This window comes from Typopeltis vanoorti, chromosome 14, assembly GCF_054136105.1.
Source record: "Typopeltis vanoorti isolate ZY-2024b chromosome 14, IOZ_Tvanoo_1.0, whole genome shotgun sequence".
NCBI classification, from domain to species: Eukaryota; Metazoa; Arthropoda; class Arachnida; order Uropygi; family Thelyphonidae; genus Typopeltis; species Typopeltis vanoorti.
The window spans coordinates 31,038,830-31,279,652 of record NC_143562.1 but is presented as its reverse complement, the minus strand read 5'-3'; the positions used below and the strand labels follow the sequence as shown (position 1 = coordinate 31,279,652).

The window sequence follows — 240,823 nt, the reverse complement described above, 5'->3', positions numbered from 1 at the left end:
TTAAATTTTTATTTTAAATATACAACTGAGTGATAACCAGAGACTAGTTAACCGAAAGATAAATAGGTACTCCCAGTGAAACAATTAAGTTTTCTTTATCCTGGTAAGCATGGATATTCTAAGAAATGTGCATTTTATTTTAAATCTACTGGAATCTGAAAGTATAATGAGTACTCTTCTGTTTAATAAAATGGCTTAAAGTGTGATCATTTTTTTGTTACTCTGAAATTTTCACTGTGGTTGTAGTAGTAACATTTTATTAAAAAAAAGAAATAGATCAAGAAATATCTTTAATAATAACAACAGTAAATATATATATACAGAGCAATATATTTAAATACAATTCTGACTCATCTCACAGTCCGGCTGAAGTTTGCTTGTCAGAATGATAGATGTCTGTATAAAAAAATAGACTGGAAAAGTTGCTCTATGAAAGCTAAAGATAATTAGGACACATTTGTTGGAAACTATTATCAGCTTTGAAGGCATTTCTTACTCTCTTCTAAGAATGTTTAAGGTAAACTTACCTAAAACATGATTTAACAGTAAAATGTTTCCATATTTACATCTTAAGTTTAGGGACAAAGAGGGTTACCTTTAAAACTAGTAACTGTATCAGCAAAACCAGAAGGCCCAAACAACCAGGTTCCATTTTACCCCCCCCCCCCTCTTAAAATTATTAATTTTTAACAGCAAGCAAATCAGCTTTTGTCCTCAAGGTTCAACTGATCTTTACTTTCAAAACCATTTCTTGTATAATCAGATAACTTTCATTTGAAAATAACAGTATTTCCAGTTCCTATCACAAGCCAGGTGGGGCATTTCGATAGTTATACCAAGAAATTGCAATAGCAGTCACACTACACTTCATGTATAGCGTCCTAATACCATAGCTCGCAAAAGCGGTCCAACCTGTAAAAGTTGAAAACAGAACTAAACAAGTGGTCATTAGCTTCATATATCTATAATTATCATCATTATTAAATATTTAACAAATCTTTAATGCAAGAGGTCAAAACAAGTCAAGGTTAAATAACTGTGAGTGTGTGTGTGGGTGGGGGGGGGGGGGGAATTGCTACATAGCCTATATATAGAATACAAACTAACCAGCTTCAGATAATCCGATCTTCACCTTTCCAGTGGTTATGTCCTGTTGCTCATCTTCATTTAATGTAAATGTACCTCAAGAGGTACACATGATATAATGATATTATCATACAATTCATCTTTGTCAGCCATTTTCTGTCTACTGCTGAACAAAGGCTTCCCCCAATGTCCTCCATTCTGTTCTATCTTGTACTTTTTGATGCCACTGAGTTCCAGCCATCACTTGAATCACATCCTGTCACACATCTCTTTCCATCATTTACTATAAGGCCATATATTTCATTCTGAAAATTACAAACCATCTTCAGTGGCAAAAAACAGTTCATACATGATAGAATGCAAACAATGGATTTATATGAAATAGAGTGAGCTGCATGATGTTATATTTCCAGTAACATTATGTTCTAAATGAGGAGAAGGTTAATTATAACAGTATAAAAAACTAAATTAAAATTAATGAAACATAATTCTAATCAGACTCTCATATTTTTGATAATGATAGGCAGTCATTCCGATTCAAGTACTTTGGTCTGAAACAGGCATACTACATTGCTGTCGATACAAATTTGAATGTTTATTTAAGGAGAGTGCTGAAGCCTTGCTTCATCGGCTAAACTTAAATTGGAATGACTGCCTATCATTATCAAAATTATAGGAAAGTCTGATTAGAATAATGCATCATTAATTAAAATTTTTTTTTTTTTATACTGTTATGATTTCATCTTTTCCTCAGAACATAACGTTACTGGAAATACATCACATGGCTCACTCTATTTCAAATAAATCCATTGTTTGCATTCTACCTTGTATCAACTGTTTTTTGCCACTGAAGATGGTCAGTAATTTTCAGACTGAAATATATGGCCTTATAAATTATTACCTTTACCTTCTGTTTATATGTAAAAGTAGCCAAACAAAAGTTATAGGAAGACTTTGGTAAGAATATAGAAACTAAATATCAGGAAGGTGGCAAAATGTTCCGGAGGCTATTGAAAAAACTTAGAAGTACTGTAAAAGGAATCAAAGATGATAAAGGTGACATGAAACTCCTTGATTGTCTGGAGGGTAATTACTTTGAAAGACTTAAATGAACCAGGTAGTGACAGAACCATACTAGAACATTTTCAAGAGGAATACAAAAGAGGAGTATGTGTCAATACAAAAACATCAAAATGTAGAAAGGCAGCTGGAGTAGATGATATTTGACAGGAATGCTCAAATATGCAGGTACTACAAAATTCAGAGAACCTGGTCAGAAGGTTGAATTCCAGATGATTGGAGTACAGCTCTAATAGTTCAAATCTATAAAAAACAAGGAAATAGAGCTGAATGTGAGAATTAGAGAAATTTTTCTGTTAAGTGTTCCAGGTAAGATTTATACAAGCATGGGTTCAGGCCAAATAGAGGTTGTCAAGAACAGATATTCACTTTATTACAAATAGTTGAGAAACTGTGGGAATGTAACAAGGATCTGCACTTAAGTTTTGAAGATCTGGCAAATGGCATAATGACAAGGTGCCTAGAGAACAGCTTTTCAAAACACTAGAATTATATGGAGTAAACGGAACAAAGTTGATGTTGAAAGTTTATTTTTCACTTGGTCAGACTATAATAAATTTAGTTTAATCCTTTATCCAAGTGTGTGCAAACAAAGTTTGCACCTGAAAGTATCTTCAGGACTGGGGTAAAGTGGTACAACACCGGGCAACTCCTTGCAAAGGTGGAGCAAGCTACCAACACTCCTATCTCAGTACTCCCATAATGCAAAACACATCTCCTTGCAGATATGTATAATGTTCCCTTAATGCATAACATTATACATATCCGCAAGGAGATGTGTTTCAAAGATATTGTCTTTCTAGTGCTTATTAGGAAGAAAGCAAAATGTTTTGAAGGATACTTAGCTTAGAAAGGGAAGAAAGAGGTGATATAAAAAAGTAATGAAAAGGGAAGTCTACCTTGATAAATTGTTAATTATTAAATGGAAAAATTGTAGAAACTATCCAAGAGTAATGTAAATGTCAACATTCAATGTAGAAAAAGTCAGAAACTTAAAGGTGGGGGAAAGGCAAGTGAAAGAAGCAGATGATATTCAAACTGAAATATGATGGTATTAAAAGTTTTGTAGTGGCTAAGCTGCAAAATCCACACAGCTTGATTACAGTCAAATTTCAGATGATCAAAGTAAAGCATATGAATTCAGAAAAAACAAAATAAAACTGATGAAAGAATCAGAGAAATTTTCCTATTGAGTGTTCCAGCTATATATATATAAAAAAGATAAGCCGAAATTTGAAACGTTTTTATGTCACCTTTTTTGTCTCTTCATTTTGAGCTGGGTTAAGCCGATTAAGCCGTTAAGCTGAAATTTGAAACGTTTTTATGTCACCTTTTTTGTCTCTTCATTGTTTTGAAAAGTCCAACAATGTGTTTGCCTTCATGAGACAATTTGTTGGATGTTTTAAAACAATGGAGAACTGGCTTACCAGCCCAGAACTCGGGGGTGTTGGGCGGCGTAGGCAGAGCCCCCCTAATACATATATACACGCACACACACACACACACACACACACACACACATATATATACAAGCATACTTGATTAAAGGGTAAGGGGGAAAATTGGTGAAGCAGCCGAATTTTGGTCAACAGTGGATTGTAAAAACCTGATTTTTATCTTAGAACAAATAGTCAAGAACTCATGGAGATAATAAAGATCTCTAAGCTTTACTGATGTAGAAAAGTATATTACATTATAAGGTACCAAGGAAAAACACTGCTGAAACACAAAATCTTGATGGTGTAAATGGAATGTTATATAAAGTAATATATTGTTTATAAGTTGCAAATTGGCAATATTTTCAAATCAGCTAAAGCCACTGTATTAAATCTGTTTATTGCAGTTATTCTTCTAGTAAATTTGCCTGTTTCTGGGATAGGTATAAAATTGATATCCTGAGAATTACAGAGACCAGATGAAATGGAGAAGGTCACTTCAAAAGACAGGATGGCAAGGTGGTTGTTTACTCAGATACTGAAGACAGCTCAGGAAAGATGCCTTCTTGATTATAACCCTGTTAATGATAGGATACTACTTTCTATAAGACTTAAGGCTCAGCCTACCAATGTATCAATCGTGGTAGTTTATGTACCCCCACCTCGATAGGCCCGGAAAAGAGAGTGAGGAATTCTATGAAAACTTACAGATTATTTTGGATGGCCTACAAGGAGAGACATACTTTACATCTTAGGAGAGTTAAATGCAAAAGTGGGAAAGAGTATGAGAGTTAGGCCAGAGTGTGGCACTAGCTGATAGTCTGTACCACAGTCCAGGAACAGACTATCAGTCAGCTAGTAAGAGTCAAAGTGAGACTAAGACTTCGAAAACTTCCAAGTCAGACATATCCCACTAGATTGTATGCTAGAGTAATTCCTAGTGGATTCACAGAAGAAACATCAACTCTGTTGGATGATTTTTTGAAGACCAATGAGGAGAACTCACCAGAAATGCTTTGGGAAGGAGTCAAGATGATAATACAGGATACAGCCAAGAAGTATCTCAGCACAATAAGAAGACCAAGAGACCTATGGATATCAGATTCAACATGGGAACCAATCAAAAGAAGGTGGTTGGAGAAACAGAGAGACAACAGGGACTAAAGAATATAGGGGATTACACAGATAAGTCAGAAGAGCCATCAAGCAGGACAAGGAAAAGTTCTATGCTAATAAATGTGAAGAGGTAGAGTTCCAGATGAGGAGGTACAATTATAAAAGGATGTTTTATTTAGTTCGTGATCTAAAGTTTAGTTCGTGATTTAAGCCAAAATTGAATGTCATCAAAGATAGGAATGAAGCATTACTAACAGAAGAATTGGAAATCAAAAACAAATGGAAAGAATATTGTGTGGAACTGTACAATAGAGTGGATAAAGAAAACTTGGAAGAGCCCTCTCACCAGGAAAATTCGAATTTGGAACCTCTTCCACTTAAGCATGAAGTTGAAAGATCACTTAAGCAGCTTAACAGCAATAAGGCCCCAGATGCAGATGGAATCCCAGTAGAGTTAATTAAAGTCACAAGGAATGGAGGGATAACAGTGTTTCATGGATTGATTACAAGAATATGGGAGACAGGATTGTGGACTAGAGACTGGAAGAAGTCAGTTTTCATACCACTACATAATGGAGATATGAAGGCTCGCAAGAACTATAGAACTATTAGTTTAATATCTCATGCAAGCAAAATGTTATTGAAGATCATGCTAAATAGGATTGAGACCAAAGTTGAAGCAGAGGTGCCTGAGGATCAAGAAGGTTTTAGAAAGGTAAGGGCACCAGAGATCAGATCCTTTGCCTTAGATCAGTGGTTGGTTCCCAAATTTTTTCCACTTATGTATCCCTACCATTTCTATAAATTCTACCCCTTGTTTTTAAAATAGCTGTTTTTAAATACTGACACTTTTGTTCAGTGCCTGTCTTAATGTAATCTTAATGTATCCCCTACATATGAAAACCCATATTTAATATACTTTTCACAGTATTTCCTTTTCTTCTATGTAGTACCTGAGGCATGCACCTTTTTATTATCTCCCAGTGTGGGTGTACTTGTAGCTGCAGACACGTGTTGAGAAGTACTTGGCGACAGGTTTGATCCACATCAAGTTTTGGTTTTTTAACCATTCGTTTTCAACCACTTTCAACAACAACTCCATAACTGAAACTACGTTAAACATTAAATAAAAAAACTACTTGAAAAGAATCGCAATTAAAGACAACACACCTACTTATACTCAGTCAATAACTGAACTGATCAAACAGTCTGGCTACGGATGTATTTATATTTTTGGAGAAGTTCTAGAAACGTCGCAAATGGAAGTCAGTGGAAGGTTAGTTATCGCAAAGGTCATTTCTTAGTAACACACGATTGTTCTGGAAAGGAGGATAGATGACAAAATGAGTGGTAGAAGAGTGGTTTGGGGAGGAGGAGTTCATAGCTACACCCTCATCAATAATCATTCGCTAATGTGAGCTAGTTTTGAAGCGTCTCCATTAGCAGTGATTCAAACTTAACATTTATTGTTCCATAACTAACATTTTGCATTTTGTTTACTTTACTTGTTTTTCCGACATTAATGATTATTTTTCGTGTATCCCTGAACGGCCCAGTACGTACCACCGGGGATACGCACACCACCAGTTGGGAACTAATGCCTTAGATCATAGAACCAACTTGTACAGGGAGCAAGAAGCCATCGTAAGAACAGGTGTTAAATTGGCTGATCTTACTGTGGCTTCAGGTGGGAAAAGGAGTTAGGTGAGGATGTTTACTTTCTCCTCACTTGTTTAGTATATATGTGGAGGATATCATGCATGAAGCATTGGATAAGCTCAAGACGGGAATTAGGATAGGTGGTAGACTGGTAAGTAATCTGAGGTATGCTGATGATACCGTACTCCTCTGTAATAATAAGGAAGAACTAGAATAACTAGAAAAGCAAGACAAAGATTATGATTCTCAAAGGAAATACCACCAGGGAAGCTCTTGAGAAACAAGTGTACCTTAATGGAGAAAAGAATTGAGGAAGTCAGCAAGTTTGAATACCTGAGATCCATTATTAATGTGAAGAAATGCTGTTCAGAAGAAAGAAGAAGATTAGGAACAACTAAAACAACAGTCAAAGGCTTGTCTAAAATCTAAAATATGGATCTATCTTCATAGGAAGAAAGTTGAGGATTTTGGATGCAGTTGTTTTACCAACAGCGACTTATGGATGTGAAACTTGGAACCTAAAGAAGTCAGCTAAGAAAAGAATAGCTGCTTTTGAGGTGTGGTGTTACAGAAGGCTGTTGAGGATATCATATACCGAAAAGTGTACAAATGAATGGGTGTTAGAAAAGATCAGTAGAACTCTAAAGATCCCCAAGGATAGAAGACAGTTAAAATATTTTGGACACATTGATGGATGGACTTCTCAGAACAGTAATAGAAGATAAAGTTCCTGGAAAAAGAGGAAGAGGTAGACCATCAATGAGATGGATGAATGGTGAGTGTGTGTGGAGTGATAATCTTCAGAGAGTTGAAGCCTCCAGAAAAGCATACAACAGGACTGCCTGGCAAGGTCCGGTGTGGCACATCACTGAGCATTGGAGTGATCATATGGCATCTGTGAAAAGTTTTAGGAAGGAGAATTCCTGCCACCTCCATATGAGACCGGCTGAATCACATTCAGCTAAAAAGAAGCTCTTATAAAGGTCCTTGCATTTTATAAATAAGAATGTAAAATTGAAGGATGCAAAAGTGATGGTTTGATGTTATATCAAATGCAATGCAAGATTGTACACCACCATATGTTATTTATAATCAATCTGGATTACATTATTAAATGTATAAGATATTAAACCTAATGTTCATATAGAGCAATTACACAGTTTTCTTATTATTTAATGAAATCTGTTGCAAGTCTTAATTCCTTACTAAATTGAATAACTATTGTCACAAAACTGATATCAACATTAGCAGTAAAACAACACAGGAAAACAGACAGGTTACTCATATTTTAGCATGTGTAACCTGTTCTTATAGAATGTGTAACCTATAAGAACAGGTTACACATTTTTACCATTTAAGCATGATGGGTTCAGAATCATCTGCGAGTTGAATTTATAAACAACAAAAAAACAAATTTTACTGCTAGTATCTAGTAAACAAAATTTGAACTAGAAAATCAGATGTTATTAACAGACATCTGAAAATTTGGCTACCAGATTATCTATGACATCCAATTAAGAGAATGTACATGTTAATTGCATGTGTTCTAGGTCTACTGGTTTTATGGAATGACAAACTCTGCTACCTCACACATTTTAATGCAAAATGTCTTTCTGGTTGACATTTATTGCATGCTTGATTTGAACTGCACAGTGGTGCCAACATTTTTTGTCCAAAAACTGACCACTCTACTTTGAGAATGCACCATGTATAGAAACTACAGCTTGAGTGTCTAGGGAAAAAAAAAAAAAATCACAATGGTACTGCATAATTAAGGTTACATTATTGCTAGCTTCCTATCATTTCTTTTTTCCAAAACTAATTTTATTTGTCAATCCCCAATACACTATCAGATATTATATTTTCATCTTTTGTGGCACAACTAACTGATCAATCTAGTTATATCTCCTCTAACCCCTTTTCCAGTCATTCTGCATCAAACATATGTTCTGTTGACCTTTCTTCTCCCATCATATTTAATAACCATACTAAAAATTCTGCTAAATATTTTTCTAATGAGTTCCTTTCAAATCTGCTCACTTCTGCAATTGTCCTCAGAAGTCATATCTGTTGTCTCTACTCTTCAATTAACTGTTTTATTGTAACTCAACTTGCAGGTCTATAGTTGCCATATTTGAGCATTTCTAATCAATTATTATTTATTCCAGTTTCCTTTCCATGTTTAGGTTTCAGATAGTTCCCCCCCCCCCCTTGGATATTCCTGATTGCATTCCTCTTGAATATTCTCTAACAAAGCTCTGTCATTTAACAATCTTTCAAAGTACTGTATATGTCGGCATATAGGACGACCAGCGTATAAGACGAGGCCTAAATTTTAGGCTATTTTTAGGTTTTAAGCTTATGTCACTTGTATAAGACGATCCCCCAATTTCTTCTTTCTTGTATTAATGCAAAGTTAGGTACTGTTGTTATATCTGTTATTTTTATATCTATGCATATCCGTTATTTTTTTTTTTGCACAGCATAGATTTAGTATTTACGTGAATTGCCCTAATTTTAATTAATTATTAATTTTGCATATTTTAGGATTATTAAAATTGTTATTTAAAATCATGGAACCAGCAACAAAATGAAGAAAGTATGAAGCGTGATTTAAAATAAGGGTAATTGAAATAACAAAGAAACTAATATTTGTAAATTTAGGGACACAAAAACACACGTGTTGAACAGATTAATTTATTAATTACTAATAAAATAAAACTTGACGTTTCGACCCCTGTATCGAGGTCATCATCGGAAGAATACAAGTGTATAAGGAACCAAGCTACATGCTCATGCCCTGTATACCGGTAAACTAAATCTACATAGTTAATTAATCCTTTTCCCTAGCCTGATCTCTAGTGATAAAAAAAAAATAAAAATAAATAAATAAATAAATACAACTACAATAAACTGCTAAAGTCCTCATGTATTAACATTCTTCTGGATAGTTCTGATTGTTATAATATGATTTCTTTCAGTTGCTGTTGAATGTTACAAACACTTCACCAGGTTGTCTTCTTGTAGTGGGATTTTTCTATGGCTAGTTTAGGTTGTTATACAGGATGTAGATGGGGCCTCCACATTCTTGAAATGGTTAGGCCATCATTTTTGGGTTGTTTGAGCATTTCACGACTCTTTAAATTTTCTCTCAAATCAGGTTTTGGTGCGGTGTAGGGACTTGGTAATTTTCCAATCAATTCTGTGGTATGTTTGGAGTGCGTGGTCAAAAAGGCCGGTTTTTCCAAAATGGTGGTATTTAATGTCGTTTGTGTTCGTCTTGTCTGATTGGGATAGTTCGCCCTGTTTCCCCTATGTATAGTATGTTACATGTGCATTGTATTTTGTATACCCCTGGGTGGGCTAGGTGTGGAAGAGGATCTTTTAGAAGAACTGAGTAGGTGTCTTAACTTATTGGGGGTTTAAAGGTGGTTTTAATGTTGTATTTGCATAGTGTTCTGTCTATTTTTTCAGAAATGCCTCTAACATAAGGAATGGCAATAGCATTCCTGAAATCTTTTTTGTTCTCAATAGCAACTGAAAGAAATCATATTATAACAATCAGAACTATCCAGAAGAATATTAATACATGAGGACTTTAGCAGTTTATTGTAGTTGTATTTATTTATTTATTTATTTTTATTATTTATTTATTTTATTTTATTTATCACTAGAAGTCAGGCTAGGGAAAAGGATTAATTAACTACGTAGATTTAGTTTACCACTACACAGGGCATGAGCATGTAGCTTGGTTCCTTATACACTTGGATTCTTCCGATGATGACCTCGATACAGGGGTCAAAACGTCAAGTTTTATTTTATTAGTAATTAATAAAATAATCTGTTCAACAAGTGTGTTTTTGTGTCCCTAAATTTACAAATATGAGTGCTGATCATATTTGTAAATTAAAAGAAAGAAAGAAACTAATAACTGTGCTGCTACAAGAAAATTTGACATAACCGAGAAGATGGCAAGAGAATGGAGGAAGAAAGAAGATATTTTAAAAAAACTGCCAAAGAAAAAATGTGCGATGAGAACAGGGATCACCGAAGGCCGCAACTGGAAAATCACGTTGCAGAATGGGTATTCGACCAAAGGCAGAATGGTTATCTTGTTACAAGAAATATGATTAGAGCATATGCACTAAAATGGTCAAGATTGAATCCGGATGAAAGTATAGAATTTCAAGCCACTTCAGGATGGTGTAATCGTTTTATGAACCGACAAAATCTGGTAATATGGCAAAAAACGAAAATTGCTCAAAAACTACCAGCAGATCTTGACCACCAACTTACCAATTTCTATAAATTTATTATTAAGTTGAGAGAAGAACATAAATTTCTATTGTCAAATATTGGAAATATGGATGAAACTCCTATGAGCTTTGATATGATAAGCAATAAAACAGTGAGTCTAAATTTGCTTTTTAAGGATACTTGTGACATAAGACTGAATGATATATGCACGTAAACACAAGAAAGATATTTAATTAACCAAATATTTTGGTCTGGAAATATTTCGTTTCATACTTAGTGATATAACATCACACGGAGTGTTCTATTTTTAACGATCTATTGTTAGTATTCTAGCTTGTATTTTTTTAAAACTGTTCTTGTAATACCACCGAGGATGGTCTGCTATTTCCAGACCGAAATATTTGGTTAATTAAATATCTTTCTTGTGTTTACGTGCATATATCATTCAGTGGAGTCTAAAAGGTAGTAAGGAAACAAGGTTTATGGTTGTGTTGTCATGTTTGGCTGATGGAACCAAGTTAAAACCAATGATCATCTTCAAACGTAAAACTAAACCTAAGATAAAATTTCCTTCAGGTGTTTTTGTACATTTTCACGAAAAATGTACAAAAGGATGGATGGACGAAAATGGTGTAAAATTATGGATAAATAATGTGTGGAACACATGACCAGGCGGTATAATCAAGAAACACAGTTTATTAGTATGGGATATGTTTTGTAGTCATTTAATGGAGAATACTAAAAGTCTTCTAGAAAAAAATAAATTGTTCTGCTTGAACAAACCATTTAAGGATCACATGTGAGAAGAGTGGAATAACTGGATGTTGACTGGCGAAAAATCACTTACAAATGATAGATCTAAGCATGCTGCATCACTTGATATGTTGTGCAATTTTGTGATCAAAGCATGGAATAAAGTAAAAGTAGAGACTGTCATAAAATCATTTAAAAAGTGTGGTATCTCTAATCTTATGGATGGTACGGAAGATGATCTGTTGTGGGACACTGATGACGATGAAAACGAAATCAATTCACCGGATTCGAACTGGGATCCATACGGCAATCATTTAAACAATGAATCTGAAGAACCGTTTTCAACAGATGAAGAAAATTAACATGAAAATTGAGGTTAATAATTATTATTTGTTTTTTAAGACTTACATCTATTGTAATATTTTAAATAAATTTATGTAACAAAAAATTAATCTGATTTGTTTATATACACTGCCTATTTTCTTATAAAATGATGTAGTGTAGTTACCTAAATGTTCATCCAAGAAATTAAGCTTCCCTTTTTATACTCACCATATAAGATGACCCATGATTTCGAGGGTTTTCTGCAGTATTTGAGAGTCTCTTATACGCCGACATATACGATAATTGTTTATCTGATTGGTTTGGTCAGGTAAATACTGAACCTGCTCTCCAACCAACAGGCTGTGGGCACGTAGGTTTGTGAAGATGGAGAAACATTTGATGGAGATCATTACCACCTTAGTGGTAATGATCTCCATCAAATATGTGAATCCACTATCCTGTTTATTAGTGGCCTGAAAAAAAAAGTTCCATGTTTGGTCTCTAGAAAATGATTTCCACATTATCTAATCATTAATTACCCATAGCTTTTCATGTGTAGGATTCACATAAAAAAAAAATTTACTTCAGACATTCACAGAATATATCATTATCTTCAGTTTTCAGGCCATTACTTATCAACTGATTCCTTTTATAGTGCTCTTTCCTCCAGTTCTAAGTTTTTTCAATATCCTCCAGAACATTTTTGTCAATTTCCTGATATTTCTTTCATATTCACACTAGCATTCCTATGACATGTTTAGTTATTTTTACAGATTGCTTAATTTTTCTTGCATTTTTGTTTATTATTTCTCAGCAAGAGCACCTGTTGCCTTATTTGCAAAAACTTTCAATAGGACTTCTTTTCCAGGACTGCTTCTAACTCCTTCAGTCTCTATGAAGTTCTGATTCTTCTATCCTTGGTAAACAACTTCACTATCCTAACTGAATATTCATTTCAGTAAAATTATGGAGACTACAACCATGTTAAGAATAATTACTTGAATTTCCCAACATTTCAACCTTCATATTAAGGTCATCATCTGGAGCACACACACATCCACAAGACAAGCTATATTATATTTCAAACAGTATGCCAATGTGACAATAATTTAATCAGCTGTTATTGTACTGGCCTGAGTTCTAGTGAAAAAAAAAATTACATCAAAGCTATATTCTATTTATATCATCATCAGAGAACAAATTCATATAGATAGTTTTAATACAGCAAAAGTGGTTGCTTTTTTTTCACTAGAGGTCAGGCCAATAGAATAATGGTTGATCAAATTATTGTCACTTTGGCATACTGTTTGAAATGTAATATAGCTTGTCTTTGTATATGTTGTATGCTTCAGATGATGACCTTATTATGAAAGCTGAAATGTCGGGAAATTAAAGTAATGATTCCTAACACGGTTGTAGTCTCCATAATTTTACTGAAATGAATGCTGATCACTGATCACTAAAGGAAAGTGACTAACTGAATATGAATGTTTTCATCAAATTCTGTCACTGGATCTCCAGTCTTTGGTTTGGTTTTCAGACTTTCATTTCTTCTTGAATAATATTTGTATATTTGAGTCTACAATTCACCTATGAAAACTATCCATAATTCTTTTGAAAACTTTTATACATATTTTCTTCTTTTCAATACGATATTTCATTTTTATTCTGCTGAATACTAAATGGTGACTGCTTCCTGTTCTCTTGTTTAGTTTTGTAATCTGAACCAGTCTGAAGATATTACTATCAACAATAATACTCAATAAAACTTCTATGTGAATTTTATGCACATCTTTATGTTGGAACATGGTATCAGTAATAAGTATTTTGAATGGAACTCCAGCAAGGATTTACCATTCTCATCAGCTCTGCATTTTTTCTTCATATTTTCCCAGAATATATCTACAGGTTAGTGATAATTTCCTACTCTGCTTATTAGCCCTCCTTATTTTCATCAGCCATCCTCTCTAATAACTCAAAAATTCCTCTACTTCTTCCCCACTAACTGTCTATCTTCATTTAATGTTGAATACTGTAGAAAGCCTACTCACCATGCAAAAAATTGTACTTGCCCAAGACACCCCATTTTTCTTAATGATATGGCCACATAAATCAACAGGAGTTCCACAAAATCATTAATAGTTCTGCACGGTGGTTGGAAAAGTTATTTTTCTTTTATTAAAAGAAAAATATTCTATTTTGTCCAGTCTGCAGTTACTCACCATGGACGAGCATATTTGTTGAGCCCTGCTCTCTCTCAGTCAGCAAGTTGTGTGTTGTATTAGCACTGTTGAAAGATGAGTACATTTTTTCATGTTTTAGTTAATAACATTAGGTTAATCATACTTTTTATTTTATACAGGTGCGTGATTAACAGTTATTTAGTTCGTAAGTAAACTTTTTTTTTTTTTTTTTGTTTAAATGATATTATCAGTATGGTGTCAATGAATGGTAGAACAATGGCAGCAAAGATATCATTGTTGGGCGATTTGAATTTATGAATTTTTACAGTGCAGTGTGTGTGTGTGTGTGTGTGAGGTGTATTTGTTGCAAAAATTAAAGGATTTATGAAAGGATTGCGAACCTGGTGAACGAGTGTGTATTAAGTGTTTCAACAACGAGTGCCAGTTAGGTAGTGAGAACAAATCAAATGTTAGCAGAGTAGACAGTATCGATGGTGAAATGGAAAATGTTAACGTTGGAATTAATATTGATTATGCAGCAGTGGAGATACAGGAGAATGAAATATAAAACAGACCTAATAAGGAAATCACACACATGCATGTTATCCTTCACAGGATAAAAGATGAAACTGAAAACTTGCAGAAGCAGCAAGAGATTAGCAGGGCTGAGAAGAGAAAGCTGGTGGTATGAGGTAAAAATCGAGATTGTGTGAACAAATGAAAAATCAATGTAAGCAGAAAATAATGTATGGAGACTATGATCAGAGGAGTACTTAGCAAAAGTATAATAAAATAATGTTTCCCTGGTATAAAAATTAATGATATTAGTCATGCCATCTAGATGCAGAAAGGTATGGTGAAAGAACTAATTGCCTTGGTTGGCACTAATGATCTGAGAAGTGAGAAGTATTCTATAAGAGAGGATATGAAGAAGTTGTTCGTTGAAGCAAAAATGAAGGGTGAGAAGGTAAAGATTGCGAGTCTCCTGCACCTATGATAGATGCAAAATTAGCAGTAGGACGTTGATATCAAACAAATCAATATACAGGTTGTGCAGAAGGAATGATGTAGAGTTTGTGGACCTATGGCCTGAGTTTGACAAAAAGGATTTGTATAATGCTGGCAGACTGCATCTAAATGGTTTTGGTGTTAGGTGTCTAAAGAGAGCTTTCTTCACAGAGCATGCTGAAGCACAAATTCAGGAAAAGTTAAGACATCATGGTGGATGCAGGTGAATGTGGCATGTGTAAAAAGGCACCCATGAGACAAGTGAGTGTGAGAATGACCAAAAAAGATCTGGAATCTAGTATTAACAAGGTGGTCACAATTCAGGAAGTAAAGGTGGTTGGAGACCTATAGGGATGCTGTAATTTCTATATACTAATTCCAGAAGTATCAGGAACAAGAGGAAGAAGCACTTGGCAATGGTTATGCAATCTTGCCAAAAGTTATAGGCATTAGTGAGACTGGGCTAACAGCAGATGATATAGTTACAGGGATAGACTGTGAAGAGTTTAGTATTCTCGGGGAAGATAATGGTGATGATAGCAGATGAATTGCAGCCAAAAAGAATAGGAGACAGGCAGGAGGGTGCATATTCAATTGAAGCTGTCTGTTGCGAGATCAAGGCCAATAAAACAAAATATATGGTTGGTTGCTGTTACTGGGGGGGGGGGGGTTCAAGGGATGATCTGAAAGTCCTGCATCAGCAAATTAGTACGAGTGCAGATCAAGTGATTACTATGGGGGACTTTAAATCTGGAGATATAGAATGGAAGGAAGAGAGATCACATGGCAAAAAGGAAATGGAATTGAATTTATAGACCTACTGAGAGATAATTACTTGAGGCAGCATGTAAAGGGGATGTGGGATGCTAGAGTACTCGACATAATCGTAGGATCAGAAGAGCTATCCGTAAGTAAGGTAGCTGGCCATGTTGTCCCCCAACTGGGGAAAGTGACCATGCAGTCTTGACTTGGGAGATTGTAAAACAAGAGGAATATTCTGTCAAGAAGGGGTATATGTGGAACTATAAGGTAGGTGATTATGACAAGCTTAGGAGGAAGCTTGAAGCTGAGCTACGACATAAAACTCGGCAAGGGAAGGATGTTAGTAGTGAATGGGAGATAGTTAAGGGGCATCTAGAAGAAGTATTAAACTGTATAACTAAGGTAAGGAGAGTTAATCAGATAGGAGTTAGATGGATGAGTAATATTATTAAGCATGAGCTGAAGAAAAAGAAAATGCTGTGGAGGATATATAAGGAGAAAGGTGTCCAATATGGTAAGGAAGGCTATAGTTACAGTAAAACCATAGCTATCCCATACATTAAAGGGTTATCAGATAAAGGAAATAGAATCCTACACCATTCCACATCTTAATGCTACACCTAAATCACCTATAAAATTAAAAAACATTCAACTCTTCCAAGAATCCTTTCCCTCCCTTGGCCCACCCTGGGATATAAGAGAATCCTTGCACTTGTAACTTACCTTACATTGGTGAAACTGGAAGCACAATTCCAATCCACAAAAAAGAACACAAACAACAAATTACATTTAACAATTTTGTTAAAGCAGGGCTCTTGATCACACTCTTAACATGCTGATATAGGAAATAACTTGAAAGAAAATATTCAGTTATTTGCTGATGATGCAAAGTTAGATGCAAAGTGAATCAAGGTGATGTGGAGAGCTTGCAAGATGATTTAAATAGGCTGTCAGTATGGGTAAAATATAATGAGTATCAATTAATGTGGAGAACTGTATAGTTGTGCATTTTGGAATAAACAGATTACAAACTGTGTACCACAATGATGGAACTATACTCCAGGAAATAGATGAAACTGGGGATTTAGGTGTGGTTGTGGTGATAGACAGAGTTGAAGTCTAGAGGATATATTGCTAAGGTTACTAAGTAGCTCATAAAATTACTTGGCTATTGAAGAGCACACTAACAAGTAGAGATAAGGAAGTTGTTTTTCCTCTTTATAAAACCTTGATATGTCCACATTTGGATTATTAGGCTCTCTTAGTTTCTTGGGGGATGAGAAAGTGGTGGAAAGGATTAAGAGGTGAGAAACCAAGATGGTGAGTGGTCTTTGGAACATTCCTTATGAGGAGAGATTGAGGATGTGTGGATTACAGAAGCTAGCAGATAGGAGAAAAAGAGGGGATATGATAGAAACATTTAAGTTACTTAAAGAGTTTTATAAGAATGATGCAGAATCATCCAGCATTTGGCTAAAGAGGATAGAAAAAGAAGTCATCCATGGAAGCTGAGTAAAAGTGTGGTTAGTTGGGGCATGAGAACTAGATTTTTTGCTTGGAGAGTTATGAACGGAATGACAGAGTGCGTGGATAGTTTGGGCCTCCTGCAATGAGCATTCGGACTCTATTGAGGTGCCCATACAAAAAAATACTAAGTTATTTAGAAGCATCTCACATGTTTTAGTCCTCTTCATCTCAGTAGTATCTATTATATCGACTTTTCTTTTTTGCTAATTTCACTTCTTTGCCATTGATATGTCTTATGTCAATGGGCTTATCTCCAAATCTTCTAAGGCCAAGTTTGTTTCAATAGATGAATTTCTTTGATTCACGCTGCCCTCCCCTAATGAAAACAGTAACTCTGTTCCTTGTTTAACTAGGCAAGATCCCCAGCTGGAACACCATTCTTAATGCCATACTAAATGGTACATGTATTTGCTTAAACCACAAACATTTCTGTTTGCAGTTTAATATTTGCAATTTCTTCAGCTAAGTGTCCTAAATTTGTAATTCATCCCCATTCGTTCACTATCCAGGTGGATACTCATATTAAGAGAGAGAGCACAAGAAGTAAAGGCTGTTGGGGACTTGTTCTCCATATTCCTTACATGGTAAGTGCAGGCCTATTCGAGATTATTTAACTTTCACCCTTAAACAATTCCATAAAAATTGGTTCTGAATTGGATTTATAACTTATGCATAAAAAATGTGATCCAAATGTTGCTGGTCTTAGTGGACTGCATCATGTTCTACTATACCAACAAACTTTAGGTTTAAATCCCACCAGCGCTGATATTTGTATATGTCTATATATGGCAGATGAATTTCATCTGACTTGTAAGAGACTAGCATCTTCCTTACTGCAAGACTGAAGTGTAATCAAAATACAATTTTTATCTCTAGAGCAGACTTTCTTCTACATTATAACCTGTAAGCCTGCCCACAACATCAATATACTATAGATTTCAAACTTTTATGGATAGGATACAAAAAAAAAAAAAAAAGATGAAATTAATATTTTTTTAAACAAAAATCATATTAGGATGGGGTCAGTATTAGATTTGATTTTAGCTTTTGTGTTCAAATTGCAGTCAACAGCATCCCATAACATTCTATAAAATAATATTTTAAATACTGAGTTATTTATACCAATTTTGAACCTACCTCATTGACATCCCTTAGAGCTTCCACAAGCATTTTTTCAATGTTTCTCATAATAGCCATTTTTTGATGTCCCTGAAGAGGATATTTTATTTTTCCTGTAGGGCCCGACTGCAATGTAAAAGAGAACAAGTGTCATACGTGTGTCAGAAAACTTTGTTTCCTCAAGCATATTCATTCATTAATTATGACATCAATATCACATCTTCTGAGTCCATAACATCTATCCAGTCACCAACACAAAGGGAGAGAAAATCAAATGAAATAAGCCTGAAATATTAGTTAAAATGAAGCAAGGATTACTTCCAAGTCATTATTTTCATACCAATGCAAAAGCAGATGTCATAACCAGAGCAATACTAGTAATGCAAAGGGATGAAAATGAAATTATAAGTTAGAATTTTAATATTTTCTATAATATAATCCAAATTTTCATCATCAAAATAATCCAGACCCCACTTTAGATAATTATAGGTGTCAAGATGAAGCAAGAGTAACTGAAGAAAGAACTTTCTTATCCCCATCGAAGCTTGTGTCAAAAATAATCATCTGCTGTGTTTATGTAAGATACAGCCTACATAGCTCAGTCAGTGATGACTATATCCTTTGGTTGAAAAAGCCTGGATTTGAATCCTATCTAGGATGAGAAGCATCTTTAAAATGGCTTTTCAACCAAAGACGCGTTAGCCAATCTCATATGGAGGTGGCAGGTTTACTTCTGGAAAATTGAGTTTTTCATTCCTCAAGACTGATAAACCAAACAGAATAACTGTAAGAGGACAAAAACGTGTAGAAAGGTTTATGCGTTCGTCGTACATGTTGTTTAATTTTGACGGTATATCAGAACACAGAATGATAAGTAAATAATTATTTATTGACTTATTGCTGATATTTCACTGGTGTTATAACCAGCATCTTCAGAGTATAAAAACAGAGTTTGTCACAGTACGCGAGACTACAACAAAACAAAGACTAAAGTCCGAATTAGGCACCCTCTATCTAAAGGAAAAAAAAAAAAAAAAAACAGAGAGAGAAAGCAGGTACTAGTTAAGTCTTAAGATGACTGTCTCCTAAATCTTAGGCAAATTTATACAGCCATATTTGTTGAGATTTGAAGTATGTTTCAAGGCTTCTGTTGATTCTAAGAACAATCTCTCTGACTTGTAAAAGTTTCTGTGCAGTGTTACATCCTGAATGAAGAACTTTTAAAAGGATACAATTCATTCAGGATTTAACAAGTCAGAAAAATCAGCTTAGAGAAAAAACTTGTACTCTAGCAGAAGAAATAAAATGCTAACTGTAAATAGAAATAGAATTACTTCCTTTTCTAGAATTGTAATACCATGTAAAGAACTTTGTGTATAAATTAATATTATATGAATGCATCATGTATACTGTGAATGGGTAAATTAGATGTAAACAATAGTCCAAAGGTCACAAGCAGGCCTGAGGCATTGGCAATCTTGGAAAGCGAAGCACATTCGTTTCCCAGAAGACGCTGCTAGAGATCACGCGATGTGCTGAAATCCTGCGGACGGGAAAAGATCGCAGAAAGTAAGAGGGCACTATTGCAGCTAGTAACAGGGTGCTAAAAAAAAAAAAAAGGGAGGGGGGGAGTGAAGGGAGAATAAAAAGGGTTTGCACCCCTTTCTCAGGGCTTTTTTTTTTTTGCCTATTTTGCTGGATGATGATTCAACTTCTCCCGTGGACTGGAAGTTCCTGATGGTGTTTCTTGGTGATAGTACGATATCGGACAGTGCGCCTTTCCCTTCAATGTCTGAATTTCTGCCGGTACTAAAGCGCAAGATGTCGGCATATGCTGTCTTCACTCCTTCGCTGAAAGTTCCGACGGAACAATATCGCGGATGTATCCTATGAACCGGCAGTAGAAACAAGGATGGCCTGAAACAGATTGAGAATAGACGTGGAAACAATACCAGGTGCAGAGCATAGCTTAATCTGATGACCACAGTGACCCACCATGTGGACGCAGGCTTATGGAAGTATCGAGAAGTAATTCAAACAAACTGGAGATCCTGCCCGAAGAAATGGTAAAGTACAGATTTTGTTGACTTTACCCAGTCAGTAAAGGGGAAAGATCATTGTAGTGTAATTATCGAGTACGGACAGTATTTAAGAACTTTAAGTGATTATTTAGCAGTGGCTAATGTCCATAAGACAAATTGTCAGGAATGATTATTGATGATCATGATTAGTTTAATGTGCAAGACTAACATAGTAGATAGAATATTGATTAGAAGTGTATATTATGTGTGTTTAATCTCTAACTTAAAAGAAGGATTTATTGTTCATACATTAGAGTATTAATCAGTTTGATACAGTTTGATTTAGCATGTCATTGAACTAATTGAAAGTGAGATTGGTCTAAGTGTATATGTCTTTAGATTCCAATAAATATGTTTTTTCTTCTATACCTGAGTTTTGCCTGTGATATGAATCAAAACTACCACTCATTAATCTGAACCATAATGGGGGAGAATTGAAAGAAAGGTATAACATGCTGTTATAGAGATTACGACTGCAAACCAGAATTTACTTAGCCACAGTAAAGCATTTAATTTATGAGTTTAAGCACTAAATTTATTCACCTATGTGCACCAAAAGCCTGGAAAAGTCTCCCTGAATAAGAGTCCCCTCTATTCTAAGATATCGGCTGGCGCAGCTTTAAAAATACAAATTTGTCAATATATGAAGAGGAGACGGCACCAGAAAGAAATTAGAGGATTCGTTTCTTTTAGCAAGGAACAACCTTTAACAGTCAGGGTAAGCACGTGAGTAAAATTAGGAATCGGCTAGAGATATAGAATTTGCTTTCCTTATAGAATGAACGTAAGAAGTGATACAGATATTAGAATCAGGGAAATTTTGTAAGTCTTGTAGTTATTGTAGAGAGGTAAATTCATAAAGAAAGTAAATTATTTAAGGAAAAGCGATGACATAACAGCAGTACTTTTGTTTCCTTCCAGTTGATTCTGTGTGCAGGGGTATCCAAAGCATGGTCTACTAGGCCCAACTTGCCATAGCAATAGTGCTGGATGTATCTTTTATGTTCACTGATGAATATGTTCACAGTTCTTGTTTGACTGTAGTAAGCTTGATTACAAGAGCAGGGTACTTCGTAGACTCCTGGATGTGATAAAGGAGGGACGCTGTCCTTGGGTGAACGGATGAGAAATGCTAATTTGACACACGGTCTGAATACAGTGCGTAGCTGATGTTTATTGAGAATTCTAGATATCTTTTCCAACGTGCCTTTAATGTATGGGATGGTTTGGGACTGTTTTGTTGTAGTTCTCCGTGGTGGATGGTGGGAGGGGTTTCTTAGGAGTATTTAGTATTTTGTTTATCTTATGGGGGATTATAGCCATTGGCCAAGAAGGTGTGGCATAAGCGAGCCAGTTCAGCAGCAAGAGCATTGTCATCGGAACAGATTTCTTTTGCTCTGTGGGTTAGCATTTTTAAGCTACCATACTGTTGAGAAGGGTGATGGTGTGATTGTTTGTGGGTTTTTTAACAACCGAGAATGATAAGGAATCATCTGGAAGATGTGTGATTAGTGTATCCAGGAAGGACAGACAGTTATTAGCTTCTAGTTCCATTGTAAAGTGGATTTTTGGATGTTGGCTATTTAAATGTGCTAAGAATGTATCCAATGTGCTTGGGCCATGTGGCCAAATAGCAAGCACATTGTCAACATAGCACAGCCAAAGAGTTGGTTTGAGAGAGTGGCTGTATTGATAGCTAACTTTTCCAGGTGTTCTATGTAGAAGTTGGCTGGGGGGGGGGGGGGGGGAGAGCCCATAGTTGTCCCATCTAATTGTTTGTATATTTTCCCTTTCCATGTGAAATATCCTGCATATATCGTGAATCTAAATAGTTCAAATATATCAGGAGAAAGTGCGACTTTAGCAGGTTAAGGGTTTCACAATTAGTGGTACATTTCTGAATAGTGAGGTGATATCAAAGCTCACCATTAAGTCTGAACTTTCTAAAGGCGTTCTAAAACACTTTTAGAAAATACTTTTTAAAATGAACTTTTAGAAAGTTGACGATATGCTTGCTATTTGGCCACATGGCCCAGGCATATTGGATACATTCTCAACGCATTTAAATAGCCAACATCCAAAAATCCACTTTACAATGGAATCGGAAGCTAATAACTGTCTGCCCTTCCTAGATATGCTAATCACACGTCTTCTAGAGATGGTTCCTTATCATTCTCAGTTTTTAGAAAACCCACACATACAGGGAGATATTTACACAAACAATCACACCATCACCCTTCTCAACAGTATGGTATCTTAAAAACACTAACCCACTGAGCAAAAGAAATCTGTTCCAATACAATGCTCTTGCTGCTGAATTGGCTTGCTTATGCCACACTTTCTTGGCCAATGGCTATAATCCCATAAGATAAACAAAATACTAAATACTCCTAAGAAATCCCTCCACTATCCAACATGGAGAACTACAACAAAACAGTCAACATCCCATGCATTAAAGGCACATCGGAAAATATATTTAGAATTCTCAATAAACATCAACTATGCACTGTATTCAGACCATATGTCAAATTAGCAACTCTTATCTATTCACCCAAGGACAGCATCCCTCCTTTATCACACCCAGGAGTCTACAAAGAACCATGCTTGTGTGACCAAGCTTACTACGGTTCTCTTTGTGAATGTGTTTAATAAATCATTTTACTAGGTTTATCCAAATTTCACAGTTCCAAGAAGTAATAAAAAGAATCTCGAACTGTAAAGTAAAATATGAAAAGAATTGCTAGTTTCTTTTCCTCTTCCACAAGTAAAAATTAAAAACAAGGGACAAAATGAGTGAAGAGTTAACTACAGAAGATATGGAAATACAATTTACAGAGCTTGTGAACAGAAGAAAAGGGGATGCGATTGAGACAAACGTTAATGAGATGTTGTACCAGATTAATGTGGAGATTTTTCGTGGAGTAGAGGGAGGCAAGGGTAAAACTAGAGGTTATCCCAGGAAGCTGTATAAGAAGGGTGTGAGCAGGGGGAGTGAGAGGCAGGCTCTTTGTATGGAGAGCGATTGGTGAATAGAATGAAGTGGCTCGAAAATGCTTTGCATTTGGTCCCTAGAGCAAGGCTTCTAAGATTATATAAAAAATGAAAATACAAAAAATATAAAAATTAATATAAATAAAAAAATATTCTCAGCCTACTCACAGTACTAATGTAAAATAAGTTAAGTGAATGGGAGCAACATAAAAATAAATAAATAAAACACTTGGTGGAATTCGATAATATTTGGCATTTAGGATCTCTATTAAAATTTGTAGTCTCGTTTCAGTTCCAATCATATCATTCATAATGTTAAAATTAGCCAAAAACAGTTAAACATTCCATAAACCATACTATAACTTTTGACCCAAAAAACTGTTGGATTTTTATGAAAGTATCAACATTCAATAAAGCTTTTTGAATAATACACAAATAATGATAACTGAAAATTGAACTAGAAAACCATTTCAAACCATATTACAATTAATATATATTTCAGGGGCGAATTTCTCCATGCTTGCTTGCAAGCTCATTAATTGAGAAAGAAGTAATGTAATATTTATTTGTTAATAAATGCATGCATTTATAAGCATTCCATTTAGGCTTTTATTTTTGTAGACAGAAGACGTCTTAAGCTTGCGCGGCAATAATTGAGCTTTGCATTGTGTATCAAAGGCTGATGCTTCCTCATCTAGTCAAAGCTACCTTGGCTTGCTCGGTTATAGGAGCTTCCCGGTCATCGCTGCAGCATTGTGATTTCATGCATGCACATAGCCATTTCCGCTCCCTTCACGTTGTCTTAAACACAGGTCATATGCAGTCAAAGTAGCTCTAGCCAGTGAGCTTCAGCCAGCCTTTACAAGTGTGCGTGTTGCTTGAGAAAATTAAGTTACAACCAACTTTTAATGACGATGTTATTGACCAGTTTCATAAAGAAGAACCGTAGAGTAGAATTTGTATTCAAGTAGCTAAATTGAAAAAGATACAACATTTATTTTACAAATGATATTCTATTTGTATGATTAAATGTACATAAATTTCTAAATATATAGTTTTAAATGGTCAGTAATTCATTATTCCGCTAATCAGACTTCAATCACACCTCTCACTCCCTGAATGATAACGAGAGCAAGCGTGAATTTCAAGACCAGCATTCGCCCCTGATATATTTTGTTTTAAAATTGAAATAATGTGAGTATGCATACTACTACTAATAACACAAGATGGAAACTAGTGGACAATCTCAATATTTAATTGTAAAATTTTCACCTGTTTCAAATGGCTTCAATGAAGTCTTCATCAATAAAGCATTCAAACAGCTATAAAAATCCCTGCCTCTTTTGCTTAAAAATTATTCTTAACATACACTCATTAGATTAGTAATTAGCAATCCAGTATATACATCATCATCAAATTCCTGCCATGTACCCTCAAGGGGTGTACAGGATATGATAGTACTACATGAAAAAAAAAAACTACATCACTACTAACTTCCTATCTACAATTTTCCTCCAAATCAGTCTGTTACTTGTCAAGACTCCAACATTATCAGATCTTATATTTCTATCATCTAAGGCACTTTGTGAAGTATCAATTCACCTATATCTTGGTCTTCCTGGTCGTTTTGCTGCCAATCTGGCAGAGAACACTTGTTTTGCTAATCTTTCTTCGCCCATTCTGTTTAAGTGACCATACTACCTGAGATTAGCTCTGCTAAAGCATTCCTGGATGCTGACAATGTCAAGTTCTTTCCTAATATCCTCGTTTTTAATATGATATTGCCATTGATGCCATCTGTTCATGCCTATAATCTTTCTCAGGACTCTCATATCTGCGGTCTCTAGTCTATGGTCAAGTGTTTTACTTCTGACCCAGCTCTCAGATCCATAAGTTAAAATTGGTTTGAACACTGTCATGTATACAGCTAATTTAGTGTTCCGACTAATTTATCTCTTATTCCATATGAATTTATTCATTTGACTTCCCACCATACCAGCTTTGCTAATTCTGTTGTCTATTTCTATATTTAATTTACCATCTTCACTAAAAAATCGTGCCTAAGTAGCTGAAATGTTTTGCTTGTTCCACGGGTTCTCAATTCACAACACAGTTGACATTTTCAATGATTCTGCCTATTTTCATTGTCTTTGTCTTTTTATTGCTAACCTTCATATCATATCTATTACAACAGCTATTCAATTTTGTCAGAGAATATTGCGGACTTGTAGCAGATTTATTTAGAAGTATAACATCATCCGCATAAAGCAAATAGCTGACATTAACATCTCCTATTTTGATAATGTTTAATACCACTTTCCTTCATAATGTGATCCATATAGACAATGAATAACAGAGGGGATAATGTACATCCATGTCTCACACCAGATTTAACATTAAACCATCTTCCTGTACTTCCTTCAATTCTAACTGCTGATTTACAATTCAAATAAAGACTAAGTATTGCTTGATATAATGCCCCATTGACACCATATAACTGCAGCGTATTGAATAGCTTCTCTCTTGGCACCTTTTCATATGCCTTTTCCAAATCGACAAAACTTAAATACAGATCTTTGTTATATTCCCATGCTTTCTCGACTATTTGTCGTAAAGTGAAGATCTGATCCTGACAGCCTCTGTTTGGCCTGAATCCAGCTTGTTCTTCACCAAGCTTTTCTTCCACAATTCTTCTCAACCGTTTCTCAAGTATACTTGCATATATCTTGCCAGGAACACTCAGTAGGAAAATATCTCTGTAATTCTCACATTCAGTTTTATTTCCCTTTTTATATATGGGTACTGTGAGAGCTCTACTCCAATCATCGGGAATTTGTCCCTCTGTACAGGCTTTCTGAACTATTCAGTACAGCCACTGTAAGACTCTTATACCACCATACTTCAGCATTTCTGGTTGAATATCATCTACTCCTGCTGCCTTTCCACATTTCAAGCCTTTGATGGCTTTTTCTACTTCAAGTATGGATATATATTCCTGACTGCATGCCTGATCAGTGTTTTTTACCACTGTGTTGTCACCACTGCTTGTTTCATTTAGCAGTTTTTCAAAGTAATTACTCCACACTTCAAAGATATCTTTTTCTCCCGTTTTCATTTCACCTTTATCATCTCTAACTCCATTTACAGCAATCTTTCCTCCATTCCTAAGTTTCTTCGACAACCTCCAGAATATTTTGCCACCTTCTTGATATTTATTTTCTATATTCTTGCCAAAGTCCTCCCATGACTTTTGTTTAGCTAGTTTTACACAGTGTTTAGCATTCTTGCATTTGTCTCTATATTCTCTAAGAGCACAAGCTGACTTATTTGACAATAACTTTTGATATGCTTTCTTCTTTTCCTTCACTGCTTCTTTAACTTCCTGTGTCCACCAGGGAGTTCTGATTTTTTTTATCCTTGCAGACAACCTCACCACTTGCCTCTCTGGCAGAATCAATTAATGTTTTCTTCAGAGTTTGCCACTGAATCTCCAAGGTTTGATTCCTGTTCTCAAACTGTTTCATTTTTCCTTCAATAATCTTTGTGTATTTTAGTCTACAGTTCACATCTGAGAGCTGTTCAACTTTTATTCGCTTTAAAACTTTCTTATATGTTATTCTTTTCAAGATGAAATTCAATTTTATCCTGCTCAAGACTAAATAGTGATCACTTCCAATTTCAAATCCTCTGTACACTCTGGTGTCCTGCACCAGGGAGAAAACATCACTATCAACAATAACATAGTCAATGAGACTTTTCTTATTCCTAGCCTCTTCTCTCCATGTGAATTTGTGCACATTTTTATGTTGGAACATGGTGTTAGTAATAACCAGTCCATGTCCTGAGCAGAAATCCAATATATACTTGTGTACTAATTTTTCAGTCAGTTTCAAGACTAGTTGATGATTCCCCACCCCTCACTCCCCATGCACACACCCTATAACTGGTCCAGTTTTTCTTAATGATAATTTAAAATTATGATCATTCTTCTCTGGTCCAATGGCATTAAATAAAATCTGGAATCTTAAAATTTATCAAGTTGCTTTAATTTTGGTTTCAATAGAATTATCATTTTAATTGCAAAATTAAGCAAAACAAAAATGTCTAAAGTCCATTTCATTTAATCACAGCTTAAGTACATATTATTATTACAAGCAACTCCAAGGAGTCCATAGACCCATCGAGGGAGGCCCTAACATCATGTCAAGAACAACTATTCGACATTCACACAGTATCTATCATACCTTGCCTTGAACTCATTTTATGGCATCCACAACAGACTCTGGCAACTTATTCCACTCATTCACCACTCTCCAAGTAAAAAACCTAGCTCTAACATCCTTGCTAACCACACTCTTGCCCAGCTTCCCTGTATGGACCCTAGTCCTCCCACCACCAATCCTATTCTCAAAAATATCTTCTGAATTATTCTATAGAAGCTCTTCAGTAATCTGAATGTCTCAATCATATCACCACTTTTCCACCTATCAACCAATTTCTGCAACCCACAAATCTTCAATCTGTTCTCATAAGGTTCATTCCACAGACCTGCTATCATCTTGGTCACTTCTCTCTGGATCCTCTCCACCTCCTCCCCATCAAGAAGAAACCCTGGCGCTCATATCTGGGCACAGTAGTCTAGATGGGGTCTTATCAAGGCTTGATACAGAGGAACAATAACCTGTTTGTCTCTGCTTGTTAAAGTATTTTTCAGCAACCAAGTGATTTGATGAGCTGATTTAGCCACTTTTGCAATGTGCCCCCGAACTTCAACTCCCTATCCACCAACACTCCCAAATCCCTGGCCTTGTCAATCTCTTGGAGTACAGTTCCACCAATGTGATATACTGCTGCTAATCTTTTCACCCCAAAATGCATAACCTTACACTTTGCCACATTAAACTGACATCCATTCTCTTTAGCCCAGTCCTACAAACTATCCAAATCATCCTACAAAATTTTGACATCCTGTGCACTCACTATTGCTCTACCCAACTTTGCATCATCAGCAAACAAATGAACAGCTCCTCTCAGATCCTTTCCTATATCGTTAACGAACAAATTGAACAGTAGTGGTCCAAGAACTGAACCCTGCGACACACCACTAGTCACAGGTCGTCTTTTGGACTCTACTCCTGAGTAAACCACTTTCTGATATCTCTCCATCAACCACCATCCTATCCATCTCACCAACCCTATATTCATCCCCATATGCTGCAGTTTACTGATTAGAATTCCATGTGGTATCCTGTCAAAGGCCTTAGCAAGGTCCAGTAGAATCACTGTAAACCCATTACCCTTATCCAGTTCAGCTCACTGTGTTATAAAATGTGAGCAAGTTACTGAGGCATGATCTACCCTTCACAAAACCATGCTGTCCCCCATACAGTATCCCATTTTCATCTATCCAATCCTGTATTTTCATCTTGACTATTTTCTCCAAGACCTTGACAACGATTCCTGATATGCTGATCGGTCGGTAATTTACAACAGCAGTCTTGGAACCTCCTTTATGCAGTGGAACTATTTTCCCCTTTTTCCACCCCCCTTGGGACTAATCCAGACCTGAGACTCAAATTAAACAAAATGGTCAAGGGCACTGACAATTCTTTAGCTGCTTCACATATGACACGAGCTAGTATACCATCCAATCCCACAGATGTATTGACATTGAGGTTTTGTAATAGACTATTCACCTCCACTTCATTCCCATATAAGCTGTGTTGGTTCTTTCACTCCTGCAATTTCACCACATGGATGATATACTCTTGCAAAGTGCTCGCTCAGTAATTCCACTATATCAACTGATTCGGTTACCTCCCTACCATCGGCATTCTTTAAAACCATTCTGCCATATATATTTTTTCTTTTACTTGCAACATATAAAAAAAACTGTTTGGGATTCTCCTTAGCCTGCATGGCTAATGTTCTTTCATAATCCACTTTTGCTTTTCTTACCACACTTGTTACCCTTCTGCCATGTTCTTTATACCATTCATGTGCCTGCCGGTCACCTTTCTCCTTAAATTTCCTCCAGAGTTGTTTCTTTTTTTGCAGCTCAAGCTTAATGGTGTTATTCATTCATTTAACCCTACTTGATTTATTATTCGGACTTTAGGTATACAGTCAGCCATTGCCTCCTGCAAACACTTCTTAACCGCCTCCCACGCACTATCAACTTCCAGCCCTTGCAGTTTTACATGCCTATGGCACCGAACGAATCAAACTCCTAAGCTTGTCATACTTACCAGCCTGGTAATTCTACATGTACCCTGTCTTAATTGTAAATTCCACACCTTTAGCCACCTCCCAAGTCAAGACCCTATGATCACTCTCACCAATTGGTGGCAACGTGGTCATATTCGTTACAGCCAAATTCTCAGATGCAATTACTAGGTCAAGCACTCTCTGACCCCTAGTATTTTCCATTATATACTGTCGCAGATAGTTCTCTTAATAACCACATAAAATCCAATTCCTTCCTCCAATGTGTGCTCTCCTCCTTCCAATCAATGTTACCATAGTTGAAATCTCCCATAATAATTACCCTCCTTCCATTCATTTCTTCTATTTGCTTATGCATACTATCTCCACATCTATTTCATCACCTGGTCTATAGCAGCACCCAATTGTATATTTTGTTCTGCTAGCTTCAATCTCACACCAAATAGCCTCAAATGCACTCTTTTCTCTATTCTGCAGCTCATCAGCTATCATCAATAACACTCCTCCCCCCATTTTATTCTCAATCACTCCTGAACACACTATACCCCTCACATTCAATCCAACTAGCTATATCATCTTCTGTCAGCCATGTTTCACTAATGCCAATAACCTGTGGCCTGGAAGTGCCAACCAAGGCCAAAAATTCTTCCTTCTTGTTCCTAATACTTCTGGCATTAGTATACATGAATTGTAGAAGTCCATTTGTCCCATCCCTATTTTGATGCCTTATACTAACTATCCCATTCTGATCTGTTGTCCTTCCTACTCACTCAGGCATATTACACACATTCATACACTCAACTGTCCCCCTAAAGTCTGCATATCTAACCCCCCCCCCCCCTAATAACTCTAATTTCCCTGATTCTGCACATCCACTTCATTCAACAACACCTTTTCAAGTCTCCGTACACCAAATCCATTCAAATGCAAGCCATCCATCTTATATAAATTCTTTTGCCCATTGAACCCACTCCACTCCTCCTGCATAATCCGGGCATAAAGTCATTAGCAATTATGGTCCCCTTTCTATACTCTTCACTGTCATACTGCGGCAACAGACTCGCCATCCTAACTCCCTCACTCTTCTCTTTTGCTACCTCAAGTAATTCCTTCAAATCCTCTCTCATAGCCATTTTGTCTCCTTTCAAATCATTTGTTCCTGCTACTACTATCAATTCTTTCACCCTCTGTTTTGCGCTCTAATAGACTCGCTTATATCCTTAATGTTCGCACAAGGTTGGTACGATTTAGTCAAACTCATCTATCACACTTCTTACTAAAGAATCTCAGTACAACACACTCGCTCTTTCATTTTGTTTACACTCACGATTATACTCTTATTTTTCTTATCATACTTTTGCAGTTTATTAGTTGGTACGCTTGGTAAACATTGTTGGCAACGCTCCAGCTGCCATTTCTCCCAATGTATCACTCCGCGCAACCATGAGATCTCACTCATTGCATCTGTCTCATCATTTTTATTATCCGTTAATCCATTCATTCGTTCTGTATTTTTACCTTCATTCTCACTTTCAACACCGCTCTCACAGCTATCTGGTACTACCTCGCAAATTCATACTTCTCATATCACTATTTTCTACATTCTGACTTTCAACAACGATATCACTCTCACAACCTGAAACACACTTTAAATCCTCACATTCCTTACACTTTCAGCACACATTCACTCAACTATCATTGTCTAACCAGACTCCAACCGCTCTCCCCAAAGCATACATCTCATTTTAGGTCCTGGATAAACTACACTGAATAAACTCCTTTATATTAAAATTTTTGAACAAAGATGGTGATCTGGATGCCATTGTATTCCTTCTTATCGGTGCCATGTGCACGCTATTAATCGTATTTATCAAATTACTAACTGAAATAACTCAGAAAACACACAAAAATCACACAGACACGCTAAGATACGAGAAATAAACAATACTACTTAAGATTCAAGCAAATTTACTAATTATTACTTAAAATAATATTTATCTTTTCCGGAGCTCTCTACAAACACTACACACCATGTAGCCCTCCAGTGGTGATCACTCAATGCCAGAATGCTGGCTTGAGTGAGCGCTTACAGTCACTTCTGGCATATGTGTAGCATATGCCAGAAGTGACTGTACATTAAATTACTATGACAATGAATGGTATTACTATTACAAACACACCTTTCTGTTTACAACTGCTTATAATCATGGATCATTTTCTCATCACAAGCAAACTGAAAAAAAAGCTCAAGTTCATTTATTACATTTGGCTGAAACTAGTAAAAACCCAGTTTGAACCCCCCCCCCCCAAAAAAAAACAGGTTTATAAAAATGCATTAGTGTATAAACAGTTAATCCTCAAGGGCTCACTTTAGTGAGTACGGGCATGGCAAACCCGAGGTACCTGATGCTGGACCATGCCTTACTTCATGTAATATATATCTGTTATATTATTCTGTAGACTGGTCCCTCCTCTTCTTTCTTTGCTTCTTTCTCCTCTCCTTGCTCCTTCCCGCTGATGCTATTAGAGTATTCGAGGGCTAGGGGTGAGTCTTTCCTATCTTGCTAAGTCATTTCGTCTTATGCAGCCACTGAAGGAGGCAAGCTAGCCTCAATAGGTGCCAGTCCCAAGCCCGGATAAATGCGAGGGTTGATGTCAGGAAGGGCATCCGGTCGTAAAACTTCAGTGCCAACTCAAACTATGATTATGAGTCTAAGAGAAAATGATATAAGGGCTAGGGCATACCCCTTAAGCGACGCGCAGCCACATCGCCCTACAGCTGTGAGAAGTGGACGAGGGCTACCGCATCAAGGGCGGGTGCGGTTAAAGAAGCGAGCCCAGCAGGTGGAGAGGATGTTGCGAGTGGGAACACTGAATGTTGGAAGCATGACTGGAAGGGGAAGAGAGGTGGCAGACATGATGAGGAAGAGGAAGTTGGACATTTTATGTGTGCAGGAGACAAGGTGGAAAGGGGGAAAGGCAAAGGAACTGGGAGATGGATATAAATTGTTCTACTCTGGAGCGAATAACGAGGGAAGAAATGGTGTAGGAATTGTGGTGTGTGGCAGAATGAAGGGTGAAGTACTGGATGTGGGTAGAAGGAACGACAGGATCATGCGAATGAAATTGGGTCTTGGAGAAGAGCGGGTGGTCGTATTATGTGTATATGCCCCGCAAGTTGGTTGTACAGCAGAGGAAAAAGATGAGTTCTGGAACGTGTTAGATGAAGAAATGAGGGAATTGGAAGAAAATGAGATGGTGATTGTCGGAGGAGACTTGAACGGGCACATAGGAAGGCAGAATAGAGATTGTGAAAGGGTGCATGGTGGCCACGGAGTGGGAATGATGAACCAGGAAGGAGAGAGGGTTGTGGACTTTGCAGTAGCATTTGATCTGGCAATTGTGAACTCGTTTTTCTTCAAGAGGGAAGAACATTTGATAACATTTAGAAGTGGTAACAACAGCTCACAAATTGACTACATTTTGACTAGAAGAAAACATCTTAAGGTTGTGACAAATTGTAAGGTAATTCCAACAGATCAAGTAGCACAACAACACCGACTGCTGTGCGCAGACTTTAAATTAAGATCGAAGGTAAGAACTTCTGGTTGCCATGGGATGAAGACAATTAAGTGGTTTCGCTTAAAAGAAGAGAGTGTGAGGAATCGTTTTAGGAAGAGAGTGTTAGAGAGGATTTCGGATGGACTGGAAAGTGTACAAGATTGGTGGAAACATAATTCAAAAGTAATCCTGAGCTGTGCAATCGAGGTGCTTGGTGAGACATCTGGAAAGATTAGAGAGCAGAAGGAGGGTTGGTGGTGGAATAATGATGTACAAGTGGCAGTGACAGCTAAGAGGAAGGCAAAGCAGAAGTGGGATGAGTCAAGAGTGGAAGAGGACAGAGAGGTGTACAAAGAGAGAAAGCAAGAAGCCAAGAGAGTTGTGGCACAGGCGAAGGCCATGGCATATCAAGATCTGTATGATCAATTAGAAACAAAGGAAGGACAGAGAAAAATTTACCAACTAGCAAAATGTAGAAATAAAGCAGCTAAGGACATCTTACATGTGAGGCAGATCAAAGATGCTGAAGGAAGAGTATTATGGAGGGATGTGGACATAAGAAACAGATGGAAAATATACTTTGAGGGACTTCTGAATGAGGAAAATGCAAGGACTCACAGAGGAGATGGGCAGCCTTCTGAGGGGGATGGTGCAGAACATCAGTAGAATGGAAGTGACGGAGGCCATGAAGAGGATGAGGAATGGAAAAGCGGTGAGCCCCGACAGAATTCCAGTGGAGGCATGGAAGGCACTGGGGGAAGAGGGAATTGACCTGCTGTGGGACCTGTTCATGAAAGTTTGCCAACAGGAAAATATACCCGAGGAATGGAGGGAGAGTACTCTTGTTCCCATCTACAAGGGTAAAGGGGATGCACAAGACTGTAAAAATTACAGAGGAATAAAGTTGATGTCCCACACAATGAAGATCCTAGAAAGGGTTCTTGATGGTAGATTGAGGGAGGAGGTGGAGATTGCAAAGGAACAATTTGGCTTCATGCCTGGTAGATCAACAACAGATGCTATCTTTGGGTTACGACAGATGATGGAAAAATATCGGGAGAAACAAAGGGAGCTACATCTGGTATTTATTGATCTGGAGAAAGCATACGATAGAGTGCCAAGGCAAGAAGTCTGGAGGTGTCTGAGGGAGAAGAAGGTGCCGGAGAAATATGTCAGGTTGGTGCAGGAAATGTACAGAAATGTGAAGACAAGTGTTCGGACCTGTTTGGGACAGACAGAAAGTTTTCAAGTAACAGTTGGCTTGCATCAAGGGTCAGCATTAAGTCCGTTTCTGTTTAATATTGTGATGGAGGTGGTAACAGAGGAGGTGAGAGAAGATGCACCTTGGACAATGTTGTATGCAGATGACATCTTGCTGTGTGTAGATACAAGAGAAGAAGCGGAAACTAAACTGGAAAGATGGAGAAAAGTACTGGAAGAGAGAGGTATGAGACTGAGCAGAAGTAAGACAGAGTATATGTGTTGCGCAGTGGGCGGTGGCCAGGAGACAGACCTGGAGCTGGAAGGAAATGTCATCAGGAAGGTGAGAGACTTTAGATACTTAGGTTCGACAGTGGAAGAAGATGGAGGAGGTGAGAAGGAAGTGGGATGCAGGATACAAGCAGGTTGGAGGAACTGGAGGGAGATGGCTGGAGTGTTATGTGATAAGAGGGTGCCGATCAATCTGAAAGGCAAAATTTATAGGACAGTAGTGAGGCCAGCTATGACATATGCTATAGAAACTGTGGCCCTGAGGAAAAATAACATCAGCAGGATGGAAGTAGCAGAGATGAGAATGCTTAGGTGGATGTGCGGTGTGACCAGAAAGGATCATCTGAGAAATGACTATGTCAGGGAAACAGTGAAAGTTACGAATTTAGGAGCGAAAATACAGGAGGCAAGGTTGAGATGGTTTGGTCATGTGATAAGGAGGGAGGACGAATATGTGGGAAGAAGGGTCATGCAGATGGATGTGCAAGGAAGGCGGAAGCGTGGGCGGCCAAAGAAGAGATGGAGGGAGCTGGTAGAAGAGGACTTGAAGATGAAGAACTTGGATGTGGTGACAGCCCAAGACAGGAAGGTGTGGAGGAGACTCATAACAAACAGTGACCCCACTTAAGTGGGAGAAGCTGCAGAAGAAGAAGAAGTGTATAAACAGTTACAATTTTAAGTATTTCTAGGTAGATATGATCTTTAAATATCTCTCAAAATTATTTAATTGTTAAAAATTTATTTCTAGAGTCCAAATAAAGCTTACTTTATACCAGAAATTAATCGATACTATGTAGTCAGTGTTAAGCTGAGATTCTACATGATGCCACCAGTACATTGGTAAATAAAGTACATCTCCAGGACCTAAAATGGCCTCTTGACCTATTACTTCCTGAAATTTAGGATATTTTTCTAGATCTGGATAATCAAAGTCCACCTGAAATCAATTTAAGTTTATTTATAAGAAGAAATGAGACACAGCACTAACTTTTAAAATACTTCTAAGTAAATAACATATATCACTGAAGTCATTTGGTTTACAACATAGGCAAATGAATCCTGACAAGTGGATACTCTATATAAGCAGAAAATTAAAGAACCGCACAAAATGTTCTATGAATTCACAACATTAATTTTATAAAAATCACACTATGTTTACTAAGTGCTTTAAGAACAGATGTCTAATTTCATTTATAAAATGCCATCAGAAAAATATCCAAACTATAAAAATGGTCTAACTACTCCTGCTCTTTACATTTGTTAAAAATGCAAAATGGCACATAGAAAATTCATTGCATTTGCCTGCTTAAAAAGACACCATAACAGTGATTTTACTTATTGCATGATTTCAAACATCTAAACCGTGTGGGTGGAATTATGGCCAACACAACTAAGGCTATGAAAAAACTGAATACTGTTCTTTCTCTGGCCAGTTTGCCTGCTTTGAAAGATGAAAAGCCCATGTATCCCAAGGAAAAATGGATTATTGAAAGTTTATTTTTCACTTGGTTAGACTATAATAAATTTAGTTTAATCCTTTATCCAAGTGTGAGCAAACAAAGTTTGTGCCTGAAAGTATCTTCAGGACTGGGGTAAGGTGGTACAACACCAGGCAACTCGTTGCAAAGGTGGAGCAAGCTAACATCACTCCTATCTCAGTATCTCCCATAATGCAAAACACATCTCCTTGTGGATATGTATAATGTTATGCATTAAGGGAGGGCCAATACCCAGACTAGTTTCGACCTTTATTGAGGTCTCTTCAGTGGGAGCCAGGCCCAAGTGGAGATACCAGGCAGAAGCATCAGCAAGGTCTGTTAGCTTGCTCTACCTTTGCAACGAGTTGCCCGGTGTTGTACCACCTTACCCCAGTCCTGAAGATACTTTCAGGCACAAACTTTGTTTGCTCACACTTGGATAAAGGATTAAACTAAATTTATTATAGTCTAACCAAGTGAAAAATAAACTTTCAACATCTTTCTTTAAATCCAGAGTAATTTGATAAAAAAAAAAAAAGGTGGCAAACCTTTTGGCAACTCCTATAGGTAAAGATGACCTACGAATGCTTCTGCCTGGTATCTCCACTTGGACCTGGCTCCCACTGAAGAGACCTCAGTAAAGGTCGAAACTAGTCTAGGTAGTGGCCCTTCCCTTAATGTATAACACTATACATATCTGCAAGGAGATGCGTTTTGCATTATGGGAGATACTGAGATAGGAGTGATGTTAGCTTGTTCCACCTTTGCAACGAGTTTCCAGGTGTTGTACCACCTTACCCCAGTCCTGAAGATACTTTCAGGCGCACTCTTTATTTGCTCACACTTGGATAAAGGGTTAAACTAAATTTATTATTGAAAACTGGATTGGTTGGATTTATGGCTGAAACCAATAATGAGGATAGTATGCAAGAAAGAGCCTGAGCTTCCAGGAGGAAAAGTCCTAGCACCTCCACACAAGACTAACTCTGATGTCCTCAACTGCACCGTGCTTTGAGTGAAGGTCCTGCCAAATAAACCCTGGCAAAGATCTAGCTCTCCTACCCTTAAGTCACACCCTGCATTTGTCAGTCTGGTTGGATAAATTGACAGGGTATCCACTCTCCAACTAGGCTGTGGGTTGAATTCCATCATGGATATGGATTTTATGAATGTACTTAGATGGTAGATGAATTTCAATGCTTGTTTGAAAAAAAGTCCATGTTTGGTCTATAGAGAACCGGGCTCACATAAAATTTCAAGGCAGTTTTTTTGTGGACCTATTTGATGACCTAACTATGACTTCAATATTCTTGGGCTAGTATGTCAGTGGTATAAAAAAAAAAATCATCTGGGTGGAAAATGGATTCCTCCATTTTCCACCCAGATGTCCGTCTAGGATGGAAAATGGATTCCTCCATTTTCCATCCTAGACGGATTTGGAGTTATATAATAATCATAATAGCCAGGCTGGTTGGCTGAGTGGTTAGCATATCCGCTCTCCAGCCAAAAAAGCTGTGGGTTCAAATCCTGCCGTGGGTATGAATGTTTGTAATTGTCTGTGAAAATACTGGTGGTGGGCAGTAGATGGTGTTGGTGTAGTTGCAGTTCGTTGTAGTTGGTGGATTGAGTAGTCGAGACAGAGTTGTAGAGTAGTTATCCTCCCTCAATGAGTCTTTGGACTCTCTGGAGGTGTCATGTAATAATAATGCAAGAATCCCATTCTCATGATCAAATATGGTGATTTTTTCTTTCTCATGCTACCCTGTCCTTCACGATGATACACAAGATTTTAAGATCAAATGAATAAGGATTTTCACTCATGTTATCTACTTATGGTTTTAGTTATTGATTACATTATGATTAGCATATTTTTATTTATAGGTTTTTGCATTCATACAAATATTCCGTTGATCGCTGTAACTCTTTTATTACAGAATTGCATGATGATTTCTATCTCATGGTACTGCTCAGTATCTCCCATACACATTCATGCAGTACAGTTGGTATGAGTCTTGCATCTGGATTCTGATTATCCAGATTATGGTATCATCTACTGCTGCTAAGGTATTAATATGGAATTATGTAATATAAAATACAAACACAATCGCAGTAACTATGTGTCACAAGTTAAACTGTGAAGAACTACAAAACATTGTTTGCCATAAATTTGGTACACTACAATATATTTCAAATACAAATTTCAAGTAATTATCTTTTTGAAGCTCTTTTCTTGAAAATTCTTATCAAAATGCATGCATGGCATTTCTGAGTTTTTCTCACAACCATCATCCAAACTCATTCTTTAATTTCTGTTATGATATGGATTACCTCAGCAGATTCCTTAAATCTTTCAAAGTTGTAGGATACACATATGGGAGAGTCCTGTGACTTGCAAGGGTGCAGCATGCGTGCTCTTTTATGGAATAACATGTTAGTCCTGCATTATTTCATATTAATCCTGTGTACAAAACATAGCATATTTTACATACTCCTTGTTTTTGTCAATGAAGATTACACAAGGTTTTAATATTAAATGAAATCTCTAGAAAACATGACAGATTAGGAGACCTGAGAATAAACGCACTCATAATGACTAAAATAAATACCACCTGTTTTAGGAATGAAACAATTTTATTGTAATATTTGTTGGATTGTTGTGGCTTCAGGACTGTGTCCTCTGTATATAGACAATAAAACATCTGTTGGGATTACATACATATTGATATGATAAAGCATGCACTGATTATGCATCTCAGTTGTTCATTTACTGATACTATTGATGATGATGTCAATTCTGTATTTCTTTATCATAAGTATATGTTTCTTTTGTCTACATATGTGTATATTAGATGTTATTTATTTGCTTTAATAAGGATGACAGATTTTAAAAAATCACTATGCACAGTTCATGCGAAAATGCACTGAATCTGAAAAATACATCTTCCAAAGAAGATACAAAGACTTGTGCTGAAGACTAGTGTATCAACTTTAATCAGTTTAAGAAACAAACATAATACTACTTCTTTTTTTTTTTTTTGTTATTGCATGAAGTACTGTTTACGTTCATCACCTATAAATTTGGTTTCATATCTATTATTTTCATAGTTAATTATATTTTAGTAAGCATTGATCAATTGTTCTGCTGTTCCAGCCGCTAATTTACAGTGCTTAGTCTTAGTTAGAGCCAAATTTTATCAGATACCATTCTTTCTGACTGATCACGTGTATTATTCTTGCAGACAAAGAGAATGTCCTGTGCGAGAGCCAAATTCCTCTATTGTTACAGTTCTGGAGTTAGCTCCTTTTCGGAATCAAGAAAAATTTATTTGTTAATACAGATGTGCCATCTTGATTCCTATACAAAAAGATATTTCTGTCAGAGTTAACACGCAGATAATCACACGGCATTAGAATCTATTATTTAATACACCCTATTAGTTTATTCCTTAATTAGCAGTCATAACCAAATCCCCCCCCCCCGCACTTGAATTTACACAGGTTCTAATTTTAGCAAGCGGTACATTGGCATGAGAAATCAGGCAAGTTTCTTAGGTATAGAAAGCAAAACATTTATTTTACACTAAGGTATTGTATACAGAGATCAAAACTTTGCTTTAGACATATAATGACTTGTTCATGAAGGAAAATCTCAAAAGTTCTCAGACAATCTATCTCATTATAACTAAATAGTCACTTAAAATATTTTCAACAGATCAATTAATCTAATTCTCGTTAACTTATCACAGTTATATAAGTGAACCTTTCGGTTCCCCAGATCAGACTACAATATACCAAAATTCTATCATGGGCATAATTTAGTAATAATGAACTTCCAAAAATACAACATTTAGCCATAAAGTAAAACACTATAGTCCAGACAGTTATAAAAGGTCCTATTACATATACGGTTAGCACTTTCACTCGCTCTACTCCTGCTCTCAGTACAAAAGACAATAAAAGTTTCTACATTACCGATCACATGGGCTTAACATCAATCTTTGATGATTCCCTTCGGTTAGGTTCCTAGGTCTACCATCTGTAATTTACTCCGACTTCCTACCAACAGTGATTATGATAACGAACCACAACTGTTCCTATGACTTTAGTGACACCGCTTCAACAGATAGGCACGTACGACTCTGCATAAAGCTGCGGTCTCTGCTGGCTGCATGGCTGTGCCGCTGCTATGCTTGAAACGGATCGTCACCTGACTTTGTAGCCTTTGTTAATCATACTTCTAGTCGTTGCCATGAACTGCTTCCATCGGAACCCACAGCTGAGGGAGAGAGACACCACGAAGAACAGAGGAAAGAGAGAGAGAGAGAGAGCTATTTTCGCTGCCAAATCCTTATATATCCCCTTGTCCACTCTCCCAACTACGTCACTGATTGCTCATGACACCTAACTCTTTTTTGCACACTCCCCTATGCTCCTCCCTGAAATGCTCCCCATCACGTGGGTGCCGCACACGCGTCTCGAACTTTGCATTGCAATGCCCCGGGGTTATGTTCATAAGCCGATTAGGCTAAAGTGGACTTGGCTTAAACTTTCTCCTTCTAAAGTAACTTTTACTAAGACCTTTTAGACTCTGGTATGTTATTTATAAGACAGTTTACAATTTATCACTTACAAAATTCCGTTAATATAATATTAATACATTAAAGTTTTCACCTACACCTACGTACAAGCATTTCCTTTTTACAGAGTTTTTTTGATCCCAGTTAAATCCTGAAAGAAATGCTCAATAACAAATTGAACCTTTCATTCCAGATTTAGCAATAGTAACACCAAAATACTTTTTCCAATTACCTGCTTATTATTCAATATACTACTGTAATAATTATTTATTTTGCATGCCATTTGTAATAATTATGATGATATTAATTACGAATATTATTTCGAACTCTTGAACTATAAGCCGTTAGTTATATTCTAAGATTTTATTTATCTTATACTCTTTCTTATGTCTACCTTACTTCTACTTGTTTAAATCTTTCTGTCAAGTTCTCTTTACCTTTTTCTATCTTAAGCTTATTAATTCAGTCCCCGCTGTTAGTAAAAAGACCTCTAGAATAGGCAATTCACGGATACAGTATTAACTATTTCCTACAAGATATAATTCAGGGAAAATTTTTTTTTTTTTTTTTCGACTGCACCACCCTGAATTAAAGTTATGGCACAAGAAGAATAGTTATAACACTCATAGAATAGATCACTTTCAAAAATAACCTTAAATAGTCAGTTGTGACAATTTCTCTGATTTAAGCACACAGGTGCGGTTATTTTTGTGAGCAGTGCATTGGTCAAAAATCAGCCGATAGTTTTTAAACAAACAAAACATGTTTATTTTACTTTAAGCACAATACAATATTAAACAAATTCTCTTTAATTCCTGCTTTAAACTTAAAGTGGTAACCTTACAATATAGACCTGCAATTCACAATGCTAAGAAAAACTTGCTTTACCAACTCTAGGCAATTACTGGCTGTTACAATTAATATCATTGACTAACATTCTTCTCAAATGTAAAACTAGCTAACTTTTAGCCTCAATTACTTCTTATAGCGACTTAAACAACTAATTTTAACAATGCTACATTCAACGGACATACAATTCTTGATCACAATCTCGGCGTCAACATATTAAAATCTACTCACAAATTCATAGTAACAAATACAGTCCTATCAGTCTGGATGACTTTTGGCAGTTCTGCTGACTGCTGTCCTTGGTCCTATATCCTAGCCTTTGCTGAACGGCTTTTGGCGGTCATCCTGGTGTAGTCCTTGTCCAGGATCTGTAGCATAGCTAACCATCGGTTTTTGGATCTACTGTTGATGTTGCACATCTGGTCGCATGTGGCACGTTCCGCTACTGGAAATACATCTCCGTAGAATGACCTTCTTCTCCTGGGCTTTCTCTTTCACAAGATGAAAACAAACTACTCAAACTCCTAGAACAGCCTCCAACCTCAACTTCTGAACAGCCAGCCTGAACTCGAACTTCCCTACAGCTAGCCTCTTTTATATGATTCAGAAGCTCCTTGATTTTAGTGTCGGAGACACCCGAATCTTCCGTAAATAAATGATGTCACTGATGTTTTGACCTTCACAGTTGGTGGTAACAATCTTTACATCTGAACGACCTTCAATATTTTTGTTTACTTTTAAGTCGCCAACATAATCTGGTCTAATTCCCTTAACTTAAAGAATTACTTCTAACATTCTGTTACACCAAACCAAAATTATGCATAATTTTAACCTTTACAATATTTTTTTATAATTTGTGAACAATTTCCATATCATTCTTTTTGTTAGTTAGCTTTACAAGTTTACAATCAGCACTTCTTTAAAATATAGTAAGTTACAATTCTTTCTTTCCTTATGATTTGTGACCTCAGTAAAAGTCAAAGTCAGAAAATATTCATACAAATTTTCACATTGAATTTTACACTACCTCTTCTTCACCATATACTTCTTAATCAGTTGACCCATTTTAACACTTTTTAAAGCCTTTTCTTAACTATTTCTCTCTCTATATATATATAATATAAGATGGTGGAGATATATATCTCCACCTGGTGGTCAAGATTTCATCCTGCCTTACCCACCTTTTTTTTTTTTTTTTTTTTTTTTTTTTTTAAGTTTACCCTTAAAGAAGGGTTGTCGTTTTTAGTCAGTTTCCACATTCTAAGAGCTATTACACTTCAGTTTTATTCCATTGAATTCTACACCTAATAGAGAGAGGATGGATGGCCAAACCAGACTTATCAAACTCATGAAGTAAATTATAATCTTGATATTCATCTTGACAAATCTGAGAAGCAAATGACTTATCTGTCCATAACAACAAGGACCATGTGAGCATGGGATTCTAAAACTTCAGGATGAGAAAGAACCTTGTAGGTCGATTTTACAAAGAATTTTCTGACACTTGCTTTACACAGATCAGCCCTGCCTTAGCAATTTATTAACTTTTTATAATAGAGTGACATCTGAGATGGACAAGGGGAATGGCTACACAGTGATACTTCTGGATTTTGCAAAGACTTTTGACAGGATATCTCATGGAATACTGTTGTGCAAATTAGAACAAATGGGGATGGATACTAAACTGGTGTTATGGATAAGAGAATGGCTTATGGAGACACACCAGAAAGTAGTATGGAGGAGCAGAGTCCAGGATGAAGCAAGTGACCAGTGGTGTGCTCCAGGGCTCTGTGCTTGGGCTGTTATTGTTTAATTTGTACATAAATGATATAGGAAATGACTTGAAGGAGATGTTCAGTTGTTTGCTGATGATGCAAAGTTGGGAAGAGGAATAAGAAATCAAGCTGATGTTGAGAGTTTGCAGGATGATTTAAATAAGCTGGCAAAATGGGCAAAGGGTAATGGATGTCAGTTCAATGTAGAAAAGTGTAAAGCTGTGCATTTGGGGTTAAAAGATTACCAGCTGTGTACCACATTGATGGAACAGTACTCCAAGAGGGTTCAGAGGAGAGTGACTAAGTTGGTGAGTAGTGTAAAAAATGCTTCCTACATTGACAGATTGAGAGCTTGTGGATTACAGAGGTTGGTTGATAGACAGAGAAAAGGAGATATGATAGAAACATTTAAATTACTTAAAGGTTTTTATAAGATTGATGCAAGGGAAATACTTCAGCTGTGTGATAGTGATGGAAGAACAAGAGGTCATCTCTGGAAATTAAGAAAAAGTGTGGTTAACAAGGGTGTGAGAACTAGATTTTTTTTGCTTGAGAGTGGTGAATGAATGGAATGCATTGCCTGACTCAGTTGTGAGTGCTTCGTCTGTAAATGAGTTCAAGAAGAGGTATGATAGATATTGTTTTGACAGTTTGGGTCTCCTGCGTGACTCCATGAAGATACCCATATAATAATAATAATAATACGCAATGGAATTTTTAGAAATCTCTTCTACAGGAGGGTTATTTAGATGAAAGCCATAATTATTATTTTGTTGATTATTTCGGTATTGTATCTGTTAGCATGAATTTAGCTCTGATAAGGACAGTTCTTTATTTAAAAGACAACCTGTAGAACATAGTTTATGTGCACAGTGAATCAGTTTGAATCATGCCACATTTCTGACAAGGCTGGTGATGATGTGATGCAGCATTAATGTATTTTTCACTATAAGCTGTTTTTTGTACAGAGAAAACTGTTGACTGCTATTAAGTTCTCATAAATGAGAACATCCAGAAATGGAAGGCAATTGTTTTCTTCCACTTCAAGAGTAAATTTAATTCTGGGGTTTACTGAATTAATTTTCTCAAGAAATTCGTGAAGCACTAACAAGAAAGAGTTTATAGCAAACATATCATCAACATATCTATACCGAATAGATCAGCGCTTCCCAAACCGTGGGCTGGGGCCCCAGGGCCGTAGGTTTTGTTGAGAGGGGCCGTGAAATAATGAAAACAAATTTTAAATGTTTTAAGACTAAGCAGATTTTTTTATTTTAAAAGAAACGTATTTAACTTTTATTATTTCTTTTTTGTTATTTTTTATATTTTAATGGAAAAATTCACACATTGGTGTTGGTTCACAAACTTTGCTTCCTGCGTATTTTGGCGCTTAATGAATATTAGTAAATATTGCTTCTTCATATGTTTCATTTCAAAGCAGTGGTTAATTGTATTTACTTCGAATGCTCTCCAGGGACGCTCCAAATCTTCCTGTCCCTTTCATCATGCATTCGTAATCAGGGATTGTTGATATTGACTTTATATACATATCAAAACTCGTTTTATATTATCACTGTCATCCGAGCTAGTTTTCTGTTACCAATAAAAGTTTCGCATATACTTCACACATGAAAAAAAAACTTAAACAAGTTCATGTGGGGAGATAGTAACTCGCATGCGGTGGTAAACAACCCTAACAGCCACTATACTGCACATGCAATGAAAACAAGTACTTTTATTATGCCAGTGAATAAGGTATGAGGAGTCTGTGTAATATATTTCTCAACAAATAGTGCAATTAGAGACAACTGGGATAAAAACACACTAATTAATGAATCACATGTCCCCTCATACAGAAACTATGCTGTATAGACTGAAACAAAACCATATGTTGCATGGGCAAACACCGTATCTAACTAAAAACTATTGTTATTAATTAGATGTGTGTGAGTTCAATTTCCCAAGGCAGCAATAAAATTCAACCGAACGTATTAAAATTTGTAAAAGTGTTAAAACCAAGTAATATATATATATATATATATATATATATATAATGAATGTTATGGCAGTTTCACATATGGAATTCGGTTGAAGAGAGTTAGCATTTCAACTCAATTGTCAGCTATGCTTTTATCTTTCGGATGCGCGATCTTTTGTTAATACCTCACCAATCATATGCACGTTTAGTAACTTGCCTTTGCTGTCTGTTTCGCGTTAGGCTTAATTACCGTAAAGGGAGAAAAGTCACAAAAGAGAAAAATGTTCCTGGTCCAGGGATTCCCTTATTCAGGTAATATTCACTAATTTCATGTTATCAGTTTGTGGTGTGCCAGTATCGGTAAGTGGTGATATTATTTTATCTATTCTACGTTAAAAAATTTAACCCTGAGATGGATAAGTGGCTGATAAAAAATAAAAAAAAATCCTGCAAACAATCAGAAGAAGCAGAAACAGACTCAAAAAAAAGGACAGTATTTCATATTTTACCAGAACAGCCCGCATCGTCTTCAGAACCAAACGGTAAGAGGCAAAAAATGTAACATATGCATTTGATTTTTGCAATATTCGCTGTGTATGTTTTGTATTGAATATAAATACAATAAATATTATAATAATATCTCTCTCTATTACGAATTTTTTTCGAGGTGGGGCGTGAAATATTTTAATTTTTGCAAAGGGGACCTTGACATCCAGAAGTTTGGGAAGCACTGGAATAGATGACTTAGGAGAAAAAAAATATTAAGAATATTTTGCTCAAAATTGTCCAATAATAATTTGCTGGAGGAGACCCCATTGCAGTTCCTTCAATCTGCTTATAAACTTTTGTTTGAAGAACAAAAACTTGCATTTATGACAAGGTCAAATAATTTACAATATCAGGAGGAAAATCAAATGTAATTCTATTTTATTTGATGACTATTTTTATCATTAAGTTGCTTGCTTACCAGACACAAGTGGCAAGTGAATTTTCAGCTTCATTCTAAATGTATTGCCTTATTTTCTTCATACACATTTTAAAACATCTCATTCACTATCAAGTTATTTTATTAGCAGTGGCCTTTGATGAATTTAATAAAGAAGTTTTATTTTCAATCAGGAGATAGTATCTTCTATAATTAATTTAATAATTCCTTCATAATCTACTTTTCCCTGCCAAAAGTCAATACTCTTAATTAATCAACTAACCTGACAAAAGTTAGTTTGAATGGAGGTACTCTCAAAGAAACCTTGCTGCTTTTTCAAAAATGTAAAGTAAATATTCCTCAAATATTTTATTTTGCATAATTTGCAAGTCATCACTATTCTTATAAAAATCAGAGATACCAGTGAACAAAAAAATTTAATTAATTAACAAGACTGATTTAAATTTGTTTCACTGCAAACTGCAATTCTCCCAACACCTTCTTTAACCCTTAAGAAGGTATGCAGTTGTAAAGTACTAATGACAGCTTATTTTCGCAGTTCACAATATGAATAACTTAGTGTAATTATATATTTGAACATATGTGATGAAAAGGCTTTTTTAATAGTGTTATTTAAAAAACAAAATTATCCTGCAAAGTCATCATAATCATCATCAAATTCCTGCCATGTACCCTCAAGGGGTGTACAGGATATGATAGTACTACATGAAAAACTTGCATCATTACTAACTTCTATCTACAATTTTCCTCCAAATCAATCTGTTACTTGTCAAGACTCCAACATTATCAGATCTTATATTTCTATCTTCTAAGGCATTTTTTTACCGTATCAATCCACCTACATCTTGGTCTTCCTCTGGGTCTTTTTCCTGCCAACCTGGCAGAGAACACTTGTTTTGCTTCTCTTTCCTATCCTATTCTGTGTAAGTGACCATACCGCCTGAGAATTGCTCTAACACATTCCTGAATGCTAACAATGTCAAGTTCTTTCCTAATATCCTCGTTTTTAATATAACATTGCCATTGATGCCATCTGTTCATGCCCCTAATCTTTCTCAGGACTCTCATATCTGCGGTCTCTAGTCTTTGGTCAAGTGTTTTACTTCTGACCCAGCTCTCAGATCCATAAGTTAAAATTGGTTTGAACACTGACTTGTATACAGCTAATTCAGCATTTTGACTAATTTCTCTCTTATTCCATATAAGCCTGGTTGGCCGAGTGGTTAGCATATTCACTCTTCAGCCAAAAGGCTGTGGGTTCGAATCCCGCCATGGATGTTCGTTATTGTCTGTGAAAATACTAGTGGTGATTGGGGGTAGATGGCGTTGGTATAGATGATGAAGGTAGTTGTGATGGAGAGTTGTAGAGTAGGTGCCCTCTCTCAATGAGCCTTTGGTCTCCCTGGAGGTGTTAAGTAATAATAATAATTTATTCAATTGACTTCCTACCATACCAGCTTTGTTGATTCTGTTGTCTATTTACATGTTTAATTTATCAACTTCATTAAAAATTGTGCCTAAGTAGCTGAAATGTTTTACTTATTCTAACATAAGTAAAAAAAATAGGTTCTCCATTTTCAATTTCCAATGCTTCTACCTATTTTAATTATTTTTGTCTTTTTATTGCTGACCTTCATACCATATCTATTATGACAGTTATTCAAATTAGTAAGAGAATCTTGCAGACTTGTAGCAGATTTATTATAACATCATCTGCATAAAGCAAAGAGCTGACATTAACATCTCTAATTCTGATATCAGGTTTAATGCCCCTTTCCTTCATAATGTGATCCATATAGATATTTATTAACAGAGGGGGATAATGTACATCCTTGTCTGACAGATTTAACATTAAACCATCTTCCTGTAGTTCCTTCAATTCTAACTGCTGACTTACAACTGAAATAACGACTAAGTATTGCTTGATATAATGTCCCATTGACACCATAAAAACTAGCGTTTTGAATAGCATCTCTCTCTTGGCACCCTGTCATACCTTTTCCAGATCTATAAAACTTAAATACAGATCTTTGCAGGAATATATCCTGCAAAGTCAAGTTAGAGAATGGATCATGTTATTGACATTACATCATGAAAAGTCTGGCTCCATTGCAAGTGTTGATGATTTCTGTTGTTTTCATAAATTTATTTGTCTTTCCTACTGAATTATTTTATGGATAATTTATATGAATTTACCCGTCATTACAGACAATAAATGAAAGGAAATGCAAGCTACACCTTTCAATTTTGCAAAGTATAAAATTGAATGCGAAGGGAAAAACAGTGGAGAAAAGAGTTCTATTGTGTCATCAATTAAAACCATTTGAGCCATGCTTTCAAGACAAATGGCTCAAGGAATTCAAGCAGTTGTGCTACGAGTAAGTTGAATTCTGTAATATATAAAAAATATCCTGGGATTGCTGACAAACTATAAAACAAAAAAGGTATTTGAGGAATTTTTCAAGTCGAGACATATTTAGGTTTCATGAGCCTTTTCAGCCTCAATTCACCCCCCTCCCCACTACGGACGAGAAATTGCCATTGAAATAAATTTCTAGCTGCTTTCTAAAGAAACACCAAATGTAAAATGTTTGGACACCTGAAGTGCCTTATATTATATTTAAACATAATACCATTTATTACTGACTTCAAAAACATACATCCAGTAGCAGAGCATTATCAAAATGACATGAAATGAAAAGAATTTGTGTTTGTTACTGCTGATGTCATTAAACAAAAATCAGCTAAGAAAATCATGAGTGCAGATCTTCAGATATTTTTAAATGAGGCAAAACTCATCTATTATATGAGATGCATACATAAAAGTGGAAGAAGCATTTGTTTACATAATTTCTCTCCAATTCAGCTGCAGCATACTTTGATAGATGAGAGAGTAAAATGAACTAGTTCTTTTCATGGAAGACTAGTAATTGATTAGCAAGTGGAAAGAGAAGTAGCACGTAATATACTCAGCAAAAAACAATGGACTAATGGTAAAATTAAAGAGAGACATGCCAGGTCTTATAGATTATTGCACATAATTTGAATTTGGCTGTTTTAAATTCTATTATTAAAGATGTTCTCTTTGTTGATGAAATTGAAATGGTGGTTATATATACACACACACACACACACACACACACACACACACACACACACACACACACACACACACACACACACACATCTTTTACCATAATTCATACTATGGGTGAGTAAAATATTTTTCCTAACCAGTAAATTAACTGATATTTCTGGAGTCCTGCTCTCCAACATGAATTTCAGAGCCCAGAAAACTCAGAACTTCACAAGGAAAGAATTCTCTGCCTGTGTATATCTGCTGACTAACAGGACCCAAAACTCTGACAAAGAAATTTCACAACACTTAATACACTGTTTGCAAACAGTAATTCTCCCAAAAGAGATGACTAAGAAGACAAATTAAAAGCGCTCCCCAGATGCAGCAACCAAAATCGCCATTCCAGCCTCCCACTAATTCAGAACTTCAGTCTAGAGAAGAAAATACCAGGGATCCCGACCTCGCCCCACCCCTATCCATGATGGAACAGAGATTACTGATGAGGAAATCATACTTTCATATGATGATCTACAAGACAAAGAAGCCTGGAGAGTGACTTCTCCTCTTATGAAATGAAGACTTCTCCTCTTATGTTATGAAATGCCAGCATTGCAACTGTTTGTTGAGAGCCTGAAAAATGGCTTTCCATGTAGCCACACATAAGCTTAACATCAGCAAGGGCAGCACCAAGCATCAGGTGGAGTTGTGCAAGCTTGCTGCCATTGGATTCTGAAGTGATGAATCATGTTTCACCATTTGGCCATCTGACAGATGGGTCTGAGTTTGGTGGATGCCAGGAGAACACCATGTTGTGCCAACTGTGAAATTTTGCAGGAGGCAGTAGCAGCATCATGGTGTGAGGATGTTTACCATGGTTCAAGCTGGGCTCCCTTGTTTCAGTGACAGAATCTTAATATTACAGCCTATAATGATATTCTAGACAATTGCTTGATTCCAACTTTAGAGCGACAGTCCATGAAGGCCTTTGCTGTATCAATAACAATACCTCATCCACAAAGTGAGGTATGTGCAGTAATGGTTTGATGATGTAGGTGTGAACTTGAATGGCCTACACAAAGACCTGATCTCAACTCTATCAAGAAGACTAAAGGCTGTTACAGTAGCAAGGGTGGACCAACTCCATATCAATGTCTTTCATATTAGAGTGAAAGTTGGGATGAGCTGGAATCCGAATATATTTTTTTTTTTTATTAGATAGTGTATTACCTAATCAGTGGGCTGCAAATGAAATACCAGGAGTCATATCAGATAACTAATAATCATCCTTTTCTAAAATAATGTTAACATATTTTATCTCTCGATGCTAGAGAATGTGCATCTACTTAACATAACATAATAGATATAGTCTATGACCAGGTACCAAAAATATCACCAAAAAATAAATAAAGAATTGGAATATCTTTCTGACTCTGATTTTTTCTCATATTCATTCTTTTTCTTTTTAATATATATGTATTTTATTGTTTTTACACGTTTATTAATATTTTTTGATCATTAGTTATATGCTTTATGATTGTTACAATGAAATGGCATTAATCGACAATGCAAGAGTACTAGTTGTAAATTATTTATCAACGTATTAACTTTTATAAGTCAAATTTAAAAAAATTAGATACATTCAGTAATAACTGGTTATTAATCACTTATCAATATTTTATCAACTGCCACTTAAAATTTATTATCTAATAGTGATTAAAGAATATTTAATAAAACCAAACATTCAAACATGCTAGACATGCTAGTTTCTAATCCCAGTTCACTCTAACTCTATAAATATTAACAATATTGATAATTATAATCTACTCTCACTACAGCAAATTCCCAGTGACCACAGGAACAGATTTATTCAAGTAACTTTCACAGCTTACACATGTAAAAAAAATTATATAGAATTTATTCAAAAACTCCAATATATTTCATCTAACATTATGTGAACATCATCAGGGAGATACTGTTAACTACATTTAAAAGATGAATCAAAATAATGAGTCATAAATTCAGCATATCATACGTCAGCATCTTGGTTGCAGCTGAAGTATATGTTATTACACTATTAGAGTTCAAAGGGACAATTGTAGTAAGTTGCACATGTGTGTGATCACTATTAATTATTCATAAGTTGTTTTTTTTAATTAATAATTATTTTAAATAATTTTTTTATCTACACAACTTACAACTGTTCCTTTGAACTCCTAATAGTGTAATATCATATACTTCAACTGCAAGCAAGACACAAGCTAATATACTTGATTTATGACTCATTATTTTGATTTACCTTTTGAATATAGTTAACAGTATCTCCCTGACTATATCCACATAGCGTTGGATGAAATATACTGGAGTTTATGAATAAATTCCATATAATTTCTGTTACACATGTATGTGAAAGTTAACGCTATTAATCACAGGAATGGATTGTTATAATGAATTTTCTTTAGAAAAACACTGTGACTATGAACTTCACAGTTGAGGACTTTTGTGAAGTTTGCATGGTGTTTAGCATGGGTGGCCGAGTGTATAGCATATCGTCTCTAACCAACAGGCTATGGACTTGAATCCCACCATGGATTTTGTGAATGTCTTTATGCAGAAGATGTTCACTTCCTACTAAGAGACCATTACTACTCTGCTTACAAAAGGCCTGAAGTGGTCAGAAAAAAAAAAAAAAAAGTACCATGTTTGACTTCTTGACATACTACAAGATGTGCTAGAGGTTCAACAATCTTTTGTGGGTGGGATTCACAAAATAAAATATCTCTACATTATATTATTTCATCTATCCTCTCCCCATAAACATTTATATAATTCAATTTTAAAACTATTTAAAATTTTCAGCAAATCAGAGCCCTTTACTGATGTCCATTCTATACATTCTCCACCCTAGTCATAAAAATGAACTCATATGAGTACTAATTTTTTTCTTTTCTTCACTCACTTTATTATGCCATTTTAACAAGGAACGGCTTGGCCAAATGCAACAGAATCTCATAATTATTGCAATTCCTTCATATACTTACTGAGTCCTCTTTGAATCTTGGATTCTCTTGCATCAATTAAAAATCTGAGTGACCAAAGTTGAGACTTTAATACTGGCTTGACTAAAATTATTAACAGCAAGAATGTACAAGATCCACTGTAATGGAAACAACTTCCTTGCTATAGGCAAATCTGGGAAAAATAGAGTCATTAGACCCATAGCATCAGACTATGGATCTAACACTCTTCAAAATGACAAATGTAGTTTTTATATTCACATTCATGTTTTTTTTTCTTTTATTCTGCATTGTACTGCATGTGCTGAATGCTAAATAAATCATTTCAGAGTGAGATAGAAAATCAGGACTTTAAAAAGAAGCAATTTCAAAAGTGAAAACCCTTTTGTGAATCAGAATATGTTTTACAGAATGCAACTTGAACAAATTTGCCTGCAAGAAACTGACAGAAATCTTGGAAAATTGTTATATGCTAACAAAGAAGCAATGAAAGACCAACTACCCTTGACTGCATAAGATGTAATCTGAACATGAATATTAGTTTGCGTATTTTTTTTACCCTCTCTCATTTCTTTATTTCGGCTCTGTGATCGCTCTTCGTTTTACCTTGAGAATGCTTTAGACTGGAGTTAAAATATTGGTAAAAGTGATTACTTTTACTAAATGGATTGTGATGTGTCATTAAACCACAAAAGCAACATCAAATGACAATTTGATAATGTTCATAGAAATTAATTTTCCATATAATTTGATTCTAAGCACAGCAAATCACAAGGCATCATTATCACTAAGTTGCTCACTATAACCAAACTACTAAAATGTCCCCTGACCCATATCATAGGCAATGACTGTTCCAAAAGAAATTTCTACAATACTATCCACTGTAATAAACTGTTTCTGCATATCTTGCAAGTCTGTTATAGTGAGAGTTGATAGTAACTAATGAATGCACACAAAATATAATTACAATAAAATTCCTATTTTATTTCAATTGTGGCATCATTTAAACTAGTTTTTCCTCCCCTTGTCAATAAAGATTTATGCACTAAAAATTTAGGTGTTCTATACACTATCTAATTTTCCAAACAATTTGAAAAGAGCATTACAATTCTAATTTTATCAGATTTAAAAAATTTCACAATTTTAATACTGTAATTAGCTAAGGGAAAAAAATTATGATGGACTTTCAAAGAGCTCTGCAATATGCACAACAGAGAGAGAGAGAGAGGAGAAGAAGAAAAGAGAAATACCTGGCTCTGTCTGTCATGAGGATGCCATACAGGATGGGGATAAAGGCAATCATACTGTTCTGGAGGAAATAAAATAAATCGCTTATAACCATGAACTTGGGCAAAGAAGTTTTGCTGCTCATCATAGTGTACAGGAGTTACATTACCTATAATTCAATGACATTTATGCACTGTTATTATTTACACAATATTAATTATTTTAAACTTATTAAACTTTAATTCATATCACATAAAACTATTACTTAAGAAATGAGGATTTTTTTCCCCCTTTATTTCTTTTTTTAAATACAATGGAACATTGTAAAGTAGTAATAGAACTTACAACACATCAGTGATATGTGTGAGGTACAGGTGAGGAATGGAAAAGAAAAAAATCTATAGACAATTTTTATGAAGAACTGAAAGGTGCAGTTCTTGGGACACACTTCATAGGGAGAGGCTATTCCAGAGATAGCAGGAATAAATTAGTAAGAGGATAACCAGATTGTGTGTGTATGTGCACGCGCGCATGCAGTTACAACATAAAGTTAGTAAATAGATATCAGACAGTGGCTGCTCTTGTTTCAACAGGCCCGAAAAAATTGAAGGAATGAGGTTGCCAGTTTAGAGCCAAGGCCATGGAAGTACCAAAAAGACACAGTTGAGACATGTCTATCAGCTGAGTCACTCTCCTGATAGTAACAAGAATTTTTAAAGAGTCTAATCTTTAAAAGGTACCTGTGGCATAACTTTAATGAAATAAAAGTACAAATATTTCGTACTGAAATTAACAGTACATCATCAGCGTAGACAACAAGTAATTGGTAATCCACCGACATAACAGTCGGTGGATTACCAATTAAAAACTGTTGCCGTGTGCTAGAAATTAATATTAATAAAATATTAAATAATTCTTAAAAACTATTTCTTTGATGGTTACATAAGATAACCATCAAAGAAATAGTTTTTAAGAATTATTTAATAATATTAATTTCTAGCATGCGGCAACAGTTTTTAATTGGTAATCCACCAACTGTTATGTACTTTGTATTCCATTCCTCTGAATTGCTTGTTATCTACACTGATGATGTACTGTTAATTTCAGTATGAAATATTTGTATTTTATTTATTAAAGTTAATTACTGTGGTTATCATGTAATTTATTATTTAATTTTTAGAGAGGTTTTGAGTGCATCACCCAAAAAATGTAATGTACTCGCAGAAGGGATGGATGCAAAATTTGTACAGAGTTAGTAGGTTAGGTGAAAAACAGCATATTCAGTGGAAAAGAATGCCTTTTTAGAGGCTAGATGTAAAAGTATCAGTCTATGGAGTGAGATCTAATATTGTTTGATCCCTTTTGTGAGAACAAAAGTGAATATTTTGGTAGTACCAAAGGTGACCATCAGATTATTCTCGTTCTATTGAAGGATGGTATGGGGATCAGTGTTTAAGATAATGATTTCAGAAATCTTGCAGCTTGGGATGTATGAGCACTACATGGTTTGTTGAATGAGTGGAACAAATGAAGTGTACTATCAATTGAGAAATACACTCTATAATAATTTATTTTTTTAAATTTTAGTTCCATGCATGAGAGGAATTCTTATATCATAACACAATGAATGCTGACAATGGGTGGAAAGTTGGATATAAAAAAAAAGGAAAAAAAAAAGAAACTTGTTAACATTAAACATTAAGTCTGAAAACATTATTTGAATGTTTTCAGACTTATACACTATTCAGGAAATAGAGGAAGTTGTTTCAAAGGACAGCAATAGAGGGAATGAATAAAAAGAAAAAAATTTCTATGGCTATGGGAGTTAAATGAAGGAGCAAGTAAATAGGTACTGCATATGTTGAGAAATTTAGAGAAGGTGGAGAAGTTATCATTACAAATTCTGAATGAACACTTGACCATAAAAATATTTGAAGAAAACACATGCAGCAGAAATAAAAACATCTTTGAGAAAAGAAAGTGGTCTTAATTGGTGAGAAACAGGTCATCGGCTTAACTCTGTTGTACTGAGCCTAGGTTTTCTAGGGAGCGAGTTCTTAAGCACATGCCTCCAAGATTTGGAAATCTGAGATTATTCAATGGTTTGGGCAGATTTGTATAGCGTTAATAGTTATCCAGAGATAAGTAACACCTGAAGCAAAAGAGAAAACCTAATTACTTGGACCCTCAGATGGCAATATCTGTGATGATACATTTATGCCATTAAAGATCTGAAAGTTGCAGTTATTAAAAGAAAATTCACATGTTGTCTGGAGATTTGAATATTGAAGAGTAAGAGTGGAATAAAAATTATTTTTTGTGGGTCTTTTTTTCAATCTAGTAAACTGAAATCAACCTAATTCAGTTTGCTAGACTTGCAATGAATTATTTGGAAATCAAAATATAATAGCTAATTTGAATTTTGCTCATTTGGATAGTGCAAGATTTGCCAAATGAATAACAAGAAAGCAAAACTATGGATTGGATTTCTACTCAATGAACGGGAGAAAGTCGCTGATACACACAAAGAAGAGAGTAAGAGAAAGAATGGAACTTTGTAGCACCCAGTATTAAGTGCAAAATAAACTAAACCTAATTCACTACATTAGAGATACAGAAGCCATTCAAGTTTCTTTGAAGTTTTGTGTTATTTGTCTAAGGTGTGTGGCAAAAACAATATCCTATGCTAATTAAAAATAACAGACACTGACTGTCATTAGTTTAAAAAGAATTAGAGCAACAAGACAGTAATTTGATAGCTTTAAATTTTTCATAGAAATGACAATGCATACTAGAATATTAATTAAAAACTATAATCAATACCTTTCTATATTTCGGCAATGTTACACTGCCATCATCAAGGATCACAAAAAACAATATGTGCATGCACTAACACTGAGCAAATGAAGCTGAATAAAGGCAACGGAAATCGGGCCTAGAGTCCTAAACCACCACCATCATCATCAAATTCCTGACATGTACCCTCAAGGGGTGTACAGGATATGATAGTACTACATGAAAAAATTACATCATTACTAACTTCCTATCGACAATTTACCTCCAAATCAGTCTATTACATGTTAAGACTCCAACATTATCAGATCTTATATTTCTATCGTCTAAGGCATTTTATACCATATCAATCCACCTATATCTTGGTCTTCCTCTGGGTCGTTTTGCTGCCAACCTGGCAGAGAACAGTTGTTTTGCTAATCTTTCCTTGCCCATTTTTTAAGTGACCATACCACCTGAGATTAGTTCTGCTAACCCATTCCTGGATGCTGACAATGTCAAGTTCTTTCCTAATATTTTTCCTCGTTTTTAATATGATATTGCCATTGACACCATCTCTTCACGCCTCTAATCTTTCTAAGGATTTTCATATCTGTGGTCTCTAGTCTTTGGTCAAGTGTTTTACTTCTGACCCAGCTCTCAGATCCATAACTTAAAACTGGTTTGAACACTGTCTTGTATAAACAGCTAATTTAGTGTTCTGACTAATTTTTCTCTTATTCCATATGAATTTATTCAATTGACTTCCTACCATACCAACTTTCTTGATTCTGTTGTCTATTTCCATATTTAATTTACCATGTTCATTAAAAATCGTGCGTAAGTAGCTGAAATGTTTTACTTGTTCGATAGGTTCTTCGTTTGTAACGCAGTTGACATTTTCAACGATTCTACCTATTTTCATTGTCTTTGTCTTTTTTACTGCTGACCTTCATACCATATCTATTACAACAGTTATTCAATTTAGTCAGGGAATCTTGCAAACTTGTAGCAGATTTATTTAGAAGTATAACATTGTATGCATAAAGCAAAGAACTAACATTAACATCTCCAATTCTGATATGATGTTCTCCCTAATGGGCTATATTGGGTTGTCTTGACTGCTGCACTGACAATCTTAAAATGTAAGCTTCCCAAATTTGGGGCAATCTCATGTACCCAAATTTGTTGAAGTTTGGAGTTTTTTTTAGAGCTGAGGCAGATTCAATGAATAGTCTTTCAGACTTGTATTTGCTATGGTGTAATAGAATGGCCCTCTTCTAGCATATCCTGTGGTGGGTGTCGAAAGCATGGTCAGCAAGTCCTGAGTGGCTGTATTGGGGAAACTGGATGTAGTGCTTGTATTCGGATATCCTGATATTGCTGTGCCGCTTGTTTAGTAGTAGGACAGTTTGTAACCGCAAGGGAGCTGGTATACTCCTGGTAAGTCTAGAGGATGTGGCTGGTCTTTGGTGGAGCAGATAAGAAATGCCAATTTGTGTGGTCTGTAGCTAGTTGTAAGGTCATATTTCCTTCGGATTTTTGTTGATTTTTCGGATGTGCCTGCCCCGGATATATGGAATGGTGATAGATTTTGAGTAATCTCTGTTTTGAGGGGGGAGGGAGGGAGGGAGGGAAGTTGTGGTTACGTGGTTTTAATATTTTTTTGATTTGGTGGGGGGTTGTGGCTATTGGCTAAGAAAGTGTTACAGATATGGTCAAGTTTGGTAGTCAGGGCACTATTATATGAACTGATTCATTTTGCCCTGTTATATAGTTTTTATGGGAGGGTGGATGGTGCGACTATCTACCTGTACGTATAGGTTTTCTGTAAACGGAGAATGCAGGATCCGTCAGGCTGGCATGCAATCAGAGTATCTAAGAATGGGAGACTGTTGTTGTTTTCCATTTCCAAGGTAAACTGGATCCTGAGATGTTGATTGTTTGTATGTGTTAAGAAATTGCAGAATGTATCCAGGCCATATGGAGAACACATCATCCATGTAGAATAGCCAGACAGTGGATTTATGTGGGGTAGAGTTTAAGGCTTTTTCTTCAAAGGTCTCCATAAAGAAGTTGGCCAGGGGCAGAGAGAGTGGAGAACCCATGGCTGTCCCCTCTATCTGTTTGTAGAATTTTCCTTGCCAAATGAAATAGTCTGAGTTCATGGTGAACTGAAATATGGCTTGAATGAGGTCTAAGGCACCTTTGAGTGGGACATTGGTAAATAAGGAGGAGATATCAAAACTGACCATTATGTCAGTGTGTGGTTTTCTATACTGGCTTTAAAGTGGGGTGAGTTTTTTTTATGTGTGAAAGTGTGTTGCCAGTATATTGTGTGAGCACTTTGGCTAAATGTTAGGCTAATTTGTATGTGGGTGAATCAATGACATCCACAATGGGACATAATGGCAAATTCTGTTGTGGATTTTTGGTAATCCATACATCTGGGGAGAGTTATAAAGTTTTAACTCTTATAAGAAGAGTCTAGAGTTAAAAGGTTTTTAGTCTGTTTGTAACCTCCACAGGCCAAGAGTTAACCTTTTTAAGGAGCCTCTGGACTGTTCTGATTTGTGTGCTGGTGGGATCATGGTCTATAGAGAGGTAGGTAGAACAATCTAAAAATAAAGAGGCAAGCTTACCTGAGTAATCTGATTGGTTTAAAACCATAGTGGCATTTATCCCTTATCCGTTTTGGTGATTATTATTCTGCTGTTGCTTGTTATCTCTTGCAGGGCTTCAAATTTTTTTTTTTTTTTTTTTTTTTATGTTGCTTTTTGGTGGTTTAGCTTGGGTGAGAATACTGGCTACATCTAGTCTGATGTTGTTGGTAATATGGTTCGGAAGGCTGCAGAGACCTCTTTCTACTTGTATCGTTATTTCCTCTACTGGAATTTTCTTAGGTGCAAAGTTATGGCCACATGCAAGTGCACTAATTGCTTCAGGGTAACGGAAAATAGGTTTATTAGCATGTTGGGAGGTAGCTGAGGTTTGTAAGCCGAATTTCTTGTAGACTTCCAAATTTCTTAATTTACCTACATAGTATTCTTTGTCTGCTGAAGTGTTTGACACACTGGAAAGGATCGTCCAAAGGTGGACATTCAGTGATATGGCAAGCTCTGCTTCCAGCAGCAATCTGCTCCTGTAAAAGAGCAAAGCTAGTACATCTGTATATGTGCAGAGCCTTTGGTGATGTAAATTGGTGTTTTAATTTAACACAATTCGGGATCACATTGTTATCATTTTAAAAAGACTAATCAATATAGTTGTCTCAACATCTTCAGCTTAAGATTGCTGTATTGGCTAAGAAAGTATTATGGATATGGTAGTTCAGTAGTTAGGACACTTATCCAAACAGATTAATTCTGCCATGTTATATAGAGTTTTATAATCCTATATTTTTGAGAGGGTGGGTGGTGTGAATATATCTACCTGTATGTGTAGGTTTTCTGTAAACAGAGAATGCTAGGGATCCATCAGGTTGGTGTGTAATCAGAGTTACAACCCCCCAAATGCTGATTAGTGAGATTAGTGCATTTTTTTAGCCCTGTCAATAGGGTACAGTATGCAGTGATGGGTCTGAACAAGATGGCAGCACTCAAGAAACATGATGAAAGATGGTTTAAGTATGGCACATTTTAAAGATAGACAAAATCTGTTGAAAGTAATAAATTCCTAGAAAATAAACTGCTGGAAATGAGCAATTCAGTAACTGAAATGCATAATTCATTGAGAAGATGGATTACCTGTTACAACATACATGAAATATGTTGTAACAGGTAAATGAAACTATATACATGCTAGAGGATCATCATATCAAACAGCAGGCTTTACAATGGAAAGCCATTATGATCAAATGGTAGTTAAGTAAGCCAAACTCCAAATGATGAAGCACTAACAACATTTGCATTTTGGAAGTAACACTGAAATGTAGTATTTTCACTGCATTGTATCTAAAATCCATCTGTTTGTATGTAGAGAAATAGAGCAAAATGAACATTCAGCCAAAAGAAATTTCGCAGTGACAATCCCTGCATATTAAGTCTATGTTTTACATTTTTGGCTAAGCACAGTATCCCACTTGTGCATACTTTCCTTCCATACCAGATATTTATTGCTTTGCATATTACTGAAGAATGCCACAAAGAAATAAGAACCTTTGGAATGAACCCAAAAGATTTAAATGTGTAGAGATCATGAATTAGGTATACAGAACAGTGCATTGTGAAGTGTCCTACCATGACGAGTCCTTGGACTTCAATAGGGTGTCATCTAATTAATAAACAAACTTATGAGAAAGATTAACATCAATGAAATCAGTGTGGAAAATTTTGGGGTGGAAGAAAGAAAAGGGAAAAAATATTTATATTTCTGAAGAATAATATGAATCACACTTTGTATATATAAAAATAAATCCAAAAGGAAATGAGCATGGATCTACTCAAAAGGAATCAACAAAATTGAAATAAGTTACTATTAAGAAGCATACCAAAGCACGAGCAAAAATTTAATCCAATGTAATACTGGAGAACAGCAAATTTAATTAACAAATAATCAGAGATAATCAATGTTGAAAGATGAAAGGGAATATTAAGATGACTTTACTGATTTACTATAGAAAAATAGAGAAGCAAAGGACCTGAAAAATCTAATTTTTATGAACTGTGTAGTAACAAAAGCAAAAGAAATAGCAGGCATAGAAACAAAAAATAAAATATTACAAGGAAACACTGAAAACTTATGAGGTAAAGAAGATCAAAGAGACAAGATAATTCCATAATAAAAAAAGAGGATAGAATACAGAGAAGTCTGAACTCAAAAAGTACAATAACCCTAATCCATGAAAAAAAAAGCCTAATCAGTTTACCAAAGTGCTGATTATCAGGATTACAGATATTCGACATGTGTAACAAGTTGACCTGTTACAGGTCAGCCATTCTCAGAAGCAAGCTGATGTCAGAAAAGTTTCAACAACAGATCAGTTTTAAACAAATGAATATCAGATATTTATGAAAAGTCCTTAGATTCATTAATTACGAAAGAAACCAAAATCCATTGAAACATAGACTACTTTTTTTCTGTAGACAGTGAACAAGGATATTTTTCTATAGACAATAAACAAGGATGATGAAGCCAAGGATTCATCATGTGTATTTAGGAAGAGGGGGTATTATTTTCTTAGCTTTCTAAAGTGAACTGGATCCTAAAATGTTGGCTATATTCAAATATGTTAGGCATTCCAGGCAATGTGGAGAACCTCTCTAACAACAAAAAAATTCTCTACCTGACTAGAATCTTCTGTTGGACAATAGGCACAAATAAATTTCTGTTCAATTTCCCATCATGAAATTTGCACACATCACTTACTGGCTTCCCTTCAAGAAGCCTATCATCATCATAATTAGTAATTAACATTGCCTCAAGATAAGATACAGCTATTGTTCAGAAGTATAATCATTTTTTTTCCTTTTTTTCATCTGCTAGCTCTGCCTCATTTCTATTGATGTTTCTTCCAATGATGGTTCCTATCTTCATTCTGTTGAGTCTGAAGTTATTCTAGTAATGCCAACTTTTCACTTTTGCTTATTGTTTTTGAATTATGGCTGAAGCAACTTAGGCTATGAAGCTAATATAATATTAATTAATGAACAACCAGAAAGATTGCGATAACTTAAAAACTGTATGATCAATTTTTATGAAGTTCAGTGAAAAGCAGTATGATATGAGATGTAAAAGAACCACCCACAAATATTGTAAATAAATAGTTTGATTCAGTAACAAGTGAGTATATGCAAACAATGGTCATAAAACAAGAAGAGAGGTCAAAATGAAATTGTCAAAGTGCACACAAAGTGTGAAGGATGACCACATTCCTTATTGAAGAAAGTGGTCATCACTTACAGCAACAGAGCATTCACAACAATGTTTCATACTGTTTATAATGATGTCCAGGAGTTCAGTTGGTAATAACCATTTCTCCTGCAAAGCTCTCCTAAATCCTTCAGGATTTGGGGGAAGAAGGACTAAGGCAGAAATGCATCTACATAGAGCATCCCAGACATACTCAGTAGGATTAAGATCAGGAGCCATGCTGACCAGTTCATACACATGATAGTCACTTCTTGAAGATATTGGTCGGTGTGCTTTGCTTGATGAGGACAGACATTAGTAGTAAGATATATGTCTCCCCTATCCCATCTGCATAACAGTTGAAAATAGGGATCAAGGACCTTGTCTCTGTAAGTTGCAGCACTCATGGTTCTGCTAGGAAGTACATACAAGTTGGTGCATCGACCTAACAGAAATGGGGTCATCCCTGGAAATTGAAACAGTATGAATGCAGTCAGTAAGGCCATGAGAACAAGGTTTTATATTTAGAGAGTAGTGCATGAATGGAATAGGTTGCCAGCATTAGTTGTGAGCACTCAGTGAATGAGTTTGAAATGTAAGTCATAGTAAAAAATAGGCAGTGCTTGACATTATGTTTAGTGATCCTCCTTGATGAGTCTATAGACTCCACGGAGATGCTCACATAAATAATAATAAATATAATGATATTAGGCAAATGATCAAGGAAAGAAGGAAATAGCCAAATAGTTTTAATATTTAATACTAAACAAGAAGAAAAATTTCTTAAATGGGAGGAAATTTCAAGTAGTGATGCAAAATAGGTTTCAAAATGAGAAATACTTTGACCATTTGGTTTCAGTAAAAAGATTCTAATGAGAAAGCAGTTAAGGAACTCTGATTTTTAAGAAAAGACAGCTAACAAAGAAAAAGTTAGTTCTTGCTGGGATCAAAATCATTTGAGGAAATAATTGGGAAAAATTTGGTTAAAAGGGCAGGGCTAATAATAATGGGATGTATGTAGTAATTTCTTCTTTAGACACAGACATCAATGTTAATACCAAGGACCAAATATAAAATGTGCATAAATTAACATTGAGGAAATATAAAAAAAACAGAAGTCTCACCGATTACATTATTGCCAACAGTCATATATTCTGAGTGGACTAGTATATAACAGTATACGGAGAATTTGAACTAGGAAGTAATCACCAAGTAGTTTTAAACAGGATAAAAATGAACTATTAAAAATTTGTGCTAAAATTCTGAAAAATTTGCAAATGCAAACTGTAGATGAAAAATGTACATATACTATTATGAAACAAGTGAGTTTGAAACCAAAAACTAAATTAATGTCAAAAGTTATGTTAATTTACTGAATCAGAGAACAATGCAAAAGCAGATGGGAAAAATCATAATCATAACAATTAAATAGATGGGAAAAATCATAACTCTGTGATAATGTATTATAGAAAAATAAAGAATCAGGTCACCAATTAGCTAATATTGTTAAAAAATACAGAGAAATTCTGAAATGGTAATTTAATTAAAAAACTTAAAAAAAGTCAAAATAGTACTTACTGTAAAAGGAAACAGATGAGAAAAATAACAAAACCAAAGATACAGGAAGCTATTAAACAAACCAAGCAGTGAGAAAACAGGGTAGAAAATATTCAAGAAGAATGTAAAAATAAGTGTATATAATACTTGAAGTATAATGTCACCAAAAACCTGAAAGTACCAGGAGTACAGGACATCCAAACAAAAAAAATTCTCAAATATGGAGTTATAAACAGTGGCTGTACTGTATTCTTCAAGAAAACCTGACGAGAAGGTTAAATTCCACATTATTGAAGTAGGGTTTTCGCAGTACTCATTTACAAAAAAGGGAAATAAACTGAATGTGAGAATTACAAAAGAATTTCACTACTAAGTGTTCCAAGTATAATTTATGCAACCATATGTAACTAGAGTAAGAAAAATTATGGAAGAGAAACTTGGAGAAGAGCAAGTCGGATTCAAACTAAACAGCGGTTGTCAGGATCAAATTTTTTTTTTTAATTTTAAACCAAATCGTCAAGAAATAATCAACATCAATTTCTTGATGGGTACTCAGAATATTATGATAGTAATGCATTATTCATCATCATCATGCATATCAAGGATTTATGCCTAGCATGGCCTGTTCCAGCCTTAGAAGTTCGTTGAATCGTTTAACAGGGCATCCTGGTTTTTTTTTTTTTTTTCCCTAATGGCTTGTATTTTAAGGCTTGTTTTGGTAATCTTTCTGTTTTCATTCTTTGAATGTGTTCCATCCATTTATGTTTATATTTTTTAATTTTATCTATTACTGGTTCTTAGTTTAATTCTTTCATAATTTCTTCATTTTTTGTGTGATCAAATACGGTATACTTTGCAGTTTTTCTCATAAACTTCATTTCTGCTGTTGTTAGTCTTTGTCTTATTGTCCAGATTTCGCTTCCATACATTAAGACTGGTAGGGCTAATGTATTGTATACTTTTAGTCTGGTTTGTTTTTGAACTAGGTTTGGTTTAAATATAGAGTTAATTACACCTGTTATTTTTAAATATTTTGCAATTTTTACGTTTATGTGTTTTTCATTTTCATATGTGATCGTACATCCTAGGTAGTTAAATGAATTCACCTGTTCTAAGATCTTGTTATCTATTACTATTTTAGTTCTTGCTGAATCTTGTCCTTTAAAGGCCATAGTTTTCGATTTTTCTGTTGATATTATCATACCATAATCTTTGGATATCTCATTTAGATCTAAAATAGCTTTCTGTAGTTTATCTTCAGAATTTGTAATTATTATTTGGTCATCGATAAAGAGGAGAGTGTTTAAGTTTACTGTAGGAGAAAGTTTAATTCCTGGATGTAAATTTTTATTCCATTTTATTATTATTTCATTTAAGTAGATATTAAAACGTGTTGCTGAGAGGGGACATCCCTGTCAGACTCCTTGGTTTATCTCTCTCGTATGTGATAGTTCGTGATTTAATCTCATTTGTATTTGATTATTTTCATATATATACTTGTGATAGCTTTTAGGATATTATTTGGTATTTGTCTTTCTTTTAATATGTTAAATAATATGTTTCTTTTAACCTTGTCAAATGTTTTTTCAAAGTCAATAAATGCAATATGTGTTTCTAAATTGTATTCTCTTCTTTTCTCTATTATTAATTTTAGGCAAAAGGCCGGGTCTATACATGATCGTCCTTTTCTAAATCTATTCTGTACTTCTAAAATAAAGTTTTCAGAATATTTCATTAGTTTGCTATGTAAAATTCTGCTATATATTTTGTAACAGGAATTTAGTATACTGATACCTCTATAGTTTTTAGGGTCATCTCTATTATCTTTTTTAAAGATAGGAATCACAATTGCTTTTTTCCATTCTATGGGGGGATACTAGTTGAATAAATTTTATTTAAAAATAATAAGAGTCTTTCTTTGAATCTAGTTCCTGCATATTTATATAGTTCTGAACCTAGTTTATCTTCTCCAGGTGATTTTCTGTTTCTTGTTTCTTTCAGGCTGATTTTTAATTCTTTTTTAGTTATTTCCTTTTCATTTTCATTAATAGTTTGCCAGTTGTCTTTTTTAAAATATTTGTCTGTCCACAGTTCTGTGTAGTAATTTAGAAATTCTTCTCATTTCAATTCAGTGTTTAATTTTATGTTTTCTTTGGTATCTGCATTTAAGTGTTTCAAAATTTTATATACATTGGGTCTTATTTTATATAAATCATGTTCTAAATTAGAAACAAATTTGTTCCATGATTCTCTATGTCTTTTTCTGACTTCTCTTTTAGATATGGCTCTTATTTCATCTTCTAATCTTTTACTGCTTAACCATTTGTGATAGGCTTCTTTTTCCTTTTTGATTATTTCTTTCATTGTATCATCCCAGATCTTCGGTTTTTTCCTTTTATTGAATTTTTTGGTCTTTCCTAAGCTTTCATTTGCTGCTGCATTTAGTATCGTTTTTATATTAAGCCATTCTATTTCTATTTCTTCATTTTGTTTTATTTTGTCTAGATATTGGTTAATTCTTTGTTCATATAGCCATTGTACATTTGTGTCATTCAACAGTCTAGTTTTATAAACAAATGTTTCAATTTTTCTTTCTGTTCTTGTTACTTGTAGCCATTTAGGTGGTAATCTTAATTTTATTTTAACAAGGAAGTGGTCACTGCTTATTCCATATCCTCTGTGAACTCTAACATCTAGTGAATATTCTGATGTCTTTTTATTTAGTATAAAGTAATCTAATATTGATTTCCATCCTCTTGCTGCCCAAGTATATTTATGTATGTCTTTATGTTTATAAAAGGAATTCATTATTTTTAGGTTATCATAAACTACAAAGTCAATCAATTTTTTACCATTCCTGTTTAGAGTATGTTCTCCATGTATTCCTATATTATTATTAATTTTCGTGTTTCCAATTCTTGCATTTAAGTCTCCTGCTAAAATTACGTAATCATTTTTATTTATTTTATTATATATGTTTTGTAGCTGATTATAAAAATCAATATTATCTTGTTCTCTTCCCTCTTCTGGGGCATATAAAACAATTATTGTCAAATAGCCTCTATCTATTTTTATTCTAGCTTCTATTATTCTTTCATTCCATAATTTATAATGTTTTAACTGTTTTGAAAGGGAGTTATGAATCCAAATCATGACTCCTGCTTGTGCTCTTTGGTCTCTGTCAACTCCACTGTATATCACATTAAAATTTTCAGTTCTCATGGTTCCTTTTAATTTCTTTTTTTGTTTCAGTTATTACTGCTATTTTAAAATTTCTTTCATTTAATAATTGGTCTAATTCTATTTCTTTATATGCTATTCCTCTTACATTCCAGTTTGCTATGTGTATTATATTTTGTCATTTCCGTTTCTGTTTTACTTTTTCCATTCCAGAGTCGTTTCCTATAGATTCAATCCGATTATCTTTTTCTGTCAGCTTACTAGTAGAATTATGTTCTCTTAATGATGTAATGCATTATTAAGTTTACATTATTAAGCTCTGGTCAACAATTTTCCTCCAAATTAGTCTACCACTTGATAACACTTCAATATTGTCAAGTCTTATATTTGTCTTCCCCTGGTCTTCTTCCTGCCATCTTGGCATCAAACACCTGTTTTACTAACCATCCTTCTCCCATTCTGTTTAAGTGATTATACACTTTAGATTAGTTCTGCTCACACATTCTTGAATACTAACAATGCCAAGTTCATTCTTAATATGTGCATTTTTAATATGAATATGTTATTGATGCCACCTTTGATTATTATTTGTTATTGATGACTCCCTTAATTTTTTTTCAGAACTCTCATATCTGTGGTCTCTAGTCTGATCAACTGCTTCATTTCTAACCCAACTCTCAGATCTATAAGTTAAAATTCGTTTGAACACTGTCATGTACAATATTACTAGTTTGGTGTTTTGTCCAATTTCTCTTATTCCATATAAATTTGTTCAACAGAATCCCTATCATGCACTGCTTATTCATGTCTATTTCTATATTCAATTTGCCACCTTCATTAAAAATCGCCTAAATAGCTGAAATGTTTTACTTCCTCAGTAGGTTTCCAATTCATGATGCTGCTGATATTTTCCATGTTCATACTTATTTTCATAGTCTTTGTCTTTTTATTGCTGACTCTTGTACAAGATTTTTCTTCTTTCCTCAACCTAATAGTTAGTGGATAGCAATGCAACTTTACTAGGGAATCATAATTATAGGACCAGGTTGTTTCCTGTTGCCTTCCTTTCCCAACAGTACATATTTATGTCTATAGACATTTATATTCACAGGGCTGCTGGTATGCCTATTTGCAGAATGAAAAAAAAAACAAAAAAACTTCCACCTCTGTATGAGACCAGCCAACTCACCTTTAGTGAGTTGGCTGGTCTCATACAGAGGTGGAAGGTTTGGTTGGAAAGACCTTAGTCTTTCCAACCAAAACCTTTGCATATACTGACTAAACTATTTTGATTCAAGATTTGTTTAGGAGTGCAGTACGTGCATAAAGCAAAAAGCTAACTTTGATCTCCAATTTTGGCATCAGGCTTAATGCTATTTTCCTTCATGATATGTCTATATAGATGATGAATAGCAGTTAAGATAATATGCACCCTTGTCTTGCAATATATCTGACATCAATCATCTTGTACCTTCTTTAATTTTAACTGCTGAATTCCTCTATAATTCTTACATTTGGTTTTATTTTCCCTTTTTTATAGATGGGAAACTATGAGAGCTTCACCAAACACCCAGAATTTGACTTTCTGACCAAGCCTTCTGAAATTATGCAGTAGAGCTGCTGTAAAAACTGTTATATCTCTATTTATATCTCAACTTTATATTCCTCCTAAAAACTCCAGTTTTTCACCCAACAGGCAAACCATCCTCGTGAACACACACACACACACACACACACAGATAAAAAATACCTTCCTGTTAGAAAGGATGTAGCGGAAAAATGGCAAGCTTTATATCCTAAAACTCCTAAATCTTGGAGAGATGAGAATTGGATGGATGGATACAGGAGTTAGTTCCAGAGCACAGCTTTGGAGTATAATTGAGAAGATGCCACAAATACCTCAAGAGGCATATGGTTCTGGTACTACAGTAAGAGATGATATGCCTTGTCATCTATGGAGTTGGGGATGAGTGACGCTAGGAAGTCAGCTTTATTTTGGTGCTGTAATAACAGTGGTGCTATCTGGATGACCTTTGCAAGAGAACAGAAGATAGTACTTTCATTTGGACAAGATACAAGTTTTCTGCTATTTATATGGTATTTTGATATTTGGATTTGCTAATGGTTTTGAATTTATTGCATGCTTTTCATAGGCTAAGTATGAAGCTAGGAGTTCTCGTTGCAAGCCACCTGCAATATTGTGAATTTTTTTACAAAGTGGGTGGGAATTTGGATGGAATGGGGAATGAAGGTCATCATGATGGTAAGGATAATTTCTATCTTGCTCAAAGCAGAGATTTTGATCAGACAAGTGAAAGCAATAGTTTTGTCACGGAAAGGAAGAGTAGAAATTCTTGATGTTATCAGTGGCTGGAGGGAGAGTGTTCTGTGAGAGAACAAACTTGCACGAGTTTGTGGCCTGAGTTACAAAAGGGAGAGGAGATCTCTACAGTGTACTTGAAAGGAATAAAGGTTAAGAAAAATTAAGGTTACTGGGATAACAAAGGGAGTTATCAGATATTCAAGCTAGTAGATGAATATCTGATAACCCTCTCTCCACTATCCCAATAGAAAGTGGTTGTCAGGTATTCAGGTTGATAGATACATTCGTCATTTGCTTATGGCAAATTTTTCTGATGTCTTTAGACAGACTGCATCTCTCTGAGCTTAGTCAGTGGAACTGGTAAAGGGGAAGGCAAGTTGGAGTTAAAGATGATATGGCCACCTAGATGGACTTCATTATTTGGATAGCTGGACTGCAGAAAGTCAAGCTTCAAGAAAAGAAAAAAATATGTCAACATGATACTTCAAACGATGTGTTTATCTTCAATTCTGATGGAAGTATTTGTTCTACTAGCACTTTTCTTTTTAGTGTGTATGTGTGTGTGTGTATGTGTGTTTGTTTGAAGGGGAGGGAGACTTGTTCAAATAAGCAATGCCTCAGTGACATGACATTTCAATCATGTATGCAGTCATTTGTTTATAGTTTAAGCCAATACAAAATAAAATTTGGTCACTTAAATCCCATATTTCCAACCCATCCTCCTTTGTTCAGTATTTGAGAGGATAGATAAGGAATGGGCTTTGGGTCAGAAGCTCTTGTTGGTTCTTTGCAATCTTCACAGACTGTGTGGAAGTTTCAGCTCAGTAATACAATAACTTCTTAAATTGCCACAATGGCATCCCTTCTCCCTACTTTATTTCCTTGATGCACTTCAACATATATTCCAAAGTCTCTTTTGTACTCATTGTTGTTGCATGTGGGAACCCATGCATGCGCATGAGAGCAGTAACAAACTCCACTCCTAGTAACAAAATAACAAGAAGAAAATTCGCATCCCTAACAAGATTATTTAATTTCATCAGTTCAGATAAGGCTTACTGATAATTTAATAAATGCTTTCATGTAATGGTGATTTCCCTTTCCACATGATGGATAGGAGTGATGTAAGTTTGCTCTACCTTTGCAACGAGTTGCCCGGTGTTGCTACCTTACCCCAGTCCTAAAGATACTTTCAAGGGCAAACTTTGTTTGCTCACACTTGGATAAAGGATTAAACTAAATTTATTATAGTCTAACCAAGTGAAAAATAAACCTTCAAAAATTTTCAATGTAATTAGTTAATCAAATCTTAGAGATCTGCTTTCAACTTTAATATAACAACAATCAGCATGGCATCTGATAACTTAATGAATAATAATGAAATCATGGAATGCACTACAATATAGACTACTTCATGCAGATTCCAGCAGGAAGGATGAATGAAGGGGTCTGTCATCCTTCCCCATAAAAAAGTAATCCAACATACTAGATGTCAGACATGGTGACCTGAAACATCATCACAGGCAGCTGCTGCTTAAGCTGGCAAGAGGATAATGCATGAAAGAGAAAGGCCAAAATAAACTCAGCAAAGAATGATATAGTGGACTTTTCACAGTTTGCTCTGGTTCCCTGGCAAAAACAACAAAGGCTTTGTTTAACCGGGCGACCCCAGCTGGCAGGAAATTCTGTCATGTTGTACCATAATTTTATATTGCGGTTTAAGCCAATAAGAATACAATTTGGTCACCTAAATCCGATATTAACTCAAATAAAGACTGACTATTGCTTAAGTCAGCAGTTAGAATTAAAGGAAGTAGAGGAAGATGGTTTTATGTTAAATCTGGTGTTGGACAAGGATGTACATTATGAAGGAAAGTGGTATTAAACCTGATATCAAAATTGGAGATGTTAATCTCAGCTCTTACTTTATGCAGATGATGTTATACTACTAAATAAATCCAGTACAAGTCTGCAAGATTCCCTGAATAAATTAACTGTTGTAATAGATTTGGTATGAAGGACAGCAATAACAAGACAAACACAATAAAAATAGGGAAGCATTGAAAATATCAACTGCATCGTGAATGGAGAAACTATAGAACATGCAAAACATTTCAGTTACTTAGGTACAACTTTTAATGAAGACAGTAAATTAAACATGGAAATCTTCTTCTTTGAGTGCCATCTCCTATCGGAAGATCGGCGACCACCTTGGCAAATTTTGAGCGATTCTCAGCTACTCTGAGCAGTCTCTCAGAGTTCATACCAGTCCACTGTCTGATGTCTGCCAGTCAAGATTTTCTTTGTCTTCCTTGTCTTCTTCTTCCATTTATCTTCCCTTTTATCTTATATTTTTCATTACTAAGTAGGTGACCAAGATATGCAGTTTTCCTTCTTTTTATGGTATCTAAAAGTTCGCATGATTTCCCCATTTGTTCCAGTACTTCCTGATTGGACGTTTTTGCTGTCCATCGGATTTTTAACATTCGTCTGTATAACCAAATCTCAAAGGCTTCAAGTCTTTTTATTGATGTTGTTTTTAAGGTCCAAGTTTCTGTGCCGTACAGACCATACATAGCATTTAACCATGCGTGCTCTAAGTTTAAACTGCGGTTACACAGTGTTGATTTCATCAAGAGAAAATTTTTTCTTGCCATTTCAATTCTAACTTTTATTTCTATTTCTGGATTGCAATCTTCATTTAACCAGCATCCGAGATATTTAAACTTTGCCACTCTTTCTATTTGTTTCCTATTTAAAGAAAGTGCTAAATTAAGAATTGGTTTCTTACTTATGACCATGAATTTAGTTTTGGTGATATTTATTTTTAATCCCATTTTTTCACTCTCTTCATTTATTGGTTCCAAAAGATTTTGAAGATCCTGAATATTGTCAGCCAGAAGAGCTGTATCATCAGCATATCGGATGTTACTGATGATTTCACCATTTACACTAATCCCTTCCTTTCTTCCTTCCAAGACTTTTTGAAATATGTCTTCTGAGTAGATGTTAAAAAGAAGAGGTGACAGCACACATCCTTGCCTTGCTCCTCATTTGATGTTAATGGAGTCTGTAATAATGTCATCAACTTAACAGATGCCTTTTGGTTCCAATATAAGTTTTCAATGATCCTGATGTCTTTACCATCTAATCCAATTCTTTTTAATAGTACAATCGTTTTAGCATGTTGGACTTTGTCAAATGCTTTCTCAAAGTCGATGAAGCAAATGAATATTACTTGTTTTGGTCAATACATTTTTGAAATAAGATCTGAGAATAGAAAAGGGCATCTCTTGTTCCCAAGCCATTTCTAAAGCTGAATTGTATATTCTTTTTTGAATTATTTTCAGAAACATTTTGAGAACGTGATTCATTAGGCTGATCATTCTATAGTCATTACAAGTTTTTGCATTTACTTTTTTAGGTAGCATGATGAAGGTCGACTGTAACCAGTCTTGAAGGATTATGCCTGTATCGTAGATCTTATTAAATATCTTGACTAATATGTTAATGTTGTCACCTAATAACTTTACTATTTCTGCTGGTATTCTATCTGGTCCTAGGGCTTTACCATTTTTAGCTGAGTTTAGTGCACATTCTACCTCTGATTTTAGAATGCATGGACCTTCCATATGTTCACAAGTATTTTCTGGGTTCTGTCTGTTATCAGTAAAGATACTTCTATATATTTCACCCATTCTTGTATTTTGTCATCCTTTTTGGATATAATTTCTCCCTTTTTGTTTTGAAGGATACAAAATTGTTTTTTCTTACATATACCTGAGGTCTCTTTCATCTTTTTGTGTAGATTAAAATTGTCATGCTTTTCCTGTAGAATTTCTATTTCTTTACATTTTTCATTCATCCAGATTTCTTTTGCTTCTTTGATCTTGTGTTTAATAATTTTCTGAACCTCCGTATATTTTGTTGGATTATGATTTTTATATGATCTGCGTTGATCCATGAGAGAAAGAATTTCGTCAGTCATCCAATCTTTCTTTTTTACTGCTCTATTAGGACATAAGGTATTGGTACATTTCTCTATGAAGACAGATTTCAATTTGTCCCATGATTCATCAACCCTCATGATGTCATCATTCTTGATAAGTGCTAGCTCTTGATTCAGATCTTGACTCAATTTGCTTCTTATCTCTGTGTTTTTTAATTTTCCCAAATCAAACCTTTTTTGTTGATGTTTCTTAAGTATAGCTTTCAGTCTAAGTTGTAACTCTGCCACCAGTAGGTTATGATCAGAAGCAATATCTGCACTAGGATAGGTTTTTGTACTCTTTATAGAACTTCGAAATCGTTGATTAATTAGCAAGTAATCAATTTGGTTTCTGACTATATTCCCATTATTATCCTGTGGTGATCGCCAAGTATACAATCTTCGAGGTGGTAACTTAAACCATGTGTTTGTAATTATTAGCTCCTCTTCCTGGCAGAATTGAAAAAGGCGGTCACCTCTCTCATTTCTTGTGCCCAGTCCATGTTCGCAACTACATCTCTACTTCTACCTTTCCCAACTTTAGCATTGAAATCACCCATGATTATGTTAATATCATGCTTTGTGTTTTTCGTTAGTTCTTTTAATTAATCATAAAATTCTTCAATCTCGGTATCACTCTTGTCAGCAGTAGGGGCATAGACCTGTATAAGATTAACATCTAGTGGTTGTCCTTTCAGTTTTAATAACATCATCCTATCTGAGTAAGGGATGAAGCTCAACAGTGACTTATTGATATCTTTGTTTATTATTATTCCAACTCCGTTTTGATGGTTGTTTTCACAACTTCCAGAGTGATACATTGTCGTGTCATTGACTTGAGTTTTGCATGATCCTGGCCACCTAACTTCACTCATTCCTAAAATTCCAATTTCAAGTCTTTTCATTTCTTGGATAGCATTTCTTAGCTTACCTGCTTCATACAAGGTTCTGACATTCCAAGTTCCTAGTTTTACTGAACACACCATGTTGAGCCCAGGGATTCTTCGCACCCCTGTCCCATTTAAGGGACGCCGGTAACTCGGGGCCATTTGTGTAGATTTGCTCGCTATGGTGGTTAGAAACATGGAAATAGACAACAGATTTAGCAAAACTGGTGTGCTAAGAAATCAAGGGGATAAATTTATATGGAATAAGAGAGAAATTAGTCAAGAAACCCAAGTAATTGTGTACAAGACCATTTTCAAACTAGTTTTACTTATGGATCTGAGAGCTGGAGGCAACAGATATGAGAGTTCTGAGAAAAATTAGAGCAAATAGATGGCAACAGTGGTAGAATTACATTAAAAATGAGGACATTAGGAAGGAACTTGACATTGTCAACATTTGTGAATGTGTAAGCAGAGCTATCTCAGGTGGTATGGCCATTTCAACAGAATGGGAGAGGAAAGGGTTAGCAGAGATATTTGTTGCCATGATGGCAAGACAAGATCAAGATGGATTGATATAGTAAGAAATGCCTTAGAGCAGTCTTTCTTAACCTTTTAGTAGTCACAGTCCCCTAAGTATCCTAAAATATTTTTGCAGCCCCCTAGTTTGTAGTAACATAATAATAATTAAACTATTTCTAAAATAGTGGTTTTACTTTCTGATTACAATGACAAAAAAATCAGTAAACAGAAATCAACTTTACTTAAATATTACTGTAAAAACTTTAGTGTATTTATATTTAGGAAATCAAATACTGTTCTTTCATTGCTCGTTTTATAAGGGGATAAATTTTAAGAAATAACAAATCAGTATTACAGCACTGAAAGTTTCTAAAGTAATTGCACTCAAGTAGCACTTAACATTAAGTTTATGCATTCGTACTAGTATTGTTAAAACTTCAGAGAATCACTTCTATCATATGTTCACACGTCCAGTAGGCAGATGTCATGATTTGCAGTGTTGCCAACAGCGAAGTCAACTTGTGGCACCATCACAAAAGAAACTACTGCATTAAACTGCATAATTCAGATTATTAATACAAAACGATACAAGTTTGAAACAAAGTAAAATAATGAGCAAAAAATAATTATTTTAAGAGATTTCAAAATCTTTAAAACTAGAAACATTCTATAAATTTTCAGCAGCCCACTGGTTAAGAATAACTGCCTTAGAGGACCAAAATATAAGATCTGACAATATTGGAGCTGTCACAGATAGCATATTATGGATGAAAATTATTGGTAGGAAGCTAGTAAGAAGAAAAATTTTCATATAGTACCTTGCACATCCTCTGAGGGTATACAATCAGAATTTGATGTGATTTAAATAACAATTAAAGATGCAAGTAAGAAACTTGAGCATTACACCAAACACATGAATCATCAATTTGCTCATTTTCACAGATTTATAGCAATCTATTCTTGTGAAAAACAAGTGTTCTCTGCCAGGTTGGCAGGAAAACGACCAAGAAGAAGACTAAGATATAGGCGGATTGATACGGTACAAAGTACCTTAGATGATAGAAATATAAGATCTGATAATTATTATTATTATTGTTGTTCCGGGAAACTCCAAGGAGTCGACAGACTCATCGAGGGAGGCCCTAACATCATGTCAAGAACAACTATTCAACATTCACACAGTATCTATCATACCTTGCCTTGAACTCATTCACAGTCGTAGCACCCACAACAGACTCTGGAAGCTTATTCCACTCATTTACCACTCTCCAAGTAAAGAACCTAGCTCTAACACCCTTGTCAACCACGCTCTTGCCCAGCTTCCGTGCATGGCCCCTAGTCCTCCCACCACCAGTCATATTTTCAAAAATATCTTCTGGATCAATCTTATAAAAACTCTTCAGTAATTTGAATGTCTCAATCATATCACCCCTCCTTCGCCTATCGTCCAATTTCTGCAACCCACAAATCTTCAACCTATTCTCATAAGGTTCATTCCACAGACCTGCTATCATCTTGGTCACTCGTCTCTGGACCCTCTCCACTTCCTCCCCATCACGAAGAAACCCTGGTGCCCATAGCTGGGCACAGAAGTCCAGATGGGGTCTTATCAAGGCTCGATACAGAGGAACAACAACTTTTTCGTCTCTGCATGTTAAAGTATTTTTCAGAAGCCAAGTGATTTGGTGAGCTGTTTTAGTTACTTTTGCAATGTGCCCCCTAAACTTCAACTCCCTATCTACCAACACTCCCAAATCCCTGGCCTCATCAATCTCCTGGAGTATGGTTCCACCAATGCGATATACTGCTGCTATTCTTTTCACCCCAAAGTGCATAACCTTACACTTTGCCACATTAAATTGACATCCATTTTTCCTAGCCCAGTCCTCCAAACTATCCAAATCATCCTGTAAAATTTTGACATCCTGTGCACTCACAATTGCTCTACCCAACTTTGCATCATCAGCAAACAAGTGAACACTTCCTCTCAGATCCTTTCCAAGATAGGAAGTTAGTAATGATGTAAATTTTTCGTGTAGTACTATCATATCCTGTACACCCCTTGAGAGTACATGGCAGGAATTTGATGATGAACTATAAACAAATCAATAGACAGAATGTGCATTACAACTCTTCTGAGAACTCATAAATATTATACAGTATTTCAATCTGATTGATCAATCGTTCTGTAGCTTGCAATTCATCAAACCAGGTATTAAAAGAGGTGTATGAAAAACAAGGAACGTGCAAATTGTCTGTTTCTTAATAAATTTAGTTTAATCCTTTATCCAAGCATAAGCAAACAAAGTTTGAGCCTGAAGTATCTTCAGGACTGAGGCAACTCGTGGTAAAGGCTGACCAAGCTCTCATCACTACTTGTCTTAGTATCTCCCACAATGCAAAGCACATGTCCTTGCAGAGATGTATAATACTATGCATTAAGGGAAGGGCCACTACCCAGACCGGTTTCAACCTTTATTGAGGTCTCGTCAGTGGGAGCCAGACCCAGAGGTGGTGATACTAAGGCAGATGCAATGGAGAAGTCATATTTACCTATATGAGTTGCCATAAGGTATCTCACCTTATTATTAAATTACTCTGGATTTAGAGAAAGATGTTGGAAGTTTTTTCCCCCCCATTTGTCTGTTTCTTAGTTCATGGATGTATCAAAGGATGGAAGCTAAATGTGGTCAGTTCCCAATGCAGAACAAACTGTCAAGCCTTTTTTCCCACCCCCACATAGAATTTTTAACGTACAGGTTTTAAATTTGATGTTTTTGTTTAAAAGTTATCCACAAGTATATTTCTGAAAATATCTATATAAACATACTTATTCAATGTGCAGAACACACCTTCTGTGGAGATCAGAAGCAAATTTGAAGTTAAAGGTCCCCAGTTATTCTGCTTCTGTTGCTTGTTGATCCAGTTCCAGTTGAATTCCATGAAGTCAACAGTGATTTTTCTTCCTACTGTATCATTAAGTGGCTGCTGCAGATACAATCTTAAGAATATATAAAAAACAGTAGATAAAAATCAATTTAAAAAGGAGTACATTTTTACTTAAAACAAAAGTATAAAACTGATGATTTTATACTTTAACACGGTATAAAACTATCAGATTTATATTTTGCATGTATATACAGTTAAAGGGATAAAGAGACAAGGGAAATTTTTATTCATAAAGAAAAATTCTACAGAATCATTGTGAGAAAAACTGACATTACAATAATTAGTTTTCTTAAGTATTTCAAGTTTTATTGCTTTTCACTCTTAGATTCTAACAAAATGAAACATTTTATCTCAAAAATAACCCAATTAGTTGATAATAAATGAAGAAAAAAAATTGAGTCCTCATTCTTTAAAACTTCTGAATGAAGAAGAAAACTCATTTTTATATGTTGGTGTAACTATGCTTTTTTTTTTATTATTTTTATCTTTTTTCAAAAAACTGAAGATATAAAATACCACTTAAGATGAAATATTGTTGAATATTTCTGGTGTCTATATTTTTAGAATGTCATTTTCTAAAACATTTGAGCAAGAGGTTTAAGGTGATGTGTCATATCTGACAATAACACAAATTTCGAAAGTCAATGTTTGAAATTTAGTCCTAAGTAGTCTTTAGTTTTAAGTGAATATTTTATTTATAAAATATTCAAATGTGTCTTTTTTTACAAATAAAGCATCAAATTCATACCATGCTAAAATCTAACCTTGTAGCATCTCCAAGTCATTTGACCATGCATAATAAAAGGGTCTCCTGAACAGATTCCCACATTATGACCTTCCTTTGGAATTTTGTAAATGAGTCCTGTTTCCTCTTATCACTCTTATGAGCATGGATAGATTCCTATCCTCTCATTTGTGATTCAATAATCAATCTTTCATTGATTATAACTCTGCAGACTTTTTGCTGATGACAGCACATATAATTTTTCCAGCCCATTTCAGAATTTAAATTCTTTAAAATTAAGATATATATATTACTGTCCAGTGGAGAAAAGAAAATGCAGTCAACTTTGTTCCTTCTAAAATGGAGTCTTCTTATTTCAGGCAAAACAGAATCCACATACATAATCATACTTTGACATCACTAAGGCCTTCAAAATCAGCAAGAAATTTACTTTCTTGATGAAACAGTAACTGCAGATTTCTCCTGCTACATGCTTTACATCGATCTATAGCTGATTAAGTAAGTACTTTTTTTTTTTTAAATAATAATAATTAAAAAAAAAGTATCAAAATGATGGGTTCCCTCTTTTACTCCAGAACTACTGCTCACCTGAACTGCTTATCCTCTACAAATCTCATATTCACCCTGCAAGACAATATCTTTCATGTTTGGGTATCCACAAAATCTTAAAATTCTTAGATTAGTAAGTGCTGCTGTAATGCAGTAAGTAAAAATGACACCTTCTGGTTGGAAAGATCTGTTATGATTTTTATGGTTGTACAAGATGATAATTTATAAGGTTTTTTCAACAAAAGACCTTATTGTTTATTTTGCATAACCAGCCAAACAAATACAATTTACTGATACACTTGTTTCATAGTATCTGGCATAATCTATACTGATGTTTACCAATCCCAATTAAACTGCAGACTGTTAAAGTTAAGTATTATATGCCTATGTAATTTCAGCAATGTGGCAGCCTAACAGTTGAGCGAGATGAAGAAAGTATATATAAAGCATGTTGAACCAAAATCAGCTAACCACTCGGCCAGCCAGGCTGGCCAAGTAGTTAGTTTATCCATTCTCCAGCCAAAGGGAATGGATGTTTGTGATTGTCTGTTGAAAAAGTTGAAAGTTTATTTTTCACTAGGTTAGATTATGATAAATTTCGTTTAATCCTTTATCCTAGCGAGAGAAAACAAAGTTTGCGTGAAAAATAAACTTTCAACATCTTTCTCTAAATCCAGAGTAATTTAATAAAAAAATGTGGCAAACTTTTATCAACTCCTATAGGTAAAGATGACCTTGCTACTGCTTCTGCCTGGTATCTCCAACTCCAGGTCCAGCTCCCACTGAAGAGACCTCAATAAAGGTCGAAACTAGTCTGGGTAGTGGCCAATCCCTTAATGCATAACAGTATACATATCCACAAGGATATGTGTTTTGCATTATGGGAGATACTGGGATAGGAGTGTTGGTAGCTTGCTCCACCTTTGCTACGAGTTGCCTGGTGTTGTACTACTTACCCAGGTAAGATAGTAACAACACTATATTCAGTCCTGAAGATATTTACAGGTGCAAACTTTGTTTGCTCTCACTGGGATAAAGGAGTAAATTAAATTTATCATGTTGAAATAGTAGTGATGGTGATCAGCAGTAGATGGTGTAGTTGCAATGAGTTGGTGTGGACTGAGTGGTGGAGACAAAGTTGTAGAGCAGGTGCCCTCCCTTGATAAGTCTTTGGACTCCCTGGAGGTGTCAAATAATAATAATAATCTCAAGAACACCATTTTTTTTTTTTAAATATGCACAACAATTTATCATTCATTGAAAACTACCAATACTTACAGTTGTAAAAATAACTGTTCATTCCTTCAGAATCTTTTCAAGCAAGGAGGAACATTTATTTTACAACCATACTATTCAGGTTAAGATGTTAATTGTTCTATAAATATTATCTTTATTTTCCTTTTTTTTAAATTCTGGCTAATCTAATTTGATGTTTATACAGCATTTCCATAAAACATTTGGACCAAAAATTATAAACAAGTGATAATTATTGGTTATCTTCAGCAGATAATTAATATAACTAATAAATTATCAAATAAATGAACAATACTTAAATTTAATGTATTCTTTCATAAAAAGGCATGATTACTGTTTTTTTTTCCAAAAAGCATCTAAGCTTTTCAGGTTTTTTTTTTTTTTGGGGGGGGGGGACGAAAACATTATTTCTGTATCATTTACACATATAGCCCTCACAAAAGTGTTCACAAGTGAGTACTATACGTATGGAAAGGTTAGGTGTCGGTGATTATTCATATCAGTGCTTCACAGTATAAATAACACCAAGAGAGAAAAATATACATTAATTAAACTTACTAATATTTCACTGGTTTTCTACCTAACATCTTCAGAGCACAATTAAAACTGTAACCAGCACACAGAACTGAAGTAAATAATTGTGGAAAACAATTCAATTGAAACAGAACTAATGTCCTTGCATGGTGCTCTATGGGATGGATAACCATAAAGTTAATCTGAAGGAGTCGGATTATCAGATCTCACACTGATGTCTGCAGATCTTTGACAAATTAATGCAACCATCCTTGTTGAGGTTGGGAGAGTGCTTCATAGATGATGCTGATTCTAAAAATAGTCTCTCGGGCGTATGACTTCCATGTAATATTGATATTTTCCTCCATCTAATCTTATGTGAAGGAGTATCCAGAGAATGGTCTGCCAATCCTAATTTGCCATACAGATGACTGCAGATGTAACTTTTGTGTTCAATGTTGATGTAAAGATCTACCAGTCATTTTGCTAGTTACAGTATATAAATTCTAGTCAAGGCTGGGATTCTGATTGTTGTTCAAAAGAGAAATTACACTGATTTAACGAACCCAATTTTACTTGCTTGCTCTGCTACCTAACACACAAATACTCCCCCCCCCCCAAAAGAAAACTTATAAAAATTTAAATAGTAACCTGTCACATTCGATTAGTCCAGCTTTGAAACTCACTGTAAAAACTGCAAGTTTTTTGTTTTGTTTAGTTTGATAGAATGATTTCCTGCATCTGTTTTCCCGTAACAATAACCAGTCATTAGAAAGGATATCTGAAGTTTTTCTAAAAACTTCAGATATCCAAGTTTTTCTAAAAACTAAAAATTGGGGGAATTGTTCAAATTCAAAATATCATTTTTTTTTTCTCCCTCCCTTTTTTGTGGATTATTAAGGTATCACTTAAAGATCAAAGCAGAAATAACTGGGGAAGACCTTCACACTCGGCAATGAACTGACTGGGACATCTGACCCAATATTCAGTCACTTCCTAATGGTGAGTCTCCCAGATAATCAATGAATGAGGATGGGCTATCAATATGGGATTTGAACAACAAAAATGTATTCTATATTTACTTAAACTAGAGAAAAAAATGACAGTATGTAAAACATGATGAAATCCCATGACAGCTGGGACATCACTTAGTTAAACAAAAACCCCACTGTTTTCATTAAGGAACCAGAGCAATTGTGATAAGTCAGTTCGAGACAAATTTAACCTTAGAAGAATTCAAAATAAGCATCATCATCATCAACACAAGTATTAACAAAAAAGATTGGGAAACTAACTAAAGAATCAGAGAATTCTCCCCAGTTATGCAAAGAACACTAAAAGAGAGGAGATTCTTCTAAATAACAACTATATAATGGTATATTTAAGTAATAATGATCAAAAATGGAAAGAAGATAATAACATTCCACATTAAACACAAACAGACTTCCTGTATGGTGACCAACTTCAGGTAGAGTGATGTGAGCAAATTTCAAAATGGGAAATTGGACAATGAGAGCTTATGGTACCACAGAAGATTCTACCAGGAAAGAAGTTGTTTGAGACATATAAATATAAATAGATAATATAAATAAAATAAATAAATATAAATAAAAAGCGAGTTGGTGGTGGTGATCTAAATTGCAGTTCAGAGAAGCAAACGTTTTGGAAAATTTAGAGAAAACAGCAAAGCTAATAATGGATTTAGGTTCAGAACATAGTCATTACTAAAACCATATTCCGAAAAAAAGATATGCACAAATTCAAATGGAGGGAACAGGCAAGAAATAAGTTTTACTGAAAATGATATTGTGGTCAGTGGTATCTTCACTTTGGTTCAGGATACAGTAGTATACATACATACATGGGACTGGACTTGAAATAAGAGGCAATCACCACTTCATTTTGAGCACAAGCGAAATTAGCATTATATTGAAAAGAGAAATACATATGACAGTTTTATAAAGAATAAAAGTTCAGCAGCTTTCAGAGATGAACTATAAAACCTCAGATAAATATTATGGTAGAAAAAGCAAAGCTTGAAAACAAGAACTTAACCTTGGAAACTCTGACAAAATTGGAAGAAAACATCTAGAGAGGTATGTGGTGAATTGTTTGCAAAGACAGAAAAACCTGAACTTCATGGTAAACTCTGAAAAATATCAAAAGTTGTTGGCAAGTAAGTCAGCAGGTACTACCCTCCGAGAATATATTAAAAAAGCAGATAAGTCATTGGAACAGTTTAGTAAGAAACAAAAGATAAATATAATGAAGGAGGCCAAATGTCTAGGAGACTGACTGAAAATGTTTAGAAATGGAGAAAAGTTCTGTGAAAGGAATAGACGATAAAGAATCTACATAAAAATTGAAGATAAAGATATTCCAGCTGCTTGGAGTAGTTATTTAAGACTTAAATGAAACAAGTAATGAAAGAACAGCAATAATCAATGCTAAGACCATAGAAAAAAAAGCCATCAGAAACTTGAAATGGGAAAAGACAATTGGAGTAGATGATAACCAACAGAAATGCTCATACATGGAGGTATAAAACTTTTACGGTAGTCACAGTGTATAGTTCATGTTGAAAGTTCAAGTGTTCAATTTTTAGTGTATAATTCAGAAGATTGAATTCCAAAAATGGAGTAGAGCAGGGGTCTTCAACACATGGCCCACAGAGCTCTTTGCCTTGGCCCACTGGCCATTTTTAAAAAATAACTACTTAACATTAAAACGCGATTAAATAAAAAATAATTTCGATGAAGCCAGCAGGTCACTAAGCTATACTGTTGTATTTAGAATTGTAAGATGCTTTCCAGATTCACAAGGAACGCCGTGCATTTGATACTTTACATAAAATCCTATAAAAATAAATATTAAATAGACATGCTTCTTCGGCCATCTACCAGCGATAAGCGGTACTTAAGTACTAGTACTAACATCGCAAGTAGATGGTTGAAGCAGTAGTTCATTTGAGTGCGCTATCTAGTGCCTTCCAGATACATCTCGAAGGCTCTCAATACTTCGTTATTTTCATATAAATACAAGAGGATCTCATCCACAGTCAGTCAGTCGTGAACAGTGTAATATTCGTGTTTAAGCACACACAGGTTCGTCGTGTCAGCCACAACCTATTGCGGTCTCTTATATTGCCACACCTTTTTCCATTAGTGTGAGACTTATTCAGTAGATAATAACCAGTGGTGAGCTATAAGGGGGGGCTCACGCAAGCCCTTTGTTAATTTTTTCTCAAATTTGCAATCCCCTTGTTCTTCTTGTTTACTTTTTTATTTTTTTAAAAGCAAAACAAAAAAAAAAGCAAATTTTTTTTAAATATATTAAGCGACAAACTCATATGGTAACCTAACAGAAATTAGTCTATTCAGCAGTGTATAGATTATTTGGAATTATTGTTTCAACTCCTCTATAACGAATGCGACCAAGTTTGAAAATAAAATGAGCGCATGCGCTATCTTTACCCTTCTCTCATCTGGCAGCCAATCGTATGGTAAAACCGTTGATTATCACTTGAAGTATAAAAACAAAAGAGAAATATAACGTATTTCAATATTATTGTATTTAGATAATATTTATTTATTATTTATAGATTGATTGTCATAAAAACTTCTATCACAAACAAAACAAATTTTTGTTTATAAAAAATGTGGACTATTGCATACGTGCGATTATAAAAGATTTTATTCTTATTATATTTTGATAGTTAAAAAATGTTTTCCTTATGTAAGATAAATTAACACAGATGATTGTTGCAAATATTTCATGTTTAGATCATGAAATATTTGTTTAAAAATGATAACCTTTAGGTTGATTATCCCCTCATACGTTTTGATTGGCATTTGTACACAAACTGTACTAATAAAAGTTTTTATGTGAAATATGGCTTTTTTTTTTTTTTTTTTGCTTGATGATGCAAGCCCTTTGTTAAAATTTCCATAGCTCACCACTGATAATAACCATTCCACAGCCATTTTGGATGATTTTTACGAATAAAAAGCGTAAATCAAGCGATTCCTTTATTGGGTTTTTAATGAAAAGTGAACCAATGTTACATTTTTTGTGCCGATCGACGATAAGCCAGTGTGTTTAACTTGTTGTGAGTCAGTGTCGGTATCAAAAGAATACAATATAAAATGATACTATGAGACAAAGCATGCGTCCAATTTCGATCACCTTCAAGGGTGGCTTCATGTGGACAAAGTGAACCATCTCCAAATTCATTTAAAATGCCAGCAGGGTACGTTTAAAAGGTAGAGGGGAGAAAGTGAAGCATGTGTCAAAGTAAGTTATGTAATAGCTGAAAAAATTACTAAAAAATCAAAAGCCTTCTTGGACGCGAGTTTGTGAAAGACTGTTTCATTGCTGTTGGGGAATTTCTGTGTATTTAAAAAACCGAGTTTGTCTGCGGTAACTGTAGCACGACGTGTCGAAGAACTTGCCAATGACATTGAAGGAACTTTAAAAAAAACGGTCGTCCGAATTTACGTCATATTCACTTGCTTTAGATGAGAGCAAAGATGTGAAGGATATAGTACAACTGGCTATATTTATCCGTGGCATTGATCAACAATTCAACGTGATAAAAGAACTGCTGGCACTCGTACCAATGAAGGGAACGGCGAAAGGCACTGATATTCTTGAAGCAGTCAAGAAAACACTCCAGCATTTCGACCTCAACTTAACCAACCTCGAGGGTGTGGTAACTATGGTGCCCCTGCTATGGTGGGAAAGAACGAAAGATTTCTTGCGCTGCTATGGAAAGAACCGGAATTAGAAGGAAAAGATTTCATCCATTATTACCACTGTTTAATCCAACAGGAGAATTTGTGTATGAAAACTATTGGATTTGAGAATGCCATGAAAGTTATTGTGACTGTCGTCAACATTATTAGGGCAAGAGGATTGAATCATCATCAATTCCAAGAGTTTTTGACCCAAGAGTGTGAAGTGGATCATGGCGATGTGGTTTATTATAGTGATGTGCGTTGGTTGAGCAGAGGGAAGGTTCTTAAAAGTGTCTGACTTAAGGAGCGAAATACAGCAGTTCATGCAAACCAAGGGGAATCTGATTGCGGAATTTAATGATCCGAAGTGGATAACAGACTTTGCCTTTGTGACCAATATCTATTGCATATGAATGACCTAAATATGTGGCTATAATCGAAATATCAACTGATGCACACTCTGTTTGATCACATCAAAGCTTTTGTGGCCAAACTCAAACTTTGGGAGGTACAACTCGCAAAAAAGACAACTCATTTTCAGCTTCTTGCTGAGTCCAACTGTTCGTCTCTTGATGAATACATTACAAAATTAGCAGTGTTGCAAAGCGAGTTCAAAGAGAGATTTAGTGATTTTCGTAACCAACAGTCTTCTTTAGATTTATTTTCAATGCCATTCAGTGTCAATGCTGCCGAAATACCAGGCTCAGTACAAATGGAGCTGCCTGAACTCCAAAACAACTCTTCTTTGAGAGAAAAATTATTCAATGTTTACATTTTACAAAACTACATTTCTGAGGATGCATTCCCTAATCTTTGCCGGCATGCTTTGAAGATGTATGCTTTGTTAGGAAGCACATACTTATGTGAGCAGTTCTTCTCCAGAACGGAGCATGTGAAGTCCAAGACAAGAACTCAGATTATGGACCAACATCTCGAGAATACTCTGCACATAGACTTCCAACATTGATGCCAATATCGACAAGCTGGTCAAGGAAAAACATTGCCAAGTTGTCCATTGACATTGTAAAAAATGAATGTTTTCTTCATTAAATAATCTTTTTTTGAGCATTGATTGTATTTACTTATCATGAACCCGACTCCTACCTACTCTTAAAGCTGAGTTGTTTATTTTTATAGGATTTTATGTAAAGTATCAAATGCATAGCGTTCCTTGTGAATTTGAAAAGCATCTTACAATTCTAAATACCGCAGTATAGCTTAGTAGCCTGCAGGCTTCATTGAAATTTTTGAAAAACCCATGTTTTTTTCAAATAATTCCCCCACATTACTTTACCTCCACTCTCCCAAGACCCCCTTCCTTTAACAGCCTAAAAGCAGATGAATACATATCGCAGGGATAAGGAGACAGCAAACAACATCCAAAAAGGTATGTCCAAATTTTTCTCCTATATTATTCTTCATATATTAGTTTTATAACACTTCAGTAATGCCCTAAGTTTGGAGTCAAGAGCCAATGACATTGTAAAAAAAGGGGCACTCCTAAACAAAAGTAGGCTATATTAGCCATTAAAATAATATTTTATTTTAGAGGAGTAACATGGGAATTTTCCCAGAAATAATACCTATGATCAGAGCAAGTATTGGAGATACAGTAATCTAATCATGACAGAGTAAAACTTATGAAGTTTACCTATTTGTACTATTAAAGACATGAGCTAAGAGAATGACAGAACAGTATTCTATAACAAAAACTTGCATGATGTTATGGTATCAAATTACAAAGAGAAACACTAACAGGTCAAGAAAAGATAAAAAAAATTTCCACCAAAATATCAGATAATATCTGATATTTTGGTGGAAATGGACAATCTGTATTAAGTCTAGCATTTGGTCAGTGGCAGTGAATAATTAGAGCCAGATGTAGAGTCAAAAATGACTTCTCTTTTTTTTGAACAGCAGACTGCATAAAATCAAGCATCATGGATTAAAAATGAATGCGATCAGAATGATTTTCATAATCTGAAGAGCAGTACACACTGCAAATGAAACAGCAAGGAAAATTTTTTTCTTTTTTTTGGCATGGAATATACAACCACATGAAAGCAGATGCCACCAGAGTACTGTTCAGACAGTTTAAAGATGTTCAGTAGTTGTAGCTGCAAGCTGAGATTCAGTTAGAAACAATGGATTACACCTACAAGTCTATATAGTGATGACACATTTTTATGTCTGTTGGTGAAGCAAAATTTGTGTGTTTTTTGAAGGACTTTTTTTTTTTCCCCCATAAGTACAGTATTCGCTATAATTATCTGTTCTGTTTCATGGTACAAGTTAAAGTAAGTCAGAAAGCACAGATATGCAGTGTGAGAAGATATTCTTGGATATGTCCCATACAGACTGCACCAAGTCTCCTGATTATAATATTCTTCATAGTTCCCTATCATATACCACCTACTCTCCCTGGATGTAGCAGAATTATAACTTAGCTGGGTGAATAGTCTCCCAATGTATTACCATCAGATCACACAATTTCAAGTGGAGTGAAGTGGTCAAACATCAAAATGGGAAATGGATAATGAGACTCATTTTTACCTATGGTTCAACAGAAGATTCTGCCACGGAAGAAGTAAAGAAATTTTTTCAGTCATTAGAAAAGGTAGATGACAAAAAAAAAAGCTGGTCCTTATTGGATATAAACAGTAGAGCAGGAAATGAAAACCAAATACTTTCCAGGGGACTGATGGAAAAAAGCATAAATAGCAGGAAAGTATAAATGGCAGCAAATGTAAAAAAATATTAAAAAAAGGCTAAAAGATGACTTACTGCTAGTATGTGAGTCTACATACTAGATTGCAAAATTTAATAACTGAAAATAAATGAATTTACAATTACTTACATTTATCTATTTAAAAAAATCTTTAATCGTTGATTGTTTTTGCTTTTTCTGCACTCATAAATTCTACCTGCCTCTCCACAGTGTATAAGGCATTAAATGGCCCATCGACTCCCGATGCACCTGCAATATATCTCCTCAAAACAGAGATAGCTTCCGTTGCTTCTTTACTAGTAGAGACGGTAGGTTCTTGATCACAGTCTTCATCAATCACTTCTTCCTCTTCTTCTTCACCAAGGTGGTTGGAAAGGATGTCTTCTACACTTAGTACCATTGATGTGATCACATCAACATAGTCTTGAAAGGAGGAAGACTCATCCATCACATACCAGTTGTTGGGCTCTGACATATATCTTCTTCTTCCTCCTGTAGTTGTTCCTCTCTTCCACAAATGTAACTCCTGCCTTCCAGAAACAGTTAAATATGGTTTCAAAAGTAACATGCAATCATGCTTTGGCCACAAAATGCATGGCATCAAGGATCGATATGGTTATTTGTTTTGGGTCCATACCATTATCATGCATAAACACAGCTTTTTCAACAAGCATTTTTCTATATTTCCATCTAAATGCATGGATGATGCCCAGATCTAATGGCTGAAGCTCACTTGTACAATTAGGGGGAAAGAACACTAATCTAATGTTTCTGATATGCAGATCTTCAGGGTGTGCAGGAGGACATTTGTTTAGCAGCAGTAGTAGTATTTTGCAGTGATTTTACCCCATTTTATCACCCAGAACATGCATGGTGGATGTGAAGATGCTGCTGGTCATCCATGCTGTACTGTTGGCATCATACTTAGAAGGCAGATTTTTCACGTTCTTGAAACACCTTGGCTTTTTAAATTTACCAATTACCAGTGGAATTAATTTTTCTGATCCATCAGCATTGACCATGAGCAAAACAGTTACCCTCCGCATGCTGAGTTTTCCACCGTGACACTTCTCTCCTTTAAAACACAATGTTTTACTTGGCAGAATGTTATAAAAGAGCACAGTTTCATCAACAATGAAAATATTTTTTGGTTCGTAATCCTGAATAATAGTCTCTAGTTCATGTTTCCACTGGTTTACAGTTTCCCCTGCAACACTATTAGTTTCTCCATACACTACATTATGCACAATATTGTGACGAGTCTTGAAACGATCAATCCATCCATTTGACTCAGTAAAACCATTAATCCCGAACCTCGCAGCAAATTCAAGGGCTTTTGCTCTGAGTATAGTACCATCGACTGGAATACCCAAAGCTCTCGTAGAAACACCACTCCCCCACAAGTTTATCCAATTCATTGTATGGCGATGTCCGGATATATTTTCGTTTTCTGACATAGCGCCAGATTGCTTTGCATCGAGTTCAATGCTTGATCAGTTTTTTACTATCGTATTCAAAGTGGACAAGGAGAGTCCAAGATCTTTTGCTAAATGCACACGTGTTCCGGCAGGCCAATATACACGTCGTAGAATTGCCACCTTTTCTTTTACCAAAATACATTTTCGGTCTTTTTTTTGCCATGTCACTAACATGGATCATCGACCACCACAACTTGACAGCAACTATCACACGCTAAATTATGTACAAGAAATTCTGCAATATCAATTCGTACTGTGATTGAAAAATCATGGTATCACTCATCACTACTGCAAGCATGCAAGTCACCGTGATGGCAGAAATGAAACTACAGCCAAAAGCAACGACATCTGGGAACAGAAATGTGCAGATTTCCACAGAAATCAATTCGAAAATCAGTATTGCCACCCAAGAAAAAACGTCCACATCAAGTTGTTAATGGCAGGAAAACAACATATCGTGAGAATAGGCCTTAATGCGGGACTTACAGAAAATGATGTAAATGGCAGGAAAACATAAATTGTGGGAACGTAAAAACGGGGTTTTACTGTATATAGAAATGTTTTGGAAACAATTGGAGAAAACAGCAAAGCTAATGACAATAGTAAGTACCTGATGGATTTCTGTTCTTGACATAACTATTCACTGCCAATGCAATGTTCAAACAAAGATGTACACAAATTCACATGAAGAGAACACACAAGAAATGAGAAAAGTTTCACTGGTTATTGTTGATAGTGATATTTTCATGCTGGTTCAGGACATGAGTATAAAGAAGACTTCTATATTTTAAAAATATCAGAGTCCAGCAGCTTTCAGACATGAATTGTAGGACTGAAATATACAATTTTATTCAAGAAAAAAAATGGATATTGAAAACCATCATTCCGAAGAAAATCTTGAATGATTCAGCAAGAAAGCATGGAATGAAACAGTCTGCAAGGATAGAAAAATTAGAACTCCAGGAAGTTAAATGCAATCATGAAAATAAGAAAGTACATCAAAATTCCAAGCAAATAAGTCAATTTGTTGTGCTCTGAGAGAATATGGAGAAAAATGTAAGAAGTGGAGCAGTGTGTAAAAGTAGGTAAAACAAAACAGTGCAAAACAAGAACCACAGGAATAAAGAAGTATTAGGAAAATGGAAAAATGTTCTGCAAGTTATTGAAAAAGCTCTTAGAAATGGAAGAAAGAGTAAGCTAAAAGGAAACAGAGATGATAAAAATAGCATGAAAACTGAATTTATTCTAGATATTCACAGTAATTACTTTGAAAGAGGGCTGAATGAAATATTCAAGCAGACTGCAATCAGGAATAAATAGATATTTAAGTTAGTAAAAGCCACCAAAAACTTGAAAGGTGGAAAAGCAGCTAGAATAGATATTTGACCAGAAATATCATACATGGAGATATAAAAGTTTTTAATAGCTGCACTGCATGATTGGAGTAGAGCTCTACTAATGCCCATCTAAAAAAAAAAAAAAAAGGGAAATAATACTGATCACGGAAATTAGAGAATTTCCCTAATGAGTGTGGCAGGTAAGATTTATGCAAGCATGATTGATGAAAGCTAAGAAAAATTCAAATTGTGGAAGGGAAATTAAAAGAACAAGCTGAATTCAAGCTAAACAGAGGTTGTCAGAATGAGATGTTCACTTTCAAGTCAATTAGTTGAGAAATCATAGGAAAATAACAAGGATCTGTATTTGAGTTTGGCAGATCTGAGAAAGACATGACAAGTATGAAAAGAAAAGCAGTTTAAAATTGCTATACAATTATATGGTGTAAGTGGGACATTATATTAAGCAATAGGAAATGGTGTAAGCGACCAGTTATAACTGAAGGAGATACAAGATGGTTGGTGTTAAATCAGGTATGAGATAAGGATAATTTATACTCCTGAATAAATCCAGTGCGAGTCTACAGGATTTTTTTAACTAAATTAACCCTTTAACTGCTGAGAACGTATTATTACGGGCTCGGAATTACACGCCTGCTTTGCTGAGCCCATATATGTACAGTTGGTGCACCTCCCATATTCAGACAATTTTTTAGTATGGAAAGAATTGTCATAAGATATTCAAACTTCGTGGGTAGGTTCCTCCATCTATTGCCAACCAATTAAAGTTTATTTGACTTGGGTTTCTGTCCTTGTATGACATCTAAAGAGAAAAATTTGAACTGGTGCAACTAATCATATGCAGCACGATGCATAAACCATGTGACTGCGGGGATTTCAGGGAAGTCACAATATGACGTCTACCAGTAAATATCCACGTTATCTTACTGATGATCAAATTGATGAATTGTTAACAACAAATGAGTCAGGAGAAGAATTGTCCGAGTTAAGTGAATTGTATACTTCAGATGAAGAAGATCCTGGTGATGTAAGTGTTACAAGCAAGCAAAATAGTGAAAAAGTCTCGATATGAATGTGCGTAAGCAAATGTATACCGAAGATGTATTGTTCAAGTGCTGTGATGATGCATTTACTCCAAGCGTACACGAATTTGATAGCAGTAATTCAGGAATAATCGCAGGTAATATCACTGATGATTCTTCAGCTTTAGATATTGGAAGTTTATTTTGCACTTGGTTAGACTATAATAAATATTTATTTTCAGGTGCAAACTTTTGTTTGCTTACACTTGGATAAAGGATTAAACTAAATTCGTTATAGTCGAACCAAGTGCAAAATAAACTTCCAACATCTTTCTCTAAATCCAGAGTAATTTATTAATAAGGTGGTACACCGGTTGTTAACTTGTATAGGTAAATATGACCTCTCCATTGCTTCTGGCTTAGTATCACCACTCTGGGTCTGCCTCCCACTGATAAGCCCTCAATAAAGGTCGAAACCGGTCTGGGTAGTGGCCCTTCCCTTAATGCATAGCAGTATACATGTCCGCAAGGAGATGTGCTTTGCATTATGGGAGATACTGAGACAAGGAGTGATGAGAGCTTGATCCACCTTTGTTCCGAGTTGCCAAGGGACATACCACCTTACCTCAGTCCTGAAGATATTTTCAGGTGCAAACTTTGTTTGCTTACACTTGGATAAAGGATTAAACTAAATTTATTATAACTTTAGATATTTTTGAACAATTTTTTACCATAGAACTAATGACAACAATAGCTGATGGAACAAACAAGTTTCATACCTTCACCACAAACAACAGACCATCTATACCATCTTCACAACTAAAGCAGTGGAAAAACATCACCCCTCAAGAACTTTACATTTTTCTAGCTATTACATTGCTAATGACAATGGTACAAAAACTTAAAATTTCTGAATATTGGTCTACAGATCCTCTCAATCGCCCAGTTTTCTGATTTGATGGCCCGGGACAGATTTTTGTTGTTACTTAGATTATTGCACAATCAAGTGGACACCCCTTGATAATGCAAATTTTATAAAACACTATTATTGCCATTTTTGTGAGTGAACAAGTGTATATCAAGAATGTATGATGCTGAACAGACTTCTTACTTCAGTAAGAATTTTAATTGATTTTATTTAGAATTTTTTTGCAAAATTAATTCAGCACATGGGACAATGTCATTAGAATATAAAATCAGCAGTTAAAGGGTTAAATAAAAAGACAGACTATGAAAATAGTAGGAACACTGCATTATCTGCATTCTGAATGGGAAACCTATAGAACAGGTAAAACATTTCAGCTACTTTTAGGCAAAATTTTTAGTAAAGATGGCAAATTAAATATGAAAATATACAACACTAACAGAGTTGGAACAGTGGGAAGTCATTGAAATCAATTGATATGGAATAAGAGAGAAATTAGCCAAAACATTAAACTAGCTGGATTTAGAAAAGGATGATTATGTATAGACCTGGCCTTTTGCCTAAAATTAATAATAGAGAAAATAAGAGAATGCAATTTAGAAACACATATTCCATTTATTGACATTAAAAAAGCATTTGACAAAGTTAAAAGAAGCATTTTATTTAACATTAAAAGAAAGACAAATACCAAATAATATTCAAAAAAGCTATAATGAGTATATATATGAAAATAATCAAATATAAATAAGATTAAATCATGAACTATCACATAAGAGAGAGATAAACCAAGGAATCCAACAGGGATGTCCACTTTCAGCAACTCTTTTTAATATTTATCAAAATGAAATAATAACAAAGCGGAATAAAAATTTCCATCAAGGTATTAAACTTTCTCCTATTGTGAACTTAAACACTCTCCTTTTTGCCGATGACCAAATAATAATTATGAATTCTGAAGATAACTTACAGAAAGATATTTTAAATTTAAATGAGATAGCCAAAGATTATGGAATGATAATATCAACAGAAAAATAAAAAACAATGGCCTTTAAAGAACAAGATCTAGTAAGAACTAAAATAGTAATAGATAAGATTTTAGAACAGATGAATTCATTTAACTACCTAGGATGTATGATTATATATGAAAATGAAAAAGATATAAACCTAAAAATTGCAAAATATTTAAAAATAGCAGGTGTAATTAACTCTATATTTAAACCAAACCAGACTAAATGTATACAATACATTAGCCCTACCAGTCCTATTGTATGGAAGTGAAATCTGGACAATAAAACAAAAAGACAAAGATTAACAGCTGAAATGAAGTTTATGAGAAAAACTGCAACATATACTCTATTCAACCACAAAAGAAATGAAGAAATTATGAAAGAATTAAACTAGGAATAGAAAAAATTAAAAAATATAAACAAATGGATGGAACACGTTGAAAGAATGAAAACAGAAAGATTACCAAAGCAACCCTTAAATTATAAACCATTAGGAAAAAGAAACCAGCACATCCTCTTAAGAGATTCAACGATGACTTCTAAGACCATAACAGGACATTCTAGGCCCAAATCCTTGACAAGCATGAAGAAGATTATGATGATTAAACCAGCTATATGCAGTGCTAAAAGCAATGTATGCAGCTGGTTTAGTATTTTGGATAATTCAAGATCTAGGTGAATTGATGCCATAATAAGTGCCTTAAAAAACAACTATAAACTCTAACATTGAAGAAGAAAAGATAATTTGAAAGAAATTGTCAATACAAATTTAGTAATAATGTAAGTTTTTCATGCAACAGTTAGGACTGTAATGGTAGAGGATACATATCAAGAATTTGATAATGATCATGAAAAAAATATTATGTCTTAAAGATTTTCTCTTCAAAATAAATAATAAAACAGAAATATAACTTTTACATTTAGTGACTTCATTAAATGCAAATGTATTTAATAATCAAAATCAAGACAAGTTTATATATTAATAAATAATGAGAGAAGAAACAATTTATTGCAATTACCTTCGATCGCTAAGATTCGAAGACTTGATTCTTTGAGAAAATTCTGAAAATCTCATTTCAATACGCTCTGTTGGTCGTAAAAACTGGATTCCATGTTCCTGGGCTTTAGCATCATCATAATATTTAAATTTATTTGTTTTAGATATGTATACTGTAAATGTTCCATCTCCCATATTTTCTTCTAAGTAATCAAGGTTCCATTTGAAAGCTGGAGCTACTAAATGAGTGTCAGTCAGAACAACTGGTTTCTGAAAGAGAAAAGCATCCATCAACTAAATTTTAAATCAAACAATCAAAAAAAAGTGTTCTAAATTTTCTACATTAAAATTTTCAACCAACTTCCTTTTATCTTTCTATCAAATTATTACTACACTTCAGCAATTCAACTTAAACTGAAAGTAGATCACTCACTATCTACTCCCTTCTTTCAATAAATACTACATTGCAGAGTTATCCAGATGAATTCCCTATGTAATAAATAAATTAATTTAATAACTAGTTTTTATTTTTTTCACTATCTTCTCAAAAAGCTAACAAGATCATTAAGCATAGAGTATATGTAAATTTATTCACTTTACTTCCGTGTTATTAGTTAATGAAATTTCCCTTTGTCACCAGCAGAATTTATCTAGGTAACTTCTGCCATGATCATTAAATAACATTGAGACACAAGAGGACAAAAATCTATAACTGATTTCATTATAAATAATACAGAAATCATACCAGAAAAAATTACTGATGTTTGAGTTCTAACATTAAACATAAGAGAAGTGACCATAAGTTAGTATTGGGAAAGATAAAACTAGCCAAGACATTTAAAAAAAAATAAAAATAAATAATATATATATATTTAGAATTAATAATTATACTGACTAGAACCCGAGGAGTATAATAAAACACTTTAATGAATCACAACTAGTTTCATCGGAGTTCAGACTTCTTCGGTGAGTAAGAAATAACTAAAAACTTACAAAAACTAATACGGTAAAAAAATGGGCTTCTCAGTTTAACACAAAAGAGTTAAAAGAATAGCAACATCATATTTCAATTAGAGACCACGTGAGTTGATGTTGAATGATAGCCGATTTTAGAGCCAATATTGGATTACTGCGCTATGGGAATCAGGCAAACTGTAACTTAGATTGCTGTTCATGTGTGAAGGATCCAGGACTATTTCTTTAGATTCTACAATGCGTCGTTCAAACTCATCATTGCATATATATGACTCTCCTGAAAGACAAGGTTTCTAAGAAAATATTCGCTCTTCTTACACACTGCATTAATTCCGGCTATTTCTGCTAAGAGGAAAAAATTTATAAACAAGCCAGCGAGTTAGCTATGAGCAGTTCTCTATCTCTAGTCTTAGCTAACATCTTCTTACAAGATTTCGAAGAGAGAGCTATTTCCAGTGCAACATTAAAACCTAAACTGTGGTTATGATACATGGAAGACGTCTTCCTGATCTGGGAACATGGTTTAGAGGAATTTCAAAACTTCCTAGAACATTTAAATAACCAACACCAGAACATCAAATTTACATCTGAACTTGAGATTAACGGCGTTCTTCCCTTTTTGGATCTTAAGATCAATAGATTGCCTGACTGTCTTAAATTTTCGATCCTTCGAAAAACCACCCACGCTGATAGATACTTACATGCCTCTTCTCATCACTTTCCTCCACAGAAACTTGGCATCATCTCCATTGTCGCCCATTGAGCAAGATGTCTTTCTTCCACTGAAGAAGACCTTCAAACAGAACTGAATTTCCTGAAACGTACCTTCTTAAATAATGGATATTCTTCTCGTAACATCACTAAACGTTTGAGACAACGTCAACAACCTCGACAAGAAGAGGAATCCAACCCGATCACCCACATCCAGTTATTATATATAAGCTCTTTGACCCCAAAACTTGCTAGAATTTTGAAGAAATTCAACATAAAAACCAACTATACCACTCTACCAAAGCTTCGTTCCTTTCTGAGCCACCAAAACACAACCAGCTACATTTTTCAGGTGTTTATAAAGTTGTGTGCGACTGTGGTAGACCTTATTTCAGTCAGACAGATAAATCTATTTCACTATGTCTTGACGAACACAGATGTGACATCTCCTACAAAAGAACCTGAGCGAGTGCCCTCTCCAATCATGCTCTTTTCTCCGCAACTCTAATCTTGAAGAGTGTCAACACCAAATCGATTGGGATCACATGACTGATTTATATATATATACATACATACATACATACACACAATGATGAGTTTGAAAGACGCATTGTAGAAACTAAAGAAATAGTCCTGGATCCTTCACACATGAACAGCAATCTAAGTTACAGTTTGCCTGATTCCCATAGTGCAGTAATCCAATACTGGCACTCTAAAATCAGGTATCACTCAACATCAACTCACGCTAATAATGCCACGTGGTCCCTAATTCAAATACGACTGTTGCTATTCTTTTAACTCTTTTGTGTTCAACTGAAAAGCCCATTTTTTTACCGTATTAGTTTTTGTAAGTTTTTAGTTATTTCTTACTCACCTGAAGAAGTTGGAACTCTGATAAACTAGTTGCGATTCATGTTTTTTATTATACTCCTCGGGTTCTAGTCAGTATAATTATTAATTCTAAAAATGTATACATCCCGAGTCAACTCTAGTAACAACATATATATATATATACACACACATACACACATATATATATACACACACACGTTAAAGATACTAAGTATTTTAAATATAAACCTGGTTTTTTACTCCATTTCCCAAGTAAGCAAACAGACAAGTCAGTCAAGTTTGCGCCTGCAAGTGTTGCAAGTCTAGCTGACCCTGCACTGCGTGCAGGGTCAGCTAGACAACCCGTGGTAAAGAAAGAATAAGCTCTGATCACTATTCTTCATATTTACCCTTAATGCAAAGCACACCTCCTGGAGGAGATGTATGATGCTATGTATTATAGGCAAGGGGCCACTACCCAGACCAGTTTCGACCTTTATTAAGGTCTCGACAGTGGGAGCCAGGCTAAGAAATACTAAGTTTTAAGTAATACAGAGCTTATAAATATTTTACCAAAGCAAGCTACCATAAGGTGCCTTGACCTTATTAAATAAAAATCTCAGGATGAGAGATAGATGTAGAAAGTTTTTTACCTTGGATATAATATATGTTAAAGATACCAAGCTATTTTAAATATAAACCTAGTTTAAAACTAGGTTTATATTTAAATATAAATTACCACGAGTTGCAAGTATAAAGTATAGCAAGTATAGTTAAATATAAATTACCACGAGTTGCAAGTCAGGCAACTCGTGGTAAAGGTAAATATTAAGAATAGTGATCAGACCTTATTCTGCCTTTACCACGAGTTGCCTTGACTTGCACTACGTGCAGAGTCAGCTAGACTTGCAACACTTACAAGTGCAAACTTGACTGACTTATCCGTTTGCTTACTTGGGAAATGGAGTAAAAAACCAGGGGTTTATATTTAAAATAGCTTGGTGTCTTTAACATATATTATACCCAAGGTAAAAAACTTTCTACATATATATACACACACATACACAGAGGAAAAACAAAATAGGAATTATTTCAGTCACCTTGCCTAACCCCCCTTTTGGTTATTAAAATACCCAAAAGAATTTAGAGACAAAGTGACTCATTAAGTTCTACCTTATATAATTTAGTGATGGGATGAAATAAATCCTATAAATCCCATAAATTCTGTCCATAACTTTACCAACGATGGTACACTCCATTCATCCTACTCCTTTGACAAGCTATGTGGTTCTCAGCCATCCCAAACTTCAAGATCTGCAACCAATGCTTTAAACTCCAATCTCTATGCCATCCTTCAGCAGAGCAAAAGATAACATGGTCACCCTAAGTATTCTAAAAATTCACCCATCTTTAGAATACTGTTCACACATTTGGGGTGGTGCATTTAAAACCTCTAAAAATTATTAATGCTGTCCAGAAGAGAGCAATTCAGCTCATAGATGATCCTTCCCTCACAGATTCACTTTAGCCTTGATATCAGAAATGAATTGTTTCAGCTCTGTCTCTTCTACATGTACTTGCATACTCCCTGCCCTAACAAAACTGACAAACATTATTATTTTGGGCCTTTTAAAACAAGAGCAGTAGCTATCCAACATCTCTTTAAAGTGCAACTGCAAACACAGTGAACCTGCATTATTTCCCCCATTTATTCCATCTACCTCTGTCCTCTAGAACAGTCTTCCTGATAATGTTTCCAAAAATGCCAACAGATTTTTTTTCTTTCTCAATCTTACCCACACTCTACACACAGCAAGGGTTATTATACTTATTGTGTGTGAAAAATAAGTATAAAAACTAAATGGGAAAGTGTGGGATACAAATTAAAAATAGCTGGATATGCTTATCATATACTCTTACTAGTAAAAAATGATCTACAAAGATTATTTAATACATTCAATAATGCAGCAGAAAATAAAAATATGAAGATATCAATAGAACAAAACTAAAAACCATGGAAGCTGCTACAGAATTCATATGAAGAAATCAAAGGAAAACAATTGAACAAGTCAGAAAATATCTAGGGATAGAACTAAATGACTATGGTATCACACAAAATATTGTAAATTACAGCTAATAAATGATTGGATCCAAAAACAGAAAGACAAATGGAAAAATCATATAGAAAGAATGAATGATAACAGTAACAAACTATATATCAAAGGGAAAGAGAAGCAGAGTAAAACTAAGGAAAAGATGGTAGGATGGTCATGAAAGCAGAAGCACTAAAACAAGTATGCTTAACAGTGAAACAAAAAGAACTCCTGACAGTGGTGGATAGAAGAAAATGCTACAAACATTGTAGAAGTGAGAAAGGAAACTGAGCATACGAAGACTACAAAGAGGAAAATGAACAGAGAGATTAAGAAGGTTAGCTGATCTGAGAGAGAGAGAGAGAGAACAAGGGCAGAAGTAAGAGAAAATTCAAAGTAAGTGGAATGCAGATGCAAGAAAGTGACAGTGTGAAGAAGCAAAGGAATAAATGGAAGTAAGATGAAGATGAAAATGATAGGGAAGAAGGGAGGGGGGAAGATAGGAAAATGTGAGTTTGAAAGAGGAAAGAATGAAGAGAACAGTGTTTGTGAACTGAATGAGGTGAGTCACGAAGAGGTTGAGAGGAGTATGGCATACAGAGATTCATGATTCATTTATGATTTACGCTTGGCAGGGGGGAAAACTATGGCAAGGGCAGGTCAGAATGGAGATAAAATGATCGTGATAGTTCATACAAATGACATAAAACAAACAAGAATTGGCTAAAAAAAGATTAGAAAGATGTCAGAAACTGCTGGGTGCAAGAAGAGCCTAAGGAGGATATTAACTAGGGGGGGGGGGATAGAAAGGTGAACCATTCAGAAGATGAGCGTGATAATCAATGCTATGATAGTAGGATGCACAGAGAAGTCAAGAACGTGAGAACATCTGAAACGAGTATATTATTATTACATGACACCTCCAGGGAGTCCAAAAACTCATCGAGAGAGGACTTCTACTCTACAACTCTGTCTCCACCACTCAATCTACAACTACTTTCATCATCTACACCAACACCACTAGTATTTTCACAGACAAGAACAAACATCCATGCCCATGGCAGGATTCAAATCCACAGCATTATGGCTGGAGAGCAGATATGCTCACCACTTGGCCAACCAGGCCGGCAATATAACAGGAAACATGTTCAAAAGAGACAGAGAGAAGTTGTTTGAACACACAAACATTGTTTGCTTACACTAGAATAAAGGATTAAACAAGAATATAATTCAAAAGACATATTTCGGTGATTACACCACATTTTTTTATTATTCAGTTCTATAAAACACTGAAATAATAGTTCCCGACAAGTTTCGTAAATCGTAGGATTTACATCTTCAGGGGGTAAATAGTATAACTTAAAGTTTAAACAAGAGAATTAATAAATACAAATCATAACCGTCTGGCTATTCATAAAACTCAAATAACAGAATGCCGATATATAACGTTATTCACGTTGAACAATACTGGATGATGTCACGTGTGCTTGTTCTCGTTCATACAGTCCGAGCTCAGATTGAGGTAGATTTTTTTATTAGAGCTGACCACACTTGATGGAGAATTAAACCGTGATTTTTATTGCATTGGGTTAGGTTTTTTAGCATATTAGCAGCTTCTTTAAATTTTCTTATATAACTGTTGTTTTCTATGTATGACATCGTCGTTTTTTGCCAGAGTACATCGTGTCCAGTGGAAGTGGTATGAAAAGCAAGACCCGTTTTTTGTTCTCTTTTGTATTGTACCAATTAGCCACAGAAGTTTACACGCCTGCAAGAATATAATTACTTGACATTTTTAATATAATTTATAACCAAGTGAAAAAACTTTCAACAAAGCTTGTTCTTTACCCAGTTTCCCTTCCACAATCCTTCTCAAGTATACTTGCATAAATCCTACCAGGAACACTCCTCTGTAATTCTCACATTCAGTTTTATTTCCCTTTTTATATATGGGTACTATAAGAGCTCTACTCCAATCATCTGGAATTCGTCCCTCTGTCCAGGTTTCTGAACTATGCAGTGAAGCCACCACAAGACTTTTATACTTATTTACTTGAGCATTTCTGGTCAAATATTATCTACCCCTGCTGCCTTTCCACATTTCCTTTTGATGGCTTTTTCTACTTCAAGTATGGATATGTATTTCTGATTGCATGTCTGTTGAGTGTTTTTACCCCTGTGCTGTCACGCTGTTTCACTTAGCAATTTTTCAAAGTAATTACTCTATATACCAAGGATATCTTTTTCTCCAGTTTTCATGTCACCTTTATCATCTCTTAATTCCTTTTACAGCATGCTTTCCTCCATTTCTGAACTTTTTCAATGGGTTCCAGAATATTTTGCCACCTTCCTGATATTTATTTTCTATGTTCTTGCCAAAGTCTTCGCATGACTTAAATCCCAAATTACCAGCCCATCCTTGTTCGTTCAGTATCCAGGTAGATACCCAACAGGGTGCACCACGAGAAGGTGAGGATTGGACATTAGGTCAGAAGCCCTGGTCGGTTCTCCGCATTCCTTTAAAGGCTATGTGGAAGTCTCCTCTCAGTTATACAGCTTTGACCCTTAAGCACCCCCCCCCCAATCACTTCCTAAATAGTAGAGTATTTAGATCCCTTGGGGATCTAAATACTCTATTTAGATCCCCAACAAGGACCAACTTTTCCTTTTTCATTGTGTCAGTAGCTTTCTCTAGAGCCTCAAAAATTCCTCCACTTCTACCTTAGTAGAGCCTTCTGTGGGACCATAGGCACATATTAGTCTCATTGTCCAGTTCCCCATTCTGATATTTGCCCACATCACTCTACTTGATATTACCTGCCATTCAAGATTAGCCTTGTATTTAGTGTTAAATACTATAGCTACTCCTTTTCCCTGATTGTTATTGCCTGAATATAACATTTTGTATTTATCGCTTAGAAAGATCTTGCCAGTTTGTCTCTTTTTGTTTTAGTTATTACCCCTTATGTTGTAATGTTATGTTGATCTGGTACTTATCCAATTCCTCAGCCAGCTCTATTTTTCTGCCATTTGGACTTCTTATGATGATAGTACCGATCTTGAACTCTGGTGATGTTTGAGTTTGGGTGTGTTTCAGGATTTGTTCCAGTGGCTGAACTTCTTTTGAATCAGGACGAACTTCTCACTGTTCGCCCTGGTTCCGTGGTGAAAGCAACAGAGGCCTTGCTTAAACAGTCAAATAGGTAGAGATGGCAAATATCCATTTGACATCTCTACCCAACAGCAAGATAAGTCAGCCATCTAACTACTGTCACACTGCATGCCTCTCAAAACAGTGGATACCAATACCAGTTTGGCAATAGCCAACTTAACTACTATAATCTCACTAATAATTAGTAATAATCAACACAGATTCCATCATGCTTGCTTCATAACAAATCTCCTAGCCATTTGTCCATCTTTGGACACAAGCCAAGGAAGGGTTCGGAGAAATTTGTGTGGTCACTCGACATTTCTAGGGCACTTTTGCAACTGAGTCACACCAGTTTGCTCGTTGACTGTCCATCTTGTTATGGTAGATGACTTCCTCTTCAGATATCCTCAGTGATGTCAGAGTACCCTACATCAGGCTCTACACCAGGTGGTGTATTCGGAGGATGGTAAGGATTATACAGTATTCTGGGAGGTAGATAGATGATAATAATAATTGCTAACAGCAAATACTTCAATCTCTTCCGGCTTGATCAGTGGTGTTAGCAAATGAAAGTTTAAGTTATGAATACTAATTATCCACAAAGGATAAGATGACTTCATTGTTTAGGTTTAACTCTGCCATGGGATCCTTAGGGGGTCTCATGCCAGTCCCAAGCCTGCATAAAGGAGGAGGGTCGGTCAGATGAGTGTCGATGCTCTGACCATAAAGAAACAACACGATTGTTATCTGATGCCTATACAACCAACAGCTACAACATGCCGGCTCGGGCGTCGCCCGGATAAACAAGGCCCGTAATACCAATCAAGCGATCGGGGTTGGATCGAAAAGTGGGATACTGAAAGGAAACAGAAAATGAAACTAACAGAACTGTTATCAGTAGGAACATGGAATGTGCGGACACTCTGGATGTCAGGAAAATTAGAACTACTTCGTGAGGAAATGAAGAGATATCGGTGGGATATACTAGGATTGGCAGAGATGAGATGGTCATCATCTGGAGAGATCAATGGATGCGAAGTAATATGATCAGGACATGACACCATGCACGAAGCAGGAGTTGGCTTCCTTCTCAGCAAAAGAGCTCGAGAGGCACTGTTAGGCTACAAACCAGTAAATGAACGAATCATAGTAGCAAGATTTCAGGCAAAGCCATTCAACATATCAATAGTCCAGATATATGCACCCACATCTGACAGCACAGATGAGGATATTGACTTATTCTACAAAGATCTGACAGACAATAGAAACAATACCAAAGCAAGATGTGCTAATTATTGAAGGAGATTGGAATGCCAAAGTTGGAATAGATAATGATGGTTGGGAAAAAGTCATGGGAAAATATGGTTTCGGAGAAAGAAATGAACGAGGTGAAAAATTTGTTCGAATTTGCAGTGGATCACGAGATGATGATCTGTAACACAAGATTCCAACAAAAGGAGTGTAGAAAATGGATGTGGTGATCAAATGATGGGAAAACCAAAAACATGATTGATATGATTATGATTAAAAGAAGATGGATAACATCAGTATAGCAATGTAGAACTTTTCAAGGAGCGGATATAGACTCAGAATATAGTTTAGTGATTGCAAACATCAAGACGAAATTGAAAAAGAAATATAAACCCCAACATCAGAATAGAAGAGATACAGCACGAATAAGTGAAGCAGAAATAGGAAGAAGATACAGAACAGTGTTAGCAGAGAAACTTAAAAGTGTGGAGAAAGAAAAAAAACTCTAATTTAAGAGTGAAAAGAGTAATGAAGGCGATAGAAGATGCAGTTGAAGAAACAGTACCAGAAGAAGAGAAGATCAAGAAGAAATGGATTATACAAGAAACACTGAAGTTAGTACAGAAGAAAAGAATGCTGAAGATAAGAAGGGATACATCAGAACAAATAGAAGAAAGTGTAATGAGGTGAAAAAAGCAGTCAGAATGGATAAAATGAAATGGTTAGAAGCCCAATGCAACAATATAGAACAGTACTATGGAGAACAAAAAACAAGGGAGGTATACAAAATGATCAGAACCATTAATAGAAAGTGGCAACCAAAACAGACCACAATTAGAGATGAAAAGGGCAAAGTATTGATGAATAAAGAAAAAATTGTACAGCGGTGGACAAGATACTGTAGTGAGTTATATGAAGGAAAACTAGATTCAGATAGCATTGGGAAACTCACTGAAGAATTGAAGCAGATATCACCACCAGGTAATGAGCATGATATAGACATTTTAAGAGGAGAGGTAGAAAAAGCAATAGGACAGCTAAAACACAACAAGAGTCCTGGTAACGATAACATTAATTGAGAAATGATTAAATATGGTGGTGAAAGTATGGTTACAGAAATGCACCAACTATGCAATATGGTATGGAAAGAAGGGAAAATGCCAGAGGAGTGGGTAAAATCAATATTAGTAACATTATACAAGAAAGGAAATAAGCTAGAATGTAAAAATTATAGAACAATTGCCTTGATAAGTCACCTTGGTAAAGTGATGATGATCATATCGACAGAAAGATTGAGAACACAATTGGAAGCATACCTTGCAGACGAGCAAGCAGGATTTAGGAAGGATAGAACTACAATTCGACAGATTTTGACAATGAGGTTAATAGCAGAGAAAGCTAGGAGAAAAAACAAAAACATATATACTTGCTTTGTTGACTTTCAGAAAGCATTTGACAGTATTGACCAGAAAGTGACATTAGCAGTTCTGGAATCCTATGGAATTGATAAAAAACTAATAGCTATATTAAAAGATGTTTATCAGAATGCAGTTGCAGCAGTTAGAATAGGCGATGATTTGGGGAAATGGTTTAAAACAAGCAGAGGTACTAGACAGGGAGACCCAATATCACCAAGCATTTTCATCACACATTTAGAAAGAGCAATGGATAAAATGAAAGAAGATGCCAAAGGAATATCTGTACACGGAATGAGAATTAACAATCTGAGATTTGCAGATGACATTGCTATTATTGAAGAAGACGAAAGAGAACTACAAAAAACGCTGAAACTGTTAAATGAGGAAGGGAAGAGATTTGGACTTGTTATGAACTTTGAAAAAACAAAGACAATGGTATTTGGTGAGAAGAACATGAAACAAAAGATACAAGTGGATGGAACTGATATAGAAAATGTAGAACAATTCACATATTTGGGAAGTAAACTGACATGACTTGGACTGTAAAAAAGAAATAAAGATCAGGATTGCAAAGGGAAGAACAAATCTGAAGGCCATGGATAACATCTGGAAAAGTAAAGTGATCGGTCTGCAAACAAAACTAAGAGTATTGGAAACATGCATCTTCAGCGGTGTACTGTACGGATCTGAAATGTGGGTAATAAATAAGGTATCAAGAAAAAGAATTTTGTCATTTGAAAGAACTTGTTACAGGAAGATTCTAAGAATAGGATGGGTACAGAAAATCACCAATGAAGAGCTCTATCAGAAGATACAACCAAAACAGAATCTAATGAAGAAGATTATAAAACGGAAGCTGCAATTATTTGGACACATCTGTAGAATGAGTAAGGACCGGAAGATAAAGACATTTATGTTTGGCATTTTGGATGGTTTAAACAGAAGAGGTAGACCATACAGAGAATGGATAGACAATATAAAAGACTGGTGTGGAATGGGTGTACAAAAACTGCGACACTGGACGTAGAAGAAGATAGTGAAACAGGCATATCAGACATCAACGGGCAGTGAGCCCATGATTCGTGATGATGATTGTTTAGGTAACTAAACTACAGAAAATCTAACTTCACAGATAAATAATCAGGGGTCAGAAATGGTTACTGGAATTTGGACAGCAAATGAATGCAGCAGTGGCAGGAACATTTTTGAGCAAAAGGAGGCCATAAAGAAATTCTAGGTTTAGCATATCTGGCATGAAATATCATATCTGACAAATGCACATGGACTGTCCTTTTTTATTGAAAGAATCATATAAGTGTAGTTGAATAGGTGAAGGCAAGTGACAGTTAGGATTCTATGAGAAATAAAAGGTAGGTTTGGATGCATGTAAGTAGTAATGCATTTAGTTAAAATTATTTGTGTTAAAGCCACCAATATCGATTAAGTGGATATGAAAGTATTTTTCTGTATGGATTTCTTTTCTTTTTATTTTATTTTATTGGCAGCAGTGTTTTAATGGTATATATCATGGTATGTCTAAAAGTTAATGACAGAACAAGAGCAGTTCTCCAATATAAGGAGAAACCAGTTTCCTGTCCACACACAGCCTTAGCCTCAATAGTACTTTCTCCCCTGCATGATAACATCATAATGTTGCAACTCCCTCCACACATGACAAAGTGAAAATCATCACCTAAAGGTATGTATGGGGGAAGGGGTCATAGTTGATATTCACTCCAATTGGAAGTATGCTTATAAGGCAGTATACTTGCTTGGTGCACCAGAGCCATATTTGTGGGATTTTTCTGCAAAGGAAAATATATGGAAATGTTTGTTTTTTTTCTGAGAGAAAAAAAATTGCCTCTCCCAGCAAAGTCAATTCCATCCTTTCCACAATGTGAAAAAGAGGGGTTAAACTATAGAACATGTTAGTGGACATGTTCTACACCAGTGTAATATGTACCAGTAGATTGCAATATTTTTTTCTCATCTGACCATGAGGTACTGCCTTCAACATACTACAGGGGGACTATGCCCATGGACCATTATTACTGTTTAATTTATACACTAATATACTAGAAATGGTTTCATGAGTGATATCCATTTGTTTGCTGATGCCAAGTTAGGTATGGTGATAAGGAACAAGTCTGATATAAAGTCCCTGCAAGAGGATCTGAAGAGATGGATAAATAATAATAGATGGCAGTTGAACACTGTTAAATGCAAAGCTTATGCAAGAGATTTCAGATGACACATTATACTGACTGGATTTTGCTCCAAGAAATTAATGAGACATGGGATGTAGGCAAGATGATTAGAATTCAAAAACCATATTGTAAAGATGTTATCCTCTGTCATTTTTATAAATTCTCTGTGTTTATCCAAAATGATATTAAGATCACAAAATGTTAGATATGATGATAGATTAAGGACTACAAATGCTAAAAAATAAGCAAAGGAGAGGGTAAGAGAGAAAGAAGAGATGTGATAATGTGAGACACATAAGCTGGTAAAAAGGTATGATGAGAGAGAATGAAATCGTCCAATATATGGTAGGGAAGAGGAAAGAATGGTTAGCAAGAGTGTGACAATATGTAAAGTAATACACACATATCAAAATAAAAGTGCATTTTTTTTTGTTAATTGCATATGTTTAAAGTGCTGTTTATCTGATTTCTTTTACATTTGTTTCTAGTTGAGATAAAATAAAATAAACGAAAAATGAAATTTTCTGTATATTACTCTACAGCCAAAACAACAGTTGCCTCTCCAATCATTGTGCACTGTACAAAAGGTTGCAGTAGACTACACGACTTTCAAAGCATGCTGGTGATAAACTCCTCCCCCATACACACATGCGTGCATGCACACTAGCAGCTATTATAAGCAGCTACAATTTTGGACCAAGTACTGATGAGCACTACTAATAACTGAGTGAAATCTAATGTTAGGTTTCCACATGCTGATAGTCTTGCAAGAAAGACTGCAACATACTGGAGAAAACAGGGAAGAACAAACTAGAATTTAGGCAAAATAGATAAAAAAAAAAAAAAAAAGAACAGCTGTTTACTTTATAAAAACATTTAAGAAATAAGGGTGAATAATAAAAAATCATCATTTAATGCGTTGATGATCTTGAAAGTCCATATGGTGAAAATGGAACCTTATATAAAGTATCCAATACTTATAACTGAGCTGCAAATTGATAGTGTACAATGTACACTGAAGAATGAGCGAGGGTGCATGAAGGTGAAGAATGCACAGGGAGATAGTCTGATTTTAAATCATATATAAAGCAAGACTGTAAATTATCATTGTTGGAAGTTTTTCCACTTGATTATGCTATGAATTAAAGATACCAAGAAATTCTATACTTGGTTTAATCCTATATCCAAGTGTAAGCAAACAAGTTTGCACCTGAACTATTTTCAGGACTGAGGCAACTCATATATAGAAGCTTATAATTTCACATTACTTGCCTTAGTACATAAAGCAGGGTTTTTTCTCCCGGAAACTCGGGTTTTTCATCCCGCATACATACAAATCGGCCCTTCAGAACACACGCAATTTACAGACAAAAATTACTAGTTGTGGTGGTGTTGGAGGTGGGCGGTAGATGGCGTTGATTCGTAGTAGAGGTAAGGTGTAGAGACAGTTGAAGATGTCCTCCCGCGATGAGTCTTCGGACTCCTTGGAGGTATCAGGAATAATAATAATAATAATAATAATGCAAAGCACATATCCTTATGGGTATGTACAATGGCATGCATTATGGGAAGGATCACTACCCAGACTTTTATTGGGGTCTTGTCAGTGGGAGCCAGACCCAGAGGTGATACCAAGGTTGAAGTAGTGATCCTTCCCATAATGCATACCCATAAGGATGTGCTTTGCATTATGAGATACTAAGGCAAGTAATGTGAAGTTATAAGCTTCTATATACGAGTTGCCCCAGTCCTGAAAATAGTTCAGGAGCATTATTTGCTTACACTTGGATAAAGGATTAAACCAAGTATATACTTTCTTGGTATCTTTAATTTACTGTAAATTATCTCCTTTGCTACTTATAATCCATGCAGTTATATTATTAAGAAACATAAAGCCTGAGATTCAAATAGGAAAACCAAACTTAATTGTTTACCAACAATGCAGATATTATCTTCCTGAACATGTTCTTGAGGATAACATCAATTCTTGAACTACATTGACAACTGCTGTGATGGATTTGGTATGAAAACCAGGTTACAAGACTGACATGAATAACAGAAAACATCAAGTCCATTCTCAATGGTGAATCTATGAACATTGCACATTTTAAATACTTAGGCATAGTTTTCAGCAAAGACACAATTAAATATAGAAAATAAATGGGGGCAGAATATATGTAGTTCATATGGTTTGAAGTTCTGTTAATTAAATTTATAAGGAACAAGAGAAAAATCCAACAAAAGACTAGACTGGCAGTAAAAAATTGTTTCAATAAGTTTTAACATGTGTATTAAGGGTTTATTAACATCACAGAAGTATAAAAATTAGAATATTTCATCGAACAGTAACTGAGACGTTTTCAAGGCCATAAAATATTAATATTAAGATTAAATAACAAGGTAAACAAAGTAAATTGAATAAGAATACAATATTAACAAAGAATTCAAACATTCTGACTATGCCTCTTGGCAAAGTTCTTTTACATCCATATTTAGGCTAGGAGTAGTCTGTAAAGAACAACTGAATTCCCTGAATAATCTATCACTTTCAAAACACAGTCTTTTAGGGTAACAGTTTTCATCTGTCTAACTGCATACAAGATGTCAAGCGCAAGGTCTGCTAATCCACTTTTTATACAGGGTGGTTCAAAATTCCACGTACAAACTTTGAGGGGAGGCAGAACATCAAAATCAACCATATTCACATAGGAAAGCATGACCGGAAATGCCACCCAAAAATGATACGTGGTGTGCTGTTTGCCAGCACTCCAGGTGAGCAATTGGGGCTTCCTCATTCAAGCTTTCAACATCATACAAAGAACATGCATCATTTTACAAACACTGAGATGACAGAGTTTGTAAAACAACGCATGGTCTTCGTACGACATCAAAAGCTTGAATGAGGAAGCCCCAATTGCTCACCTGGAGCGGTAGCGAACAGCGCCACCTATTTCGGGTGGCGTTTCCGGTCATGCTTTACTATGTGAATATGGATGATTTTGATGTTCTCTACCTCCCCTCAAAGTTTGCATGTGGAATTTTGAACAATCCTGCATATATTGGTTCACTACTACTGTATATAACAGTTATATACAATTTAGGTATTCTCTCCATTTCATTGCACATCTGCCAGATGTCATTACCAGAGTTTACACTAGCAATGTATCCTATATACTCAAGGCACTGATAATGAGTGAACATCTTCTGGAGAGCATGGGAATCTAGTTTTAAATATTGGTTTAGAGACAGTTTATAAGTTGTATTTATTAAGTGTTTAATTTTTTTCAGATACTCTAACATAAGGAACTACTACTGTTTTGGAGTTAACTAATTGCTCTCTTTTAGTTTGTTTGCTATCAGATGCAGGGTTTAATAATGTTTATTTTTTCAGAATTGTAGTCAATGGATAAACTTATTAAAATTGTATTCTAATTCTTTTATGGCTTGTATAGTCACTGGCTGTTACCCTTTTCCCCCTTTCCCAAAATTAAGTTAATCTAGTCTGTCTATCTGTGGGATTGGTTTTTCTCTGGCTTTCATCTCACAAATATAAAACCAACCATGAACACATTTGGTTTCCTTAGCATGTATATTCTAATATGCATTTGGATAATTCATAAAGCTCATGCCATTGCCACCCTAAGCATATGTCTCCTGGTGGAAGACTGATGATATTAAGTCACGACTTTATCGATGGCATTTTATTAAAAATAATCTAAACCTTGGATATACAAATTCAACCAATGTTTTGAGCTATGCAAGATTTCTGAATTGTTTTCATATATATTGTTTAAATTATAATAGCAAACATTATGCATCAGTTTATTCTAAAGGATCATTAATTTATGTTTATATTTTTTAAGAAAAGGTGTCACATTTATGAGATTTTTTTTTTTTTTTTTTACAAGCACTAACTTTTTAATACTAAGAAATTACTTGCAGAAATTAGCAATGTAGTTAACATAGGATGAATAAGTTTTTAAGGTTATGTTGCTTGCAAATAACTTATGGGGAAATGAAACCAATGCTACACAAAAGAAAAGTTCTCAAAGTTTTACTTACATCTCAATGGAGTTCACTGATCCAGTTCCTGCCAAACAGGCATGAGAATGTCAGACATTAGCATTTCGATAGTATTTTGTATCCTGTGATTCAATTACTGCACAGTTAAGTTTATCAGAGAAAATATGCAATAGTGTGAGATTAGACTTTGGAGGTACTGGTCCTCCTCCCTTAATCCATGTCTGGGAAAAGCATCTGTCAATCTGTTCACACACTATGCTGGCACATGAAGTAAGGTTCTTCATCCAACTCAATTATACACCAGATCTTGATTTTGAGAAGAACACAACACTAACATGTAAAGATAAGTCACAGATCATTTTTCATTCAGTGACATTCATTTTACACTGATTTAACCATGTGGATTTTTCAGAACTTCAAGCACTGCCTAAACTATTTTAAAAAATAACAAATTGTTTAAATAAAACTTCTTACATGTTTACTATTAGTTTTAAGGCTGCCAATCTGGCATTAGTATCAAGCACAAAAAAATCATTCAGTGTAAGAAGTGTAATCTTTCCTGACTACAGTACATTTGAAAATCATGAAATTTTCAATGCCTACTCTTTTTTTCTCATATCTTGTGAAATAATGTCAAAATTATACTGGATGTAACAGAAGTACCAGAGGCAAACCACAACAAGAGAAGTCTATGAACTTTTGTCCTATCTCACATCCTTATGAGATTTTTGAAATAAACAAAGAGAATGCACAACATTTTTAATTATGTTTTTGTACATTTATTTTTATATTTCCGCCTTTCTGCCATTCACTACTGTTCTGTGGATACTGGTCATTTTGCTGAAAGTGTACTTGCCTATTTCACAATGCTACTTATACAAAATTATGAACACTAGTAGATAATACAAACAACTCTACAACCTTATAAACCACACATGGAAACTGTGGATAAGAAAAGTTCAGACTTTCTTTATGGGGTAAGGAATTCACATGAATTGTTTCAGCAGTGTTTTGTTACACCCTGTATATTATTATTATATTAAGACCAGTGTAGCTGAAAATAACAGGATTCCTTATGAACATTTTACGAGTTAGGAATTTATAGTATAAAGTTGGGAGAAACAATGAACTGTGAAACAAAAATGATATCAAACCAAGTGTTTAACCATAATTTGTGCCTTTCAGGCCTTTGTGATTACATATGCATTATTTATAATACCAGCTTCCAAAATCTGGAATAACCATGCTGATTAAGGTTGAACATGGCTTATATGAGTGCAGCTAATTCATATTCTTACAAACAACTCCACTATCTCCTTCTTAAAATAATCATCATGAAAGGTTGGAAATCTACAGTATATTAGAATAGGTAACTTAGGGTTAGAAAATCTGTGAACCCCGCTCTAAAGATCAAGCATGGTACTGCGAGTGAACATCAGGCCTCCAATAAATTGTAATGGTCTTACATTGGGATATAATTTTTTTTTTTTTTTTTTTTTTTTTTTTTTTTTTTTTATAAACACACATATATTAGAACCATATATGAAAGAATGAAAAACCTATAGAACAACAGCACTGTGTGAATGGGCAAGAAAATAAAAAAGAAAGAATTTGTGGAGCAAATCTGTCAGAGAGAGAGAGAGAGAGAGAGAGAGAGAGAGGATGACCATCATAATTGGAAATGTCCTTTTCTGAATAGCATCAGGTATTCTTAGGAAGGTGGAAATACAAGCCAGGCCAAATATGTAGGGCCATACACATTTCCTGAGGCAAACAGAACTCCGAGACACTAGAGTGCTCCGTGGCCTTTAAATTGTCCTAATTTTTTGGGTCCCCAGCTACAGCCTCCTGTGCATAAATTAAAGATGCCAAGAAATTATATTCTTGGTTTCATCCTTTATCTAAGTGTAAGAAAAAGTTTCTGTGTGAAGTAACTTCATGACTGCTACTTATATATAGAGACTAAAGATTTCACATCAATTGCCTTAGTATCCCATAATGCAATGCACATATCCTTACGGATATGTATAATGCTATACATTATGGGAAAGGTCACTAAAAGTCGAAAACGGTCTGGATAGTGGATCTTCCCATAATGCATAGTATCATACATATCTGAAAGGATATGTTCATTGCATTATGGGATATTAAGGCAATTGATGTGAAGTCATTAGTCTCTATATATAAATAGTCCAGTCATGAAGTTACTTCATGCAGAAACTTTGTTTTCTTACACTTGGATAAAGGATGAAATCAAGAATATAATTTCTGCATCTTTAATTTATAATATAACCATGTGGAAAAACTTTCGACCACTTAGCATAAGTACAGCCCTGCAAATATGTGAGCATTATTACAGGGAAGAGCAGATTTGGGATCCATAGTATGTTCACAACTTGTACAAGTAACAGGTAATGTCTTAAACAGAAAAAAGACATCAAGTTTTTTGGAGGGGGCTGAAGAAGTTGTGGATAATATGTGTTTGTGTCAAGAGAAGCTAGAGGTAAGTCAGCTCAAGAAGAAAAATACTGTGTGGAGATCATGTGGTATTATCAAAAGTAAAAATAAGTGAAGTGTGATCTTTCTTTGCAGAGACAAGACAGGACTGTGTTTTAGTGATACTGAAGTTTCCAAGATTATCCTCATTCCACTAAAGGGTAGCAAGGAGATCAAAGTAGGCATTGGTTATAGAAGATCTTGAAGCTTTTAATAATTGTGCATAAGGTTGGCAAATGAAGAAAAAGAAGAATAGAGTATATTGTCAGGCAGCACATCCACAGATAGTATTTAGCATCAATAAGAGACAAATTAATGTACAGGAGGGAAAGAGTGGGTGAAATCACAGAGCCCTGGAATACCCAGCATTGGTGGGGAAAATCTGAGGAGAGGAAGTATGACCCATGAACCAGGTTCAAAGGATAGATGGTAGACAATGAGATGATAGTTTGCTGTGCAAACCTCTGTGCCACTTGATCAAATGCTTTAGAAATGTCAAGAATGACCATGTGAGTTTCTTCAAACTTCATAGATTGTGTCCAAAAGTAGACAGTGATAGCCAATAAGTTGGTTGTGAATCAAGTTGTAAAATCTGTATTGATAGTTAGCAATGTTTAGATAATGGAACTCCAAGTGGTGAAGAAGCAGGCTTGATTAGCTCCATGATTTTTGAGAGACATGAAGTGAAGCAACTGACGACAGTTTAGCTTACTTTTATCTTTTTTAGAATGGCCTGAATATAGACTGTTTGTAGTTTCAGTATAATGACCACATAGTACAGAAAATAAATTATACTTTAACTAGAAACTACTAGTTTTGTGAGCATAAAGCTTCACTTTGTCAAGAGCTTACTGATATTACAAATTTTGGGGGGAATGATTATAGCATCTGGAAGGAGTTTTTAAAATATCTTACAGATTGTCTTGAGCCAACATGCATGAGTTAATGAAGTCTTCCATCTGTTATCTATAGTACTGGAGATGTTGTAAACTCTTCTGTCAATGTTTTGATCATGTTTATCTTCCTATATATTGAGAAATTAAGTCTTATCCTCAAAGACTTCAAGAAAATTTACACTTTAAGTTCAAGAGTGAACATTATACTGGATGTAGACTGTTATAACGTTTAAATTAAAGATATCAAGAAATTACATATTGGTTTAATCCTTTGTCCAAATGTAAGCAAACAATGTATAATATATTATGACCTTTTTTCTTGACCACTAGTATTAATAAATTAAAGACTTAATTCGGTATGTTAGTCAAGTAAATAATTGTTTAATATCCGACTAGTTTCACTGACTGCATTGATCTGTCAGTATTTTCAGGGATACACTGGTAAGCAATGGAAAGTAACAAAAACTAGGAAACTAACCGACAATTCTAAAAGTTATATAAAGTTATCACTGTGCATGATACAATACACGTGTCGCAAGGTACAACGTTTTATTTGTTGAGATATTTATTGTAATTTTCATGAAAGTTAATTTCTTTTTTTGTTAAATGATCTAATTAGAGTTTTTCATATATCTGGTAGAATTAGGCCTTGATTCTTATTTAAGTTACCTGTTGAACGAGCGACTGTAGCAGCTACTTTGAATGTTCTGGAATGGTAGTTCTCTTCTATGTAGGGTTGGTAGTTCTCCTCTACCAACCATAATATTGACTGGGATATGAGAGGCGACGTGGGAAGAAAGGCCTGATATATCTTGTCTGTTATTCCCTACATAGCCTATGTGTTCTTTCTTTCTTGTTTCAAAACTTCTACATGTCTGTCTGATGTAATTGATGCTGCATGAACAGGGTATGCTATAAATTCCAGAGTATTTGTAGAAAGGATGGCTATCTTTCGGGGATCTTAAAAACTTTTGAATGGTCTCAATAGGTTTGAAGGTTACTCTGATATTGTATGGTTTTAGAAGAGGAGCTGATTTTTTGGATATGGTACTAACAAATGGAATTGTTATAGAGCTGATGTATTGGGTTTCATCTCGTTGTCTTTGTGGTATGTCATTAAAGAGAATCTTGTTGATGAGTCTTGTAGGGTAGCCATTTATGGATAGATCTCTGGACATTTTCATTAATTCTTCTTGTAAGTCACCAGGGTCTGTGGTACACTGTATAGCTCTTTTTTTAAGTATATGGATAATGCTGAGTTTCTGGGATATGTGGTGAGACGAGTCGAAATGGGAGGTAGCGTCCAGTGTTGATAGATTTTCTATATACCCATAGGTTGATGCTATTGTCAGTTTGTTTCTTAATAAGGACATATAGAAATGGAAGTTTATTATCATTTTCTAGTTCCAATGTGAACTTCATAGTGTTGTGAAAGCAATTAATTTTGTTTAGATAATCCATTAGTTCTTTTTTGTGATTCCAAATGATGAAGATGTCGTCAACATACCTAAACCATGTGGTTGGTTTAGGGGTAATTTGGGATAAAATTTGAGTTTCCAAATTTTCTAAGAATAGGTTGGCACAATTCCTCCTTTGAGCCTGCCCATACAATGAAAATATTGTCAACATAGCAAGTTGTATTTTTGGCTTTTTATGATATCGTTCTAAGGTTTGCTTTTCAAAAGATTCTATAATAAGTTGCCTAACATAAATAGGGGATTTCATAGTGAGACCTTGTTTTGGATAGCGAAATTTTTTCATATTGAGCACTAATTCTTCTGGAAGCTGTTTTAGAGGCTGTATGGCCTCTTGTTCTTCCCATCTTAACATCCACTCTTTTTATAATTCCTTCTGTATTAATCTGATAGAATCCCTTAACTAACTTGAAGATATCATATCTCCTCTTTTCTTCCTATCCATCAACCTTCCACATTCCCTCAAATGCTCTTCATAACTAACAATACAGAGTCCTAATTTAACTTTGGTCATTTACCTTTGGACCCTCTAGTGTTTTCACATCACAATGAAAACTAGGTGACCAAATTTGAGCACATAGTCCATGTTGTCTGACCAATAGCTTATATAGAGGCACCATCACCTCCTTATCTCATGTTAATGTATTTTTTTCATAGCAGCAATAAAGTCTTTATAATACTTGTGATGTGCCCTCAGAGCTTCAGTCCACTGTCTACCATCATTCCAAGATCTCGAATCTCATCCACTTCCAAAAGTACAGTATGTAGTCTTACATCTCAGTATCCCAAAGTGTAACACCTTGCATTTATCAATATTAAAACAACAACCCCACTCATTTGTCCAAGCTAAAAGATTATTCAAATCTTCCTGTAGAGAATTAATATTGGCACTCCTCCCAGTAATTCTACCTAACTTTGCATCATTAGCAAACATTTGAACATCTCCAGTCATTCTACATGAAATATCATTAATCTTTAAAAAGGTACCTGTGGCATAACTATAAATAATAAATTACATGATAACCACAGTAATTAACTTTAATGAAATAAAGGTACAGATATTTCTTACTGAAATTAACAGTACATCATCAGTGTGTGGAAATAAGCAAATCAAAGGAATGGGAATACAAAGTACATACAGCAGTCAGTGGTTTACCAATTAAAAACTGTTGCTGTGTGCTAGAAATTAATATTAATAAATATTATTATTAAAAACTATTTTTGATGGTTGCATACGATAGGAATTTCCCAAACTTTTGGGAGAGAGAGACAATCGTTATGATTCAGATTTGGCCAATGTAAAAGAGCTTCGCAACTTTCTTTGAAAAGGTGTTCATATTTAAACCTGCTTCTATGGAGAAGACGAGCTTCATCCCACTGGATACTGTGTTTAGTGTCAATACTATTTTGTGCCAGACCAAAACTTTTGAGGTTTCATGTATTCGATATAATATTGATGTTCATTAATTCTTTGTTCCACAGAATGGCCTGTTTGCCCAAAGTATGTTAGTTTACATTTACACAGTATCTGGTAAACGCCAGCTAATGATAGAGGTTTGTCTTTTGTAGATGGCAACAAGTGAGAAATTTTGTTCATAGGAAAATATGTGGGAATGAGATGATACTTCAAAATTCTGCCAATCGGTTCTAAGATGCCAGAAATATAAGGGATCAAAACCCTGCAGTCTGTTCAAGAATCCTGGGGTGTTGGAACATAGGAGTCAGTTATCTGCTGGATTTGATTAGGGTTGTAACCAGTGGTGAGCTATGGAAATTTTAACAAAGGGCTCACATCGTCAAGAAAAAGCCCTAACTTAGCCCTTATAATACTTATATTTCGACTTTGTAGAGCTTCCAAATATGATAATTCCTGTAGGATATCAATCATTAATGCTAGATCTTTTAAAAATTCCAAATTGAGAAGTCAGTTTAAAAAGCCTTTATATTTATCGTTCGATGCAAAATGCTTGCATAAAGCTGGGTAATTTCTCCACAAAGCAAGAGCCATTCGTAAACTGCAAGCTGCCCATCGTGGTCCAAACACACGGCCAATCTTTAAAATTTCGATACCAAGGTCTTTTGCAATCGTATTTAATTCTCGTTGATTTTTTGGTGATTGATGATAAAAAGCATATAATTTATCCATAAATACTTCAAAATGGTTTATTTTCTTTAATGTTTTTTATCGAATCGTCTAATGCTAAGTGTAAACGATGAGCACAATGCCAAATCACAACGCTGAGAAATTTTTGTAGAAGTTTGATTGCAACACCTGATTTGTTTCCTAACATTACACTAGCTTAATGAACAAAATGCAATAAAATTATTTTTTATATAGTTATCAAAAAATCCATATGAATTTAAAGTAGCAATTATAGTTGCATGTAAACATTCCACGGTGGTATTTTATAGTTCTACAAGATTACTAAACAAGAAGAACAAGGGGCTCGAAAATTTAACAAAGGGCTCACGCGAGTCCCCCGCGAGCCCCTTATAGCTCACCACTGTTGTGACCATTGCATTCTATTAACTTTTTGATAGTGAAAAGTTCACTATCAAAAAGTTAAAGTAGTTTCACTATCAAAATAGTGAAACCACCATCTTCATAGCACAAAAACAATACGCGAGTCTCAATAGTTTGTCACAATAAGCTTGAGGGAGAGGGACACACTTTATGTGCTCTATTAATTAAAGACTTGATACACCAATTTTTTGAGAGGTGTGATGAGCAGACTTTTGATGAATGTATCTACCAGTAAAGGTAGGTTTTCGATAAACACTGGTTAACAAATTACCAGAGGCTGTGCGTGTAAGAAGAAGGTCCAAGAATGGTAAACTACCAGCCTTTTCTTTTTCCATGGTGAACTGAATGTGTGGGTGAAGGCTATTGATTTGTTGTAGGAATGCAGAGAGTTCCTCTTCTGCATGTGGCCAAATAGCAAAGATATCATCAACATAACGAAAGTAAAGAGAGGGTTGGGGGTGAATTCATGAGAACAAGGTGTCTTCTGGATGGTTCAAAAATTAGTTTGCCAAAGGTGGAGACAGAGGGCTACCCATGGCAGTACCTTCAACTTGTTTATAGATCTTGTTTTTCCAGCTGAAATATCTGAATGTATAACAAATTAAAAAATCTTTGCAATATCTGGAGAATAATCATCATATAATAAATTGACAGTGTCAGATAATGGAATATTGGTAAAGAGGGAAACAATATCAAAACTGACTAACAAGTCAGACTCTTGTATTTGAACATCCTTCATTTGTTCGAGAAAATGTGTCGAATTTTTTATGAAAGATCTGGATTTTCCAGTATGGGCAGTTAATGAACATGACAGAAGTTTAGCAATTCTATAAGTGGGAGAGTCAATACAATTCACGATGGGTCTTACTGGTTAACCTTCTTTATGAATTTTTGGGAGGCCACATAAATGAGGAGTTTTTCCAAAATGAGTGCACAACTGGTCCACAGTATTTTGATCCCAACTGACAACTTCATCAAGCAGCTTATGTGTTTAATTTGCACGTGTGGACAGACTTATGTGTTCGTTGTACATGTTGTTTATTTTTTAACAATATATATTAGAACACAGAAAAATAAGTAAATAATTAATTTATTAACTTATTGCTGAAATTTCGCTGGTGTTATAACCACCATCTTCATAGCACAAAAACAATACGCGAGTCTCAATAGTTTGTCACAATATGCGAGACTATAACAACATGGTGTAATCAATGGACTAGTTAAACAAAATTGTAGCAGCAACACAAAGACTAGAGGCCTGATTTTGGTGCCCTCTATCTGAAAAAAAAATGCTGCTATCACATAAGACTAGAGTCCTAAACAGAGAAAAAAACTGGTACTAGTTTTTTTTTTAAGATGATTGTCTCCCAGATTTTAGGCAAATTTATACAGCCATATTTGTTGAAATTTGGAGTGTGTTTCAGGGCTTCTGTTGCCTCTAAGAAAAATCTCTCCGACTTGTAAGAGCTTCTGTGCAGTATCTTTGTGTTCTTCCAGTTGATCCTATATGCAGGGGTATCCAGAATATGGTCTGCTAGGCCCGACTTGGCATAGTGATAATGCCAGATGTATCTTTTGTGTTCGTTGATGCGGATGTTCACAGTTCTTCCTGTTTGACTGTAGCAGGCTTGATTACATGAGCAGGGTACTTCATACACTCCTGGATGTGATAAAGGTGAATGCTGTCCTTGGGTGAGCGGATAAGGGTTGCTAATTTGCTCCACGGTCTGAATGTGGTGCATAGTTCATGTTTATTAAGAATTCTTGAAATCTTTTCGGATGTGCCTTGTATGGGATGGAGACTATTTTGTTGTAGTTCTCTGTGGTGGATAGTGGGAGGGGTTTCTTAGGAGCATTTAGTATTTTTTTTGTTTATCTTATAGGGATTATAGCCATTGGCCAAGAAGGTGTGGCATAAGTGAGCCAGTTCAGCAGCAAGAGTATTGTCATTAGAACAGATTGCTCTCGCTCTGTGGGTTAGCGTTTTTAAAATGCCATATTGTTGAGAAAGGTGATGGTGTGATTGTTTGTGTAGATATCTCCCTGTATGTGTGGGTTTTCTAAAAACTGAAAATGATAAGGAACCATCTGGAAGACGTGTGATAAGTGTATCCAGGAAGAGCAGACAGTTATTAGCTTCCAGTTCCATTGTAAAGTGGATTTTTGGATGTTGGCTATTTAAATGCGCCCCTTGTATGGGATGTTGTACATCCCATACAAGGCACATCCAAAAAGATTTCAAGAATTCTTAATAAACATGAACTACGCACGACATTCAGACCGTGGAGCAAATTAGCAACCCTTATTCGCTCACCCAAGGACAGCATTCCTCCTTTATCACATCCAGGAGTGTACGAAGTACCCTGCTCACGTAATCAAGCCTACTACGGTCAAATAGGAAGAACTGTGAACAACTGCATCAACGAACACAAAAGATACGTAGAACCTCTGCTACTAATAGCTTAAGCAAGTTTGAGCGTGGTTAGTAGTTGGACGGGGATCAATCGTTCGATGCTGTTGGCACACTCTCCCTCGATGAGTCTTTGGACTCCTTGGAGGTGTCACATAATAATAATAATAATAATAATATAATAATACATCTGGCATTATCACTATGGCAAGTCAGGCCTAGCAGACCATATTCTGGATACCCCTGCACACAGAATCAACTGGAAGAACACAAAAGTACTGCACAGAAGCTCTTACAAGTCGGAGAGATTGTTCTTAGAGGCAACAGAAGCCCTGAAACCTGAAACACACACTCCAAATCTCAACAAATATGGCTGTATAAATTTGCCTAAAATCTGGGAGACGGTCATCTTAAGAAAAAACTAGTATCGGTTTTTTTTCTCTATTTAAGACTCTAGTCTTATGTGATAACTGCATTTTTTTTTTTTCAGATAGAGGGTGCCAAAATCAGGACTAGTCTTTGTGTTGCTGCTACAATTTTGTTTAACTAGTCCATTGATTACACCATGTTGTTATAGTCTCGCGTATTGTGACAAACTATTGAGACTCGCATATCGTTTTTGTGCTATGAAGATGGTGGTTATAACACCAGAGAAATATCAGCAATAAGTTAATAAATTAATTATTTACTTATTTTTCTGTGTTCTAATATATACCGTTAAAAAATAAACAACATGTTTAATTTGCAGTTTTGTAGGGTTACGATTGATTTCTTGATAGGCAGAAGGTATCTTGCAAAAGGCAGTCTACTTTTCTCTCATGGTCAGCCTTATCCATTACCACTACTGCTTTTCCTTTATCAGCTTTCGAAATAGATGTTTTGCTATTTTTTCTTAATGAGATTAGCACACGGGTCTCCTGTGTCTCCATCTTTGGCAAACTATTTTTTGAACCATCTGGAAGACACCTTGTTCTCATCCATTCATCCCCAACCCTCTCTTTGGTTTTGTTATGTTGATGATGTCTTTGCTATTTGGCCACATGCTGAAGAGGAACTTACTACATTCCTACAACAGATCAATAGCCTTCACCCAAGAATTCAGTTCACCATGGAAAAAGAAAAGGCTGGTAGTTTACCATTCTTGGACATCTTTCTTACATGCACAGTCACTGGTAATTTATCAACCAGCGTTTATCTAAAACCTACCTTTACTGGCAGATACATTCATAAAATTTTGCTCATCACACCTCTCAAAAAATTGGTATTATCAAGTCTTTAATTAATAGAGCACATAAAGTGTGCTCCTCTCCCTCAAGCTTACAATAAGAACTTTTCACTATCAAAAAGTTAATAGAATTCAATGGTTACAACCCTAATCAAATCCACCAGATAATTGACTTCTATGTTCGAACACCTCAGGATTCTTCAACAGACCACAGGATTCCAATCCCTTATATTTCTGGCATCTCAGAACACTGATTGGCAGAATTTTGAAGAAGTGTCATCTCATTCCAACATATTTTCCAATGAACAAAATTTCTTGCTCGTTGCCATCTACAAAAGACAAACTGGCACCTCTATCATTAGCTGGCGTTTACCAGATACCGTGTGAATGTAATTTAATATACTTTGGGCAAACAGGCCGTTCTGTGGGAAAAAGAATGAAGGAACATCAGTATTATATCGAATACATGCAACCTCAAGTCTGGTCTGGCACAACATAGTATTGACACTAAACACAATATCCAGTGGGATAAAGCTCATCTTCTCCATAGATGGAAGTTTAAATACGAATGCCTTTTCAAAGAAAGTTGCAAAGCCCTTTTACACCAGCCAAATTTGAATAGAAATGATTGTCTCTCTCTCCCAAAAGTTTGGGAGATTCTTATCTTATGTAACCGTCAAAGAAATAGTTTTTAAGAATAATTATTTAATAATATTTTATTAATATTAATTTCTAGCACATGGCAACAATCTTTAATTAGTAATCCGCTGACTGTTATGTACTTTGTGTTCCATTCCTTTGAACTGTTTGTTCAAAGGAATGGCTCACTGTTGATGTACTGTTAATTTCAGTACAAAATATTATATTTGTACCTTCATTTCATTAAAGTCAATTACTGTGGTTATCATGTGATTCATTATTTATGATTATGAAATATCATTAACAAATAAATTAAACAATAGGGCCCAAGAACAGAACCCTGAGGCATGCCATTGGTCACCTTCCTTTACTGAGACATTGCTCCAATATACAACTTGCTGGTATCTTTCAGGAAGCCAATCTTCAATTCATCCAACCAATCTGCTATCTAATCCCATATTCTTCAGTCGCCAATCTTCACGTGGTAATTATATCAAATGCCTTTGCAAAGTTCAAGAAAATCACTATATATATGAATCTCCCTTAGCCAACACATTTGTTACCTTACAAAATGTAAGCAGATTGCTAAAACAAGATCTGCCCTTCACAAACCCATGCTGACCATCATAGAGAATCTTATGTCCATCAATCCAATCTTGTATTCTATTTCTAATCAATTTTTCCAATCACTTTGTTCACAACTGTGGATATACAGACCAATCTATAATTGGAAACTTCTGTTATTGAACTATGCTGGTGGAAAGGTATTATTTTGCCTATTTCCACTCCTTGGGAGCCTTCCTCACTGCACGACTTTCATTAAATAACCAGATCAAGGGCATGGCTAACTTTTTGCACATCCTTTAAAAATACATGATGATATTTCACACATTCCCACAGCCTTATTAGCATCTAGCCCAAGTAATGCTTGATACATTTGATTCTTTCACCTTTAACTCTCTAATCCCTGCCTCTCTCTTCTACATATTGCACAGCATCATTCACACTTCTATGATATATATAATGATGAAGTGTTATAAAAGGAGAAACTATCCCAAATTATATATAAACTCTAGTCAGTAACCTTACACTTCCTACATGTCCATGTGTGTGTGTGGATTAATACAAAATATGAAATATCACAACATGAAGAAAATAAATAAGGATATAATCTATGAGTCAGATACCATTATATCTTCTCATATTTATGTGTGAATGTAGATAAGTAAACAAGCAAGTGAAAAAATATATAAATATATAACCCCTGCTTACTGAAATGTACCAGTAAGCAGGGGGATAAATTCCCCCAGCTGAGATACCTATATAAACAAGTCACAAAAATAACCTTAGAAGTATTTATTGTTAGCTATTTCATATAAAAAATAGCATAATACAGGTACACCACTAATTTTCGGGCAATGGATGATCTGAAACCTGCTTTAGTCCAAACAAAATTATAAGAGTGCACTTGAAATTCCTGCGATCACCAACTGACTAGTTAACTGGGTTACCATAGATGGAATTATGTGTAAATTATTTATATCTTCATTTGACAGTAATCTCTTGATAATCAGTGATTCTTAGTGCGAGGAGAAAAAAAAAAAATATTTTGCTTACATTTAACCTGCTAGGGCAAGCTCAGAGTGGTGGTGTCAAGCATAAAGTACTAGTTTATACTATAATAAATTTAGTTTAATCTTTTATCCAAGTGTGAGAAAACAAAGTTTGCGCCTGAAAGTATCTTCAGAACTGGGGTAAGGTAGTACAACACCGGGCAACTCATTGCAAAGGTGGAGCAAGCTTACATCACTCCTATCTCAGTATCTTCCATAATGCAAAACACATCTCCTTGCAGGTTGTATAATGTTATGCATTAAGGGGAGGGCCACTACCCAGACTAGTTTCGACCTTTATTGAGGTCTCTTCAGTGGGCCTGGCTCCCACTGAAGAGACCTCAGTGGAGTTGCCAAAAGGTGTGCCACCTTTTTATTAAATTATTATGGATTTAGAGAAAGATGTTGAAAGTTTATTTTTCACTTGGTTAGACTATAGTCTAACCAAGGATCTGAGAGGAACAGTTCATTTGTTTGCTGATGATGCTAAGTTGGGTAGGGCAATAGTAAATGCAGAAGATGTCAAAATTTTGCAAGATGATTTGGATAGATTGGAGATATGGGCTAAGCAGAATGGATCAATTTAATGTGACAAAATGTAAGGTTATGCAATTTGGGGTGAAAAGATTAGCAGCAGTATATCACATTGGTGGAACTGTACTCCAGGAGATTGATGAGGCCAGGGACTTGGGAGTTGGTGGATAGGGATTTGAAGTTTAGGGGGCACATCATAAAAGTGGCTAAATCAGCTCATCAAATCACTTGGATGCTGAAGAATACTTTGACGAGCAGAGATAAGCAAGTTATTGTTCCTCTGTATCGAGCCTTGATAAGACCTCATCTTGATTACTGTGCCCAGATATGGTCACCTAGGTTTCTTCTTGATGGGGAGGAGGTTGAGAAGATTCAGAGGCGGGTGACCAAGATGATAGCAGGTCTATGGAACGAACCTTATGAGAACAGGTTGAAGATTTGTGGGTTGCAGAAATTAGTTGATAGGCGGAAAAGGGGAGATATGATTGAGACATTCAAATTGCTGAAGGGTTTCTACAGGATTAATTCAGAGGATATTTTTGAGAACAGGACTGGTGGTGGGAGGACTAGGGGACATCCATGGAAGCTGGGCAAGAGCATGGTAGTAAGGGTGTTAGAGCTGGGTTTTTTACTTTTAGAGTGGTGAATGAGTGGAATAAGCTGCCAGAGTCTCTTGTGGGTGCTATGACAGTGAATGAGTTCAAGACAAAGTACGATAGATACTGTGCGAATGTCGAATAGTTGTGATGGATATGATGTTTAGGGCCACCTTCGATGAGTCTAAGGACTCCTTGGAGTCGCCTGTAATAATAATAATCCTTGATCTTTGCGCCTGGCAACATGCATTCATTACTTTCTCATTAAGCATACCTTTTAATGAGATGCTCGACATGATGTTTAGGGCCACCTTCGATGAGTCTAAGGACTCCTTGGGAGTCGCCCATAATAATCCTTGATCTTTGCACCTAGCAACATGCTTTTGTTACTTTCTCATTAAGCATACCTTTTAATGAGATCTCTGTGCTACCCTCTCCTTTTCCCCAGTTTCTTGCACCATTATATTCACCCATTTACTTTTTCTTTCATTCTCCTTCCAGTTTTACCACACACCAATTGTTCCTCCAGTCTTTCAAGTTCATGTTTTGTCCCATAAAGGATCGACATAAGCATGCTATTTTTATTTTCACTGTCTCCTCATCATCCACATTACTTTCACGCTCTTGCCCATATGTCATACACTATCATTCACAACATATTATTAGTGAAGTTTTTCATTGAAACTCCTTTAATTTCAAATCAATATAACTAAGCATGCTTATTTTGTTTAGTAGCAGCCTAAGTTTTGTACTCACTGGCTTAGACCCGTGATTTAGTCATTACAACTATTATTAAATTTGCATTAGGTTACATTAAATCAACAACAGATGATGCATTTCAAAAAATATACCTTGAAATTATATTTAGGGTGGAATTGCAGTGCTTCATACTTCTACTAGTTCCACCATAAATATTTCAAGGTATATTTTTCCAAATGCATTACGCATTGTTGATTTAATATTTATATGGGTACTTCATGGAGTTTATTGTGAGAAGACCCACTATCCATTAATACAATACTTATCTTACATCTTAAACTTATTCGCTGTTTGGGTGTTCACAACCACCTCTGGCAATCCATTCCACTCATTCACCACTCTCTAGGTAAAGAACCTAGTCTATACACCCTTGCTAACCATACTCTTAGACAATTTCCAAGTGTGACCACTTGTTTTCCCTCACTCCTCATGTATTTAAAAATTTCTTCTGTGTCAATTTTATGATAGAAACTTATAAGTTTCTATCATATCCCCTTCTCCTCTGCCTGTCAGCTAAACTCAGCAATCCATATACCCTAAATCAATCCTGATAGTGAACATTTCACAGACCTGTCATGAGCTTGGTCACTCATCTCTGAATCCTCTCCACCACCTCCTGGTCCCAAAGAAATTCAGGTGACCAAATCTGCAACAAATCACAGCTTTATAAAGAGGGATAATAACCTCCCTATCTTTACTTGTTAGTGTGTTCTTTACATTCAAGTAATCCTCTGAGCTATTTTGCAGGCTCTTGGAATATGTCCTCTGAATTTCAAATCTCTATCCACCATCATCCCTAGATCCTTAGCCTCACCAATTTCCTGTAATCTAGTACCATCAATTTGATATGAAGTATGTAATCCTTTCATTCCAAAGTGCATTATTACATTTTACAACATTAAATTAACAACCATTGTCCTTTGCCCACATTGTCAATTTATTTAAGTCATTCTACAAGATATCTATAGCACCTTTATCCACTATTGTCCTCTCCAGTTTTGCATCATCAGCAAACAACTGAATGTCTCCCTTCAAATCTTCCACTATATCATTAATGTACAAATTAAAGAGTAGTGGTCCTAGTACAGAGCCCTGGGGCACTCCACTAGTCACACCCTTAATTGTCTTGATCACACACACCACATATACCACCCTCTGATGTCTATCAGCCATCCCCCCATCCATGCCACCTAATGTAACCTGATGCAAATTTCATAATAGTTTTAATGACTAAATTGCAGATCTAAGCCAGTGAGTTCAAAACTTAGGAGTGCTCCTAAACAAAATAAGCGTGTTATGTTATACTGGCTATCATTCACTGCTACCACTATATTCATATTAATTACTTCATTCACCCACTTTCAATTTCCTGTAATATGTGATTAGCATTTTGTTTGCACTAACTCATGAAACATTTCCAAAACTCTCTCTCTCTTGCTTCTGTACCACAAATTATTCCCTTTCAGCAATAGATATATTGAACACACACACACACACACACACTGTACTGCACTAAATCCCTCATATTGAAATCACTGAATATCCAAGTCAGGGCCACCATTTTTCTCAGATGCATTGGTGCCATGTAGAATATTTTTAAACAATATCATGTAATAAGACTCACAAGTAATCTATTAATATGCTTCTTAGAGATGGATATTATACTCAGTGGGAAAAAAGTACACAGGAGAGACTGTTCCAAAGAACAGAGGTTGATGGAATGAAGGAAGGTGATGAGAAGTTTGTTTGGTATGTTGGTAGTTGGACAGTCTATGAATGCTGACCAGTGACTACATGATTAGAAAAAAAAGTGGAGGAATGGTGGTGTCAGTTCAGCAGAGCAGTGTCTGTGAAAGTACCTACAGAAAAGGCATAGTGCAGAAAGAGAGCGCCTATGGGAAAGTGCTTGAAGGGAGTCTATGAATGGAGGGGAGATTTGCCTGTTAAATTGATCATCCTCTTCTGTATATCAGCAAGAATTCTTATTGAGGTTTTGGGTGCACCATCCCAAATGTTCAGAGTGGCTGAGGATCACTCAAAATTTGCCAAGGTGGTCGCTGACTTCCAATAGGAGATGGCACTCAAAGAAGAAGATCCCAAATGTGAGAACAATATTCCAAGGTTGATCAGATATCTGAGACTTATGAAGTGTTAGGAGTTGAGCAGAAGAGAAGTAATGTTTTAAATGAAAAAGAATGCCAAACTTTTAAGAGGTTGAAGAAGCTACTGATGTAATATGTTTGTGTCAGGATAAGCGAGATGTGAGTTAATCCCAGAAGAGGAAACTGATCTTGAAAGGATACTGGAACATTATCGAAAGGTAAATGAATAGGATCTTTCTTGTGGGTAATAAGACAGGCCTAAGTTTCATTAATAGTGAAATTCACTAAGTTGGTTTCATCCCATTTGAGAATGGTAAAGAGATCAGTATTTAAGTAATTGGTTATGGAAGATCTTGAGACTTCAATCATTTAAATCAGGGATTGGCAACCTTTACAGACTCGCGGGCCACATTCAACTTTTATTTTTAATAATCGGGCCGCAAGTGTTTAATTAAGAGAAAATAGTGAGTGAAAAAATACCTAAGCTATCAATTTTTATTATATCAATTAAAAAAAAAAAACAGAAATATTTACAGTACCAGATATGAAAAAGCATGAAAATGAAACTCAATGAAAAATTATTATCACATAAAATCAAAGTAATATAATTTATGCATCATGATAAGTTTGTCTCCCTGCTTAATGTAACTTTTGTGATTGTTTTCCCTTAACCAAATTATCTAGATCCACTTTACAACCTGAGGTGTAAATTCGAATCGAAGAATGTCAAGTTCATCAGTCAGGTCGAGAAGAAAATTTATTTTTTCTAAAACTCATAGCAGAAAATGCTTATTCACAAATATATGTGCTTCCAAATGTGATTATCATCTTCTCTGCAAAACTGATTAATATTTAAAATTTTTTTGCTAAGCATAAATAAAATTTTTGGATATTTTCTAACGAAAATGCGTTCTTTAATGTTTCATTGTGCTGTAATTCCAAAACTTCCATCCATAGTTGGTTTGGTACGTCATCACTGTCGACATTAAAAGTGTTCAAAAATAATTGCATTTCGATGCTATTTTTATGAAAATCAACAATTCTTGTTGAAACTTCCATTTGTAAATCTTCAATAATAATACCAACAAAAGTTTCCTTTTGTTTGTATTTCCAAGTTGCACAGGTGATATCATGAAGTATACGTATAAAATTATTTTTAGTTTATTATTCGTATTATAAAATGTATTATTTAAATAATTCAACATACAGGCCACATGCCATGTAAGTACGATCAACTTTTTATGGGCCGCCAAAAATGCACGTTTGGGCTGCATGCAGCCTGCGGGTTGCCGACCACTGATTTAAATAGTTGGTTTCTCAAATGAAGAAGAGGAATGGAGGGTAGTCATTAGCAAAACTGTGAACACAGGATTCAAAGTCAGAGAGAGAGAGAGAGAGAGAAAGGCCATTGATGTAAAGGGGGAGGAGCATACAAAACTCTGAGGTACTCAAGCATTGATTTAAAAAAAAAAAAAAAGCTGATGAGAGGAAGCCATTCCCCATGACATGCAACAAATGACCAAAGTGGAAGCTAGCAATCCAATCACAAAGTACAGGCATGGAGACCATAAGATGATAGTTTGCTCAGGAGACCTTGATGCCAGACATGATCAAATGCCTCTGAAATACCTAATGACCACATGGGTTTCTCCAAATCTTTCCATGGTCTGTGTCCAAAGCTGGGTAAGGTTAGCAAGGAGGTTTGCTATAGAACAAGAATGGTGGAACCCATATTGGTGATTGCTAATTAATTGATGATCTCCAGATAGCAAAAAAAAGTGATTGTTGATGACTTCCTCTATCAATTTTGAGAGTACTGAGGTGAAAGCAATGGGATAACAGTCTCATTGCTTTCACCATTAATGGCTGACTTTAGTCTCACTTTTAAGTCTGTGCTAAATAAAGGCTCATTTCCATGCTGTTTGGAAGATGCTAGATGAATGCGACATTATGAGGATGGTACAGGATGGGTACTAATTTTGGGGATCAAGTTTTGAACACATTTAGAGGAATGCCATCTGGGACCAGGAGCTTAATTAATCTTCTGGAAAAATATTAGAGAAGGTATACAATGAACAGTTTGTGGCAATGCAAGAGGTGTTTGCCTTGTTCGTTTAAATAACAGTTGGAATAAAATACTGATGCCAAGAGGTTTACCTTATTCTTAGGGGAGGTTACCACTCAAATTTGAGAGAGAGAGAGGTGGAAACAAGAAAGGCAGAAAACATGCCAAACAGTCTTAGTGAGGAACCAGGAGATCAAAATGCCAGTTAAGCAGGAGGCAAGCTTATTGAATTTCATTCTTAAATTTTACTTTGAAAGTGATAACTTTGTAACACGTGTTTCTGGATGTAGTATAAACAGAATGAGAAGATGGAGTTTTTGATTTAAGCTATTGAACATATGCTGCATTTTTATCATGGATTGCAGAGGTGAATTTTTTTTTTTTTTTTTTTTTTTTTTTTTTTTTTTTTTTTTTTTTTTTTTTAGGGAACCAGGGTTAGAATAAGGGTCAGGGGGAGAGTTGCAATGGAGTAAGGAATGAAGGCTCTCATTTCAGTGAGGATTATTTCAGTTATTAGTTAAATGAAGATGCTTGGATCAGGAGAACAAAAATAATAATCCAATTATGGAAAAGAGGTATATAAATTCTGGGAGTCATTCTATGGCACAATTGTAGTACTATAGGATATGATGCTGAGATTGGTTGGGAGGAGAATGAGCTCTAGAAAACGAGACTTGGATAAGTTAAAGAAAAAGTCCAGAGTGTTGGAAGTATGATGAGAACTGTCTGGTACTCTGGTTGGTAGGTTAACTGTTTATGATGTATTTGTGACAGACCATGCCTGATGGCAAATGACTTGGCTTCCTTTCAGGCTTGATCTGTGAAGATGGAGAGTCAGTTTGTGTTAGGAATGCTAAAAATCCAATTGCACAGTCTAGGTAATTAGAGTGTATGAAATTAACTTTCACTGATAAGCAATCAGAAGGGCAACATGATTGTTAGAATTGCAGTTGTGGTAAAGCAGTAAATGAAGGTTATAAAGTGAAGAAAATGTTGAGCCAGAGCAGATAAAAAAAAAACAGAAATTCCAGGTTGGATAGCCTTTTGCCAAGGGATATCAGATTTGACATAAAAGCACATGTTTCACCTAATAAAATTTCATGGAATTGTAAACTACAGCACAAAGAGAAATAATTAAACTGCAGTTTAATTGTTTCAATATTTTGTATGTCATAGAAACATCTTCAGGAATACAATGTTAAAATGGTAATAACGCATAAAAAACAATAAGTGGAAGAAATGAAATTAGACTATATGAAGACTAAAGTCCTATGGGGGGGGGGACAACAACCAACAGCTCTCTCTATGGGTGCTGTTGGCTAGCCTTACTGGTTGGGCTATTCTTTGGAATTTGTGACTTTGGAGTATTCTGTTTGATTTTCTGTGAAATCTGTCCATAAAGAATTTCAGAAGATAAACATATCAAAAAATTTAATACTTTTCATAGTTCTCATCTTTAAAAAGGTACCTGACTATAAACAATAAATTACACAATAACCACAGTAATTAACTTTAATGAAATGAAAGTATGGACATTTTGTACTGAAAATAACAGTAAATCATCAGTGTGTAGAAACAAACAAATCAAAGGAACAGGAATACAAAGTATATACAGTAGTCTGTGGTTTACTGATTAAAAACTATTGCCACGTGCTAGAAATTAATATTATTAAAAACTATTTTTGATTACATAAGATAAGAATCTCCCAAACTTTTGTGAGAGAGAGAGAGAGAGACAATCATTGCAATTAAAATTTGGTCGATATAAAAGGGACTTTGCAACTTTCTTTGTACCGGCGTTCATATTTAAATCTGCTTCTATGGAGAAGATGAGCTTCATCCCACCGGATACTGTTTAGTGTCAATACTATGTTGTGCCAGACCAGACTTTTCTTGTCTGGTCTGAATTTCAATGCTTGATTAATGATCTGGATTATCCAGTGTGGGCAGTTACTGCTGTATGTACTTTGTATTCCCATTCCTTTGATTTGCTTGTTTCCACACACTGATGATGTACTGCTATTTTCAGTATGAAATATCTGTACTTTCATTTCATTGAAGTTAATTACTATGGTTATCGTGTAATTTATTGTTTATCTTCATAGTTCTTCTCAGCACTCTATGGGTGTGGTTGGGCTATTCTTTGGAATTTGTGACTTTAGACTCAATGAAACAGTTGTTAGTGTACTTAGCTGTGGTCACAACTTTGCAGTAGCACCTCAGCAAGTTCTTAGTTTAGAAATCATGTGGCATATAGAGCATGGTGTGCACAACTTACCTCCTAATGTTGCCAACACCATCAGGTTCAACGTAGCTAACATCTTATCACAAATGTTGCAGCCAAAAAAATCTCTCCAATAGCCAGCTCCATGTACTACGTAAACTCTGCAAAGACAACATAATCATCACAAAGTGATGCTAATGTTGTCCTCAAATCCAGTGATTATAATCGGAAAATAAATGTACTGTTCAGAGATTGCACCACTTATAAACCGCTATATTACGATCCCACTAAGCCACAGAAAAAAAACTTTTAGTCCCCCACCCCACCCAGATATATGGATAACCAAAAATTCATAAACCCAATTACACTCTCTCTGTCCCACAGTATATATGCAACTGACTCTCCCTTCTTTAAATTAGCCATACAGCTAAATATTTAATTCCACTTACTAGCCACACTTCTTATATAACATTTGAGGACATAGTGGAATTGTTCAATGAACACTTTATTGGAGTATTTCATCCTGGAGTAAATTTTACTACTAGAGGGATAGGCAAGTTCGAGGTTTAGAGGTGCAGGAGGAGAGTGTGTTCCAAATACTGAGTACTGTGGATATCAGTAAAGTTATGGGACTGGATGGCATTTTACCACGAGTTTTGAGAGAATGTGCTAAAGAATTGACAGCTCCTTTGACCTGGCTTTTCAATGAGAAGTAGTGGTGGTATGGCTAAGGGAAAGTTGCCCAGGGAATGGAAGGAAGGCAAGATAGTGCCATTGCATAAGGGTGGTAGCAGACTGGAAGTGTCTAATTATAGGCCAGTTTGTGTGTCATCAGTAGTTGTTAAGATCTTGGAGAAATTAGTGAAGGACAGTATACAGCATTGGGCAGATGAGGGTAATGTTATCTGTGAGAGTCAACATGGATTTGTGAAGGAGCACTCTTGTTTTAGTAATATGCTAGCCTTTTATAATAAAGTTACAAGACAGTAGATAAGGGAAAGGCATATACTCCCATTTTCTTGAATTTAGCAAAGGGATTTGACAGGGTGCCACATGATAAGCTGATATTTATGTTGCAGCACATGGATTTGGACGTCTGGTTGGTCAACTGGATTCAGGATTGGCTGTCCAATAGATATCAAAGAATTGTGTATGGTGGGGCAATTTCAAGGAGGCAGAGGGTAACAACTAGGGTCCCACAGGGACCAATATTGTTTAACCTTTATATCAATGACATTGTCAGTGGATTGCAAGGAGATATTCAGTTGTTTGTGGATGATGTGAAGCTGGGAAGGATTATTAGTAATAGTGCAGATGTGGTAGCCCTGCAAGAGGATTTGAATAAGTTAGACAGATGGGCAAATGAATGGTGGTGTTGGTTTAATGCAGCAAAATGTAAGGTCTTGAGGTTTGGGACACATCAATGGGACGCAGCAGTAGGAGAGACAAGAGATCTGGGGTTCATGATTGATAGAAACCTGAAATTCAGGGGACACATTGCTAAGGTGGTAAAGGTAACACAGGAGACCCTGATCAGACCACACTTAGACTACTGTTCTCAGATTTAGTCCCCAGGATTTAAAGGGAATAAATTAACTGTAGAAAGGGTACAAAGGCAGATACAAAAATAGTTTCAGGTATGAGGATTGGCTGAGGGGATGTGGACTGCAGAGTTTGATGAATAGAAGGAGAGGTGATATTATTATTATTACGTAACACCTCCAGGAAGTCCAAAGACTGATCGAGGGAGGGCACCTACTCTCCGTCTTCACCAATCCATCAACCCCAACTACCGCCGACCACCACTAGTAACTTAACAGACAATCACAAACATCCATGCCCATGGCGGGATTCGAACCCATGACCTGTTGATTGGGGAACGAGTACGCTAACCACTCGGCCAATCAGGCTGGCTGATTGAGACTTTTAAACTGTTGAGAGGTGGTTACAGGGTTGACACTGGGGAGTTCTTTCGCTTGGTTGAACAGCAGGAAGGAGTGATGACAAGGGGCCATCCCCTGGAAGTTATGAAAGGAAACTGTGAGCAAGAGGGTGAGGAGTAGTTTCTTTGCATGGAGGGTGGTTGAACTGTGGTATGCATTGCCTGATAGAGTGGTGAGAGCAAGAACAGTCAACGAGTTTAAGGAGTGGTATGACAGACTGTGTTTCCTAGGTAGGAGCTCCCGCGACGAGTCTTTTGACAACATGGCGATCTGAATAATATGTACTCTGCAAATGTCCTGTCATTAATTATTTCATTTAATAATTTTTCAGAGTAATTACTCCAGACTTGCAAAAACAAATCAGCATATTGTAAGCTGGAATAAACTCATTTTTATATCTTAAATAAATATGTATAAAATAACCTCAAGAATACAACACTGATCAAAACAAGACAAAAAAAAAAAAGGCGAGATTACAAATTTTATTAGGATAATTATGTAACTTTTTTTTTCAATTAATTAACTAAAATTCAAAGACCTGTCCACATCGAGAAATGTAATGGGGGAAAAAAAAGTAACATCAATCCGATCAGATGAGGACTCCAGTCTCAGCTGAACCTGCTGTAATGAAAACATTTCATGTTGGTGTCATATGGAGGAATATGGTAACCAGCAATACTGACAGATCTAACTGCTTCTGTTAGCCATTTAGTCGGCACATAAAAACTATTTCCGATAACTCTGCCTTTCAAAATGGCATTACTTATCAAGAATTACCATCACTTACCAGTTTGTAACTCTTGATAAACTGATCAAGAGTTTGGTTTGTAAGGAAAACTTAAGATCAGTTTATCAGAAGGTAAAAATCAGATCTCAATATTTTGATTTTATCCCTCTGAAACTATGTAGATAAAATATGAGCAATCCTATTTAGCATCATAATACATCAGCTATCTATTTATCTGCTGTCATTCAACAATTAATGATGGAATGTACACATTTTACTGAAGTATAAATGCTGAAAGTTAGTTTCTGATATTAAAAAAAGTCCACTAAAAATTAATGCTTCGCCATGGAAAGTTACATACATATATAAAAATCCAAATTTTATTGCAATGTGACAATTAGCGTTTTGTGCTGAAATTCTGAGAAAAATTAGGCTGAAATGAGGTAATCTCAGAATGAGTCTCGACTCCAGGAGAGTTTGTGTAAAAATAATAATAATACAGAACTCCCCCCCCCCCGATAATTTTTTATATTATGTGAGACTACAAGAGCTTCTTGTTTGATTATAAACTTTAAAGAACTTCAGCTCTTACACGCTTCAAGCTTGACATGCGCTAGGAAGGATGAAAGATGATTTTTTTTCTCCTTTGAGATTAAATACTGTACATTTATTTTATTAAGCATGGGGTAATCCTATTATAATTCTCACCAGATGCTTTGATACCCGAGCTAAAATCACTGAAAAAAAAAATCTAAATACATATATATTCTGTAACATATTAAGACTTTTTTTATTATCATTTTATTTTTTTATTATATTAACAGACTACTTCCTTTCTTTTACTACGATATTCCACATTAGGGAAATAAACTTACATTACGAGTATATACCTGAATACTATCTGCTGTGTCAAACTATTCAATTCTTAAAATAATTTTTCAGCATATTATTAATACGATTATTAACCTCTTACCATATTTGCTATTAGTCTATCAACTTGTGGATCCAAATGGCTTAAACGAGGAATCGGTGTTAAAGGAAAATTATAGTGTCGAAACATTGATGTATCACAATTTACTTCGGACAAATCTTCAGCCATGATTCTATCCTCACTCCTTCACGTAGTCCACGAATATTTAAATACAGTAATAGTCAAGTAAAAGTCTCGACTCGTTGCAGATGGCGCTAGAATCCGTTATATTCGGTAGATTTTGTTCAGTTTGACCACGTTTTATTATCAGCGAGGAGAGAATGTGAATGTTTGTGTACATTCGTTTCTTATTGTCGTGAGATTTACAAATTTTTCTAACTTTAACCAAGCGACATTTATTTGTATTTTATATAACTTCTTGCATATCGCTATAAGAAAGCTTACTATTATTTAAGTTAAGGGATATAATCCCATATTGTTTCTTAGCCGAATAAGAAACTCAAAGAGTTTCATGCCGAATATAGAAACTATATAAAGTTCGGCGATTCCAAGCGTAAGCAAATATCTGGATGGAGCAGCAACTGACCCTTGAAGGTAGTGCAAGCTGAGGCAACTCATACAAAGGGTGGAGCAAGTTCCGATCACTATTCTTGATATCCTAGGAGTTAAGTTCATATTATGGGTAAATATCAAGAATAGTGATCGGAGCTTGCTCCACTCTTTGTATGAGTTGCCTCAGCTTGCACTACCTTCAAGGGTCAGTTGCTGCTCTATCCAGGTATTTACTTACGCTTGGAATCGCCGAACTTTATATAGTTTCTATATTCGGCTAAGAAACAATATGGGATTATATCCCTTAACTTAAATAAGTTCATGTCGCCGAATTGAAGCCTTTGGCTCTTCATTATAATTAGCTTACTGTTATGTTTTCGTGGACATCTAGATTTCGGTTTAATATTGTACGTTGTCATTTCGAATAAGATAATTGAATAGCCCTCGTTATTTTATACCAAGCAGGCATATTGCAATTTGAAACCAAAGATCGTGAACCGGAGAATGCGAAGTTACAAATTGCTCGAGTTGTTTTGCCGCACTACTTGAAAGATGCAAACTACACCCTGCAAGCTTTAATATTCTCCTTTTCTAAGAGTTATCTGTTTAAAACAGCTAATTAGCTTTCAGGTAACTTTTGTGGAAACTTTAATCAAAAACAGCAATTTGGAACAAGCTTACTAGTTTTGAAGTTCATTTCTTAATTGTCAAAAACGAAAGAGAAGAGTGCCCATAAACTGTTATGAACTTCGAATGAATTTCTTTTAAAAAGAATTTTATTACTGCAGGATACTCAATTTTATCCATTTCAAGGGATACAGACAACCCGCTTGCTTCAGACAGTATAAAACAAACTGCTTGATAGAATGACTTGCAATTTCACATGGATGCTTATGACAGATGTACTAACATAGGGAAAAAAAATCATGCCAGTAGTGTTGCCATCTGTGGTCGAGACTGAGAACTTTTCAGACCACGCTCGTAATACTTCTAACTCATCTACCTCTGTTCATTCTTCCTCAGCATCCAGAGAGCTAATGGTTTGCCTGGAATTTATTAAAGTGATTATCTAACAATGCTGGTGTTTCTTGTATATCTGAAATTTTCTTTCATCTGCATCTGCCAAGGTTATTCTTTCTTTTACTTGTTATGCAGTGATAAAATTTTTTCAGATTTCCTTTGGCTTGTTTGGAACTTCTTTTCATAATCTAATTTCAAATTCTTCACCATGGCTATTCATCTCTTAGCTTGCTCTGTTATAGCACTCCACAGTCTCATCATCATCATGATATCAGATCTACAATATCCTCTTTTTATTCAGCTTTTGCTTTGAAATATTATTCATCCATTTAACTCTTATTGCAATTAATTCTCCTCTGACTCTGTGGATGCAGTCAGATTTAGCTTCCTTTAAGCATTCTAATTCCTCTACCTTGCAGCTTTTCATGCCAAGGCAGCACTGCCTTAAGCTGCCCTTCTCAGTTTATTATAATCACCTGCCTTATAGTTACACATTTATCTCTCTTAGTCAAACTCTTACATTGTTACCTAAGTCAAAACTGCATGATGGCGCTTACCTCTTGGAAGCATAATGGTGTCAACTCATTTACAAACAAATTCTCAGATGCTATTATTAGATCCCATGTTCTTGTAGCTGGAATGCCCTCCACTAGATGCTTCTTAGGGTAGTTATCCCTAATTCTATTAATTCTCTTCTCATCTCATAATGATAGTCCTTCTTGTGTCCATAAGCCTTTTCTTTGCATTTCAGTCCTATTCAGATGATCCTAGTCTCTATCACCCAGTTGTGTATTTTGTCTTGTTAACATCTATCTCACACCAAGCAGCCACAAACCCATTGCCCATATTACTTGTACTACTTCATATCTGTACTCTAGTTAGATTTCTCTGTAATCATTAGTCGTACTTTTTTTGCCCTTCTTATCTGTCTTCCCTGAATAAATTGAACCTATTGCATTCTATTTCTGTAACGGCATCCTACTCTGTCACTTATAGGCATTAGTGAGACCCTACCAGGTCTCACTAATGCCTATAAGTTTTGGTTTTACTAACAGCTAAGAATTGCTCATCTTAATCCTGATGCTGCCATTGAATATTGAACCAACTCCCCCTCCCCATTTCCATAGTATTTTTATCTCTTGACAAAACCAGTCCTGCATTTTCTATATTGTCTTTATTAAGCTGCTCCCCTCTGTTATTAACCTCACAATTATTGTCACTTAATTTAAAGCATCCATGCTTTTGCAACCACTCAGACACATATAGTTTCTCTGATAATTCATATGCATGTACTCTTTCATTGAACAACAATTTCTCCAAATGGCTAATACCAAAACTATTCAATTGTAATTCATCTTACACTTGAATGGTTGTGATAATCAGAATGTCTTCCATACACCCACATACTTCAACACCATTTTCCCTTTACGTTCTGCTTATCAATTCATGCATTTGCAGCTCTCCTTGTTGGTTCACACCTGTTATACCATGGCTGCAGAATCAAATTCTTTACCCATTTTTACTCTTCTTTTTATTTGCATCACTCAACTGCTATTTCATGTTCTCTCTCCTACTGTACTTATTTTTCTTTCAAATCATTCATTTTGACCAGCACAATCATATTATCTAGTTATTCTACTTGTTTACATATTGCTTCAGTCATATAACATAAATTGTCTTCATGTTTAGAAAACATGCTTTTGTTTTCTAAACTCAGTATACCTCCGATCATGAAATTGCTATATATCATCTCTTTTTTGTCCATTTCTGTTTTCTTGATCCTTTGTTTCTTCGTATTTCATCTCCTTTCTGGCTATTTGCCACATCATTTTCTAGTTTCTCCACTTCTCAGATGTGAGCATTATGATAACAAGTTCTAAAAATTCAGATGCAAAGTAATTTTTATGTAAAAATATATACCTATTTTTAGGTAATTAAGGTTAGTGTAGCTTGACAGGCAAGCTATTCCTACAATACCTTGCTTTTGCCATAAATATGTTGAATGATTTAATCTTGAGAGTACCTTCTAAATATAAAAAAAGTACTTATTTTTAAGAGTAATCTATTTTGTAATGTAATAAATCTATAATGTAATGTTTCAGTGGAGTGTATACCATATTAAGTTATTATTCATATACTAGTACCACAAATGGTAATATGTTTTAGAAGTTCTGGTACTTAAAATAGTATTTATTTAATGACAAGAAAAAAAGTCAAGATTAATACTTCATATTGTAGAACTGAAATTATGCTGCTGATCTTACATTGTTTTCTTATCCCAATAGGTAACACAAGATGACATCTGAATATAGTGCAGTTAATGAGAGGGACAATACTGTTTCAGATGTAACTGCAGATTTGTCAATTACTGATGATAAAAAATCGCTTTCTAAACGTCAGCTGAAAAAACTGACAAGAAGACTGAAATGGCAAGAAGAAAAAAAAGCCAGACGGTAAGGGGGTTTAAGAAATGCCTTTTAGTTTACATTCTTTTGTATGTTTGCTGAAACATTCAAGTGAGATTGTCTGCAAACTTCAGCTGTTAGCTTAAAACTGAGCATCTGATTACAGGCTACTTGTGAAGAAGATGACAACTTATTTTTAACATCAAATCATATAGTTTGATGTTTTACATCAGATTGTATTAGTTGGCTGAGTGACTACATATCCGCTCTCCAACCAACAGACTGTGGGTTTGAATACTGAAATGAGCATGGATATTTGTGATTGTCTTTAGGTGGGAGATAAATTTCTTTGCCTGGTGTGAGACCACTTCCCTGCTAAATCCTGAAGTGGCTTGAAAAAGTTCCACGTTGGTCTCTCGAGAGTAGGATTTCTGGAATACTATTAAGAGAGACCTCCAGAGAGTCAGGGACTCATTGAGGGAGTCCACATACTATGCACACAAGCTATCATACTTATTCTTGAATTCATTCATGCTGCTTACACACACAACATCCAATGGCAATCCATTCCAATCACACACCACTCTATGAGAGAAAAATCTAGCCCTCATCCCCTTCTTGGCAACATTCATTTTCATCTTCCAAGGAAGAAGACGATTGCATCAAATGAAATCCTCTGACCCTTTCAGAAATGTAAGTCTCAGTCATATCATCCCTCTTACTCCTGTTTGCTAGTGTTTACAGACTACAAATTCTCAATCTGTTTTCATAATCAGTCTTCCATAATTCTGATATCATTTTTAACATTCTCCTTTGCACTTTCTCTCTTTATTGTATCAAAATCACAACAGAAATTAGGAGACCAGAACCTGTGCACAATAGTCCAAGTAAGGCCTTATTGAGAGGTAAAATGACATCCCTATCTTTACATGTGAAAGTTTTTCATCATTGCAGTTATCTTTTGAGTTGCATTTGTAATCTTTGCTACATAGTCCCTGAACTTCAACTTGCTATCTACTAACACTCCAAGATCCATAGTCTGATCAGTTTCTTCTAACATCATCCCACCAATATAATACAACATTGGATATCTAATCATGCCAAAGTGCAGGGCTTTACATTTACATTCCAGCCTATTCAAATCATTCTGCAAGTACTGCATATCAGCAGCATTCCTGATTACCCTACCTATCTTTGTATCATCATCATCATCAGCAGCAGAAAATAGCTACATGTTGCCTGTGAAATCCTTCCCAATATCATTAATATACAGATTGAATAATAGTGGACCAAGGACTGATCCTTGTGGTTCACCACTGGTTATCTTAAATCTTGCAGATTCACATCCCCTGCATACCACTTTTTGATATCTGTCAGTCAGCCATCCTCTTATCCACATTAATATTTAATAATCCAAACCCATATTCTCCAATTTATGCAACAGTCTCTTCCATGCTATATTCTGTCAAAAGCCTTCGCAAAATCCAAAAGTATTATGGTGTATCCATTCCCCTTGTCTAGTTCAATGGTAACATTATTATAAAATGTGAGCAAATTGCTAAAACATGACCTTCCCATAGTAAACCCATGCTGTTCATTGCAAAGTAGGGATTCACTCAACCCATTTCTGAATGTGAGCCTTAACCAGTTTTTCCAAAATCTTTGCCACCATTCCTGAGATAATGATTGGTTGATAGTTGGATACAGTGGTCTTTGCACCATCCTTGTGCAGTGGGATTACCATACATAAAATTTTAAAAAAAATTATATAGAAAAATAAATCCATAACCCAGCCATAGTTACAGTAGGTTTATAGAAAAAAAAGTTGATTTTGGAGTTACTTAAAAGTCAAGATATTCCTTGTGGGAGGTTTTTGTCATATGAACTATACCTTTAATTTCTTGACTGTTCTTGTACTCACCACACTTTCAAGCAAAGCATTCCACTTGCTTCTTGCACACGCACACACACACACAAAAACCTAGTCCATATGCTTCTGCTTGCTTCCTCTTTATACAGCTTCCAGAAATGGGCTCTTGTTCAATTCCTCTTTCCCCACCACCATTCTAAAAAATTCTAAAAAATCTGCGTTAATATGGTAACAATCCCTTACCAACTTATGTCTCAGTCATATTATCCCTTCATTTTTCTATCCATGAGGTTTTACACACTGAAATTTCTGAACTGAGAGGAGACCTCCACATAGCCTTTAAAGGAATGCGGAGAACCGACCAGGGCTTCTGACCTAATGTCCAATCCTCACCTTCTCGTGGTGCACCCTGTTGGGTATCTACTTTGATACTGAACAAACGAGGATGGGCTGGCAATTTGGGATTTAGCCGACCAAATTGTATTCTTATTGGTTAAACCAAAATATAGAATGATGGTACAACATGACAAAATTTCATGACGGCTGGGGCGTCGCCCGGTTAAACAAGGCCCCCGTTGTTTTCGCCAGGGAACCAGGGCGAACAGCGAAAAGTCAGCTACTGGAACAAATCTGAAAACAAACCCCAACTCAACATCACCAGAGTTAAAGATCGGTACTATCAATGTAAGAAGCCTGAATGGCAAAGAAATGGAGCTAGCTGAGGAATTAGATAAGTACCAGATCGACATAATAGGGGTGACTGAAACAAAAAAGACCAAAACTGGTGAGATCTTTCTGAGCAATAAATACAAAATGTTATATTCAGGCAATAACAATCAAGGAAAAGAAGGAGTAGCCATAGTATTCAACACAAAATACGAGGCTAATCTTCTTGAATGGCAGTCAGTCTCAAGTAGAGTAATGTGGGCAAATATGAGAATGGGGAACTGGACAATGAGACTTATTTGTGCCTATGGTCCCACAGAAGGTTCTACTAAGGTAGAAGTGGAGGAATTTTTTGAGGCTTTAGAAAAAGCAACTGACACAATGAAAAATGAAAAGTTGGTCCTTGTTGGGGATCTAAATAGTAGAGTAGGAAATGATTGTGAGACATACAAAAATATTTTGGGAAAATTTGGAGAAAAGAGCAAAGCTAATAATAATGGCAAATATCTGTTGGATTTCTGCTCAGGACATGGACTGGTTATTACGAACACAATGTTCCAACATAAAAATGTGCACAAATTCACATGGAGAGAAGAGGCTAGGAATAAGAAAAGTCTCATTGACTATGTTATTGTTGATAGTGATATTTTCTCCCTGGTGCAGGACACCAGAGTGTACAGAGGATTTGAAATTGGAAGTGATCACTATTTAGTCTTGAGCAGGATAAAATTGAATTTCATATTGAAAAGAATAACATGTAAGAAAGTTTTAAAGCGAATAAAAGTTGAGCAGCTCTCAGATGTAAACTGTAGACTAAAATACAGAAATATTATTGAAAAGAAAATGAAAGAGTTTGAGAACAGGAATCAAACCTTGGAGATTCAGTGGCAAACTCTGAAGGAAACATTGATTGATTCTGCCAGAGAGGCATGTGGTGAGGTTGTGTGCAAAGATAAAAAAATCAGAACTCCCTGGTGGACACAGGAAGTTAAAGAGGCAGTGAAGGAAAAGAATAAAGCATATCAAAAGTTCCTGGCAAATAAGTCAGCTTTTACTCTTACAGAATACAGAGACAAATGTAAGAAAGCTAAACAGTGTGTAAAACTAGCTAAACAAAAGTCATGGGAGGACTTTGGCAAGAATATAGAAAATAAATATCAAGAAGGTGGCAAAATATTCTGGAGGTTGTTGAAGAAGCTTAGGAATGGAGGAAAGAGTGCTGTAAAAGGAATTAGAGATGATAAAGGTGAAATGAAAACAGGAGAAAAAGATATCCTTGAAGTATGGAGTAATTACTTTGAAAAACTGCTAAATGAAACAAGCAGTGATGACAGCACAGTGATAAAAAACACTGACCAGGCATGCAGTCAGGAATACATATCCATACTTGAAGTAGAAAAAGCCATCAAAGGCTTGAAATGTGGAAAGGCAGCAGGAGTAGATGATATTCGACCAGAAATGCTGAAGTATGGTGGTATAAGAGTCTTACAATGGCTGCACTGCATAGTTCAGAAAGCCTGGACAGAGGGACGAATTCCCGATGATTGGAGTAGAGCTCTCATAGTACCCATATATAAAAAGGGAAATAAAACTGAATGTGAGAATTACAGAGGTATTTCCCTACTGAGTGTTCCTGGCAAGATCTATACAAGTATACTTGAGAAACGGTTGAGAAGAATTGTGGAAGAAAAGCTTGGTGAAGAACAAGCTGGATTCAGGCCAAATAGAGGCTGTCAGGATCAGATCTTCACTTTACGACAAATAGTCGAGAAAGCATGGGAATATAACAGAGATCTGTATTTAAGTTTTGTCGATTTGGAAAAGGCATATGACAAGGTGCCAAGAGAGAAGCTATTCAATACGCTGCAGTTATATGGTGTCAATGGGGCATTATATCAAGCAATACTTAGTCTTTATTTGAGATGTGAGTCAGCAGTTAGAATTGAAGGAAGTACAGGAAGATGGTTTAATGTTAAATCTGGTGTGAGACATGGATGTACATTATCCCCTCTGTTATTCATTATCTATATGGATCACATTATGAAGGAATGTGGTATTAAACCTGATATCAAAATTGGAGATGTTAATGTCAGCTCTTTGCTTTATGCGGATGATGTTATACTTCTAAATAAATCCGCTACAAGTCTGCAAGATTCTCTGACTAAATTGAATAGCTGTTGTAATAGATATGGTATGAAGGTCAGCAATAAAAAGACAAAGACAATGAAAATAGGCAGAATCATTGAAAATGTCAACTGTGTTGTGAATGGAGAACCTGTGGAACAAGTAAAACATTTCAGCTACTTAGGCACAATTTTTACTGAAGATGGTAAACTAAATATAGAAATAGACAACAGAATCAGCAAAGCTGGTATCGTGGGAAGTCAATTGAATAAATTCATATGGAATAAGAAAGAAATTAGTCGGAACACTAAATTAGCTGTATACAAGACTGTGTTCAAACCAATTTTAACTTATGGATCTGAGAGCTGGGTCAGAAGTAAAACACTTGACCAAAGACTAGAGACCGCAGATATGAGAGTCCTGAGAAAGATTAGAGGCGTGAACAGATGGCATCAATGGCAATATCATATTAAAAATGAGGATATTAGGAAAGAACTTTACATTGTCAGCATCCAGGAATGCGTTAGCAGAACTAATCTCAGATGGTATGGTCACTTAAATAGAATGGGAGAGGAAAGATTAGCAAAACAAGTGTTCTCTGCCAGGTTGGCAGAAAAACGACCCAAAGGAAGACCAAGATATAGGTGGATTGATACGGTACAAAGTGCCTTAGACGATAGAAATATAAGATCTGATAATGTTGGCGTCTTGACAAGTAACAGACTGATTTGGAGGAAAATTGTAGATAGGAAGTTAGTAATGATGTAATTTTTTCATGTAGTACTGTCATATCCTGTACACCCCTTGAGGGTACATGGCAGGAATTTGATGATGATGATGATGAATTTCTGAATTTCTAGAGGCCAGAAACTCTTAATCATTTGTTCTCCAGACCCTTTCCAATACATCTTCTCTCTTTCTCCCCCTTAAAAAAATAAACCAAGTGACCAAAACTACACATAGTAGTCCATATGCAGCCTGATTAATGCCTGATATAAGAGAATCATATATGATCACTTTACTTCTCTGTGTCCATTGCCTTCGCTTCGCATCATTGCCGTAATCTGTATGTCCCCCCCCCCCCCACACACACACACAACCCAATTTTAGCATTGTTCTCCCTATCTCTGTTTATAACCTTGATGTGTAACATTGAACTGGCAACTAGTAACTTGAACTCACTTGTCCACTCACTAAAATCCACCTGTAAAGCCAAGACACATGCTTCACTACTCAGTTTTCCTCAACTTTGTCTCAATATTGTTAACCTATAATAGTGTGAAAAATACTAACGTAATAAAGATATAATGATAAGATTAATTATGGAATAATAACACTTGCATAAGGAAAATATTTACTGAATACATGTAGAATTTTTGGCTAATTTTTGTATCCATTGTTAGTGCATACTATGAAAAGAGATAAATTAGAATAACACGTAAAATCTAAGTGCATCTAAAAATATGTGATACTAACTGCATGAGTGTAACTCCAGCCATAACTATATTTAAAGATATACATTTTTAAAAATAATAATTTGTTAAACACAGAAATGAGGAGTATTAATTAGGATGACTTTCCAAAATTGAGAAAGTTAAAGGTACTCTTGTTAAGATTTAGTCTATAAATCTGAACTTCACAATTTTGCTTATATAGTCTTTCAAGTAAAAAATAACTTTTGTGTAGTACTTTAGTTTTATTCCACTGAATTCTATGCTTGGTGGATAAAGTGTGACTAGCCAAAACAGACTTATCACACTTGTAAATTACAATATAATCTTGAGGTTCTTCTAGATGAAACTGAGTTGAATAACCCATCTGCCCATAATGGCAAAAGCTGTATGAGCATGGAATTTTATGAATTTCAGGATGAGAAAGTGGAGAATATTTATCTTACAGAGAGTCCGGGAAGAAATTTAATATTTGAACTGGAAAGAAAGAAACTTGAAGGGCAATTTAGCAAATCAGTCTCCAGTTCTTTTTTCTGATGTTCCCTTTACATATGGAATGGAAATTTAGAAGCATCTTTTAGAGGAGGATTTGTATGAAGACCAAAGTTATTAATTATTTTATCGATGATTTTGATGATGTATCCACTGAAGATAAAGGTAACTCTGATAAAGGATAGTTCATTATTTAAAAGAGAAGTAGAACATAGTTCATGTGCATGATGAACTAATGTTTTAATAATGCCATATTTCTCACCAGGGTGATGTGATGCTGCATTGGTATATTTTCTAGTATGAGTTGCTTTTCTGAATATGTGGAGAATTGTAGACTGTTCATTAAGTTGTCATAACTTAATGAACAGTCTACAAGGTCTTAATGACAGCCAGAAATGGGAGGCACTTGCTGTCTTCTACCTCAAGGGTAAATTTAATTCTTCGGCACATTGAATTAATTTTCTCCAGAAATTCATGAAGCTCTGACAAGTAAGAGTTCCAGATAGCAAATATATCATCAGTGTATATGTACCAAATAGAAAGCTTAAGAAAAAAAATATTAAGAATGTGTTGTTCACCTCCAGCCAGTTATCATATGTTCCACATAATAACTGGCTGGAGGTAAAGCAGTAGGAGATCCCCCATAGCAGTTCCTTTTATCTATTTATATAGTTAGTTTTGACAAGAAAAATAAATTGCATTTATGATATTTGAATAATCAGGAAGAAAATTGTTATGTAATGGCATCAATGCAATATCATATTAAAAACAAGGATATTAGAAAAGAACTTGGCATTGTTAGCATCCAGGAATGTGTTAGCAGAGCTAATCTCAGGTGGTATGGTTATTTAAACGGAATGGGAGAGGAAAGATTAGCAAAACAAGTGTTCCTTGCCAGGTTGGCAGGAAAAAGATCCAGAGGAAAACCAAGATGTAGGTGGATTGATACAGCAAAAAATGCATTAGAAGACAGAAATATAAGATCTGATAATGTTGGAGTCTTGACAGATAACAGATTGATTTGGAGGAAAATTGTTGATAGGAAGTTAGTAATAATGTAAGTTCTTCATGTAGTACTATCATAATATCCTGTACACCCCCCTTGAGGGTACATGTTAGGAATTTGATGATGATGATGAGAAAGCAGACCATCATTTTCCCTTGAAATGGCATATGCTGCCTCAGAATGATAGCACTCAAATGAATCTGTATATTATATCACACTGTGTGCAAAAATAAAAAAATAAGAATAATAATAACATCATTTAGAGTTTTGACACTTTTTAAAAATAATAGTTAGAAATACAATTAGTAGAGACTTTTCATGAAAAATAGTCTTTATTGTATAAAAAAACATATCAAAAAAGCATATAATAAATGCTTCCCTGCAAAGGATTTACACAATAGGTGAATCATTACTATTGGTAAATCTCCTGCATACGTTATAGTCAATTTTGAAACCTTACATAAAATGACTGCATTTCATAACTGAATTTTAAGTGCTAATAATGTAAATTCAGTTTCCTGAAAAATGTAAAATTCTAATTTTTTGTTCTTTTCCACTTGGTTGCATTATGTTGATATATGAATGAAATAATTTTATTACATACAAAATTTGCATTCATTGTTCTGGAATTTAATAAGGAAGGAAGGATAAATTGTACTGTCATTATCACCTTCCAGTGACAATAAAATTCCAATTTTGTCACTGAGCCACAGGAGATATTTAGTTTCTATGATGTGAAGCTAGAGAAGTAAAGCATACATGTAATTATATGTATGCTTTGCTTATCAATTTCAAATACCTTTTACTTGACTAGCTTAAATCAAATCTTGTAGACTTTTTTGTTTTTTGTCGTGTTTTATGTAACGATCACATATCTTGCTTCGCGTCATTCATGTTATTAAATTGAAAGGTTTAATAACAGAGTCAACAAATTGGTAATTCTTTCTTTGTGCCCACTTTTCTCCTTCCATTACTAATAGACAAAAAAAACAAACAAACTGAGATTACTATTCATTCTTCTGAGAAGTGCAACAGATTAAATCATCTGAGTGTACAAATGCAAGTTATTTTTTTCTAATTTTATACCTTCAATATATGGCATTTGAAATTGTCAGGTACTTCATACATCACTAGTTTCTGTATCATCTGTCTAATGAAGTTTATCTGCATCTGTGTAATTCAATGTATGCAGTTTTTTATTTTTTTTTAAATTTTTAATGTTACAATAAGAGAATTTGAACAGATTTATTAAGAACATTTTAGTTTCATATGTGCTGTCCTTCCTTCCTCCCACACAAGTATAAAATTGTATTTCTGAGCAAGTGTGTGTGTGCACGCATGCACCACATCTTACTTTTCAGTATTTCATCTAAATATTTCAATTTTCAGAACTAGAGAAAAAGAAAAAAACAAGAGAAAGAGGCAAGAAGCTCGTGAACTAGGAATGAATTTAGGCCCTAGCAGAAAGCTCTTAAAAAGTGCTAAAATGAAGGATTCCCAGTGTAAAATGAAAATTGCTATAGATATGTCATTTGATCATCTAATGACAGAACGTGTAAGTGTTTTAGTGATTTGCATGCAGTAATTACCGTATTTGGAAGCATATAAGATGCACCGGCCTATAAGACGCACCCCCTTTTTTGTACACATTTTTTAGGAAAAAAACTTTATCCAAGTTCTTATCATTTTCTCAGTTGGGGTGGCCCGGAATGCCTCTCTGCAGCCCTGTTTCCATGTTCTGTAGCATATGCAATCACACGAAGCTTGTATGCAATATTGTAGCAATGCCGACGTTTTTCAGCCATAATCTGCCAAGAAATTTAGAGAAAATTTAATGGCAGAAATTTATCACCGTTCACAACAACCGTGATAACAATTGGGATGTTTAAACAAACAGGAACACAGCTGTGATTGTCGATGATAGCACGTGAGCATCCACTGAACTCTACATAACTGGAATGCTCTCACACACCGCAAGGAAGCAAGAAAGAAATAGTATGACTCTGAACAGAGAAAATTTCCAGAAATGAAAGTAATAAAAAACTGAGTATCAGAGTATAAGACGCATCCTGTTTTTCAGACCTATTTTCAAAGAAAAAAGTTCGTCTTATATGCCAGTAAATACGGTAGTTACTAAATAGTGACCAATAAAGAAAAAACTTTACAAAAGCTGCTTCATGAGTTATTTACTTATGATTATTGAAGTTGGCATTAAATATTAAAAGAGCAAAATCATAAATTTTGTTTCTGCTTTCTCTTAAGGTTTGCTTGTTCAACAAAAATGTCTGAAACTGGTATTCTTTGTCGGGTAAACATATAGCAATTTCTCTTTTAATACTTAATCAGTGTGCAATGTCCACAAGCCTTAAGTAGTTGCTTCAGACAACATCACTTCCTTTTAAAATTTTCTTGTTTGATTTTTTAAAATTGTTTTTACTGTTGAACTTTTAATGCAAAAGTAAAACTAGGATATCCTTTCCTTCATGATTACACAGTGATCAGAATTCACTGTAAATGTAAAAATTATGTGATTTTTACAATGAAAACTAGGATATATTCATGAATGCAGTGCCATACTAGGCATGCAGATGCAATTTATCCCACTGGTTCAGCTTTTGTAAGGTGATCTTACTATTATTTTTTTTAAACTGAAATATGTTTTTTTTTTTTTCAAATTAAAAATGAATCTTACTAAAAATTAACTATATTTAATATCCACAAACAAAACACAAATTGTCCCACAAATTGATGGCTCTAGTCTTGAGAAGGTTATTTAATTTTTTTATATATTGTATTTATTATTGTTTTGTAACTGAAGAATGATTCTACTAATGTTTTTTTCTGTAATTTTGCATAAGTTGTTTTTATGTTTACAGGAGTTCTCCAAAACTATAAAACAGCTGCATCGTTGTTATTCTTTAAATCGTAGGGCAAAAGCTCCTGTTCAAGTAAGCCTCAGTGGTTATAACATTTATTTCAAAATAAAATTTAACAGTAATATTTCAACTTACTCTTTTCTTGTCTGTTTAGTTGTTATGCAATAAGAATATAGTTACCAGTGGCTCAATGCTTTTGAACTAATAGTATGCTGATATGACAAAAGCTGGCTATCCTTCTAAGAGGAGAGTAAACATATACAGTATTGTGATCTAATTATGCTGTAGATGTTTGCTCTCCTCTTAGCAACTCCAAACAGCCATGGTTCCTTTTCTATGAATTGAACTTCTTCTAGCTAATCCCAGCTTCATGTTCTGTGGCACTACAACAGGAACAACTGGGATGACTCAGGATTCTACTTCTTTTCCATGTTCTAATTACTGTTTCTTTCCACTGCCCTTCTCTGGCCAACTTCTAACTTCTCTGAACTTAGAAGTTGACCATTTGTAATCCTTACTCGAATGAGGCCATCATTCCCCCTTCCATTCCAAACACCCATTCTCTAAGTCCTAATTCTCTAACAAATGTGTCAAAACAGTCCAAGATAAAAATCAGTACATATTCAGTGACTCATGTTGACATGAGTCATGAAGTATTGGTAACCTCAGCCTACACTACAGCTTGAGAGGAATGCAAGAAAATCAACAAATCCAAAAAAGCTTGCCTCCTGCTCAAATGGCAGTCAATCCTTATGGTCCTTCACTAAGGCTGTTAGGCATAACTTCTGCCCTTCTTTGTTTTCACTTTTCACATCCTGTTGGTATCATGGTGATATCATTTTTTCCCTGCAACTTTTGTATAGGACAGAGGCAGGTCACCTCCTAGAATATCACTAATCGCTCGCAACATATCCAACTAATTGGATATTAAATCCAACATGATTTCAAAGCTGAATACTGAAACTATAAAAGGTTCATACGAAAATTGACCAGAGAGCTTGTGGGAAGCACGAACACTCAAAGTGCCCATATATTCTCCTCCTATTGGTCCATTTTGATAAGGTTTCACTGATCTGACAGCTGTTTCAAACTCATTGGTTTTCATCAGAGACCAGGCAGAAACCTAAGAGAGCAAAAATTCTTCCTATAATGTTTGGCTAGGGCAACTCGTAGTATGGCAGTGAGTGTATTCTCACAAGCTCTCTGGTAATTTTCGCACGAAACTTTTGAAATGATGTTGGATTTAATATCCACTTAATTTATCTAATTTTGCATCGCCGAAGTGAAGCCTTTTGGCTCTTTATTTTGGTAAATACTTTACGCACTAACTGAGTGTTTGCTTATGGAAATTACATCTCTCCGGCTTCAAGTTCCTTAGTAGTGAGAGTTTTTGCTCTCTTAATAATTTTGCATCACTGAAGTGAAGCCTTTTGGCTCTTTATTTTAGTAAATATTCATCTAATTTTTTGTCTGATGGACATCCAAAAAATCCTCAGTAGTCTTGATAATAATAAATATCATCTGAAACTGGTCCAGGTGGTATTTCTCTAATTATGCCATAATCTTGTGCTCCAGATTAACACACTTCTGTACTAGCATGTACAAGCTGCTCTACTCACTTATTAATCATTTATCCAACAGCATGGAAGCAAAAGTTTATCCATCCATGAGACTCAAGATTTGAACGTGATGACAGAGGTCATCAACAACCTGTAGAATTCTTCAGTACTCAGAGATCTATTAACCAATTAGTGATCACTGATATGGATTCTGCCACTCTCATTCTTATGCAGACTTCCATCTTAACTTTATTATCATAATCATCAATTTCCTGATATACACCTCCAAGTGGTGTTCAGGTTACTATGATAGCACTACATGATTAAGTTTATATTATTATTAATCTCCTATCCACAATTTTCCTCAAAATTAGTCTATGACTTGTAAATACTCTGATATTGTCATATCTAACATTTTGTTCTTCTAAGGCAGTTCTGACTGAATCAGTTCACCTAGATCTTGGCATCAAACTCTTGTTTTGCTAACCTTTCCTCACCCATTCTATTTAAGTGGCCATATCACCTTAGATTAGCTCTGCTGACATTCCCAACTCTCAGATGCATAACTTAAAACTGGTTTTAAGTTATGCATCTGAGAACACTGCTTTGTATACTGCTAGTTTCGTGTTTTGCCTAATTTCTCTCTTATTCTATATAAATTTATATAAAATTTATATTTCATATAAATTATTCTGGCTACCCACCATACCAGCTTTGCTTCTTCTGTTGTCTATTTCCAGATTTTAACCTGTCATCTTCACTAAAAACTTTGCCTAAATAGCTGAAATATTTTACTTGCTCTATAAAATCTCCCTTCAGAATGCAGCTGAAGTTTTCTATGCTCCTGCCTATTTTCATAGTTTTGGTCTTTTTATTGCTGATTTTCATGCCAAATTTGTTGCAGCTGTTATTCAATTTAGTTAGCAAATCCTGGAGACTTGCACTAGATGTGTTTAGGAGTACGACATCATCTGCATAAAGCAAATAGCTGTCTCCAATTCTAATACCAGGCCTAATGTCACTTTCTTTCATAATGAGATGATGTCGTACTCCTAAACACATCTAGTGCAAGTCTCCAGGATTTGCTAGCTACAGTTTGTATGATTGGAGAAAATGTGCATCCTTGTCTTACCCCTGATTTTACATCAAACCATCTTCCTGTATTTCCTTCAATGCTAACTGCTGACTGATAACTTAAATATAGACTATGGATTCCTCTGTATAATTTTTCCATTCATCTCATATCATTGCAGTGTTTTGAAAAGCTTTTCTCTGGGCACCTTGTCGCATGCCTTTTCCAAATCTATAAAACTTAACTACAGATCTTTGTCATGTTCCCACAATTTCTCAACTATTTGTCTTAAAATGAAAATCTGATCTTGACAACCTCTATTTGGCCTTGCCAAATAGAGATTATTATCAAGATATATAATATTTCATTGGTATGTTTTTCTTCTATTTCATGATAATTCATGATGTATATAATTTTTTTCCTTGCTGATATTTTATGATATACACTGAAATGCCACTGAATTGGAGATGGAGATGCTATGCAAATTCTGTACTGCAACTCCAGCATTTATATGCATGCATGAGCTTCCCCAAGCATTTGTTGTGATAAGCATAATGGGAAACACATGGAATTTAGATGCATTTGACAGAAGGCAGATCATAGGTGCCTGATGGATGGGTCACTGAATCTCTGAAATTGTCAACGAACTTGGACTTTCTCATACAACAGTTTCAAGAATGTTCCGGAAATATGAAAATTCTGGCAAAAAAAAAAAGCACCAGGACAAACTGCAAAGGGCAACCAGCCTTGAAGGATCGTGGGCTTCACCGTCTGACTCACAGCGTACAGACTGATAGGGGCCAGACATTATCTCGAATCACCTCCCATCTGAATGAGGGTTTCATTTAGAAAATCAGTGCAATGTTCATTTCACCATTTCGGCTTCAAGAGCTGCTGACCTACGAGAGTCCCACTTCTAATGGCATGACACTAGGCTGAACGGTGTCATGCCATTAGATGTGTAGTCTAGAGTGGTGAATTGTGATTTAAACTTAATAGTACCAATGGGAGAGTGAGGATATGGCACCAACCCCATGAAGCCATGGATCCTGTATGTCAGGTCAGAACAGTACAGGCTGGTGGTGGTGGTGGCGGCTCAGTAATGGCCTTGGGTGTCTTCAGTGGGATTTCTTTGGTACATGTACCAACCACTCTCACTGCATCCTAGTACGTGGAACTCATGGCCGACCATTTACACCCATTCATGTCCATCATGCATCTCAATTGGAGATGTAGCTATCAGCAAGATAATTGTTCATCTCACAGGTCCTGGCAGACTACTGCTTGGTTCTAGGAACATTCTGTTGACTTTGAAATAATGAAGTGCCACCCAGAAGATCTGATTTAAATCCCATCAAAAAAATCTGTGGGCAGAGTGTTCAGTGTCCCATCACCGCCAAACTTGAGTGAACTGCAGACAGCTCTGGAGGATGCTTGGGTCACCATACCTGTGAAGCATTTTTGCAAGCTTGTGGAGTCCTTGCCTCATCATGTGACGGTTATCAGGGCCAGAGGGGGGGGGGTCCAACACGTTACTAGCTATCCCTAATTCAGTCGCACTTCAGTGTTAAGAATTGTTTTATATTTTATAACTCATTATAATATGCTTTTATTTCATTACAGATGTATATTACCAGTTTCACAAAAGCAATAAAAGAAAGAATTGCTTCTACTGTGTATTGCACAAGCTGGGATGTAAGTTTAACACTAGATTACAGATATAGTCAAGGGGGTTTTTCTGGGAAGGGAGAGTTAAAAATATCATACTTCACAAGAAATGATTTCTTATTTTCATCCATATTTTACTGTAAGCAAACAAAAGTTTAGACAAAATATCTTCACAAAACTACTTGTCCATCATGCATAGAGCAGTTTAGCCCTTCCAGTTGCTTTTTGACTTAGTACATTCTCTTCATGGATTGTGTATAATGCCATATGTTGTAGTGAGAGTTGCCGAAATGAAACCAGTCTAGAGAGTAATGTCATGCATGAACTTTTGTTTGTTTATGCTAGTGTGAAAAATGGAAAAAAAAAAAATCTTGTCAAGCATAATATAGAAATGCAAATAATTTTATTTCTCAGAGTTTATACAATAAAATCAGTACAGATATCACTTAAAGTACAGTTTTGAATTTTATATTAGAACTAATCCTTTGGGCACAAAAAACTTTTTTTTCCCTCACTTAAAAAAAAAATAATAATTTCTTTAACAAATTGGATTCAAGTGCAGAAACCTTCAGTAGCATATATCTCTCCTAAAAGTTGACTCTATTATTGTTAACATTCATCATCTGTTGTTTCAAACTTGTATATTTTATAAGTATCATGAACACAGAACAGCAATGTCTTATCATTTCATTTTAGCAAAACACTATTGCTTTCATATATTTCTAAATAACATCTTTGGCCTGCATTTTTAAGATGTTTCTCAAACTGTGAATTTGTCGTGGAGAATATACAAACTGAGGATGTACTTTGAGGAGAGTCTAGGTACTGGCAATAGTCCACTACAATTAAATTTTTTTTTTTCTAATCAATAGTTATTTTAAAATGTTCTGGGATACCAAGTTTAAAATGTTATCCATTACTCTTCTGCCTGCTAATGCACTTCCAGTTGCATCACTTCACCTATGTCATGGTCTTTCATTGGACCTTCCATCTTTTCTCCATCATGTAGCTGTTTTGCTGATCATTATTTCCCTTTAAATGACAATAATCTGTTGTTGTTTTTTATTTTGTATATTAATAATGGCAAGTCTCTCTTTAAATATCTTCATTATTATTTTTAATATGATTTGCCACTGGATTCCTTTGCATAAAACTTCTGTATCACCTTTAATTTTTTTGATCATCTGTTTTTATTTTCTAATGTAACTTTCAGATCCATATGTTAATGTAGGTTTGAGCATGCTTAAATATTTCTGATTCATTATTTTGACTAATCTTTCTTATTCCATATAAATTTATCTAAATATTCTAACTACACAATTCTAATTAATTTTGTAATTTTTTCCATATTTAATTTCCTCTCTTTGCTGATTAGTAATTAAAATGTATTACCCATTTTACTGACTAATTTCAGAATACAATTTGTGTTTATTTTCCTGCATGTTTTCATTATTATTACATTGAGTTCCATCATTGAACTCCCCCCCCCCAAAAAAAAAAGATTAGTCAGCCAACTTATACCAGGGTTCCGTTCTGATGAGTAGTACATGTCATAAAGGTCATAAGTCAGAAATCACTACATGAACCATAAGGATATATTAAGAGTTGACATGCCTGATGGCTAAAATTTTCCTTTTATAATAAAACCCATGGCTATTCATTATTATAGAATCACAGTAAAAAATTTATTTTATTCAGATATTGCATCTTATGTGTCATAAGACATCATCAATGTTCACAGTGATAATGTTTTACATCAGTGTTTGCAAAAAGGAATTTAAATAAAAGAAACAAGAATGCATGCATTGCATTGGAATCCCTCTATATACAGCTATGTGTACATGGGCCACAAACTATTGGGCTGAAAATAAAATTAAATTTGATAATTTTCAATTACAAAAAACTTTGAGAATCCAGTTATTTAATGCAGTTAAGGATGACAATTTCTCACACTTAAGGAATGGTGAGGCAGTCATTACGATTGAAGTTAGGTCAATGAAGTGGGGCTTCTGCACTTTCCTTGTATAAACGTTCATGTTTATACGTGGATCTATGTAACAGTTTGGCATTTTCCCATTGGATCATGTGGCAGGTATTTTCAGTCCCATTTGTGAGATTTCATGAGCCATTGTAAGAGAAGTTACACGAACATGGTACTTTGTATACACCAGGTAGCATCAGTAGTGAGAATTTGTCTTTTTGGAGAAGGCAACAGATTACGAATTTAGTTGATGGTTGGTAGATAGTGAAGAGTTTATATTTTCTCATAATTTTTGTCACTCATTCAGAGAGGCCTTTAAATTGGTGTAAGAATCCTATGGACTTCTTGTCTAGGTTGCTACTGTATTTTCAATATTTCTATATTAATAGCCCTTTACCATGGAAAAGAGCTACTAATTATTTTGTGGAACTCCTATTGACTTATTGGAATATGTTATTAAAAAAAAAAATGGGAAGTATTTGGTGAGTAAATTTTTTGCATGGCAAGTAGTGTTTGGCATAATTTGTCGAGCCCTGTATGCATACCCCAAACCACTTTGATGGAAGCCTTTCTTCTACAGCCCCCTCCCCACCAAATTTGCAAAATATTAAAATAGCTGATGCTGAAAAACGTTTTGCATGGAAGTGGCCAAATAAAAATTTGAAATTTTTATAAGAGGCAGTCTTGATGGGTGGCTATAAAGTAGAATTAGTTCCATTCTGTTACTTTCATCCCTTCAGCTAGACATCCTTTTGAAAATGAAGTAAACTGCAATTTTTTTATTGTATCTTTCATCATTTTTTTCAGGCCATCCTGGGTGGTGTGAAGTAAACAAATCACATGTTGAGAGTTTTTATATATCACCAGCATTATTACGGAAAATGTAGAATAAAACATTAAAAAAAATTACTTTTATACCAGTAAAATACAGTACCTCTATGGAGGTAATGTATTTTGTAATTTTGTACAGTGTAATTTCATATTGCTAGGGTATGCAAAGAATAAAGGCACTCCAATTTGAAGTGTGCTTGCTGCTTATGAAATTTTGTTCTATTATAACCAGTTTTACTTAACTAAGTAATAACTGGTACTCACCACTTAAATGTCATTTATTTTTCCAAAAAATATGACTTTGTTGTTAATTTTAATTGCATTTCTATAGTAAGTCAGTTTATTTTAATAGTTACCATCATAAATACAACAGACAGTCACTCATTTGTGGTGAAATAATCTTTGGTGCTTAAGGTCTTCAACAGTTTCAAAGCTCTCTGAAGTATTGAATAACAGCAACATTTTTTCATGAAGTGGAATATGGCTTTGATATATTCTTGTGTTGTCAGCTTTCTCTGCTTTTATAAATTTTTCTTTCAACAGTATATCTTCACTTGATACCAAAAAAAAAGAATTTTACATTAGCCATGTTGCTATAAACAGAGAAGTCAAACATAGTTTGCAGTGATATGTGATAGAGAACGTTAAGGACTTTTTATTAATCAATCTAATTAGTTGATACTAGTTTCTCACATACACAACTGGTCACTTCTTCAGGTTTATAAAAAGCATAAAAATAGATTAATACAGAGTTGTTCAAAGGTAAAAAAATCATTTCAGATCATGTATGTAAATGTTCATTTTATTAAGCATTCATTTACTTTTTACTCTTCTATTTGCTATTGTCACATGTGACACACCACTCATTATCCTAAAAAATTGCTTTGATTGGTGGATGTGCTAAAATTTGTTGAAAGATGCAAAAACAAAACAAAATAATAATAAAATAAAATAAAAAATGTGGTCTTCTTCATTTTCAAAAGCTGTCTGGGATGAAAATAGCAGAATGGGATCAATTTTGCTTTATAGCCACTTGTAAGAGTATCATTCATAAAAATTCCAAATTTTTATTTGATTTCCTGGCATAAATGTTTTGGTTGTTTCCTCTGCTTTTATAAATTTTTCTTTCAACAGTGTGGAAAAAATTAGTTTATCTGAAAATGCAGATAAGAAATAAAATAAAAGTACACCTTTAGAATTAACATGACTGCAAAAATCAAACAATGGACAATCTAGAAATAAGTTGTCATTTAAACCCTCTGAAATGTTGAAAATTCTGTGGATCTGCTGATTAAAAAATGGTTTCCATAATTATAGGCTCTGTGAAAAAAAAAACTTCCATCCAAAGGGTGACCAAATAACTCAGAGACCCAAAACTAACTACATTAGCCTAAGAAGAATTAAGGATAAATAGCTGCTGGTGAAGTTTAAGTAGGCTTTTCATAGAGAAGAGAGATAAGATTAAAGAATTGTTAAGAGGAGAAGCCTGTCAAAGAAAAGAGAACACCAAGGTATCAGGTACTCCCACTACTCCAGAACCATGATAGAATGCAAAAACATGACTGCCATGCTAGGAAAATTTACAGAAATTGAAGGTTGAAGTTCTCCAACTTCAATTTCTTGTCTCAACCAGAAGATAGGAAGCATGCTCAGCTTTGTTATATTAATATTTAAGGCTAATGAAAAAAAGTTGACTGTTTGGTTAAGTAATTTGCGTAAGTACTTTACAAATTCCCTTACTCTCACTCTGAGCCCAAGGTGATAGTAAGGGAATTTATAGCATAAATCTTCAAAACGTAGGCAAGAAAAACTTCTGTACATCCTGCAATAGACAGCACTCAGCTTCTAGGGAGACACTGTCTTTTCTACACAGATGCTAGAAAGATAGGTCAGATTTGGTGTTGGTATTCAGAGAGAGAGAGAGAGAGAATAGAAGAAATAATGAAGATTTTCTGAGCACAGCTACGAAAGTCTTCATGGAGGCTCTGATAAGCCTCTTCGTAGAGCCTCTGTAAAGTTTTCTTGAAGCTATAAAGCCCTCTTCCTAAAGTCTTACTGAATTACGGACTAGACATTGCAGAATGGGAACTGTAATTGGACAATTATCAGATTGCACATATGCATTCTCCTACTTTGAAATGAACACTGTTCTAGAGTGGCAAAGGTATGACAGCATACAATTGGTTAAACAGAAGTAAATTGATTAGATCTTGTAAAATAGAAAGCTCATCAGGAGTAAAGGATCTGTTATGACTCATCAACAGTAAAGCCATTTAGTCCTATAGCTGAAAGAGACTTTTATTTCATCAGAAGAATTCTGATGTATTCATAGGCAGAAGAATTCTGCTTCAGGATTTGGAAGGAAATATGGACAAAATCAGATAGGTGTATGGTGGTGGAGTGGAAAAGACAGCTTGCATTTATGCAGAAGAGACACTTTCTTTTTTTGCTTGGATTAAATGGAGATATTCTACCACTTGAAAGAAAGATATTAACTAGAAAATTCCATCTTCAAATAATGATTCATCTTACTCTGATTGAAACTTCATTGAATGACTCATTTTTTTTTTTTTTTGAAATCTGACCATGATGAGTGAAAAGAGGTTAATTCTGAGGTAATGGTGGCTCTAGAGTAGGAGCCACTATTTACCCCAGAGAAATGTTCTTATGCGGTGTTTACATTCTTATTTCTAACTCTCTGTAGGATGATAATATACAATATGACCTAATTGTGATAAACCATCATCATCATCAAATTCCTGACATGTACCCTCAAGGGGTGTACAGGATATGATAGTGCTACATGAAAAATTTACATCATTACTAACTTCCTATCTACAATTTTCCTCCAAATCAGTCTGTTACTTGTCAAGACTCCAACATTATCAGATCTTATATTTCTATCGTCTAAGGCACTTTGTACCATATCAATCCACCTATATCTCGGTCTTCCTCTGAGTCGTTTTCCTGCCAACCTGGCAGAGAACACTTGTTTTGCTCATCTTTCCTCGCCCATTCTGTTTAAGTGACCATACCACGTGAGATTAGCTCTACTAACGCATTCCTGGATGCTGACAATGTCAAGTTCTTTCCTAATATTCTCATTTTTAATATGATATTGCCATTGATGCCATCTGTTCACACCCCTAATCTTTCTCAGGACTCTCATATCTGCGGTCTCTAGTCTTTGGTCAAGTGTTTTACTTCTGACCCAGCTCTCAGATCCGTAAGTTAAAACTGGTTTGAACACTGTCTTGTATACAGCTAATTTAGTGTTCCGACTAATTTCTCTCTTTTTCCATATGAATTTATTCAGTTGACTTCCTACCATACCAGCTTTATTGATTCTGTTGTCTATTTCCATATTTAATTTACCATCTTCACTAAAAATCGTGCCTAAGGAGCTGAAATGTTTTACTTGTTCCACAGGTTCTCCATTCACAACACAGTTGACATTTTCAATGATTCTAGCTATTTTCATTGTCTTTTTAATGTTGACCTTCATACCATATCTATTACAACAGTTATTTAATTTAGTCAGGGAATCTTGCAAACTTGTTGCAGATTTATTTAGAAGTACATCATCATCCGCATAAAGCAAAGAGCTGACATTAACATCTCCAATTTTGATATCATGTTTAATACCACTTTCCTTCATAATGTGATCCATATAGATAATGAATAACAGAGGGGATAATGTACATCCTTGTCTCACACCAGATTTAACATTAAACTATCTTCCTGTACTTCCTTCAATTCTAACTGCTGACTTACAACTCAAATAAAGACTAAGTATTGCTTGATATAATGCCCCATTGACACCATATAACTGTAGTGTATTGAATAGCTTCTCTCTTGGCACCTTGTCATATGCCTTTTCCAAATTGAAAAAACTTAAATACAGATCTTTGTTATGTTCCCATGCTTTCTCGACTATTTGTCGTAAAGGTGAAGATCTGATCCTGACAGCCTCTATTTGACCTGAATCCAGCTTTTCTTCCACAATTCTTCTCAACCGTTTCTCAAGTATACTTGCATATATCTTACCAGGAACACTCAATAGGGATATACCTCTTTAATTCTCACATTCAGTTTTATTTCCCTTTTTATATATAGGTACTATGAGAGCTCTACTCCAATCATCGGGAATTCGTCCCTCTGTCCAGGCATTCTGAACTCTCGAGCCTCAAAAAATTCCTCCACTTCTACCTTAGTAGAGCCTTCTGTGGGACCATAGGCACAAATAAGTCTCATTGTTCAGTTCCCTATTCTGATATTTGCAAAAATCACTCTACTTGACACTGCCTGCCATTCAAGAAGATGAGCCTCATATTTTATGTTGAATACTATGGCTACTCCTTCTTTTCCTTGATTGTCATTGCCTGAATATAACATTTTGCATTTATTGCTCATAAAAATCTCATCAGTTTTTGTCTTTTTTGTTTCAGTCACCCCTAATATGTCAATCTGGTACTTATCTAATTCCTCCGCTAGCTCAATTTTTTTGCTATTCAGGGTTCTTATGTTGATAGTACTGGTCTTTAACTCTGGTGATGTTGAGTTGGGGTGTGTTTTCAGATTTGTTCCAGTAGCTGACTTTTCACTGTTCACCCTGGTTCCCTGGCGAAAACAACGGGACCTTGTTTAACCAGGCGATGCCCCAGCCGGCATGAAAGTTTGTCATTTTGTACCATCATATTGTATTTTGGTTTAACCAATAGTAATACAATTTGGTCGGCTAAATCCCAAATTGCCAGCCCATCCTCGTTCGTTCGGTATCCAGGTAGATACCCAACAGGGTGCACCACGAGAAGGTGAGGATTGGACATTAGGTGAGAAGCCTTGGGTCAGTTCTCTGCATTCCTTTAAAGGCTATGTGGAGGTCTCCTCTCAGCTATACACCTTTGACCCTTAAGCACCCCCAATCACTTCCTAAATAGCAGAGTATTTAGATCCCTCCCTTGGGAATCTAAATACTCTGCTATTTAGATCCCCAACAAGGACCAACTTTTCCTCCACTTCTACCTTAGTAATTCAAAAATTCCTCCACTTCTACCTTAGTAGAGCCTTCTGTGGGACCATAGGCACATATAAGTCTCATTATCCAGTTCCCCATTCTGATATTTGCCCACATCACTGTACTTGAGACTGCCTGCCATTCAAGAAGATTAGCCTTGTATTTAGTGTTGAATACTATGGCTACTCCTTCTTTTCCTTGATTGTCATTGCCTGAATATAACATTTTGTATTTATTGCTCAGAAAGATCTCACCAGTTTTTGTCTTTTTTGTTTCAGTAACCCCTATTATGTCGATCTGGTACTTATCTAATTCCTCAGCTAGCTCCATTTCTTTGCCATTCAGTCTTCTTATGTTGATAGTACCAATCTTTAACTCTGGTGATGTTGAGTTGGGGTGTGCTTTTAGATTTTTTCCCTGGCGAAAACAACTGGGGGGGCCTTGTTTAACTGGGCGACACCCCAGCCAACATGAAATTTTGTCATGTTGTACCATATTGGTTGAAGCCAATAAGAATACAATTTGGTCGGCTAAATCCCAACTTGCCAGCCCATCCTCGTTCGTTCAGTATCCAGGTAGGTACCCAACAGGGTGCACCATGAGAAGGTGAGGATTGGACATTAGGTCAGAAGCCCCTGGTTGGTTCTCCTCATTCTTTTAAAGGTTATGTGGAGGTCTCCTCTCAGTTATACAGCTTTCATCCTTAAGGCACCCCATTGTGATAAACTGTAAAAAGCAACTCTTACTTTCATGTTAAAGTTAAAATCTCACCATCATCATCAAATTCCTGCCATGTACCCTCAAGGGGTGTACAGGATATGATAGTACTACATGAAAAAAATTACATCATTACTAACATCCTATCTGCAATTTTCCTCCAAATCAGTCTGTTACTTGTCAAGACTCTAACATTATCAGATCTTATATTTCTATTATCTAAGGCACTTTGTACTGTATCAATCCAACTATATCTTGGTCTTCCTCTGGGTCGTTTTGCTGCCAACCTGGCAGAGAACACTTGTTTTGCTAATCTTTCTTTGCCCATTCTGTTTAAGTGACCATACCACCTGAGATTAGCTTTGCTAATGCATTCCTGGATGCTGACAATGTTAAGTTCTTTCCTAATATTCTCATTTTTAATATGATATTGCCATTGATGCCATCTGTTCACACCCCTAATCTTTCTCAGGACTCTCATATCTGCGGTCTCTAGTCTTTGGTCAAGTGTTTTACTTCTGACCCAGCTCTCAGATCCATAAGTTAAAACTGGTTTGAACACTGTCTTGTATACAACTAATTTAGTGTTCTGACTAATTTCTCTCTTCGGTACACAATAAATAACGGAAAAAACTCGCGTAGAAAGATTATTTATTAGTATAATTTTCGCCTGTGTGTCACAGGCATCTTCAGTACATTAAGCTCAAAATTAAACACTAACTGACAATTCCAAAAAGCGCCACCTAAGTAGCTCATGTAAGATAACTAAAAAGGTCAATAACTTTCCTAAAAAAAAAATAAATTAATACAATAAAAAGTTAGGAAAGATTAGCTGATTTGTAAAGTACTATCTCCCATAAAGGGGATAGACCTAAGCTGTCGGATCTGTTTAAGTTAGGAGAATGAAGTAGAGTTTCACATGTTTCTTTATAAAGCCGTTCCATGAGAAACTGACTTTTGTGAAGAACTCTTGTCTTTCTCCAATGAACTCTGTGTCTAGTGAAGATGGCATGTTCAGAAAGTCCAGACTTTTCAGGTTTAAAGTATTCAATATAAGATTGGTGTTCTTCTAGCCAAATAGAGGCAGATCTTCCCGTTTGTCCGAAATAAGATAATCCATAAGAGCATGGAATCTGGTAGACACCTGGATGATTAAGATGTGGAAGCTTGTCCTTAGGAGAAGTGAGAAAGGTGGAGATTTTTCTAAACGGTCGAAAGGCAACAAAAATATTCAGTGGTTTTAAAACTTTTGCTATACGTTCACTGATGCCTTGTACATAAGGGATAGTAATGCGCGTTATTTCCTCTGTGTTTGAAGAGGAAGACATATTAAAACTATTCAAAGTTCTTTTAATGAAGCAATTCTTATAACCATTAGATAGAAAGGAAGAAGTTATGTATTGTAGTTCTTTCTGTAAAAGATCGTCTGTAGAACAAAAGGAGTGGGCCCGATGAACCAGTGTTTTAATAGTTCCTGCCTTTTGACTGGGATGGTGATGAGATTCCGCATGGATATAATGGCCTGTATGAGTCTTCTTTCTATAAACTGAGAAATGTAGGTTACCATCTGGTTGGCGAAGAATTAGAAGATCTAAAAAGGCTAACTGCTTATTTGATTCTACTTCTAGGGTAAACTTGATCCTAGGATGAAATGCGTTTAACTTAGTGAGAAATTGTTGAAGTTCATCAGAAGAGCCATTCCATACAGCAAAAATGTCATCGACATATCTGAACCAATGCGTAGGTCTGGGAGTAATATTGTCAAAGATACGTTGTTCAAAATGTTCCATAAAGAAATTGGAGATAGCAGGAGAAAGAGGATTCCCATTGCTGTTCCTTCAATTTGTTGATACAACTTATTTTTAAAGGAATAATAACCAGAATTTATTACAAAATCAAATACGTTTACAATGTTATTTATTTATTATTTATTAGTATAATTTTTGCCTGTGACACACAGGCGAAAATGATACTAATAAATAATCTTTCTACGCGAGTTTTTTCCATTATTTATTGTGTACCGATATGTCTACTCACGGTTTACCTCTTTTAAAACTAATTTCTCTCTTATTCCATATGAATTTATTCAATTGATTTCCCACCATACCAGCTTTGCTGATTCTGTTGTCTATTTCTATATTTAATTTACCATCTTCACTAAAATTCATGCCTAAGTAGCTGAAATGTTTTACTTGTTCCACAGGTTCTCCCTTCACAAAACAGTTGACATTTTCAATGATTCTGCCTATTTTCATTGTCTTTTTAATGCTGACCTTCATACCTTATCTATTACAATAGTTATTCAATTTAGTCAGAGAATCTTGCAGACTTGTAGCAGATTTATTTAGAAATATAACATCTTCACTAAAAATCGTGCTTAAGCAGCTGAAATGTTTTACTTGTTCCACAGGTTCTCCCTTCACATCACAGTTGACATTTTCAATGATTCTGCCTATTTTCATTGTCTTTGTCTTTTTAATGCTGACCTTCATACCATATCTATTACAATAGTTATTCAATTTAGTCAGAGAATCTTGCAAACTTGTAGCAGATTTATTTAGAAATATAACATCATCCGCATAAAGCAAAGAGCTGACATTAACATCTCCAATTTTGATATCATGTTTAATACCACTTTCCTTCATAATGTGATCCATATAGATAATGAATAACAGAGGGGATAATGTACATCCTTGTCTCACACCAGATTTAACATTCATTAAACCATCTTCCTGTACTTCCTTCAATTCTAACTGCTGACTTACAACTCAACTAAAGACTAAGTATTGCTTGATATAATGCCCCATTGACACCATATAACTGTAGCGTATTGAATAGCTTCTCTCTTAGCACCTTGTCATATGCCTTTTCCAAATCGACAAAACTTAAATACAGATCTTTATTATATTCCCATGATTTCTCCACTATTTGTTGTAAAGTGAAGATCTGATCCTGCCCTCTATTTGACTTGAATCCCGTTTGTTCTTCACCAAGCTTTTCTTCCACAATTCTTCTCAAGTATACTTGCATATATCTTACCAGAAACATTCAGTAGGGAAATACTTCTGTAATTCTCACATTCAGTTTTATTTCCCTTTTTATATATGGGTTCTATGAGAGCTCTACTCCAATCATCTGGAATTCGTCCCTGTGTCCAGGCTTTCTGAACTATGTAGTGCAGCCACTGCAAGACTCTTATACCACCATATTTCAGCATTTCTGGTCGAATATCATCTACTGCTGCTGCCTTTCCACATTTCAAGCCTTTGATGGCTTTTTCTACTTTAAGTATGGATATGTATTCCTGACTGCATGCCTGGTCAGTGTTTTTTACCACTGTGCTGTCATCACTGCTTGTTTCATTTAGCAGTTTACAAAGTAATTACTCCATACTTCGAGGATATCTTTTTCTTCCATTTTTCATTTCACCTTTATCATCTCTAATTCCTTTTTACAGCACTCTTTCCTCCATTCCTAAGCTTCTTCAACAACCTCCAGAATATTTTGCCACCTTCTTGATATTTATTTTCTATATTCTTGCCAAAGTCCTCCCATGACTTTTGTTTAGCTAGTTTTACACAGTGTTTAGCTTTCTTACATTTGTCTCTGTATTCTCTAAGGGCACAAGCTGACTTTATTTGCCAGGAACTTTTCATGTGCTTTCTTCCTTTTCTTCACTGCCTCTTTAACTTCCTGTGTCCACCATAGAGTTCTAATTTTTCTATCCTTGCAGACAACTTCACCACATGTCTCTCTAGCTGAATCAATCAGGACTTTCTTCAAGGCTTGCCACTGAATCTCCAAGGTTTGATTCCTGTTCTCAAACACTTTCATTTTTTCTTCAATAATCTTTGTGTATTTTAGTCTACAGTTCAGATCTGAGAGCTGCTCAACTTTTATTCACTTTAAAACTTTCTTACATTAAGGGTCAAAGCTGTATAACTGAGAGGAGACTTTCACATAGCCTTTAAAGGAATGCGGAGAACCGACCAGGGCTTCTGACCTAATGTCCAATCCTCACCTTCTCGTGGTGCACCCTGTTCGGTATCTACTTGGATACTGAAGTGGTGCACCCTGTTGGGTATCTACTTGGATATTGAACGAACGAGGATGGGTTGGAAATTTGGGATTTATCCGACCAAATTGTGTTCTTATTGGTTAAACCAAAATAAAAAAATGATGGTACAACATGAAGTTAAAATCCAGAAAGGATATTACTCTTTTGATGATAAAATTAAAATACTTGAAGGCCATGATCAGTGTTTCTCAATCGCAAAAATGTCATTGTCATGCTAAATCCACAAGAATGTTGGTTTTGAATGACTAATGGATATTTTTTTTCTAAATACTCCCAAAAAATGATTTGAGAGAATTTGGCAAACTGCCGTTCCTGAAACGTTTATGAAGTTTATACTTCCAGGTGAAATATCCTGAAATTATACAATGTTAAAAAAAAAAACTTAAGGTAAATATGCCTTTCTTAGAGTTATATTGCTAAATGAATAGGTGATATTAAACTTCACAATGTTATTGAAAAATTCAGTAGTAGTGCTTAATGAAAGTAGTAGCAGTGAGTACTTTATGCTTGACAAGAAATTATATTCTTGTTTGATGTGATTTAGCCCTTCCTGTAGTGCAAAAACATGGGGAAAGGCCACTACAACCCCCCTTAAAGTACATGGGAGGGGAATCGTGTCCAAAAAAGAGTGATCTGCAAGATTATATTGAAGCTCACTGAGTGATCTAAAAGGATAAACTCATTGCATTAAGACACTCACCAGTGGCTCCACCAAACAACACTGCCAAAGCTCGGCTCCTCCCATCAGCAAGAACCTGCCACCAGCCCTGGGCAACATCTAGCAAGAATTACTCTCATGGCAACCCACAGATGGACATTATTAAAACATCATCAGTGGGAAGATACAAAGGGTAAATTAGTGCAGAAATCATATAGTTATATCCAAGTAGTAAAATGGTGTATTACCATATTATTAAGTACTCTGGATCAGCGATAGTTGAAGAAAGCTTCACCAGTGAGTTACAAAGTATATTATACTTGAACAAGAAATTATATTCTTGGTTTAATCCTTTACCCATGCATAAGCAAACAGAATTTGTGTGTGAACTGGCTTAGTTAGTTTACATGTATATAGAGGCTGAATATTTGTCATTAAAAATAATAAAAATTAAGCTTAACTATATTAAATTATTGAAATAATATAAAATGTATTTAAAATTTTTAAATTTAAAATGAGTTGATTAATGGTTTTAAGTTTGGGGTAAGGGGATAAATTATATTTGGTAAGAGCAGTTTTATTTGGATATATGTTCACATTAATATTTTTTTTTATTATTAATACCAACCAGCCATATTCCATTGTTATAAAATGCTGTTTGTCCTTTCATTTGTAGGTCTACCTTAATGAATCTTCGTACATAGAGATATTTGATCGTGAAAGTATTGTTTATTTAACAAGTGAGTCTCCAAATGTGTTAGAAATATTGGATGAAAACAAAGTTTATATTATTGGAGGCCTAGTGGATCATAACAGACATAAGGTAAAAATATGAATTCACCAAATGGATGCTGAATAGAATGATAGTAGAAATTTACAGTAATAACTTCTTGATATTTATTTTCTATGTTCTTGTCAAAGTCTTCCCATGACTTTTGTTTAGCTAGTTTTACAGTGTTTAGCTTTCTTACATTTGTCTTTGTATTCTCTAAGAGCACAAGCTGACTTATTTGACAGGAACTTTTGATATGCTTTCTTCTTTTCCTTCAGTGCCTCTTTAACTTCTTGTGTCCACCATGGATTCTGATTTTTCTATCCTTGCAGACAACCTCACCACATGCCTCTCTGGCAGAATCACGCAATATTTTCTTCAGGATTTGCCACTAAACCTCCAACTTAAATATTTTATTGTCATCAAATTCTTGATATGTACCCTCATGGGATATATATACAGGAAACTGATGGTACTATGTGATTAAATTCACATTATTATTAACTTTCTGTCAATAATTTTCCTTCAGAATAGCCTGTTATTTGTCAAGACTCTAGTATTGTCATATCTTATATTTCAGTCTTCCAAAGTTATATATTACTTCTAACTGCTTCAGTTAGAAGTACTTCAGTTAGAAGTACTGCTTCACTGAGTTCTCTCTTATTATCTTACTGATTTCTCTCTGGAAAAATCTAGTTCTCACCCCTTTCTCAACTGCATTCATTCCCAATTTCCATGAATGCCCTGTCATCCTATCCCCCATCCTCTAGAAAGTTAACAATTCTATCTACTGGTATCCTGTATAACTATTTCAGAAGTATGTAGATCTCTTTCATATCACCCATCTTCTTACTGTTTGCTAGTAACATTAAACTAATAACCATTTTCACATGCCCACAATTTCAGTTTATTCAAATCATTCTGCAAGTACTATATGTCAGTTGCATTCTGAATTATTCTGCCCAGTGCATTTTTTGGGAATGTAAACACTGGTATGGTCTACTGTACCTTTATTAACATTGTGAGAGTGGGGTCCATTTGTGATTCCATGGTGAACGGGTGGAGAGCTCTGATGCTGAATTCAATTCCTCCTGAGAATGAACACTTCTTCATTCTCTTGTTTATCAGGGCCCTCAACAAGCCCCAACCATGTCACAAAACTATAGAAACACCAACAGAAAATCAGAATAAGAAGTAGAAAACATATGAAGCTGCAATAAATACACCACTTTTCTTTGTACTACATTCAATATGGGAACATCCTCTTGGAAAAATGTCATCCTTCATCCAGAAGGGTTGGCAGAATCTCCAACGTTCATAAAGAAGTTCTGTTCAGGAGATATACTTATTGAAGCACCTTCCTACAACCATGCACTCCATCATAGATATCATTATGGAAAATTGAGCTAGCTGACTGGCTCATCTTCTCATTATTAGCAGAATTTGATTCTACAATGGTTAGCTTTTCTTCCATCATTCATGTAGCAAATCATGTGAGTGTATTACACAAGCTTCCACAACTGCAGTTCCTCAAACATCTAGTCGGTTCCACATTTCCCTAAGCCATTGTGAGATGGCAATTGTGTGGATTATTTATGCTTCCCCCCCCCCCCCCCAAAGATACCCTACAACAGCAAACCCTCAGTGCTTTGTGTCTTGCCTAAGCTCAACCAAGGCACATCAAGCATCAGTGTTAAAAGGAATCCTGGATCCAATATACATCTGCCATAACCAGAACAACCTAAAGAAGTCTGAGACAAAATCCAGAAAATAAGGACAGATGTATACCACCCACCTCTCTATCCTTGAGCACGTTAGTTGCTGATCTAACAGTGATTGCTGACATGCTCGGGGGTTCTTTTTGCTGAAACATCAGCAACATCTTTTATCCCCCCCCCCTTCAAATTCCTTGCCCAAAATAAGCAAAGCAGCAAAACAACATCCAGTTTTCTTTAAATGGCACCAATGAATACAACAGGCTGTTCACTAAAGAAGAAATTAAAACTGCTTTGCTTAAATGCTATCTGACTGCTGTTGGACCAGACAATTCCATTACCAGATAGTAAAACATCTGTCATCATCCATGGACCAACTATTGCACCTTGACAACAGAATCTTTTGTGATAGCATATTTTTGGATACTTAGCAGAAGGCAATTATAACTGCTTTCTGTACTGCAGTCAACAGTGAAAATTCTCTTTGCTTGTAAAGAATTCCATCTGGAATGTATGGAACCTTTATAAAGGCTTTTAAGCTAAAGGTTAGTTAGTCAGGCTTATATGGCATTGGCAGTTTTCCTTGACAGTCAGAGAACACCAGCAGATGACAAACAGAATGGATCTTTAGATGAGATTACTACCAATCATTGCATTAACTCCTGAAGCCAAGTTACTTAACTGTGACAATCCTCTGAGCCTAACATGTATTGCCGAGGATCCTCTCCCACCATGCTTTATATTGATATTGTCAATGAGTACCTGTTGTTTATTGTATTTATATAACAAAAAAGAAAATTACCAATGAAGATGCCAGCTTATAAACACATATGTGTGAAGAGCTGCATCTGACATAAAATTGTATTTTTAATTGGACAGAGATCTAATGTCCATCATTAGGTCAGTTTCATTAGGTAGCTGACCTGTTACACAAGCTGTGCCAATTACTCTTCCTCACCACATATGCTGACTATTAGACTACTGTTCATCACTTGTGTTCTTTCCCTTCATTGAAATTGGAAGTGACCAATTATAAAGCTGACAGACTGCAAATGTTAAGTTCACTATGAAGATTCAGGTAAGTGATGATAATTTAAGCTAATGTGAGTTTTGAAATTTAAACATTAATTCTAGATTTTCATTTTTATAATTCATACTCTTCTAGTTCTTATAAGAAGAATTAGAAGTTTATGAATTATAAACTTGTTTGCATTTGTACTTTTTCATGTAGTTGTTTGTGTGAGTTATATATAATTCTTCCAATCCTTTGTGTTTCAAACTCAGTGTACAAGCATCTTCTTTGTTTTTTCTGTTTCCTGACATTTTCCTTTGTGTTTTATGTTTTATTGTCTGTAATATCCTTTGTTTCCTGGGAATGGAGTATTGAAGTCAGTTCCTCCTCCCCTTTTCCAAATTCACCATAGTGAACTTTGTGCTATAATAAACTATTTTTCTAGTCTCTAGGGGTTTGCTTTAGCATGTGCCCTACTGTACATGGACACAGTATTAAATGATGGTGTCCGTGTTCATTTTAACGACGGCCAACTGTACATTAACACTGTCATTTAATGCTGTGTATAAAGGCAAATGACTAGTTGTGTACAGTACCTGGAAAAGGGGCATAGGCTGGACTTTATTAGCTAACTGTCATAGCAAAATGTTATTGTTAGCTGTCATCCATCAGTTCACATAATTGCAGCATAATTAGTACATCAAAAATCATCTTTGATGTACTAATTATGATACTAATTATTTCTTTTCACCATCACATTTCCAAGAGTTGGAAATGTGATGGTGAAAAGAAACCCAATATGTCAGACTAGTATTGGTTCTCATCAGGTGTGGCCCCATTCCCTATCAGAGTGAGAGTTTAACAAAACAAATCCTTCACAGGTTTGTTATACCAATATTTAATTTATTTTCTTTTGTAGTTCCAGCATATATGTGATTAACTACAAAATTGTAACAATATTTCAAAAATAATCTTTATTATAAATTATAATATATAATATCAATTTTTTTTATTTTCCATTTTTTGATAATAAAAATTTTATTTTTAATATTGATAAACCAGTTTTGAAAAGATGTTTTCAAAACGGATTTTTCATTATGTTTATTTGTTCAACACGCTTTTCAGTATTGCTTGTGAAAAGTGGTCATTGTTCCTAAAGAGGGTTGAGGCACACTGTACTACAAATGACAAAGGGATAGAATGGAGAAAATAATTTGCAGAAATGTTTCATAAGCGAGTATAAGAAATGTGAGTCGTGAAAGAATGAAGTGACTAATAATAAGGGTATAAGGAAGGATTGTCAAAGTGTTGTGAAGAATGTAGCAGAAGCAGTAAATGAATGATAGTGCACAAAATATGAATGAAGGTTGAAGGAAGTGGTTGAAAGTAATAACATGGATGAGATGCTAGCATGGACTCCTTCACAGGACAAAACGTGAGCCCGAGTGACTGGAGAAATCATTGGCATGTGGTGCAGAAGGATGGAGAATGAAAGAAAGAGTGAATGGGAAAAGCACAAAAGTGCAAGGAACTGGGAAAAAAGAGATGGTATTGTATGGGGATTCAATGATAAGAGGTATACTTAATGAGAAAGTGATGAAAGCATGTTTTCCGGTTACAAAGGTGTGAGGATAAAGTGATGCTTTAAGTTTGCAAAAGAAAGAAGTGAATGAGTTAATTGTCTTGCTAGGCACAAATGATTTGAAAGATGAGAAATATGCAATAAGGGAGGATATGAAAAAGTTATTAGAAGAAGCAAAAATGAAGAGTAAGAAAGTAAATATTATGCGTCTGCTGCCCTTGTTATGATAGGATAGAATTGAGAAAAAGGGCTATGATTATCAATGAGAAGATTGTGCAGGAGGGATGATGTGCAGTTTATAGATGTGAGGAGTGAATTCGATGGATGTAAGGACCTGTATATGCCTGATGGACTGCATTTAAATTGTTTTGCAGTTAAGTGCTTGGAGAAAGTGTTGTTCAGTGAGAAGTTGGAAGTGCAAAACCAGGGAAACTAGAGATATTAGGTGGGAAGCAATCCATGTTTCTAGCGGCCCCTTGTGATAGATAAGTATGAGTGCAGGAATGATTATGAAGAGCTGAGTGCAATTTCCCAGGTTTTGAATGTGAAAGTAATGACATTATGTAAAGGTAACTGTGGGCACAAGATGATGTTGAAATTCATGTACATGAATGCCCGAAGTATCAAAAATAATGGAGAGGTGTTTTTAGCATTGGTCAGCTTAACTTGGACAAAAATTATTGGCATCAGCAAGATGTGGTTGTCAGAGAACGATGTATGTACAGGAATACAATGTAATGGATATTGTATTTGTAGAGAAGATAGAAGAAATAGGGTAGGAGGAAGTGTATTATTAATGATAGCTGACAAACTCAATCAAAAAAAAATGGAAGTTAAAGAAGATTGTAGACTTGGTGGAAATGGTTCATTTGAGTCTGTCTGGTGTGAGATAGAGCCAAATAGGACAAAATATATTGGTGGTTGCTGATATAGATCTGGGGGTCAAGAAGATGTGGATGAGGCATCAGCAGATTGGCACAATGAATGCAGACCAAGCAATTATCATGGGAGACTTCGACTATGGTGATATAGATTGGAAAGAGGAAAGGGTGCATAGCAAAATGAAAATGGAATTTAAGAGATAATTACCTGAAATAGCATGTGATGGAAAGGACCAGGGGCTTGAGAGTGTTGGATCTGGTAATAGCATCAGAAGATCTATTTATAACTGCAGTAGCAACTGTACCTCTAATTGGGAGAAAGTCACTATGCAGTCTTGTGCTGGGAGGTTGCAGGACAGTATGTGGCAATTTCAGTCAAGAAAGGATTTATGCAGAACTACAAAGCTGGCGATTATGACAAACTTAGGAGGAAGCTTGGAGCAGTGCTATGGAATGAATGTCATTAGTGCATGGGAAGGATTGTTTGAGCAAGACAGTATCAGAGTGCATACCCAGGGCTAGGAGAATAAACAGAGTAGGGATTAAGTGGATGACTAGCAACATAAAGCAGGAGCTGCATAAAAAGAAAGCACTGTGTGAAGGAATATAAACAATGTGATCAGCATGCCCATGAGTAGTATAAAGCAAACAAGAAGGAAGGGCAACTAGCATGGTAAGGAAGGATAAATCAGATTTTCAGAGAAAATTAGCTAAGTAGGCCAAAGTAAATCCAAAAGAGTTTTTTTTTTGCTATGTAACAAGTAAGAGAAAGAATGATTATGGAAAGATAACTTTACTCACTGCTGATGGTAGGAAAGTGACAGAAGCAGAAGAAATAGTTCAGTTACTAAGTGATCACTTTTTTTTTCAAGGGTATATCATTCAGGTGATGACTTCAGTTATTGATGTGACAGACTGATGTGAGCATTGAGGTAGATGAACTGGAGGTGCCCAGTATATTGAAAAATATCTAAGTGAATACAGTATGTCTGCCCATGTGCTATGACAATGTGCAAGTGAACTGACAGTGCCTCTAATAAAGTAGTTTAATCTGAGTCTCAGCTCTGGCAATGTTCCAAGGGAGTGAAAAAGAGGACAAGATGCTTCCATTATATAAAGGTGGTTCCAAGACAGAAGTATCAAATTACAGACCAATTAGTATCTCTCGAGTGGTGGTTAAAGTATTGGAAAAGTTGGTTAAAAGTAAAATTCTGGAATGGGTGGATAGGAATATGATACTTTATAGGGGGAGCATGGCTTTCTAAAAAGGTAGGTCCTTCCTCAGTAATTTATTCACATTTTATAATAAGCTGACAGAGGAACTGGATGAAGGAAATGGCTACACCATGATACTCTGGACTTTGCAAAGGCATTTGACAGAATACCACATGGAAAACTGCTATATAAGTTGGAGCAAATGGAATGGATATGAGGCTGTTGGCATGGATAGACAGACATCAAGTGTATATAGTGGAATAGAATCAAAGCAGATGAGGGTGACTAGTGGAGTGCCCCAGGGCTCTGTACTGGAACCACTACTCTAATTTCTGCATTAATGATATAGCAGAAGATTTGAAGGGGGACATTCAGTTGTTTGTCGATGATGCAAAACTAGGGAGGGCAGTAGCATTGTATTGAGTGGGAAATGCAGTACACGTGTTGCTCAGCTAAGTTATTATTTTTTAATAGATATTAATGAAATTGTTATATATATTTGGTGCTGTTTTGTTTATTTTGATTGGGTAGTTAAGTCCTGTTGTTTTAGTTATCTAATATTAAGTGATATTCTCTTCAGAATCGTTTTTCATTATGGCAATGATAGGCACGAGAAAAATGGTAAGCAAGACATCGATGTTGGCCATTGTCAGCATGTAGGATTTAGTTCAATGTATCGTGTGTTTGATGTATTCGTTGCCAAGAGTGAATGATTTGTGGTTCAAGAGCAAGAATGGAGAAAATATTTGTCATAAATATTTTATAAATGAATATAAGAAATGCAGGTCACGAAAGAAAGAAATGACTGATAAGAATATAAGACAGGATTGTCAAGATGGCATGGAGAATGCAGTAGTAGTATGAGCAGTGAGCGATAGTGCACAAAATATGGCTGAGAGTTTAAAGGAATTGCTGAAAGTAATGTGAATGATGAGATGGAAAGAAATTGTATGCTTACATGGACTCTCTCACAGCACAAAACATAAGCTCAAGCAACTGGAGAAATGATTGGCAAGTGGTAAGGAAGGACAAATCATGAGATTTGTAAATGCTTGAAGGATGGAGACTAGCTGCCCAGTAGTCTTTAAAAGTTAGGGCTAAAGAAATTCTGCCTATTCTCTTTGGGGAATAAAAGGCATTATGTATAAAAAGAGAACGCTGTGGAGTCATGACAATACCTTAGGAGCAGTCAAGGAGCGTAGTGGTTATGGTGAGGAAGACAAATTCAAATGAAAAAAGGTTAGCCAAACAATATCTAAGAGAATTTTATTGCTACACATAGCAAGTAGAAGAAAGAACAATCATGAAGAATAATGTTAATTATTGTGGACTGTAGAGAAAAGTCAGATGCACAAGAAATAGCTGAGTTAAGTATTCACTTTAATAAGTTATTTTGGATAACCCTTTAACTCATGCTGGGAAAGGTACTGGATGAAAGGATAGAGGTTGATGAATACAGCAGCTGGACTAGATGGGATATTAGCACAGGTGCTGAAGGAATATGCAAAAGAGTCAGCAGTGCCCCTGACCTGGTCATTCAACTTAAATCTTAGCATATGCATGATTCCTAACCTATGCAAGGAGAGCAAGATAATTCCATTATACTTAGTTTTTTAGCCCCATCTCAAGAAAGTTGACCATAGAATGTGGATAAGGGGAGAAATGAATATACGACATTATGTTTAGATTTTGCCATTTCACATGGCAAAATATAAACATTTTGTAAAAAATCTAAATTTTTGACATGGGTTGGAGAATGTCTGAATGACAACTATCAGAAAGGGATATACGGAGGTGCTGAGTCTAATCTAAGAGGAGGAGGAAGAGGTGACTAGTAGTGTGCCACAGGGTTTTGTACTTGAGCCATTGTTCTATGTTAATAATATTAGGAAGGGTCTTGCGCATGATATCCAGTTATTTGCTAAGTTAGGAAGAGTGATAACAGACATAGTTGATACAGAACTCCTGCATGTTGACTCGAACAAATTCGTTATATGAGCAAATAGCGAATGTCAGTTCAGTGTTGTCACATTTAAGGTTATGCATATTTGATGAAGGACATTGGCAGGTAGAAAATTATATTAACGGGAGCTTGCTGCAAGTAGTCAATGAAGCTAGACACTTGGACAGTGAATTAAAGTTTAGGGACCAAATGCTAAGGTAGTTAAGTCAGTGCATTGAATAATAACTGTTAACAAGTACACTAACTTATAGGAAGAAGGACTTCCTATAAGGAAGTTTGTAAACTTCCCAGTTTACAAGGCTTTAATAAAAATATCACTGAACACAGATATGGTCATCTGATTCCAAAGAAATGGGAAGACAGTCCAAAAGATTCATAGAAAGTGATAAGTGGCTTATGGAAATAGCAACTTACAGGTTAGTGAGGAGATCTTATGGTGTATGCAAGTGAAATTTTTACAGATATTTGCTGGTAGAAGTAGAACTCGGGATTAATCCTGGAATCTGGCTACCGGTATTATTAGGAAATGTGAGGTCTAGATTTATCTCATGGCATATGGGTGTGTTGGAATGTGCTACTGTTAAATGTTGTGAGTGTATGTCTTTGGTAAATATTTGCAAGTTGTTTAAGAAATGCTTGTGCCATGAGAGGTTTCTTTAATTAACACAAAAACCACAAATAATTAAATTGGAATGACTACCTGTCTCTATCTAAGATATGGGAAAGTTTTATTCTAATCACACATCAATAATTTTTTTTTAATAGCTACTGAATAATTAATGTAATATTCTTTCAGTTATACCATTGCATTGTTTTATGTGTAACATCATGTGGCTGTTACTTTTTCAAATCAATCCATTGTTCACATTTTACTTTGCAATATTAACTATTGTTGCCACTGATGATGGCCTATAACAGTGGTGGCGAACCTTTTTATGTGCGTGTGCCAAAAGTTTACAAATCGAGTTGCTGACGTGGCGGCACTCGCCAAAAATTTATAAATCAAGTTGTTGACATGCCAGGCAGTTTTTAGTAGGGAAAAATTAATAGAAAATTAGTTAGTTAATTAATTTATAATATTTTATAAATAATTATTTATAATTTTATAAATGATATTTTATTTTATTTATAATATTTATTTATATATAAATTTATAATATTCAGTGTAAAATTGATTATTGTATTATTAAATTGATTTTAATGATGTTGGTTTTAAAAAAAAAAAAAAAAAGGTAGTGAGAAAAATATTTATGCATTTTAACTCACCATACAAGTCAGCTGAGCAGGGGAAGCAGGAGAAGGGTGTCAACTTGTCGGCGAAATGCTTACCGTATTTACTCGAATATAGCTTGCCCTCGCATATAACTCGCACCCCTGATTTTACTTTATGAAAAAAGACAAAAAGTTTTGCATATACCTTGCATACGAAAAATGTTTAAACATGTTCACATCGAGGCGATAGTAACTTGCTCCCCCACGGTAACAACGCGCCCTCCCCAACAGCCATTATACTGCAGATGCAAGAAAAACAAGTAGTTTTATTGTATTGCTGAATAAGGTGCAGTGGCTTTTGCAGTCTGTGTAATATATTTCTCAAGAAATAGTGTGATTCATTAGTTAGCACCGTTTTTATTCCAGCTGTCTCTAATTGCACTATTATTGTCCCCTCCCACAGAAACTATGCTGTACAGACTCGAGCAAAACCATATGTTGTACTGAAACACAATATCCAACTAAAAACTATTGTCGTATTTTTTAATTATATGAAATAAGCGTTTGTTTTATTGCATTTGAAATTCTCAATGTCATTATGACAGATTGCAAAGGCTAACTTCATATAAAATTCTACCATGAATTGAAACATGCCATATAATTACGGTGACATACATCCTTTATTTAAGAGGACAGTCCTTTATTTCACTGCTCTGTCCTTTAGATTTTTTTTTTTTTCTAAAATCGCCATTTTGTCCTTTATTTTGTGAATTGAAATAGTAAATTGAATATTGATGCCAACATATTTAAAGATGCAATTTATAAATTTTACCAAACCTGCATTCATTATTTAAATACAGTGGTACCTTGACTTAGGAACTGAATTCGTTCCTGACTGCAGTTCGTATCTCGAAACCCAATTTTCCATTATATCTTATGGAAAATCAATTAATCCGTTCCGAGATTCAAAAATTAAAAAAAAAAAAATCCAAAAAAAAAAAACTATTCTCAACTAAATGAAGAAAATGCAAAGAAATGGAGGAGTGAGAAGGAGCATTTTTACACTATAAATATGCATTTTGTATACCATTACATATTAATTTTTATTGATGAAATCTTTGTTTTGACATGTTTAGTATGAAAACCATCTTCCATTAAATTGTAAAAAAAAAATCATTTTTCTTGTGGCTGGTTTTGTGGTTCAGGGATTTTTGATTTCTTGTCATTAGTTGCCTCTTCTCTTTGTCTCTTAGGTGAGGGAGGTTTAAAAAAACCTATCCAACGTTGAATGAATCTGTTTTTTTCCTTAACACCCTTCAAAAGTGATTAATGACATTGTCATTGAAGATATTGGTGGCTCTAGAAACAACACCTTGATTTGGATGCCACTTGTAAACCAATTCTTGCAATTCGCCCCAGTGCTGCAAGATTTTTTTTACTTCACTTGTTGGAATTGCTCCCTTTTTGTTGCTGTCTTCTTCGTCCTCTGAAGACAATTGCTTTTCCTCCTCATCCCTTTCTTTTTCCTGCTCTCTTCTTAACTCCTGTAGCTCTTCACTGGTCAGCTCAACATTGTGCTCCTCTACGTCTGCTTCATCAACTTCCCAATGCATGGTCTTGCCCAGGGAGACAACTGTATCTACAATGTCAATTTCGCTTTCAGGTCCTTCCAATGCAGTTCCTCGGACACAGTCAAGCCATAACTTTTTCCAGGCTGATTTTAGAGTTCTCGCAGAAACATCTTCCCATGCCTGACTAATAAGATGCAAATAATGAAGAACATTGAAGTGATTCTTCCAGAATTCCCTGAGGGTTAATTCTGTGTCAGTGATAACTTCGAAACATCTTTGGTAAAGAACTTTGGTACAAAGCTTTTTGAAGTTAGAAATAACATCTTCATCCATTGGTTGTAGGAGTGGTGTGGTATTAGAAGGCAAGAACTTAATTTTGATGAAATTAAACTCTTCATCAAAATTGTCTTCCAACTGTAGTCAATGTGCTGGAGCATTGTCCATAAGAAGAACTTTCTCAGGCAGACCCTTTTCTTGTAGATACTGTTTCACTGCGGAAGCAAAGACCTCTGTCATCCACTCACAGAAGAATTGCCTGGTTACCCAGGCTCTGCTGTTACCTCTCCACATAATGCTGAATTTGTGCCTGTTAACTTTCTGCTTTTTAAAGACTAGGATTTTCAGAGTGGTAAACCAACAAAGGTTTTATGTTCAAGTCAACACTGGCATTGGAACAAAAAAGCAAAGTTAGTTTGTGTTTCATTGGCTTGTGTCCTGGCAATGCCATTTCCTCCTTAGTGATGAATGTTCTCTTAGGCATTTTCTTTCAGAAAAGCCCGGTTTCATCGCAGTTGAAAACTTGTTCTGGTCTGTAACTTTCTGACTCCATCAGTTTCTGAAATTCCTTCACGAACCTTTCAGCGGCTTCTTTGTCAGCACTAGCACCTACTCCATGTCTAACACCACTATGGATACCAGTTCTATTCTTGAATTTCTCAAACCATCCTTTGCTAGCTTTAAACTCTTCGCCGATGTCTTTGCTACTGCTAGTGGATGGCAAGTTCTGCGAAAGATCTTTGTAAATAGTTTGAGCTTGTAAACAGATCATGTTTTGAGATACACTATCTCCTTTCAGTTACACGTCATTAATCCAGACGAGTAATATAGTTTCCATTTCTTTCATAACTTTATTTCTTTGAAATGACATGATAGATACTCCTTTGGCCACATCCAGTTCCTTATAAAAATCTGCTTTCTTGACAATTGTAGCTATGGCGGATCTGGACAAGTCATTCTGCTTACACAGATCATTTTGCCTGACTCCTTTCTCATATTTTTCCACAATCTCTTTCTTAATTTCTATCGTGATTTTCTTCTTCTCATCTTTCTTAGTTTTCTTTGGCCCCATGTTGAAAATAATATGCTGATCAGTGAAATGACGTTTATCTGGTACATTATTCAGAAAATAAATGTGAAGCTACAATAAAATATGTCACTTATAAAAACAAATAGATATAGTACACATCAAAAATACAAACCTAAAAAAATCTTCACAAAGTGTATTGTTTGTTTACACAAGTACCGAAATAGATACACAAAAAAGCAAACACGTGCAGCTTTCGTTGTATTTCAGATAAATACGACGTAGTAACAACAATCGTTACACTAGAGACTGTTCAGCACGTGCTCAGCTAAACATGCATATTAAAAAAAGGTATATGTAAAGCAGGCTTTAGTTCATTTGAAAAGAAAAGCATCACGGTTCGTATCTAGAGGTCGAAATGAAAAAATTTGTATCTCGAAAAGTTCGTATGTCGAGCGGTTCGTAAGTCGAGGTACCACTGTAACTGGAACAGCTGTTTCGTGGAAAGGGAAGTATTTGAATGGGTCCTACTACGGGAAATCCTTCTGCAGGTGAAGATCGAGGAAAGTCTTTTGTTCATTTCCAGTCACTGGAACTTAAATATAAATGAAGGCAAACTATTTGATGAAGTTTCGTGTATTAAAAGTTATGTCACCAGTGAAAAGATCAAAGAATGGCGACAAAATGATGAGTCCTGTCCACATAGATGGTGTTGAAAATTTTAAATATTTCACAGATAAACATGTATCTTTTAAAAACATTGAATTTTGTTTGTCTCCCTGGATCTAATGCCCCCACTAAATGAGTATTTTCATTCGTGAACAATATGTGGACCTGTGAGGAAACCCAATTAAAAATCGAAACATTGAAAGCATCCGTTTATACCAAATGCAATTTTGACATATTGTATACATTTTTATGAATTTTTAAAACACAAACCTGATTTATTAAAAAAAGTTCATTCTTGTGAAAAGTATCAAAATTAAATTTTTTTTAAGTAATAATATCATTGTTTAAAATGCTATTTATATGCTTATATTTTACAATAAACGTTATAAAGCTTGTTTAGTTTTAGTGAAACAAATAAACCCAACCTGTTTTTTTTTATTTATTTATTATGGACATTTTCTGATTTGTTCTTTATTTTCTCCAAAAAAATTTGGTCACTGCATATAATGCGTGTGCGAGTTCGCCTGCCAGCTCAAACGCAAACAAGCAGGAATAAAATTCAACCAAGGGGGTGAAACTTTGTGTGAGTTGAGCCCTCCGGTAATGAGAAGTTCCGTAGGAACAATAAACGACACCCCATCGTGAACGTGTTAAAACTAAGAAATATATAGTGAATGTTGTTATGACAGTTTCAGATGTTATGGAATTCAGTTGAAGAGAATTAGCATTTCAACTCAACACTTGTCAGTTGCCTTTGTCTTTGGGGCATGTGATCTTTTGTTAATACTGCACCAATCATATCCACGTCTTCATAGCTGCTCTCCCGTGTAAAACAAAATTTAACTTGTACATGTTGTAATAATTATTGTAATAGTAATAATTTTGCTGGCACAATCGTTGACGGGCCAGCAAAATTCTTGGATGTGCCACCTCTGGCACACATGCCATAGGTTCACCATCCGTGGCCTATAATATTCAGACAAAGATACATGGCCTTACACAAATAGTATTACTTATTCCTTGTGTTTTTCATGTTAATTTAAAGAAATATTTGCAGGGAGATATGATAGATATTTAATAAGTGTCTCAGTGAGCTCCCTCAGTTGGGTCTTTGGATGGAGGAACATTCATAATAATAATAATTCACTCTTTTGTGAATTCAGTATTGTTAAAAGGTTCCACTTTATTGTATTGGTAAGTTGTACTACTATATTTTTCACTATGGAGTTAAATTTTTGATCAGACAATAAATGGTATCATTGTTTTCTGGAATTATTTTCGTATAATACTTCTAACAAGTGTATCACATGAATATTAATTCATTAGAATGAATAATTAATATATCTGTTTGAACTGCACAGTTTTCTTTTAATCTCCATAGCTTAGTCAGTAATAACAATACCTTGGATTGGTAAGTCCTGCATTTGAATCCCATCTATGATGCAAAGAACTTTCATAAGGTCTTTTCATCTGAAGCTAAGTTATCTTCACTAAAAACACACATACTAACCACAATAATGACTATTTAATTCATAAATATTTCATCCGAAGTATCTTGGGACATCAGTACAGTAGTTCAAAACAATACTAGGAATAATTCTAGTGGTAAGACTTATACGTTGGTTAGACATAACTGATAATTAATTTACGGAATTAACAACGCATATAAAGTAAATTAATTAAAGATAACTTTAATGAATCACTTCTATATTTCGACAATGTCACATTGTCATCTTCAGGAACATAAAGATATGGTATGTGCACTACAGGAACTAACAAAGCAAATGAGGAAGAAATTAAGACACTAATTTTGTTCCTAAAGTCCTAATGGTGCCCTCTTGCGGGCTAATTTGGTAGTCTTGGCCGTTGGGCTGAAGTTCTCATAATGAAAGTCTCCCAAATTTGGGGCAGTTTCATGCACCCAAATTTGTTGAGGTTAGGAACGTTTTTTAGAGCTGCTGAAGATTCTTTGAATAATCTTTCGTATTTAAACTTGCTGCGATGGATTATTTTTGTCTTCTTCCAACGAATTTTATGGTGGGTATCTAAGGCATGGTCTGCCAGCCCAGAGCGGCTGTACTGGTGAAACCGGATGTAGTCTTGGTGTTCTGAAATCCTGATATTTGTTGTTCTGCCTGTTTGGCCAAAGTAGGACAATTTGCAGCTGCAAGGGACCTGGTATACACCAGGTAGGTCTAGGGGAAGTGGTTGGTCTTTGGTAGAGTGGATAAGGGATGCCAACTTTTTATATGGTCTGTAACAGGAAGTAAGGTCATATTTCTTGAGGATATTAGTTATTTTTTCAGAGGTGCCCTGGATGTAGGGGATAGTGATAGACTTAGTGTAGTCTTTATTGTTGAGGGGGGTTGTGGTTTTCAGGTTTTAGTATTTTTTGGATTTTTTTGGGGTTATAGCCATTGGCTAAGAAAGTGTTGAGGATGTGGTTTAGTTCCATAGTCATTAATCTGCTCAAGTAATCTGCTCAGATGACAAGGCCCTGACTATGGAACTAAACCACATCCTCAACACTTTCTTAGCCAATGGCTATAACCCCCAAAAAATCCAAAAAATACTAAAACCTGAAAACCACAACCCCCCTCCCCCTTCAACAATAAAGACTACACCAAGTCTATCACTATCCCCTACATCCAGGGCACCTCTGAAAAAATAACTAATATCCTCAAGAAATATGACCTTACTTCCTGTTACAGACCATATAAAAAGTTGGCATCCCTTATCCGCTCTACCAAAGACCAACCACTTCCCCTAGACCTACCTGGTGTATACCAGGTCCCTTGCAGCTGCAAATTGTCCTACTTTGGCCAAACAGGCAGAACAACAAATATCAGGATTTCAGAACACCAAGACTACATCCGGTTTCACCAGTACAGCCGCTCTGGGCTGGCAGACCATGCCTTAGATACCCACCATAAAATTCGTTGGAAGAAGACAAAAATAATCCATCGCAGCAAGTTTAAATACGAAAGATTATTCAAAGAATCTTCAGCAGCTCTAAAAAACGTTCCTAACCTCAACAAATTTGGGTGCATGAAACTGCCCCAAATTTGGGAGACTTTCATTATGAGAACTTCAGCCCAACGGCCAAGACTACCAAATTAGCCCACAAGAGGGCACCATTAGGACTTTAGGAACAAAATTAGTGTCTTAATTTCTTCCTCATTTGCTTTGTTAGTTCCTGTAGTGCAGATACCATATCTTTATGTTCCTGAAGATGACAATGTGACATTGTCGAAATATAGAAGTGATTCATTAAAGTTATCTTTAATTAATTTACTTTATATGCGTTGTTAATTCCGTAAATTAATTACCAGTTAATACTAGGAATAACATACAGTTATGGCGCATGATTACAATGGAATCTCAATATGTGTGTTATAGAAGTAAATTAAATATAACTGAAAAAAAAAAAATATATATATACATATATATATATATATATATACATAAAGATTATTTTACACAATTTTGTATGACAATTTCCCGTGCTTTAGGAATAGTAAGAACGTCGTTGCAGTTTAAATTCGGTTTGTGTAGTAGGACTTCAGCACTTTCTTTATATAAAGATCTGTGTAAAAGTTTAGACTTCTCCCAATGGATCCTATGGTTTGGATTTTTCAACTCCGTGTTGGGAGAGACCAAATTTCAACTCCCAACATGGAGTTCAAAAATCCAAACCATAGGATCCATTGGGAGAAGTCAAAACTTTTACACAGATCTTTATATAAATATGAACGTTTATATAAAGAAAGTGCTGAGGCCCTACTACACAAACCAAATTTAAACTGCAACAACGTTCTTACTATACCTGAAGTATGGGAAATTGTCATACAAAATTGTGTAAAATAATCTTTGTGTGTGTGTGTGTGTGTGTGTGTGTGTGTGTGTGTATACGCAGTAAATCCCCTTTTTTACACTTTTCAGGGGACTGATGGAAAAAAGTCTAAATAGCAGGAAATGTAAAAAAACATTAAAAGATGACTTACTGCTAGTATGTGAGTCTACATACTAGATTACAAAATTTAATAACTGAAAATAAATGAATTTACAATTACTTACATTTATCTATTTAAAAAAATCTTTAATTGTTGATTGTTTTTGCTTTTTGTTTTTTTTGACAGCGCCAGATTACTTTGCATTGAGTTCAATGCTTGACCTGTTTTTTACTATCGTGTTCAAAGTGGACACAGAAAGTCCAAGATCTTTTGCTAAATGCACACGTGTTCCAGCATTCCAATCGATACGTCACAGAATTGCCATTTTTTTTCTTCCGAAATACATTTTTTATCTTTTTTCTCCATGTTACTAACATGGATCATCCACCACCGCAACTTGAAAGCAACTTTCACATGCTAAATTACATAGCAAAAATTCTGCAATATCAATTCATACTGTGATTGAAAAATCACGGTATCACTCATCACTACATTACTGCTACAAGCATGCAAATCACCGCGATGGCAGAAACGAAACTACAGCCGAAAGCAACACCACATGACAGCAGAAATGCGCAGATTTTTGCAGAAATCGATTCGAAAATCAGTATTGCTACCCGAGAAAAAAATGCAAATAACGGGAAATAACGTCCACATCAAGTTGTTAATGGCAGGAAAACAATATATCGTAAATATAGGCCTTGAGACGGGACCAACGGAAAATGACGTAAATTGCAGGAATGTAAAAATGGGGTTTTACTGTATGTGTGTGTGTGTGTGTGTGTGTGTGTGTTTTTATATTTCATTTACTTCTATAACACATTACTGCATGCATATTGAGATTCCATTGTAATCATGTGCCCTAACTGTATGTTCTTCCTAGTATTGTTTGAACTACTGTACTGTTGATGTCCCAAGATACTTGGGATGAAATATTTATGAATTAAATAGTCATTATTGTGGTTAGTATGTGTGTTTTTAGTGATGAATGCACCACAGGTTTTGTTATATTAAAAAAAATATATAAATAAAAAATAAGTTATCTTATCTCATGCAAAAGTGACTTTTTGAAAATCTGATTTTTTTTTTAAATTTTATTCCATAAACTAGACCAGTGGTGGCGAACCTTTTTATGTGCGCATTTATATAAATGCTTTATATCAGGTTCATATTTTGTCACTGTTAGTAATACACACGCCGAATGAGATTCATCAGTCATTCTATTTCTTAAACTGTCTTTTATAAAATTCATTTCGAAAAATAATGACTCGCAAGCATATGCAGAGGAGAAAATTGATAATGTAGCCATCACTAGTTTTTTTAAATAACAAAAGGTTTCAGGAATGGCATTCCAGGTTTTCAATATTTTCTCTTCTGCATTCTTTTTAATTGCACCCAATAATCAATCATTTTCCATTATTTCCAAGTCATTTCTCCAATCAACAAACTTTTGTTTCCATATAGAACTAGATTGAAAATCGATTAATTACATTTCTATATCTTCCAAATTCAGCCACTCGAAAATCTCCAAATTGAGTTTATCTGCTGATGTTGTGTCTGGATGCAAAATAAATTTTGATGTCTCTGTAAATTGCTTGAACTGCGTATGTAAACCTGCCAATGTATAATACAATGAAAACCCAGAACTGAATGTCCGATATGTTTGGTAAATAAATTGACGAACCCATTTTCCTCTCCGGTCATTCTGTGTCAGTAGTAGGAAGGATCTATATCTCTTTCAGCAAGTGCATTTACAACTGTGTCGTAAATATCTATTCCTTTTGTTGTTGTTGCTAATGATGTTAAACTTATCAATTCTTCTTTGATATTATTCCCAACAGAATAACGAATAAAAATTGCTAAACGACTGATCAAGTTATGTCAGTACTCTCATCAAGACAAAGAGAAATTAAACCAGAAGATTTTATATCTATTTTTTGTTGATGAGTTATATTTTTAGACATTTCTATGATTCTATCTTTCACTGTGTTTCTAGCCAAAGGCATATCTTTTATTCTTTGAATAATTTTTTCCTTGTTTTCAAAATCTTCAAAGAGAACTGGTTCGCATTTTAACCATGCTTCTTTTATATATTCCCCATCACTATAAGGTTTCCTGTGTTTGGCAATTACATTTGAGGCAAAAAAACTAGCAGTTATATTTGAACCACTGCTGATAAATTTCATTAGGATTGTTGACTGGATATTCCTATTTTTAATTGCCCAAGCAATAAATTCTTTCTGTTCGTCCTTGCTTTTCTCAAGGAGCAATTTATGGTTTGTATAATAATACTATTTTACCGATGATGTTCTGCACACAACTGTCCCGGAACATAAAACACATATTGCTTTATTGTCTTTGTTAATCATGCCATACTCTAAATTCCACCAGTCCACCAGCTTTGGAACTCTCTGCTACTTGACTGTGATAATTTTCGTTTTCTATTTTTGCCAGCCATGTTCAGTAGAACTGTAACAAAATAACTCAAAACTTAAATCAAATGCATTTTTTATAGTTTCAAAAAAATCAAAATTTTATTATATGCCTAAATTAAATTTTCTTTATCATTCCCATTTACAGTAGCAAAAACAAAACAGTGCACATACTCAACAATAATGCACTTGCCAGTGCTTATTTCTGCCTACTGGCGGATGCTCGGTGCGAAATGCATAATGAACGCACATGCGATTAGAAAAGGGAAAAAGTCAGGGAATCCTAAGGACCAGTCATTCTCAATTCTTTTTCTATAAGACTGTATTTTTACTGTATTAGAGGGCCCATTCCCAACAAACTTACTCGTAAATACCATTCCCATTTTTTTAAAGTTCATACATTAAACTAACGTTTAATGTTGGATTTAATATCCACTTAATTTATATAATTTTGTATCACCGATATGAAGCCTTTTGACTATTTATTTTAGTAAATAAGTATTAATAATTAATTATGGAATAATCATAAAGAGTATTAGTATGCATGTATACGTAGCATGCTGAGAAATATAAAAGTACGCATTTAAATTAGTTATCAATCACAGGACTAATGCTACAATATTAGTTTCCTCAGGCCAACATCATTAAATTAACTTGTGGTAAGTTTCATGACATATCCCATTCTGATCACCAAAAATTTATATTATTCAGTATAAAATTGATTATTGTATTATTAAATTGATTTTAATGATGTTGGTTTGAAAAAAAAAAAAACGTTTGTGAGAAAAACATTTATGCATTGTAACTCATCATAGAAGTCAGCGGAGCAGGGGGAAGCAGTAGAAGGATGTCGACGAACTCTTACCATCGAATATAACTTGCCCTCACGTATAACTGGCACCCCTGATTTCACTTTACGAAAAAAGACATTAAAATGTTTTGCATATATACCTCCCACACAGAAACAACACTCCTTCCCCAACAGTCATTATATACTGTAGATGCAAGAAAAAAAAAATTAGTTTTATTGTATCCCTGAATAAGGTACAGAGGCTTTTGCAGTCGGTGTAATATATTTTCCAACAAATAGTGCAATTAGAGACAACTGGAATAAAAATGGCACTAACTAATGAATCACATGTACCCCTCTCACAGAAACTATATTGTATAGATGCAAGCAAAACCATATATTGCACCGGAAACACAGTATCTAACTAAAACTCTTGTCTAATTTTTCAATTACATGAAATAAGTCTTTGTTTGATTGAATTTGAAATTCTCGATGTCATTATGACAGATCACAAAGGCTTACTTCAAATAAAATTCTACCACGAATTGAAACATGCCATATAATGCTTGTATGAGTTTCCCCAGCTCAAACGCAAACAAGGCAATAAATATCAACCATGGGTTGAAACTTTGTGTGAGTAGAGCCTGCCGGTAATGAGAAGTTCTGTCAGAATGATAAACGACACCCCGTCGTGAATGTCTTAAAACTAAGAAATATATAGTAAATGTTATGACAGATGCTATGGAATTCAGTTGAAGAGAATTAGCATTTCAACTGTCAGGAATAATAATAATAATATGTAAATCGTTGACGTGCCAGCAAAATTCTCGGGCGTGCCACCTCTGGCACGCATGCCATAGGTTCGCCACCGGTGAACTAGACAATCCTGAGAGTACATACATTACTTCTGACTATGCAACTAGGATTAATCATCCTATTAAGTATATATGAATCCAAGGCATATATACTTGGCTATAACAAGCCATTGAGTCTAACATTAAAATAAAAGGAAATCCATTGAACTTTTTCCCATTTTGATGAATATTTTCTCCATTAAAATGCTTATACAATCTATGTGAAAATAGTCCTCAAGCCTGCAGTTAATATCTCCTCATATTCTGATGTTACAGAAAACATGCAAAAGTTGTCCTAGAGAAAAAACAAAAGTTTCAAAGTTTTTGGAAAGTTAAGCAGTCTTACTAATGAACATAGATTGCTCTAGTAGTCTAACTTAGCTTTATTTAAATTTTGTTTATTGAAACATTTTTATCTGAATTCACTGATATCATGTCACATGTTCTATGATGACTGAACGGTTAACACTTTTGCTCTCCAACTGATATGTCATGGGTTTGAAATCCTACTCCAAGCATAGAGGTTTATGAATGATCTTTAAGGGTAGATGATATTCATTGCCTGGTGTGCAACCATCACATTCTACTTATTGGAGATCCTTAAATGGCTTGAAAGTGTTCTATATTTGGACTAGCAAGTTTCCAGTAGAATAAAAAATATGTGTGTCTCAGGTTGAAATTATAAAAAATTAATAAAAAAGTGCCATGCAAAGTAGTTGCCTAGTGATAATTTCTTACTATTGATCATGGTATAAAATTTATATTTTTATTCTGTTACAACAACCATCCCACTCTACTTATTGGAGGTCCTCAAATGGCTTGAAATCATTCTGTGTTGGGACTAGTGAGCTTCAAGTTGACTAAAGGATTCATAAAAAGTGTCATGATAGAAAAAAAATTTTATGTATTTTTAGTAATTTTCTAACATCAGTAATATGAAAAAAAACCATTCTAATGTTCTTGATCTTAATATTTCCTTATTAAGATTAGAATGTTTTCAGTATTCCATTGAAGAATAATAATAATTCAATACTTCATTTCCATTAATTGAAATTCTAATTTATTTTTTATTTTTAAGGGTGTCTGCTATGACTTGGCCAAAGAAAGGGGAATTTCCCATGCAAAGTTGCCTATTGATAATTTCTTATTAATGAAAACCAGGAAAGTTCTTACTATTGATCAAGGTATAACTTTATATTTGTATTGTACAGTTATCTCAAACTAGTTCTCATCAGATGTATCCTATTGATTTTTGTTTAAATCATATCCAAATATATTTGAATTAAAAGTGCCAAGAAATTATATTCTTGGTTTAATCCTTTATCCAAGTTTAAGCAAACAAATTTGCATATAAAGTATTTTCACAACTAGGCTACTTGTACAGAGGCTAATGACTTCACATCAACTGCCTTAGTATTCATATGGAGGGGGCAGCAGGGTTTGTCATTCTGTAAAGCAGCCACTAGGGGCCATGCAATTAACAGACATAATAATAACACTGGCCTCATAGCCCTAGTTGCTTCAGCTGTAAATCCGAGTAAACCAAACCTTAGTATTCCATAATGCATACATTGTACGAGGTCTGACAGAAAAAAACGAGACTGTTCCTGTGTCTCTTTTTATTTAAGAAATTGAGAAAATCAACTATGATCTCCCTCAAAATAGTTCCCTTCTGAGTTGACACACAGCTGCATATGATGCTGCCAAAATTCAAAGCAATTCTGCAGATTCTTTTCTGAAAGACTATTGAGGATCTTAATCGTTTTTTCTTTCACATCTTCTACCAACATAAAATGGTTTCCTTTGAGCACCAACTTGATCTTTGGGAAGAGTTTAGAAGTCGCAGGGAGCCAGGTATAGCGAATAGGATGGGTGCTGAAGCACAGTGATGTCGTTATTAGCTGAAAACTGCTTCATAGACAAAGCATTGTAGACTGCACGTTGTCTTGGTGCAAAATCCAACCGTTTCTCCACAATTCTGGTCATTTCCTTCTCGCGCATTCGTGCAATTTCATCATAACTTCAAGGTATTACTGCTGATATACCATCTGGCCTTTGGGAACCCACTCTGCCATTACAATACCCTGGATATCGAAGAAAACAATCAACATGGCCTTGAACTTCGAATGACTCATGTGCTTTTTTGGTCTTGGAGATGTTGCTGACTTCCACTACATCAATTGTAGTTTGGTGTTTCCGGATCATACATGAATATCCATACATCCTCATACATCCCCTTTCAAACATGTATAACGCTATGCATTATGGGATGAGCTACTACCCAGACTTTTACCTTTATTGTGGTCTCATCAGTGGAAGTCAGACCCAGAAGAGATACCAAAGTTGAAGTAATGCAGAAGTCATATTTCCCATGCATTGTACAAGTAATAAAAAGATGTATCACCTTATTATTAAAACACTGGATCAGAGATAGATATTGAAAGTGATGCTGATGAGATCTTAATAAAGGTTGAAACCAGTCTGGATAGTGGCCGTTCCCATAATGCATAGCATTATACATCCAAAAGGAAGAGTGCTTTGCATTATAGTGTTGTGTCCCAATCTCTTAAACTGTCAACTTTGTGTTCTATACTTCCAATCTTCCCTAAAGAGTCACGTGGTACCTCCAAGACACAAAGGGATTACCTCAGGAGGAGCGAGCCAAAACCTGAGTGGCAAAGTTCTTGAAATCTATCTACTCATAGAGCTCTAGGAATATTTATTTTTTTTGCTGCACCACCTAAAACAGTTAGATTAAGTAAAGTTATCTTAACCAATAAGTGATTTCAAGACATACACAAGTGACTATTGATTTTGCAGTCATGACTCACAATGTAACCTATTCTTCCCCGCTCAGATTGGAACCTTTTACAAGTGGTGCATCGGATTCTAGAATTCAGACACTTAGGTTTAAAAATAAAAAAGGTTTATTAAGCATATTAACACATTTACAATACAATAAACATTCATACTAAATTCCAGTACTAATCAGATAAGATTGCATGTATCCTTAATGAAACAAGAGTATCAAAAACAGCATTCCTAATAAATCATTCACAAAGAAGATTATTCTAGATTAATATTTTTTTCATTAAACATTCATTATATATCTCGTTACTCAGACTAATTCATCTCAGCTTTCTCTAAAGCATACACATTAAATTAACCTGTATATGAGCTAACTCATAACTGGTAATTAGCTTACGGAATTAACAACGCATATAAAGGATATTAATTAAGGCAACTTTAATGAATAACTTCAATATTTCGGCAACGTCACGTTGCCATCTTCAGGAACACAAAAATATGGTATGCGCATGCAGGCACTAACAAAAGCAAATGAGGAAGAAGGCAAGAAACTAATATTGTTCCTAAAGTCATGGTGCCCTCTGGTGGGCTAATTTGGTTGTCTTGGCCGTTGGGCTGAAGTTCTTATAATGTAAGTCTCCCAAATTTGTTGAAGTTTGGAACGTTTTTTAGAGCTGCCGATGATTCCTTGAATAATCTTTCATACTTAAACTTGCTGCGGTGTATCATTTTAGTTTTCTTCCAACGAATTCTACGGTGGGTATCTAAGGCATGGTCTGCCAGCCCAGAGTGGCTGTACTGGTGAGACTGGATGTAATCTTTGTGTTCTGAAATCCTGATATTTGCTGTCCTGCCTGTTTGGCCAAAGTAGGACAATTTGCAGCTGCAAGGGACCTGGTATACACCAGGTAGGTCTAGGGGAAGTGGTTGGTCTTTGGTAGAGTGGATAAGGGATGCCAACTTTTTATATGGTCTATAACAAAAAGTCAGATCATATTTGTCATAGACCATATAAAAAGTTGGCATCCCTTATCCGCTCTACCAAAGACCAACCACTTCCCCTAGACCTACCTGGTGTATACTAGGTCCCTTGCAGCTTTAAAGATCGCTGATTGACTGTAGCAGGTAATTATAAACTCATAGCTGAATTCCCATGAGTGTGTATGCTGCGTGTCACGTGAACAGCGAGTAACCAATAGAATTCAACTTTTTCAGTACGCTACCAGCACCATGCTGTAAATTAACAACGAAAGCATAAATATAGTTTACGACTGATTAGGATCGGATCTAATATTGAAATTGCGACATAAATTTTTATTATTGCAATTATATTAGCAGATTGTTGCATCCATATTGTAACTATATAGTTTACGATTGATTAGGATCGGATCTAACATTGAAATTGCGATATAAATTTTTATTAATGCAATTATATTATAGCAGGTCATTGCATCCATATTGTAACTATAAATGTCGTATGAAAACGAATAAATTGATACCGTATTTACTTGAATATAACTCACACTTTTTTTCCCCCAAAATTAAACCAAAAAATCATGGTGTGTGAGATATGTGGGGATTTTTAGAAACTAAAAGTTTTCAGAAAAAAAACTGAAAATGGGGATGACTTACCAAGAATCTCCTCTTCGTTATAGCTACTTCCGGCTTCGAGAGCGGTTTCCTTGTGTGCATTGTCAAAGTCATTTATCCAAATAGCCTCATCTTCTTTCCCATTATTCCAAGTAAAAATTACAAGTAATTTACAAGATTTTAGATACGTGACTATTGGTAAGGTATATCATTAGCATTCCAGACTTAGATGTTTGCCATCTGAGAACGAACTGCTAAATAGAGAGGATTGTATATTTAATGTTAATTGTAGTATAGATTTTTTTTTCCTCAGTATGAAAAATAGCATTTGTCCTGTACGTGTTTTTATTAGATTTGTATTAGCACATTGATGTTTTAGTATAGTTGATGTTGAATTAATTGATTTGTACATCATTTTCTTTTAGTTTTCCTGATATTATTAAAGAAAACTGAAGGTCTAACTTGGCAGCAAGCATTTATGTGCAATCTTCCAAAGAGGAAAGGGGCTGTGCCGATAGGAGATGAAAAGGACCTTGAAGCTGTTCAAGTGCAAAATTGTGTTTTAAAGGATCCAAATGCAGAAGAAAAGGCTGTAGACAGTTCTGACACACTACAGAAATGCACCATAGAATTTAAAGAATCAAATAATACTGAGGAAGTGGGACATCAAATAATAAACAATAGCTGTAGTGAAGATGTGCTTAATGAACATATAAACAAAGAAAGATAACAAAAATTGTAAATTATGATAAATAAAAGGTTGTGTTTGTTGTATATACTTTATATCTATGTTTATCTATCCACATAAGGCACTTATATAAGATATAAGTTTTGCAACCTTTTGTGTGTGTGTGTGGTTTTTCAGAATTTTCAAAATGTTCAGAACCAAGATCTCAGAACTTTAACTACTGCCACTTACACTTGTCATCTGGAGAATAAAGGAAAAAATCTAAATAAAGCAAAAGCACCTATCATAGTTGCTGTGGGGGAAAATGTGAAGAAAGAATTCAACAAATTACTTCAGTTACTGTTTGAATCCTGTTTTGGGATTATTAAATGTTTGGTTGTTCCATATTCATTTAATTTTCTACTGTTACCTTACACAAAAATATGAAGAGATGGACTTTTGTGAATCATTGGTTTATTTAGCACTCTTGTGAAATAAGTGGTGTTTATCTTTCAATTTTGTTTTTCATGGAATAATTAGTTTTTTATAGTATATAACTGTTCAATCTTGTTGAAATATTGCAGTATTAAAGTGGTACCATAAAATCTGCCAAAAACATCCAAGAACAAACAGCAGCAGCAAGAAGGAATACTAGTCTGAATAATGAGCATCAGAACAAAGAGGCTTGCTCCAATGAACAGAAACATGCCAAACTAATGAGGATATTGAAAATGAATTAATTTTCGAAACCACAAGATTGTAATAGTTATTAGATGGACTACGTAAGAATTAGAAAAAGTTAAGAAGCAATTATAGAGGCGTAGAAGGGTAAGAAAGTTAAGCAGCAGAAAGAAAAACAACAAAGTGCTGAAGCAGGTAATTATAATAAGTACTCCACCCTTAGCCAGCACAGAATAGTTGGCCCATGACTATCAGTGATTTTAATTGGCACCCATGGGAGAACTTAGGCAACCCATGTGTTGTCTAAGTGCCACCATCCAGGAGAAAAAAAAAAACTGTTTGCCTGTACCAAAGATCAACTAACTTGGAAGTCAGTAAAAAAAAAAAAAAAAAAAGTTTAGAAAACATTCCTCTAATCAGCAACTAGAAACAGTCTTCTTTTGGGTGGGCTAGTGCTATGAATGCAAATGTCATTTCCACACAGGTCTTAGAGCTAAATATTCCATCTATACTAAACATCACTTCAAATAAGATATTATACTGATAAGGAATAGTCTTTAATTGATGTTGCATGGTGGGGGAGGGATTGTCTAGAACACACATGGGCAATTCCCAGCTCTCTGCTTCTTTTGATCCAGCCCTAATCTATTTCAGCAAAGTCTGTCTGATTCATGGTGGGAGAAAACATGGTGTGTGCTACTAACTCACATTAAGCTGACGTCATATGACTTGCACAAAACACACTGTTTTCTCCAACCAAGGTCTCTTTCTCACTTTGACTAGCAGCGTGTGTGAACGTGTTACAACGTGTCAGTTCAATACTTGCATTGATGTTAAGTTCTGTTCAGTGCCTGCGTTGATGTTAAGTTCTGTTCAGTGCCTGCGTTGATGTTAAGTTCTGTTCAGTGCCTGCGTTGATGTTGTGTTCTGTTCAGTGCCTGCGGTGTATAAGACAGTTTTGTTTGACAGTTCTGAATATCGCTTATAAATTTGGGACAATGTCAGGGGTTATTGCAAAAAAAAAGAAAAGTAGATGCAGTGAATCATCACTTTCAGGACAACTGGACGGAGGATTATTATTTTATTCTGAATAAAGGTTTGCCTGTATGTTTACTGTGCAACGAATCCATATCCGTCAACAAAGAGTACAACTTGAAGAGACACTTTACTTTGAGACATGCGGATCATCCAAAAATTGATGGACAACTATGAAAAGATGAAATACAGAAGTTGAAGAAGAACTTGGATACCCAGCAGCAAATGTTCAACAAGCAAAGAATGCAGCACCACAGCATTGTCAAAGCCTGCTTTGTGGTAAGCGAAATAATCGCTAAGCATTCCAAGTCATTTGGTGAAGGAGAATTTATCAAAGAATGTCTGCTGGATGTTGCAAGTATAATATGTCCTGAAAAGAAAAAAGACTTCGAGAATATTCGTTTGTCGAGATGTACTGTTGTCCGACGGATAGAAATTATGGCTGATGATATCAAAAAAAGTTTAAAAGAGAAGATTGCTAGATTGGAAGCATTTTCAATTGCTTTGGATGACAGCACCAATGCCTCTGATACAGCACAACTAGCAATATTTATTCGAGGAGTTGATGCGGATTTCAACATCACAGAAGAATTATTGGCGCTTCGGCTGTTAAAAGGAACAACTACCGGTGAAGATATATTTGAAACAGTCAACACAGTCTTAGAGAGATTTGGGCTTAAATGGAGTTCACTATCTGGCATATGCACTGATGGAGCCCCTGCAATGGTTGGTGCACAGAAGGGATTTATTGGAATAGTTCATGAAAGAGCAATAGAACTACGGATCCATCTGGAAAAATTAACAAATTTTCACTGCATTATCCACCAACAAAATCTGTGTGCAAAATTGATTAAATTCACAAATGTTATGGAAGTTGTAGTAGCCAGTATTAACTTTATTAAGTCACGTGCACTTAATCACCGCCAATTTAAGGAGTATTTGGCAGACCTATTTTCGGATTATGAAGATGTGTCTTATTATTGTGAAGTGAGGTGGTTGAGTAAAGGTAAAATGTTAAAACAATTTTATGATCTGAGACAAGACATTGCAGATTTTATGGACATAAAAGGAAACACAATTAACTAAGTAAAAGATGATGAGTGGGTGTGTGATTTAGCATTCCTTGTAGATGTCACCAGATACCTAAACGAACTGAATCTTAAATTGCAAAAACAAGGACAATTGGTTCATGAACTGCATGGACATGTCAAAGCTTTTTGTAATAAACTAAGATTGTTGGAAAGTCAGATAAGAGCTAAAAATGTTATCATTTTCCTACTCTAGCAACTCATAAAAATATCCCTTATAATTGTTATGGAGATGAACTGAAGGCACTAATAGAGCAATTTGATACAAGGTTTGCCGGCTTCAAAAACAAAGACTCCCATTCACTATATTTGCTCGTCCGATGGATGCTGATGTAAATAATGTGCCAGAAAACTTACAGATGGAACATTGAGCTTCAGGCAGATTTAGTGCTAAAATCACAATTTAACAACATTGTTTTGACGGATTTTTATAAATTTTATTTGGTGGAAGAAAAATATACAAATTTACGTGCCTTTTCAAGAAAAATCATTTTTCTTTTCGGCAACACATGTGTGAACAGTTTTTTTTTCGAGGATGAAATACAATAAATCAAAAATCCGGACAAGAATAACGGACGAAAACCTCAAATTCTATGCGATTATCCTTAAGTGATATTAACGTCAATATTGATAGTCTAGTAGTTTAAGTACAAGGCCAATCTTCGCATTAAATTATGTCGTTCATTATATTATAAAATTTATATAGAGCTTTATACCAAAGCATTATATTATAAATAAATGAAATATGAAGTAGCAACTTGTTTTAATTCATTTAATATTAATTTATTTTATTTAATAATTTGGTCTGGCCCTTGACTCGGAGACAGAATGATAATTTGGCCCCCGAACTAGGAAGGGTTGCCCATGCCTGGTCTAGAACAAGGCTATGTTGCAAAGAAGTCAGACCATTTTAGAAAAAATATATTGTTTTACAGATCAGAAATATAAGAGCTTTATACATTTTAAAAATCAGTTTGAAAATATTTGAAAAAAATTACTGAATATGAATTATTCAGTAATTCATATTCAGTATGTTCATATTCAGTTCCAATAATTAGATTGGAATATATTCATATTCCAATCTAATTATTGACTTATGATTTTGAAATATGATAGTGTTTTGTTATTCATTTCTATTTTAAATTTACAAAATAAATTGATCTAGAAAATTTACTTCAGTTTTTCTTTCTAATGGTAACTTGAAAGAAGAGGCAATCACAAAAAAAACGGCCTTTTAAGGATGATCCTTAAAAAATATGAACAATGCAACTATTGCATAATTCTGAACTAATATACATAGCACTAGTTGCCATACAGATTTTAAAATTAACACTACAAGTAATATTCATGTGTGATGTGGAAAGGTGCACAGCACAGCCATCATCTGCACTGCATGTATGAAGAAAAGATGAGGATATACACTGGGGACTTACTTGTGGATGCTATCAAGGTAATGTAGGAAACCAACTTTAGATGGCTAAGTATGCATTATCTTAGAGCAGTGATGGCGAACCTTTTAGACTTGTGTGTCAAAAATTCGGAAAATGCCTAACTTGACTCTGCTGGCGTGTCCCCCCCCCCAAACAAATAAGAAACAATTCTTTATATAATCATTTATTTAAAAAAAAATATAGTCCAATTGTGTGTGGTGTTATGCATTATATTATATATTAAAACATCAAATAATTACAAAAATGAAATACGAATAAAATAAACTCGGACACATAAAATAATAATGATGAAAAAAACAGATTCATTATTAAAACGGTTTCATACAAAAGAAAAATCAGTGATTTACAATAGAGAAAACAATGTGCACACTGATAATTGGGTTCAAAATAGTGCACTAAAGATTACCCTCCTTTTAATAGTAATTTAATAGACGTGCATTGCATCATCTTGAGTAGTGGTTGCAGTATGTGTGTGTTGCTCAGCAGCAGTTATGTTTTAGTAGATATTAGTGAAATTGTTATATATATTTCATGGTATTTTGACTATGTAGTTGTCATCTATTATTAAGTGATATTCTTTTCAGAATCGTTTTTCATTATGGCATCGATACACATGATAAAAATGGCAACCAAGATATCGATGTTGGCTAATATCAGTGTGTGGGATTTAGTTCAATGAGAATGCTCACAAGAGTGAATGTGGGGAAAATATTTGTTGGAAATGTTATGTAAATGAGTATAAGAAGTGCAAGTCATGAAAGAAAAGTAGTACAGAACCAGAGAAACGAGATATTAGGCAGGATAAAATCTAGCATGTTTATGGCGACCCCCTGTGATAAATAAGCATTGGATCAGTAATCATTATGCAATACCGAATGGGATTTCACAGGTCTCGAATTTAAATGGGTTGGTAATGATGTTACACAAGGGTAACTATGAGTACAAAGGGATGTTGAAATGCAAGAAGTATCAGGAATAAGGTTGAGGAGTGTTTGGCATTGGTAAATTCAGTTGGCCAAAAATTATAGGCATCACTGAGACCTTGTTGACTGAAAATGATATAGCTACAGGGATAGAATGTAAAAGGTATTGATAGAAGTTAAAGAGTCTGAGGGAGATGTTTCATTTGAGGCTGTCTGGTGTGAGATGGAGGCAAATAGGGAAAAATGCATTGTTGGGTGCTGCTATAGACCAGAGGGGGGTCTACAGGAAGATATAGGTGTTATGTATTTGCAAATGATTGTAGGTCGAACATTTATTATGGAAGACTTTAACTATGGGGACATCGATTGGAGAGAGAGAGAGGAAAGAGGGCATAGCAAGATGTAAGTGGAATTTATACAGCTGCTAAGGGATAATTACATGAAACATAATAAATTTAGTTGAATCTTTTATCCAAGTCTAAGCAAACAAAGTTTGTGCCTGAAGTATCTTCAGGACTGAGTAAGCTCGTGGTAAAGGTAGACCAAGCTCTCATCACTCCTTGTCTTAGTATCTCCCATAATGCAAAGCACATCTCCTTGCAGACATGTCTAATGCTATGCATTGAGTGAAGGGCCACTACTCAGACCGGTTTCGACCTTTATTGAGGTCTCGTCAGTGTGAGCCAGATCCAGAGGTTGTGATACCAAGGTGGAAGCAATGGAGAAGTATCTTTGCCTATACGAGTTGCCAAAAGGTGTTTCTTTCACCTTATTATTAAATTACTCTGGATTTAGAGAAAGATATTTCTCTAAATCCAGAGTAATATTTAGAGAAAGATATTGGAAGTTTTTTTCTCTCGACTTGGTTAGACTATAATAAATTTAGCTTAATTCTTTATCCAAGTGTAAGCAAACAAAGTTTGCACCTGAAGTATCTTCAGGACTGAGGAACTCGTGGTAAAGGTCGACCAAGCTCTCATCACTCCTTGTCTTAGTATCTAAGTCTTTCTCTGCCAGATTAACACTCAGTTGGCAGGTCTTTTTCCTGCCAACCTGGCAGAGAGCACTTGTTTTGCTAATCTTTCCTCTCCCATTCTGTTTAAATTGACCATACCACCTGAGATTAGCTCTACTAATGCATTCCTGAATGCTGACAATGTCAGGTTCTTTCCAAATATCATCGTTTTTAATATGATGTTGCCATTGATGTCATCAATTCATGCCCCTAATCTTTCTTAGGATTCTTATCTGCAGTCTCTAGTCTTTGATCAAGTGTTTTACTTCTAACCCAGATCTCAGATCCATCATCATCATCAAATTCCTGCCATGTACCCTCAAGAGGTGTACAGGATATGACAGTATTACATGAAAAAATTACATCATTACTAACTTCCTATCTACAATTTTCCTCCAAATCAGTCTGTTACTTGTCAAGACTCCAACATTATCAGATCTTATATTTCTATCGTCTAAGGCACTTTTTACCGTATCAATCCACCTATATCTTGGTTTTCCTCTGGGTCGTTTTCCTGCCAACCTGGCAGAGAACACTTGTTTTGCTAATCTTTCCTCTCCCATTCTATTTAAGTGACCATACCACCTGAGATTAGCTCTGCTAATGCATTCCTGGATGCTGACAATGTCAAGTTCTTTCCTAATATCCTCATTTTTAATATGATATTGCCATTGATGCCATCTGTTCACGCCTCTAATCTTTCTCAGAACTCTCATATCTGCGGTCTCTAGTCTTTGGTCAAGTGTTTTACTTCTGACCCAGCTCTCAGATCCATAAGTTAAAATTGGTTTGAACACAGTCTTGTATACAGCTAATTTAGTGTTCCGACTAATTTCTCTCTTATTCCATATGAATTTATTAAATTGACTTCCCACCATACCAGCTTTGCTGATTCTGTAGTCTATTTCTATATTTAATTTACCATCTTCAGTAAAAATCGTGCCAAAGTAGCTGAAATGTTTTACTTGTTCCACAGGTTCTCCCTTCACAACACAGTTGACATTTTCAATGATTCTGCCTATTTTCATTGTCTTTGTCTTTTTATTGCTGACCTTCATACCATATCTATTACAACAGCTATTCAATTTAGTCAGAGAATCTTGCAGACTTGTAGCGGATTTATTTAGAAGTATAACATCATCCGCATAAAGCAAAGAGCTGACATTAACATCTCCAATTTTGATATCAGGTTTAATACCACATTCCTTCATAATGTGATCCATATAGATAATGAATAACAGAGGGGATAATGTACATCCTTGTCTCACACCAGATTTAACATTAAACCATCTTCCTGTACTTTCTTCAATTCTAACTGCTGACTTACAACTCAAATAAAGACTAAGTATTGCTTGATATAATGCACCATTGACACCATATAAGTGAAGCGTATTGAATAGCTTCTCTCTTGGCACCTTGTCATATGCCTTTTCCAGATCGACAAAACTTAAATACAGATCTTTGTTATATTCCCATGCTTTCTCGACTATTTGTCGTAAAGTGAAGATCTGATCCTGACAGCCTCTATTTCGCCTGAATCCAGCTTGTTCTTCACCAAGCTTTTCTTCCACAATTCTTCTCAACTGTTTCTCAAGTATATTTGCATAGATCTTGCCAAGAACACTCAGTAGGGAAATACCTCTGTAATTCTCACATTCAGTTTTATTTCCCTTTTTATATATAGGTACTATGAGAGCTCTACTCCAATCATCGGGAATTCGTCCCTCTGTCCAGGCTTTCTGAACTATGCAGTGCAGCCACTGTAAGACTTTTATACCACCATACTTCAGCATTTCTGGTCGAATATCATCTACTCCTGCTGCCTTTCCACATTTCAAGCCTTTGATGGCTTTTTCTACTTCAAGTATGGATATGTATTCCTGACTGCATGGCTGGTCAGTGTTTTTTATCGCTGTGCTGTCATCACTGCTTGTTTCATTTAGCAGTTTTTCAAAGTAATTACTCCATACTCCAAGGATATCTTTTTCTCCTGTTTTCATGTCACCTTTATCATCTCTAACTCCTTTTACAGCACTCTTTCCTCCATTCCTAAGCTTCTTCAACAACCTCCAGAATATTTTGCCACCTTCTTGATATTTATTTTCTATATTCTTGCCAAAGTCCTCCCATGACTTTTGTTTAGCTAGTTTTACACAGTGTTTAGCTTTCTTACATTTGTCTCTGTATTCTGTAAGAGTAAAAGCTGACTTATTTGCCAGGAACTGTTGATATGCTTTCTTCTTTTCCTTCACTGCCTCTTTAACTTCCTGTGTCCACCAGGGAGTTCTGAGTTTTTTATCATTGCACACAACCTCACCACATGCCTCTCTGGCAGAATCAATCATTGTTTTCTTCAGAGTTTGCCACTGAATCTCCAAGGTTTGATTCCTGTTCTCAAACTCTTTCATTTTCTTTTCAATAATCTTTCTGTATTTTAGTCTACAGTTAACATCTGAGAGCTGCTCAACTTTTATTCGCTTTAAAACTTTCTTACATGTTATTCTTTTCAATATGAAATTCAATTTTATCCTGCTCAAGACTAAATAGTGATCACTTCCAATTTCAAATCCTCTGTACACTCTGGTGTCCTGCACCAGGGAGAAAACATCACTATCAACAATAACATAATCAATGAGACTTTTCTTATTCCCACAGAATTTGTGAATTTTATGTGAATAAAATTTCTTATGTGAATTTGTGCACATTTTTATGTTGGAACATGGTGTTAGTAATAACCAGTCCATGTCCTGAGCAGAAATCCAACAGATATTTGCCATTATTATTAGCTTTGCTCTTTTCTCCAAATTTTCCCAAAATATTTTTGTATGTCTCACAATCATTTCCTACTCTGCTATTTAGATCCCCAACAAGGACCAACTTTTCCTTTTTCATTGTGTCAGTTGCTTTTTCTAGAGCGTCAAAAAATTCCCCCACTTCTACCTTAGTAGAACCTTCTGTGGGACCATAAGCACAAATCAGTCTCATTGTCCTGTTCCCCATTCTCATATTTGCCCACATTACTCTACTTGAGACCGACTGCCATTCAAGAAGATTAGCCTCGTATTTTGTGTTGAATACTATGGCTACTCCTTCTTTTCCTTGATTGTCATTGCCTGAATATAACATTTTGTATTTATTGCTCAGAAAGATCTCACCAGTTTTGGTCTTTTTGTTTCAGTCATCCCTATTATGTCAATCTGGTACTTATCTAATTCCTCAGCTAGCTCCATTTCTTTGCCTTTCAGGCTTCTTACGTTGATAGTACTGATCTTTAACTCTGGTGATATTGAGTTGGGGTTTGTTTTCAGATTTGTTCCAGTAGCTGACTTTTCGCTGTTCGCCCTGGTTCCCTGGCGAAAACAACAGGGGCCTTGTTTAACCGGGCCACACCCCAGCTGGCATGAAATTTTGTCATGTTGTACCATCATTTTTTATTTTGGTTTAACCAATAAGAATACAATTTGGTCGGCTAATTCCCAAATTGCCAGCCCATCCTCGTTCGTTCAGTATCAAAGTAGATACCCAACAGGGTGCACCATGAGAAGGTGAGGATTGGACATTAGGTCAGAAGCCCTGGTCGGATCTCCGCATTTCTTTAAAGCTATGTGGAGGTCTCCTTTCAGTTATACAGCTTTGACCCTTAAGCACCCCGCTCTCTCTCAGATCCATAAGTTAAAATTGGTTTGAACACTATCTTGTATATAGCTAATTTAGTGTTTTGGCTAATTTCTCTCTTATTCCATATAAATTTATTCAGTTGACTTCCTTCCATACCAGCTTTGTTGATTCTGTTGCCTATTTCCATAATTAAATATGGAAATAGACAACATTGTGCCTAGGTGACAGAAATATTTTACTTGGTCTATAGGTTTTCCATTCACAATGTAGTTGATATTTTCAATGCTTCTGCCTATTTTCATTGCCTTTTTCTTGCTATTGCTTAACTTCATACCATATCTATTACAACAATTATTCAATTAATCAGGGAATCTTGCAGACTTGTAGAAGATTTATTTAGAAGTATAACATCATCCGCATAAAGCAAATAGCTGACATTAACATCTCCAATTTTGATATCGGATTTAATACCACTTTCCTTCATAATGCGATCCATATAGATAATGAATAACAAAGGGGATAATGTACATCCTTGTGTGATGCCAGATTTAACATAAAACCATCTTCCTGTACTTCCTTCATTTCTAACTGCTGACTTACAACTCAAATAAAGACTAAGTATTGCTTGATATAATGCCCCATTGACACCATATAACTGTAGTGTATTGAATAGTGCCTCTCTTGACACCTTGAGTTGCAAATGACTTGAGTAACATTTTCATTAGATTATTCAAAGTGAATAATCTAATGAATAACTTTCCCACAATTACTTTTGTAACTATTTGCTGGTAACCCTTAGATGTTGAATCTGTGATAAAATTAAACAGGTCCAAAAGGTAGAATAACTATTTTAGATTTTAAGAAATGCTGTTCATATAACTAAGAAAACAGTCACTGAAGCAATAGTTGTATAGTGAAAGCTGTGTTTATGACATTTATATTGCACGAAAATGATCATCCAACATTTATCCATTAATACTGGATTAACACCAATACTCAATCCCAAAACAGACCAACCCAAGCAATTTATACATACTCATACACAGACACTTGGTATTGTTGAATCTATATCAAACTTGATATAGATTCAACAATAATAGTTGGCTGAGTGGATAGTACTTCTGTATTCCAAGCTATAGACTGGGTTTCGAATCCCACTGCAGGCATGGTGTGTTTAGTGGGAGATTAGTTTTATCATTTTTAGTGGCAGATTAGTTTTATAATAATAATAATAATAATAATTTGGAAGCAGAACTGTGAGACCACAGCCCTGCTTCCTGCTTATGGAGGAATCCATGTTTGACATCTAGAGCAGTTTCCTGATTCTCTCGACCTTATAATAGGTATCAATGTATATTTATATTTCTTGGGAGGAATTTACATTTAATAATTTCTTCTTAAGTGGCTTCTCTAATTTGGAAGTTAGCAATCATGGTATGCCACAGTGTCCATTCCTCTTCCATCCTTTTGATCTCGTAATAGATCTTGTTACCCGTCCATTTCTTTACATCATCAACCTAAGAAGTTCTTGGTCTACCAGGAGATCATCTTCTCTCTAATTTTTCCTCCAGCCTTTCCAGAGACATTTTCCCTGCTTATCCTCTTAATATGTGCCCCACCATCTTGCACTTTCTCTTTATAAGGTCTTCCATGAGTGCTGTTTTGGTTCCCATTAACTTCACTACCTCTTCATTAGTTTTTTTTTCTCCTGTCAAGAAATCTTCAGTGTTCTCCTATATCACCACATCTCAGAGGCCTGCAATTTCCTGATTATGGATTTTGTAAATGTTCTTGTCTCACCTCCATAATTCAATGTGAATCATAAATAGTATTTTATTATTCTTATGTTAGTCTGTTTATTTATTCCAGAGGTCATTAGTAATTTATTATTTCAAGATGCTTCTTTTGCCTTACCTATTCTTGATTTTATTTCCATAACTGTTGTTCCACCTTCTTAATCATTACTCAAATAATTATAAGCCTTTACAATTTGAATGCATCCCATTGATACTCTTGAATCTGTGTTTTGTTGCTTATTGCCATGCACTTGGTTTTAGCTGTATTTAATACTAAGCCATAATTCTGACTCTTTTTGATCAGTATTTCAACCATATTTTGTAACTCTATTTTTGATTTCGCTATTAACACCAAATCATCATCAAATCTAATAATGTTAATTCTAATGCCATTTATTTTTATTCCTATTTCAATTTCTTCATACTCTTTCATTATTATTTCACTGTATATATAATGAAAAGTATAGGGGATATTATACAACCTTTGTCTCATTCTTTTGATATCTGTTGTTTCATTATGAATTTCATTTATAATTTGCATCTTCTGATTCCAGTATAATTCTATTATTATTCTGAGATCTTTATCAAATGTTTTTTGAAAGTCTATAAAGCACAGATATGTTATTATTTATTTATATTGATCTTTTAATAATAGTTTTTGAAATTTGGCATTAATTGTTACTATTTCCTGGCATGAATCCTTTTTGTTGTTCACTTATATGGCATTTAATTCTAGAAAACATTGTTTTTTGTTATTTTTAATAGTATTTTTGAAGTATGGAATATGATGCTAATTGTTCTAAAATTTCTATATTCTGCTGCGTTATTCTTTTTTGGTATCGGAATGCAAATAGATTTTATGAAGTCTTCCAGCAGTATTCCTGTATCATATATATATTATTTCTATGAAAAATATTTTTTAAATTCCTTCCCCCCCATCTCTTTTATTATCTCAGCTGATGTTCCATCACATCCTGTCATTTTGCGGAGTTCTTTTTTGTGCGTACTATTTCTTTAAGTATAGCTGGATCTTTTGAATGAACATCGATCGTAGGTTTGCCAGGCCTGTGGTCATTATAAAGTTCTGTTAGGTATTCTTTCCATCTTTGTATCTTGTCTTCTGGATTTATAATACCATTCTTCTTATCTTTTAACTTTTTAGCTTGTTATTTTCTTTTGGTTATTAAGAAATTTTATTTTTGAGTGTAACTCAACAGTTTTATTTTTTTATTTAATTTCTTTACTTCTAAGCAATTACTATTGATCCATCTATCTTTTTCTTCTCTACATTTATTTTTTTATTTGTCTCTCTAATCTTTTATATTCTTCATTTCCATTAGGGTTATTTTCCCAGGTTCTTCTTTTATCCATTAGCTCTAGTATCTCTTCTGTCATCCATGGTTTTTTAAATTTACACTTTGTTTTTCTGATACATTGCCTCCAGTCAATATTGCTTCTTTTATCTTGATCCATTTGTTGGGGTCTTCTTTCTTTTCAATATAATGTACTACATTATTCTGAAATAGTCTTGGTGTTACTGTTTAGCTGGATCCCACTTGAATATTCTAAATTTGTTATCTTTTTTTTTTTTTTGTTTCTCACAAGTCTGTGGTCTGATCCACAGTTGGCAAAAAAATAAAAATAATAAATAAAATAAAAATAACAAATATTCATAGGAGCCATTCGGGAAGTCTGTTTATGACAGAGAGGTTCTTATGGAAGCTGAAATACATGATGCTATAATTATCCTGCCTGTGAAATGACCTTGAAAGGTATGGAAATAATCTTAGACAATAAAAAAAAAAAGTGTTTTTGTATTAGCAGCATCATTTATTACTGACAGTTGATAGAACTGTTTTTGGTTTATATACTGTAGATCGTTTATTTATCATATGTAACAAATTTTTTGTGTTCTGAATCATTTTGCCAGTAAAATGATCCAATTTAAATTGAAAGTTGGATGACTCAACAACTGTTAGTATATATTATACATTCTCTTTAGCTGTGGGTAATTGTTGTTTTATATAATTTTGAAGACTTTTGATCCAAAACATCAAAATTTCAATAAAAGCCCTCCAGCAAGAACAGAAAAATAACATATAGACAAAAAAAAAAATCTAATAAGCTCGCATGTTTTTGAAAATTCTGACAGCCAATGAATAGATCTGTTTATAATTCCTAATATTGATTTATTTGTTATGTTTTGAGGCATTCCATCTCATTGGTAATTACACTATTCCTTTTTTTTATAATATTTAACTCTTTATGACAATTTTTGCAACTAAATTGAATTTTTATTACTCCGTTTTCTTGTAACAAATATCACATGAATTATCTTTAGTGATGACAGGCGAAATTATTACTTAAAGATGTTTTTTTTTCCCCTTCAGCTGTCTAGATTGAAATTCTTAGGGAAATGCTTCTAGTTGAAGCATTTCCCTAAGAATTTGCAGGCACTTTCATCACTGAACTAAAGCTTGAAGAGAAAAATTAAAGAATTCTTAATAAATATAGCTAAAATAGTAGGAGAATTAAATAGTAGTAGAGAGGGTGATATTTATTTAGCGAAGTAGAGTGCCCTCCCGTGATGAGTCCTTGGACTCCATGGAGGTGTCACTTAATAATAATAAAATATGACTCTACTTTTCCATGTGGGTGACTCTTTGTGTTAGGGTTATAGCTGCATTCATCAAAAATACTTTTCTGTCATTCTGGAACAAATAATGTGTTAATTAATATATGGATTCGATTCTTTTTTCACGTTATGATTTTTGTCCTTTCGTCATCAAGGACCTTTTTTAAATATTACACTGCCGACTCCCCCTCCCACACACGTTTTAACACGTTTTAAAGATTCTCTTTGGAGTTTAGGTATATTTCTACCTGCTTTTTCAGAACAGTGTATTTTGGGAACGTATCCAAATAATATAAATAAAAATAAATAAATCGTCTAGCGACTTTTTGTTCGCCAAAGGGAACAAACAGAGTTCTTTCTTCCCCGACTTTTAGAAATCGGTGGGCAGCACTCCATTCTTAGTTCGTTAGTAACCGATTTCGCGGATATATAGTGATTTCACATCGGGAGGGAGTATGACTGACAATTGCCGGCATCTCGCGATCATGAAACCTAGTACTTGCATTGCTGTCTGAAAAAGTATGTCCTGCAGTCGATTTTTCTAAGATTTAAGATCAAAACCGGGGAGTAAATAACCTTACTTGGCTGCGCTAGAGATCGACTAACTTGAAAACCGACTGAAGAAAGTGCCTCAAGTCCGAACCGATAACACTCTTTCTTCTGGTAATGGGTATTATATTATATGTATTTAACTCATTAACTATTAAATAGCCGTATTGCATTTTTTACATTACTAGTGATGTTAGGTTTATGTGATCAGATGTACAGCATTTAAAATATTTTATTCACCTTAAGGGAAAGAGTAAACTACGAACATACTTACATTAGTTGTTTATTCTGAAAAACTATTTCATGTAAAATTATTTTTTGATTATATATGCCAAACTTTTATTTTAAAGTTTGACAAAATTATCATCGTCAATCAGTAATCTAAATTTATGTAATACCAACGTTTTATGTTTTGTTTTTACTTTATAATTTACATAGTGTATGTGTAATGCATGTAATTTGTATTCTGTTTTGGTAAAAATATTACCTATTTTTGCTGTGCCATTCACAACTATCTGTAACAAATTGTAATTGGGCTAATGCCCGTAATAAACGTTATTATTATCATAAAACAAAGGTTAGATATAATATCTGTTACTTTTAAATTTCATTCATAAAATAAACAATTATGCATGACAGCAAAAGCTGTATTTTCCCTTTTAATAATAAATGTAATTTAAGTTATTGTTAGTTTGAGGTCTTCTAAAATACTTGTAGACTTGTACTTTTCATTAGACTTGACTTCACTCATGTCGATACAAAATCGATTGTGGAGCAAAGGAAATCACGAAATGATATATATCGACCTGGTTATAGTAATGGTAATTTAAAGAATGATATTTTGTTGTATGTTTCAAAATCAAAGTTTTACCTGTAGACATAGTATTACAATTGTTGTTTTTGATATCGCAGATCCCAGGTATTCGCAGAAGTAATACTTTGGCAAAAAGATATAGCAAAGTTTCGAGGGGGGGGGGGCGTGAAATATTTTTATTTTTCCAAAGGGGGCCCTGACATCCAGAAGTTTGGGAAGCACTGATGTACAGGATGACCATAATTAAAGAGGTGTTCAGAGTCGTGTATCGAAAGATGTATTGGACGAAATTCAACCAAACTTGGTGTAAGTACACTCTTAAACATGGGGGTTTTGACTTACAGGAAAAAAAAAAAAAGTACAAAATTCTGCCACCAGTGGACAATCGGCGCTAGAATTGTGATATTTGCATAATCTCACTGTTTCTACTGACGAGTTGTTTGATATAAGGAAGACCGAAACGGAAAAAGTCAGATCACCGTCATTCTGATAAGACTGAAGTGCTATGGATCTCGCCCTTACCGGAACGTGCGTTGCTAGTCAAGCTTTATTATCAACAACTCGATAACGCTAATGCCGCGCTTCGAAAATTTCGGCGTTTGAAGGATAGAAGAAAGTTCCAATGACAATAACAAATCTTAGAAAAATGATTTGACGATTTGAAAATAGCAGATCTTTAGTAGTGAGGCCAGGAGGAGGACGCAAACAGATTATTCCTCAACAAGTCGAAGTTGCAACTGCCGTCGTGGAACACGGAATGAATAACGCACAAGGGTCCAGCAGTGCCATAACTACGGTACTTTTTTTTTTCGGGGGGGGGGGGGTAAAAATAAACAAATATGACAGAAATAGAAATTTTATAAATATATATGTTTATAAATCGGCCCCCCACGGCGGGCTAAATTTTAAATTTGAAAATTAAAATATGATACTGATTATTTTTTGATACCTCATTTCAGGTGCACAGGCCCAAGTCCCTTCTTCCTGGACTTGTGCACCCGCCCTGGGCAATCTCAAGGCAATTGGACATACCATACTTAACTGTAGAAAATCCTGAGTCAAATGCTGAGGTTTTTTCCCTACAAGATCTCCCGTACTCAAGTTTTACTTCATGGTGATGCAAAAACTCAACTGCAGTTTGTCCTGACATTCTTAGCTCGAATGGAGGTGGATGATGCATGGCCGTAGAAGATCTTTGGAGTGACGAGGCATATTTTTATCTGAACAGTAGTGTAAACTCACACCATTTGGGATACGAATAATCCCCGTGTGTCCCATCAGACCCCTTTACACTCGCCGAAAGTCAGAGTGTGTGTGTGGTTTCACTGCATTGTTTATTATCGGTCCGTACTTTTTCGAAGAACTTCGTCCGACAGAACCACTGACTTGTACCGTCTCTGCTGTTAGGTATCGAGAGATGCTGCGCAACAACTTTGTTGTTCCGCAACTGCAGCAGCAAAGATGCCTGACTCCACCATATTCATGCAGGATGGAGCACCACGTCGCATTGGATTGCGGTACGAGTGTTTCGAAAACACTTCACAGAACACAGAGTGATTAGTCGTGCATTTCCTACACCATGGTCACCTCGTTCGCCTGATCTCATCACCTATGACCTTTGGTCGTGGAGCTCCGAAACGTATGGTGTATGAAGGATATGTTTTTGATTTAGCAACCTTGAAAGACAGAATAACGCAGCATGCGAGACAAATCAATGCAGATATGTTGCGTTCCGCTGTGGAAAATGTCATTCACAGAATGCAGTTCGCAGAACATCTGAAAGGCGGACATATTGAACTACATCTGTAAGTTATGCGAACATGAAAATTGATTTGTTGTGTCTCTTCTAACAAGTACTGTTTAATTAATCCTAAGTTGGTCTGGTTGGCCGAGTGGTTAGCGTATCCGCTCTCCAGCCAAAAGGCTGCGGATTCGAATCTCACTGTGGGCGTGGATGTTTGCGATTGTCTGTGAAAATACTAGTGGTGGTGGTGCTGGCGGGCAGTAGATGGCGTTGGTGTAAATGATGCGATGGATACGCAGAATTGTGGAGTAGGTACTCTGCCTTGATGAGTCGTTGGATATACGACTGTAATAAATAATATTGTTTGGTACACACTAGCAATCGAGCTTACAAGTGGTCAAATTGTAATAATAAGCATTTAATAATTCCTAATAAGCATTTGACCAATGTGGTCAGATGCTTATTAAGAAACAGTGAATGAGAAGAGATTTAAGATTAACAGTGAAAACAAAAAAAAAAAAAGAAAGTTAAGTGAACGGGCCTGTGCAATGGGTAGTGCAGAAGTTGAAGTTCAGAACTCAAGAGATCGAAATATCGAATTATGAAGGAGTGAAACAAAGACACACAGGACTGAGAGGAAAGAGTGGTAAATATGAAAAGGAGATATACGGGAGTTTAATGATCGGGGAGGGGGGGGGGACGATGCTAGAATACTCAAAACATGTTTTTCGAAGACAAAGATTAAGAATATAGTTGAAGCCATGTTAGTCTGAAGAGAACTTTGTGTAGTGCAAAAAAATTATTTGATAGCGAACGATTTTTTGTAAGAACTTGATGTTAGAAATGAAAAGAAGAGACTCGTTTAGTAGAGTTTTCCTCTCGGAAACCGGGTTATTTATTCTGCAAAATCAGATAATCTGGCCAGTGTGTGTGTGTTATCTGTAAAAAAAAATGGTGTTCTTCTGGAGAGTTTATCTATTTTCCAGGATGAGAAATCCGAATTTCCTGGAGGAAAAACTTGAATATATTAACTACAAAACATTTCAGAAAGAAGAGTGATCCAGACTTGATGACCGTTCGTTAACAGAGCATATACAGCAGAAGGAACACGAAGGTATCGAGTGTTAAATTTAGTGATAGTATCATAGGATGTGACAGTGAATGAGGGTTCCATACGCCTCCAGTTGATGAGTGGGGAGATGAGTAGGCACGAGCCTATTTCGTTCAGGAAATAGATATGTACAGTTATAGAGCAGAAGCCTACAACAGATTGTGCAACAGCTTGAGAACATATGCGCAGAAGAAACTAGAGGAGGGTTAGTAGTGCTAAAAATAGTTCTTCTAAATAGTGCGAGAGAATCACTTGAGGGAGAGATGTCAGAACGCATCCCTAGAGTGGGAAGGTAAAGAGGAAGTTTAAAGTGATTAATTCAGGAGAAGCTGCATAAGAAGATGCTTCGGAAGGTGTATAAACGGGGATGATTAGCAATTATATCACGAATACTGAATAGAAAAGGGACACGTGTGGTAAGAAAAAAGAACGAAGTTAGAATATGAAAGGAAACTGGCAACACAAACTAAGCAAAAAATAGTTTTAACTATTTTTAAGTGTATTTCATGGTAATGAAACTACAGGTAACCCTCGTATAACGCAGTGTTAGGTTCCATAGAAATATATATATATATTTCTATGGAATATTATATATATATATATATATATATATATATATATATATATATATATATATATATATATATATATATATATATATATATATATATATATATATATATATATATATATATATAAACAATGATATATCCAACAAAAATATATTTTTATTTAATTCAGTTAATTCATGTAAGTTAAGAAAACATATAAACTATGACACAAATACATAGTACATTATTATAAAAATTACAAATTGTAATTAAGCTTCACTGCACGTAATGGATAAATGTTTTAGGCCAAATAAAATAGTGCGTATTTTAATCTTTCATAGCACGAGGATTTGAGGATCGGTTAATAAACATTGGTTTTGTCATGTAATCACCTGATGCATTACTACAAAACAGTAGAGTAATTCTGTCTTTGGAAACTTGGAATCCAGGAGCTGATCTTTCATTTTTCGAAATATAGGTGCGTTTTGGCATTTTTTTCCAATATAACCCGGATTCATCTGCATTGAACACCTGGTCTGCTTGAGAGCTTTTTGTTTAATAAGATTTCCATCCAAGGGAATTTTCTTTTGAGAATCTTCTATCCAGATCATTACAGATTTCTCCATTTTTTCTCATTAGAGTATTGCGTACACGAGCAACGCGCTTTGCACTTACCGTTGACCCAGCAATAAACACTTTCTCGGATTTTATGTTCATTTTGTTTGATTATTCGAATTGTTGATTCATTTAAATTCAAAGTCCTTACAACAACTGGTTTTTCTCCATTTTTAAACCGATCCATGATTTTAATTTTTTTTTCTTCGAGAGAAATTTTCTTCTCAATATTGATTTTTTTCCCTTTTGATGGTTTATGGGCATTACTACATGCAAAACTTTATTAAAAAATAATTTTTTTACATAAAAAAAGCATTACATATTAATTATGTATGTAACTCACCAGAAAATAAAGTGCTCAGCTTGAGATTAACCCACTTATGATTTTTAATGCGCTTTCTTGGCAGAAAACAAAGACAACTTTCAACAATAAACACTTTATAAGGTAAGCAATTGACGTACATGTGTGCTAAAGGATATTTCCCCTAATATAAATTCGCTACTTATAACTACATGCGCGATACGGACAGACACAAATTTAACGAAGATAAAATTTGATTTTTAAGTCGCGCGGTGAAAAATATATGAAAAGATAAAGGGTTACTACAATTTGTGGACTGTGTTTTTATCGAAATCGCGTTGCATAAGTACCGCGTTGAACAAGGGTTACTACAATTTGTAGACCTGCGTTAAATCGAAACCGCGTTATACGAGGGTTACCTCATCATCAAAAAATGCATGTCATTAAGTATAAGGATGGATGAAGACGTAGGTAGTGTAAAAGTGTGAAAAGATTGCCGCAATGAGAAACTTAATGTCAACAAAGAAATAGAATTGGACGTGGTATCACCACGTAGACAAGAGAATGAGCTAAGGAATTAACTGCACTTTTGACTTGATTGATCATCGAAAGTTTAGCAAAAGGTCCCTGAAGAAGGGGATTCCAAAATAGAGATATCTGTTTTGAAAGATAGAAGTGATGCTATTATTTTATTTAACAATGTTGCAAGTTTATTACCGAAGACATAACACATGGTGTAAAGTAAGACATTCAGTTGTTTGCTTCTGATGATGCAAGTTTAAAAGTGTTATGCAAAATAATGCAGATACGGTATCCTTTCAGGAAGATTTAGATAGGCTAGCGCTTGGCGATATCTATTGAACATAGTGCATTGTATAGTTTTGCACTTAGGACCAAGGAAATGCGATGCAGTGCATCATACTGGCGCGAAAACGCTGCAATAGTCGAAGGAAATGCAGTATTTATTCCGGAATGATAACGGATGGTAGGTTGAAGTTGAGGAACACATCACAAAGGTTATAAAGGTCATGCAGGGAATTAGTGGAGTGATGGGAAAATACCAGTATATATGACTTTGATCTGATCCCACTTAGACGAATGTTCATCGATTTGGTTGCTATGGTCGCAGGTGATGAAAAATCATTGGTAAATGTCGAAAGGCGAATAACTGAAATGATAATGGAAATGAAGAATGTGGCCTATGAAAACAGAATTGAGAAACCGTGGGTTGCAGATTCTTGTCAGCTGGAGAAGAGGCAAAATATGATAGCGACGTATAAGTCAGTGAAGTGTAGTTTATATAACATTTTCAGGGAAGATATTTCGCTGCATGGAAGGAGAGAAAGAACCAAGGAATCATCTCTTAAGGTTAAATCAATACGGTCATCAAAGGAGTAAGGACCAGGTTTTATTTGTGATCAGTAGCAAACTCAGGATTTAATCTTGGGAGGGGGGGGGGGGTAAGAGTTGAGTAGATGATTTGAGAATACACACTACGCATCGCATACGACCTATGACTGAGCATCTGCAATGATCGCTAATTCATAAGTAGTATACAAATAGAAGACACGACGACACAACATAAATTTAAAAAAAACAACAGAATTTTAATTAGGAAAAGATTTTTGGAAAATTTTCTAGTGTTTTTTTTTTTCCTTTTTCTTTGGAGGCCAGGGCTCCCCCCAAAGAAAAAGGAAAAAATCCTTGAGAATTTTACTGCTTGTGTAAACTTATAATATGAATATCTTAAAGTGGACCTTTCAGGATGAATTATGACTCCATGGGTGTATCAAATTGTTTACATTACAATTCACTTTCAAACCATATTATTTTCCATGGTCTTCTACTAATGATATCAGGTTTATTATTATTATATTTAAAGTCTGTTTTGTTTTTCTTATAAACACCATCATCTAGCATACAGGAATTTTTCTTCTTCTGATCTTTTCATTAGTTGTTCACTATTTAAAATAAATAAGTGATAGTAAACATCCTCCATTTTAACGCCTCTCTTGCATTTTCTAGGATATTCCTTCTTGTTAATTGTCGATTTCAGTAGAGCTAATCCACTAATTTCAGGTGAGCTTTGTCTATGTCTGATTTTTCTGTTATCATCTATGAGTTTCTTATGTTTTCGCTTTATTACAGGTTTTCTAAAACCAATGAAGTACAAAAGTATATTCTCTGGCATAAGTCTAACATTCTGTCAGTGAAAAATCGTAGTTCAAATGCAGAATCAACAGTTCCTTTTTCAGGCATAAAGTCATTTTGCTGATATTCTATCTTATGTTATTCTGAGAATAACTTAAATAATTTACAGGAATCTAAAATCAACGATTTTAGATTAAAAACTCTCTTTGTTTTTATTATTATTATTATTATTATTATTATTAGCAGACTTCCATGGAGTTAAGAGACTCGTCGTCCCACTCTCTGCACAGCGCATCATACCTTGACTAAAATGCATTCACTCTCTCTGCATCACCACACTCTCAGTCAATACATACCGATCATCCACTCTCCATGCAAAAAGTCTACCCCCCCTTATTCACACCCACCTTATACAGCTTCCAGTGATGGCCTCTCGTTCTTCCCACCCCTTTCCAGATATTCTATGAAAAATCTCATCCACGTTAATCTGGTAATTACCCCTTACCAACTTATACATCTCGATCATGTCTCCCATCTTCTTTCTATCCACAAGGCTCTGTAATTTGCATTCTCTCAATCTGTCCACATATTCCACATTCGAGACATCAGAAAACGACTTAGTCTCTGAACCCTCTACAACGTCTCATCATCCTTTTGAAAACCTGGCAACCAAATCTGTGCACAGTAATCCAAGGTATCCATATATGTCCTGAATTGTACAAAGTCTTGTACAATGGATCTAAACATCCTTATTTCTACATGTCAGTGTTCTCCACATCTTTCCCATAATCCGCTGTGCTGTCCTCAAAATTTTAGCAAAATATCCAATTTTGCTAAACGAAATTTCAAATCCCTATCGATCATCATCCCCGGATCTTTCATCCCCTGCACCTCCTCTAAAATATCCCCACCAATTCTAAAATTTCCAAAATTTAAAACTTTACATTTCACAATATTAAACTGAATTCCCAGATACTCGCCCATTCCCACAGTCTATTTAGGTCCTCTTGCAAAGCTACAACATCTGCTCCCATAACATCTTCTAACTCTCCTCAACTTTGCATCATCCAAACAACTGTATATCATCATTTAAGCCCTTTCCAATGTCATTTACATACAAATTAAATAACAATGACCCCAAAATAGACCACTGGGGCACGTCACTAGTGACTTTCCTCTTCCGGGATATCCCCCCCCCAACCCCATACGCGAAATGTTGATGCCTATCAGATAGCCAATCTCCAATCTAACGCACTAATCTACTATCCAACCCCCATCTGTTCCAGTTTAACTACTAGTTTGTCATGTGATAATCTATCGAAAGCCTAGTATATAACATATAACCTTATATAATATATCCTTTGATATGTTTTATAATTACCATGTTTATCTGTCAATGTGTCGGATCTTGTTTTATTTATACTATTTAATTTTTTATCGTATTGGGTTCTTTTCTTTTCCTTTATTTATTTTTATATTTGTTTAATTCTTCAACTATTTTGCATTTATTGTTAAACCATTTTTTTTTCTATTTAGTTCTTTATATATTTTTCAATTACTTGTTGTGTCCTATTCTCTTTCCATCTCATCCAAGATTTTTGCATTACTTAATTGTTAAACTTTATGTAATTTTATTAAATTGTATTAAAAAAAAACAAGAAATCGTAAAAAAAAAGAAACAATGACTCAATCGTTTCACTCGAATCTCATTCCAATTCTCTTAATATTTGTCACTCTTTCCATCCTAAAAATCAGCACTGCGAAATGTGATATGTAGGAATACTGTAGTTTGTACCACCTGCGATGAGTCTTAGGAAACCTTGGAAACACCCAAATGAATCATTAACTAACAACATTGCTTGACAATTGCTTTAATATTTAATTAAGAAAACAAATATGGCAGTGTAGCAGACAGAAGAAACACGTCGCATTTTAATTACAAAAAAATAAATCTTCAGAGCGCTAATAAACGCAGTTATCGAGAAAAATCAACTCTCGATAAGAAAATTCCACCGTTTATTGCACGTGTCATTCTTGAAGTTATATTTTACTTCTGTGTTTCATACTTGTGCATTTCATTTCCTCAATGTTTCATGGAAGCGTGACGTCATATCCTCTTAGTCAAAAGCAGACGAAATTATTTATTACGTATAGAGAGAAAAAGAAAATGCATAATAATTATTTATGATAAAATAAATATTGAATAGAATATAGAAACATGAAACAAAATATATAATTAAAATAATTATAAAGAAATTAATCGTTTCCAAAGCAAAATTCCAGTATTTCCTTCTTCTGAACCAAATGCTGCCTAAAAATTGTTAGCTTGACAAATAGGTTACATTTCACTAATTTTGCTGTGGTTTCATGTTTAATTAACTTCTTTCATACCTCAAAGCAGTTTCATTAATAATCCTAGACCGTTTCAACAAAGAAAAATCAGATATTCTTACCGACTCGCTCCTTATCACATATACGTCCAGTTTCTGGCCTCGGTATACAGTTGATTCTTTCCCTGTTATTTTTAAATGAATTTGCATCTGTAATTTCTTCTCTTCCATACCCTAGAACTTGAGGAGGGGTAGGTAAAATTTTTTGGAATTAATAATTTTTAAAGAATTAAAAAAATGTAAAAAGTATTTTTGTAACAAATATTTTTGTATTATTTTTATTTATTTTTTTTTTTATTTTTTTTGAAAAATTATAATTTTTAATTTAAAAAGTATCAATTTTTTATCATATAAATAATTTTAACTTATGTTTATGAAAAAAGTTGGATTCTGTAAATTTATTTTCGATTCTATCAAGTAAAAAGGTTCCAACAAAGAAAAACATTAGCTTAGTGTGTGTGCGTGCGCCAATCTCGTGATGCATGATTATTCTGTTGATGATCTCACGAATCAGTAACCTTACATTCCCCGAGAGATGTGGGCGGTCTCCATGCTGACAAATGTTCTATCTGCAGCTAGATTATAGACGTTTAAGCAGTGATCATTGAAAGAGACGTAGGCTGGTAGCATCGCACTAGAATGAAGCCAGTGAACACTCTAACTTGTCGGCTCAATTTTGCTAGGCAGTGGGACTGCTGAACTCTTAGACGTAAGTGGCTCTCACCGGAGCAGTAATCCCCCCCCCCCTTACGTTCCTTGTAAATCCGCAAATTTAAAAACATTTTGAAAAAAAAAAAAAAAATCAAGAATTAACAAAGTTTTTAATTTTTTTAACTTGTGTTTTTCATATTAAGAGAAATTTATATATTCAAGTAAATAATAATAATAATGTAATTACGCTTAGCTCTTAAAGGGTTAAGCATTTACCAATTGCGACATTTATTGATCCTCCAAATGGGGAGAAAAAAAAAAAAAAAGCAAAATGGGAGTTGTTAGGGAGACAGCTGATTGGGATGGTTGCTAACAATACGTCAGTCATCTCTAGGATTCAATTTTGCCTAATTAAAACTCCGTTGGTCGGACTAATTCGTCATTGCTCTGGAACCAAGGATGCCAGAAAATCGATTATAAATCAGGTGCTAGTTTCTGTTTATGGAGTCATAGAAAGTCTGGAGAAGGCGGTCGCGGTTAGAATACCAAAATGACAAGAAACACCTTTAAAACGGATCAACTTAATGCTTATAAATAAGAATAAAAATTTTAACAACTTTAATGTGTGTTGTTTGTACTCGTGTAGTAGCAGAGGCAACGCATCTTGGGCTGCAGTAGGGTTTTTTCCGCCAGTTTATCTGACGTTTTTCATCCCGCAAGCAGGCAAACCGGCCCCGTGAACATACGCTTCTACAGTCCAAAAAATATATTCCCCCCCCCCCCCCCCCCAGCGGCAGGTCGGTTGGGAGTGCTACTAACAAGTAGTCGCATCTAAGTAACACGCGGATCCTGCATAGGAAGCGGGAATAACGCGTAGTGAAAGAAGATCTTGGGCTGCAATGCTACCAGCCCGAAATGCATGTAAATCATGCGTAACCCCCTACTACGTCATTCCCACCAGGTAGCGATTTGATGCGGTCTGAATGATATAATCACGTAATCACAAGAAAGATATTTATTTAACCAAATATTTCGGTCTGGAAATAGCAGACCATCGTCGGTGGTATTACAAGAACAGTTTAAAAAATATACAAGCTAGAATACTAACAATAGATCGTTGAAATTAGAACATGCCGCGTGATGTTATATCACTAAGTATGAAACGAAATATTTTGAAGTAGAAACATGATTGAATTTGCTATTAAAAAAAAAAAAAAAAAAAAAAAAAAATTAATGAGTAATCTTGATTAGGCTTTCCCAGATTTTTGATATAGATATGCAGTCATTACGATTCAGGTTGGGATGATGGAGCAAGGCCTCCACGCTTTCCTTGAACAAACGTTCGAACCTGTAACGGGATCTATGTAAGAGGCGTGTCTTGGACCAAAGGATGCTGTGGTCAGTTTCAATCCCGTGTTGAGCCAAACCAGACTTTTCAGGTTTATTGTGAAGAATGGATGATTGATGTTCTTGGATTCTTTTTTCAAGAGAACGTCCAGTCTGTCCAAAGTAAGAGAGATCACAGTTGCAAGGAATTTGATAAACTCCAGGAAGAGATAAAGTTGAGCGTTTGTCTTTAGGAGAAGGAAAATGAGAAGACAATTTGTTAATAGGAGAATACGTAGCTGTTAAATCATATTTCTTCAAAATTCTTGCGATAGGTTCTGAAATACCGGAGATATAAGGAATAGGTACTCGACGTATTGAATCTTTGTTGTTTTGTGGAGGATTATAAGATGTAAGAAGACGTTGAATACTTTTTTCAGAAAAGCCATTGAGTTTCATGTGTTGCTGGATAGTAGAAAGTTCTTTCTGTAGATAATCAAAAGTAGAACAATTAGTTTTGGCTCTTTTGATGAGACATTTTATAATTCCTGTTTTATGACATGGATGATGGGCTGATTCTTTCAGAATATAACGACCTGTGAATGTTGGTTTCCTGTATACTGTAGTTGTAAGAATATTTGAAGATGATCGGATGAGGAGAACGTCTAAAAAAGAGAACTGGTTGTTTTCTTCTAATTCCATAGTAAACTTTATGCGATGATGTAAGGAATTAATGCGGTCTGCATTCAATGCAGCGCCCAGCGTTGAGTATAGTAGCCAGTACTGATACTAGCCCTAGCCCACCCAGCACATTAATCATTGCAAAATACAACTATTGCTATAAAATGAATTATATAAAATACTATCGAGCCGGTATTGTGTTACAAACAAGAAAATAACGGTTTTTAGATAAATATATAAAAATTTAAGAACGGCGATAATAAAAGAGGAACTTTCATTTTATACTGGATGGGGCTGCAGCCCTTATGGACGAGTCGCCACTGTACGTCACATAGATAACAAAATCAAGTGTAAATACAATAAATTCTCTAATTAAAAATTCAAAAAGGAGGTAGGCGGCGCTCTAGTTCTATCTTTACAATTTTGAATTCAGATATAAGGAAGATATTAAATCAAAAACGTTTGTAGTTTGCTCCGTAGAAATGACATATCCACCTAATCGTTTGCTTTGATTCTCTGTCCATTGTCACAGAAATATTTTACTGTATTCAGAATATTTTTTTGTCGTAGAGAAAAAACAGCTATTATAATAATGTTCCGTTTTGTTTGCCTACAAATACACAGGCCTTTGAACAACTCTCTCGTCTTTAATTTTTAAGGGTATAAAAGAAAGTTTGCTAAAGCCATAGGAAGCGGTCATAATGCTCTAATTGCAAAGTGTGTTATGAAATCAAAGATGAAATGTAAAAAAAAAAAAAAAAAAAAAAAGTGATTTAATTTTCCGAGGGAAATTACAAGTTTCTCGAGGCCTGGTGTGGCACATCACCGAGCATCGGAGTGACCATACGACATCTGTGGATGCCCAGTAAACATAGAGAGATAGATAAATGTTAATGAAAAATGGGAACTGTGAATACAACTCAAAAATTATTATTGTAGAAACAAACCAAAATGGAAACAACGGAACTGACGAATCAGATAAGGAAAAGAAAGCAACATAGATTTACAGAAGTTTATTTAAGTTAGGATGATTATAATGATATTTGTAATGATATTACTAAATTTATATGATTTGCTAAATAGGAATATGAAAAAAAAAGTTTTAGTTAACAGTGCCAATGAAATAAAGAAATAATTATATGCATACTTAAGAAAAAGAAAAGATTTAAAAAAATCACGCGAATGGCTAATGAATTGAATCAATTGAGATGGCTAACCAAGAATCAACTTTTTGCCTTTGTAAGAACTAACAGTGATTTGTTCTTACAAAGCTAGTAATAACTTACATTTAGCAAACGTAGAGGTATTGTAATATTTTCCAAAATTTAGAGCTTCAACGCTACTGCTTACGTGGATGCCGACCAGGTTGGCCGAGAGGTTAGCGTATCCACTCTCCAGCCAAAAGGCTGCGTGTTCGAATCCCACCTAGGACATGGATATTTGTGATTTCACCTTCATACATTCGTTCATATAAGTATTTATACACTTTCCCACTATGGAGTGAGTCGCCATGGGAGACTTAGAGCCAACGTTCCCGTTATGGGAGAGGCCTTAACCTAGCAGTGGAGAAGATACAGTCTGAATATCATCATATACAGGATTGAATTAGGATTTCCATACATTGGTGTACGTTTTTCTTATGTACAGATCTAAATCATACGCTAATTAACAATGTTAATCCTTAATAGTTAAAGTTGGTGGAGCAATAACTCATTTATTGTATATTGGAGGTCTAAAATGGAATAAAAGAAAAGAACTATTGAATATTTTTCTATTAAAGAAATACCCCATTTAAAAGAAAACATTTTGGAAGTTCTGACCATTCCTTAAGTGTCAATATCGCATTGGTATAGCATAAGCTTATGAATGATTTGGTAATGTTTATCATTACCAAATCAATCAGTGTCCTATTTTTGTTACAAAGGTAATGCTGTGTTATGAAATAAACCTTCTAACGTGTTTTAATTACCAACGGAGTAAGTAGAGCCAGTTTAGTCCCAACTTTTTGAAAGACTGATAAGCAGCCATCTCCACCCTTAGCGCCATCGCTGAGACTGACCCTAAAGTTTTCAATGATTTCATAGACATTTGGGAGAGAGAGAGAGAGAGAGAGAGAGAGAGTACAGGAGGCTACTTCTGTAATCTCTCGTGCTCTTAAAGTGCAACCCTCACGTTGTTTTCTGAAATAGTATAGTTCTACTCTCAATTTTATTGAGATGTAGGGTCAAAACCCCAAGCTTCTACGAGAAAAATTCCTATTTGCAAGATCGACTCTGGAACCGGCTAAAAGAAAAACAAAAGTATTACAGTTGCTACGGTTAACAGCTATTTTTTTATCAGCTGTCATGACTGAATGACTCAGGAAATGCATTATCAGCTGTAGTGCAAATGACCAGCCTTTGTGAGGACTGTTTCCTATTTTTTTATTATGATTAATGAAAAATATATCGAATAAATAAATAATAATAAATCAATGGAAGGAAGTATAGTAATATTTTGCGCAATTGCCAACTCCTAGACTTGCCTTATCGAAAATTGCATTCCAGTTTAAGTAGAAAGCTTTTTTAAAAAAAAAAAAAACTACCGCAGAAAAAGATAAGGAAGCAATCTTCGGTGCTGTTACCGTTTGCAAGCTTTCTAGAACATTATACGCTTCTCTGATGCTTCCATAATCTCCTCTGTACATTAGAAGTTGGCACCAGCTGTGGCTCCCGTGTGTGTATGTGTCGCCTTGTCGCTAGTTGGATGTGGATTTTGCTGTTATGCTACTATCTAAATATTGATAGAAATGTCGCAGCGTAACCCAGTAAAAGCGTTTGCAAGGAAACATGCCAGTAGCTGTTATTAGTAGCAGTAAAATAATTATTTTGAGACAGTTAATATATTTTTAATATTTTTAATATGATTTTCGAAGAAGCTTTTTCGTTTTGTCTTTTTATCAAATAATACATCTTAAAATGCTTTATTTGTCGATAGTAATAACTCTGTGATAGTAATAATAGATTAAACGTAAAACTAATAGACAAACGAAGAGTTTGTTTGACAATTTGGCAAATTCCATTTTATGTTTGATTTATCACCATGCAGGAAGCATCACCACCCATACGGTCTGGCATCATTGATTCATTGAACAGACACACTGCCTCAGTTTTTTTTTTTTTTGTTTGTTTGCTTAAAAAAAGAAGATGCTGAAGCGGTAGTGAGTGTCGATTATCCAGTGGAGATAACCTACTATGCACAGTTAATTAGGCAATTGTCCACGCTCAGGATCCAGTAAAACTTGATGCCAGCTGCCAGCTTCCTGATAACCCGGACATAAACGGAAGCACGTGACGTACGTAGTTGCACTCAGTTGACGTCACCAGAAGTGACATCCTCCATATTCATACTAATATGCATAACTCAAAACTAAACGGACTCGGATTTATGGAATATAAGTTTATATATATATCTATATATCTACTCTATAATATAAAATGATAAGCCTTTTTATGTAACGTTTTTGTGTCACATTTCTGTATCACGTTTTTTGTCAAGTTATTTGAAACTCAGGGGTCTTCAAGGGTCGAGTCTTCAAAATTCGAGTCATCAGAATTCAAGGACAAGGAGAACCGGCTTAACAGTCCGGAACTCGGGGGGGGGGTTGGGCGCCGTAGACGCAAGGGGGGTCCCCCCTAGTGTGTGTGTGTGTGTGTATATATATATATATATATATATGTAGAAAGTTTTTTACTTTGGGTATAATACATGTTAAAGATACCAAGCTATTTTAAATATAAACCTGGTTTTTTACTCCATTTCCCAAGTAAGCAAACAGACAAGTCAGTCAAGTTTGCACCTGCAAGTGTTGCAAGTCTAGCTGACCCTGCACGTAGTGCAAGCCCAAGGCAACTCGTGGTAAAGGTAAGTTTTTTTATCTTACATCTCTTGGAGGAGATGTAAAGTAAAAAAAACTCTCATCCTGAGATTTTTATTTAATAAGGTCAAAGCACCTTATGGTAACTTGTGTTGGTACAATATTTATAAGCTCTGTATTACTTAAAACTTAGTATTTCTTAGCCTGGCTCCCACTGACGAGACCTTAATAAAGGTCGAAACCGGTCTGGGTAGTGGCCCCTGGACTTTAATACAAAACATCATACATCCCCTTCTTGGAGATGTGTTTTGGCATTAAGGGTAAATATTAAGAATAGCGATCAGAACTTATTCTACCTTTACCACGAGTTGTCTGGGGTTTGCACTACGTGCAGGGTCAGCTAGACTTGCAACACTTGCAGGTACAAACTTGACTGACTTGTCTGTTTGCTTACTTGGGAAATGGAGTAAAAAACCAGGTTTATATTTAAAATAGCTTGGTATCTTTAATATATATATATATATACATACATGAAATCGCTAAGATACTTAAACGTTTTCTAGGCTGAAAATTATTTCTAAAATGGGAATCTTTTTCAAGCAAAATACACGTTCTTGTCACTCACTGTTCTATATTTGTGTCAAATAGGCTAAAAAATAAAATGCGTTGCTTCTAATGGTAATTGTTTATATATGATATTGTAAATGTGTTAATCGGCATATAGCGAGATGTTATCATAAGACGTCTATAGCAGAATCAATAGTTTGGGCGATTTTAGTGTAATTATAACACCAAAAACAATAGTGATGATTTAAGTAATCGAAAGATGAAAACGTAATGGTGAAGAAACAGCCTGGAGACACTTAAACGGAAAAGGATAGAAGAGTGTCGGGGGTGGGGAATGCTTTTTGTGCTGCACGCCAAAAGATAATCGCTTCCATGTAAGCTAATGTCAGACTAGATCAGTACGTGATGGTCTGACATTAACTTACATTGAAGTGCTGAAAATATAGTATACTGATGCACCCGAAGGAGAATGCCACAAAAGCACGACTTTTTGCAGCACTCGTCTGTCCTTGTCCATCAATTAGCAAATTTCCCCTCTAACATAGCTTGGGTTACTTTGGAAGTGATACCGCTTGCAAGTCACTCTCAGACGATGCTTGGATTCAATTTGCATAGCGATGCAAAGATCTCAATGATTACAATAGACCATTGGAAAAGAGTGCAATTAAGGGACAAATCAAATCGTTCTCCAACTCAAAATGATCATGGCTACGGCCATAACATCACTTAAGGAATATCCTCTCGTCCAATCTGTAATATGATGAGAGTGATTTTATTCTATCAAGATGCTTCTTTCTTGGACAGAATACTTCATCGTAGGATCCTCCTCTCGATAAAAATAAATCCACAGTGCAATATCGTTGTTCTGGATCTGCAGGTCATGCCGACACTCTCAACTGAATCTTTTTCAATGCAACCTCCCATTCTTTTCCAACCAGTATAGAAGCGCAATAGAATTGAAAAGACTCAGTTGAGAGTCAACATGATGATGCACTAAGTGCTGTGGTGCACTGTTTGAGAAAATAAGAGTAGTACAATCGTGAAACTGGCCACCAAAGGTATAAACCCTGCAACTTCGAGGAGAAAGACCAGTATCCATCCACGCTACAGGAACTGAACTGCAATTTGGGTGGAAGAAAATCGGCCAAAATACCCGTGTCTAATCAACAATATTTAATGAAATATTTACCTATGCGATTGACGTCTGTAATCGCAGTCAAAGTCAAAAAATGTTGACGTTTGTTAAACAGGCAAGTGTTCGTACATATTAAGTTTACAGCTTTGAGCATTTTATTGCTTTTTTTAATATATATATATATATATATATATATATATATATATATACAGGGTGTTCGGGATAAATTTGACAGTTTCGTAAGGAAAAAGAAAATCTTCTTTGTATCTATTAAATTTAATGAATTGACAAAAAAACATTACAGGCAGAGTTAATTACAATACTATCAACAAGATTTACTCAAAATAACCACCATTAGCATCGATCACAGCTTCAATTCTGCTTCGGAACCTCGAACAAGCTAATGCTACAGTCTCCCTGGGAAGGGCCGCAAAAACTGTTTTAATTTTATCCATTAACTGGGCTTTTGTATTACTGGAAGTGCGATTGGTGTCTTTTTCAACTGCGCCCCATACAAAATAATCCATGGGGTTAAGGTCTGGGGAGTTTGGAGGCCAAACATTTGGACTGGTGAAGTCGTAGAAATTTTCAGACAACCATTTTTGACTTTTCCCAGAGGTGTGGCAAGGGGCCGAATCCTGCTGCCATACATACGGCCTACCATTGGCTACCCTTGTTATCCAGGGCTTGACTACAGTTAGCAACTCCACGAACAAAGCCCGAATTCCAATGCCAGGGTTCTTCAACACCTGTTCCTGCAGATTTGCGAGGAATTCTGCTGTACGAACGCAATCAGATCGTCTGCTAGGGATCTTTCTTCTTGCTACATCCTCGTAGTCACCATTGCAAGTCTCTAGTTCATGCCTGATTGTTTTTACTGTATTCAGGGAGCATTGGGCAGCAGTCGTAATATCCTTATTTTGATGGCGGGCACGAATCATCATGATACAAGTTATTCTCTTCCATGATTCAGGTGGGTTCCAGCTATCCATCCTTTCTGACATCTTGTATATGAATGAAGAAGGGTCCAGACTTTTAAATGAAGAGAAGTGTGTGTTAATACATGTAACTTACGGAAAAATATAATTAATTATAAATATGTCAAATTTATCCCGAACACCCTGTATATATATATATATCCTGTTTACATTCAACATATTCAGGCTGTCGTTTGCTTTTATTAAATCTCGAGACATGCAAAAAGTCAGCGATTGGTTGTATTTGCCCACTGTGATCATTGTCGTGGTTTAGATCTTCTGTACCTGATGCGAACGTCGTCAACTCCGTTTCTTACCAAACGATCCCTTAAATGCACGGTATACTCTATAAAAACGGAAAGATATTAAGTCGTAAAGATGAAACATCTTTTAACACACGTGATGTCTCTTTCCTTAAGGGCGTGTTTATCGAACGCAGAGGGCTACGTGCGATATTTAGAATTATACAACGTGTGGATATTGAAAAGATACAGAAAATAGCAGACTGCCTTCGGCATTTTACCGGGTGAATTGTTCTGTTGTTTAGCGGTAAAATTAAGGTTGTAATGGGAATTCTTTTTGTGTTGTTGTTGTTGTTGTTGTATAACGCGACACATGTGAGTGGGCGCATTTAATTAAAATAACAATGGAAGGCGCGCGCGCGCGCACGCACACACACGTTCCATTCAAATAAACAATGTTACTTCAAACAACTTTACCTCATATTGCCTTTCTAATCTAGGAAATAAGCACTGCGCATGATCATGAATTACCTAGGAATTTGAGAAACAATTTTTAGGCATACTGACAGGACATGAGTTTTAATTGGATGCCTCTTTTTTTTTTTCTTTTTTCTTGGAAGGGAGAGCTCTAAAAGTAGCCTTTAGTTTTTCGATTCACAGTACTCTTTCTATAAATAGTGTGTGGTTTCGATTGGTAAAATTCAACATTTAATGGTCTTAATGCCCACAAAATCACCAAAATCGGTTATGAACTATCAGTGTCAATGTGGAAATACCGTCTTCGAAAGAACTAAAGATTTCCCTCGAATTGCTCCTGTTTTGTGTGTGTGTGTGTGTGTGTGTGTGTGTGTGTGTGTGTGTGTGTGTGTGTGTGTGTGTGTGTGTGTGTGTGTGTGTGTGTGTGTGTGTGTGTGTGTGTGTGTGTGTGTGTGTGTGTGTGTGTGTGTGTGTGTGTGTGTGTGTGTGTGTGTGTGTGTGTGTGTGGCCTTTACGAAGAATATTACTATGGTATTTGATGCCATTTGCTGTAACTGGTAATGTCTACCACGATCCAAGCCAAGGAAGATGACCATGCGATGTCAACAACCGATCTGCACCAAGATATAAACTTCTGGTTCCCAAATAGCCATCAACAAGTTTATACTTCATTTATTGATTTAATATTTTCATTTTATTTACTGCACTCCAAGCAAGTTTAAACCTGAGCTGAACCTTACTGCTCTCATAATGTAGATTTAATGGAGACAAAGCAGAGAGTAGAGGAACTGAATTAGTTTAAAGCTTCTAATATTTCGATTGCATCAGAGATATCATTGGGAGTACAACATAAAACTGTAGCGTGTAAGCAAAGTGAACGTCATTAACCCTAGATTCTCAAGTCCTAGGAAGGGTCTCTTCGATGGATGCTAGTCGGTAGTATTGGTTTTGGAGAATAAACTTTAACATTACAGTTTCCGATATCTTGGCAAGTTCTGCACATCGGCATTTATTTAAGCTAGGGTGGTTCTTAAGAGAAGTTCATATACCAGAAAAAGTTTCTCCTGTTTAAAATTTCACCAAAAAGCATAATAGTTTTTCTCCATTTCATTTTGTGAGTGGTGCCTAAGCCATAGTCTACCAAACCTGACTGTTCATATTTGTGGCGGCCGTCGTATTTCTTGGATTCCAGGTGGATACTTCGCTGTTCTTCCACAATGTACTGTCTAACGAACTTAGCAGAATTCCTGGCGCTGAGGGTTAAGCACATGGTGTTAACTTAATGTTGGGTCTCAAAGGTTCTATGAGTTCGGAAAGGTCTTTTGTGCCTGCAAGCCAATTCTATTTTTGCACAGACCTCAAATACTTCTAGAACAATCTAGAACTCAAGGAATATATCCTATTGCTGCAATTTCGAGCAGTTGGAGTTCGTACACCATGCTCCTAGACAGTTAATTACAAAATCAAATGCAGAATAGCCACTAATCTTTTTCATCTTCTTGGTAACAAATTTAAACACGGAAGCAGAGCCAGGGACAAGGGTGAGGCAAACGAGACACTTGCCTCAGGTGAACAATGGGAAAGGGCGACAAATCGGTGAAAAATGAAAATTAATAACTTGCAAAATAAAAAGACAAATGTATCTTGCAATGCTCGTCAAATACTTTAAGCAAACTAACGATTTGCGTCGGACGCTCACGCTCGATACACTCGTTTCCTCGTATGATATCGCCCTAGTAAGCGATATGGTACGCGAGTTTGGGCATGTTCGTTGTATATTAATGTGCATTATTTGTGCAGTGTGCTGGTATGACAGCGAGCAGAAGGTATTATTTTAAATACGTTAAACTTAAGGTAGGTTTTCTATTATATAAATTTGTAAAAATATTTCATTGTATGTTACATTATATTACGACTGCAATATTATATCATAAAATAATTGATAAATTGGCTTCACTAAAAGCAAGAAAAGTAAAATTAAAAAAAAGATTTTATATTGGGCATTTATTTATATAAGTATTATTAATATTATTTTGTCTCTATTATTAAACTAAATTACTGAAAAATTGGTAATATTCTAATTCGTCTCATGTGTAATACTTATTTTGTTTTTCTTTTGTTAAGGATGATGTGATTTTATTTTTATTATGTGTAATTTTATGTTCCTACTACTATTGTACTATTACTGCGTTCTGTGACTTTTTTATTTAATAATTAATAAATTTATTTTGTTTTCAAAATCATTTATTTATTTATTTTTATTTAATATTTATTAGAAATTAAAAAAAAAAAAAACTATATATATACATAGGGGCGAAAATTTATCCTCCTGCCTCAGGTGAAAATACCTCTAGGCCCAGCTCTGCATGGAAGAATTCCAACTGCCTTTAAGAACCATTCTAACTAAATATAGAGTTGGGGGGAACTCACCAAGATATGGAAAACTGTAATATCAAGGCCTTTCACCCAACAAAACTGCTGGCTAATACCTATAGAGGGCGCCCTTAAGGCTTTTGACTCCAAGGCTTACTAAGTATTTTCGATGTGTTGCTAAAGTACAGTCTTACATAGTTGTCCCCTCCCCCCATCGCTACTGATGTCATGGTGACAGAGACGAAATTCTGAAAGCAATAAACTGTCATCTAATTTGATTCAACTGTTTTCTGCTTCATTTCTTTGAAATCAACAAGTTGCAATCAGCATTTTAGATATAATATAATTATCTCTAAAATGTGAGAGATAATATAATTGTAATATTATGTTATGCAGTGTCTATCCTTCTCAAACAAAATACAGCTCGATTTATTTTTGATCTCTGAAAATGCCCTACTACCGAATCTTAAGGGACTTGCAGGTTTCATTAATCTCCTGAAAAACACGAATGGGTGCGTGTAGCTGTTGGTGATAAGCATCTGGTGAAGAAACACACGAGAGATCGTTCTTTTCCACGATAATACTCGTTCAGAGAAAGATTTGTCAAATGAGGTGTTAGAACATCCATACGGGTCCCATTCTCGTCCTCGTTTATCTTTCATATCTTTGGTTTTATAAAACAGGGGCACAGAGGACGTGTTCGCAATGAAGAAAATGGATACTTATGGTTATGCAATTGCATCAACTAAGTCTCCTATAATCTCCATCTAGCGGATTGCTATCGAACTATCCTCATATTTATAACATGATCTCAACATTACTATTTTAATGACTTTAGCTAAACAGGAAAATACCCAAATGACATCATACTTAGCACAGTAAAATAAAGAGCAGAAATTTATAAAATATCTACTTCTGGAAGTGGGACCAGCCAGCAGGGCACGTCGAGGATGATCCCGCTGTGAGAAAATGGTTGTTTGTAAACCACTTCAAAAATTAAGATAAAAACTTAATTAAACAGACTGAGAAGTTAACAGGGAGTTAGAAATTTTCAAAATAAATAAGATTATTAATGGGTTAAAATTAAAAAAAGGAAAGTAAAATAACCATAAAAAAGTAAAACATAAATAAACAGGAACTGAACGGTATGCATTTAAAGTGAAAAGAAGTGTTTGATTTTTGTTTGTTTTTCTTTCACTTGAAATCTTTTACACTTCCTTTCGCTGAAGTTAGAGGGTTGATTGCTTCCTTCCCAAACTGCTTCCTTTAAAAATGTTCGAATTTCCTTGTTTTGCTAGAGCAAATCCTTCAAATAGCAAACTTAAGGCCCTTTGCAATTTTAAACCATCGATATTTCTTTGAATTTATATTGGCATAAATTGTTATAATCACGTGGTTTATTATTTAATAAATTATTTATTATTTACTAATTTCCGTCAAATACTCTGTGTTTTTTTTTTTTCGTTTGTTTATTCGTTTTTTTAAAATAAAATAAATTATTGGATTTAGTTTGGAGACGGACATTTGTAAAATAAAGACAAACTTCTTTATAGAGGAAATAAAATCATAATGAAACTGAAATAAATTATGTCTTTTTATTTATTTATTTATAGGGCATCTTTATTTGCCCCAGTGGGTGGGTGGGTGGGTGGGAGGTGTGGTCACAACTTTCTACATGGTTTGAAGCGAGCGCGTTGCATGTTTGTTTTTAAACGTGTAACAGCATGACGTTTCCTTCGCGTGCGGTATAGACTTGGAACAAACTGGTATAGTACACTGAGCACGTGCTAAACGAAATAAATAATTACGCAAGTAAACAATTAAATAAACACGTAAAAAAAGGAACAAAAGACTGTCGTTTTGAATAACTGATGTACTACACTATTAGCAAGATCTTCTTCTTCTTCTTCTTCTTCTTCTTCTTCTTCTTCTTCTTCTTCTTCTTCTTCTTCTTCTCCTTCTTCTTCTTCTTCTTCTTCTTCTCTCTTCCATCATCTATGTGGATGATGATGAGGCCGAATGAACTCTTTCCACTTCTGTCTGTGCCTAGAGAGTGCAAACAATTCTGTTCAGTTTGGTGTCGCTTGTTGTGATTTGGTTTTCAGATCCTCTTTTATTTTGTCTATCCATCTAATTCTGGGCCGTCCTTTGGATCTTTTATCTTCCATCGTTGTATTCAGGGCTTTGGTATAGTCTTTCTGTTCCCATTCTGGTCACATGGCCAGACCATCGCAGTCTTCTTTCTTGGATTTTGTCTATTATTGTTATTTCTTGTTTTAGTCGTTTCATTATGTCTTCGTTTCTTAGTTGATCCAGCAGAGATACTCCAAGTAATCTTCTTAGCCAACCCATTTCAGTAATTAATAATTTTTTCTCTTCAGCCTTTTTTGAGATTCCAGCATTCACTTCCATAGTGAATGTTTTGGGAGGACCATTATTTCATAGATTCTTACTTTTGTTACTTGTTTGATGTCTCTTGACTTCCATATTTTATTAAGTCGTCCAAAAGTTTGGGATACTATTATTTGGGATGTATTAGCAAGATAAGTAAACAATAATCAACAGTTATAAAGTACGTATATAATAAACAAATAAATACACAAATATGTAAATAATTAAGTAAATAACTACGTAAAGAAACGAAGAATTAACTAAAAGTACTAAATAAGTAAACAGTTCAGTAAAACAAATGCATAAAAAAGTAAATGAATATCTAGTTTAATATATAACATTTATTTACACAATTTTTTTCTCTCTCGATTATTTACGGCATTTTAAAAATATGTGCAAACTAACTACAGTGTTCTTGTCATTAACTAAAAGCTACCTGACGAGAAAGTTTTATTGGCACACACACACACACAAACAAAGTCAAATTGTTTCAAACCTTTAAAAGCACATACACGTATTTAGGACTGTTTGGTAAGACTAATCACAACACTTTGTCATCAACTTGATGGGAAGAAATTGTCGCAAAGTAATGACGTTTCAGTGTGTTCGGGGAAAATAACAGAAGGAAACCGCAAGGATCGTCAATTTAATAGGTCCAGATGGTTAGAAACATTTTCGGTAAATGACACAGCTAAGCTACAATCTCACTAAGCTGGTATTTGCTGAGAAAATGAAACCAACTTCCAGAAAAAGTTAATGGTGAAGACGGTCAGAAGTAATGATGACTTTTTTTGCTATTTACTTTTACAGTCAGCTTCCTTTCAACACGCTATTACAATTATCGATGCGAACGATGAGTTATAGTACATTTTTAATGCGAATCCATCTGTAAAAGGTTTTAAAGCATCACAAATCTCCAATAAGCAGTCTCATGTTTACTATGGGATTCTAACACATTGCTGACTATTTCTCGGTTGACAAGATCCCTATTTCTTTATTTTATTTCTTTATTTTATTTTATTTTATTTTTTTAAGGAAGATCGTTTTGGGCCATTTTTGCCAAAGTTGCGCAAATAGATGTCTGACAACAATACTGTACTGTACTATCGTCAATAATCACGATCGCTATCATGTCTATCGCCGATTTATGTTTTATTCGGCTTTTGATATTACCGAACAGTACTTTACCAGCAAAGAGAATAAAACGCTCATACAGCTGCAAGATGATCAATGCCATCATTGTTTTCAAAAAATTGAGTCGTTTGGTGCAAACTGCAAAACATATTGTTAATTAAAAATCTATATTTTAAAGAAGTCTAGTGTTTCGCTGTAACTGCCCTCGAGACCAATCACGTTTAATAAATTAAACTAACTGGTTAATTGTTCATTCTACAAATGTTCAACAAAACAAAACGAAATGAAAAATTGAAAGCCGTATTTTTTTTTTTTAATGTTGGGCTCTTACACGAGAGGTTGGTTGATCAACTTATAGTACATTAGTACGGTATATGGGTACATGAAAATATACTGTAATTATACAATTTATAACTTTTAATTTATACGAATTAAAATGACAAATAACTTTAGGAATTAAAATGACAAATAACTTTAGGAATTAAAATGACGTTATCACGTTGAATCATCGTAAATTTTGTAAATATTATTTGTTTGCATTTTGTTTATTTTTATTGAGTTTGGCAATTTAAATTTTCTTTTAAGTAACTAAGATATAAGAATTTATATCTTAGTTTTTGACCTGCTGGTACGGTCGATCCATGGTAGCAATCTCCACATTCTAAGCTAAAGGCTGTGGGTTCAAATCCCGCTGTAGTATAAATGTTCGTGGCTGTCTTTAAGTGGTGGAAGTTCATCATTCAGGGTGAGATCCACATTCTGCTTCCACAAAAATAAATAAAAAATAAACCACTTATGAAGGCTCTTCGCAACCTAGACACGATTCTAATGTAGGTTTTAGTTTAGTGATATATAATCGAATTTCACATATGTTGTAATATAAAACAAACAAAGAAATAAACAAACTTTATTTTAATTAATAAACATAGTAAGTATCAACTGACGAATTTTCTTAGATCTGTCAAAACCAGTTGCTCTTCTTTCAAAAAAATAAAATAAAATAAAAATTAATAACGGACCTCTAGTTGTTACTTATTCACAGGTGACGTCATTTTGATGCCGTATGGTCACTGCAGCACCTCATTGGGTTTTGGGAGTGAAGCCTTCTGCTAGTATTCGAACTTATAGCTTCTTGGCGGGATAGCCTGATACGCTAACCATTTAGTCAAACCAGGCGGACAACAGGGTTGTACCAAATCTATATTTGCGATATTTTGTATTAAAGGCTTTTGAGCAGAGTTTTCCAAACTTCTTGCTAAAGTGGAGCCCTAAAGCAAGCATTTTTTTTTTTCGGAGCCCTCTTCAATCTTTAAAATAAACATGAAAAACAAGGAAGAAATCAATAAGCACCATTTTACAATTCAACAGGTTGAGCATTACTGTCACTCGTTACATTTGAACTACAGTACTTGCACTCTTATTACATTTGTTAATTTTCAACCCAGTGGTGAAGCTAGAGCTTTTGCCGCCCGAGGCGGTTCCTGAGTTTGCCGCCCCTCTCAATATACACCAAAAATACTACAAAAAGTTAAAACGTCGTATAGGGAAAAAAAAATTAAAACACTATGTTTGTTTTTGAAGTAAAACTTTAATTCCAACGTTCTAAAATGTTATTTTTCTTGCTTTTCTGTTAGCAAAATCGTCGATGACATTGGCGAAGTCTATTTCATAGTAATGTGGGTAATTATTAATCAATTTTAATTTAGAAAAACTCCTCTCACAACTAGCAACACTTACAGCAATTGTGAAGAAAATTCGCAGGTAGGATTACAATAGTTGGAACTGAGTTCTCGAGACTGTATTTTAGAATTAACTGCAAAAGTTCAAAAAAGGTTCAAAGTGCCGCCGGGGCGGACCGCTCCTCTCCGCCCCAGCTACTCCTCCGTTTCAATCATTTATCCATTTTAAAGGACAGAATTATTTCACTTTCTTAAATGCTATCCTGGGCACTCACGCACTAATAAACACTTAAAAATAATATAAATAAATATATAATAAGGGGAAACCACAAACAAGTTTTTCGACCAACTAACTAGCCTTAAATGAACTTACGAACTCGGCGTAACATTCACCAACGAATATGGTGGAATTACAACATACTCCTAGTGATTAGAATCTTCCATAAAAGTTTTCCCTGAATACCTCCTGGATAAATTAGAATTTTTCACAAATGATTACTTAAGGTTGGTTTCTATCGACGGCAGCGGCAACACAGTAGAATGAATACAAAGTATAGTGGTGAAAGGGAAAATCAAAAATCTTAAACTTCGCCCCTAAAATCTCTGGTCAATCTCTTCCTATAAAATTTTACATATCATGCCTGATGGAGGCAAATGGCAACTACTTCATTAATTTCAAAAAAATAAATAAAATAAGTGAATAGTTTGTAAACTATATATTATTTAGAACTACCGTATATATAAACTATATATTTTTACAAACTATAGTTTGTAAAAAAAAGTGAATAGTGAAAGTTTGTAAACAAGATTCGCGGATCCCTAGAGCTTCGCGGAGCCCTCTTTGGGAAACCTAGCTTTAGAGGATTTATTTAGTTTTTAATATTGCGATATTTAATAAAAATAACTTTCTTTTTCTTCTCCCTTCTACGTGTTAGGTCTATTGGCTTGTTACAGAGCTATCTTAAGCCCTTCTAAGTCGTACCGGTCCCAAGGATAAGGTGACTAGCCCTATTCCTCCCGGTATATATTCTATGGCTGTAGCTGCGTGTGTTCACGGGACCGGTTTGCCTGCCTGCGGGAGGAAAACCCCCAGATAAACTGGGGAGAAAAATCCTGCTGTCCACGCCCAAGACTGGCTAATTTGGCTTTGTCTGAGAAAGTTCCTTACGTCCGCGACGGGAATTGAACCCAAGACACTCCTTTCCCAGGCATTTTCGCGGACAACAACAACAATAATAATCCTCGTGGTTAGCCTAGTGGCTGTGCGCTTCACAAACATATGCCTGGGGAAGGAGTATCCCAGGTTCGATTCTCATCGGAGACGTGAGGAGCTTAAGGATCTTCCTCAGCCAGAGCCAAGTTAGCCGGTCTTGGGCGTGGATAGCAGGGTTTTTTCCTCATTTTATCCTTGAGTTTTTCATCCTACAAAGCAGGCAAACCGGCCTTGACAACTCAACACTATAGGATACACCAGGGTGTAGGACTGACCACCTTATCCTGTGAACGGCTTGAGGTCCGATGATTAATAAACTCTCGACATCCCAAGGTAAAAGAGGATAAAGGGGAGATGAGATAATAATAATAATAATAATTATTATTATTTATTCACATAATTAATACACAGTCAAAACAAGATTTAAACAACATTATTTAAACAACAATTTGACTGGTGATACAGAACGATTCAGATTCCACCCAAGAATCTAAGAATAATCCGTCAGGTAGCGTCGCAAAATATGGACTGTTCCAAGTAATGCTGTTTTTTGTAAGTCATATGGGGTCACTTCGTTGATTTTTAATTGCTGTAGATAGTTGGATAGCTCCTTTGAAGTTGCACCAAGTGCACCGATAACTATTGGGATGACTTTGGTGTGTTTAAGGCACAGCTGGCCAACTTTGATTGCCAGATCTCGATATTTAGTAATTTTTTCCAGTTCTTTGTTGTTAATGTTGTTATCACTGGGTGCTGCAATATCGATAATCCAAACCTGTCGATGTTCGATAATTGTGATGTCAGGTCTATTGTGTTCCAAATGCCGATCAGTTTGTATTCCAAAGTCCCAGAGAATTTTTGATGTTTCGTTTTCCAATACGGTCTCTATTTTATGCTGCCACCAGTTATCAGAAGTAGGAAAGCCATATTTTGTGTATACATGAAAATTAATTATTTTGGCCAATTGATCATGGCGGTATTTATAGTCAGTTTGAGCTATTTTGCTGCAGGCACTGATTAGATATTCTACAGTCTCATCTTTCTGATCTCATAATCTGCATTTGCAATTATTACTGATGTTCAAAATTTTTGCTTTGATTGCATTAGTTTGTAATGCCTGTTCTTGAGCTGCTAGAATAAATCCTTCTGTTTCTTTTTTAATGTATCCGTATTGTAGCCATTGCCACGTCTTGTTCGCGTCAATTTTGTCCTCAGTATCTGTAAGAAATTGGCCATGCAAAGTTACTTTACCAGCGCACATATCGGTTATTTTGCTGTTCTTTTTTGTAATCGGATTTGTTTCATGTGGATTTTAGAGGGCCCTCTTGTGTAATTGCTTGAAGCATTGGCTCAGAGTTATTGTCGATGTAACTTTTCAAGCTAATTTCTTCTCCTTCTTCCACAGTCTGTCTCACTTGCAGCAGACCCCGTCCACCTATTCTCCTCGGTAGGTACAACCGGTCAACATCACTTCGTAGATGTAATGCATAATGTATAGTCATTAGTTTCCTAGTTTTGCAGTCTAATTTGCCCAGGTCTTCTTTTGTCCAATTTATTATGCCAGCTGTGTATCGGTTCACTGGTATAGCCCAAGAATTCATTGCTCTAATTGTGTTTAATCTATTTAGTTTCGTTTTCAGAATGTTTCTAACTTTTTTGGTGTGTTCTGCTGCTGCTGCTTGACTTTAACTTTCGAGTGGAGAATGTCACTGGCTTCTAATATTCCTAGGTATTTATAGTGTTTCAGCTGAAATTGCTTTTATATATTTTTCTTGGCCGGCCTGGTTGGCCGAGTCGTCGCTCTCCACCCAAAAGGCTGCGGGTTCGAATCCCAACTTGGGCTTTGATGTTTGTGATGGTCTGTGAAAATATTAGTG

The 240,823-nt window shown here is 35.2% G+C and overlaps 2 protein-coding genes across 8 annotated transcripts; one reads left to right on the top strand and one right to left on the bottom strand.

The window, feature by feature from the left end:
- Positions 1–284: 284 nt before the first annotated feature.
- LOC150099338 (hypoxia-inducible factor 1-alpha inhibitor-like) lies at positions 285–136,947 on the bottom strand. Its single transcript, XM_090403369.1, has 7 exons — positions 136,787–136,947; positions 94,945–95,192; positions 77,514–77,662; positions 53,606–53,751; positions 35,426–35,596; positions 18,329–18,436; positions 285–912 (listed from the first exon to the last, which is right to left on the bottom strand). Exons 1-7 carry the CDS (start codon positions 136,910–136,912, stop codon positions 868–870), a joined length of 993 nt encoding a protein of 330 aa, XP_090259495.1. The 5' UTR covers positions 136,913–136,947; the 3' UTR covers positions 285–867.
- Positions 136,948–136,967: 20 nt separating this feature from the next.
- On the top strand, positions 136,968–195,883 carry LOC150099337 (uncharacterized). 7 transcript variants are annotated; one of them, XM_090403362.1, is made up of 8 exons: positions 136,968–137,017; positions 140,602–140,769; positions 149,720–149,885; positions 151,207–151,278; positions 155,461–155,532; positions 169,464–169,610; positions 191,790–191,895; positions 195,535–195,883. In XM_090403362.1, exons 2-8 carry the CDS (start codon positions 140,612–140,614, stop codon positions 195,837–195,839), a joined length of 1,026 nt encoding a protein of 341 aa, XP_090259488.1. In that variant the 5' UTR covers positions 136,968–137,017; positions 140,602–140,611; the 3' UTR covers positions 195,840–195,883. The 7 variants fall into 7 exon arrangements, with proteins under 7 accessions (XP_090259488.1, XP_090259489.1, XP_090259487.1 ...); XM_090403363.1 differs by lacking the exon at positions 136,968–137,017 and adding an exon at positions 137,054–137,072; XM_090403361.1 differs by lacking the exon at positions 136,968–137,017 and adding an exon at positions 137,066–137,099.
- The last annotated feature ends 44,940 nt before the right edge of the window (positions 195,884–240,823 follow it).

What these genes read in the sequence shown, in the direction of transcription:
- LOC150099338 (XM_090403369.1), bottom strand. Translation starts at nt 136,912, where the DNA reads ATGGCTGAAGATTTGTCCGAAGTAAATTGTGATACATCAATGTTTCGA. An exon ending in ATAGACTAATAGCAAATATG is followed by an intron (nt 95,193 to 136,786) that starts GTAAGAGGTTAA and finishes TTTCTCTTTCAG; the next exon opens with AAACCAGTTGTTCTGACTGA. An exon ending in CGATTAATTTCTGGTATAAA is followed by an intron (nt 18,437 to 35,425) that starts GTAAGCTTTATT and finishes TTTACATTGCAG; the next exon opens with TCGGGCCCTACAGGAAAAAT.
- LOC150099337 (XM_090403362.1), top strand. Translation starts at nt 140,612, where the DNA reads ATGACATCTGAATATAGTGCAGTTAATGAGAGGGACAATACTGTTTCA. An exon ending in GAAGAAAAAAAAGCCAGACG is followed by an intron (nt 140,770 to 149,719) that starts GTAAGGGGGTTT and finishes TTCAATTTTCAG; the next exon opens with AACTAGAGAAAAAGAAAAAA. An exon ending in TGTATTGCACAAGCTGGGAT is followed by an intron (nt 155,533 to 169,463) that starts GTAAGTTTAACA and finishes TTTCATTTGTAG; the next exon opens with GTCTACCTTAATGAATCTTC.